This window comes from Anguilla anguilla, chromosome 7 (assembly GCF_013347855.1).
Source record: "Anguilla anguilla isolate fAngAng1 chromosome 7, fAngAng1.pri, whole genome shotgun sequence".
Taxonomy (NCBI): domain Eukaryota; kingdom Metazoa; phylum Chordata; class Actinopteri; order Anguilliformes; family Anguillidae; genus Anguilla; species Anguilla anguilla.
The window spans coordinates 30,392,178-30,680,535 of NC_049207.1; the positions used below are offsets into that span (position 1 = coordinate 30,392,178).

The 288,358-nt window shown below is 42.1% G+C and overlaps 4 protein-coding genes, 3 long non-coding RNA genes and 1 pseudogene across 24 annotated transcripts; 3 read left to right on the plus strand and 5 right to left on the minus strand.

Annotated features, from left to right (window-relative positions):
• The first annotated feature begins 70,228 nt into the window (after window positions 1-70,228).
• Window positions 70,229-86,883, plus strand: LOC118231910 (annotated as a pseudogene).
• An 869-nt stretch (window positions 86,884-87,752) lies between these two features.
• Window positions 87,753-120,479, minus strand: unc93b1 (unc-93 homolog B1, TLR signaling regulator). The gene is made up of 13 exons (XM_035425949.1): window positions 120,120-120,479; window positions 108,953-109,078; window positions 108,243-108,384; window positions 107,697-107,850; window positions 107,088-107,249; window positions 106,686-106,815; window positions 106,235-106,328; window positions 105,894-106,018; window positions 105,443-105,625; window positions 104,909-105,182; window positions 104,384-104,502; window positions 103,993-104,115; window positions 87,753-88,641 (listed from the first exon to the last, which is right to left on the minus strand). The coding sequence occupies exons 2-13, from the start codon at window positions 109,064-109,066 to the stop codon at window positions 88,405-88,407; spliced, it is 1,857 nt and encodes a 618-aa protein (XP_035281840.1). The 5' UTR covers window positions 109,067-109,078; window positions 120,120-120,479; the 3' UTR covers window positions 87,753-88,404.
• Window positions 120,480-121,035: 556 nt separating this feature from the next.
• timm10 (translocase of inner mitochondrial membrane 10 homolog (yeast)) lies at window positions 121,036-212,139 on the minus strand. Of its 9 annotated transcripts, none has more exons than XR_004766140.1 (8): window positions 180,576-180,870; window positions 164,286-166,584; window positions 157,283-163,889; window positions 141,603-141,721; window positions 137,461-137,887; window positions 130,745-133,252; window positions 129,616-130,005; window positions 121,534-121,642 (listed from the first exon to the last, which is right to left on the minus strand). XR_004766140.1 is itself a non-coding variant. In XM_035425947.1 (2 exons), exons 1-2 carry the CDS (start codon window positions 127,083-127,085, stop codon window positions 121,444-121,446), a joined length of 315 nt encoding a protein of 104 aa, XP_035281838.1. In that variant the 5' UTR covers window positions 127,086-127,284; the 3' UTR covers window positions 121,036-121,443. The 9 variants fall into 9 exon arrangements, 3 of the variants coding, with proteins under 3 accessions (XP_035281838.1, XP_035281839.1, XP_035281837.1); XR_004766139.1 differs by lacking the exon at window positions 180,576-180,870 and adding an exon at window positions 180,454-180,515; XR_004766138.1 differs by lacking the exon at window positions 180,576-180,870 and having other exon boundaries at window positions 164,286-166,965.
• On the minus strand, window positions 186,809-189,612 carry LOC118231761. The gene is made up of 2 exons (XR_004766144.1): window positions 189,398-189,612; window positions 186,809-189,175 (listed from the first exon to the last, which is right to left on the minus strand). It is a non-coding gene; the product is annotated as an uncharacterized LOC118231761 (long non-coding RNA).
• Window positions 212,140-231,166: 19,027 nt separating the features above from the next.
• On the minus strand, window positions 231,167-249,477 carry LOC118232120. 6 transcript variants are annotated; one of them, XR_004766217.1, is made up of 5 exons: window positions 249,274-249,477; window positions 243,797-243,901; window positions 238,447-243,702; window positions 234,963-235,179; window positions 231,167-231,212 (listed from the first exon to the last, which is right to left on the minus strand). It is a non-coding gene; the product is annotated as an uncharacterized LOC118232120 (long non-coding RNA). The 6 variants fall into 6 exon arrangements; XR_004766215.1 differs by lacking the exon at window positions 231,167-231,212 and adding an exon at window positions 231,325-231,362; XR_004766216.1 differs by lacking the exon at window positions 231,167-231,212 and adding an exon at window positions 232,910-232,947.
• A 3,829-nt stretch (window positions 249,478-253,306) lies between these two features.
• Window positions 253,307-261,065, plus strand: LOC118232539 (zinc finger and SCAN domain-containing protein 20-like). The gene is made up of 3 exons (XM_035427610.1): window positions 253,307-253,755; window positions 254,268-254,364; window positions 259,420-261,065. The coding sequence occupies exons 1-3, from the start codon at window positions 253,531-253,533 to the stop codon at window positions 260,160-260,162; spliced, it is 1,065 nt and encodes a 354-aa protein (XP_035283501.1). The 5' UTR covers window positions 253,307-253,530; the 3' UTR covers window positions 260,163-261,065.
• smtnl1 (smoothelin-like 1) lies at window positions 261,062-269,742 on the minus strand. 5 transcript variants are annotated; one of them, XM_035427606.1, is made up of 5 exons: window positions 269,102-269,742; window positions 263,782-264,419; window positions 262,312-262,426; window positions 262,053-262,204; window positions 261,062-261,882 (listed from the first exon to the last, which is right to left on the minus strand). In XM_035427606.1, exons 2-5 carry the CDS (start codon window positions 264,384-264,386, stop codon window positions 261,513-261,515), a joined length of 1,242 nt encoding a protein of 413 aa, XP_035283497.1. In that variant the 5' UTR covers window positions 264,387-264,419; window positions 269,102-269,742; the 3' UTR covers window positions 261,062-261,512. The 5 variants fall into 5 exon arrangements, with proteins under 5 accessions (XP_035283497.1, XP_035283498.1, XP_035283500.1 ...); XM_035427607.1 differs by having other exon boundaries at window positions 263,782-264,429; XM_035427609.1 differs by lacking the exon at window positions 269,102-269,742 and adding an exon at window positions 268,779-269,092 and having other exon boundaries at window positions 263,782-264,429.
• On the plus strand, window positions 265,510-268,032 carry LOC118232540. Its single transcript, XR_004766337.1, has 2 exons — window positions 265,510-265,668; window positions 267,852-268,032. It is a non-coding gene; the product is annotated as an uncharacterized LOC118232540 (long non-coding RNA).
• Window positions 269,743-288,358: the final 18,616 nt, after the last annotated feature.

Sequence of the window (288,358 nt, forward strand, 5' to 3'; positions counted from 1 at the left end):
TTATTTGTTTTTAGTATTTCTTTTACGTGTAATTACTTTTTAACTTATCCGTGCACTATGGACACTAAACTCGTTGCGTTTACCTTAGTCTCTCTACTGGTTTCTGCATTGTTTGCAACCGTGTCCGGGGATCCTGCGCGCAGCCATAGCTCCATTGTCTACACCAGGGATCAGCTGATTGTGTTCCGTAACACGGCGGTGCTACCCGGGGAGAGTCCCGATGTTCCCTGCGAGCTGAGGAGGAAGAGACGGGGAAGCCATGCCAGGGTTGAGTGCCATGCTAGGAGGAGACGTTAAAAACCCGTCCTCCCGTCAATCATCATGGGGAACGTGAGATCTCTTCCGAATAAGATGGACGAGTTAGCGGCGCTGACCCGGCACCAGAGGGAATACCAGGAATGTAGCATCATGTTATTTATGGAGACATGGCTAACCGCGCTAACTCCGGACACGAACGCTGCGTTGGACGGTTTCCAAATGATGCGGGCGGACCGGACAAAGGAGAGTGGTAAGAGGAAGGGAGGAGGGCTGGCTGTATTTGTTAATGATAGATGTTGTAACTCTGGGCACATCACTATTAAAGAGCAACTCTGCAGTCAGGACATTGAGCTGTTAGCCGTCAGCATGAGGCCATTTTATCTACCGAGGGAATTTTCGCATGTTATCACGATAGCGGCGTATATTCCCCCCTCTGCTAACGCTGAGGTGGCCTGTGACGTCATCCACTCAACAACAAGCAGGCTGCAGACACAGCACCCGCATACCCTCCTTCTTATCTCCGGTGACTTTAATCATGCCTCTCGGTCCTCCACTCTGCCCACATTCATTCAATATGTTACATGCTACACCAGAGACAATAAAATACTGGATTTATTGTATGCCAACACTAAGGAGGCATATGATGAATTACATCACCTCTCCCTCCCCTGGGAAGATCTGATCACGACCTGGTGCACCTCCAGCCTGTGTACAAACCTCTCGTACATAGGCAGCCAGCTGTCACTCGCACAGTGAAAAGATGGACCGACGAGGCTGATGGGGCTTTGAAGGACTGTTTTGATACAACTGTGTGGGAAGTACTCTGTGATGCTCATGGGGAGGACATTGACAGTCTCACACACTGTATAACGGACTATATACTTCTGTGTGGAGAATGTCGTACCCACCAGGACTGTACGGTGTTTTTCCAACAGCAAACCCTGGATTACTCCTGACATAAAGGCTCTCCTTAAGGAAAAAAGGAGGGCTTTTGGGTCAGGAAATAAGGAGGAGCTGAAGAATGTGCAGAGGGAGCTGAGGAGGAGGATCAGGGATGGAAAAAACAGGTACAGGAGGAATATGGAGGATCGGTTGCAGCAGAACAACGTCAGCGGAGTCTGGAGGGGCCTTAAAACCATCTCTGGCTACAAGGAACCCAACTCCCAACCTGTGGGGGACCGAAAGTGGGTGAATGATCTGAACTTTTTCTTCAATAGATTTGATCAGTCATCTGCTCCTCCCCCTGTCCAGTCCTCCCTGCTGCAACCCCCATTGTCCGCACCTCCTGTATACACCCCTACCTCCACCCCCCTTCCCACAACATTCAGCTCACAGCCACCCTGCACATCCACTGCATTCTCTGTCCAATGCCCCACCCCCCCACCCACAACCTCCAGTATACAGCCCCCCTGCCCCAATCTGTCCCTCACAACAAACCAGGTGAGGAAAGAACTCAGGAGGATCAAGGCGAGAAAGGCTGCGGGTCCGGATGGCATTAGCTGAAGGCTTCTCAAGTCCTGTGCAGACCAGCTGTGCGGGATAGTTGAGCACATTTTCAAACTGAGCCTGAAGCTGGGGAGAGTGCCACAGCTATGGAAAACATCTTGTGTGGTACCAGTGCCCTGGAGAGGTTGGTCCTTGTCCATCTCCGCCCCCTGGTGAGCCCATCAATGGACCCGCTACAGTTCGCCTATCAACCTGGCATTGGGGTGGATGACGCTGTCATCTACCTCCTACATAGATCCCTCTCTCACCTGAAAAAGACTGGGAGCACTGTGAGAATAAAGTTTTTTGACTTCTCCAGTGCCTTCAACACCATACAGCCTGCGCTTTTGAGGGACAAGTTGGACCGCACAGGGGTGAACCACCACCTCACAGCATGGATCCTGGACTACCTCACCAACCGACCACAGTATGCGAGGATACAGGACTGTGAGTCCGACAAGGTTGTCTGCAGCACGGGGTTCTGGGTTCTGGCTCCCTTCCTCTTCACCCTCTACACTGCAGACATCACACACAACTCAGCTAACTGCCACCTGCAAAAGTTCTCTGATGACTCTGCAATCATCGGCCTCATCACAGATGGGGACGACAGGGAGTACAGAGATCTGACCCAGGGCTTTGTGGACTGGTGCCAGCTGAACCGCCTCCAGCTCAATGCAGGGAAAACCAAGGAGCTGGTGGTGGACTTCCGAAGGTGTAAACACTCTTCTCCTCCCATACCAGTGAACATCCAGGGAATGGACATTGAGATGGTGAAATCCTACAAGTACCTGGGTGTTCACCTGAATAATAAACTGAACTGGACTGACAATACAAAGGCACTATATAAGAAAGGACAGAGCAGATTCTATCTGCTGAAGAGACTTAGGTCTTTTGGAGTGTGGGGGGCACTCCTGAGGACCTTCTTCGACTCTGTGGTGGCATCAGCCATTTTCCATGGAGTGGTCTGCTGGGGCAGCAGCATCTCGATGGCTGACAGGAAGAGACTTAACAGACTGGTTAGGAAGGCCAGCTCTGTCCTGGGATGGCCCCTTGACCCAGTGGAGGTGGTGGGAGAAAGGAGAATAATGGCTACGCTATCATCCCTGAGGGAGAACATGTCCCACCCCATGCAGGTCGCTGTAACAGCACTGGGCAGCTCCTTCAGTGATAGTCTGCTTCACCCGCAGTGCGTGAAGGAGAGATACTGCAGGTCCTTCCTTCCTGCTGCTGTCAGACTTTACAATCATCACTGCTCCTAGTAGACCACACACCACTTATGTGCAACCCACTCACTTTTTGGTGCAATTCACTCATGCAATTTAAAGTATGTGCAATCCACTCGTGCAATATAAAGTGTAAGAAACTGTGCATTGTTTGTATATTGTTTGTATACTGTCTGTATATATTATATCTGTTATATTTTTTACTCCCCTTGCTATTGCTCTATCCCCTCTGCTGCTGTAACACTGCAGATTTCCCCGCTGTGGGACTAATAAAGGATTATCTTATCTTATCTTATCCCTCATAGCCTGTGGGACAGCACCTTCCCTCCAGCACAGGCAGAGGAGCTTGTGGAGTCTGTGAAGAAGAGCAGGCTTCCCACACTTCAGGACTTTGGCTGTGATCCCATCGCTGCCTGGTGCTTTTCTGCAGGTTAGGCTGTTGATTGCTTTGCTTAGCTCCTCAGTTGTTGGTTCCATGTCAAGCTGTTTCATTGCAGGTTGACGCTCTATATGGCTGAGTGCTGCATCAGAGACAGTGTTGTCACTGGCATAAAGCTCAGAGTAGTGTTCTACCCTTCCTTCTACCCTGCCATCCTCCCTGTTTTCTTGGCGTCAGTCCGATGCACCAGTCACGTCACTAGGCATAAAACGAATACTGCCCCTGTGGTTTACGCGGGCATTGTACCTTGCGCGTAGCGTTAATTTTTGAGGACGCTCTGAATGACCGCAGGATACGCAGCCATTTCGCAAACGCGTTCACGTAATTTAAATCAAGTATGTTTCCAGCCTTACTTTTGTTCTTAAAATGTTCCTACGAAAAAACAATGAGATTCATGACACACGTGCAGACTTCTGTTTTTGTGCATATCCCAGGTGTATGAGATGATGAATGCTGGCTGTTTGTAAATTTTATGCGCATGTGATTTTATCCTGTTCATGTGATGTGCATAAGCAAAACAGCCATGAACAAATACAGATGAGAAAAAAACAGTAAGTGACGAAATGTTCCTGGAAGCGTTCTTACACGCAGTTTACGATCAACTGTGATCATAAACGTTTTGTGAATGAGGCCCATTGACTCCCTGTGCTGACATCAGTTCTGAGGTGTACCATTAAGTAGGCTACCCCTGACAGCAGGTGCCCTTAGCAAGCTATATAACGTTAATCTTTTATAACTCGGTCAAAATGACACAAAAGCAAAACAGTCCAAAGTGTGGCTGTAGTTTGTGTGGCTGTATGGTTAAAGTACAAAATGGGACCTGCCTTTACAAACAAAGACGTCCCCTAACGTTGTCCTTTGCTTCTATTTTAAAAGAAGGTAGCTAGACTAACTTCAGGCACCATAGGCTACCATTTAAGGATTAATTAAGAATATGTTTATCTTCTGAATCCAGCGGTTCCAACAATCAATGTCCTTGTTAAGATGTTCAGCACTCTGAATACTGAACCAAGTGATATTGCGTGCTAGAACCCCTCACTTAACCTACATGTAAAATATATTTTATTAGATTTAATATAATAATTATGTTTAAAATTAGAATTATCAATTAAATCACCAAATTCTTTGACAGGTCAGTCTACAGAAAACTGGTGGAATTAACAAACAAGTCAAAACAAGCTGTGTATGAGGTTTTCAGATTAAATAATTGAATTCAATAAGAAGCAGTCAATTATATTAATGAATTGAAAACATACATTCTTTATTGAATGCAGGCACACTACTTCTAAATTACACAACAGAAGACATACAGCAAAACATTAAACAACTAACCTAGAAATACCAAAAAATAGAGAGAGAGAGAGAGAGAGACGGATAAGAGAGAGAGACACGGATCAGCCAGACCTTGCCAAAGTATCACCCACTTCCAGTATAATCGCCACGGGATGAAAGGTAACCAGCTACAAGCACACAACAAAGGAACCACCACCAAAATAAAGAGGAAAACCCTTCTTCTTCCAGGCTCCGAAACTAAACGCAACACAACAACTTTTTCCTGTGGCAATCTTAAATACCTTACCCAGCATGGCTTGAGGATGTTTGCCCTGATTGGGTGATGCCGGGTTAAGGTTTAGGAGAGAAGGGAAGGGGGGTCAGACTCATTTATGGCAAGGGCTGGCTTACCTAAGGATTGCATTCAAACTAAAAGTAATGGGAAATGTTAGGCATGCAGGGTCTCCAACCCCCGATATGGTGTCCTGTGTCATATGGTTTGTCTCTTCTGAGGAGATGAGACCCAGAGATTGTCTGCCTAGATTAGGGTATCCGTGGATTTTATATTGCCCCAATCACATTTGCTTGGATGCTTGTGACGGGGAGGCCAGCCCACATTCTTATTCACTGATTCCCTCTCTAAGGCCAAAATCTAAACACTACATATCCTACATTCCCTCTCTTGGAAAAATAGGTGAATGCACCTGCTAAAAGCCTATTTTCCCATCACCACATAAAAATGACACAGTATAATCATTAAGGCATAGCTATATAAAAACTACACATTTACATTTCTGAGATGCAGTTAACAGTACATTACATAATATTACAGCCATTGAGCAGATGCTTTTATCCCGAGCGACTTGCACAACTTTTTACATAGCATTAGTTAACAAAAATTAAGTGGTACATCCGCCATCTTTTAAAACATTTAGCCCATGTCAGAATTGAGTAGTCCAATTGTGACCTGCTGGCCTACCATTGGACACAGACATTAATCCCACAATGGTAAGGTGTGGTGTGGAGACCTCAACAGGCTGATGTAGCTAAATGTCCAATGGGCAGAATTGTTGATTGTGGTACCGGAGCATTTGTGAGGATATAATCGACAGCAAAAAAAAAAGAAGGGGAAAACTCAAAATCACCCAAGTTTGGGGCTTTATTGTGTGGGTGCATGAACTTGTTAGTGTATTCTGTCGGTTTACATGAGCTCAGAAGGTACAGAAGTTAATGTTCTTAAGGGCCGAGAGCCTGTGGCCACTGTGGTTATTTCTGTAGGAAATCTTGAAAAGTGCCAAATTCATAGTGCAGCTGTAACTTGGCAGGATGGCATACCTGGCATCCCAATATGATATTTATTTTATGTTACATGCTGAAATGATGTAGCTCATTTACTTCTCAGTATGTTTTTCTATCACTGAATACAACATTGCCTGAAATGCAACTACTTAATCCTGCCTATGACCAGGCTTTTGTGAGCTGCAGGACAGACAGTGCTGACATACAAATATACCGGACTTATTCTATTGTGCGGATCTCATTCGCACAAAGTCTCTTTGTCTCTGACCGGACTCCATTGTAAGGGCTAATAGCTCCCGAGAGTCTATATTATCTGCTGAGTCGACTCACCTACGACTACACAGAAAAACATGAAACACCACGAATAAAAGAAAGGGATATGTCAGGAAATATTTGTGCACACTGAAAGAACTGAAAGTACGTACACAAACACCGCAGGCCACAATGTCCCCGGCACGCTCAGAAGTGCGCGCATTGTGGTATAAAGCGCCAGTTTCTCAAAAAGCTCTACGTGACACCAGCAGTTTAGCAGAAAAGCACGTGCCACTCAAGCTTGACACAAATAGGTAAGGTCCATATCACGAACATATATTAGAACACCGAAGTGCAATTAACTGTTTGAAACAGCTGTTGGAAAAAAATTAACATCCTAATGTCTCATAAATGAATTTAGTAAGGAAAATGAGGCAGGCCTATACAACACGTTGATCCAACACGATATTTGTTCAAAGGATATTTTTTCTAATGCAATAGACTTACATTTTGGGTGATTTAGTAAATGAGCAATTAAGTTACAGTTCTTTGGTTAGTGAATATACTGATAATGTGTGATGGGAAAATAATTCTTTGATTGCTTGTCTAAAGTATTTAGACACTAAGTTGTTTTTGTGGAGGTTTTATATATCTTACAGATTATAGAGTGTATTGGAGGGTATTAACTGGCACATTCAGAGAAATTTGGATATGATGCTTATTTGTAGCTAATCCACAGTGATAATGAACGTAGTAAGAAAACTGGGATGCGCCACAGGCACACAGACATCAACATTCATTGAGGTACACATCAAAATGTTGATGCTTTGGAGTAAGTATCCTTTCAGATAAATTGTGATGTAATAATAACAATAATAATAAACATAGTTGCAAGCAGAAATTGGGTGGTTCTCTCCCTGTAATTTTCAATGTTATCATACATTCACATATTCATTATCAGATTGGACACATCATGCATAGCCTCATAGTCATTCTGGGTGTTTTTATAGTTGAAGAGAGATTATGTTATAGTCTATAGTCTGCCTGATGTACAACAGTATTGAAAGAGGCTCTGAAATCATGTGATATCTAAGTCAAAAAGTGTGAATGAATCGTTATCTTAGAATATGATGAAAGAAATACTATGCAGAGGGTTTCAAATGTTGTTGAAATCTGATGGAATGCAATGGCTGTTATGGATGTTTTATGAGGCAGTGGTTTTCAACCATGGTCCTGCTGGACCACTGTGTATGCTGGTTTTTGGTAGTAAGATGTTAATTTGATATTAATTTGGTGCTTTTCATGTTTAGAGGGATTGTTTATTTGGTTAGGCATGTTTTTCAGTTTTCCACTACCTTTCAGAACAGTCTGCCACATAATACTCAACAGAAGAGCAATGTTTTTCATCTGAGGTTACTGGAATATGGCCAAACCAACCTCAGGTGAAACCAACTTATTTGACCACTTGGATAATAAACATCAGCTTTATTGAGCCATATCAATGTTCATATGGATTACTGCAAATTAAATGTTTGTGTAAAGCAACACTGAAAGAGAAAGGCCCAGCATTCTTGATGCAGTATATTAGTTTAATTATTCTCTTATCAAACAGCCAACTACTAGATTTGTTCTTTGTGTGACTTTAAAAAAACCATTTGCAGAAGGTAATGGTTCAGCCAACATAACCAAACAAATCCATGGTTGAAGCAACAAAAACCAGCCTTGTCCTGCTATTTATATTCCTCTGTTTAGACATTTGAAGACAATATTTGTCAGCTAACATCACTCAGTAGCATACAATTTCAGCATGAGTTTGATGTGCAACCAAACAAACTGTAGCTAAACTACAATTGTAGCAAAGTTTAGCCTACAAAGTGAACCCTCTTTTAATATTCCAAGAATTCTCTGACGTAGTGTAAATGTTCTCAGTTTACATGTCTGTAGTTCGATAAACAAAATATTTGTAGAAATATGAAACATATCTGACTACGGACATTTCAGTTTATGTTAACCTCTTCGGTGCGCAAGATTTGGAACAGATGTCTGCTTACGTCTGTTGCCAAAGTTGCAAAAACCAATATGGCGTTGAGTGACTGCTATTCAAACAAAGGGATTTACAGTGATTAAGAAAGCTGCCCAATGGGCTTCAAGCCAGCTAAATAAAAGAGGACTGGATAGGTGCTCAACAGCCAGGATGGTCAAACTCGAGTTTAAAAAAACTCCTTATCCGGACTTCAAGGATGGAAGCTTTCCATGGGAATTAATGGGAATTTATTAGAATGAATGGGAATTAACGGGAATAAAATGGAAATATATCCCTATTTGCTCAGGCTGCATTTACCATGTCACATGCAGATAGAAACAAACCATTTACCATATCATAAGCAGACATAATTGCAAACATTCTCTTTGACCTCCCTCCAAAAAGAAAAGACTTTTCTCTTAACACCTAAAAAAAACCCTAAAAACAGTCTTCCGAGTGTTGTTTTAGAATTCTATTTACATAGATAGTTGAAGCGCGAGTTTTTAGAAAAAGTCAAGGAATGACATTAACAAAATACGGCAGCCAACTACATGCAGCCAACAGGACAGCCCCCATCTACTTGCAGGACATGATTCGATCCTATGTCCCTGCTCGATTCGATTCGATCCTATGTCCCTGCTCGATCACTCCGCTCTGCGACAGCGGGGCGCCTTGTAACCCCTCCCACCCGACCAAAGGGATCACAGAGCTTCTCCACCCTAGCTCCCCAGTGGTGGAACGAACTCCCCGTCCCTCTCCGAACCTCCCCCTCACTACCCATCTTCCACCATGGCCTGAAGACTCATCTCTTCAGACTATACCTAGACTAACCACCATCACGCTGTATATTGCACTCTAAATCCCCCCCCCCCCCTTTTTTTTCATGACACTTGTTACATGTTGCCCCATCCCAGCACTTTTTTGTAATTTGTATTTGTCCTAATACTGTAGCTTATTCTTCTGCCTAGTTGGCTTTGCAGAGGTTAGGTCTGAATAGTGTTCACTGTGTGAACTTAACTGTGTTCTTGGCTAGAAATAGCTGTACAAAATAAGTATTATATCTTACTGAACCTGTGTTTAGTAGTTGTCTATGACCATGAAATGCACTTTTTGTACGTCGCTTTGGATAAAAGCGTCTGCCAAATAAATGTAATGTAATGTAACATCCCATTTTACTGCGCAAGGGGTCAGATGACCCCGCAGTTCTAGTGATGAGCAGTATACCGTGAGTAGTGCCAAGTGACGTCGGCAGCACACTACGTGACCAAAGACGGAAAGTTTTGAAGAGAATCTAACTGCTTGTCCAAAATTACCAATATTTATACGATGTCTCCGTGCCGCTTCACAGCGATAAAAATATCCTACTTATCAGACAGCGTTAGTTTCGTCAACAAAAAATATTTGTTACGACCCCTTTTTCCATGACGAAAACAAAACATAATGAAATAACTCAGAATAGGCCTTAGAGTTTAAAGAGAACAACTCATTTATAAAATAAATGTTTTACAATAAAGAATGAATGGAAATAGATTAATTAAATCTCTTCAATTAGCATGCTCAATCAAGCTACATCACATGGTAACAGCTAGCTAGCAGAAGGTGTTAACAAGGTATAAACTGTGTACTTTGCATTAGGCTACTATCTGCCGGTTAACTGAAATATCATAAAACAATATGAAATATATTCACTCCAGTAATATAATCAAAACTTACCTGAAAGCATGTAGTCCTTTGGCTCATACAGTGTGGTAGTGTAGGCAGTAATGTGGGCTGCACACGTGATGGGAGAATGCACTGTGCATGCAGAGGGTTGTAATTTTACTGAATTCCTATTTAAAGGTGCAGTGTGTAGAATATAGTGGCATCTAGCGGTGAGGTTGCAGATTGCAACCAACTGAATACCCCCCCTCACCCCTCCCTTTCCAATGACATAGGAGAAGCTACGGTGGCCTGTAAGTTCCAAAAATGATGTCATCGTCTACGAAAGCATCGAGTAGCCAAGTGTCAATTGATGAGGTTCCTTGATAGATTTATAAATTGTATTTAGTTATTTAGTCTGTAAAACTATAGGTCATAGCTTACAAGTAAGATAGCGATTATGATTGTTAATTGTTCCGCATTGTGGTAGCGTTTTATTGCTAACGTTAGCTAACGTTAGCTGCTTTGCATGGTAAATCATAGAAAGACATGGTGCATCACAAAAACTATTACACTACTAACGCTTACATTACAGTGTGAAGTATCCTCATTATAGAATACCACTAACATATTTAAAGACACTCAATTTCAAAAATAACGTATATAACCGAAATATTTTGAGCAGTAATCTTACATAGCAATGATGAAATTTTATCTGTTTTCAATAGATAGAGACAGAGACAGTAAATCAATTATATATTTCTATCCGCTTCTGCCTTACATCAGAAAACGATGTCAGTTAGGTCTATCAGCAAACATATGGCTTAGCTATGCCCAGAAGTCCTCAATAATAATAGTATTTTCCAAGAAATTACAAAAAATCATTAACAACGTTACGTTAGGTGCAGCGTATTTTACTGCTACCACAGAGTGAATGAGTAAGTGAATGCGATGATAACAAACCTTCGATTACGCTGACCAATGAAGTGCTATTCCAAAAGCAAAATTAGACATGTTATACATCGTTAGAAAGATAATACTCTCACCTACTGGATTAATGGATTGTCAATCAAGCCAGACTGTACTAAAAAGGGTGACAATGCCATAAACAACATGTGTGGTATTACGCACAGTTATTTTGGAAGGTATCCAGGCAAATGCGCCCCCTCTAGAGCCATTTGTCCGTTCTGGGCTACTGTAGAAACATGGCGGTGCAACATGGCAGCCTCCGTGGAAGAGGACCTGCTCCCTATGTAGATATAAAGGGCTCATTCTAAGGTAACAAAAACACAACGATTATTATTTTCATGGGATTATACACTAATTAAAACATACTTATGAATATTATATTCCATTTCTGCCAAGTCCGTTCTGCTAGATACCACTAAATTCTACACACTGCACCTTCAAATGACCTAGTATTGCTTTTTTATGTGTATACCCCCCAAATAAGTTCAATATTAAAAGATAAGATTTTTATTTTGAAATTGTGCAAAATTCCCCAAATTCCCGCGCTTAACTTCCCTTCCAAAATTTCCGGAAATTTACTGGAAATTTACCGAAAATATTCTGACCCTTTGCAACCCTAATCCCGACACCTCACGGTGCCCGGAACAAAATAAGGGACACTGGAGCACACTTTTAAAAAAGACACTGTTTTAATGACCAGGGTAGGACTGATGTTTCAAAGTCTACGACGTCTTCCTCAGAATAAAAAAACATTTTTAAAAAGGACACCGTAAAAATAGGTTTATTTAGGTTTCAGTCAAGTCTTGCATGACAGGGTGGCTACAAGAACATTTAACTCAGATTGTTACTACGTTACTGTGGGTTCTTCACGAACCATGTTATAATGCTTATTTATGCGCTGTAAAAACATGGCTTCATTATTTCTCATGATATTAATAATTTCTGTTAGAGAAAAAGTATGCGATACAGAACAGTATTATATCATGCTTGGTAGCAAGCTTTACTCGAATACTAGCAAGCTAAGCCAGCTGAAAGCGAGTGTCTCCGTATGTGGTCAGCACACACAATAAAAGCTATTATGTTTTGTTTGCAGTGAAAAAGAACTGCTTCTTTTCATTAAAATATGTGGCACAGGAAGACTTGTCTCGTCATTACGTGAGTGCAACATGTGCATGTCTCTCATAGCCTACATTTGTATATGAATTATTATTATCACTTACTCATTACAAACACACAAAATAAATGATATCTTATTAAAAACACGTTTTCAATGTACAAAAATGCCAAGTTACTCTCACTTACAAAGCACTGTCTAGACGTCATTCATTCAAACTAAATCTAGGCCTGCCATTAAAAGTATTGTTACCAAAATGACGACAAGTTACTGTACAACAAACAATACAGGCTATCGTGCCTCACAGAAATTAAAGAAGCTGTATTCCAAAGCAGTGCTACCCAGTGTTTCCTCAATTGCTTCAAGCCACTTGGCCCTGTGTGTATAAGGATACAGTACATGGACAGGCCAAATATATGTGTGGATGGGTTTGGGAGAGTCAAGATTGATTGAATAGGCATCAATTGAGCTTGTAAGTCAAATTGCCTCCAGGGGGCGTCTGGTTTGTGACGTCACAGCCCAATTTAAAATCCAATTGACTTTTTAAAAATCATTGATTGTAAAATATCTATAGCGATTCACAGAGGTGGGTAACCCGGTGCTCCACCACCCAGGCAGAGGCTACAGTCCTGAAGCGACAAGGATGCTCTGATGAAAACACATTTTTGGAACTGGATATTCCTGGCAATTGTAGGTCTAATAGTAATTTGTATCCTCAATGATCAAACACAGTGTTATTGCTGGCATAAACAGAAAAAAAACAGTTGGAGAAAGTCATTGATAGAAATGAAACTGTGGGATGGCTCAGAAATAACCCCTGAATAATTTGTGTTTTAATTTTTATGTTTTCTTTTTTTGTTTTTGCTTTATATTCTTTGCTTTACATATACCTTTGAATATAGAAGACTTTCTTATGAAAACAATTTAAAAAGTAGGGAATGTTGGAAAACATGGGAGCCATAGTTTACCCCTATGAGGTGTTTCACATTGTAGTGGGCCAGTTGCAGATAACACCACACCCAGTTAAATTGACCTTTTATCCCCTTGCCCAGTCAAATTGTCTCCCTTTGATATGCAGTACCATTGTGTGATATCCTCTACCCCCTACTTCAGTCCAACTCCCCCACATCTTGTTTCTTCTCCCCCAATGTCTGATTACCTCCCCCCCTTCCCTGTGATGTGTAAGATAACCATTTGGCCCTTTGTTTCCTTGAAGGAACAGGGTATAAGTATTCACTGTCTCCGTCATTTGTTGGTTCTTTGTTTATCTGTACTTGGGTAACAGACCCACTAGTTCCTTTGCTACATTAAACTACCTATTTTGAAACGAAGACGTGCCTGCATTTATTTTTCTACTTACAAAAGTACAGCGGAATAAATTGAACTCTTAAAAATTCCACAATTATGGCCAAACAGTTCAATTTTCAGGCCATGGTGTTGTAGGATTCTCTTAATGGTGGATGTAGATACTTTGGTACCTGATGCCTCCAACTCCTTCTCCAGTTCCTTTGTTGTTGTCTTGGGGTTCAGTTAAACCTTTTGAGCCAAAGGTCGTAAAGCCCTGGGAGTTAATTTGTGCCCACTTCCTGAACAATGCAGTGTCTGTGTGGTCCCAAGATTTTTATATTTGCATACAATTGTTTGTACAGATGCACATGGTACCTTGTTGTTTGGAAATTGCTCCTAAGGAGGAACCGGACTTGTGGTGATCTACGATTTTTTTCTGAGGCCTTGCTTGGATTTTCCCATGGTATCAAGGGCAGAAAGGAAGTGGCTCTAAAGGTAGGCCCTTAAATGCAGGCACAGGTGCCAATTAACTCCCAAATAACTCCTAATTATGACAATTGGCCAATCAGAAGCTTCTAAAAAGTAATTACAGCAATTTCTGGAATCTTCCAGACTGTCTAAAGACAGTCAACTTGGGGTATGTAAACTTTTGACCCACTGGAATTCTGATATGGTGAATTAAAGCTGAAATAAATGTCTCTAATCGATTGTTTCCTCTGATGTTAACAAAGTAGATGCCCTAATTGACTTTTGAAAAGAAATATATCGTAACATGAAATGTGTGGAGTTGTGAAAAACTGAATTTGAATGTCTTTAGCCTCCGTGTATGTAAAATTTTGACCTCACCTGTAGATATGGGGCATGCCCTGACAAGCCATCCCAGTTAACCCTCTCTCTCAGCGCAGTGTTAATGTATTGCATTGTACAGTCAGTTTGTATATATAAGGAATAATCTACTCAATCAGTTGTGAGTTAAACTCTTTAACACTCCTCTGAGAGGATTATTCCGCTTATACCATGGCCATTTGCCAAATATTAAAATGTAAGGAGAGGTCATTTATATTTTGGGGCAATTCGCCTTCAAAATATAAACTTTCTGCTGGCACTAAGTACTTGATCAGGCAGCAGCAGCTGTCTTCCAGTGGTCAATGAGGGAAAGAAAAGTAGGCTACGTTCCTTCTGCCTGCAGAATAACATTTTGTCAATGTTGTGAAGGTAATGTAATATGTGGCTAGCTAACCTGAAAAATGAGAGCATTCACTTATTCTGTTGAATGTTTGAAAAAGACTTTGGAATAATGGCTGATCAAAGCCTTTCAGGTTCTAGGCAGTGTGCTGTAGCAGGAAAAAAGACCAACAGGATGCTGGGATATATAGCCAAACATGTTGTGTATGAATCCAAAGAAGTTATACTTATCTTATGCAATACATTTGTTAGACCACACGTGTAGTATTGTGTAAAGTTCTGGGGACCGTAGTACAAGAAAGATCTAGAGGCTCTGGAAAAGGTTCAAAGTAGGGCAACCAAATTGATTCCTGGCCTGAAAGACAAAAGCTTTGAGCTTAGTCTGTCTGCGAAATTAGCCTGCCCGGTCACATAGTAGAGGCAGAAACTCTGGGGATTTTAAAGACCAGGCTTGATATGCCTTTAGACACTATCCAGTCTGTATGTAATCAGAGCACAATTTAATCAGGAAAATGGTGAGCATTCTTGAGCTGAATGGCCTGTTCTCTTCATTATGTTATGTTTTGTTATGCTATGTTACGTTTCAAAGCTGGAGAGAAAGTTAATGCAGTTTGCAGAGCAGTGAATTATTCTTCCATTTTCAGTGTCCACGTCACTAGACTTGCACGAGGTAGACCTCCATTCAATTCTTCTTTGAGAGGCGGTGCCAAATCAGAGAATTCTGAAATATACACTCAATTGTAATTGAACATTCCCATACAGTTTGCAATCTAGTGACAGTCATAGGCTTTTATAGTCAATATGCTTCTTGAAGAGATTGCATACTGATACAGCATGCTGTCTTTATATGTTGGGCCTTATTTGGAGATGCAATTAAAATATCAGATTACTGATGGCTTACAGGTCTGAATAAGTGAGGACAGAGCATTTGTATGGAGTCAATTTAGTGCCAAAAGTATTGCTGAGTAGGGAAAAAAATTGCATGCGTAGGGAAAAAAATTTCACGCGTAAAAAAAAAATCATAGGTGTAGATGTGGAAATGTTTCTTGTGATCAAAAAAAATAAAAATCAAATGCATTTTTCTGAATTGTAAATGAAAAAGTTATGTTCACACGTAAAAAATAAAATTGCAATTGTTCTTCCTCACTCATGTTTACGATTTAATTTTTTACAAGTACGATTTCATTTTTTATGATTCTGTTTTTCTCACGCTTGGGATTTTGGCATGATTTTGACGGGGTGAAGGGAAGGGGGCGACTTTATTGGTGACTCAGACAAATGTGTCATTGGAATGCACCTTGTTTACCTCCGCTGACTGAAGGCAAGGCATGCACATCATCATTTATTTGGGAACATGGCGGAGCAACGACATTACATTACATTACATTTGTTTGGCAGACGCTTTTATCCAAAGCGACGTACAAAAGTGCATTTCATGGTCATGGACAAGGTTACATGGTGTGATGGTGCTTCGGTGCAGTCTTTCCTGGCGAGGTAGACCTTAAGATTGCTGTTTCGCAGTGGGTTGGGCTGTGGAGGATGTCCGTTGATGTGCACCTGGTGAGCTGGAGCAGTATGGTTATATGGGCCCATTAGCACCTCAAATCTGTTTTTGAGCAGGAAAGGCTGCGGGCGAGGAAAAGTAGGGGAGTTTTTCCAGGGTTGATTCTTCTTCTCCCAGACAGTGACCTTCATTGGCATAGCTGTTATTATATCCAGGAGTGGAACAGATCACAGACTGGGGCTTGCTTCCACGTCTAGACCAGGGGTTTTCACTTTCGTTCTCACTATAGAAAAAACAACAGACTTGAAAGGTCAGTTAGCTTGATGGCGCAGGCCCCTGTGTCCCAGAAAATTGTCATGAGGAATGTTGTAATTCAGACAAAACAAAACAGCAAAGCAGGAGTAGCAAAAAGAAAAGTTCTCTCTGAGCAACTCATCATGACAGTAGAAAGCAGAAAAACAATATAACCAATATGAATAGAATTTTAGATTTACACTCTTTCTTAAATTCTAAAGATGCTACATAAATTTGAATTCATTTGAGTTCATTTTTTTAAAAGGTGACCATAACCAGACAAATTCACCGATTTGCCTGCAAAATGTGTTGCATTTCTTCCTTGAATTATCAGTTCTAGTGCCCACTCAAGGCACATCGCCTCAGTTAAATATTTATAGAATGAATCAAAATGATTCAGCAGACCCCTGACAGCTAACACCAAGCCCTTTAAAACGAACAGAAAACCGAGAGCAGACAGACCACAGACTACCTGGTCACAGTTTAAAACATTTCAGACAAGCCTCATCTTCATGTCTCCTAAGCCGCGTTTCCACCGCAGGAACTGTTCCCAGGAACTAGGAACCTTTTGAGGAACTCAGGGACCAGGGTCTAAGTTCTGGGGACTTTTATTTTACCCCCAAAAACATCCCTGCTCAGGGGTAGTACTTTCCAAAAGTAGAAGGAACTTTTGGGGTGGGGCGCAAGCGCTGAACATTTCTAATTGGTCGAGTACTCGCAGCATTTTATTTCAACCGCTATTTTTAAAAACCTGCAGCCGCAAACCAAATTATTATTTTCAAAATAACTTGAATTCAAACTTTTATGTTATGCAGTGCAGTAGCCTACTTTTGGTTATAGCCTGCCAACGTCTACAGATGAGAAATTAAGGAGGATTATATAACGTGTGCTCTTCTGTTCTTTTCTTGCTTTAGCATTAAGTCTGTTTTATAAAATATTAAGCATTCGTGCTGGGACAGCATATTACGTACCAAAACATTCAAATAGTTTAATTCGGTTGCTGAATATTTTCATCGGATTTGTTAGCCCGTTATAATTGACTCAAAACGCTTGACACAGTTATGTGAGGTAGGCTATGCGTAATTTAAATTGGGGATAGCCTACAGTAAAAGCAAACTGGTTAAAATCACGTTCCACACTTTTTGTCAGGGTAAAAAATAACAGGTAATTATAGTAATCGTCCCTTTTGCTTTTTTAAAACTGCCATAATTTTACTCTGCGATTCTTCAGTTCCACAAAAAGACCAGACTAGACGGACTCTTTATGGTGCATGGTTCGCATTTGGAGGGCACACTTCAAGTAGGCTATTTAGCTGCTCCGCTAGCAACTTTGAAGGAATCTAAAAAAGATGAAAGCAAACGGTGGCTGTAGGCTACCACTGCAATATTAATTTAAATTTTCACGCTAGTCCGAGTTTTCATTCTATTTATTCTTGTCATTTTGCGATATGGAAATGACAATGAGAGTCGAATTAATCAATTCAACAGCAAATTGTTTACGACGTGTGCATGTTTTCTGCTATAAGTGTTGTTACCAGTTATTTGTGGAATGTGAATGCATTCTGTCGCCTCGGATGTCAAGACATGAAAGTGAATGTTCGTGTAAAAACATAATGAATGTGTTTGAGAGGATATATAAAACAGTTACAATCTGTATACTGGCCTGTTATATCCTGTTTGTTGCATAACAACGGTCCAAGTCGAACTACCAACGAGAGTTTTGCTTGATGGTAAAATAATATGCCCAAACAGCTGCGGAAGAATGTTTCAATTTCAGGTGATTAAGTCGATAAAAAATCAATAAATACTAAAGTAACCATATAGTGATTGTTGGTAACCTGTTGTATACGTGCAGGGCCGGCCCAGGGTTTTTGGGGACCCTAAACAAAAAGTCTATATGGGACCCTTTGTTTCGGTCGAAAACCACCCCCAAGTCCCAGCCAGCAAGATTTGGCACCAATAGAAATATATTTAGATTCATGAAAAAGCCATTGTCTTAGGGAACACAATTATTTATTTAAAAGATATATATATATATATATATATATCTTGGAGGGAGGGGGCCCCGAAACCAATCGCGGGGCCCTACACAAATGTTTACTTTGTTTATTGGGTCGGGCCGGCCCTGTATAAGTGGAATAAACCCCTCCGGGTTGTCCCATTATTGGAAAATAATGTACTTCGGTGGTAGTATGGAGTTACAGAAGAAATCATATGACAGATGGACCGACGACGACATTGCTTTTTCATATGTCAGAGCACTAATTTGCCTAATCTTCGCGGGTATTTAGACCGCGGTGGAAACGCAGACAACAATGGGCTGAAGGAACCTTTTAGTTCCTCGAAAAGTAGTTCCTGGGACTAAAAGTTCCAGGTACTTTGGGTGGAAACGTGGCTTTAGTTTCCTCGCACTTGTCCTTATCCTTTAAGATCTTATTAGTTTAAATTATTTTAAAATCTCGGTGAAACCTTTCATTTCTGGTGCATCTAATCCAGGAGCCAGGAGTGAGATTTAGGCTTCTTGGTAAAATTAAACTGAGTTTAATCTAAATATTATATTCTCATGTCAGAAAAACTTAAATTGTCATCAAATCATCAATCATTAAAATGAATCATCAAAGGTTAGATATTGTATGTCAAAAAAAGTTGTATTTCATGAGAAACAACAGACTGGTAAATTGTAAATGCAGACAAGCTGATGTGAGAGAATGTCAGTGTGTAGAGAACAGAACAAAACTCCCTTTTGTACAGTAAATAAATGGTATCACATAGAAAGGAGGGCAGGCAGGGATGGGAGTCAGGGTCATAGCATACTGCGACACTTTTAAAATTAATTACAGTATAGGCCTATTGTCACACTACAGTAAATACATATATATGACTAAACAGTGTAATTAAAATGTACATAATACATATATTTCAGCTTAATCATTAATCTAATGTAATGATGAACTAATCATTAATCAACATTACTTCTATAATTTCCACTTTGTCACCTGCTGCAGCAAAATGTTTATTAAAATCTGTATTTTTTTATTTTCGATAGGTTAATTGGGATGGCAGGTATGCCATCCCACCAAGTTACAGCTTGGTGGGGCGGCATGCCACATACACAGCACCGAGAGTTTCACACATTTCGGGGTTTCCCACAGAAATAACCTCAATGATCACAGACTCTCGGCCCTTAAAAATATTCATTAACACCTTCTGACCTCATGTCAAGAGACAGACAGGTCTGCTGCTTCTTATTTTTCCTGCTGATGACATCATCACAAATGCCCCAGGCCCACATGTCTCCCCATTGGACATTCAGCTACATCAGCCAAAAAAAACATTGCATACACACGTAAAATGGGCATATGTAAGTGCACACCTTTTAAACAGAAATTCAGCAGCTACAGCTACTCACTGGGTAGCTTGTTTGCCTATGGGATCTTTAGACAGTGTGCATGGGTTCAAATCCCCCCTCGCAAGTTTTTAACTCATTACACTGGCTTACTTGCTGCTGGCTTAATAATTGCCTTAAAAAATTGAAACTTTGCATTTTTTTATGTTGAAAACATGTTTTTCTTCAAATTGACAATTACCAGCACTGATATTGGTAAGCAATGTGAAAAACCTTTTTATTATTATTTTTTGTAGTATATAACAATGGCTTGCTAATTGTTGTTATTAACGAATAATAATATAAGCAAGCAAATGAGATGTGTCACCTGAACATCTAGCCATAGCCAAGGTCCATTCTTTATTTTTTGAATAGCTCGTGTGAAAACCAGGGATTACAGCGGACTAAAAGTTTTTTAAAGGGAGAATGTTTATCAACAAAATAATTAAAAGTGTACATGAAAAAGCCCCATGAACATTCCATTTAGTTCGCCACCCATGCATTTTTAGTAAAATGGATGAGACTAAACGGAGGGTCATTTTCGCGGTCGCTTTCACAATATGAGTTTCAGGAACAGAAATAAAAAAACAAGAAATTCATGGTTATTTGATATTCCATTTAAAGACAGAAATTGAAAAACGAGAATCAACTGGTTATTCGTGTTGCTGACTGCTTTTAAACATAAAATTACAGAAACAGGAATGTGGTAATTAATTTGTAACGTAACTCGTAGCTAATTAATTGACTTTTTGCACAATTATAATTGACACTGCAGTCCACCAATCCCTGCTTACAAACTTCCTCTGAATCCGACATCTCCAACACTGTCTGCAGCAATGTAGTTGACAGCGGGGGGAAAAAACCTACAAGTTACAAAGCTTCCTTTGTACGTGATTGAGGTTGTTGGGGGACTTGTAAAATAGACACACGTTATTCTGAATGTCTGGATTGGGTGTGTTATTTTTATACCATTCTCCAAGCCAAAGACAAACTTTGAAACGTGTCTGCTGTGAATAATACTTTGTGGACAACCACCCTGGAACTTAACGTCAATACCCAACACACGGAATAATTGAAGTTGATGATATTAAATAATGACAATGTAACAGTGTACTTTCACTCATAAAAACTACTAATTTATTATTTCCAAGCAACTTCTGAGTGTCTCCATTGTAACTATGGTGGTGGAGTGTAAACATTTGTTGTAACGAAACTACTATGATTGACGGCCGCCGGTAGTGTAGACTAGTCGTAAGCGGGCAAGTGAGATACCGGCCCCCAAACAGGCTAATCAACTTCCCCGTCAGAGATCCGTAAAAGGTCAGTCCCATTAGTTGAGCGAAAGGCACTAGTGGGACTGTTACTAGAAAACTTTGGCACATGTGTTACGATTCAGATCAAATGGCGTTAGTCCTCTACTTCCACCGAGGCGTTTATTGATTCTGGAGCCGTAGAGAATTTTATGGACATTCCGTGGGCGAAAGAACATAATATTCCCCTACTGACATTAGAGACTCATCGCCAGATTGCTGCATTAGACGGCAGACCTCTAGGCTCGGGAAGTATTCAATCGATTTCACAACTGTTGTCAGTAACCATTGCGTTTAGGGATCACTCTGAAGAGATTCAGTTTTTTTTAACTGACTCGCCCTCTTACCCGGTGGTTTTAGGTCACACCTGGCTGGCTAAGCATAAACCTCTGGTTAACTGGGGTGGGACCGGCGAGACTATACTCCAATGGAGCTCCTTGTGCGAGACTCATTGCCGGCACTCGTCCCAGCACACATTAGAAAACGAGGTGGGGGATGAAGTCTCTAATTATGATTTTGAAGTAGGGGGGGCTAATGATAGACAGGCAGACGTCTTTTCCACTGAACACGATAGAGAGGAGGACTTGTGTGAAGTGTGGAATTTTCGCCCTCGTGAGGAGGAAGGGAGCTTAGAATGGGATCCATTCGATGATGGGTTAATATCCGCTGATGAAGCTCACTCAGAGTTTTCTGATACGGATTCTTGTCATTTCGATACACCCACTGAGTCCTCCGACCCCCAAGACATGAAGTTTATGGCTGCCATAAATTGCCGATTACCTGTTCCGTCTGAGTACACGGATCTAGCGGAGGTCTTTAGCAAAGCTCGGGCTACAACCCTTCCCCCCCCACCGCTCATACGATTGTGCCATTGAGCTGTATCCGGGTACTGTTCCTCCTAGGGGATCCCTTTATTCATTGTCAGGTCCGGAGAGCAAAGCTATGAATGATTATATTAAGGAGTCTCTTGAGAACTGGTTCATTCGACCCTCCACGTCACCTGTTGGGGCGGGTTTTTTCTTTGTCCAGAAGAAAGAGGGAGGGTTAAGACCTTGTATAGATTACAGAGGTTTAAACAAAATCACGATAAAGAATAGGTACCCGCTGCCATTAATGAATTTGGCATTTGAACGGTTACAAGGAGCTTCTATATTCACTAAATTAGATCTCCGCAATGCGTACAATTTGGTTCGCATACGGGAAGGGGACGAGTGGAAAACTGCTTTTAATACCCACGCCGGACATTACGAATATCTCGTAATGCCGTTCGGGCTCACTAGCGCCCCCTCAGTCTTTCAGGCGCTAGTGAACGATGTGCTCAGGGAGATGTTGGAGAAGTTTGTATTCGTTTATTTAGACGATATTTTGATCTTCTCCTCTAGTCTTTCTGAGCATATTAAAAACGTAAGACTGGTATTAACGAAACTGTTAGACGCACAGTTGTTTGTTAAAGCTGAAAAATGCAGTTTCCATTCCAAATCAGTCTCCTTTCTAGGGTTTATCATTTCGGAGGGGAGGGTTTTGATGGACCCGTCTAAGGTTTCGGCAGTTAAGGACTGGCCCACCCCTGACTCTGTCAGACAAGTTCAATGGTTTTTGGGGTTTGCTCATTTTTATAGGCGCTTTATTTGGGATTTTGGTACCATTGCTGCCCCCATCACGGCGCTCACGGGGAAGAGATCAGCATCTCATTTTGAATGGACTCTCAAGGCAGATCAAGCATTCAAATTATTGAAGGAAATGTTCTGCTCGGCGCCCATCCTTGTTACCCCAAACCCCTCCCTCCCCTTTGTTGTAGAGGTGGACGCATCCGCGGTAGGAGTTGGGGCGGTTTTATCCCAACGGCCTCCTCTGGACCAGAAGCTGCATCCCTGCGCATATTTCTCTCGGGCCTTGACTCGGGCCAAGAGGAACTATGATGTCGGGGATCGGGAGCTTCTGGCTGTTAAATTGGCGCTGGAGGAGTGGCGCCACTGGTTAGAGGGGGCTGAGCACCCGGTCACGGTTTGGACAGACCACAAAAACCTCAAGTACATCCAGGGTGCCAAACGGCGGAACTTGAGACAAGCTCGTTGGTCATTATTTTTTACCAGGTTCAATTTCATTCTGACATACAAACCTGGCTCAAAAAATATTAAGCCCGATGCACTCTCTCAGTTGTACGATCTGTCTGATGACGAGCACGCTACTGATCCTATCGTGCCGGCGGCTCGTATTGTGGGTCCTGTCTTGTGGGACATTGAGGCCCGGGTTAAGAGGGCTCAATGGGCTGCGCCTGACCCGGGTGGAGGTCCGCCCAATCGCCTTTTCGTTCTGCCTCTGACTCGATCTCGGGTGTTGCAGTGGGGGCATTCTTCTCCTTTGGTCGGACACCCTGGGGTTACCCGGACCAAGGAGTTTGTGGCCAGACTGTTTTGGTGGCCTGGTTTGGATAAGGATGTAAGGGAGTTTGTGACTGCGTGCCCAATTTGCGCACGTAACAAGGGGTCACATCTCGCCTCATCCGGGTTACTGCGTCCGCTACCCATCCCGAGTCGGCCGTGGAGTCACATCTCCCTTGATTTTGTCACGAGACTACCTTCATCTAACGGGTACACGGTGATCATGGTAGTAGTTGATCGCTTTTCTAAAGCGGCTCATTTTATTCCTCTTAGAAAAATACCCTCGGCACCGGAGACGGCCCAGTTGGCCCAGTTACTCACGTTTTTAGGGTGCATGGCTTGCCTCGAGACGTGGTGTCTGACCGTGAGCCACAATTTATTGCCAGGTTTTGGCAAGAGTTTTGCGCCTCATTGGGAGCCTCGGTCAGCCTCTCGTCTGGTTTTCACCCAGAGTCCAACGGCTAAACCGAACGAACCAATCAAACCATGGAGAACACTCTCCGTTGTCTCGCATCGGACGACCCTACCACCTGGAGTAGCCAGCTATCCTGGGCGGAATATGCCTACAATTAATTGCTCAACGCCTCCACGGGCCACTCTCCTTTCGAGGCTCAGTTCGGCTATGTGCCGCCCCTGTTCCCGGCGCAGGAGAAGGACGTAGGGTTGCCGTCTGTGGAGCAATATATTCGTTGTTGTCGGGCTTATCATAGAGAATTATGGGTCGCGTCATTGGACTCAGTAAAGACCTAGCAACCGCCTATAACTCAATGACCTAGCAACACCCTAGCAACCCCCTTGAACACCCTAGCAACCACCTAGAACTCCATAGCAACCACCTAACAACACAATAGCAACCACCTGGAACACCATAGCAAATGCCTAGCAACACCCTAGCAACCACCTAGAACTCCATAGCAACCACCTGGAACACCATAGCAACCCCCTAGCAACACCCTAGCAACCACCTAGAACTCCATAGCAACCACCTAACAACACACTAGCAATCACCTGGAACACCATAGCAACCACCTGGAACACCCTAGCAACGGCCTAGAACTCCATAGCAACCACCTAGCAACACCATAGCAACCACCTAGAACACCCTAGCAACCACCTGGAACACCATAGCAACCACCTAGCAACAACCTAACAACAATCTGGAACACCATAACAACTGCCTAGCAACACCCTAGCAACCGCCTATAACTCGATAGCAACCACCTAGCAACATCCTAGCAACCACTTAGAATACCCTAGCAACCCCCTAGCAACACCCTAGCAACCACCTAGAACTCCATAGCAACCACCTAACAATACACTAGCAACCACCTAAAACACCATAGCAAATGCCTGGCAACACCCTAGCAACCGGCTATAACGCCATAGCAACCACGTAGCAACACCATAGCAACCATCTAGAACACCATAGCAACCACCTAGCACCACCCTAGTGACCGCCTAGAATACCATGAAACCACCTAGAACTCCATAGAACCACCTAGCAACACCCTAGCAACTGCCTCAGACATCATAGCAACTACCTACCACTGTTCACTCCGTTCAGCACAAAGTCGACTTTGCGTTGGCGGCAACCACACTTCACAATTTCTGCAGTAATTGTCTAGTTAGTGTGGTTGCCTTAGGCAAACACACTATTATTATTGCACATATTATTATTCTATTTTATTCTTTCCGCCCATTTTTTGGACCGCTACTCCTCCCAGAAAATCGAGCGGCTTGATCGGGAATGGTGTGCTATTACTTTGTGGAAAGATTGGTTTCACGGTTTTTGAAAAATTTGAATTTTTGTGGGCAATTTTTCCCAATAGGCAATGAATGGCGGAATGTTCAGCCTTGTGATGTCACAATGCTCTGTCTTCTCACCCTTGTGATGTCACAATGCTCTGTCTTCTAGCAGCAGTACTCCAGTCTCTCTCTAAATTTGAACATTCTGCCATTCATCTCTATGGGGAAAAATTGCCCACAAATTGTGCAATGCCTCATTGGACATGGTAGAGAGTCCTCTATCCGTTGGTGTAGATCAGCCTCGCCCCCCTTCCTGATTGGCCGATGCTTGATATTTCATAACTTTTGAACCATTTGTCATAGAGAACTATGGGTGGCGTCATTGGACTCAGTAAAGACCTAGCAACTGCCTAGAACTCCATAGCAACCCCCTAGCAACACCCTAGCAACCATCTAGAACACCCTAGCAATGGCCTAGAACTCCATAGCAACCACCTAACAACACACTAGCAACCACCTGGAACACCATAGCAAATGCCTAGCAACACCCTAGCAACCGGCTTTAACGCCATAGCAACCACCTAGCAACACCATAGCAACCACCTAGAACTCCATAGCAACCACCTAGCAACACCCTAGCAACCACCTGGAACACCATAGCAACCACCTAGCAACACTCTAGCAACAATCTGGAACACCATAACAACTGCCCAGCAACACCCTAGCAACCACCTGGAACACCATAACAACTGCCTAGCAACACCCTAGCAACCACCTATAACTCCATAGCAACCACCTAGCAACATCCTAGCAACCACTTAGAATACCCTAGCAACCCCCTAGCAACACCCTAGCAACCACCTAGAACTCCATAGCAACCACCTAACAACACACTAGCAACCACCTGGAACACCATAACAACTGCCTAGCACCACCCTAGCAACCGCCTAGAATTCCATGAAACCACCTAGAACTCCATAGAAACACCTAGCAACACCCTAGCAACTGCCTCAAACATCATAGCAACTACCTACCACTGTTCACTCTGTTCAGCAGAAAGTCGACTTTGCATTGGCGGCAACCACACTTCACAATTTCTGCAGGAATTGTCTAGTTATTATTAGTGTGGTTGTCTTAGGCAAACACACTATTATTATTGCACATATTATTTATTAGTGTGGTTGCTTTAAAGCAACCACACTACTATTATCTCACATATTATTATTATTCTATTTTATTCTTTCCACCCATTTTTTGGACCGCTACTCCTCCCAGAGCTTTCACACCACATACACGTGTGCTATCGTGTGCTATTACTTTGTGGAAAGTTTCGCTGCACGGTTTTTGAGAAATATGAATTTTTATGCCCAATTTTTTCCCATAGAGATGAATGGAGAAGGTGACGTCATTCATATGCGAACGGTGAAGTTACAGCATTGGTCGGCTTTGCACACGTGATGCGGTCTGCTGTACATCTTGACCAGCCATCACTAAGCACATAGGTGAATGCGGAAGTGAACACGATAAAAAACGGTATTCCAAATGCAAAATTACAAATGAAAACGCTGTCAGCAAGGTATTTCAACAAACATATGGCTTAGGCATACCCAGAAGTCCTAAATAATAATAGTATTTCAGAAGATATTACGCAAATTCGTTGACGACGTTTCGTCAGGTCCAGCGTCTTTCGATGCTAGTGCTAACAAAGAGCGCATGCATGTATTGAGATGATGAGAACACTTTCGGTTGACCTAAAAAAACGATATTCCAAAACCAAAAATAAACATGCTGTTATACCTGGTTAGAAAGCTTATTCTCTCACCTACTGAATAAACTAATTCTCAAACAAGCCAGACTGTACTAAAAACTGCAACAACGCCGTCAACAACACATGTGCAGCAGCTTCTGGTCCGGTCTAACTCCAGACATTTGGGTCGGCTAACACGTAATAGGCTATCCTGTGTCTATGAGTTCGTATCTAAGGTAACAGATTAAACTCTGAATTGCAGCACAGTTAAATGTTTTTATTTGAATGTTAAAAATGAGCTGAACTTAACGTAAAACCATAAATAAATCAAATTAATCTCCCTAGCCCTGTCTTGCTTTTTAAAATGGAGCGGTTGTGCAGTGTAAATATAAGGTTTTTCCAAGACCCTCTGAACTGGCCAGCTAGCTTTATGATTCGCCGTCACTCGTCACAGCATACCGGGAGTAAATCGCTGATCTCAAGTATTGATGAAGGGTTAATTTAGCTCTGAATATGTGTGTTGCAAATCAAGTCGTTGCCGTGATGTTATAGCATGTATAGCATACTCTGTCTCTGCTTATACTACAGAAACTGTTCACTCCGTTCAGCACAAAGTCGACTTTGCGTTGGCGGCAACCACACTTCACAATTTCTGCAGGAATTGTCTAGTTAGTGTGGTTGCCTTAGGCAAGAACACTATTATTATTGCACATATTATTAGTGTGCTTGCCTTAGGCAAACACACTATTATTATTGCACATATTATTTATTTCTTTATTAGTGTGGTTGCCTTAGGAAAACACAATATTATTATTAGTGTGGTTGCCTTAGGCAAGCACACTATTATTATTGCACATATTATTATTATTAGTGTGGTTGCTTTAAGGCAACCACACTACTATTATCGCACATATTATTATTATTCTTATATTTTATTCTTTCCACCCATTTTTTGGACCGCTACTCCTCCCAGAGTTTTCACACCACATACACGTGCCATATGTCAAAATGACCGGCTTCTTTGGGAATCGTGTGCTATGGCCGAGTGTGGCACAGTGGGTAAGGAACTGGGCTTGTAACCGAAAGGTCGCAGGTTCGATTCCCGGGTAAGGACACTGCCGTTGTACCCTTGAGCAAGGTACTTAACCTGCATTGCTTCAGTATATATCCAGCTGTATAAATGGATACAATGTGGAGTGCTATGTAAAAAAGTTGTGTAAGTCGCTCTGGATAAGAGCGTCTGCTAAATGCCTGTAATGTAATGTAATATTACTTTGTGGAAAGTTTCGCTGCACGGTTTTTGAGAAATATTAATTTTTATGCCCAATTTTTTCCCATAGAGATGAATGGAGAAGGTGACGTCATTCATATGCAAACGATGAAGTTACAGCATTGGTCAGCTTTGCACACGTGATGCGGTCCACTGTTCGTCCTCAGCAGCAATCAGAAAGCATATAGGGCAATGCGGAAGTGAACACGATAAAAACGGTTTTCCAAATGTAAAATTACAAATGAAAACGCTGTCAGCTAGGTATATCAACAAACATATGGCTTAGGCATACCCAGAAGTCCTAAATAATAATAGTATTTCACAAGATATTACGCAAATTCGTTGACGACGTTTCGTCAGATGCAGCGCCTTGAATGCTAGTGCTAACAAACAGTGAAAGGATTTAATGCGATAATGAGAGCACTTTCGGTTGACCTAAAAAAACGATATAAAAAAACCAACAATATACGTGCTGTTATACCTGGTTAGAAAGCTTATGCTCTCAGCTACTGAATAAACGAATTTTCAAACAAGCCAGACTTTGCGTCTTTGCATGCTAGTGCTAACAAAGAGCGAATGCGTTCTATGAGATGATGACATAGCTTTCGGTTGACCTAAAAAAAACGATATTCCAAAACCTAAAATAGACGTGCTGTTATACCTGGTTAGAAAGCTTATGCTCTCACCTACTGAATAAAAGAATTTTCAAACAAGCCAGACTTTGCGTCTTTGCATGCTAGTGCTAACAAAGAGCGAATGCGTTCTATGAGATGATGACATAGCTTTCGGTTGACCTAAAAAAAACGATATTCCAAAACCTAAAATAGACGTGCTGTTGTACCTGGTTAGAAAGCTTATGCTCTCAGCTACTGAATAAACGAATTTTCAAACAAGCCAGACTTTCCGTCTTTGATGCTAGTGCTAACAAAGAGCGAATACGTTCTATGGGATGATGACATAGCTTTCGGCTGACCTAAAAAACGATATTCCAAAACCTAAAATAGACGTGCTGTTATACCTGGTTAGAAAGCTTATGCTCTCAGCTACTGAATAAACGAATTTTCAAACAAGCCAGACTTTGCGTATTTGCATGCTAGTGCTAACAAAGAGCGTATGCGTTCTATGAGGTGATGACATAGCTTTCGGTTGACCTAAAAAAACGATATTCCAAAACCAGAAATAGACGTGCTGTTATACCTGGTTAGAAAGCTTATGCTCTCAGCTACTGAATAAACGAATTTTCAAACAAGCCAGACTTTACTAAAAAGTGCAACAACGCCGTCAACCAAACATGTGCAGCAGCTTCAGGTCCGGTCTTACTCCAGAAAAAGACGTCAGCTTGTAATACCACACATACTGCATTGAGTGTTCTGTAACTTTGTAGTACAAACTGGCTTTATCTACACTTCATCGATCCAACAGGTGATAGAATAAGATTTCTAACTATGTATAATATGTCACATTTTACTTTTGTAGTACCGTTTTACATTCTAGCGAGTTGGAAACTTTGGTCTCTTTATAACTGCATTGAGGCTAACAGGTAGGCCTAATAGACTATCCTCTGTCTATGAGTTGGTATCTAAGGTAACAGATTAAACTCTGAATTGCAGCCCACTTAAATGTTTTTAGTTGAATGGTAAAAATGAGCTGAACTTAACGTAAAACCATCAATCAATCAAATTCATCTCCCTAGCCCTGTCTTGCTTTTTAAAATGGTGCGGTCGCGCAGTGTAGATATAAGATTTTTCCAAGACCCTCTGAACTGGCCAGCTACCTTTATGATTCGCTGTCACTGGTCACAGCATACCGTGAGTAAATCGCTGATCTCAAGTATTAATGAAGGGTTAATTTAGCTCTGAATATGTGTGTTGCATGTAGACTCTTGTCGTGATGTTATAGCATATATACCATACTCTGTCTCTGCTTATACTACAGAAACTGTTAGCTCCGTTCAGCACAAAGTCGACTTTGCGTTGGCGGCAACCACACTTCACAATTTCTGCAGGAATTGTCTAGTTAGTGTGGTTGCCTCAGGCAACTACTCTATTATTATCGCACATATTCTTTATTAGTGTGGTTGCCTCAGGCAACTACAATATTATTATTGCACATATTATTTATTTATTAGTGTGGTTGCCTTAGGCAAGCACACTACTATTATTGCACATATTATTAGTGTGGTTGCCTTAGGGCAACTACACTATTATTATTGCACATATTATTATTAGTGTGGTTGCCTCAGGCAACTGCACTATTATTATCGCACATATTTATTATTAGTGTGGTTGCCTTAGGCAAGCACACTACTATTATTGCACATATTATTATTAGTGTGGTTGCCTTAGGCAAGCACACTATTATTATTGCACATATTATTATTAGTGTGGTTGCCTTAGGGCAACTACACTACTATTATTGCACATATTCTTTATTATTAGTGTGGTTGCCTTAGGGCAACTACACTATTATTATTGCACATATTATTATTATTAGTGTGGTTGCCTTAGGCAAGCACACTACTATTATTGCACATATTATTATTAGTGTGGTTGCCTTAGGCAAGCACACTACTATTATTGCACATATTATTATTAGTGTGGTTGCCTTAGGCAAGCACACTACTATTATTGCACATATTATTATTAGTGTGGTTGCCTTAAGCAAACACACTATTATTATTGCACATATTCTTTATTAGTGTGGTTGCCTTAGGCAAGCACACTATTATTATTAGTGTGGTTGCCTTAGGGCAACTACACTATTATTATTGCACATATTATTATTATTAGTGTGGTTGCCTTAGGGCAACTACACTATTATTATTGCACATATTATTATTAGTGTGGTTGCCTTAGGGCAACTACACTATTATTATTGCACATATTATTAGTGTGGTTGCCTTAGGGCAACTACACTATTATTATTGCACATATTATTATTATTAGTGTGGTTGCCTTAGGGCAACTACACTATTATTATTGCACATATTATTATTATTATTAGTGTGGTTGCCTTAGGGCAACTACACTATTATTATTGCACATATTTATTATTATTATTATTATTATTATTATTCCACCCATTTTTTGGACCGCTACTCCTCCCAGAGTTTTCACACCACATACGCGTGCAATATGTCAAATCGAGCGGCTTGATCGGGAATGGTGTGCTATTACTTTTTGGAAAGTTTGGGTGGACAGTTTTTGAAAAATTTGAATTTTTGTGGGCAATTTTTCCCATAGAGAATGAATGGCGGAATGTTCACCTTTGTGATGTCACAATGCTCTGTCTTCTCACCCTTGTGATGTCACAATGCCCTGTCTTCTGGCAGCAGTACTCTGGTCTCTCTCTAGATTTGAACATTCGGCCATTCATCTCTATGGGGAAAAATTGCCCACAAATTGTGCAATGCCTCATTGGACATGGTAGAGAGTCCTTTGTCCATTGGTGGAGATCAGCCTCGCCCCCCTTCCTGATTGGCCGATGTTTGATATTTCATAACCTTTGAACCGTTTGTCATAGAGAACTATGGGTCGCGTCATTGGACTCAGTAAAGACCTAGCAACCGCCTAGAACTCCATAGCAACCCCCTAGCAACATCCTAGCAACCGGCTCTAACTCCATAGCAACGACCTAGCAACCCAAAACAACCAGCTGGAAAACCCTAGCAACCATCTAGAATTCCATAGCAACCACCTAGAACACCATAGCAAATGCCTAGCAACACCCTAGCAACCGCCTATAACTCCATAGCAACCACCTAGCAACATCCTAGCAACCACTTAGAATACCCTAGCAACCACCTAGCAACACTCTAGCAACCACCTGGAACACCATAGCAACCACCTAGCAACACCCTAGCAACAACTGGAACACCATAACAACTGCCTAGCAACACCCTAGCAACCACATGGAACACCATAGCAACGACCTAGCAACACCATAGCAACCACCTAGAACTCCATAGCAACCACCTAGCAACACCCTAGCAACCGCCTAGAACTCCATAGCAACCACCTAGCAACACCATAGCAACCGTCTAGAACTCCATAGCAACCACCTAGCAACACCCTAGCAACCACCTAGAACTCCATAGCAACCACCTAGCAACCACCTAGCAACACCATAGCAACCGCCTAGAACTCCATAGCAACCACCTAGCAACACCCTAGCAACCACCTAGCAACATCATAGCAACCGCCTAGAACTCCATAGCAACCACCTAGCAACACCCTAGCAACCACCTGGAACACCATAGCAACCACCTAGCAACACCCTAGCAACCACTTGGAACACCATAACTGCCTAGCAACACCCTAGCAACCACTTGGAACACCATAGCAACCACCTAGCAACAGCCTAGCAACCACCTAGAACTCCATAGCAACCACCTAGAACTCCATAGCAACCACCTAGCAACACCCTAGCAACAGCCTAGAACTCCTTAGTAACTACCTAGCAACACCATAGCAACTGTCTAAAACTCCATAGCAACCACCTAGCAACACCCTAGCAACCACCTAGCAACACCATAGCAACTGCCTAGAACTCCATAGCAGCCACCTAGCAACACCCTAGCAACCACTTGGAACACCATAACAACTGCCTAGCAACACCCTAGCAACCACTTGGAACACCATAACAACTGCCTAGCAACACCCTAGCAACCGCCTATAACTTCATAGCAACCACCTAGAATACCCTAGCAACCCCCAAGCAACCACCTGGAACTCCATAGCAACCACCCAACAACACACTAGCAACCACCTGGAACACCATAGCAAATGCCTAGCAACACCCTAGCAACCAGCTATAACTCCAAAGCAACCACCTAGCAACACTACAGCAACCACCTAGAACTCCATAGCAACCACCTAGCAATACCCTAGCAACCACCTGGAACACCATAGCAGCCACCTAGCAACACCCTAGCAACCACCTGTAACACCATAACAACTGCCTAGCAACACTATAGCAACAACATAGCAACATGCTAGCAACCACCTAGCAACACCCTAGCAACACCCTAGCAACCGCCTATAACACCATAGCAACCACCTAGCAACATCCTAGCAGCCACCTAGAATACCCTAGCAACACCCTAGCAACTGCCTATAACTCCATAGCAAATGCCTAGCAACACCCTAGCAACCGGCTATAACTCCATAGCAACCACCTAGCAACACCCTAGCAACTGCCTAGAACTCCATAGCAACCACCTAGCAACACCATAGCAACCGCCTAGAACTCCATAGCAACCACCTAGCAACACCCTAGCAACCACCTAGAACTCCATAGCAACCACCTAGCAACACCCTAGCAACGGCCTAGAACTCCATAGCAACCACCTAGCAACACCATAGCAACCACCTAGAACTCCATAGCAACCACCTAGCAACATCCTAGCAACCACTTCGAATACCCTAGCAACCCCCTAGCAACACCCTAGCAACTACCTAGAACTCCATAGCAACCACCTCGCAACACCCTAGCAACCGCCTAGAACTCCATAGCAACCACCTAGCAACACCCTAGCAACCACCTGGAACACCATAGCAACCGCCTAGCAACATCCTAGCAACCACTTGGTACACCATAACAACTGCCTAGCAACACCCTAGCAACCACCTGGAACTCCATAGCAACCACCCAACAACAAACTAGCAACCACCTGGAACACCATAGCAACCACCTAGCAACACCCTAGCAACCACCTAGAACTCCACAGCAACCACCTAGCAACACCCTAGCAACGGCCTAGAACTCCATAGCAACCACCTAGCAACACCATAGCAACCACCTAGCAACAGCCTAGCAACCACCTAGCAACACCCTAGCAACCACCTAGCAACACTATAGCAACCACCTAGCAACACCATAGCAACCACTTAACAACACCCTAGCAACCACCTAGCAACACCATAGCAACCACCTAGCAACACCCTAGCAACCACCTGTAACACCATAACAACTGCCTAGCAACATTATAGAAACAACCTAGCAACATGCTAGCAACCACCTAGCAACACCCTAGCAACACCCTGCAACCGCCTATAACTCCATAGCAACCACCTAGCAACATCTTAGCAGCCACCTAGAATACCCTAGCAACACCCTAGCAACTGCCTTTAACTCCATAGCAAATGCCTAGCAACACCCTAGCAACCGGCTATAACTCCATAGCAACCACCTAGCAACACCCTAGCAACCACATGGAACACCATAACAACTGCCTAGCAACACCCTAGCAACCGCCTAGAACTCCATAGCAACCACCTACCAACCACTTAGCATACCCTAGCAACCACCTAGCAACCACCTGAAACTCCATAGCAACCACCTAGCACACCCTAGCGACCGCCTAGAATTCCATGAAACCACTTAGAACTCCATAGAACCACCTAGCAAGACCCTAGCAACTGCCTCAGACATCATAGCAACTACCTACCACTTTTCACTCCGTTCAGCACAAGTCGACTTTGCGTCGGCGGCAACCACACTTCACAATTTCTGCAGGAATTGTCTAGTTAGTGTGGTTGCCTTAGGGCAACTACACTATTATTATTGCACATATTATTATTCATATATTTTATTCTTTCCACCCATTTTTTGGACCGCTACTCCTCCCAGAGTTTTCACACCACATACACGTGCCATATGTCAAAATGACCGGCTTCATTGGGAATCGTGTGCTATTACTTTGTGGAAAGTTTCGCTGCACGGTTTTTGAGAAATATTAATTTTTATGCCCAATTTTTCCCCATAGAGATGAATGGAGAAGGTGACGTCATTCATATGCGAACGGTGAAGTTACAGCATTGGTCGGCTTTGCACACGTGATGCGGTCAGCTCTACGGTCTCAGCAGGCAGGATAGGAAATAGCTGATTGCGGAAGTGAAAGAACGATATTCAAAATGAAAAATTACAAATGAAAACGCTGTCAGCTAGGTATATCAACAAACATATGGCTTAGGCATAACCAGAAGTCCTCAATAATAATAGTATTTCACGAGACATTACGCTAATTCGTTGACGACGTTTCGTCACATGTAGCGTCTTAGAATGCTAGTGCTAACAAACAGTGAGTGGCTTTAATGCGATAATGAGAGCACTTTCGGTTGACCTAAAGAAACGATATTAAAAAACCAACAATATACGTGCTGTTATACCTGGTTAGAAAGCTTATGCTCTCAGCTACTGAATGAACGAATTTTCAAACAAGCCAGACTTTCCGTCTTTGCATGCTAGTGCTAACAAAGAGCGAATACGTTCTATGACATGATGACATAGCTTTCGGTTGACCTAAAAAAACGATATTAAAAAAACAAAAATAGACGTGCTGTTATACCTGGTTAGAAAGCTTATGCTCTCAGCTACTGAATGAACGAATTTTCAAACAAGCCAGACTGTACTGAAAACTGGAACAACGCCGTCAACAGCACGTGTGCAGCAGCTTCAGGTCCGGTCTAACTCCAGAAATTTGGGTCGGCTAACAAGTAGGCTATCCTGTGTCTAAGAGTTCGTATCTAAGGTAACAGATTAAACTCTGAATTGCAGCACAGTTAAATGTTTTTATTTGAATTGTAAAAATGAGCTGAACTTAACGTAAAACCATAAATCAATCACATTAATCTCCCTTGCCCTGTCTTGCTTTTTAAAATGGAGCGGTTGTGCAGTGCAGATATAACGTTTTTCCAAGACCCTCTGAAATGGCCAGCTAGCTTTATGATTCGCCGTCACTCGTCACAGCATACCGTGAGTAAATCGCTGATCTCAAGTATTGATGAAGGGTTAATTTAGCTCTGAATATGTGTGTTGCAAATGAACTCGTTGCCGTGATGTTATAGCATGTATAGCATACTCTGTCTCTGCTTATACTACAGAAACTGTTCACTCCGTTGAGCACAAAGTTGACTGCGTTGGCGGCAACCACACTTCACAATTTCTGCAGGAATTGTCTAGTTAGTGTGGTTGCCTTAGGGCAACTACACTATTATTATCGCACATATTTAGTGTGGTTGCCTTAGGGCAACTACACTATTATTATCGCACATATTTATTATTATTATTATTCCACCCATTTTTTGGACCGCTACTCCTCCCAGAGTTTTCACACCACATACACGTGCCATATGTCAAAATGACCGGCTTCTTTGGGAATCGTGTGCTATTACTTTGTGGAAAGTTTCGCTGCACGGTTTTTGAGAAATATTAATTTTTATGCCGAATTTTTCCCCATAGAGATGAATGGAGAAGGTGACGTCATTCATATGCGAACGGTGAAGTTACAGCATTGGTCGGCTTTGCACACGTGATGCGGTCAGCTCTACGGTCTCAGCAGGCAGGATAGGAAATAGCTGATTGCGGAAGTGAAAGAACGATATTCAAAATGAAAAATTACAAATGAAAACGCTGTCAGCTAGGTATATCAACAAACATATGGCTTAGGCATACCCAGAAGTCCTCAATAATAATAGTATTTCACGAGACATTACGCTAATTCGTTGACGACGTTTCGTCACATGCAGCGTCTTAGAATGCTAGTGCTAACAAACAGTGAACGGCTTTAATGCGATAATGAGAGCACTTTCGGTTGACCTAAAAAAACGATATAAAAAAACCAACAATATACGTGCTGTTATACCTGGTTAGAAAGCTTATGCTCTCAGCTACTGAATAAACGAATTTTCAAACAAGCCAGACTTTGCGTATTTGCATGCTAGTGCTAACAAAGAGCGAATACGTTCTATGACATGATGACATAGCTTTCGGTTGACCTAAAAAAACGATATTAAAAAAACAAAAATAGACGTGCTGTTATACCTGGTTAGAAAGCTTATGCTCTCAGCTACTGAATAAACGAATTTTCAAACAAGCCAGACTTTGCGTGTTTGCATGCTAGTGCTAACAAAGAGCGAATACGTTCTATGACATGATGACATAGCTTTCGGTTGACCTAAAAAAATGATATTAAAAAAACAAAAATAGACGTGCTGTTATACCTGGTTAGAAAGCTTATGCTCTCAGCTACTGAATAAACGAATTTTCAAACAAGCCAGACTTTGCGTATTTGCATGCTAGTGCTAACAAAGAGCGAATGCGTTCTATGACATAGCTTTCGGTTGACCTAAAAAAACGATATTCCAAAACCTACAATAGACGTGCTGTTATACCTGGTTAGAAAGCTTATGCTCTCAGCTACTGAATAAACGAATTTTCAAACAAGCCAGACTTTGCGTATTTGCATGCTAGTGCTAACAAAGAGCGAATACGTTCTATGACATGATGACATAGCTTTCGGTTGACCTAAAAAAAACGATATTAAAAAAACAAAAATAGACGTGCTGTTATACCTGGTTAGAAAGCTTATGCTCTTACCTACTGAATAAACGAGTTCTCAACCAAGCCAGACTGTACTAAAATGTGCTACAACGCCGTCAACAACACGTGTGCAGCAGCTTCTGGTCCGGTCTAACTCCACAAATTTGGGTCGGCTAACATGTAATAGGCTATCCTGTGTCTATGACTTCGTATCTAAGGTAACAGATTAAACTCTGAATTGCAGCACAGTTAAATGTTTTTATTTGAATGGTACAAATGAGCAAAACTTAACGTAAAACCATAAATCAATCGAATTAATCTCCCTAGCCCTGTCTTGCTTTTTAAAATGGAGCGGTTGTGCAGTGCAGATATAACGTTTTTCCAAGACCCTCTGAAGTGGCCAGCTAGCTTTATGATTCGCCGTCACTCGTCACAGCATACCGTGAGTAAATCGCTGATCTCAAGTATTGATGAAGGGTTAATTTAGCTCTGAATATGTGTGTTGCAAATGAACTCGTTGCCGTGATGTTATAGCATGTATAGCATACTCTGTCTCTGCTTATACTACAGAAACTGTTCACTCCGTTGAGCACAAAGTTGACTGCGTTGGCGGCAACCACACTTCACAATTTCTGCAGGAATTGTCTAGTTAGTGTGGTTGCCTTAGGGCAACTACACTATTATTATTGCACATATTATTATTAGTGTGGTTGCCTTAGGGCAACTACACTATTATTATCGCACATATTTATTATTATTATTATTCCACCCATTTTTTGGACCGCTACTCCTCCCAGAGTTTTCACACCACATACACGTGCCATATGTCAAAATGACCGGCTTCTTTGGGAATCGTGTGCTATTACTTTGTGGAAAGTTTCGCTGCACGGTTTTTGAGAAATATTAATTTTTATGCCGAATTTTTCCCCATAGAGATGAATGGAGAAGGTGACGTCATTCATATGCGAACGGTGAAGTTACAGCATTGGTCGGCTTTGCACACGTGATGCGGTCAGCTCTACGGTCTCAGCAGGCAGGATAGGAAATAGCTGATTGCGGAAGTGAAAGAACGATATTCAAAATGAAAAATTACAAATGAAAACGCTGTCAGCTAGGTATATCAACAAACATATGGCTTAGGCATACCCAGAAGTCCTCAATAATAATAGTATTTCACGAGACATTACGCTAATTCGTTGACGACGTTTCGTCACATGCAGCGTCTTAGAATGCTAGTGCTAACAAACAGTGAACGGCTTTAATGCGATAATGAGAGCACTTTCGGTTGACCTAAAAAAACGATATAAAAAAACCAACAATATACGTGCTGTTATACCTGGTTAGAAAGCTTATGCTCTCAGCTACTGAATAAACGAATTTTCAAACAAGCCAGACTTTGCGTATTTGCATGCTAGTGCTAACAAAGAGCGAATACGTTCTATGACATGATGACATAGCTTTCGGTTGACCTAAAAAAACGATATTAAAAAAACAAAAATAGACGTGCTGTTATACCTGGTTAGAAAGCTTATGCTCTCAGCTACTGAATAAACGAATTTTCAAACAAGCCAGACTTTGCGTGTTTGCATGCTAGTGCTAACAAAGAGCGAATACGTTCTATGACATGATGACATAGCTTTCGGTTGACCTAAAAAAATGATATTAAAAAAACAAAAATAGACGTGCTGTTATACCTGGTTAGAAAGCTTATGCTCTCAGCTACTGAATAAACGAATTTTCAAACAAGCCAGACTTTGCGTATTTGCATGCTAGTGCTAACAAAGAGCGAATGCGTTCTATGACATAGCTTTCGGTTGACCTAAAAAAACGATATTCCAAAACCTACAATAGACGTGCTGTTATACCTGGTTAGAAAGCTTATGCTCTCAGCTACTGAATAAACGAATTTTCAAACAAGCCAGACTTTGCGTATTTGCATGCTAGTGCTAACAAAGAGCGAATACGTTCTATGACATGATGACATAGCTTTCGGTTGACCTAAAAAAAACGATATTAAAAAAACAAAAATAGACGTGCTGTTATACCTGGTTAGAAAGCTTATGCTCTTACCTACTGAATAAACGAGTTCTCAACCAAGCCAGACTGTACTAAAATGTGCTACAACGCCGTCAACAACACGTGTGCAGCAGCTTCTGGTCCGGTCTAACTCCACAAATTTGGGTCGGCTAACATGTAATAGGCTATCCTGTGTCTATGACTTCGTATCTAAGGTAACAGATTAAACTCTGAATTGCAGCACAGTTAAATGTTTTTATTTGAATGGTACAAATGAGCAAAACTTAACGTAAAACCATAAATCAATCGAATTAATCTCCCTAGCCCTGTCTTGCTTTTTAAAATGGAGCGGTTGTGCAGTGCAGATATAACGTTTTTCCAAGACCCTCTGAAGTGGCCAGCTAGCTTTATGATTCGCCGTCACTCGTCACAGCATACCGTGAGTAAATCGCTGATCTCAAGTATTGATGAAGGGTTAATTTAGCTCTGAATATGTGTGTTGCAAATGAACTCGTTGCCGTGATGTTATAGCATGTATAGCATACTCTGTCTCTGCTTATACTACAGAAACTGTTCACTCCGTTGAGCACAAAGTTGACTGCGTTGGCGGCAACCACACTTCACAATTTCTGCAGGAATTGTCTAGTTATTAGTGTGGTTGCCTTAGGGCAACTACACTATTATTATCGCACATATTTATTATTATTATTATTCCACCCATTTTTTGGACCGCTACTCCTCCCAGAGTTTTCACACCACATACACGTGCCATATGTCAAAATGACCGGCTTCTTTGGGAATCGTGTGCTATTACTTTGTGGAAAGTTTCGCTGCACGGTTTTTGAGAAATATTAATTTTTATGCCGAATTTTTCCCCATAGAGATGAATGGAGAAGGTGACGTCATTCATATGCGAACGGTGAAGTTACAGCATTGGTCGGCTTTGCACACGTGATGCGGTCAGCTCTACGGTCTCAGCAGGCAGGATAGGAAATAGCTGATTGCGGAAGTGAAAGAACGATATTCAAAATGAAAAATTACAAATGAAAACGCTGTCAGCTAGGTATATCAACAAACATATGGCTTAGGCATACCCAGAAGTCCTCAATAATAATAGTATTTCACGAGACATTACGCTAATTCGTTGACGACGTTTCGTCACATGCAGCGTCTTAGAATGCTAGTGCTAACAAACAGTGAACGGCTTTAATGCGATAATGAGAGCACTTTCGGTTGACCTAAAAAAACGATATAAAAAAACCAACAATATACGTGCTGTTATACCTGGTTAGAAAGCTTATGCTCTCAGCTACTGAATAAACGAATTTTCAAACAAGCCAGACTTTGCGTATTTGCATGCTAGTGCTAACAAAGAGCGAATACGTTCTATGACATGATGACATAGCTTTCGGTTGACCTAAAAAAACGATATTAAAAAAACAAAAATAGACGTGCTGTTATACCTGGTTAGAAAGCTTATGCTCTCAGCTACTGAATAAACGAATTTTCAAACAAGCCAGACTTTGCGTGTTTGCATGCTAGTGCTAACAAAGAGCGAATACGTTCTATGACATGATGACATAGCTTTCGGTTGACCTAAAAAAATGATATTAAAAAAACAAAAATAGACGTGCTGTTATACCTGGTTAGAAAGCTTATGCTCTCAGCTACTGAATAAACGAATTTTCAAACAAGCCAGACTTTGCGTATTTGCATGCTAGTGCTAACAAAGAGCGAATGCGTTCTATGACATAGCTTTCGGTTGACCTAAAAAAACGATATTCCAAAACCTACAATAGACGTGCTGTTATACCTGGTTAGAAAGCTTATGCTCTCAGCTACTGAATAAACGAATTTTCAAACAAGCCAGACTTTGCGTATTTGCATGCTAGTGCTAACAAAGAGCGAATACGTTCTATGACATGATGACATAGCTTTCGGTTGACCTAAAAAAAACGATATTAAAAAAACAAAAATAGACGTGCTGTTATACCTGGTTAGAAAGCTTATGCTCTTACCTACTGAATAAACGAGTTCTCAACCAAGCCAGACTGTACTAAAATGTGCTACAACGCCGTCAACAACACGTGTGCAGCAGCTTCTGGTCCGGTCTAACTCCACAAATTTGGGTCGGCTAACATGTAATAGGCTATCCTGTGTCTATGACTTCGTATCTAAGGTAACAGATTAAACTCTGAATTGCAGCACAGTTAAATGTTTTTATTTGAATGGTACAAATGAGCAAAACTTAACGTAAAACCATAAATCAATCGAATTAATCTCCCTAGCCCTGTCTTGCTTTTTAAAATGGAGCGGTTGTGCAGTGCAGATATAACGTTTTTCCAAGACCCTCTGAAGTGGCCAGCTAGCTTTATGATTCGCCGTCACTCGTCACAGCATACCGTGAGTAAATCGCTGATCTCAAGTATTGATGAAGGGTTAATTTAGCTCTGAATATGTGTGTTGCAAATGAACTCGTTGCCGTGATGTTATAGCATGTATAGCATACTCTGTCTCTGCTTATACTACAGAAACTGTTCACTCCGTTGAGCACAAAGTTGACTGCGTTGGCGGCAACCACACTTCACAATTTCTGCAGGAATTGTCTAGTTATTAGTGTGGTTGCCTTAGGGCAACTACACTATTATTATCGCACATATTTATTATTATTATTATTCCACCCATTTTTTGGACCGCTACTCCTCCCAGAGTTTTCACACCACATACACGTGCCATATGTCAAAATGACCGGCTTCTTTGGGAATCGTGTGCTATTACTTTGTGGAAAGTTTCGCTGCACGGTTTTTGAGAAATATTAATTTTTATGCCGAATTTTTCCCCATAGAGATGAATGGAGAAGGTGACGTCATTCATATGCGAACGGTGAAGTTACAGCATTGGTCGGCTTTGCACACGTGATGCGGTCAGCTCTACGGTCTCAGCAGGCAGGATAGGAAATAGCTGATTGCGGAAGTGAAAGAACGATATTCAAAATGAAAAATTACAAATGAAAACGCTGTCAGCTAGGTATATCAACAAACATATGGCTTAGGCATACCCAGAAGTCCTCAATAATAATAGTATTTCACGAGACATTACGCTAATTCGTTGACGACGTTTCGTCACATGCAGCGTCTTAGAATGCTAGTGCTAACAAACAGTGAACGGCTTTAATGCGATAATGAGAGCACTTTCGGTTGACCTAAAAAAACGATATAAAAAAACCAACAATATACGTGCTGTTATACCTGGTTAGAAAGCTTATGCTCTCAGCTACTGAATAAACGAATTTTCAAACAAGCCAGACTTTGCGTATTTGCATGCTAGTGCTAACAAAGAGCGAATACGTTCTATGACATGATGACATAGCTTTCGGTTGACCTAAAAAAACGATATTAAAAAAACAAAAATAGACGTGCTGTTATACCTGGTTAGAAAGCTTATGCTCTCAGCTACTGAATAAACGAATTTTCAAACAAGCCAGACTTTGCGTGTTTGCATGCTAGTGCTAACAAAGAGCGAATACGTTCTATGACATGATGACATAGCTTTCGGTTGACCTAAAAAAATGATATTAAAAAAACAAAAATAGACGTGCTGTTATACCTGGTTAGAAAGCTTATGCTCTCAGCTACTGAATAAACGAATTTTCAAACAAGCCAGACTTTGCGTATTTGCATGCTAGTGCTAACAAAGAGCGAATGCGTTCTATGACATAGCTTTCGGTTGACCTAAAAAAACGATATTCCAAAACCTACAATAGACGTGCTGTTATACCTGGTTAGAAAGCTTATGCTCTCAGCTACTGAATAAACGAATTTTCAAACAAGCCAGACTTTGCGTATTTGCATGCTAGTGCTAACAAAGAGCGAATACGTTCTATGACATGATGACATAGCTTTCGGTTGACCTAAAAAAAACGATATTAAAAAAACAAAAATAGACGTGCTGTTATACCTGGTTAGAAAGCTTATGCTCTTACCTACTGAATAAACGAGTTCTCAACCAAGCCAGACTGTACTAAAATGTGCTACAACGCCGTCAACAACACGTGTGCAGCAGCTTCTGGTCCGGTCTAACTCCACAAATTTGGGTCGGCTAACATGTAATAGGCTATCCTGTGTCTATGACTTCGTATCTAAGGTAACAGATTAAACTCTGAATTGCAGCACAGTTAAATGTTTTTATTTGAATGGTACAAATGAGCAAAACTTAACGTAAAACCATAAATCAATCGAATTAATCTCCCTAGCCCTGTCTTGCTTTTTAAAATGGAGCGGTTGTGCAGTGCAGATATAACGTTTTTCCAAGACCCTCTGAAGTGGCCAGCTAGCTTTATGATTCGCCGTCACTCGTCACAGCATACCGTGAGTAAATCGCTGATCTCAAGTATTGATGAAGGGTTAATTTAGCTCTGAATATGTGTGTTGCAAATGAACTCGTTGCCGTGATGTTATAGCATGTATAGCATACTCTGTCTCTGCTTATACTACAGAAACTGTTCACTCCGTTGAGCACAAAGTTGACTGCGTTGGCGGCAACCACACTTCACAATTTCTGCAGGAATTGTCTAGTTATTATTATTATTCCACCCATTTTTTGGACCGCTACTCCTCCCAGAGTTTTCACACCACATACACGTGCCATATGTCAAAATGACCGGCTTCTTTGGGAATCGTGTGCTATTACTTTGTGGAAAGTTTCGCTGCACGGTTTTTGAGAAATATTAATTTTTATGCCGAATTTTTCCCCATAGAGATGAATGGAGAAGGTGACGTCATTCATATGCGAACGGTGAAGTTACAGCATTGGTCGGCTTTGCACACGTGATGCGGTCAGCTCTACGGTCTCAGCAGGCAGGATAGGAAATAGCTGATTGCGGAAGTGAAAGAACGATATTCAAAATGAAAAATTACAAATGAAAACGCTGTCAGCTAGGTATATCAACAAACATATGGCTTAGGCATACCCAGAAGTCCTCAATAATAATAGTATTTCACGAGACATTACGCTAATTCGTTGACGACGTTTCGTCACATGCAGCGTCTTAGAATGCTAGTGCTAACAAACAGTGAACGGCTTTAATGCGATAATGAGAGCACTTTCGGTTGACCTAAAAAAACGATATAAAAAAACCAACAATATACGTGCTGTTATACCTGGTTAGAAAGCTTATGCTCTCAGCTACTGAATAAACGAATTTTCAAACAAGCCAGACTTTGCGTATTTGCATGCTAGTGCTAACAAAGAGCGAATACGTTCTATGACATGATGACATAGCTTTCGGTTGACCTAAAAAAACGATATTAAAAAAACAAAAATAGACGTGCTGTTATACCTGGTTAGAAAGCTTATGCTCTCAGCTACTGAATAAACGAATTTTCAAACAAGCCAGACTTTGCGTGTTTGCATGCTAGTGCTAACAAAGAGCGAATACGTTCTATGACATGATGACATAGCTTTCGGTTGACCTAAAAAAATGATATTAAAAAAACAAAAATAGACGTGCTGTTATACCTGGTTAGAAAGCTTATGCTCTCAGCTACTGAATAAACGAATTTTCAAACAAGCCAGACTTTGCGTATTTACATGCTAGTGCTAACAAAGAGCGAATGCGTTCTATGACATAGCTTTCGGTTGACCTAAAAAAACGATATTCCAAAACCTACAATAGACGTGCTGTTATACCTGGTTAGAAAGCTTATGCTCTCAGCTACTGAATAAACGAATTTTCAAACAAGCCAGACTTTGCGTATTTGCATGCTAGTGCTAACAAAGAGCGAATACGTTCTATGACATGATGACATAGCTTTCGGTTGACCTAAAAAAAACGATATTAAAAAAACAAAAATAGACGTGCTGTTATACCTGGTTAGAAAGCTTATGCTCTTACCTACTGAATAAACGAGTTCTCAACCAAGCCAGACTGTACTAAAATGTGCTACAACGCCGTCAACAACACGTGTGCAGCAGCTTCTGGTCCGGTCTAACTCCACAAATTTGGGTCGGCTAACATGTAATAGGCTATCCTGTGTCTATGACTTCGTATCTAAGGTAACAGATTAAACTCTGAATTGCAGCACAGTTAAATGTTTTTATTTGAATGGTACAAATGAGCAAAACTTAACGTAAAACCATAAATCAATCGAATTAATCTCCCTAGCCCTGTCTTGCTTTTTAAAATGGAGCGGTTGTGCAGTGCAGATATAACGTTTTTCCAAGACCCTCTGAAGTGGCCAGCTAGCTTTATGATTCGCCGTCACTCGTCACAGCATACCGTGAGTAAATCGCTGATCTCAAGTATTGATGAAGGGTTAATTTAGCTCTGAATATGTGTGTTGCAAATGAACTCGTTGCCGTGATGTTATAGCATGTATAGCATACTCTGTCTCTGCTTATACTACAGAAACTGTTCACTCCGTTGAGCACAAAGTTGACTGCGTTGGCGGCAACCACACTTCACAATTTCTGCAGGAATTGTCTAGTTAGTGTGGTTGCCTTAGGGCAACTACACTATTATTATTGCACATATTATTATTAGTGTGGTTGCCTTAGGGCAACTACACTATTATTATCGCACATATTTATTATTATTATTATTCCACCCATTTTTTGGACCGCTACTCCTCCCAGAGTTTTCACACCACATACACGTGCCATATGTCAAAATGACCGGCTTCTTTGGGAATCGTGTGCTATTACTTTGTGGAAAGTTTCGCTGCACGGTTTTTGAGAAATATTAATTTTTATGCCGAATTTTTCCCCATAGAGATGAATGGAGAAGGTGACGTCATTCATATGCGAACGGTGAAGTTACAGCATTGGTCGGCTTTGCACACGTGATGCGGTCAGCTCTACGGTCTCAGCAGGCAGGATAGGAAATAGCTGATTGCGGAAGTGAAAGAACGATATTCAAAATGAAAAATTACAAATGAAAACGCTGTCAGCTAGGTATATCAACAAACATATGGCTTAGGCATACCCAGAAGTCCTCAATAATAATAGTATTTCACGAGACATTACGCTAATTCGTTGACGACGTTTCGTCACATGCAGCGTCTTAGAATGCTAGTGCTAACAAACAGTGAACGGCTTTAATGCGATAATGAGAGCACTTTCGGTTGACCTAAAAAAACGATATAAAAAAACCAACAATATACGTGCTGTTATACCTGGTTAGAAAGCTTATGCTCTCAGCTACTGAATAAACGAATTTTCAAACAAGCCAGACTTTGCGTATTTGCATGCTAGTGCTAACAAAGAGCGAATACGTTCTATGACATGATGACATAGCTTTCGGTTGACCTAAAAAAACGATATTAAAAAAACAAAAATAGACGTGCTGTTATACCTGGTTAGAAAGCTTATGCTCTCAGCTACTGAATAAACGAATTTTCAAACAAGCCAGACTTTGCGTGTTTGCATGCTAGTGCTAACAAAGAGCGAATACGTTCTATGACATGATGACATAGCTTTCGGTTGACCTAAAAAAATGATATTAAAAAAACAAAAATAGACGTGCTGTTATACCTGGTTAGAAAGCTTATGCTCTCAGCTACTGAATAAACGAATTTTCAAACAAGCCAGACTTTGCGTATTTGCATGCTAGTGCTAACAAAGAGCGAATGCGTTCTATGACATAGCTTTCGGTTGACCTAAAAAAACGATATTCCAAAACCTACAATAGACGTGCTGTTATACCTGGTTAGAAAGCTTATGCTCTCAGCTACTGAATAAACGAATTTTCAAACAAGCCAGACTTTGCGTATTTGCATGCTAGTGCTAACAAAGAGCGAATACGTTCTATGACATGATGACATAGCTTTCGGTTGACCTAAAAAAAACGATATTAAAAAAACAAAAATAGACGTGCTGTTATACCTGGTTAGAAAGCTTATGCTCTTACCTACTGAATAAACGAGTTCTCAACCAAGCCAGACTGTACTAAAATGTGCTACAACGCCGTCAACAACACATGTGCAGCAGCTTCTGGTCCGGTCTAACTCCACAAATTTGGGTCGGCTAACATGTAATAGGCTATCCTGTGTCTATGACTTCGTATCTAAGGTAACAGATTAAACTCTGAATTGCAGCACAGTTAAATGTTTTTATTTGAATGGTACAAATGAGCAAAACTTAACGTAAAACCATAAATCAATCGAATTAATCTCCCTAGCCCTGTCTTGCTTTTTAAAATGGAGCGGTTGTGCAGTGCAGATATAACGTTTTTCCAAGACCCTCTGAAGTGGCCAGCTAGCTTTATGATTCGCCGTCACTCGTCACAGCATACCGTGAGTAAATCGCTGATCTCAAGTATTGATGAAGGGTTAATTTAGCTCTGAATATGTGTGTTGCAAATGAACTCGTTGCCGTGATGTTATAGCATGTATAGCATACTCTGTCTCTGCTTATACTACAGAAACTGTTCACTCCGTTGAGCACAAAGTTGACTGCGTTGGCGGCAACCACACTTCACAATTTCTGCAGGAATTGTCTAGTTATTATTTATTATTTATTCCACGCATTTTTTGGACCGCTACTCCTCCCATAGTTTTCGTGCTACATCCACGTACAATATGTCAAATCGAGCGGCTTGATCGGGAATGGTGTGCTATTACTTTTTGGAAAGATTGAGTGGACGGTTTTGGAAAAATTTGAATTTTTGTGGGCAATTTTTCCCATAGAGAATGAATGGCGGAATGTTCACCTTTGTGATGTCACAATGCTCTGTCTTCTCACCCTTGTGATGTCACATTGGTCTGTCTTCTAGCAGCAGTACTCTGGTCTCTCTCTAGATTTGAACATTCTGCCATTCATCTCTATAAGGAAAAAATTCCCGCAAATTGTGCAATGCCTCATTGGCCATGGTAGAGAGTCCCTTGTCCATTGGTGTAGATCAGCCTCGCCCCCCTTCCTGATTGGCCGATGTTTGATATTCCATAACTTTTGAACCGTTTGTCATAGAGAACTATGGGTGGCGACATTGGACTCAGTAAAGACCTAGCAACCGCCTAGAACTCCATAGCAACCCCTAGCAACATCCTAGCAACCGGCTCTAACTCCATAGCAACAACCTAGCAACACCCTAGCAACCGGCTATTACTCCATAGCAACCACCTAGCAACACCATAGCAACCACCTAGAACTCCATAGCAACCACCTAGCAACACCCTAGCAACCACCTGGAACACCATAGCAACCACCTAGCAACACCCTAGCAACGACCTGGAACACCATAGCAACCAGCTAGCAACACCTTAGCAACCACCTGGGACACCATAGCAACCACCTAGCAACACCATAGCAACCGCCTAGAACTCCATAGCAACAACCTAGCAACACCCTAGCAACCGGCTATTACTCCATAGCAACCACCTAGCAACACCATAGCAACCACCTAGAACTCCATAGCAACCACCTAGCAACACCCTAGCAACCACCTGGAACACCATAGCAACCAGCTAGCAACACCTTAGCAACCACCTGGAACACCATAGCAACCACCTAGCAACACCATAGCAACCGACTAGAACTCCCTAGCAACCACCTAGCAACACCCTAGCAACCACCTAGAAATCCATAGCAACAACCTAACAACACACTAGCAACCACCTGGAACACCATAGCAAATGCCTGGCTACACCCTAGCAACCACCTAGAACTCCATAGCAACCACCTAGCAACACCATAGCAACCACCTAGCAACCACCTGGAACACCATAACAACTGCCTAGCAACACCCGAGCAACCGCCTAGAACTCCATAGCAACCACCTAGCAACACCCTAGCAACCACCTAGAACTCCATAGCAACCACCTAGCAACACCCTAGCAACACCCTGGCAACCACCTAGAACTCCATAGCAACCACCTAGAACTCCATAGCAACCACCTAGCAACACCCTAGCAACCACCTAGAACTCCATAGCAACCACCTAGCAACACCATAGCAACCACCTTGAACTCCATAGCAACCACCTAGCAACACCCTAGCAACACCCTGGCAACCACCTAGAACTCCATAGCAACCACCTAGCAACACCCTAGCAACGGCCTAGAACTCCATAGCAACCACCTAGCAACACCATAGCAACCGCCTAGAACTCCATAGCAACCACTTAGCAACACCCTAGCAACCACCTAGAACTCCATAGCAACCACCTAGCAACGGCCTAGAACTCCATAGCAACCACCTAGCACCACCCTAGCGACCGCCTAGAATTCCATGAAACCACTTAGAACTCCATAGAACCACCTAGCAACACCCTAGCAACTGTCTCAGACATCATAGCAACTACCTACCACTGTTCACTCCGTTCAGCACAAAGTCAACTTTGCGTTGGCGGCAACCACACTTCACAATTTCTGCAGGAATTGTCTAGTTATTAGTGTGGTTGCCTTAGGGCAACTACACTATTATTATTGCACATATTTATTATTATTATTATTCCACCCATTTTTTGGACCGCTACTCCTCCCAGAGTTTTCACACCACATACGCGTGCAATATGTCAAATCGAGCGGCTTGATCGGGAATGGTGTGCTATTACTTTTTGGAAAGTTTGGGTGGACGGTTTTTGAAAAATTTGAATTTTTGTGGGCAATTTTTCCCATAGAGAATGAATGGCGGAATGTTCACCCTTGTGATGTCACAATGCTCTGTCTTCTCACCCTTGTGATGTCACAATGATCTGTCTTCTAGCAGCAGTACTCTGGTCTCTCTCTAGATTTGAACATTCTGCCATTCATCTCTATGGGGAAAAATTGCCCACAAATTGTGCAATGCCTCATTGGACATGGTAGAGAGTCCTTTGTCCATTGGTGGAGATCAGCCTCGCCCCCCTTCCTGATTGGCCGATGTTTGATATTTCATAACTTTTGAACCGTTTGTCATAGAGAACTATGGGTCGCGTCATTGGACTCAGTAAAGACCTAGCAACCGCCTAGAACTCCATAGCAACCCCCTAGCAACATCCTAGCAACCGGCTCTAACTCCATAGCAACGACCTAGCAACCGATAACAACCAGCTAGAAAACCCTAGCAACCATCTAGAATTCCATAGCAACCACCTGGAACACCATAGCAAATGCCTAGCAACACCCTAGCAACCGCCTATAACTCCATAGCAACCACCTAGCAACATCCTAGCAACCATTTAGAATACCCTAGCAACCACCTAGCAACACCATAGCAACCACCTAGCAACACCCTAGCAACAATCTGGAACACCATAACAACTGCCTAGCAACACCCTAGCAACCACATTGAACACCATAGCAACGACCTAGCAACACCCTAGCAACCACCTAGAACTCCATAGCAACCACCTAGCAACAACCTAGCAACCGCCTAGAACTCCATAGCAACCACCTAGCAACACCATAGCAACCGCCTAGAACTCCATAGCAACCACCTAGCAACACCCTAGCAACCACCTAGAACTCCATAGCAACCACCTAGCAACACCCTAGCAACGGCCTAGAACTCCATAGCAACCACCTAGCAACACCATAGCAACTGCCTAGAACTCCATAGCAACCACCTAGCAACACCATAGCAACTGCCTAGAACTCCATAGCAACCACCTAGAACTCCATAGCAACCACCTAGCAACACCATAGCAACCACCTAGAACTCCATAGCAACCACCTAGCAACACCCTAGCAACCACCTAGAACTCCATAGCAACCACCTAGCAACACCTTAGCAACGGCCTAGAACTCCATAGCAACCACCTAGCAACACCCTAGCAACCACCTGGAACACCATAGCAACCACCTAGCAACACCCTAGCAACCACTTGGAACACCATAACTCACTAGCAACACCATAGCAACCACTTAGAACACCATGGCAACCACCTAGCAACACCCTAGCAACCACCTAGAACTCCAAAGCAACCACCTAGCAACACCCTAGCAACCACCTAGAACTCCATAGCAACCACCTAGAACTCCATAGCAACCGCCAAACAACACACTAGCAACCACCTAGAATACCCTAGTAACACCCTAGCAACCGCCTATAACTCCATAGTAACCACCTAGCAACATCCTAGCAACCACTTAGAATACCCTAGCAACCCCCTAGCAACACCCTAGCAACCACCTAGGACTCCATAGCAACCACCTAGCAACACCCTAGCAACCACCTGGAACACCATAACAACTGCCTAGCAACACCCTAGCAACCTCTTAGAATACCCTAGCAACCCCCTAGCAACACCCTAGCAACCACCTAGAACTCCATAGCAACCACCTAACAACACACTAGCAACCACCTGGAACACCTTAGCAAATACTGGCAACACCATAGCAACCACCTAGAACTCCATAGCGACCACCTAGCAACACCATAGCAACCACCTGGAAGACCATAGCAACAACCTAGCAACACCCTAGCAACCACCTGGAACACCATAACTACTGCCTAGCAACACCCTAGCAACTGCCTAGAACTCCATAGCAACCACCTAGCAACACCCTAGCAACCACCTGGAACACCATAGCAACCACCTAGCAACACCATAGTAACCACCTAGATCTCCATAGCATCCACCTAGCAACACCCTAGCAACCACCTAGAATAACCTAGCAACCACCTAGCAGCACCCTAGCAACCACCTGGAACACCATAACAACTGCCTAGCAACACCCTAGCAACCGCCTATAACTCCATAGCAACCACCTAGCAACATCAAAGCAACCACTTAAAATACCCTAGCAACCACCTAGCAATGCTTTAGCAACCACATGGAGCTCCATAGCAACCACCTGAAACTCCATAGCAACCACCTACCAGCACCCTAGCAACCACCTTGAATTCCATGAAACCACCTAGAACTCCATAGAACCATCAAGCAACACCCTAGCAACTGCCTCAAACATCATAGCAACTACCTACCACTGTTCACTCCGTTCAGCAGAAAGTCAATTTTGCATTGGCGGCAACCACACTTCACAATTTCTGCAGGAATTGTCTAGTTGCACATATTATTATTATTATTCTTTCCGCCTGTTTTTTGGACCGCTACTCCTCCCAGAGTTTTCGCACCACATACACGTGCAATATGTCAAATCGAGCGGCTTGATCGGGAATGGTGTGCTATTACTTTGTGGAAAGATTGGTTGCACGGTTTTTGAAAAATTTGAATTTTTGTGGGCAATTTTTCCCCATAGGGAATGAATGGCGGAATGTTCACCCTTGTGATGTCACAATGCTCTGTCTTCTCACCCTTGTGATGTCACAGTGCCCTGTCTTCTAGCAGCAGTACTCTGGTCTCTCTCTAGATTTGAACATTCTGCCATTCATCTCTATGGGGAAAAATTACCCACAAATTGTGCAATGCCTCATTGGACATAGTAGAGAGTTCTTTGTCCATTGGTGGAGATCAGCCTTGCCCCCCTTCCTGATTGGCCGATGTTTGATATTTCATAACTTTTGAACCGTTTGTCATAAAGAACTATGGGTCGCGTCATTGGACTCAGTAAAGACCTAGCAACCGCCTAAAACTCCATAGCAACCCCCTAGCAACACCCTAGCAACCACCTAGAACACCCCAGCAACCGCCTTGAACTCCATAGCAACCACCTAACAACACACTAGCAACCACCTGGAACAGCATAGCAAATGCCTGGCAACACCCTAGCAACCGGCTATAACGCCATAGCAAACACCTAGCAACACCATAGCAACCACCTAGAACACCATAGCAACCACCTAGCAACACCCTAGCAACCACCTGGAACCCAATAGCAACCACCTAGCAACACCTTAGCAACAATATGGAACACAATAACAACTGCCTAGCAACACCCTAGCAACCACCTGGAACACCATAGCAATGACCTAGCAACACCCTAGCAACCACCTGGAACACCATAACAACTGCCTAGCAACACCCTAGCAACCGCCTATAACTCCATAGCAACCACCTAGCAACATCCTAGCAACCACTTAGAATACCCTAGCAACCCCCTAGCAACCACCTAGAACTCCATAGCAACCCCCTAGCAACACCCTAGCAATCACCTAGAACACCCTCGCAACTGCCTAGAACTCCATAGCAACCACCTAGCAACACCCTAGCAACCACCTGGAACACCATAGCAACCACCTAGCAACACCCTAGCAACAATCTGGAACACCATAACTGCGTAGATACACCCTAGCAACCACCTGGAACACCATAACAACGACCTAGCAACACCCTAGCAACCACCTGGAACACCATAACAACTGCCTAGCAACACCCTAGCAACCGCTTATAACTCCATAGCAACCACCTAGCAACATCCTAGCAACCACTTAGAATACCCTAGCAACCACCTAACAACACACTAGCAACCACCTGGAACACCATACCAAATACCTGGCATCACCCTAGCAACCACCTAGAACTCCATAGTAACCACCTAGCAACACCATAGCAACCACCTGGAACACCATAGCAAACACCTAGATACACCCTAGCAACCACCTGGAACACCATAAAAACTGCCTAGCAACACCCTAGCAACCACCTGGAACACCATAACAACGACCGAGCAACACCCTAGCAACCACCTGGAACACCATAGCAACCACCTAGCAACACCCTAGCAACAATCTGGAACACCATAACAACTGCCTAAAAACACCCTAGCAACCACCTGGAACACCATAACAACGACCTAGCAACACCCTAGCAACCACCTGGAACACCATAACAACTGCCTAGCAACACCCTAGCAACCGCCTAGAACTCCATAGCAACCACCTACCAACCACTTAGCATACCCTAGCAACCACCTAGCAATGCCCTAGCTACCACCTGGAGCTCAATAGCAACCACCTGAAACTCCATAGCAACCACCTAGCACCACCCTAGCGACTGCCTAGAATTCCATGAAACCACTTAGAACTCCATAGAACCACCTAGCAACACCCTAGCAACTGCCTCAGACATCATAGCAACTACCTACCACTGTTCACTCCGTTCAGCAAAAAGTCGACTTTGCGTTGGCGGCAACCACACTTCACAATTTCTGCAGGAATTGTCTAGTTAGTGTGGTTGCCTTAGGGCAACTACACTATTATTATCGCACATATTTATTATTATTATTATTCCACCCATTTTTTGGACCGCTACTCCTCCCAGAGTTTTCACACCACATACACGTGCCATATGTCAAAATGACCGGCTTCTTTGGGAATCGTGTGCTATTACTTTGTGGAAAGTTTCGCTGCACGGTTTTTGAGAAATATTAATTTTTATGCCGAATTTTTCCCCATAGAGATGAATGGAGAAGGTGACGTCATTCATATGCGAACGGTGAAGTTACAGCATTGGTCGGCTTTGCACACGTGATGCGGTCAGCTCTACGGTCTCAGCAGGCAGGATAGGAAATAGCTGATTGCGGAAGTGAAAGAACGATATTCAAAATGAAAAATTACAAATGAAAACGCTGTCAGCTAGGTATATCAACAAACATATGGCTTAGGCATACCCAGAAGTCCTCAATAATAATAGTATTTCACGAGACATTACGCTAATTCGTTGACGACGTTTCGTCACATGCAGCGTCTTAGAATGCTAGTGCTAACAAACAGTGAACGGCTTTAATGCGATAATGAGAGCACTTTCGGTTGACCTAAAAAAACGATATAAAAAAACCAACAATATACGTGCTGTTATACCTGGTTAGAAAGCTTATGCTCTCAGCTACTGAATAAACGAATTTTCAAACAAGCCAGACTTTGCGTATTTGCATGCTAGTGCTAACAAAGAGCGAATACGTTCTATGACATGATGACATAGCTTTCGGTTGACCTAAAAAAACGATATTAAAAAAACAAAAATAGACGTGCTGTTATACCTGGTTAGAAAGCTTATGCTCTCAGCTACTGAATAAACGAATTTTCAAACAAGCCAGACTTTGCGTGTTTGCATGCTAGTGCTAACAAAGAGCGAATACGTTCTATGACATGATGACATAGCTTTCGGTTGACCTAAAAAAATGATATTAAAAAAACAAAAATAGACGTGCTGTTATACCTGGTTAGAAAGCTTATGCTCTCAGCTACTGAATAAACGAATTTTCAAACAAGCCAGACTTTGCGTATTTGCATGCTAGTGCTAACAAAGAGCGAATGCGTTCTATGACATAGCTTTCGGTTGACCTAAAAAAACGATATTCCAAAACCTACAATAGACGTGCTGTTATACCTGGTTAGAAAGCTTATGCTCTCAGCTACTGAATAAACGAATTTTCAAACAAGCCAGACTTTGCGTATTTGCATGCTAGTGCTAACAAAGAGCGAATACGTTCTATGACATGATGACATAGCTTTCGGTTGACCTAAAAAAAACGATATTAAAAAAACAAAAATAGACGTGCTGTTATACCTGGTTAGAAAGCTTATGCTCTTACCTACTGAATAAACGAGTTCTCAACCAAGCCAGACTGTACTAAAATGTGCTACAACGCCGTCAACAACACGTGTGCAGCAGCTTCTGGTCCGGTCTAACTCCACAAATTTGGGTCGGCTAACATGTAATAGGCTATCCTGTGTCTATGACTTCGTATCTAAGGTAACAGATTAAACTCTGAATTGCAGCACAGTTAAATGTTTTTATTTGAATGGTACAAATGAGCAAAACTTAACGTAAAACCATAAATCAATCGAATTAATCTCCCTAGCCCTGTCTTGCTTTTTAAAATGGAGCGGTTGTGCAGTGCAGATATAACGTTTTTCCAAGACCCTCTGAAGTGGCCAGCTAGCTTTATGATTCGCCGTCACTCGTCACAGCATACCGTGAGTAAATCGCTGATCTCAAGTATTGATGAAGGGTTAATTTAGCTCTGAATATGTGTGTTGCAAATGAACTCGTTGCCGTGATGTTATAGCATGTATAGCATACTCTGTCTCTGCTTATACTACAGAAACTGTTCACTCCGTTGAGCACAAAGTTGACTGCGTTGGCGGCAACCACACTTCACAATTTCTGCAGGAATTGTCTAGTTAGTGTGGTTGCCTTAGGGCAACTACACTATTATTATTGCACATATTATTATTATTATTATTATTATTCTTTCCGCCTGTTTTTTGGACCGCTACTCCTCCCAGAGTTTTCGCACCACATACACGTGCAATATGTCAAATCGAGCGGCTTGATCGGGAATGGTGTGCTATTACTTTGTGGAAAGATTGGTTGCACGGTTTTTGAAAAATTTGAATTTTTGTAGGCAATTTTTCCCCATAGGGAATGAATGGCGGAATGTTCACCCTTGTGATGTCACAATGCTCTGTCTTCTCACCCTTGTGATGTCACAATGCCCTGTCTTCTAGCAGCAGTACTCTGGTCTCTCTCTAGATTTGAACATTCTGCCATTCATCTCTATGGGGAAAAATTGCCCACAAATTGTACAATGCCTCATTGGACATAATATCGAGTCCTTTGTCCATTGGTGTAGATCAGCCTTGCCCCCCCTCCTGATTGGCCGATGTTTGATATTTCATAACTTTTGAACCGTTTGTCATAGAGAACTATGGGTCGCGTCATTGGACTCAGTAAAGACCTAGCAACCGCCTAGAACTCAATAGCGAACCCCTAGCAACACCCTAGCAACCACCTAGAACACCCTAGCAACGGCCTAGAACTCCATAGCAACCACCTAACAACACACTAGCAAACACCTGGAACACCATAGCAAATGCCTGGCAACACCCTAGCAACCGGCTATAACGCCATAGAAACCACCTAGCAACACCATAGTAACCACCTAGAACACCATAGCAACCACTTAGCAACACCCTAGCAACCACCTGGAATACCATAGCAACCACCTAGCAACACCCTAGGAACAATCTGGAACACCATAACAACTGCCTAGCAACACCCTAGCAACCACATGGAACACCATAACAACTGCCTAGCAACACCCGAGCAACCGCCTAAAACTCCATAGCAACCACCTAGCAACATCCTAGCAACCACTTTGAATACCCTAGCAACCGCCTAGCAACACCCTAGCAACCACCTGGAACACCATAGCAACCACCTAGCAACACCCTAGCAACAATCTGGAACACCATAACAACTGCCTAGCAACACCCTAGCAACCACATGGAACACCATAGCAACGACCTAGCAACACCCTAGCAACCACCTAGAACTCCATAGCAACCACCTAGCAACACCATAGCAACCACCTAGAACTCCATAGCAACCACCTAGCAACATCCTAGCAACCACTTTGAATACCCTAGCAACCCCCTACCAACACCCTAGCAACCACCTAGAACTCCATAGCAACCACCTAGCAACACCCTAGCAACCACCTAGAACTCCATAGCAACCACCTAGCAACACCATAGCAACCGCCTAGAACTCCATAGCAACCACCTAGCAACACCCTAGCAACCGCCTAGAACTCCATAGCAACCACCTAGCAACACCCTAGCAACGGCCTAGAACTCCATAGCAACCACCTAACAACACACTAGCAACCACCTATGACTCCATAGCAACTGCCTAGCAACACCCTAGCAACCGCCTAGAACTCCATAGCAACCACCTAGCAACGGCCTAGAACTCCATAGCAACCACCTAGCACCACCCTAGCGACCGCCTAGAATTCCATGAAACCACTTAGAACTCCATAGAACCACCTAGCAACACCCTAGCAACTGTCTCAGACATCATAGCAACTACCTACCACTGTTCACTCCGTTCAGCACAAAGTCGACTTTGCGTTGGCGGCAACCACACTTCACAATTTCTGCAGGAATTGTCTAGTTATTATTTATTATTTATTCCGCCCATTTTTTGGACCGCTACTCTTCCCAGAGTTTTCGCACCACATACACGTGCAATATGTCAAATCGAGCGGCTTGATCGGGAATGGTGTGCTATTACTTTGTGGAAAGATTGGTTGCACAGTTTTTGAAAAATTTGAATTTTTGTGGGCAATTTTTCCCATAGAGAATGAATGGCGGAATGTTCACCTTTGTGATGTCACAATGCTCTGTCTTCTCACCCTTGTGATGTCACAATGGTCTGTCTTCTAGCAGCAGTACTCTGGTCTCACTCTAGATTTGAACATTCTGCCATTCATCTCTATAGGGAAAAAATGCCCACAAATTGTGCAATGCCTCATTGGCCATGGTAGAGAGTCCCTTGTCCATTGGTGTAGATCAGCCTCGCCCCCTTTCCTGATTAGCCGATGTTTGATATTCCATAACTGTTGAACCGTTTGTCATAGAGAACTATGGGTCGCGACATTGGACTCAGTAAAGACCTAGCAACCGCCTAGAACTCCATAGCAACCCCCTAGCAACACCCTAGCAACCTCCTAGCAACACCCTAGCAACCACCTGGAACACCATAGCAACCACCTAACAACACCCTATCAACCACCTGGAACACCATAGCAAATGCCTAGCAACACCCTAGTAACCGGCTATAACTCCATAGCAACCACCTAGCAACACCATAGCAACCACCTAGAACTCCATAGCAACCACCTAGCAACACCCTTGCAACCACCTGGAACACCATAGCAACCACCTAGCAACACCCTAGCAACAACTTGGAACACCATAACAACTGCCTAGCAACACCCTAGCAACCGCCTATAACTCCATAGCAACCACCTAGCAACATCCTAGCAACCACCTAGAATACCCTAGCAACACCCTAGCAACTGCCTATAACACCATAGCAAATGCCTAGCAACACCCTAGCAACTGGCTATAACTACATAGCAACCACCTAGCAACACCATAGTAACCACCTAGAACTCCATAGCATCCACCTAGCAACACCCTACCAACCACCTAGAACTCCATAGCAACAACCTGGAACACCATAGCAACCACCTAGCAACACCCTAGCAACCACCTGGAACACCATAACAACTGCCTAGCAACACCCTAGCAACCGCCTTTAACTCCATAGCAACCACCTAGCAACATCCTAGCTACCACCTAGAGTACCCTAGCAACACCCTAGCAACCGCCTATAACACCATAGAACATGCCTAGCAACACCCTAGCAACTGGCTATAACTACATAGCAACCACCTAGCAACACCATAGTAACCACCTAGAACTCCATAGCATCCACCTAGCAACACCCTAGCAACCACCTAGAACACCATAACAACTGCCTAGCAACACCTTAGCAACCGCCTATAACTCCATAGCAACCAGCTAGCAACATCCTAGCAACCACTTAGAATACCCTAGCAACCACCTAGCAATGCCATAGCAACCACCTGGAGCTCCATAGCAACCACCTAGCAGCACCCTAGCAACCGCCTAGAATTCCATGAAACCACCTAGAACTCCATAGAACCACCTAGCAACACGCTAGCAACCCCCTAAAACTCCATTAGCAACCTTCTAGCAACACCATAGACACCACCGAAAACACCCCAGCAACCGCCGAGAACAATCTAGCAACTACCTAGCACTGTTCACTCTGTTCAGCACAAAGTCGACTTTGCGTTGGCGGCAACCACACTTCACAATTTCTGCTGGAATTGTCTAGTTATTATTATTATTCCACCCATTTTTTGGACCGCTACTCCTCCCAGAGTTTTCGCACCACATACACATGCAATATGTCAAATCGAGCGGCTTGATCAGGAATGGTGTGCTATTACTTTGTGGAAAGTTTGGGTGGATGCTGTTTGAGATATTTGCCTTTTTTTGGGAGATTTTTCCCATAGAGAATGAATGGCGGAATGTTCACCCTTGTGATGTCACAATGCTGTTTTATCACCTTCTAACAGCAGTACTCTGGTCTCTCTCTAGATTTGAACATTCTGCCATTCATCTCTATGGGGAAAATTGCCCACAAATTGTGCAATGCCTCATTGGACATGGTAGAGAGTCCTTTGTCCATTGGTGGAGATCAGCCTTGCCCCCCTTCCTGATTGGCCGTTATTTGATATTTCATAACTTTTGAACCACGTGTGGTAGAGCGCTTCATTGGACTCAGTATAGTCTTTTGTACATTGGTGTAAGTTAGCCTCGCCCCCTTTCCTGATTGGCCGATGTATGATATTTCATAACTTTTGAACAGTTTGTCGTAGAGCGTTGCGGGATGCCTCATTGGGCGCAGTAGAATCCTTTGTCCATTGGTGTAGGTTAGCCTCGCCCTTTTTCCTGATTGGCCAATGTTTGATATTTCATAACTTTTGAACTGTTTGTCATAATTGTTCAAGGTGATTACTCATAAAAATGAATAATAAAGTTGGCATAAATGGCTTTTAAATTACATTTTCATTCTCCTATTGCTATTAATAACCTAATATCATTAAGAATGTTATTAATTGTAGTATTTCTGTCTTTGCGTGATGATGGTGCTGATGATGACAGGTAATCACGTATGAATAATTAATGGGCCAACATAAATTAAAAATGAGAATATCTATATTTAATTTGCTCTCAAATTATTTTTAGACGATGCTATTGTGCTGATTAAGGTAAAGATGTGATGATGATGATAAACATGCCAATTACAAAGATGACAATTGTATGAATATAAAATAATACATATACAGTTGAGGCCAAAAATGTACATACACCAAGGCTAAAGATATTCAAACTCAGTGTTTCACAACTCTGCACATTTCATGTTACCATACATTTCTTTTTGAAAGTCAAATCAGGCATGTACTTTGTTCACATCAGAGGTAATTTAAAGCAATCAATTAGAGACAGATTTATTTCCGCTTTAATTCACTATTTCAGAATTCCCTTGAGTCAAAAGTTTACATACATCAAGTTTACTGTCTCTTTAAACAGTCTGGAAGATTCCAGAAATTGATGTAATGACTTTATAGAAGCTTCTGATTGGCCAATTGTCATAATTAGGAGTTAATTGAAAGTTAATTGGCACCTGTGGCTGTATTTAAGCTCCTACCTTTAGAGCCACTGTCTTTCTGCACTTGCACAAGTCCGATTCCTCCTCAGGAGCAATTTCTAAACAACTGAATCATCTGATCATCTGTACAAACAATTGTATGCAAATATAAAAATTTTGGGACCACAAAGACACTGCATCGTTCAGGAATGAGGCACAAATTAACTCCCCGGGCTGAACAAACTTTGGTCTGAAAGGTTCAACTGAACCCCAAGACAACAACAAAGGAACTGGTGAAGGAGTTGGAGGCATCAGGTGCCAAAGTATCTACATCCACCATTAAGAGAATCCTATATTACCATGGCCCAAAAGGCTGTCATGCATGGAAGAAGCCCCTACTCCAAGAGAGGCATAGACCAGCCAGAATGAAGTTTTCAGGTGATCCCCAGGACAAAGACCTAGCCTTTTGGAGGAGTGTTCTCTGGTCAGATGAAACAAACAAAAATGGAACTGTTTGACCATAGTGATCAGCGCTATGTATGGAGGAAAAAGGGTGAGGCTTTAAATCCGAAGAACACCATCCCAGCTGTGAAGCATGGGGATGGCAGCATCATGTTGTGGGGGTGTTTTGCTGGAAAATGGACTGGTGCACTTCAGAAAATAGGCGGCATCATTAGGAAGGAGAATAATCTAGAAATACTGAAGCAACACCTCAAGACATCAGTTAGAAATGTAAAACTTTGTTGCAACTGGGTCTTCCTGCAGGACAATGAGCCTAAGCATATCTCCAAAGTTGTAACACAATGGCTTAAAGACAACAAAGTGAAAGTATTGGAGTGGCCATTACAAAGCCCTGACCTGAATCCCATAGAAAATTTGTGGACTGAATTGAAAAAGCGTGTCAGAGCAAGGAGGCCCACAAACCTGACTGTTACGCCAGTTCTGTCAGGAGGAATGGACAAAAATTCCGGCAAAGTATTGTGAGAAGCTTGTGGAAGGCTTCAAGCATTTGATTCAAGTTAAGCAATTAAAAGGCAATGCCACCAAATACTAACAAACCTTTGACCCACTGAAAATCTGATATAGTACATAAAAGCTGAAATAAATCTGTCTCTCAACTATTATTTTGAAATTACCTCTTATGGATATAAAGTAGATACCCTAATTGACTTAACATAGGAAATGTATGGTAACATGAAATGTGTGGAGTTGTGAAAAAACTGAGTTTGAATGTCTTTAGCCTAGGTGTATGCAAACTTTTGGCCTCAACTCTAAGCCTAATTTATCAAGATTATATGTTTGCGTTATTTATTATTTCTGGGTTACCTCATTGTTCAATGCACTCAGGAAGCATTGCCTGTGTGCTGTGATAGACCAACTATCAATTCAGTAGCTACAGAAGTTTGTAGAATACCGCCGTTTTTGAAGTCGCTCTGCGATTCCCTTTTAATTGTCGACTACTGCTCACCAGTATTCTAAGGATATAAATGTTCGTTTTTCAGTGGATTTGTCATCTCTTAGCGTGTATTTCATGATGAAAAAACACACAGACATACAGTAAAGCACAACTGACCGGTGTCTCTGATTTTACCTTCAAGAGGCAAATCACTCTCCTTTATATCTCTTTCCAATGGTCCTTAGACAGGCCTTGGTATGACAGTGACCCCCGCCCGCACTCATTTCTGTTTTCTGAGAAACTGTTGCTTCCCTCAGAAACCTTGACCAAACGCCTAGTTCACTGGCGCTTTTGTGGCGGGGGTAGGTGTTCCTTCTTATCAAAACAGCTTGTCCTCTTTTGATATTATACACAGTATATTCAGTTTTCACATGCTATTGATCAGGACATGACATTTTGCACACAATGCTTTTATGCTTACAGCAAATGTTACTTTTAACTGTGATTTTACTTCATTTACAAAGTATATCTCTGTAACAAGTTCTCCAGTCCTTCTCCCCACAAACCACACAATCCGTTGTTCTTAGACGCACTACGAATTTTATTGTGTCACACAAAACACAGAAACACAAACAAAACATACCACACACGATAAGGACGGGGATTAGATGACACGTCGCTCACGCATGCATCTCTCATTCCAGCGCCCCAGTCTCACAGCAGGCAGAGCATATAAACAATTAGCAATTAATTGTGATTGCACACACCTGGGGTTGCAGTGTCGGCTAAACCGCTCCCTCTTCGCCCGCAGATGGCACCCTAACCACACCACTCCTCCACATACCCCCACCACCCGACTTAGGCCGGGGAGAAGTCCAGCCGCCAGCTAACCCGCCCCCCCCCCCCAAGTGGGAGAAGAAGTCAGTGACCACCATCTGAGCCCCCAGCCTATCAATCACCTTTAATTTATATGGCTGCAATGCCAGATAGCAACGAATGATCTGTGCATTGGTATCTTTCATGTGGTGGAGCCACTGAAGGGGTGCGTGGTCCGAACAGAGAATGAAAGGGCGTCCCAGGAGATAATATTGGAGAGCGCCGACCGCCCACTTGATAGCCAGACACTCCTTCGCCACTGTGCTGTTCTTTGCCTCCCGCTGTGACAGCTTCCGGCTAATGTACAGCACCAGGCGGTTGACCCCCTTACCCTCCTGGGACAAAACGGCCCCCAGCCCGCTGTTCGATGCATCCATCTACAGACCATATGGGAGAGCAAAGTTAGGTGTATACAGGAGCGGTTCACCACAGAGAGCCTGTTTTACCCTCTCAAACGCCTGCTGGCACTCTGAACTGGATCTGAGGCACCCTTTCGGGTCAGATTGGTCAGGGGACTAGTCAGCTCGTAATGCTGGACTAAATCTTCTATAGTAACCTGCCAGTTCCAAGAATTGTCTAACCTCTTTTTTTGTCTTGGATCGCAGGCAGGCCGCAATAGCTGCTGTCTTATCAACCTGGGGACGCACTGCCCAAGTGGTACCCCAGATACCGTACCTCCCTCCATCCAACTGCACACTTCTTCGGGTTGGCTGTAAGCCCTGCATGCCTCAGAGACCCAAGCACCTCCCCGACATGCTCCACATGCCGCTCTCAGGTGTCACAATAAATGATGACATCATCCAAGTAGGCTGCAGCATATGGAGAGTGGGGCCGCAGCACCTGGTCCATGAGCCATTGGAAAGTAGCAGGCGCCCCGAACAGCCCGAACGGAAATGTGACAAATTAGTATAATCCATACGGAGTGGAGAAAGCCGTTTTTTCCATGGAGTCTGACAACAAGGGGATCTGCCAGTAGCTTTAGTTAAATCCAGTGTCGTGAAAAATGAGCAGTGCCCAACCGGTCCAGAAGATTGTCAACCATAGGCATGGGATAAGCATCAAAGCATGACACATCATTCACCTTGCGATAATCAACACAGAAGCATACAGACCCATCCTGCTTAGGCACAAGCACAATGGGGCTGCTCCATGCACTGTTTGATTCTTCTATCACTCCCATCTCTAACATAGCCAGCAATTCTGCCTGCGCAGTTTTTTTGTGTTCAGGCAATCTATAGGGCCGAGAATGTACCGTCACCCCTGGAGATGTTTCGATGTGGTGTATGAGGTGTGTGCGCCCTGGCAGGGGGGAGAACACATCCACAAAGCGCTTCTGCAACTGGGCCACATCTGCTCTCTGGCAGAGTGAGAGATGGTCATCACAAAGGGCCGGGGTAGAATTGGCCGGTTTTGTCACCTCCGGACCCAACTCATCTCTCTCACTCTCTGTGGTAACCAGAGAAACAGGGGCCACCTCTATCCACGCTTTAAGGAGGTTGAGGTGGTTGCTCCACCCGTCAGTCCGCACAACATCATAATCAACATCCCCCAGTTGCTGTGTGACCACAAAGGACCCTTGCCACCTGGCAAGTAATTTGGACGTAGAAGATGGGAGTAATACGAGCACTTTATCTCCCGGTGCAAATTGTCTCAGCTGAACACCTTTATTATATGCGTGCCATTGTTGTTCTTGGGCCTGCAGCAAATGCTCCTGTGACAATTGCCCAAGTGTGTGGAGCTTTGCTCTCAGGTCCAGAAGGTACTGAATTCCATTTTGACTAGTGCTTCCTCCCAGCTTTCCTTATTTAGTTCCAACACACTCCGTGGCCACCTCCCAAAAAGTAATTCAAAGGGAGAAAATCCTGTGGAGGCCTGGGGAAACTCGCGCACTGCAAACAATAAAGAGTTCAACCACTTATCCCAATTACGACAATCTTTGTGCATGAACTTACGAATCATTGTTTTTAAGGTTTTATTAAATCTTTCTACCAAACCGTTCATTTGGGGATGGTACACTGATGTTCTGATTGACTTAATTCCCAATAATTTGTATAGTTTGCGTAACATGTATTACATGAATGAAGTGCCTCAATCGGTTAGGATCTCTTTCGGAATCCCAACCCAGGAGATTATTTGACAGTGCTTATGCAACATTCGTAGCCGACATGCTACTCAGTGGCACTGCTTCCAGGTATCGTGTTGCGTAGTCTACCAAAACTAACACAAAGTGATGCCCGTTCAAAATGGGACCTCCATTAACAGTAATGGGTGCAACGACACTTTTGGAGGATTAACTAACTGACACTCAGGACAAGATGCACACCATCTCTGTACTTCGCCCCAAATGCCCGGCTAATAGAATCGGGCCATTAGCCTACTCAGTGTTTTATCAACATCCAGGTGAGCAGTCATCAAATTATCATGAGCCGTCTGGAAAAGCATTTCCCGATGACTCTTTGGTACCAACAACTGGGTGTTTCCTCTCCGGTTTGAGTGTCAGGACTCACTCGGTATAGCCTATCTTTAATAATATAAAAGTAAGGGTGAGCTACAGCGGTGCTAGGGCGCACCCGGTGACCATCAATAGCGATCACTTGTTCAAAGGCAAAGCATAAAGTATCATCCCGAGACTGCTCGAGCAGAAAGTCCTCCTGGAGATGAGCGCTCTCGTGAGCGCTTCTCCCAACCCTGCCTCTCCCTCAGCAGCGTTGGACGACCTTGCGTCACCACTGAACACATCACATAGCCCACAGATTCCTATCGGTCACTTCCCCATGTAACCTTTCATTATATTATTAAACCCCAGTCAATCAATACCCAATAAAAGGGGATGCGACAGGCGGGAGCTAATGGCAGCCTTTACTCTATGCTTTTTTCCCGTGTCGACTTTCCACTGGCACCACTGGGTAATCGTGAATATCCCCATGCACACACCTTATTGATACCCATGATGCTTCCACCAACGCCTCGGGCCGAATAAAGCTTTGGTGAATCATGGTTTGTTTACAGACCTGCATCTAGCAAAGCCTGGCGTTTACCCCCTTGAATCCTTACCAGTATCCGGTACATCCCCTCCTGAACAGGGGAGGGGGCTGGCAAGCCCCCACTTGCCCCACTTCCATAAGGGGACAGTTCCTACGGAAATGGTCGGGTCGACCACAATGCCTGCGCTCTTGCCCAGGCGTCTGAGGAGGCCTCTGGGTGTCCGGCGCTGCAACCACTGAGACTGAGGCCTGTGGGGGAACATAGAAGGGGTTGTGGGGAGACAGGGTATTGGGGAGAGAAGAGGCAGATTTCCTTGCTACCGACAAGGGTCCCCCTGGTGTTTTTCTCCTTGGTGCTGGGACCGGATGAGAAGACCAGGGTTCCCTCAGGGCGGGGCCAGGAGCTGGAGAGCGATGTTGGAGGGCGCTGAGGTGATCCTCCGCCAGGGCAACTGCGGTGTCCAGCGATGTTAGTCTGTGGCAGCGCACCCCATCGGCAGTGGCAGTCGGCAGGCTTAGCACAAATTGCTCAATCGTCACCTGCTCAACAACCTCCACCGCTGAGTGCACTGCTGGCTGGAGCCACCGGTTAGCGGCATCTCGGAGCTGGTGAGCCAGAGCAAAGGGGCTGCCGGCATTCTCGCATTGAAGAAGCGGCAATGGTGATCTTCCTCCATTGTCCAATTCGGTCTAAAAGTGCCCGCTTCAGGTCCTCGTAGATGGTTCTCGAGAACGCCGGCAAGCTGTGTGCAGCTTGTTGAGCTTCCCCGGTGAGAAGGGGAAGCAAACGCACAGCCCACTCCTCTGTAGTCCACCCACAGGCAGCCGCTGTGCCCTCAGACGTGGTCAGGTACGCCTCTACGTCCCATGTGTCCGGCATTCGTGGCATCTGTAGCCCGGCGTACTTGCCAGTTGGGGTGGTTGGCGGTGATTGTCCAGCTGAGTTCTACTGCAGCATACTCCGCAGGAGAGCCCGATCCTCTGCCTGCCCCTGAGCCGTAATGCCGCTAAATGCCTCAGGGTTTGCCCCAGCGGCAGTTCCATCACCTTCGCTCCTACTTGTGCTTCCAGCTTGTTTTTGCCTCCTCTCTCTCCCCACACAGGCCACCACTGTAACAAGTTCTCCAGTCCTTCTCCCCACAAACCACACAATCCGTTGTTCTTAGACACGTAGATTACAACTTTTATTGTGCACTCACACAAAACACGGAAACACAAACTAAACAAACCACAAGATAAGGACAGGGATTAGATGACACGTCGCTCCCGCGTGCACAGGGTGTAAAATGAACACCTGCCACCCGCCAAATGCGGGTGATTTTTCGGAGTGGCTGGTAAATTTGTGAGGCTCACACGCCACAGTTGCGGATGCCCAAACTTTGTGTGACTGTGTTATTGCGTTATTTACATGGCAGTAACTGGCGACCCATCTCGTGTTACGGCCACGAGACTCGTCGAACTCGGCTCCTCTTTGGCCGGTTCCGCCCGCCCTTTGGCCTGACCAGGAAGTAGCCATCCGCCATGAGCCTCCACCCCTCCTCTTTGACACGTTTTCCGTGGGGATATCTAGATACCGACAGTGACTGGAGGAATGTGGCGGTATATAGCAGGTGTGAAGAGGCCAGCAGACACTGATAATGAAAAAAGTACAGGTGGTGTGTCGCTGCCAGATATGGAGATGACATTGGGTCCTAAAAAAAGACGATATTTCAATGAGAAGTGGTGACATGATGAGGCAGGCAAGTTGCGTGACTGGCTGGTGTTCGAGCCGCCTAGCAAAACAGTGTATTGGGCGGTGACTGGTGAGCTGAAAATTGGTGGAACGCAAAACTTTCCTTTAAACAAATCATTGAACTATTTCAATTAATTTTCAGTGATTAATAAGCATGCAAACTATCTGACTAATCAATTGGAATGTGACACACAGCTTCTTCGCATTGTGTTAGGGAGCTTAAATGATAAATGCGATTTAGAAAAATCAGTTTTAATCACTAAGCAGTGGCGAAAACTTCTCGATTTTCTTTGAGTATCAATACAATTAATCCACAAAATAGGCTACTCAATACTATCACATATAGCCAGCTCTCCCCAAATAGGCAGTTTTAGCGAGTAGCCTAGGCCTTATAGCCATTTATTTTCATTTTCAGTACGAAATTGTGCAAATTTTTAATCAACATTATTTGCGGATACATGCACTTCTTTCTCCGCACTTGTATTCATGGCAAATATCTGCAATGCGTAGATTGTAAACAATCTTGAAGTGCAGGTTTTGTTTTTGCTGGTTATTCTGAAAGCGAACATGGTAGATAACAGACAGGTGTATCTTGTTCGTTAAGTGTAGACGACCTGGTGATTACAAAGGATTTTTAACAGATAAATTGAATTTATGATTTAATCCCCCTAACACGGTATGAAACGCTGTGTGTTAGGCCACTTGCCATTTGATTAGTCCGATTGTTGGCACGCTTGATAATAAAGGAAAATTCATGAAAACAGGTTGAGATCAATGATTAGTTTAAAGGAAAGTTTTGCGCCCCACCAATTTTCAGCTAACCAGTCACCGCCAGTAACACCCCAGACAACTGTAAGACAAACTGCTTTATTGTTGACACCAAAAACTTAAAAGTGGAAGCTATCAAGGATCAAAAAACATCCAAGAGTCACCAGATTTGTATTGCTATGGTGCGGAGGAGTCCCCCGCAGAGGACAGCGTTGCTATGTTTCATTTTGATCATATTTACCCTTTAATATTGATTTTTAAAAAGTGGCTGGTAAGAAAGGTGAGTGGCTGGTAGAAGTTGAGAATCTACTAGACACAGTGGCTAGTGCATAAAAAAGTTAATTTTACACCCTGCACAATGCATCTCTCATTTCAACGCCCAGGTCTCACTGCAGCATATAAACAATTTGCAATTAATTGTGATTGCACACGTCTGGGGTTGCAGTGTCGGCTAAACCACTCCCTCTCTGCCTGCAGATGGCGCCCTAACCACACCACACCTCCACAATCTCTCAAGTCACTTTACACATTCAATGACCTTCTTAAATGCCTGTGGCAAGCTCCCTGTTTTGCCCACATTGTTTTCTTCCTCTTCACAGGTCATTCCTCTCCAGTACCGTTCCATTGTTCACCTTCAGTTACACACATAGTTTTGTTATAAACACTTAAAAATACATTTCATATAGTTAAACACAGTAAGCACGCTTGTTTTCTATCACACCAGGACCGTTTTTAGGTGATGGGGTACATTTATCAACACGAGGCAATGACATCTTGAATATTGAAATGTAGATGAAATGTAGAATGGCAGACCTAGATGCAGGACTCAGATGCAACCTTCCAATTGTTACAAAAACTACTTCCTAAGTTGCCCAATGTTGCAACATATTTTAACTGGTGAAAAAGAGGAGGGGGCAGGGGCATGAGCATGAACACCCCTCTGACACACATACACACACATGCAGACACACAGACACAGATGGTAACCCCCCTGTAAGAGCCATTATATGTGAGAATATAAGTTCATTTATATTTCATGCTAAATTCATAGTTCATAGTTTTTAAAACTCATGGTTTATAATTTCTATTCATTGTATAAGAAATATAATGTATAAAGTGTGAAAAACAAATTCATATATATTGAATGTTGATTATTGATGCTCCCTTTAATATAGCGAGTGACGTTGTGTATTGGAGTCATGCACAGGTTAGTCTGGCTGATAGCTGCGTTGGGCATGGGAGCACATAGTTTTTCTAATGTGACACGATGTGATTCAAACTTTACAATTTCAGTAAACTTCTCTAGATTACATCTCCTGTCATTCGCGTCAGACTAAAGTTACTGTGCCTACAGCTCGTTTGTGGCTTATTTTGAAATCTAGACTGAATGCCACTACACCCCAGCTCCTGCTCTGCCTTACCTCCGCTACGCTGGCCGAGCACTTTGAAGCTTCCTTTGGCTGAGAACGGCCAAATAGTGAATTACATGTCTGACAGTTGTCTTTGCCTTGCACTTTTACCTTTAAACAATGAAAAAGAGCCAATGTTGCAATAGGTGACAAGCTCTTACTTTATTATTATACATTTTTGGCTGGACCGCAACAGCGGGTCCAGCCCTACAAACAGCCCTTCAAACGCAAATGTCTGTAACTGAGTGACTGAGTGAGTGATGTTACACCATTGGTCGGCCGGATCACGTGTTAGGTCCAGCCATGTAATAGGTTTTGACCTGGTCTTGTTTATATACATAGCCAAAAATATCAAGCACATTGCACGTTTCCATTTGAATAAAAAATAAAAATATTGATGAAATCTTTTAATTTCTCTCAGGCATTCAAAACAAAGCAAGCAGATAATTAAAATGAATTATTAGTTAGCTGTTCCTGTCTGCAATCGCTTTTCACAACGATGCATTTTGCTTGAGATCAGGGTGACGCTGGCTAGGAGGTCATTTAAGGCTTTAGAAAGCACCTGTTAAACTACAATCGAATCACCGAGCTACCGCTCACATTTATATTTATTTTGTAAGTCACAAGTCTATCTTTTTTAAACAGTAGTAGTCACTAGCTCCCATGACACAGAATGGCAGAGTACACATCTTGCCTGTAGGATTTAAACTAGTCAGAAGTTGTGGCTAGCCTTCTAGCTAGATTTAATTACTTATGTTACAGTGAACTGCCACCGATTTTTTATCATTCGGAAAAGTTAATCATCTACAACTATTCTACAGTCTAGCTGGCTGGGGCTAGCCAGTAAGACAGCTCGATAGCTAGCTTTTAAAACCAGTTATTTAGTTAGCTAGCTAACCACAACATCTCACTGCATTTCAGTCTTGCAAGCTCACGCCGTTTTTTAATAAGTATGAAATGGCCTTGTCACAATGAGTCACTTATTTTTCCCCCCAAAATCCTGTAGCTAGCCATCAAAGCCACAATTCCTCAGACAATGTCAGTGCTCTCTGCATTTACCGTGATCCTTCATGTCTAGGTACCCAGTGCGCTTGCTCTAGTGCCAAAAGCCCATAGTCAAACAGCCGCGTCCATGAATTGGCTTCATGCGCCATTGAGCAGTTCCCATAGAAATCCATGGAACCGGTAAATGGAAGTCGTCTCCAGTTCTTGTATATCTCGATCTCATAAAAAACACGTTTTCAACGTACAAAAATGCCAAGTTACTCACACATACAAGACCAGTCCAGGCCTGCCATTAAAAGTATTGATATCAAAATGACGCCAAGTTACGGTACTACAAACAATATAGCCTATCTTGCCTCACCGAAATTAAATAAGATGTATTCCAAAGCAATGCTACCCAATATTTCCTCAATTCTTTCAAGTCACTTGGCCCTGTGTGTATAAGCATGCACTACATGGACAGGCCAAACATATGTGTGGGTGGCTCTCTCACAGTCAAGATTGATTGAATAGTCGTGTATATGTCCAATTTGTATTGGTATGTATGTATTTCGCTGCCCAGCCTTTCTGTTGCGTGAATGATAGTATGTTTCTTGGTATAAGTGTGTGTTCGTAAATGTGAATGTAAGATGCTGCGAGGGAAATGTCGCCATGGGGATAAAGAAGTTCTCTATGTATGTATGTACAATATGTATTTTACATGCAGTATTTATTGTATGTAGCAAATATACAATAACTTGTACATGTACTCAAATTCAGTTCAGAAGCAAGTATAAACATGTTTTCTGCAGAAATATGCTTCCTGTAGTTACTCAGCAGCAGTTTTGTAGGCTACATGAATTTCAATGTGTTCCATGAGGCAATTCAAAATATTTGACTCTTTGATCTGACACAAAGTTTGCATGACATTGTAAAATGGTAAGATTACAAAACACAAGGCCAAGTGACTTGAAAGAATTGAGGAAATATTGGGTAGCATTGCTTTGGAATACATCTTATTTAATTTCGGTGAGGCAAGATAGGCTATATTGATTGTAGTACCGTAACTTGGCGTCATTTCGATATCAATACTTTCAATGGCAGGCCTGGACTGGTCTTGTATGTGTGAGTAACTCGGCATTTTTGTACGTTGAAAACGTGTTTTTTATGAGATATCATTTCTTTTTGCAAAGCGTTTTATTATGAGAGTGAGAAATGCGAAGTGACCCTGTAAGAAACGGTTGTGGATTATGGCTATCCTTGTGTGAATTTGTACACTCTGATGAGCGTGTAGCCTACCGTTTAGCAGTTTCGGTTTGCTATATATGTAAAACAGTGGCTGTGACAAAGGGTGCGGTGGCGTAAGTGTAAACGCAACAGAAACGCAGGTGAAATATGGCCAGTGTATGTACTCAACGGATTTGACGGGCATCCAACGAGCCTTGGTTGAGAAAAGAATCAGCAAGCCCGTAGTATTAGAGCTCCCTAGGTCGCAACTTGTGTACCCTGCTGTCCTGCTCAGTTGTCTGTTATTTCGTGGAGATGCACTTTTAGTGTTTGTAAGGTTTAGAAGGCATTTTGATAGGCTTATCTGCAGGTGGGAATCCTCTTCACTGTTTTGCTAAGCTAGAACCGGAAAACTTGATAGTGGAGAATAGGAGCAGACGCATATGTCCCAGCAGGCTTTGCATATGAGAAAATAACAACAGTGCGAGAGAAATTAGGATGAAATGATGAAATTGCGTAGTTGAAACAATATGTTTTTAGCAGAATGGGCATGTAGGTGAAGGTTGACATGATCACAGACTATAGTGCGAAATAAATGAAGTGACCATGAGCAAGCTTGGTTTCCTTATGGAACGGTATATATAACAGTCAGTATAAAGTATTAACCGTTAAGGTGGAGGGTTAAGTAATGTGAAATCTATTACACTGATGTGCTTTTCTCATGTTCAGTACTAGTAGTTATACTTATGAGTGAGTCATGATTTTAAATGTAATGTTTTAATGAGGAGTTACAGAACGTACATACGTAGTAATTGCTTGTATGTGGCTAGATAGAGAACAGGGCGAGGTAACATGAATGTAGAAACGTGGCGTTTGCTGATAAGAAGGTTTTGTACGGTAGCCAAGTGAAGAAATATAGTTAGTAGAAATGGCACAGTGGTGAACTGGTGTAACTTTTTAATAAAAGGAATACATTTGCCGTCATGAAATGCATATGGGTGGCCGTGAGTGAGTTTTGGTAAAGAAAATATAAAAGTGTAAGAAAACGTTAGTGTAAAAGAGGAAATTATCTGCTTGAGGGTGAGGCGGGATTCAATCCTTCAACCGGAGGTTTACCAGTTTGTGACTTTGTTAGTGCAGCACCATGACATAGCTATGCAATGCGTGAAATATCATTAGCAAACCTGTCCGTGGTTTTAAAGAAGAACACAGGCCAGTAAGCACAGAAGAGCTCCCGTTGAATCCATATGGCTTTGCAATATTGTAGCCGGTTAATAACTGAAAGTGCAGACGGTACGTCATAATGCAGTGTATACGTTCGGTGAACGGCGGGTAGATATGGTGCAAAAGAAATAATTGAGAAGTAGTAGACAATTATTAGTGAGGGTAAAAGCAGGTTAAAGAAATGTGTCCCTAGCTGGGCTTGAACCCAAGACCCAATGTTCCTAAGACTAGGACCTTACCCACTAGGCCACAGACAGATTAGCTGTTTAAACTGGACATGTTTCAGAGTAAAAAGGTATGGGTATTTTGCGTGTGTATGCAAGTGTTTGATTGGGTCGTGAGGGTGAGGAAAAAATAAGAATGAGAAGAAGAAGAAGAAGAAGGAGAAAACGCAAAATCCCCTTAGTTTGGGGCTTTATTGTGTGGACATGTGAAGTTGTTTCTGAAATCTGTCTGTTGAAATGGGGTCAGAATGTACAGAATTTAATGTTTTTAAGGGCTGAGTGTCTGTGGCTGTTGTGGTTATTTCTGTGGGGAACCCTGAAAAGTGCCAAACTCTCAGTGCTGTATAGGTATGGGGCATGCCCCCGCCAAGGCATAACTTGGCGGGATGGCATACATTACATTACATTACATTACATTACAGGCATTTAGCAGATGCTCTTATCCAGAGTGACGTACAACAAGTGCATCAGTTCAAGGTGCAGAGGTGCAGAAAAAACACACTAGAGTGAAGTAAAGATCGTAGTGCCAGAAGTGACCACATAGATCAGGACTCCAAACCTGTAGGGTAACCTGTTCAGCAAACAAACAAACAATCCTGCCAAGTACAAAACTAGCACTGAAATCACATTTGCCTAAAAAAACAATCCTGCCAAATAAAAACTAACGTGATCGCATTAGCCTAACTAGGTACATTGAGCTAAACTAGAGGCTAGGGAGGGGTGGGGAGAGGTGCAGCCTGAAGAGATGTGTCTTTAGTCTGCGCTTGAAGGTAGTCAGATTCTCTGCAGTTCTGACTGCCACGGGAAGGTCATTCCACCAGCGAGGGGCCAGGACAGACAGCAGACGCGAACGGGAAGTACAGACACGAAGAGGGGGAGGTGCCAAGCGTCCAGAGGTGGCAGAACGGAGAGGTCTGGCTGGTGTGTAGGGTCTGATGATCCTCTGGATGTATCCTGGTGCTGACCCCTTAGCTGCCTGGTATGCAAGCACCAAAGTCTTAAATTTGATGCAAGCCATAACAGGCAGCCAGTGGAGGTCAGTGCGCAGGGGGGTGACATGGGAATGTCTGGGGAGGTTGTAGACCATACATGGCATACCTGCCATCCCAATCTGATGAAAAACACACTTTCAACATACAAAAATGGCAAGTCACTCACACATACAAAGCACTGTCTATAAGTCATACATTCAAATCTAGGCCTGCCATTAAAATTATTGATATCAAAATTGTGCCAAGTTAAATGCGACAATATTGCCTATCTTAGCTCAGACAAATTAAACAAGCTGTATTCCAAAGCAATGCTACCCAATGGTTCCTAAATTCTTTCAAGTAACTTGGCCCTTTGTTCAGAAAATATAAATGACTTTCCAGCAACAATCATACGGATGAAAAAGCAATAGTTTAAATGCTTTACTTTTAGATACCCAGCAAGGCACTATAATGAGTGAGAGATTTTCCTGAGTCCGAGGTGGGATTCTAACCCTGCATGTCGCTCATCAAATATTATTGCAGGCAGACGCGCTACCCGGCAAGCTAGTTATGCTATCTGTCTGTCGTCTGGATAGCAAGGTGGCTAACGTTAAACTCAGCCAAAACGTTGAACGTGAAGCATGTGGGTATATTTTATTATTAGTTGTATAAATATGCAAATATAAATGAGTTTCCCGCAAAGATTATACAGATGCAAAAGAAATAGTTTAAATGTTTTATTTTTAGTTGCCCAGCAAGGCAATGTAGGCCTAATGACTGGGAAGTTTCCATGAGTACGAGGGGAGATTCAAACCTGGGCTGTCACACATGAAAGAAGACCAGGTTAAAACCTAGTATATGGCTGGACCTAACAGTGTTTCCTCTAGGATTTTTTTCAGCAGCGGGGGGAAAGGGTTTTGTTGTACCTGGGTGGTGCGCGCGTGCCGCTGGCGTCGGAGTGAATATCAATAGGTCATTTAAAAATATGAAATAAAATGACACTTGACTGCAAAACAAACATTAGAACATATTTTTTGACAACTAGTAAGAACATTAAAATATTGTAGTAGCCACCATTAACGTTACATATTTTAGAACTAGAAGGCATTTCTTTCCCTTCAAAACCTTCAAAACGGAGCATAGCTACTTTGAGCCCCTAGCCTACTAGCGAAAGTAACGTTAGCGAGAGCACATTATCAACCACCCAAGGGGCGGGATGTGTATCGACCACCTGAACTGCTAGTGTATTTACTTTGTAATTTATTAGAGAGAACTGGACATCGTTACCTATTAAAATGTAAGTCCTGTAAAAATACACATTATAAACTGTCTAAATGTGAAACCAACTTCATACATATACATTTAGTTATATTAATACAGCCTTATTTACTATATTAACTTTAAGACAAGCAACACGCTCGGAATTATCTCATCGCAACCCACTAAACCCAATGGCGCAGACGTTGCTTCATAATTTCAAACTGCTTTCCTAACGGCTATTTTGCGTCCTGCGACTTGGGTTACAATTGTGAATATGTACGCATTCCTGGACGTGCCGACATATTCATTTATATGGGGTGGTCGATACAGGTCCCCTTAGCAACCAAAAGCTAACACTGGGCCAGCTCTGACTTATTTGCCAGCACTGAAAAAAATCGCGAAAGTACTGAAAAAATAACCACTGGAGGATTACAAAGACATTTTTTCCTACATAACTAGGCATCTACAGGTTGTTACCGATATTTCGCCTATTTCATATATAGTTGCAAATCTGTTTACCTTACCTAGCTAACGTTACCTGGAACATTATTTCACGATATATTATTAATATTAATAAGAATTTGTTGACCATGAACATCAATAGAGAATACATTGCGAATGATTATTTAAACTGTAAAATCTATCTAACTTAAGGTTAGTTAGTTAAATCTACCTTTTTTCTTGTTCCTCGGTAACGTAATCCTCTGCCCTGTTTGTCATTCTGCCTGAGGAGAAAATGCTGTACTCGCTTGTTTATTTGGTTGTTATGACACACGTGATCCGGCCGACCAATGGTGTAACTTCATCACTCAGTCAGTCACTCAGTCACAGACATTCGCATTTGTAGGGCTGGCCCCCTGTTGCGGTCCAGGCAAAAATGTCACAGAGAAGTACTAGAGAAGTAGCTGTAGGAATAGTAAAATTGCTGTTTTAAACGTGTAGTCTACTTCTTGCGTGTGACTTCGATGAGTCGTTAGGAAGGTAGCTAATAATTTTCGGTGAAAATGCCGAAACCGGAACTCTCTGAAACGTGGGTGTATTTTATTATTTTTGTGCTTATTAATTTCATAATCATTATCTTACGCCAGTTTCTATGCGACCGGTAACGTTACCTACCGGACCGAAGTGCACAGCTGATTATAGAGTTTAATTTGACAGCGAACTGTACTGTTATACAGCTGGTCTGTCGTGTTGTTAGCAAGGTAGCTAACGTTAAACTCTGTAAAAATGCCAAAAGCGGAACTGTCTAAAGTGTGGGTGTATTTTTTTGTATTTGAGAAATATAAATCAGTTTCCCGCAAAGACTATACAGATGCAAAAGCAATAGTTTATATGTTTAATTTTTAGTTACCCAGGAAGGCAATGTAATGAGTGAAGTTTCCATGAGTCCGAGGGGGGGCTCGAGCCTGGGCTGTCACAAATGCAGAAGTGTCGAAGGCAGATGTCCAATCGGGAGACATATGCGGGCTTGGAGCATTTGTGATGAAGAAGAGGGAGGAGAAAATGCAAAATCCCCTTCATTTGGGGCTTTTATTGTGTGGACGTGTGAAGTTGTTTGTGAATTATGTCTGTTGAATGGCGTCTGAAGGTACAGAAATGAAGGTTTTAAGGGCTGAGAGTCTGTGGTTGTTGCGGTTAATTCTGTGGGGAACCCTTAAAAATGTCCAACTCTCTGTGCTGTATAGGTGTGGGGCATGTCGCCCTGCCAAGGCGTAACTTGGCTGGATACCTGCCATCCTGACATGAAAAATATTATACAAGGACACTATGTGGCACAACTAACGAACAGGTATGCATAATTGAGCGATATGCCGAGAAGGCCATCCCTTGAAATGATGATTTTAATTTTTGCTCACATTTCAGGATGAAACTGGCAACCTTTGTTCTATCTGCATCTTGAATATGTTTGCGAACATTAGCTAATGCTTGCCATCTTGAATGCACGTAGGTCAGCATCAGGGATATCCAGAGTATTTGGTAATTCATTATAATAGAAATCATGCAGTGACTAAATATTACACATGATTAAAAATGATTAAATAGTGCACATATAAACACCAAACTGCTTAGCTAACTCAGTGGTAACATAACTAGACCTATATAGTTACCTAGATATGTATTGCATTACCTTAACAATGACAGAATTTTATTGGAGTCCAGCTATTCTGCAGTTAATCAGGCAGCATATGAATTTAAAAAGCTGATTAAACTTCATCCGACCTTGGTGCTTGCATACCAGGCAGCTAAGGGGTCAGCACCAGGATACATCCAGAGGATCATCAGACCCTACACACCAGCCAGACCTCTCCGTTCTGCCACCTCTGGACGCTTGGCACCTCCCCCTCTTCGCGTCTGCACTTCCCGCTCCCGTCTGCTGTCTGTCCTGGCCCCTCGCTGGTGGAATGACCTCCCCGTGACGGTCAGAACAGCAGAGAATCTCACCACTTTCAAACGCAGACTGAAGACTCATCTCTTCAGGCTGCACCTCTCCCCACCCCTCCCTAGCCTATAATTCAGCTCACTGTACCTAGCTAGGATAATTTGATTATGTTAGTGTATCTGGCAGGATTGTTTTTGTATGATTAGGTGTGATTCCAGTGCTAGTTTGTACTTGGTAGGATTCTTGCTTGCTGAACAAGCTTACTCTACAGGGTTGGAGTCCTGATCGATGTGGTCACTTCTGGCACTACGATCCTTACTTCACTCTAGTGTTTCTTTTGCGCCTCTACATCATGAAACCTATGCACTTGTTGTACGTCGCTCTGGATAAGAGCGTCTGCTAAATGCCTATAATGTAATGTAATCCGAACTATCTGTACGTCATTAAACAGTACACGCACACCTTCCAACCAGTCAGAATTGAGCAATCACCCTGACCATAGTGTCAAATGTATTAACTCTCTCTGTCTCAGTGCAGTGTTAATGTACTGTAGTGGTCCGTGTTTATATACTGTATTAACCCTCCCTCAGTACAGTGATAATGTAATGTGTGCAGTATGCACATACAATATTAACCCTCTCTCTCAGTGCAGTTTTAAAGTACTGTAGTAGTGTGCATACTGTATTAAAACCTCTCAGTGCAGTGTTAATATACTGTAGTCTGCAGTCCATGTGTATGCACTGTAAGAACCATCTCTGGACCTTAATAATTTGGAGTCATAAAGATCAGAAGGCTGTGAACACAGCTGAAAAGACAATTGTCCACAGCCTGGAGATTGCTGTGGGACAGTCTTTTACCCCACCAAAACTTGTGGCCTACAGGAACGAGAATAAACAGATGACCAGGACATGCTCTGTTTTCATGTCATAGAAAGCTCTCACAGGCACCCCTGGGTCAGATGGGAATCTGGTTTACCATTACACACATTATGGACTGAAAGAAAGCATTATATGTATGTGCATGTAAATAACTGGGGATGATGTGATAAATGTGCTGGACTGTGAATAATATCAACAGAAATGCAGATGATATTGAAAAGTATCTATTTTATTTGTATAGCGCTTTTTACTGAGAACTGTCACAAAGTCACTTCACAGAATAGTAAGACATATAAAAGCATGAGATCATGTTCCATCACACAAAGTATCTTATCACTATCACTAGATTTTAGTGGTTCCCCTGTGTCTACAAGAGAAGGGCAATATACATCCTGGATGAGAGTGGGGAGGGGGGTCTCGATGGTGGGGATTCCTGTCCAGAGGAATTTGGGTATACAAAGGGAAGCATGTAAAGTGGAAGACTTTCTCAGGATTACATGTAAGGGAAGTCCTAAGAAACATTCGGGGAGAATCTGTTTAACAGTTCTGCTGGTACAGTAGTACTCTGTCACAAGCATGTTGGGCATAAATCAATAATCTCTTTGTTTTCCTTTTCTTTGTCTTAGTTTGTTAGATTGTACGTTTTTTTCTCTATTTACAGAACAATTGTCCTTATTTCTCTTGCTTTGTAATTAAAATGTTTCATTGAACCACCTATCCTTGGTTATCACCAAATGTCTTCACTCACTCACTCGTCCCCATTGCGCCGGCTGTCGAATAGGGCAGCAACAAAGTCCCTCCATTTCCTTTTGTCTTTGGCCAGCTTCTCTATGGTCCCCCAGTTCTGTTGGTGTTGTTGGAGTGCTTTCTCTGTTATCCTGCACCATGTTATTTTGGGCCTCCCTTTCCTTCTTTTGCCTTCTGGGGTCCAGTGTAATGCGACTTGGGATTGCTTTGATGTCCATTCTGAGCATATGGTCAATCCAGGTCCACCTGCATCTCCTGAGTATGGAGTGTATGTCATCTTGCTGGGTGATTTTGAGAAGGTTATTGTTGGAGATGGTCTTTGGCCAGAATATATGCAAGATCTTATGTAGGCATGATGTGTGGAAGGTGGATAGTTTGTGAGTGTCCTGTTCTGTTGTTTTCCAGCATTCTGCACCGTGGAGTAGTGTTGATAGTACACAGCTTTGGTAGATACGGAGTTTGTTTTTGGTACTGTATTGGTTGGATTTCCAGATTTGTCGTCGTGGTAAATGGTGCTTCCTAGGTATGTGAAGTTATCAGTGTTGTCTAAGACCTGTTCCTCTATTGTTATTTCTGTTGGTGTATTGATGTTGATGGGCATGACTTTGGTTTTACTGTCGTTGATCACCAGTTCTACTTGTTGTCCGTAGGACTGGAGTCTTTTTGTCTTTTCTTGCAAGTGCGTATGTGTATGTGAGTGGAGGGCTAGGTCATCCGCAAAGTCAAGATCTTCGATGGTGGAATAGAGGGTAAATCAAATTCCTCTTGCCTTGTCTTCTGTTGTTCTCCGCATGACCCAGTCTATGGTAAGGTTGAACAGTAGTGCTGACATCACACATCCTTGGCGGACTCCTGATCCTACAACAAAGCTGGTGTTGTTTGCTCCCACAGTGCAGGAAAAGGTGTGGTAGAACTGTTGGATGATGTTCACTATGTGGGAGGGGATGCCGTAGCTTCTTATGATCTTCCAGGGGCTATCACGGTGGATGCTGTCAAAAGCCTTCTGGAAGTTGATGAAGTTTATATACAGTTGTCGTTGCCATTCATTGCACTGCTCAATGATGTTCCTGAGAGTGAAGATATGGTCAATGCATCCTTTGCCATTCCTGAATCCAGCTTTTTTGTCTCTGAGCACTTTGTCTACTTTTGATGTGATTCGGTGTATAATGATCTTGCAGAATATTTTTCTGGGAACAGAGAGAAGCGTAATGCCCCTCCAGTCGTTGCAGTCATATAATGTGCCTTTCTTTGGTACTTTAACAATCACTCCTTTCGTCCAGTCTGATGGTATCTTCCCTTCCACCCAGATGTCAGTGTATAGTGGAAGGAGAATGTTTGCAGCTAGTTCTGGATTGGCTTTGAAGAGCTCTGCATTTAAATTTGTCAGCACCTGGGGACTTTCTGTTCTTGAGTGATTTAATGACTTTGATGATTTCTATTTTTGTTGCTGGGTTGATATTGATGTCCAGGTCATCTGCAGGTTCTTGTGTTTTTATTGGGTGTAGAGGGGGATCTCTGTTGAGAATCTCTCTGAAATGTTCTGTCCATCTTTACTCCTGTTCTTTTTCTGTGATGAGTAGTTGTCCTTGTTTGTCTTTGATATGATTATTGGTTCTGAATGTTCTTCCGCATATCAGCTTGGTGATTTTGTAGACTGTTCCTTGTTGGTTATGGGAAGCTGTTTTTTCAGCTGCGTTTGCCAGCTCCTCCAGGTAGGCTCTCTTGTCTCTCCTTACTAGCCTGTCTGTTGATATTTTGGTACTGGACTTGTAGTTCCGGTTTGAGCCTGGATGATTTGGTGCTGTTTATTTTGATTTTCAAGTCTCTTCTCTCTTCAATAGTCTTCCATGTTTCACTACTGATCCATTGCTTACATTGTTTTCTCTTGTGCCCAATAACTTTCTTGCTGGTTTCATTGTAGGTTTAATTATATTTGCCCAATGTTTGTTGATGTCGATCTCATTCTCATCATCATCTTCCTTTGCAGTATTGGAGAGGGCTTGATATCTATTCCGGACTTGTATTGTGAATATTTTCTTTATGGATGGGTCTTTCAGCATGCAGAAATCAAATTCAGGAGTTCCTTTGGGTGGTGGGCCTGCTCTTCTCAGCTTCAGTTTGATGTGTGCTGTTACAAGGTGGTGGTCACTGGAGACATCTGCTCCTCTTCGCACTTTGACATCTCTCAGCGAGCGTCTCTACTTGCCGTTGATCATCAAATGGTCGATCTGGTTCTTTTCTTTCCCATTTGGTGAGAGCCATGGCAATTTGTGGATGTTCTTGTGGGGAAACAGAGTGCCTCCAATTACCATGTTTGATAGACAGAATGCATCTAGTCTCTCACCATTGTTGTTCATTACTCCACATCCATGTTTACCCATTGCTCTCTCGTAGTTGCTTTTGTCGTTGCACACCTTTGCATTTAGGTCGCTGCAGGCTACGAGAAGATCATGGTCTTATTGTGTCATGATAAACTGCTTTCCCTTTTCAGTGCATCTAACGTACATTGTTTGCATATACAGTGAGCACCATAATTCATTGGTCAGTGACACATTTTTTGTTATTTTGGTTCTGTACTCTAGCACTTTGAGTTGGAAATGACAACGAGGTTGAAGTGCAGACTGTCCGCTTTAATTTGAGGATATTTTCATCCACATCGGATGAACCGTTTAGAAATGACAGCACCTTTTGTACATGGTCCCCCCATTTTAAGGTACTACAAGTATATGTTGAATTGGCTTCACAGATGTGTTTCCTTAGGCAGGTGTATTCATTTGTGTCGTTAGTGAATGCAGAAGAGAGCTGTTGATATCTAGTCTTGATTCTAGACTTTGCAATTGCCTTTGGAGATTGTTGTTGGTGTGTGACAACATGAGGAAGACAGCAGTGTTGATGCAAATTAAGCTGGCTGTCATAAGGCTCAGAAATGAAAATAAATCAATCAGGAGCATTGCAAAAACGCTGGGCATGCCAAAGTCAACAGTTTGGTTCATCATTAACAAGAAAAAAACAACTGGTGAACTCAATTATGTCAAAAGACCCGGTAGACAGAGGAAGACCACTGTAGTGGATGACCAGAGAATACTCTCTATGGTGAAGAAAACCCCCCTGTCAACAGCCCAATAGATCAAAAACACTCTCCTGGATGCAGGTGTAGATGTGTCAAAGTCTACCATACGTAGAAGACTACACCAGCAGGACTACAGAGGGTACACTACAAGATGCAAACCACTGATAAGCCTGAAGAACAGAAAGGCGAGATTACAGTTTGCTGAAAAGCACCTAAAAGAGCCCCAATAGTTCTGGAACAAAGTCTTGTGGACAGATGAGACAAAGATTAACATGTACCAGAGTGATGGAAAGAGGAAAGTGTGGAGAAAAAAAGGAAATGCCCATGATCCAAAGCATACCACCTCATCCATGAAACATGGTGGAGGGGGTGTTATGGCTTGGGCCTGTATGGCTGCCAGTGGAACGGGCTCACTTGTCTTCATCGAAGATGTGACTGCAGACAGAAGTAGAACAATGAATTCTGAAGTCTACAGAAATATTTTATCTGCTCAGATAAAACCAAATGCCTCAAAACTCATTGGACGGCACTTCATCATGCAACAAGACGATGACCCGAAACATACTGCTAGAGCAACAAAGGGGTTTTTGACGGCTAAAAAGTGGAAAATCCTTGACTGGCCGAGTCAATCACCGGATCTGAATCCAATTGAACATGCAATTTACGTGCTGAAGAGGGGACTGAAGGCAAAAAGTCCCCGAAACAAGCATGAACTGAAGATGGCTGCAGTACAGCCCTGGCAGAGCATCACAAGGGAAGATACCCAGCGTTTGGTGATGTCTATGCATCGCAGACTTCAAGCAGTTATTTCATGCAAAGGATATGTGACCAAATATTTAAAATGATTACTTTATTCTACATTTTGTTAAACTGTCCAATATTTTTTGATGCCCAAAAATGGGGGGGACTATGTACAAAAGGTTCTATAATTTCTAAATGGTTAATCCGATATGTATGAAAATACCCTCAAATTAAAGCTGACAGTCTGCACTTCAACCTTCATTGTCATTGTATCCTTTCGAACTCAAAGTGCTAGAGTACAGAACCAAAATAACAAAAAATGTGTCACTGTCAAATGAATTATGGTGCTCACTGTATGTTGACCGGGGTACATCTCTGTGAGGACCAATCAGGCTTTTTATGCGGTTTAGGGGAAACATGGTAATACGGGTTATTCACTGGGCATAGTGATAGTTTCACTGACCAGAACTGCAGCTGCTTTGGGACAGATCCTAGTATTAATTCATATAAAATGTAATTGGGTCAGAGTCTGGGATTCTTAGATCTTCATTTATACTAAGTCTCTCAGTAGATGGAGTAATCTTAGTTAAGGCTCCCTTGTTCAGCTGTTAGTTTCGGTAAGCGGATAAATATATTTTCCAGGTTAAAGTTGGTTAATGGCGCAGAAACCTTATTTGCAAGATTCCTGGATGAGAAGCACCTTTACCTGCTAGGATAGGAGGTCTTAGTGTCAGAGAACAATTAGATGAATGCCTGGCAGCAGTAGATAGTCTTGCCTTCAGAGTGTAAGTCTGGCCATTATTTCAGCATACCACAGTAAATACACGTATACACAAACCTGTGTTCTCACAAACATCCATGTTACAGGTTAATGAAGTCAGATACACTTGGTTTTCCTCCCTGTGGACATGTCGACATCGTTACATCTGTCACAGTTTGGTGTTAATGTACATTAATGTGCGGTCAGTGTGTATATGCTGTATTAACCTAGGTGTCTGTATGCAGGTGGGTGGGGTTTGAGCACCATGACTTCCAGGGGCAGCAGTTTGTGCTAGAAAGGGGGGAGTACCCTCACTGGAATGCCTACAGTGGCAACCTGTCCTACCACGTGGAGAGGGTGATGTCATTTTGACCAATCTACTGCGCTGTGAGTGTGTGTGCATGTGTTTGTGTGAGTGATTAAATGTGTGCGTGTATGTATATGTTTGTATATTTGTGTGTGCTTGTGTGTGTGTGTGTCTGACAACTTCAGTATGTCTGACATCCTCTGTGAGTGTACCCATGTTTATTCATGTGAGTGTTTGTGTGTCTGTGTGTATGTATTGGCATATGTGTGTGTGTGTGTGTGTGTGTGTACGCGTGTGTTTGTATGTGTCTGATAGCCTCTCTCTGATCTCAGTCCCACCAGAGCAGTCGCATGATAATCTTTGAGAAGGAGAACTTCCTGGGTCGCAGTGTGGAGCTGTGTGAAGACTACCCCTCCCTGCAGGCCATGGGCTGGTGCAACAATGAAGTGGGATCCATGCATGTGCAGTGTGGCGCGTGAGTGCATCATCCGTTGACCATTCCCACTCTCAAATGCCCCATTCACACCCTCAGGGCAAACACACACTCACTCCAAGTGCTGGGGAGAAACCTCACATTTACAAAAATGGAATTACCAGAAATGGCAATTCATTTAGCATTTTAGTGTTATTAGTTATTTCGTTTTTGTGTTATTTACTGAGATATGAGATCTTTCCATCATGTAGAGCTGGGTGATATCTTTCAATGCCTGTAGAAAAGCCCCCAAAATTATGAAAGGCTTCATTTGACTACCTTTATCTCTCTCTCCTCCCTCCCTCTTTCTTCCTATTCCTTGCTTTTTCTCTTTCCCCCTGCCCCCCATCTCCCCCCACCCACTCTCTCTCTACCCCCATGCTTCCCCCGCTCTACCCCCTTTTCCTCACTCTCTGTACCCCCGTCCCCCACTCCTTCTACCCCTGTGCCCCCCCCCACCCCCTGCGCCCTCGGAGTGTGAGAGGCACAGTAGAGACTACCAGCACTGGAGGAACTGGGGATCCCACTGCCAGACCCCCCAAATCCAGTCCATTCGCAGGATCCAGCATTGAGGGGGAGCCCCAAAACCAACCCACTGAGACCAGCCGACCCGCTCCCACTCACCAACCTTTTAACTGTACAGACCTACTCTGACTCTGACACACTGATACCAGTCTGTCACCGACATACTGAGAGACACTGGTGGTGGTCCGTTATACTGACACTCCCCGCTGATCTTGGGCTCAGCACTGTGACACACAAAAATGACAGGAGGACCAGAACACTGAGACTAACACACACACATTCCTAGCTGACAACCATCCGTTCCAGCTTAGTAGTATTAGTTGCCAATACCCTCCACCAAGGGGCACTATGGAGGGTGAATCGTAGCACATCGACACATGGCACAGCATGGATGCCTTCCAATGGGCGGGGCTGTGTATGTAGGTGTGCAAGCATACATCACCCAGGACTATGGGTGCAGTGGAGACTGTACACCTCAGGGCAGGTTATCCCTGTGTTAGGCTAATGTTACTCTATATGACCAAAAGTATCTGGACACCCCTTGGTCTGGGACTGTTTTTCATGGTTTGGGCTAGGCCCCTAGGTTCAATTGAAGGCAAATTTTTATGCTACAGCATACAATCACATTCTAGACGATTCTGTGCTTCTCCAACAGTTTGGGGAAGGCCCTTTCCCGATTCAGCATGACAATGCCCCTGGGAACACAGCGAGGTCCATATAGAAATTGTTTTGTCGAGAATGGTGTGGAAGAATCTGACTGGCCTACACAGAGCCCTGACCTCAACCCCATCCAACACCTTTGGGATCAGTTGGAAAGGCAACTGCAAGCCAAGCCTAATCGCCCAATCAATGCCCGACCTCACTTAATGCTCTTCTGACTGAATGAAAGCAAATCCCTGCAGCGATGCTCCAACATCTAGTATAACGCCTTCCCAGAAGAGTGGAGGTTGTTACAACAGCAAAGGGTGGACCAACTCCATAGTGCTGCCCATAATTTTGGAGTTTGAGATGTTGAATGTCAGGTGTCCACATACTATCGGCTATGTAGTGTACACGTCCCATCATAGTGCAGTGCAGGTTGGATTTAATACTGAGTGCTGGAGGAGGAGGAATCAGGCAACAACTAATAAATGTGTTCAACTTCAGAGAAAGCCTCCGGGCCATTATTTCAGTGTGTATGTGTATGTCTCAGAGTGCTTAATATTTTTGAGGATGGAGGTGAGCCAAGCCCCCGGACCCCCCCCTCCCCCCCCGAACACTCACACACACTGATGCACCTAAAGTACTTTCTAGTACGCTTTCATTTTCCCCTTTGAAGGCACAGCTGCATAAGTAAACCTGTATATTGTTTTTGTAAGTACGGCCTTTTTGAATTTAAATTAATTCTAATTAATTAAGTTAAATTAAATATACTGAAGACAACTGAGTGCAGCATGAGGAATTGGCTCCAGGGTTTGTGTAAGACATTCACAAAAGTGGTTTGTCAAGACTTACTGAATTTGTACTGAGGTAAAAATAAGAACATGGTCTCTATTCTGTACATGTTAGATTTAACACAAACATTTATTTTCTAAGACATGCGAAATAGCACAATCTGCTAAAACAATACAGCAGTACAATGACATATTGAACATTAAAAGTCATTAATATTCTTAGGTCGCTTCCGCACACAAAAAGTTAACAAATTAACATGTGACAGCCACCCCAGGCATGGTTTTTGACCCCAAATATTTCAAAATTATTTTAAAGTTTAAGCAGAAAAATACTATCTATGCAGAATTGCACATTTAAACTTGGACACTGCCAGCTTTCAGCTAAATGCCTATTCGTTATCACTTCTCTGTTCTTTTATTTACACTTCTCTTTTCCACACCTTTTTTCATTTTCGCACCTGTTCCTCAACACCTTTTTATATACTCCCATTTTTTCTCTGTATTTTGTCTGCATTCTAGAAAGTCTTAATTTCCCCACTCATCTAAAGCAGCATCTCCAATCTCAGATGAGCATTCTGTTATTGTGTGCCAAGAACATGCTGTGCACTGATCTCAGATGAGCACTTATTGCTAGCTGAGTTAACATGCTGTGCGCTGATCTCAGATTGGCAGTGCTACTGAAGATACTGGGGAGTAAGAATATGGTTCAGAACATTTCCTCCCTTTCTCTCTCCCTCTTTCTCCCTCCTTCCCTCTCTCTCCTTCACTGAGTGTGCACATAGTCCTCCACCCCTCCTGCCTGTTCATAGGCATCTTCCTCCATTCTCCTCCTCCGTCCCCTGACTTCACCCACTCCCCCCACCGGGGAATGGGAGTCCTGGGAAACCCGGTCTCCAATGGTCTCGTCCTCGCTGGCCCCCACTGCCTCCTCCTCTTCCTCACTCATCTCTGAGTCAGACTCATCTGAGTCATCTTCCTCCAGGTAGCGGTAGCCTTTCACCTGAAACAATCAACCAGTTAGCCCCTATATGCAAGCCCCCTAGTGGCCAGGGTGCCAACATCCTGAGATTGCTCAACTCAGACATTCAGTGCTCCTGCAACAAAACCATGAGTGGAAACAACAAAATATGTGTTGTAGTAGATGATACATGACACCTATGCCAAATACAGTTATTAAATTCCACCTTTGCCGAGTAGGTTGTCCATTTAACAAGCGCCCCCTGATTGCAGTCTCATTTGCAACTCTACCCCCTCAGCATGACACACTGGGCAATAGTGTCTAGGGAGTTATAACTATATTCTGTCACCACCAAAAATTTGTATTCTGTCATAGCAACAGGATAAACCCAATAATAGCATTTCGTTCATGTATACCATGTCATTCTATAATGGTAAAGGGACTGCATTTATATAGCACTTTTATCGAAAGCGCTTTACAATTGATGCCTCTCATTCCCTCATTCACACACACTCACACACCATCAGTGAAAGACTGCCATGCAAGGTACCAATCAGCTCGTTGGGAGCAAATAGGGGTTAGGTGTCTTGCTCAGGGACACTTCGACACGCCCAGGGCAGGGAATCGAACCGGCAACACTCCGACTGCCAGACAACCGCTCTTACCTCCTGAGCTATGTTGCAATATCTGCCACTAATTATGGAATAAATTACAAACTTAATACCATTTATTTTACACCTAAAGATGTCCCTTTCAAGAGTCAGTGGTTATTTATTGTCATGAATAATCCATTTGAGAATATAAAATAACATAATGATAGGAAAAGGCCATTAAGCCCAACAATGCTTGCCATTTTCCTGAATATATATCTTTCTTGCACAGTCCCCAGAACTGCACACAATACTCCAAGTGTGGTACAACCAATGTATTGAATAAGATAAGTTTAACTTCCTTGGATTTATACTCAATAGTTTTGGCTATAAATCCCAGCATCCTTTTGGCCTTTTTTTTTTTACTGCTACAGCACAGTGCCTAGACCCTGAAAGTTTTGATCAACCATTACTCCCAAGTCTTTGTCAAATTGAGCACGTTGCAATTTTGTTCCTCCCATAAAGTATTCCTGCCTAATATTATTTCCCATATGCAGAACTTTACATTTGGCTATATTGAATTTCATTTGCCAGGTGTCTGCCCACCTCTGGATTTTGTTTAAATCTTCTTGGATTATTTTAGTAGATTCTAAACTATTAGCTCAAATTCCCAGTTTTGTATCATCTGCAGATTTGACTAATGTAATTTGATTAATGCCCCTGTCATTAATATAAATGAGGAAGAGCAGTGGTCCCTAAATACTAAGATACCTGTCAGTGGTTTAAAGGTGATTTCACCTAACTCTTTGAGTACCCTTGGGTATTTGTCATCAGGGCCTGCTGCCTTATTTGTCTTTCATTTATGTAATTTATCCAGTACTTCTTTATCCTCTATCTCAATATCTGCTAAGACATTCTGAGTACTGAATATGCCTTCCAGTCTATTAGTAACCTCTTCTCTAGTAAAATTCTCAAGAAAATAATGGCATCAGCAATATCTTTATTCTTAAAAAGCGATGCTCCTTCTTCATTTGTGATGCACCTGATATCATTTTCCTACTACAGTATTGAAAGAAACATTTTGGACTTACTTATTGCATCTTGGGCAATTTGCCTTTCAAATATCCTCTTGGCTTCCTGTAGTTCTTTTTTTAACTTTAGCACACATATTACAATATTCAGCCTTATTACCCTCAGTGCAGCAGCTTCAACTTACTTTTCCTTACCTTTCGAATAAATTTCAATTGTGCCTCAAGAATAACCTTTTTGAGGGCCGTCTGGGTAGTGTAGAGGTATAAGCACTCGCCTACCACCGCAGAAACCGGGGTTCAATCCCCGGCAGCGGTACTTCCGGCTTGGTCAGACGTTCCTACGAATACAATTGGCAGTGTTCCTGGGTGGGAAGCTGGTGAGGGTATGACTCCTGATCGTTGCATTAGTGACTCCTACTGGTTGGTGGGGTGCCTGTTGAGCAGGGAGGGGATCTGGGGGAGATAGTGTGAACCTCCGCACGCGTTATGCTCTCCCAGTGAAACTCCTCGCTGTCAGGCGAAAAAAAGCGGCTGTATTGCAGGAGGCATGTGGTAGTCTACACCTTCCCCAGACCAACAGAGGATAGCGCATCAACCAGGACCGTGATTCACACAGGAATTGGTATAACGACTAAATTGGCAAAAAAAAGAATAACCTTTTTGAACCTGCCCCAGTTTTCATTCACAGTTTTGCAGTCAAGAAATTGCACCCAGTCAATATTACATAAATTTACTCGCATCTTGTTAAAACTGGCTCATCTAAAATAAAACATTCAGGTTGTAGAGGAGGCCTTATTAATTTGCCAAAATACATCAAAACTAACTGCAGAATGATCGCTAGTTCCAAGTGGCTGGATTACCTCTATGCTACATACCGTGCCAAAAAAAGGTCATTTATAACATCTAAAAAATCTTCCTCACTTTTTCCTGGTCCTGTCATCAATTAATATCACATAATTGAAGTCACCCATAATAATAGTCTCACATTCCTGACAAACATGTTTGTGTTTCCAAAGAACATTTAAATCGCACCACTGTCTGAAACTGGTGCCTGTAACACATACCATAAGGCCATTTTCAGGTTCCCCTATGAGCTAATCCAAATATACTCACTCGGTATGAGTCAATTTCTGGAATTTCTTGCACATTAAATTTTTCTTTTACACAGAGAGCTACACCATAGAGATGTATCCTTTCTAATGAGTTTGTATTCTATATTGTATTAATCCCCATCCTCCTCCCCAAGCCATGTCTCTGCAATCTCAACAATGTCATAGCCCTGACTATTCATAGCAACCTCACGTTTTAAACATTTATTTTTTTATACTTCTAGCATTTATGCAAAGACATTTCCGATTATTACTTACTAATACACATTCGCTCTCGTTCCCTCACCGCCAAGCCACCCTTGCTAAAATTCTTCTTTAAAAAGTTCTTATTGTTGAAGCATGCACAGTTACCTGAGATGCACCAACGGAAGTCTGCACATCTCTAGATGTTATGTTTGTGTTGGTTTTTACCTGATTTATTATTTTTATTGTGGCTCTTGGGGATATTTTGGAATGGTGTCCACTTCTAGTCTGAGCTGCTGTCATGATAAATGCTCTCCATTTGTACATGATTTGCCTCACAGTGGACTAATAGAGCTCAATTTTTTAAGGTGATTTTATAGCCTTGCCCAGACTGATGTGCTCTCACTACCCTCTTCCTCTGAGATCTCCTTTCCTCTCTGCATGGTGTATTTTGCATTCAGCTTTATGGGCATAACACCTGATTCTACCTACTTGAGTAAACAAATGCAACTTGGGGTTCACTTATTTTTGCACAAGCAATAATTCCTTTTTAACTTTGTTTTTCTATTACATGCATGATTTCCTCTAAACCAACATATGGAATTGGTAAATATAAACCTGTTATTTCAGATAAGAAAGAAGGTTCTGATGAAATCAAGATTTCATGGTAAAAACTCAAAAATCTGTAATTGCACAAGGGGTTCACATACTTTCAAGCAGCACTGTATGTCATTGGTTCCTATGTGAACCATAACCACTGGATGCCTGCGCGCACACCAATTCCTTAACCCCTTTGGCAAGCCCCCTAGCCGGCATGCCTAGATTGCTCAACTCAGACATTAATTTCTCCTGCGACCAAACTATGAGTGGAAACAACATCAGACTCTGTTTTAGCTTCATTAGTACGCAATACACTACAACGATGCTAAATACAAAGTTTCGGAGTTCCACAATTGCCACGCAGGTAGTCCATTTAACAAGCACCCCCATTGTATGCCAGCACAACAGTATAAAAGCCTGCTAGCTGAACAGCGAAATAAACAGGATAGAAGGAATTTCTGTGGAATTTTACACCATGTCATTCGACTATCAGTAGCTGTGACTAAATATGAAAAATGTATACAATATTACCATTGTATTTACATGTAACAATGACCCTTTCAAGACTCTGTGGTCATTTATTGTCTTGAACAATCTGTTCGAGAAATAAACATGCAAAAAGAAAGCAGGGGTAGGTATTTACAACCCCCCTTCCACTTTATGCTGCTGTAACTCCTATCACTTTATTCTGATTTGATTCATAACTCTTTTATTGTGTAGAGGATAGTACAAGCTTTCCAAAGGTATATGGAATGTTTCATTTGAATTTTATTACAAAGAGTGAGAGCTCCACATATCTGCATAAGCGTTTTTTTTCAGCATAGCGTTGTGAATTCTACCATAACATTATGCAGTAATATGCAAATACACGTGGCAGTGTAATTGTTTTTTTTCCCGTTAGTTCATGGAATATTTTACTAATTTTGTTAACTCATCAGCATGGCTAAAGCAAATTCTTTGGCAAGTTGGTCAGAAAAACAGGAATCATGAGCTCTAGCTTGAAAATATATACGAACATGTACACATTACTGTGTGTAACATTTAAATTATTTACGCTGTGTCATATTTATGATATTGCTATGTATATGCATTGTAAAAATACTATTACTAATAATGCTCAGAACTTTTGCATTGGAGGCTAACTAACAGATCTAGCTGTTTGTATCATGGCTTTGTTAGTATACAATGAGCAGTATCAGCATAGTGCCATTACTTCTAGTGGCCTGTTTTCTTATAATTCATGCCACTAACAATGAAATTGGGTGTTTTTCAAGAAGTTTGTGCAATTCTCTAATGAGGATTTCTCATGCTGTAGTGTCAGCATTCATAGGTGGCTCATTCATGTTATGTTTGATGCACCAATTTGCCATGAAGCCCGAACATCGCCAGAATTCTTCTGATGGTGTAATATAATTTTATTGTAATCTTATTGTACATAATGTGGAGTGTTAGTATCTCCATCGGCCATACTTGTCACTTAAGGCATGGGAAATACTCATTCAAATTTTCTGTGTGTTGATATGTGCTAAATGAACGTACAATTTCCCTTGGAGTGAGCATAAATAGTAAAATTAGTAAAATCTGGTCCCATTCCCATGCAAAAAAGTAAACAACATGCTGTACACTACAAAAAAAACACATAATAGTGAATGATTACATATTTAGATACGTGTACCACAGTGAGTCACAATGTTTTTGCATTATCTGGAGAATACTTAATTTCTGCATTTACACCAATATAATTGCATTTATGGTGCTTTATTTCTACCTAAATTATGAATATAATCCAATCTGAGGTAGTATTGTAAATGGTATAAGTGTCACGAGTCAAAGTTTGGTGAACCCAAATGCAGACTCAGACAGCGGAGTGGCAAAACTCCCGTAAGAGATGTCCAATGCAACAGCACAATACAGCAGGCAGTCTCGTAGTCAGTTGGTGCAAAAGATCAAAACCAGAAAAATCCACCGGGGCAAAAGTAAAAACAGTAGGCAGAATCAAAGTCGAAAAACAGGCGAAGGTCAAAAACAGGAAATCAACAAAGCAAAGACGGCAGGCAGAAAATGGTGGTCGGGAAACAGGCAAGATCAAGCACAAGACAAACAGGTGTAAACGCTGGAAAGGCACTATAAACAGAGTCACAATCTGGCACTGAAGAACAGGGGAACAGAGAATATATACTACGTTAACCAGGTGAGTGAATTGAGAGACAATTGAACAGAGCGTGAGAATGCAAACAGGGAATAGGTGAATGAAATGCGAGTGATTAACCAGTGCGTGAGAAAGATCAGCTGAGGGGAGAGAGAGTTAGAGGAAACCACGCGCATACTACAAACCGAAGCAAAGATTGTGCAGGAGAGAAACAGATAACCAACTAGAAAGTGAAGTAACAGCAGGAACATAACAATAAGTGTCTTGTTTCATTTAAGGCATTCTGCAAGTCTCTGTAAAATATCCAGCTAACACCCTCATTTAACCTTTGGCTTTCTGAATACAGAACACAAGTGTATCAGCAGTTAAACTTCTCACTTATCCAACATATAAAATATGTATTTATTTGATTTAATTTGGTAATTATTATCAAAGATATCAATGATCAATTCATTTGCCAGATTTGTTGATAGGCTGCGCAACCTGTTGGAACAACCTTTATCAAAATTTAAAACTCACAACCAGATTTAAATTAGGAAATTTATTAAATCACAACAAATTATACAACATCTAGTCTAAAGATGAAGGTAAACTGCCTTAACCTCTAAGCGCAAAGCCCCTAGTGGTCGGCACACCGGCGTGCCGAGATGACTAAAGTCAGACATTCACTGCTACTGCAACCAAAGTATGAGTTAAAAACAGAAACAAGTTGTTTTAGTTTCATTAGTAGACGATACACAACAACTAAGCCGAATACGTAGTTTTGCCTCCCCCCCACTCGACAAGATTGCTTAGGGCCAAAATCCTCGGGCCGGCACTGAACCCTTATAACCCTAAGATATGCCAATACAGCAGTGAAAATGCTGCTCACTGAATAACGAAATAAATGAGAAAATGTTTTTAAAAATGATACCATGTCATTCTACTGTCAATATCTGGGACTACATATTGAATAAATATACAACCTTACCATTGGTTTTACGCATAGAGATGTCCCTTTTTAGACAGAGTGGTCTTATATTGCCTTGGACAATCCGTCAGTGAAATATACGCGCATTTGTGATGCCTGGGTACCTTACAAAATAGCTGTGCGTAATACCACGTGTTGTTTACGGCGTTGTCGCCCTTTTTAGTACAGTCTGGCTTGATTGTCAATTCATTTATTCAGTAGGTGAGAGTATAAGCTTTCTAACAATGTATAACATGTCTAATTTTGCTTTTGGGATAGCGTTTTATAGGTCAGCGTTATCAAAAGTTTTGTTATCATCACATTCACTTACGCATTCACTCTGTGGTAGCAGCAAAAGACGCTGCACCTAACGAAACGTTGTCAACGATTTTTTGTAATTTCTTGGAAAATACTATTATTATTGAGGACATCTGAGAATAGCTAAGCCATATGTTTACTGATAGACCTAGCTGACATCGTTTTCTGGTGTAAGACAGAAGTGGATAGAACTATATTGTGGTGTCCAGGGGCTGTTCCGGCCGGCATAGCCGGCAGGTCCCAGAATGCACGGCGTGTGGACTTTCGTGAATAGTGCTTGCGGGACTACAAAATGTTAAATGTGTGTAAGTAGTGGAGTTATTTATGTGTAAATACGTGATTCTGTGTTAACTGGATGTTGTTTGTCGCTGTACGTCTAGTTTTGTATGTGTTACCGTGAGTGAGCCGGCGGTGTTGTACAGTGGGGCTACTCCGCTGTTCGCTAAGAAAAGCGAATCTGACGGTTGTCTTGTTTCCAGGTTTTTCTCTATAAAGTTACGTTGAGTTTAAACTGCCTGGGGCTCCATCAGCTTCCTGATGGAGCCCCGTCTCGCTGCAATATCATTGATTTCCTGTCTCTATCTACTGAAAACAGATAAGCTTTCATTATTGCTATGCAAGTATTACTGCTCAAAGTATTTGGGTTATATACATTATTTTTTAAATTGATTGTCTTTAAATAGGTTAGTGGTATTTTATAATGAGGATATTTCACACTGTAATGTAAGCGTTCATTGGTAGTCTAGTAGTTTTTGTGATGCATGCAACAGTGATGACAAGAGTGTTTGAACATTGGCAAAACGTGGTGGACGGTTAAAAGTTGTTTTCATGTCGTCCAATCCCCATGCAAGAAAACATACGAGAGTACAGAGTATAGAAATACATACAAGAGTTAATTATTACACATTTAGGTACTGTACAGCATTGTGTGACATTATTTTTGCATTAATTTTAAATCTGATATCAATGTTTCATCTTAAACCTTTCATAAGAGGCTCATTTAAGTGCTTTACAATGGACAAAAAGTATTATGTTCCTTTTTGGAGAGATTTTGGATATGCTTCTGTACCCCTAGCTATTTTAGACCACTGTACTGATGGAAAGCTTGTAATTCCCACTTGAAAATTATGCAACAGTGAGTTTCTTTAGTAAAAACTGTTTATTTGTTGTGATTTACAGCAATGCATAATTTAGACATTTTGGGAAGATTTGGAGACGCTGGGTACACTGCTTAGTTTTTGCTTCATAGATCTTTAGTAGTTATACATATCCAGGACATGTATACTTTAACCTGTTGTATATATGCAATCTCTCATTATTTCATTGCAAATTCATTTTAGATTTTTTGCCTAGACAGTTGCATTTGTGGCACTTTATTTCTTCTAAAATTATGAATATAAAGTAATCTAAGCTAGTATTATAAATGGTACAAATGTCTCATTTACGGGTCAATGACATGCATATTTTTGTGTCCGAGTGCATTATTTCCTTTAAAAATAATTTAATCAATTCATGGCATGTATCACTTTGTTCTATAAAACCTATTTAGTTTGAATACATTTTCAGTACATTCAAATAATATATATTCTTTTATGTTTTGGCATCTCAAACCCCCAAAATGTCAGGCGGAGCAACCGTCCGTAGAAATGAACAGACTAAGAAAACTATTAAAAATTGTATTTTAATGATAATAGATAAAACAAATTTTACAAATAACAATAGTTTTAAAGCTGTTGAGATAATTTAAAAACTTTTGTCCAGCAATCTGTATGTTCTCAAATGTCAGGGTGGCACACGTAAACATGGGACTTTTATTGTGAAGTGCAGAGATAATAACAGTAAACAGGATATTGCATCATCAAGAGGACCCCAAGTGACCTTTATGGCTGAGTGAAAAGGTTTATAGATCTCTCTCAAATATTGATAAAATAGCTACTTTCAACTCATAGCTAGGCTGGTACACTTTTCATGTGAGGTGGTACAACTAATGTAAAACTAGGAAAATGTTATTTCATCATAAAACTCTTTATTCTATTTAAAAATTATTTATATGAACTTGACAGCAAAGGCAAAAGCTAATACAGGCGTCCAAGTAGAAGCCTGTTTAATTTGAAATGAGCTGCAAAAGTCAGCTGGCGCAACCAGTAAGTCAGGTGGAACAACTGCAAGGAATGTCACTATATGAAATAAATAATGTTATTTAAAGCTCTAAGATTATCTATTACATTTCTAAAATGTTTATTAGTTTTAAGTTAAAGATGTAATACCTTCTTTATGATTATAATTTTTAATAATTTTAGATGCCACCTATGTTGGTGGTATAGTGGTGAGCATAGCTGCCTTCCAAGCAGTTGATCCGGGTCACTGGGTCATTGCCCATGGGGTGGTGTAGGCGCTGGTATGAGACTTGATGACGCCAGCAGCTCAGACACTAGTTCACTCTCAAAGCTGGCCCCCCGGTCTGAGTGAATACGCTCAGGGAAACCGTAGATGCAGAAAACACAGTCCCACAACTTTCTGGCAATCTGCTTAGCAGTCTGGTTCCTGCACGGGAAGGCATGGGCCATCTTCGTGAAGTGGAGTCTTTATGCTTTCCAATGGGGCTTGTGCTGCAGGCTCAGGAGTCTTGGCAAGTACACACCTCTCACAGCACTGGACGTACTCCTTCACATCTCACTCCATGTTAGTCCAGAATAACCATTGTCTTGCTAGGTGGAGAGTTCTGACTTGACCTTGGTGTCCTGCCAAATCATGAACTCCCTCCAATCCCTTGTCCCTTAAGCTCGCTGGCAGCACCACTATGCATTTAATGTTTTAAAATGGAATACTTGGAATACTTTTGATAAATTGCATTTGGATATTTGAAATTAAATTTTTCAGTGGACTTTAGCTGATGTTTCTTTTTAAGTATATCAAACTAAAACATGACTTCATTGTTGTTCAATCACAATCCACTACAGTGTATCTAATCAATCTATTGCACTGTAGCCTATTCCAGTTGCTATATACCGAATGTGATCTCATGTGATGTATCCTGTTTTTGTTCAATTTACTACTTTTACTTCAATAGAGACTGTTGACTAAAACATTTTTTTCGTATTTGAATTAAAAATGCAATTATTCAGCACATTTCCTGTCATTACTAAGGTTGTCAGGTGGCACAACTGATAATCATGCGGTGGTGCGACCAGGTAAAATATTCATTTAAACCAATAAATAATAGGTTAAAGTGAACAAATGGTTGATAACTATGATGTGAATATCTATTGTATTAAATGCATTCATTTGTATATTTGTATAATTATTTTTTTGTCTTTAAATGTAAAATCGGATGCTAAAGATACTAAATACCTGGCCACTAGAATGCAATAATCTTAAATTATTGTAAATACAAAACACAACCACAAAATAATAATGCGTTAGGCACTGTAGACACTCTAAGGCACGTGTCAAACTCAAGGCCCGCGGGCCAGATGTGGCCCGCCACGGCATTTTATGTGGCCCGCGAGTGCTTAATTGGTCTTAAAATCTGTCTTAAAATAGGTCTATGCTGCTTTAAAGCGTGCATTGACCATAAACTACATTTCCCACAATGCATGGTGATTGTTACCCGCTAAGTGACGGCATCCCGCCACTAGATCGCAGGTGTTTAATTAATGCTACAAGTGAAATTGAGAATATCCGCAAATGATCCCGAAATGTCCAGGAAGAGAAAGATTGATGCAGATGGAAGGCAGTTTCAAGAAAGATGGGAAGGCGAATACATATTTGTGCTTCAAGGAGAAAAACCGGTATGTCTTTTCTGTTATGAGGCGGTGTCGGTCGTCAAAGAGTACAATCTACGTCGACACTTTGACACCAAACACGGAGCCAAGTATGCCAAAGTTAGCCTTCATGAAAAACAACAAATTGTCAAAGAACTAAAAGGCAAACTGCGATCGCAGCAGAATTTGTTCACCAAAGCCACAACCAAAAACGATGCAGCAGTGAAAGCTAGCTTTATGGTGGCTGAAGAAATCGCCCGCGCTTCAAAGTCTTTTTCAGAGGGTGCGTTTTTGAAGCAGTGCATGCTGAAGGTGTGTGAGCAGGTGTGCCCCGACCAGATACAGACTTTTAAAAATGTCAGTTTGTCAAGAAACACCATTGCGGACCGAGTCAAGGAGCTAGCAGCAAACCTGTCAACACAGCTGGCCGAAGAGTCACGCAGTTACACCGCTTTTTCATTAGCGGTTGATGAAAGCACAGACAACACGGATATGGCACAGCTATCCATTTTTATTAGAGGCGTGAAGTCGGACCTCTCTGTCACCGAGGAGCTCTTGGATGTAGCTGCCATGCATGGGACCACAACGGGACGGGACATTTATGATGCGGTGGAGAAGTCCATAAGTAAAACTGGATTGCCCTGGGAAAAGTTGGTGGGATTAACTACAGATGGTGCACCTGCAATGTGTGGAGGAAAAGCGGGCTTGGTTGGACTAATGAAGGAGAAAATGCAAAAAAGTAACTGTCACACGCCTCTGATAACGTATCACTGCATTATCCATCAAGAAGCTTTGTGTGGAAAGGTGCTGGGGATGGATGATATAATGACCACGGTCATGAAAACAGTGAACTTCATTCGGGCGCGTGGCCTGAATCACCGCCAGTTCCAGCTGTTCTTGCAGGAGATGGGCTCGGAGTACGGAGACGTGCCGTACCATACAGAAGTGAGGTGGCTGAGTAGGAGCAAAATCCTCAAACGATTTTTTGAGCTTAGGGAAGATATTGCTCTTTTCATGCAGAGTAAAGGAAAACCCTTGTCCGAACTGTCAGATCCAAACTGGCTGTGTGATTTTGCTATGTTATGTGACATAACTGAGCATCTCGCCCAACTGAATCAGAAGCTGCAGGGACGCAAACAAGTCATCACGCAGATGTCCGACATGATCACATGTTTCAAAACACTTCAAAGCACAGCACTCGGGCTTTGCCATCTTTGCCAGTCCTTTCACCACCGACGTCAGCAGTGCACCCCAACACCTTCAGCTGGAGTTAATCGAGCTTCAAAGCGACAGTGGCCTGAGAGCAAAGTTCCAGGATGCTGCAATTGAGGACTTTTACCGTCTACTGCCCCCTGGTGTGATGCCACAGCTTCGACTTCATGCTGCCCGTGTTCTGTCTATGTTTGGGAGCACCTATCTGTGCGAACAGATGTTTTCAATAATGAATCTAAACAAAACTGTGGTGTGGGGATGGCTGGTTTAAGCAGCCACACCTGCCCTGGGTCAAGCTAATTAGACCTGGCCAATTGGATAATTGGTTAAGAATTAGATAATTGGCCAGGCTAATTGGACCCAGGAACAGGAGTGGCTGCACCTGTGCGTAGTGAGGTAATCACTGCGCACAGGTTAAATCTGCCATCCCCACCCACATCAGGAGCTCTCTGTCATGACAGGGTTTTTACATCTGCTCATTTGGCGATACCATCTTGCCAAACCCTCGTACAATAAATCTGGACTGTTTGAACATCTTCTCCCTGTGTCTCTGTGCTGGAGGGCCCCAAAGAAAGCCACTTCGGTGGCCTGTGGCAGGCGTGTTTGCCACAAAAACCAAGCACAGATCACGCATCACTGATGACAACCTCCACGCTGTTTTACGGATTGCCACAGCACAAGAGCTAAAACCAGACATTGACACACTGGCCAAAGGAAAACGGTGTCAGACATCTGGCCAGAAAACACATAGGTAAGTATTTTTAAAAACCTAATTAAAATATGATAAAATGTATTTCAACCAAAAATAAGAATAGTTAAACTGAGTGCAATTTAGTGATTGTTCTTGCATTTTGTTTTGTGTTTGTTGTTTTCAGAACATGATCAATGGATGAGGATGGTGGAGGGGATCCACTTGGTATGTTCAAGGACAGGGAGCATATCCTCATCATTTTCAACTCATAGTTGTGAACTGAGACAACCCTATTTTATTATTTTGAGTTTATTACATATACTGCTTTTTGTGTAGTAATGTATTTGTTGTTTACAGGTTTATGCAGACAAATGTTTACTCCTGCAAGGCTGTGTGCAGCCATTTGTTTTTGTAAAATGCTACATCTGTCACACATGTTCTTAGCAGCTCACTATAGTTGGTTGTACGTTATTCTGACCCTCTCGACTGTGACAAAAATTTTTTGAAGAAAGTTAATGTCTTAACTTGTGTTTTAATATTTTTCTGTGAATAGTTTGATCATTGATAAATAAAGTAATGTGGGTTTCTTAACCTGATAAATTAAAAGGATTTATGTTATAGTAACAGAGCAACAAGCAAACACTTTTTTTTACATCTATGCAAATGCATATGTAATATTTGTAACTTTAAGTAATAAATACAGAAAGTTATTTAACAATATATTACGGAGTAGTTACATTTATTTTACATTATATTTGGTGACATTTAGTTACATTTATACTGTCTTACAGTTGGCCCTTTGAGGGCAACCATTATGCTGATGTGGCCCTCGGTAAAAATGAGTTTGACACCCCTGCTCTAAGGGATACTTGCCAAAGATTTCACTTAGAATAAATAGTAGGAAAATATATATATTTTTACAAATATTTGGTTGTGCCACCTGACATTTTTTGGGCGGTGAAGTTAAAAATACAGTCAAAAAATGAATTAAAACACTTTGAAATGTTATTTAACAAATGAGACTTGTTTAAACACATTGTTCCAGACTCAAAAATATGCATTACATCCATTTTGAAAAGACTTTTAAAAAATACCTTTTTAGAAGCTTTATTTGTCATTGACCCTTAAGCTATTTTTCAAGTCTCTGTGGTGTTCACATCTTGAGTTATAAAGCTTTAAATGGGGTACCCCCTAAATGGGCAAGGATTGGCAAGATTTGGCATGTGCGCAAAGGGGTTAAACAACGAATGTTAGAGACATTGACAGGTTAGAGTCACGATAGGAAAAATGTAAGAAATTACTAAACAAAAGCTTGTTTCTCCCAGTAGTCCTAAGAAACCCAATAATAAAACCACAAGACAGCCAAAAACCAGAGATAAAATTTTTTAAATGCCTGATGAGCAATGCCAGACAAACACTGCACACACCATAAACAGAAAGAAACACAAGGCCCAGATGCAAGGTCCAGATTGCCCAGATGGCAACAGCAGATATCAACCCCCGAATGTCCACTGCGACAGATGTTAACAGGCTGATGTTAAGTACAAAAAATTCCCCACTAAAAGTAGGGACTCCATTTTATGCAGTCTTCTCCTGACCTATGCATACTTAATGATCAGGAGAGCACGGTTGCACTGATTGGGTGAGGTGTGGAAGCATGGAGGTGTGGGATAGGAGTCAGACAAGGACTGTCTTGTCTGAAATAAAATTTACGTATTAAAGTTGCCTTGTTGGAAGCAGGGCTAAGCACTACATTATTATCAAAAGATACACTGTATAAGCCTCTTTATAATGAAATGAAATATGAATATTATGTTTGGTCTTGTTATAAAGTCAATCCAGGTTTGGAGGTAATACTTAGCTATTGAAGACTTCTAAAAAAGGTGATATTTGTACACAAATAATTGTTAAATCCAGCCAGTAGTAATCTCCACCTTCAGGAAACTGAAACTGCTTTTAAAAATGTAGAATTCAACTGTCAGGCCCCAACAAGCATTATCTACATAGATATTACATTTTTAATCAATGATTTCAACAGAATTCCACAGATTGCATTCAAACTTAAAATAAAAAAGGACTATGGACCAACTTAAAAACATTAGAAGTAAAATCAAATTGCTTGCTGTTGACAAAATTGATTTACTGCAGCTGAGACTGCTCAAAGCAAAAGCGATCAGTTTTAAATAAGCAAAAAACAAACAACGATATAATTAATGATAGGCCATGTGGATGTTTTAATATAAAGCATTTTGTTTTACAAAGGGCATCCTTGTGAGTTTCTGATTCTTGGTGTGTGTAAATCTTGTGGCATTCCTGCTCTCCTCTCTCTCCTCGTTGCACTATGTGTGTGCGCGTCGTGTGAGCCTAAGCAAGAGGCACAGCTGTCTTCTAGCAATCGCTGACTTCTGGCAATGTTTTTTGTTTTGTACGGGTCGGGCTTGGGCTTAGTAAAATACATGTGATCTTGGGCCAGGCCGAGCTTGGGCTTCAACTCACTCGGGCCGGATTGGGTCGGGCCTGAGTTTTCAGGCCCATTGTGAACTCTGAATTAGACTAACTTCAGAACTGTAGCACTCAAATTCGTAGACAGAGAAAGGATCAAAAAGCAGGAAGTGTTACAGCAGGGGACCGAACACCAAACTCTGAGGTGGGTCTACAGTTACACTTTGCAGATGGTCACATGACAAGCCAATTAAAAACACGCAGATGGTCACATGACATACCCAGTCAAATGGCATGATGATTGAAAGCACAAAGAGTGTCATGTGACACAGTGGTAAGTGATAAGCCTGGTTACCTTATGTTTTGGCCGGGGGATTCGGGGCAGCCGATAGGGCACTTTCTTCACCAGCCGCCGCTCCATCAACCAATAGCTCAATCCCGCCGTTACCAAGGTTGCTAGAAGAATGGTGATTTTAGCCTAAGTTGGGCAGAGAAAGAGAGAGAGAGAGACTATAAAATACAGAACATTCATTTTTATGTTCATTATTTTATACTTTTTTCTAAATACTTATATTTAATTCTTTTAACATCTTTTTTATGATTTAAACGTGTGTGTGGCTGGCAGGTCTGAAATAAGACAAACACAATGTTGGAGAAGAGAATGATCAGTAAATGACTGATGGTGTATCATAGCTTGGTTCAAATGAATAAATGGAGAAAGGGGGGTAAATAAATCTGATATTTACCCTCATGGGGAGCCCAGACCACAGATATACGATGAAAATTGCAATGGCCTGCCACCAGTGGTATATAGTGTACACAAAGTCCAACCTCTCCTTATCTTCATAAAGCATTCCTAGCAGAGCTGTGAGAGGGGAGGACAGAGAGAAAGAATAGATGGATGGAAGGAAGAAAGAAGCACAGATCACCTACAGTTCATCTTACCCAAACTGAAGAGATCAGCACAGAGGAACATGAGGTGTTTCCTTATCCTGTTCCATTTCAATTGAGAGAGGAAAATTTCCAAAAATGTAATTTTTCAGTTTCACTGAAATCCTGAAAACAGCACGTGATCACTCATGATGGCACATGATGGTCTTTAGCCAGCACATTTTACACTCCCTTAGTGTTTTTCTATTTCTCTGCAACTTATTATTATTTGTAGTAATTAATTGTATTACTGAAAGTATTAGACCAATAACAATAACAAATAGTAATATTTAAGGGAAATAATAATAATAATAATAATAATAATGGCCCACCCTACTTACTGCTCAGGCCAGTCTTATTCAGAGCTGAGCCGAAACCCCACACAATGGTCAGTGTCAGCATTAGAGGCCAGACGGTAAGGTTTCTGGGAGTGGGGGACCAGCACATCAGTCCCACCAGCACAGCCAGGTGCACGGCCCCACCCACCAGGAGGGGCACAGGGCGGGGCAGCCGCAGCAGAGACAGTGACAGGGTGGAGCAGAGTGAGGAGGACAGCCCATACACAACTACCAACACCCACAGGTTCTCCATACCCATAGAACACACTCCATATGACTGAAAGAGAGAGAGAGAGGGACAGAAAGAGAGAGGGAGGGACAGGGAGGGAGAGTGAGAGAGAGGGGGAGGGACATAGTAATAGGGATCACAGTAATATTCTGTTTTAAAATTTACTCAAATCACTTATTTATATATACATTTATTGATACACATATTAATTATTTATTTTATTGTTTATTATGTATTTATTTTTCTTGCTAGTAAAAAATATAATTTGAATTTGAGAGGAAGTAAGAGCGAGAGAGAGCTGTGCATACCAGAATGAGGCCAGTGATGGCGAACAGGGTCTCAAACCCACTGTAAATGAAGAAGGGGCAAAGCAAACGCAGTCGGTAGTCTCTCAGGTGCTTGAAGGGCAGCTGGAAGATGTTTCCCCAGCCAATGCTGCGCAGGTCGATCTCTTCCGCCGGCCGATACGCTGCTCCACACAGAGCAAGGAACTGTGGGAGCAAGGGATGGTGAACAGAGACAGAGGGAGAGAGAGAAAAAAAGTTGGACATAGGATAGAGGGGGGGAGAAAGAGAGGGATAAGAAGAAGGGAAAAAGAGGATTAGAGGGAGGAAGGCAGGGAGAAAGAGACAGAGGGATGGAGAAATGGAGACTGAGGGACAGAGAGGGGGAGAGACCGAAACAGTAAGAAAGAGAGGGATACAGAGAGGGGGCGAGAGGGAAAGAGAGACAGTAATAAAGAGAGGGGGAGATGCTCACAATGATCATGCTCAGAAAGGCTGCCCCCATCAGCAAGCTCTCCAACTTGATGAGGGAGAGAGAGGGGGGGAGACTCCTCAGCACTGTCTTATTGAGCCCCACAATCATTCCGTGACTTTCTGCACCTGTGGGATGGACAACATCAATCATTAACATCAACATTAAACAGCAACATCAACATCAACAGAAATGTCAAACATCAACATCAACCAGCAATACCAATATTAAACAGCAACAAAATTACCTGATTAAAATGCAACTCAAACTAGTAATTAAACTGAAACAATAAATAATAAATCATCAATACAAATATCAATATGAGAGGAAAAGTCTGCATTTACCACAACTCTTGACATTGTAGAGGGTGTGGTTGTAGTCATAGAGATAACCATTGAGGAAGAACACCATGGGAAACTCAGAAAACACAAGGCTTAGCTGAGATGGACAGACAGAAGAATCAAAGCCAATCATTCACAAACTGAATGTGACTGACACAGAGACCACTGTACCAAAATATGTAACTATATGAGAAAGACTGAATGCCACTGGCTAAATACCTGACTGATTGAATGACTAAATATCGGACAAAATATTTGACTGATGATATGGGTATCTGACTGACTAAACAGCGTGACTTGCTGTCTGACTGATTTACAGAAAATGTGATTGATTTACTGGCCAAACATCTGATCGACTCACACACTAACTGACTGAATATCTGATTACTGAATGACTGACTGACTATCTGAATATCTGACTGACTGATTGCAGCATGGAGGTTTATGCACTCACATGAAACAAGATGTAGAAGACAGACTGGAAGATGATGACGTAACGGTGCGATGCTCCCTTAGGGGTCTTCTTTTGCTCCTGCACATGCTCCTCTTTATAGTTCACAAACTCATAGTACTGCTGTGCCATCCTGAGAGAAAGAGGGGGGGGGGGGGGGGGGGGGAGGAGAGAGAAACAGAGAGGGGGGAGAGAGAGACAGAGAGGGATTAATACACTGAGCGAGTGGACATTACTACTACATTAACACTGCACTGACAGAGATAATTAATATAGTATATACACACAGACTGACTGGATTATTTAAATACAAATATAATTACATTATGAGGAATCTGAGAAACTCAAACAGGCTCACTATTGAGTCCAGTGACCTGCTTACCCTCCTCCTCCCCTTCTTCTCACCTGGTGATGTAATTCCCCAGTGACGCCCATAAGGGAACTATGGCTAGTCCAATAGCAACAGCCGATGGTACCAGGGTATAGTATCGCTCCCAGTAATTGGTGGATACAAAGAGAGCATATATTCCTGAGGCCAGGAACATCATCCACTTGGTGCCAAGAAACCTGAAAAAAAGAATTAAAATGAAATCACTAACAATGGAAAAGAACAAAAAAGAAGAAACCCATTAATGGACAAACACATCACTTCCTGAGACACTGAGCGCATGTCCACTTCAAACACATCAGTTACTGTGAGACGCTGAGTATAATTTTAGTTTCACCGGCACTTAAATTGAAATATTCTGTATTTCTGTCTTCCTATTTTTGTGTTCCTTAATTGCGCACAGGGATGTTCAAAGAAGGGTCAGTAATATCTTCTATATGAATGTCTTCTTTATAAAGAGGTGTTCTCTTCTTAATGAATATGTGATTTTGTTTTATCATGTTCTGGCAACACAATCCTTTTTGTTGTCATAGCAATAAAGTGCATTTAATCTGATTTGAGACAAAGCGTGGATGGGAAGAGGGAGGAGGGGTGAGTACAGGGGTGTAGAGGAGGGGGGGCAGTACCGGATGAGTACAGGGGTATACAGAAGGCCGATGATGGGTGTGACATTGATTCCCATCAGCATCTTATTGTCTATGTCCTCCAATCCCAGGTTACCGTACTTCACTTCCCTGTAGGTTTCATCATAGTGTAGGATCAGCTGCATCTGGAGTAGGCCTGCAGTGAGCAGGGGCAGGGGGTGGGGCATGACAGCAGAACAGAGGAACGCTTGGGTCACTCCCAGCACCTGATTTGAAGCAATGACTTCAGATTTTCAAAACACACCTTACCCCTTTCCATTTAAGTTTTAAAAAATGTTTTCAATAAAACTACATAAGCAGAGGTCTTTACTTTTATGCATATTTACTTTTATGTTTTTTCAATTTTAGTCATGTTTAATGAACAAGACTAGCTACAGCATGACTGACAGTGTGTTCACACAAACAGTGTGCTGGACAGTCAGCTACAGAATTAGTTTCTGAGCAACTGGATTTAATATTAAGTCAGTGATCAGGGTCCCGTTGTCGCTGGCTGGTTATCAGTGGATGATTGGGGACTCCTGTGCACACCCATGTAGATGCTGTAGGTGATCATCCCAGCCACGCTGGCCGCCACCACGTTCTTCACCACACCCAGCCTCTTCCTTCGATAGTATTTAATCTCCTCCTCTTCCTCATCATACTCTGGGTGGGGACCAAGGAAGTCTTCCATCTATGAAAGACAGATAGAGAGGGAGAGGGAGAAAGCGAGAGAGCGAGATGAGGGAGAGGACCACTGAGAAAGAGGAGAGACTAGTGACTTTTAAAACCATGTTTTTCATTTCATCATTTCAATCTGATCAAATAATTTTAGGCCGAAGGGTCTCAGGCCTTGGTGGCACTAAGCAAGAATGTTGTTCCAAAGTGTTCCCCAAAGTGTTAAAAAAAATGTATATATATATATATATGTATATATTATGTGGCTAAGGGATTGTTGTGACCCAAAACAAATGCACTGGCTCTGAGTTTAGGTATTAGTGTGCTGACATAAGATATTACAGACTTGGTTTACCTAATATTTGACACACTTCCTGATCTTTTAAAACAAAAAATAAATACATTTAAAAAGTAAATGACAAAAAAATGCTTTCATCGTAAACTTTTCACATCAGGTGATGAATGTACTAAATTGTGAATATTTTTTCATATAGTTGTCGGTATCATTAAGGGGACAGACCTTGCAGAGATGAAACATGAGAAGACCAGATATAAGACAGACAAACGACAGAACAGTACATTACCCCCCCTTGAATGTTTCCATCTTGCCCGACTGGCTGCAGTAACTCCGTGTCACCAGCAGGTAGAACTGTTGGCTGCTCAGCGTCACTGTAAACATTTCCTGCCACTTCTGCCATCTGGTGGTCAGCCTATGCAAGGCAGCAATAGTTAAAGTTAATGATAGGACCCGAAACATACCCTACACTCTTTCGGTTACTCTGACCTATAAAACGCTATTTCAAAAGCAAAATTAGACATGTTATACATCGTTAGAAAGCTTATACTCTCACCTACTGAATAAATGAAGTGTCAATCAGGCCGGACTGTACTAACAACGCCGTAAACAACACGTGTGGTATTACGCACAGCTATTTTGCAAGGTACCCAGGCGTCACACATGCACGTATATTTCACAAACGGATTGTCCAAGACAATATATAACCACTCAGTCTCAAAACGAACATCTCTACGCGTAAAACCAATTTATTTATTTATTATTTATTTATTTAGTTTATTTAAACAGGGACAGTGTACAAAGAACATTAACCTTATATAAAACAAGGAAAGATGTAATGTACCGGGTTATAGCAATTTGCTAATTTCCACCCGTAGTCCCTGGGCAGGTAAGTAAGGTAAGTAAAATAGAAAGTACATTAAACAGTAAAATAGAAAGGACATTAAAAAACAAAGTACAAAATACAAAAATAGTAAAAACATACAAAACACAGTCATCCCCACATCCCAACCCTAAAACAAAGCACCCCCCCCCCATCCCCCATCCCCCCCCCCCCCCCCCCCCCAAAACTAATTTACTAATGTCTGCAAGTTTGCTGTGTAAGGATCCAATGTTTTGTTAGACGGGAGAAAGTGTGAAAATCTGTGGATGTTATTAGTTCAGTTGGAAGATTATTCCATTGTTTTATGGCCATAAAAGTGAAGGATGATTTTCCAAAGGAGGTCTTGCGTTGTGGAATTCTGCACTCCCCCCCGAGTGGTTGATCTAGTGGCTCGTGTTGTTTTTTCTGAGCTGAGTGTGACAAAGTTCCTCAAGGGAGGAGGAGCAGCGTTATGAATAATCTTAAAAATTAGACAAACACTTGAGTACATGATAAAATTTTCCAAATTTAACATATTATATTTAGTGAGTACATGACAGTGGTGATATTGACGTGTTTTTTTATCATGAATTTTAAGGGCACTTTTATATAATGATTCGAGTGGTCTTAAGGCTGTTTTATTTGCCTGGGACCAACTTGACATACAGTACGAAAAGTGTGATAGAATCATTGCATTTAAATAGGTCTTTGATGCCTCAACCGTGAGGGAGTTTCTTATATGTCTAAAATTTGCAAGGTTAAATTTCAGTGTGTTACCCATGTTCTTAATATGCTTTTTGAAGTCAAGAGTTGGATCAAGCGTGACGCCCAGGTATTTAAATTCGTCCACGTTTTTAATTTTTTGTCCATTTACGCAGATGTCAGGACACTCTCTAAGTTTGTACCTATTGGTAAAATACATACTTACAGTTTTTCCAACATTTAAAGTAAGACAGGAGTCATTTAGCCATTTAGAAACATTTTCCATTTCCTTTGATAATTTTGTGGCGACTTCTATTGCGTTTTTCCCATGGGTGTATAACACGGTGTCATCTGCATACATCAAGATTTCAACATCATCGCATACAGATGGGAGATCATTGATGTATATACTGAAAAGCAGTGGTCCTAGAATTGAGCCTTGTGGCACTCCCATGGTGCAGGCTTTTAGGGGTGATAAGTTATTGTTAATCCGCACACACTGTTGTCGGCCATTTAGGTATGATTTTATCCAGTTTTGTGTTGTTATGGAAAGGTCATAATTAGCCAGCTTGTTGAGTAGTGTTTGATGATTAACCGTGTCAAAAGCCTTACGCAGGTCGAGGAAGACTGCTCCCACCACACCACCTTTATCTAGGTTTGCTTTAAGGACTTCAAGGAAATAGCAGCATGCCGTTTCAGTTGAATGTTTTTTTCTGAATCCAAATTGCATAGGGTGTAAAAGGGCCTTGGAATCAAGGTGTGCAATCAGTTGTTCTGCTACTACCTTTTCAGTGACCTTGGAGATGGCGGGGAGTATGCTGATAGGTCTATAATTACTTTCCTCCTGTTTATCTCCAGATTTGTAAACAGGGGTTATTATAGCCAGTTTCAAGGCACTAGGAAAAGTGCTCTCATTAATTGATTTGTTTATTATTTGAGTTATAGGAGTGGTTAAATTTTCTTTATATTTTTTTATAAATGCAGTATCAAGACCATAAATGTCCTTTGCTTTGCTGTTTGATAGAGTTGAGAGGATTTTGTTTACCTTTGTTTCATTTGTAGGTGTCAAAATTAATGCAGATCTGTGATAAACAGAAGCTTGAGAAAGGTGCGTTTGTGTAAAAATCTGACCCAATTCCAGGACAGAATTTATAAAATAATCGTTAAAATTTGTTGCAACAGCTAAGCTATCATTTTGAAGAGTACCATTTATTTTGAGCTGTATGCTACCACATTTAGATTTTTCCTTTCCAGTTAGTTTATTAATGCTTCTCCATAATTTTTTACTATTCCCTTTTGCTTCTTTAATGACTTCCAGAAAAAAATTTGCTTTAGCCTTTCTAAGTTGCATCGTGACTTTATTTCTCAGTCCTTTATAAATTAAACGATCAGTATTCAGTCCTGATTTTAGGGATTTTTTCAGGGAAGCATCTCTTTTTTTAATTAGATCCCATAGGTTACTATTAAACCAAGGCAAACTCCGTTTTACATTAGACTTCCGGGTCTTTGTTTTGGTATATTTTAATAGAATCTGTTTGAAAGCTGACATTAAATCGTCACACGCCTGCTCACACTGTTTATCTGCAATAGTGTCATTCCATTTAGTTTGCTTTATTTTGTTCTCAAAGAGCTCTAGATCTTTTTTTTGGAATGAAAGAGATATTGGAATTCTTTTTAATTTCATTTTGATTCCTGTATCGTGACTTTGTCAACTTTCTAGCTGCTAATGTAAGATTATGATCTGAAAGACCAGTGATTAAGTTATATATTTTTGTTATTCTGTCAGCTTTATTTGTAAAAATTAAATCCAGTAGGGTTTTGGAAGAATTTGTTAGTCTCGTAGGTTTATTTACCATTTGTGTCATCTGAAATGTTTTGGTGATATCCTTTAGCCTCTTTCTACGTGCTCTATCTAGCCAGTTTAAATTGAAGTCTCCCAGGAGAAGTACTTCTTTACCATCATAGCGTTTGAGAATTTCGGATAAATGGTCGAAGAAAACATTTGTAGCAGTAGGTGGTCGATAAAGCGCAAGTAGAACAAATGACATTTCAGGGGCTAGTGTAATGGTAACCCCAACACACTCCAGGGTGTTGTCAGCGATTTCAATTTGTTTACTTTGAATGCTCTGTTTAACATAGATCAGAACCCCGCCCCCCTTCCCTTTACTTCTATCTCGTCTGTACACATTATAACCTGGTATATTAAATATAGCTAATGGAGTTGTAGGAGTTAACCAAGTTTCCGTAAGACACAGATAGTCAAGGTTAGAGTCCGTCAGTAAATGTTCAAGTTGTTCAGTCTTTGATACGACGCTCCGTATGTTTAAGTGACCACCAAATATCCCTTTCGGTTTTGTTTTCGGGTTCCATAACACGTTTGCGTGATTTACAGTCTGAAACATTTTAGTTTTCTGTTGTTTTAAAATCGCAAAGTTGACGGTAGTCCGTGGCACATTCGTCGCAATAGTGGGACCAGCATATATCAGTTTGTGGCCGATATCATGTAGTTTAGACACCAGGTTTGCCGTCTTGTTGTTACCTTGTAATCCTGCGGGGAGAGTGTGGTGAAGGTGGATCTCCGGCCTGGCCGCAGGCCCGTGGGGAACAGCTGATTGCCGAGAGTCAACACCCTGCATTTGCCGATAGTCCACACAAATTGTGTGTTGAGATGAACGCAAACAATCGGCGGACCGATTTCCCCACAAAGGTATGACCGTGAGAATCAGCAGATACAGGGCCAAGATCGTAAAACGTGATAACTCCTTGGTTTTGATGTTTTTCAAGTACGATCGCCATAACGCCCATTTCCACACATATGCAATCTGAGAGTCCGGCGGTCTCCCAGTTTCTTTTAGGAGAGGTGAGGCAGCAGTACCTGCCAAGCTGCTACAAACACCTACCGCCATTTTTTCCCTATTGGTCCCTGATCATGTATTATTCATTTAAGGGGCTCGAATGAACATGACAAAAAAACAAAATATTAAACATCACAGGCCCTACCAATGGTAAGGTTGTATATTTACTCAATATTTATTCCCAGATATTGACTGTAGAATGACATGGTACCCATTCTTCTTACTATAAAACTTGACAGCGCTCCCTTTTGTTACGTCACTTCCTGTTTGGTGGGTTTTTTTAGACGCGGAAGTAAAATTCTCTCACAAAAACGACTCCAGAAGTCACTGTAGTGTATATATAATCTCATAAAAAACACGTTTTCAACGTACAAAAATGCCAAGTTACTCACACATACAAGACATACACCGTCAATAACTCATTCATTCAGACTGCCAAAATCCAGGCCTGCCATTAAAAGTATTGATATCAAAATGACGCCAAGTTACGGTACTACAAACAATATAGGCTATAGCCGCGTTTCCACCAAAATTACCCGGAACTTTCAGTCCCAGGAACTACTTTACCAGGAACTAAAAGGTTCCTTCAGCCAATGGTTGTCTGCGTTTCCACCGGGGTCTCAAGTACCGCGAAGATTAGGCAAATTAGCCCACTGACGTTGTCGTCGGTCCATCTGTCATATGATTTCTTCTGTAACCCCATACTACCACCGAAGTAGCCTACATTATTTTCTAATATCCGGGACACCCCGGAGGGATTTATTCCACTTATATACAACGGGTTACCAACAATGACTATATATAGCCGCGTTTCCACCAAAATTACCCGGAACTTTCAGTCCCAGGAACTACTTTACCAGGAACTAAAAGGTTCCTTCAGCCAATGGTTGTCTGCGTTTCCACCGGGGTCTAAAGTCCCGCGAAGATTAGGCAAATTAGCCCACTGACGTATGAAAAAGCGGCGTTGTCGTCGGTCCATCTGTCATATGATTTCTTCTGTAACCCCATACTACCACCGAAGTAGCCTACATTATTTTCTAATAACCGGGACAGCCCGGAGGGGTTTATTCCACTTATACAACGGGTTACCAACAATGACTATATATGGTTACTTTTGTATTTATTGATTTTCATATATCCTCTCAAACACATTCATTATGTTTTTATGCGAACATTCGCTTTCATGTCTTGACATCCGAAGCGACAGAATGCATTCACATTTATATGTATAACTGGCAACAACAGCAGAAAACATGCACACGTTGTAAACAATTTGCTGTTTGATTACTTTCTCGTCGTCAATTCCATATAGGCTAATGGCAAAATGACAAGAATAGAACGAAAACTCGGACTTGCGTGAAAATGTAAATTAGTAGTGGTACAGCCACCGTTTGCTTTCCTTCGAAGTTACTGCTAGCCGAGCAGCGAAGTGTGCCCTCCAGATGCGAACCATGCACCATAAATGAGTCCATAGTCTTCCTGGTCTTTTCGTGGAATTGAAAAATGGCAGTAAAATTGAGTAAAATTACGGCAGTCTTAAAAAGCTAAAGGGAAGATTACTAGAATTAACCTGTTATTTTACCCGGATAAAAAGTGCGGAAGGTGATTTCCAGTTTGCTTGTACTGTATCACCAATGTTAATTATGCAGAACTACCGCATACCTCACATAACTGTATCAAACGTTTTGAGTCAGTTACAACGGGCTAACAAAGAAAATCCGGAAGAAAATATTCAGCAACCGAATTAATCCGTTTGAATGTTTTGGTAGCCTACGTAATATGCTGTCCCAGCACGAATGCTTAGCATTTTATAAAACGAATACTAAAGCAAGAAAAGAACAGAAGAGCACACGTTATAATTCCAAGACGTTGACAGGCTATAACCAAAAGTAGGCTACTGCGCCGCATAACATACAAGTTTGATTTGAAGTTATTATGAAAATAAATTGGTTTGCCGCTGCATATTTTCAAACAAGGCGGGTAATGGCGGAAAATAAATACAACACAAATGCTACGAATACTCGACCAATCAGAAATGTTCAGCGCTGCAAGCTCCACCCAAAAGGTTCCTGTACTTTCGGAAAGTACTACCCCCCGAGCAGGAACGTTTTGGGGGGTAAAACAAAGCCCCCAGAACTAAATTTAGACCCTAGTTCCTGCGGTGGAAACGCACCGAGTTCCTCAAAAGGTTCCTAGTTCCGGGGTATAGTTCCTGCGGTGGAAACGCGGCTTATATGTCCAATTTGTATTGGTATGTATGTATTTTGGTGCCCAGCCTTTCTGTTGCGTGAATGATTGTATGTTTCTTGGTATAAGTGTCTGTTCGTAAATGTGAATGTACCATGCTGCGAGGGAAATGTCCCCATGGGGATAAAGAAGTTCTCTATGTATGTACAATATGTAGCCTATTTTACATGTATCTATTGTACGTTGCAAATATACAATCACTTGTACATTTACTCAAATTCAGTTCAGAAGCAAGTATAAACATATGTTTTCTGGAGAAATATGCTTCCTGTAGTGACTTGACCAGCAGTTTTCTACATGAATTTCAATGTGTTCCATGAGGCAATACGAAATATTTGACACTTTGATCTGACACAAAGTTTGCATGACATTGTAATATGGTAAGATTACAAAACACAGGGCCAAGTGACTTGAAAGAATTGAGGAAATATTGGGTAGCATTGCTTTGGAATACATGTTATTAAATTTCGGTGAGGCAAGATAGCATATATTGTTTGTAGTACTGTAACTTGGTGTCATTTTGATATCAATACTTTTAATGGCAGGCCTGGATTTTGGCAGTCTGAATGAATGAGTTATTGACGGTGTATGTCTTGTATGTGTGAGTAACTTGGCATTTTTGTACGTTGAAAACGTGTTTTTTATGAGATATTTCTTTTTGCAAAGCGTTTTATTACGAGAGTGAGAAATGCGAAGTGACCCTGTAAGAAACGGTTCTGGATTATGGCTATCCTTGTGTGAATTTGTACAGTCCGATGAGCGTGTACGTTTAGCAGTTTCGGTTTGCTATATATGTAGAACAGTGGCTGTGACAAATGGTGCGGTGGCGTAATTGTAAACGCATCAGAAAAGGTGAAATATGGCCAATGTATGTAGGCTACTCACGGATTTGACGGGCATCCAACGAGCCTCGATTGACAAAAGAATCAGCAAGCCCGTAGAATTAGAGCTGCCTAGGTCGCAACTTGTGTACCCTTCTGTCCTGCTCCGTTGTCTGTTATTTCGTAAAGATGCACTTTTAGTGTTTGTAAGGTTTATAAGGCATTTTGATAGGCTTATCTGCAGGTAGGAATCCTCTTTGCTGTTTTGTTAAGCTAGAACCGGAAAAGTTGAAAATAGGAGCAGACGCATATGTCCCAGCAGGCTTTGCATATGAGAAAATAACAACAGTGTGAGATAAATTAGGCGAAATGATGAAATTGCGTAGTTGAAACAATATGTTTTTAGCAGAATGGGCATGTAGGTGAAGGTTGACATGATCACAGACTATAGCGCGAAGTAAATGAAGTGACCATGAGCGAGCTTAGTTTCCTTATCAAACGGTATATATAACAGTCTGTATTTAGCGTTAGTTGTTGAAGTGGAGGGTTAAATAATGTGTGCAATCTATTGCACTAATGTGTTTTTCTCATGTTCAGTGCTAGTAGTTATATTTATGAGTGAATCATGATTTTAAATGTAATGTTTTAATGCGGAGTTGCAGAATGTACATACGTAGTAATTGTTTGTATGTGGCTAGATAGAGAACAGGGTGAGGTAACATGAATGTAGAAACGTGGCGTTTGCTGATAAGAAGGTTTTGTACGGTAGCCAAGTGAAGAAATATAGTTAGTAGAAATGGCACAGTGGTGAACTGGTGTAACTTTTTAATAAAAGGAATACATTTGCCGTCATGAAATGCATATGGGTGGCCGTGAGTGAGTTTTGGTAAAGCAAATATAAGCGTAAGAAAACGTTAGTGTAAAAGAGGAAATGACCTGCCTGAGGGCGAGGCGGGATTCAAGCCTTAAACCGGAGGTTTACCAGTCTGTGACTTCGTTAGTGCAGCACCATGCCATAGCTATGCAATGAGTGAAATATCATTAGCAAACCTGCCGGTGGTTTTAAAGAAGAACACAGGCCAGTAAGCACAGAAGAGCTCCCGTTGAATCCATATGGCTTAGCAATATTGTAGCCAGTTAATAACTGAACGTACAGACGGTACGTCATAATGCATATGGCTTAGCAATACTGTAGCCGGTTAATAACTGAATGGTGAACGGCGGGTAGATATGGTGCAAAAGCAATAATTGATAAGTAGTAGACAATTATTAGTGAGGGTCGAAGCAGGTTAAAGAAATGTGTTCCTAGCTGGGCTTGAACCTACGACCCCGTGTTCCCAAGACTGTAACCTTGCCCACTAGGCCACAGGCAGACTAGCTGTTTAAATTGGAAATGTTTCAGAGTAAAAAGGTATGGGTATTTTGCGTGTGTATGCGCGTTTTTTATTGGGTCATGTATGTGAAGATTTGGCTGGTGTCAGTGAAATGTCCAATGGGGAGACATGTTGTTAGTGGGATAGGCGGCAGGAAAAATAAGAATGAGAAGAAGAAGAAGAAAACGCAAAACCCCCTTAGTTTGGGGCTTTATTGTGTGGACATGTGAAGTTGTTTATGAATTCTGTCTGTTGAAATGGGGTCAGGATGTACAGAATTTAATGTTTTTAAGGGCTGAGTGTCTGTGGCTGTTGTGGTTATTTCTGTGGGGAACCCTGAAAAGTGCCAAACTCTCAGTGCTGTATAGGTATGGGGCATGCCCCCGCCAAGGCGTAACTTGGCGGGATGGCATACCTGCCATCCCAATTATATTTTTTATGAAAATCTAGTTCCTACATCATTTTCCTACACATTGATTCACTGGGGTCTCCAACCTGCAATATTCCCTTTAATAACGACGTTCTTGGAGACTCAATGGGGGAAAATTAACCAACATGGCAACCCTGGTCTCGATTGGAGCGCTGATTGGATAGTTTAAAATGCCTTGAACGATTGGTTCTCCATGCCGGAAGCGTGAAAGCAGTGCCAAAAGTCTGTTTGTAGCTTTCTTCTTGTAAACTGTGCGTTGCATGTAAGTGTCGTACGTAAAAACTGTTTTGCATTCGTACTTTTTCTGGTCACAAACCACTTCAGATCACAAAACACATGTAGATTTTAATTTACAGACGTGACCTTCCCCCCTCACGAAAATCTATATCAACAAACACAACGATTTTATTATAGGTTCAACTTGCTGAGTACAAACACGAACCATAAGTTGCAAGCACAAGATTGCTTACAAGTACAAAATACTTTTGTTTCAGTTTCAACTCGCAATGTACAAACACAAACCATAAGTTGCAAGCACAAGTCATTGCTTACGAGGGGCATCAATTGTACAGCGCTTTGGATAAAAGCGCTATAAAAATGCAGTCCGTTTACCATTTACAATACTTTCGCCACTAATTTGAGCCTATAGAAAGACGCTTGACTCTGGTTCAGGTTGGTCTGATGTAGTCGTCGCTGCGTTAGTAGAACGAGAAAATTCGTACAAGAGGCCAGTTTTTGATATCTACAACTACATTTTGACTAGTCAATTGAAGATATCTATAAATGTATTCCGACTAGTCAGAATGATAGTTGAAGATATCTCCCAAGTAATATCGGTCTAGTTTCAAGATATCCTCTTTGTAGATCTTAAAGGAACATTTGACTAGTAATAAAATTCGAGATATCTCCACTTTAGTTTTGACTTGTCATATCTCCAGTTCAAGATATCCACAACTGTATTTTGACTAGTAAAATCTTAGTTTCAGATATCAAAAAATATAATTTAGATATCTTCAATAACAAGGAAAGATATGTTTAATTGGAATTATGACTAGTCAGAACTAAAGTGAAGATATCTCGAATTCGAGTTACGACTAGTAATTTAAATGGAGATATCTGGAGATATCACGTTTTAGTCAAAACTGAATTGTAGATAATTGGAGTTCCATATAACTTAATGGCGAAATCTTACTTGTCAAAATGGAATTCGAGATATCTAAAAATTAACGACTAGTCAAAATGTAATTAGAGATATCTTGAATTAGCATTTTGACTAGTCATAAATGAATTACAGATAGGCCTATCTGTAATGAGAATCCGGACAAGCTATTAGATGTTAAAAGGGCTATAGCCTACTAGTCAGAACTAAAGTGAAGATATCTCGAATTTGAGTTACGATTAGTCATAATTTAAATGGAGAAATCTGGAATTCACGTAGATAGGCAAAACTGAATTATAGATATCTTTAATTGGAGGTTCCACACATGAATGGCTCAAGTAACTTCAATCTTACTAGTCAAAATGTAATTCGAGATATCTTAAATTAACGTTTTTACCAGTCAAAATGCAACTAGAGATATCTTAAATTAGCGTTTTGACGAGTCGAATTAATATCTGTAATGTGAATCCGGTCAGGCTTAATGTTAAAAGGGCTTTCCATAAACGCACGATATTGACAATAACCCAAACTTCGGCGTAATTCAAAAATAAGACAATTGTGCACTCCAGCCAAACCAGATTAAGCCTGCTGATCTTAATTTAAAAAGTAGTAGTAGGCTACAGATTCCATGCCACTTTCCCAAAGTGGGGTTGTTAACTGCTAGTCAAATTCCCACAAATCCGACTCCTAAATCACCCCCTGCAATGACTGGCTTGACTACCCTACCCACTTTGATTACCAAGGTCATCGTTGCAAATGATAGTTGAATTTTAAATAAACAATTAAAAAATTATAATTAAAATGTAAAAAAAAAAACAAAACCCTACCCACAAATCTGAAGTTTATTCGGACTTTTTTTCAGTGTTACATTCGTTTTCTATCAACATTATGTTCACTGGACAACTGTACAGGCGGTAGTCTTGCAGTTGCGTGCATGCTTTTCAACAAATATAACAACTGTAAGCAAACGTATTGAAGTTTTACTCCACCTTTTAGAAGACACTCACCTTTCGTTTGGTTGCGACGTTACAGAGGAAAGCTAACTGTTATAAGCTTGATATTTGGAGAGACGATTCACCTGTTTAGTAACTGAGCATAGCTTCCTCTTTTCAGTAGAAAAGTAACATGCAACAAAAATAACCGTTTCGAGAGGGAAACGAAAGTACTGAAAGATTTCATTTCCTTCTTGTACCCTCTGGTCGGTAGGGTTTATCTTAAAGACGTAGTACATATTTTCCGCAACCTTCTCGTCTGGGCTAGTGGCTGGTTAAACCTGTGGCACGAGGGAATTGTAATTCGTTGCTACTTTCCCCAGCATTTCTCCCCACTTCTTTAGTGTTCCAAAGGTCCAACGGCTAAGCGACCATAACCGTAACTGCGTAAAAATGTACGCAATTCCAGTAAGTGAACATGCAGCTTGCAGCGTCAATTCACAAAAGTTTTCACAACAGACTTTATATTGAACCCCAGCTCCCGCTCCCGCCCCCCCCCCCCCCCCCCCCCCCCCCAAAAAAAGTGAGACTGAGTGGAACCTTTGGCACAGGAAGATGTGATAGTGAATCAGTCAATTTTCAAATCAGTACAGATTCGTCAGTAATCAGAAAGTTCTTGGTAGATGTTGTTGTCCTGATAAAGTTGAATACAAATTATTCTTTTGCTTGCTTTAGGCTGTGGCGTGAGAATGAAAGCCTTGGTGTTCCTGACTGAGCCAGGAAAGCTGGGAGCACCAGGGGAGGGGGGTTGGGGACCCCAGAGCAGACCCAGCTGTTCTGGATGGTTGGTTTGAGGACCCCAGCCGGCTCTCAGGGACCACACCTGGTGACCACTGATCCACAATTAAGTGTGTATGAATAATCAGAAACATTGTCACGTGTGTATGCACACGCGCAGACACAAACACACACACAACTGCACAAACAAAAATGCAAGTATGCACTCATTTATAGCATGCTACAGGCTCCCATGGACACACACAAGGCCATTTGTTACAACGGTTTTACTCTGGCTTATTTTAGAACAGAAATAGAGCATTAAACCCAGTGTAAAATAATTGCTGGCTGATTGTACAGTACTTAAACAGTAACAACTTGCTATTATTCAAGAAAGGGGAAGAAATCAGCTTCAACTGTCAAACCAACATGGAATTAATAATTCATTAACATATTACAAACCCATGTCACCCTCACACAACTGGAGCTAAAGCAGCCCCTCTCCCGCCCTGGTTTGAGGCTGAGAATGACAGCAGTTACCATCAGTTCCTCATGATCTAAAGAAAGCCAAAGGGGGATTCAGTGGGCCCCCCTCCCCCTCTCCCGGAAGATGAGTAGAGACCTATCCAGAGGCGGAGCCAGCAGCACGCTTCATCAGCTCCTCATCCTGTACAGACAGTTCAGTCAGCTTGCGGCCCAGCCGTTCATGAAGTTCCAAGTACTTGGCTACACAGCGGTCCAGGCACACAGCCTCTCCCTTAGAAAGCTCTGCTTCCTTGTAGTGGGGGGGCACACACTTCCTGTGGCAGGCATTGGTCATGCTGGGGCGAGGGGGCAGAGGAGAGGAACACAAGTTACACCAGTGACTGGAAAGAGAGAAAACCCATTATTACTATGTGCAATCAGTCACTTATAGATTTGAATCTAACAGCATCTTGCAATGGAACTAGTGTAGTTTACAGAGCTGTCAGAAAACTAAAACAAAGGTAATTGGCTAGTTGGAACAAAAAACCAGGACCAGAGCTGTGCACCCCTGCTTTAAAGTCAATCATTGCTTGTAATAGTACTGTAAAACAAAAAGTACAAGAGATCCCACTCTGTAAATTTGTATGTGTATACGTTGTGTATACACCAATATAGAACAAAATATGAGAAATTGACCAAAATTTTAAAAATTAGTTTTGACATTGATTATAAATGTCCATTGTTAATTAGATTATTTACAGTAAGTCTTTGTGATTACAATGAGACCAAAATATTGTTTTTGCTATTTACGGTTGTCAAACTGTAGGTCTCAAAAGTAGATTGGTACTTGGTGGGTAGGCCAAAAGGGCAATGAAAATGCACTCTGTCCTTAATTTTCTTAAAGGGGAATTCCACTGTAGATTAACCTTTACTTGGGTTCCCTCGGCAGATTTCCAATGCTTTCATATTTATTTTTTGTCATATTTTTTTCTATTCTGTTCAGCCTAGATAAAAAGCCTAGAAAAATTTTTGATCCAGGAAAAATGTAAAATGTTATTGCCTGCTTCTATTGATCACCACAATATGAGCTTTTGGCACAATTTGCACTGGGGCAAGTTCGATTAATTTCTACGACACTCATAGGAAATATTGACTCCAGGCTGGATCTGTGTTGATTCTGGAACAAAGTCAGCACTGTCAGACCAGAACTGGCGCAGAACCAGCTTGGAATCGCAGGCTATCTGGATTAGCTCTTCATATAATTCTATTTCTGGGTCGTGGCAGCCATCTTGTGGTGGTGCCACATGGCGAGGTATCAATTAAGCTTGTAAGTCAAATTGCCTCCAGGGGGCGTCTGGTTCGTGACATCACAGCCCAATGTTAAAATCTTATTGACTTTTTTAAAATCATTGATTGTAAAATATCTATAGCGATTAAAAATAAAAGATTTCTCACGTTTTTTTGGGACCGTCATTCTCTACCATAGCATGTGCTTGGTTATATTTATTTCAATCTCTGGAGGGAAAAAAACGGATTTATGTCAATTTACGATGTGATGGTGGTCCTGAGCTACACTAAATCAATCAGTTGCACGGATACACGTCACAACCACGTGTGCTCGTAATTCTACCCGCCAAGTGCGGTGCCTTGGCTGCCCCTAACTGCTGGTCTGGGATCAGATTTCCCTTCCCATGTCCTAACTTTAACCATTAGTAGGAGAAGAAAATAACTGACTCTGGACCAGCAGATAGGGCCAACTGGCTGGCTAGCTGTACCCACGACAAATGTGGTGTCACTGGTTAGCTTAATGCATTTTTTCAATGGTCAGGACAATAATGTTAAGTTAAGAAGGGAGAAAATCATTCCAAATCCAACCATGTAGAGCAGGTCATATACAGCCAGTGTAGATTAGCGGGACTGTCAGTGCCAGCATGAAAGATATCGTTTATAAAGTTTCGGTTAGCTAACGTTAACGTTAGGAAGGGCTGGATCAGCAGATAGCTAGCTAGCTGTCAAAGTCAGGTTTATTTGCCATTACAAACCATATGCTGTACAGTGCACGATGTAACGGAACTTCGTTTCGCAAGGCTTCGGTGTAACAGACTTTCAGTGTGCTCACAGCACTTACAAAGGAATACACACATTGTGAAAATCAGAATCACAGCGCACTTAGACAAGACAGGTGCAGTAGGCAAGAGATAGACAATTTCTAATAAATAGTTTTATTAAAACATAGTAAGTAGTAAATATATTGTCAGTAATTTATCGAAAACCATGCTGGCTAGCTATATTGTTGTTGTGTTGTGATAAAAATATCTATGACGTTATATTCCATTTGAAATTACGACTGAAGTTAGTTAGGTTAGGTTGTAGGCCTACTCTTTTATACGGTCTGTGGCTGTACTTTATAGATCCCTGAAAGGAAATCCTGTTGTCATCACGACCGTACAATTATGATGTGAAATAAACAATATAACTTAATAGTAACAAATCTGTTATTTCCAGTCATTTTAAATTGAAATACGATATCAAAGTGACCAGAGCCGGGCGGCCCTATACGCTCCCTACGCAAGTTGCGTAGGGCCCCGCAAATTACGCAAGGGCCCTGCCTCCCCCTCGTGTCAAAGCAGGTATCAATGTTTACAACTTAGATGAGAGGATGACGCGAAACTATCCTTCTGGTCACGAAAAGAGAAAAAAAACACACCATGAGAGTGAATTGCGGGAACAGCAATCAGGTAAACTTGCATTCTCTCCTCTCCAAGTTTGATGTCAGCAAATAACAGTAACGTTAAGTTGATGTGCTAGCTTGCAGTGCATCTCTCTCTGTCTGTCTTACTAACCTATAGCTGGGCAGTGCATCTGGTCTGTCTGTGTCTTGCTTGCTAGCCACTTCCAGGGCTGTGTTCTGTGACTTTGTGCCTGACAATAGTGAGAGTGAAATAAGTAAGGAATAAACCACGATGGGCTGTCCCGTATTATTTTACCGTTGTTAAGCAAAACTCTCGATGGTAGTTTATTTGGACCGTTGTTATGGAAAAACTCTGGTTGTTAATTCTATGAAAACAATTCCATCGAGAAAAATAGTTCCTTCTCATTTCATACCATACAATTAGCTTTTTGTAATTTTTTGCATTACATTATTTAGGAAAACTGCATGAAACCATAACTCAATCAACAATCAATCAATCAGCTTTTTAAAATGTTGCGGTCTCGCAGTATAGACATAGGGTTTCTCCAACACCCTCTGAAACCGGGTTTGAATGCCAGCTATCTTTAGGTTCACCGTCACTTGTCAGTGTTGTCACCTAGCCTATATTAAAATTCTGGGTTTTAGGTCAGAATGGTCTCACGGCATGATTGTTATCCCGGCTAGCTAGCTAGCTAGCTAACTATTAATTGTATTCAAAGCAGCGGTTAATATTTAATGCAATCGTTTACAAAGATACGGATGAAAATGCGTCCCGTAGCCATGACTTAAATATGGAACGCCTATTCTACTGTCAAAATAAAGGACGATAGTGTATTTTGCGGTATGGTTGGCATTCCTAAATGAAGCCAGTAACTGGCCTACAACCGTGATTCATTCATCATGATTTTTTTTTCCCTCAGACGCAGAGTGATACTGAATTGTGCAAAGGAATTAGACGTCATACGTGGTATGGTTAATATACCACGGCTATGAACCAATCAGACTGCTTGAATTGAGCTACCCGTTTTATAATGCTTAATTATTACGTCTGATAAACGCCAACGGGCAACTGTGTTTATAAACTGCAGCGCAGAAAAGATAACCGCGTCGCGCGTGAACATGCGTTCATATGCGCATGCACAAAATTAAACTTGCGCTTTCCAGCAGCAACCTCTGTGGGGTCCAGTCCAGACAATATATGGGCGTGATAGCACTCCTCATAGGCGCACATAATTTTAAAACAAGACAATGATTATCTAGTCTCTCAGTCAAGGTTTAGTTACAACTCTGGACTAATGCAAGATGGAAAGCAATGGATTGACATTGACTACTGATTAAATATTCTTATTCTTAGACTGACAGATAGAGCAAACTTTTTTAAAGGAGGGAGGACTGTAGTGGGAGCACTGGGGTGTCAGGTGGGACTGTGTGGCAATGGAAAATGGTTAACATGGCTCACGGGTCAGGTAGGAGGGCCCCTTAACAGAATTTTGCTTAGGGCCCCAGGGAGGTCAGGACCGGCTCTGAAAGTGACACTAGAAATAGAAGGACGCAAGCGTGTTCCAGCTGAGCCGTGACGATGTAAGCGTGCGTCGTGAGCACAGGACGGATTGTAGCACAGTGGGTAAGGAACTGGGCTTGTAACCGAAAGGTCGCAGGTTCGATTCCCGGGTAGGACACTTCCGTTGTACCCTTGAGCAAGGTACTTAACCGAAATTGCTTCAGTATATATCCAGCTGTATTAATGGATACAATGTAAAATGCTATGTAAAAGTTGTGTATGAGAGCGTCTGCTAAATGCCTGTAATGTAATGTAATGCACAGTACCGGTATGTGTAGTTCCTAAGCGTACTAAACCTACACAACGTTGTACCTTGTACTTCTCATGGGTCAATCGTGCTGCTGATATTATATTTCATGAGTCATATATGTCATGAGTACCACATACCAATAGCTAACTGGTTCCCGACTTGTAACTAAAAATATCGTTTATTGAAAATTGCCCCATTCATTTTCCCATTGACAAATTTGCGGGAAAAAGAGGGGAGTGGCTTGGTGACGTTTTCACTTACAAGCTCTATTGAACAGAATTTAATGGAACCACGTGACCACGTTTCCCTTCTAGTTCTTATACAGTTCATTGGGCCCGTCAGTGAAACGAAGGAAGTAACCGGAAACAGCCTGGACTGCGCACTCTTGAGGGAAAAAGCACTTGCTGCCCATTTAATTCAATGTAGAAGTGATTGAAAACCTCATTGGTCCATTTTTTGTGATCATAAATTTCATTATGCGGAGCAGTTTCTGAAACAATGGTTGTTTTGGTCCAGAAGTCTTGGGAAAATATTTATTAAAATGTGCATATATTATTACGGAATGCGCATTTTTCTATTTGCTTTTCAAATGAAACGTAACAGTCATCCATCGAGTTTCAAAATACCATCGGGGACGTATTATTTCGCCTTCAAAAGTCTGATATTCACCGTTCACTTTAATGGATGCTCCAATGTTTTACCCTCAAAACGTGCACTACAGGCTTACTTCCGGGAGTTCAAAAGCTTAGGTCAGCCAAGGGCGCTTCCCTGTCTAGTTAAATATGCATGTCCGTCTATGGACAAAAATGAAGCTACGGAGCTATGCGTCATCACGTGATGAAACTGAATGTAACCACGTTTCCCTTCTAGTTCTTATACATTCCAGTGATACTACTACATATAGGCAATAATCCGGAAAGTATAAATTGTATACTTATGGAATTAAATTGTTTCTACAAACATGTATTGCACCACATATCACAAATTCGTTGCATTAAAAGTTACTTCAATATTGAATTCACTTAGAGCCATTTTCACATCGACGCTGCAGCAAAATAACGTGTGAATTGGAAACCTCACACCAGCTGGACAATGAAAGCACCAGTATATTTGCTACACACACATATATATATGTGTGTATAGCAAATCATCATGCAGGTGATCTGCAGGTAGCTAGCAGCTGTATGCAGATAGCTACCCGCCCAGTAGCTGCCAAGTCTGTTACCGATTGTACATGTCCGCCATCATTTCGACTTCCAGCTCCGCCGCCAGCTGCTGCGCCTTCATGGGATCCATCTCCACGTTTCTGCCTCACCGAATTTACCCCGAACCCACCCCGGTGACAATCCCAGCCTGTATCGGGCTTCTACCTAAACCGTAACTTTGGCCACGTTTAACCTTCAGCTGCAAAACAGGGCGCGTGTTTCCATTAGCAGCAACGTAACGGCTGTTCCGCTGTCAATAAAGTTGTGCATCCAAAGCGAACGTAGAGTTCTCCCAGAATGCAAATTCGTCGCATCCATGACTCGATTGAGCCTAATTTCTTCGCAGCGACACCTAGCGATAATCTGAGTTCATCCACACAGAAACATGTACTCAGCGCAGGGCACTCACGGGGTCTTTAATTCCAACCAAAATGCTTGCAATCAGGGGCGTCATGCAAGCCAAAATTCTGTGGGGTGGGGTGGGGTGGGGTGGGGGGCGCAATTAGAGCGGGGGGCATGGGGGTCCTTCCCCAGAAAAAAAGAAAATGATGCAATTTTCTGCAATTTACATATATATTCAAAGACTTTGGGGTGATTATTTTAAAACTTCACTAAATCAGTTTTTGTAGCTCAGGAATCTCCCACTTTATATTAGGATAAATACTGTATATTTATTTAGATATTTTCATGTCAATTATTTGTGCTGTTATGGTTATTGAAAATGACACTCACTTATTCACTCACCTCTACACTAGTTTCCACACTGCTGCCACTTTTCTTGAAAAACAGCTAAATCTTGTCTGCTTCACCCAAACATTTTAAGGGGCATAAATTCACATAAGAAGAATATAACCACAATGCAAATAAATTTAGAGAACTTATAGATAATAAAGCCACAGATGAAAGGAACCTGCCAACATGGTAATAGCTGTATTTTCAAACACAATGCATAGGAAGCAGCATGAGTACAGATGAGACTGTGCTGACATCACACAGCAGTGTCTGCTCCATTTCCAAACTGCTCAGCCTCCTTGAAAGATCCATCATCACCACTAGCCAAAATAATACTAATTGCTAAAATATGTTTTTGTGGCTTTCATTTATCAAACGACTTCGTTTTGTTCCCTTACCACCAAATAGGCTAATTGACTGCCTCTTACACAGTACTTTGACAACATTATTATTATCATCATCATCATCATTATCATCATCATGTTGTTGTGAGAATCATCATTACGCTATTCACTAATCTTTACCTGCTTCACACAGATCAGCAACTAACTGCCTGATCATCATCAGTATCCCTTGAATGGTCTGAAATGTTCATATGAAAGAGGGAACAAATCTTTCAATTAAATCTGCATACATTCCAGTAGCCAGTTTGGATATAAAATGTCATCACTTCATCATTTTATCCTATTAGACATTTGTGTGAAGCTTTGTCATAATTAGCATATGAATTCTTGAGTTATGGCCAAAAACGTGTTTTGTGAGGTCACAGTGACCTTGACCTTTGACCACCTAAAAAAAAAAAATCTAATCAGTTCATTCTTGAGTCCAAGTGGATGTTTGTGCCAAATTTGAAGAAATTCCCTCAAGGCATTCCTGAGATATCGCGTTCACGAGAGAATGGGATGGACGTGAGGTCACACTGACCTTGACCTTTGACCACCAAAATTTAATCAGTTCATTCTTGAGTCCAAGTGGACGTTTGTGCCAAACCGGATTGAGGGATGGCTACTAACTTTAGCTGGTGCTAGCCAACTATCTTGCGAAGCAAACTATGCCTATATTTCTCAAGTGCAATTAAGTGTGCATAACTAATTGCATTTCATTTTCACACATTTGAAAAAGGGATTGATGCTCTACTAACCACTTCAGCAACACACCATTAAGCTGTAGCCTACATCTCCTCCAGCACTGATGTGCAACAGAGTTCTGTGTGCGTGTGTACCTGCTGTTGAGAACCTTTTATACAGTCTATGTCACAAACCAATTTCATCCTGCAACCGTTGTAAGAAACCAATACCATAGGGAAAGGGTGTGTGTGACTTTTTGAGGTATGATCTATGACATAATTAGAAGAATATGTCTGACTCATAATATAAAATGATCATAACTACATATTATAAAAAATAATAGTAATAAAATTAAATTAAATATAAAAAATCCAGATATCAAAAATCTGGTGGGGCACGTGCCCCCCCAGCTTGAATGGACATGGACGTGTCTGCTTGCAATTCCATGTTTTGGAAAAGCGATCACTAGACAGGAAAAACAAAATTTTTAAATGATGACTTACTATAAATTTAATAAAAGAAACTGTTGTTTCAGCAATTGCTCACATGCTACAGAAACAGTGGGAATATGATCTGATACACAAATAGTTTGCAAACTATTCCCACACATTCCTTGGCTGTGACAGGCTCAAGAACAAACAGGACCTGCTCTGTGAATTAAAAACTCCAGCTGCCAAAATCATTAAGACAGTTCCCTGCCGCCTGATGGTTTCTACCTAGTTGTTCTGAATTTGACAGGCTGTGCGAAACGGCAAATTTATGCAAAGCTAGTTACATGTAGTTTTTTTCAAATATGTGAAAGAGGTTTCCCAGAGCTCTCACCTGGTCAAGTGCAGTTTGGAGGAGAGGCGGATGGAGGATGGGGGTAGGGGGGGCTCTGGAGTAGAACAGGAACTCAATCAGTCTCTTCTCCAGTCACATCAATGTCTCCTTCCTCTTCCTCCTCTGATGATGTCATGGGATTGAGCCCCTTCATCCACATCTCAGGCATCAGTATGAGTGGAAGAGGGGAACAATCTAAAATATCTACTTCCACTTCCTCTTCCTGCTCCAAGCCTGATCCCTCTGTGACCCTGGGTATCACCTGAGTGGGCGGTAACACCTGGGTGGCCAGGTGACGCAAAAGAGGAAGTTTTTTTTCACAGACTACAACAGATGACATCCTCTGCTTCCACATTACCTCTCTTTTTGTCTCATCTCCAGGCCCAATGTCTGGGAAAAGAGAACCGTTAGTCAGTCTATTAGCTTTATCTGTGCCTCGGCAGGAATAACACACACTACACGTTTGATCATTTCTTTATATGTTTGACAGATGAAAGCAAATTCAGAGCCATAAGATTCACAAGAGAAACTGTCATAACTCATAAGAACAATTTTGGCCAATTATGTGTTGCGTGGAACTTGTTTTTCATAAAGCTCAAAACCAGGACGCCAGCTTCTCACTTGTTGATCTGCCTCGTCTCCATCTAGCACTGAAAATCTCTAAATAAGGAACTACTACTATTAGTGATTGCATTAATATGTGCATCTGTATCCACAGTAGGACAATAAGGGTCTTTTTTGGTCAGCAGTTGAACTCAGTTTAAAGCCGCTTTTCCACTGCATGGTACCGGCTCAACTCAACTCGACTCCACTCGCTTTTGGTACCAGGTACTTTGTTTTCCACTGCAGATAGTACCCCCATCAATGTAGCTGGTCGTCATAGCGACGCCTCATGAAACTGCCGTTTCTGACCAATCAGTGGTCTGCAGTGTTTTCACGTCACCTTTTGGTATCACCTCAGCTTGCTTGGAACCTCGACAGAGGTGATACCAAAAAAAGTACCAGGTACCAGGTACTATCCACAACTTTTGCCCGATGGAAAACCAAAAAAGTCGAGTAGAGTCGAGTCGAGTTGAGCCGGTACCATGTGGTGAAAAAGCGACTTCAGTGAATGGCAGCTTATCCATACCTGGAGCGTTTCTGTTGGATACCGGGATATACTGTGACTGTAATACATCTGGCTGGCCACTGGGGGCAGTGTCCCAAGGACAACAGTTTATTTTTTCTCTGCCATCTCCATCCACATCGGCCTCCTCTTCTCCTGATCCAAAGCTCTGGTTTTCACCCACCTGTGTCCCTGCACTATCCATCACTCTTCCTTTTAGTGTCTTTTCATCCCCTCGTTCTTTCAGTTCAGCGGCCCCCCTCTTGTTGTCTGTCATTTTTTTCTCTTTACCATCTGTCAGTTTGCCCCAGTCTATTGTTCCATCTCCAGGCCTAGTTGCTCTTTCTTCTATGGCCATCTCTCTCCCTCCATTCTTCTCTGTCTCTCCTTTCATCTCCTCCTTTTCCTTTTCACCCGGCTCCCACTCATTGTCCTGTTCACTCCCTCTCTCCTTCTCGATCCTTCTCTTTCTCCCTCTCTCCTTGTTCGCTCTCTCTCTCACTCCACTGTCTTTTGTTCTCTCCCTTCTATGATTAGGCTTCAGTAGTTCTCTCATCTCTTGGAATGCGGAGAACAGGATGGATCCGGTGCCTCGGCCTGGAGCTTTCCCTGTCGGTGGTCTCTGGCTCTTGGGTTTGTGTTTGGGTTCGATGTTAGTTCCAGACATGTCCAAGCTGGTTTCCTCACTCATATTCCATGTTTTCCCAGCATGCACTGCTCTGAGCCTCACATCTGATGCTGCGGCAGACTCTTCCCTCTTCCTCTTCCCTCCTTGTCTCCGCACACTGTTCTGGACCCCTGCCCCTCTCTCTTCTTCTCTGCACCCTCGCCCCTTCTCTCTCAGCTGCCTCCCTCTTTCCTTTCTCTCTCTGGGTTTGGAGTGTGCCTCTGTAACGTTCACACCTCCCTCACTCCCCATACCTCCCTCGCTCCCCCTCCCTTGTGTGTGCACGTTGGCCCCACCCACAGTCTTTTGTGTCTGGACTGTTGGGCTCTCGTGCTTCAGTGTGGTCCGATTGGTTAATTCCTCCATCTTGTGTACGTGATCTTTGGGTGGTTTCTTTACACTGTCTCTGGAAGATTTCTCTGCCCTGTCTCTGGAAAGTTGCTCTGCAATGTCTCTAGATGGTTTCTCAGCACTGCCTTTGGGAAGTTTCTCTGCACAGTCTCTGGGCGATTTCTCTGCACCACCTCTGGGCAGTTTCTCTGGGGATTCTCCAGTCGTGCTTTGTCTCCCTGTGCTGTTGCTCAGCCGTCTGATGAGACAGACAGGCGTACATATGCTCACATCTCCTCCTTTTAAAGTCCCCTCATTCAGCATCTTGCTGCTACTACGCCTCACCCCTCCTCCAGCAGTAAGGCCCTCACCTGACTCCACCCGTACGTTCCCTCCTTTGCTGCTGATCCTCTCCAACGACCTCACCCTGTCTGTAACCCCCATCCCAGGCAAAATTGCACTACTGGCCTCATATTTCACCTGCTTTGCTTTGGATTTCCATGTCTCCAAATCTGTTGTTTCTTGTTCTTGTGTGGGACTATCAATACGTCTTTTCAGAGATCTTCTTCTCTGGCTGGAATTCCCCATTCTTTCCTCCTCATCACCATCCTCCTCTTCTTCTTCTGCACTCTCCCTTTCCTGGCCCTGCCTCCTGATCACAGTCCTCTTTTTGTCCACAACCTGCATTGTCCTACAACTTCCTCTCTTCTCTGGACATAAACTCCCTGGACTACAACGCCCAGCAAGCCTTTGGGTGAGGCCACATTGGACGTCCAACTTCTTCAGACGACTGACATCGTGGCATTGTGGGTTTTGTAATCCAATTGATAGGTAGCGTGCCACTGGGTGGTTTGCACTAGGTCTTTTGATTGAGCTCAATGGGAACTGTAGCGCCACAGGGTGGGGCGACGGCCACTTTGGGAGTGGCAGTGAAGGTTGTAGCATACTCCAACTATCAGAATCTCCAAATAATTGTTGCTGCAATCCCACTGGCTGGTGTGCAGCTCCTTCCAGTGGCCGCTCAGGTTTTGGGGGGACTTGCCCTGTCTTTCTCCCTTTTCTCTGGGGTGTGGGGGCATATTCCAGAATTGCATGCAAGCATTCTGTGGCTGGGACACACTGGGATTCTGGGCAAGGGCAAGACGGTTCAGAGTGGACCTCTTTCCACGAAAGGCCACTGCTCACAACGGGCTCAGAACCAGAAACGGGCCCGGTTACAGGAGATGCATCCCCTATGGGTCTGTCAGCCAAGGCTGGCTCAGTTCTGTTAGGGTCTGAGTGTGGATTAGCTTCTCCTGCACCAGACTCACTAGTAATAGCCAGGCAGCTTCCCGGCTCACTGCACAGTCCGAGTGTGGCATTTCCGGTGTTCCTGTCATTCCCAGCTTCCATTACAGCTGTCTCTCCCATGCTCTGCATGGACATCTGGTTTTCAAATGTCCACAAGAAGCTATCCAGGATGTTATTCAGTTCACCCATTGTAGTTGTGCTGCCATGATGTTCAAGTGTGCCGCAGGGAGAGGAGAGAGGAAGGACTGGAGAGAGTGAGAACATAACAAGGGGTGTTAATGCATTACAGACTCCAGTACTGACCCAGTAAAGCAGTGTTACCGCAGTACAGACCCCAGTATTGACCCAGTGAAGCAGTGTTACTGCAGTACAGACCACAGTATTGACCCAGTAAAGCAGTGTTACTGCAGTAGACCCCAGTACTGACCCAGTAAAGTAGTGTTACTGCAATACAGACCCCAGTACTAACCCAGTATAGCAGTGCTTCCGCAGTACAGACCCCGGTACTGACCCAGTAAAGCAGTGTTACTACAGTACAGACTGCAGTATTGACCCAGTAAAGCAGTGTTACTGCAGTAGACCCCAGTACTAACCCAGTAAAGTAGTGTTACTGCAGTACAGACCCCAGTACTGACCCAGTAAAGTAGTGTTACTGCAGTACAGACCCCAGTACTGACCCAGTATAGCAGTGTTTCTGCAGTACAGACCCCGGTACTGACCCAGTAAAGCAGCGTTACTACAGTACAGACTCTAGTACTGACCCCGTAAAGGAGTGCTAAAGTACCAGATATTATAAAAAATAAAATGCACCAGCCAAATTGAAGTTCTATTTTATGCTTCACAATGTTAAAAAAACGGAATTTTATTTAAATAAAGGAAAGTAATTAGCTCTAAAAGATCAAATTGCTTACTCTTTTTGCCCCGTCTCTCTTTTTCAACAATCTTCGAAACAATGACCTAAGTCAAATTTTGTGATGTAATAGAGTGAGGTAGTCGGATACCATCAAATTAATTGGCCCTTTTTCCATTAAAGAATTAGCCTATATCGCTACAACTTGATGTGCATCAGAAAGCTATTGCAACAACACTAATAAAAATGGGTTAAATCAACATATGATGCCAGACTCTTCCACCTTTGCTCACTAGGGGTGGCTTAGAGTGCATCCAGAGTCAAATATTTAAATGTTGTCCATTTCTGTCATCTTTTCAACCTAAAGGCATAATATCAGAGCTGTTTGTGTTCCCCCTATGGCATCACAGAATTAATATTCGGATGTGACTTCGGGTGTTTCCGTCAGGAGTGATCAATTTGTCAAATTTGAAGCCACACTAAGAATTTCAGATTAATTTACTGAAAAACCTCAAAACTAAAAAGAACTGTGGTAATATATTTGGGGGATGCCATTATGTGGTGCTCACCCTTTAATGCAGTACACACCCCAGCACTAACCCTATAAATGAGTGTTACTATAGAACAGACTGTAGTATTACTCTGGATGGCAAAATGGAGCTTTGGAATGTAGACAGCAGTGTGAGCTAGACATTACATTTCTGACAGAAAGCAGTTTGTTTACTAAACTGCAGTTGAGATCAAACTTTCAAAGACTGGTTGCTAAGTGTACACTGACTTAACTTGCTACGGCATGTACGCTGCGCAGTGCATTGGCTAGTGAATCTCATTCAGTGTCAGTTTAGCACCTAAAAGTCACTGACTGTAGCTATACGCTAAAGTCAGTAGCCAGAGACTTCGAAATGGCAGGAGCGGAAATGGCTGCTGAGAACCCAACCACTTCCAGTGCCAGAGCACTGATGACCATACATGGCATTATTTTAAAGAAATGTTTACCTTTGTAAACAAAACGACTCAAACAAGATAAAGTGTCTACTTTGTTTGCCGCAACCCAGGAAAATAAGTGCAATCACATTTGAGGAAGCACTTCGAGGTAAGCAAAAAAACATTACAATAACTGCTTATTCAACCCAAGATGGACTAAGCTAGCTATGATAGCTAGCTAGTTAACGTTAGCTTGCTGTTACTAGCCAAGCAGGAAAGTGTTTGCCGCTGCTATCTGTAACCATGAAAATATTTCTGAATGGAGATTCCCTTGGGATTTGCTACAAATCATTAAGCTAATTAGAATTAAAGTTAATCTTGTGATTGCCTTTAACATACAGCACATTAATTGATGACCATACTTTTTTAAACGTACAGTAGTGCAAACATTAACTAGCTAAAAGTTAATGTTTGCAATCTCAACTAACATTAGCTAGCTAACATTAGGTTAACATTACATTAGCATGGACTCTATAAAGGAATGAAACTTAATGTTGCTACAACTCACCTTACCTTGTTGGAGGGCACATGATGAGTGAATGTGCAGTCAGTGGCTTGGGACGGATACGCAGGTTACAGTCATTACAATTAATTTAGCTATGAGTTTGTCTTGTTAAATTATTTATCATTGAGTTTAAATTATTTCCTTTTTGAAATAAGACTCCCCTTACAAAAAAACTAGGAAACTAAGTTTATTTTTTAGTAGGTATACTTATGTTTACAGTACAATTGTGTTGGTGTATTTGTTACTCGCATGCAGCTATAGAGAGTAGAGCCTATTGGCATTACCTACTATAGTAAGTGAAGGCACTTATTTTGCATCTCGGGGTAAACAAAGCAGGAACTAGAGAATTAAAACATGCCTGCCCCTTTTTTCAACTGGCAATGTGGCACCTCGGTATTCACACTATACCGAGATGTTCTTTGTTTTATTGCTAAATGTTTTTTCAAATTGTATTTTGAGAACTTGAGTACGTTAAAACGCAGATACTTGGAGACTTTGACTCAAGTATAGGAGACTTGGACTTCTACTAGAGTAATTATTTAATGGTTGTATCTGCCCATGGCTTGTCCTATCATTCCTATGCCGACGACACGCAACTCTTTCTCTCCTTCTCCCCATCGGACACACAGGTCCCCGCCCGCATCTCCGCTTGCCTGAGGGACATACAGAGCTGGATGGACAATCACCACCTGAAGCTCAACCCGGGAAAGACGGAGCTAATCTTTATTCCTGCTCTATCCTCTCCCCTCCTCGACTTTTCCATTTCCTTAGGGGACACCATAGTGACATCATCACCCTGCGCCAAGAATCTCAGAGTGATGATGGACAACAGGCTGTCCCTCTCCAACAACATTGCAGCAGTAACCCGGGCATGCAGATTTTTCCTATACAACATCCGCAGAATCCGCCCCTTTCTCACCACCTACTCAACCCAGCTCCTGGTCCAAGCAATGGTTCTATCCCGCCTGGACTACTGCAACTCTCTTCTGGCTGGACTACCGGCATTTGCCACCAGACCCCTGCAGCTCATCCAGAATGCTGCGGCTCGTCTGGTCTTCAACCTCCCCAGACACTCCCACGTAACTCCCCTGCTCACTACCCTCCACTGGCTGCCTGTTATAGCTCGCATCAAATTCAAAACATTGGTTCTAGCATACCAGGCAGTCAAGGGATCAGCCCCAGCATACCTTCACAAGATTTTCAAACCCTACATGCCAGCCAGATCCCTCCGTTCTGCTACCTCAGGACGCCTAGCACCTCCCCCTCTTCGCACCTGCACTTCCAGAACACGTCTCCTGTCTGTTCTGGCCCCACGATGGTGGAATGACCTCCCTGTGGAGGTCAGAACAGCTGAGACTGTGAACAATTTCAAACGACGACTGAAGACCCACCTCTTCAGGCTGCACCTCTCCCCATCCCTCCCTTCCCCCCCTGTAAATGACTAAACTTAGGGGTGTAACTAGGCAGCTGTTTAATAGGTGACTTAGTTGATGCGCCAGTCTTAACGACTACTTGTATTTTTATTTATTTTTATTTTTCCATAGATTGCGTTGTTGCCGTTCTCGTTGTTAGTGTTAATCAGTTTAACCACCAGGGTCCAAGTTGAACTATGCGGTTGTTCCCTGTACTTGGACCGGTACTTCTCTCTAGGGGTTTCGTCATACTTGTTCCTGGTTATGGTTATACACTTTGTTGTACGTCGCTCTGGATAAGAGCGTCTGCCAAATGCCTGTAATGTAATGTAATGTAAATGTATCTTTACTTTAACTCAAGTATGATATTTAACTACTTTTGCCACCACTATATCTTACACAATTTTGCATTGTTCTAGTGCGGTTGGAGTATGCTAGCTCAGTGCTGCAAAGTTGACTTTATTTTCTGAAATCTACTCAATGTGAGATCAAATGCGATTTTTCTTCATTTAGAACTCATACCCCTAGTTCATAGCCTTTATTAATTGCAATTACAGGTGATAAGATAAAGAAACCACTACCAGAGACAAGGTAATAGTACCAGCACATAAAAAAATGATATTTCATGTTACTTTGATTCAAAAGTTAAACAGTACAACTGAACAGTTGATTATGAACAGCAGGCCACACTGATAACCTCACCTGTTTCAGCCAACACTGTGGGACCAGCAGCTGTCACTTTGGTGGTAGCAGCCTCTACATGGGGTTGGCGAAACCTTTTGTGGTTGAGGCCATTGCTGTGGCTGCCCTTGGTCTCTGTGACAACAGGGATGGTGGGTGGGAGTTCCATCATGACATTCTCCAGCAGCTTTTCAATCTGCTTGTCTGATTCGGCCACCCCAACTGGCGTGGGTGGGGGCAGGGGCAGGGTGTGCAGGAAGTTAGGGGTGGGGCTAAGGTTAAGGGTGGGGCCAAGAGTAGGAGGGAAAGGGATAGATGAGTTTAAGAGGGGGTTGTCAGATGGAGGGGAGAGGGTTAGGGCTTTGAATAGGTGGTGGGAGAGGGCAGGGAAAGGTAGGGGCCGTGCCCTGGGGCGACCCTTCTGTCTTTTAATGATGGGGAAGCCATCCTAGGATGAGCAAAGACACATGGGACAAACTGAATCATACAGCAGCAAAATATCACACCCCCTAAACACCCTAAAAATACCTCACCCAACACACCCCATACACAACCCATTAACATACACACCGTAGAAATACCTGAAACATGTGTGCGAGCTGTGTATATACATCTTTGTGTGTGTGGGATGTGTAGTGTGGTGTGTGCATGTGTTTGTGTGTGAGGTGTGTGTCAGTTTATATGAGAAGTGTGTATGAGTGTGTGCTGTATCAGTTCCCCACCTGATTAAGGGTTCTGCAGGGGGTGTTCTCTCTCCCATAGGTTCCACTTCCACTTCCCCTCTGTGGCCAACACCCTGCCATTTGCCTGCCCCGGGAAACGCGACTCCTGGGCGTGGCCACTCTGCCCTTCTCTGCCACGCTCACCAGCTCCCACATCTCCGACCGCCTCTTGAATCGAATCTTAATTGGCTGTCTGCCACTGGGACCAGCCCTGATGTTGCTCCGGCTGCCCACCACTCCTCCGCCCCTCCCAGTCTTCACACGCCCCACCCCCGGCGCTCTCTCTATCCACCCCCGATGCCAAACCCCATTCCCAGGCCTTATCCTCAAAACCTCCCAGCCAGCGTCTGACCTTTTTTCTCCTATTCCCTCTTTCTTCTGCCTCACTCGCTTGCTCCCCGCCCTGCAGGTTTCAGCCCTGCCACCACATTCCCCACCGCCACTCCCCCTCCTCGGTCTGAGCTCCTCCTCCTGGGAGCCTCCCGGGTTGAGGAAGTAGTTGATGAACCCCGGAATGTTGCCCTCGAACCTGCAGAACTCACCAGCATGCCCCTCCTCCAAACCTGTACCTGCTCCTGTCTCATTGCATACCAACCCTGCCTGGGGAGCAAGGGGGAAAGCACAGAGGGGCAAGGAGGGGGGCGGGTCTCCTGGGTCCAGGCACAGGCTAATGGAAGGTGTGGGAGCATAGTCTTGGGGTGCAGGCAAGAGCAGCATGTGAGAAAGAGACACAGTGGGGTTTGGGGGCAATAGAGGGACAACCATGGGCTCAGCTCCTCCCACCATGGGGTCAGCTTCTCCCAGCATGGAGTTAGCTCCTCCCATCACAGTTTCAGCTCCTTCCAACATGGGGTCAACACCACCCACCAGAGCTTTAGCTCCTCCCAACATGGGGTTAGCCCTAGACACCACCGGGTCAGCTCCTCCCACCACAGTTACAGCTCCTCCCAACATGTGGTAGGCTCTTCCCACCACAGCATCAGCTCCTTCCACTAAAGTATTACGCCATTTACAATTAACTGCAGGCCTGTCTCTAGTAGCGGCTGATATCCCGGCAGCCAACAAATGGAGACCATCTGCTGGGGCAGGGGCAGTAGAATGCAAGGCAAATTTGGCGACGGCAGTGCTGGGGATATACAGTGCTGGTGAGACCACAGGTAGTGCAATGTTACAGAGAGCAAGCCCAGGGTTCCCTCTGCTCAGCTCTTCCTCTCCTATTCCTCTCTCCCTCCCATCTGTCCAGCTCTCTCTTTGTTTGTCCCCCAGAGCTTCAGTCTGAACTCCTATCTCTCTGCACCTGCCTCCCCCTCCCTCTCTCTCTACCTCTTCATCTATCCTTCCCTTTTCCATTATCCCTCTTGTTCCCTCTATCACACTCTCTCCTACTTCCTCTCTCCCTCCTCTTACTCTCCCTCCTTTTCCTTGTCCCTTTCTCCTTCTCACTCCTTTGTCTTCCATTTCCTTCTCATCTGGAAATCTGAGGGGCATTTTACCATCCTCTCCTCCCATCCATCCATCTTTGCTCCCCTCTTCCTCCATTCCTTCCTCTCTGTCTCTCCGTCTCATTTGTTCTGCCGCTGCTCCTACATCTACCACCTCCACCAGCACACCGATGCCCAGCTGGCGCACTGCTGACATCACTTCCTGTCTCTCGGTCTCCTCCACTCCCTGCAGCTCTCCTGAGTACAGGAAGCCCACCAGTTTCAGCAGGGCATTAGGCCCCACAGTCTGGAACTCCAGTAGGTGCTTCTGCCCAGGGGAGAGTGCAGGGGCAGTGGACAGCGTGTGGGAGAACTGGGGGCTGAGAGCGGAGAGGATGCAACTGTGGGCTGGTATAGACACACCTAGGGGGGTGGGGGTTTCAATGGCTTTGTGATACATATTTTTTTTCTTTTAATAAATAACATTTTAGATCTGTTTCGCTTCATATTTGAAAGCACTCAAGGAGATACTGTACAATTTGTATACTTTTTGGCCAATCGTTTTCCATTTCAGGAACAGAAATTAAAAAACAAAAAATGGTTATTCCATATTAATTTTAAAAACAGGAAATGAAAAACGAGAGTCAAACAATTATTTGTGTTGCTGACTGATTTTAAACATAAAATTACAGAAACTGAAATTGCACTCGATTTTAACGTTTATGGCGTCATACTCTGATTTCCATTTTCTGAAGGGAGAAGGGTCCAGCGGCTACAGAGCACCCCAGGGGTCAAACGTAGAAGAATTATTCATGTAAAATCTGTGGGCACGGATTAGTAGCCTAAACTGTAACAGAGACTGTTTGTTCATTATCAAATCAACGGCTAGCGGCCGTTGACGTCAACTGTTGCAGTTAGGGCAAATGTTTACACTCCATCACCGTAGTTATGATGCAGAGACACTGCGTTTCTTGGAAATAATTAATGGTTTTTTATTAATTAAAATACACATTACTGTTTTCTAATTTGTAACGTAACTTTTAATTAATTGACCGTCAGTAAATTCATAATTGACACAGCAGTCCACCAAACCCTGCTTAGAAATGGTGGCTGTGTATGACTTCCCTCCGACACCTAGGTCTGACACTGTTTGTAACATTGCAGCTGGCAGTGGAAAAAACTTTAGCTACAAGTTACAAAGCTTCCTTTGTAGGTGATTAATAACGTTGTTGGGGGAACAGACACACATTATCATGAATGTCTGGATAGGGTGTGTGTTATATACATTCCGTTCTCCAAGCCAAAGACATGGAAATGTGTCTGTTGTGAATAAGACTTTGTGGACAACCACACTCGCTGCTTAACATGAACAGGCCTACCAGATAATTCATTACAAGTTACGTTACTAATCAATGACAATATAACAGTGTACTTTCATTCATAAAAAAACAGTCATTACAAATAACCATTTGATTCTCATTTTTCAGTTTCTGTTTTTAAAATGAATATCAAATAACCATTAATTTCTTGCTTTTTAATTTATGTTCCTGAAATGGTAAACAATTGCCATATACAGTATATACATTAAACCCAATATGTATTTTTCTTCAAACCAGTAATATTCAAGTTTTTCAGACCTGTCTCACTGCTGCATTGCCTTCTGGGGCATACAGCTGACTAAGGGCATTGACAATGGATGGCAAACCCTTTCATTGGCCATTAAACTAATAAAGGGAAAATGTCTGTCAAGAGTTCCCATGGTCACAGTTCACATCCTTTTCAAGGTATCAGCACCCAAATGCATGACAAGTGCACTGAAGGCTAAACTACAACCATCAAAAAACCAAGAATCAAAACCATTTTGAGAAGAATGTGGAGTCTGATGGATCTGCTTCTGGCTGATATGTTATAGATTTTGAAAGTTATTTTTATAACCCACCACCAACAACAAGCTGATTTTTCACCCCTAAATCAGATGACTTTACAGGACTTGAGGTTTTTTGTGATGGGAGCATCTTACCCTCCGACTGCAGCACGGTGTCACAGAACTCACTCCTGCACTGCTGCCTCTGCAGCTGTTCCACCAGCAGTGCCTCAAACCCAGGTCTTTGATACCGCCACGTCTCTCCCTCCCGAAAACTGAGTGAGAGAGAGATATGGACGGATATATAGGACAAATACAAAGGACATAAAACAGTCATAGGCCCATATTTACTGAGCAAGCCGCAAATTACCACCAATGCCGCAGAATTCTGCATTGCCGCATGTTATTTTGGGGAGACCTTAGGCATTTTAAATGGTGTATAATATTTATAAGATAAATTTTACTCATCAACATGTTAGACTTTTTAAGTTAGTTCAGTGTTAATGTTAAATTTGTTCAGCTAATTTGCTTGCTGTATTGACTTACCTGGATCCTGTGATTAATGGAAAAGAAAAAGCTATCTTTTTCATGACACTTGTTACATGTTGCCCCATCCCAGCACTTTTTGGTAACTTGTATTTGTCCTAATACTGTAGCTTATTCTTCTGCCTAGTTGGCTTTGCAGAGGTTAGGTCTGAATAGTGTTCACTGGGTGAACTAAACTGTGTTCTTGGCTAGAAATAGCTGTACAAATTAAGTATTGTATCTTACTGAACCTGTGTTTAGTAGTTGTCTATGACCATGAAATGCACGTTTTGTACGTCGCTTTGGATAAAAGCGTCTGCCAAATAAATGTAATGTAAATGTAATGTAATGTCACAGGCTATTTGGTTTGTAAAAATGGTTGGCTATTTGGTTTTGAGGGGAGGAGAGTTTTCTTAAGCATAACTAGAATTATGTGCAACACAAAATTCCTAGGCCTTGCAGCAGTGCCCCTCTGTCTCCAGGCACCGAACCTCCCAAGGACAACAAAAAGTTTGAAATATAGCCTATACGTGTGTCTATGCATGTGTCTGTGTGTGTCATTTTTCTCTCTGTCTCATGTGCATTTCTAGAAGTCCAAACTGGTGAGTTTGGCCTTTCACCTCATTCTCCCCCCTCCATCCTGAACTGGGAGTCTTGGCCTTCCACCCTGTTTTCCCTCTGCCATCCTGATAAAGGAGGAACCGGCTATTACGCCATGCTGCCCAAGACTCTGAAAGCAACTGATAGATCAAAGACTAAACAATTGTTTCTGATTTAAAAGCCTGTTTAAACTAAGTGGCCACCAGGTCACCAGGTGCCTATGTAGTATCTCATGTTAGACAAGACATAGCCAATCGTTTACTTTGTTATATTAATGGACACAACCAATCATTTCCTTTGTTAAATCTTACTTTATGCTTTACTGTTGTCACTTTTTGCTTATAAAAGCAGGGACTGCCCCTGCTTTATTCAGTTCAGCCTTATCCACCTTGTTGTGTGTAGGTCCTGGACGCTTTCTGCAGAAATAAATCCTATTTCTTATATGATACAATTCATCGTGTCTGGTTATTCAACGGAGAGAATTTTCTCTGCCCAACAGTTTGTAAAAATAGTCGGCTATTTGATTTGTAAAAATGGTCAGCTATTTGGTTTGTAAAAGCTTACCTGGGGGTTAAGAAACAAACAAAAGCAGCTTTTGTCATCTATTTGCACATTAGCACAACTACTTCACAGCAAGTTACAAAGTTGCTTGTGGTTGATGTTTACGCAGTAAAATTTCATAGTAGCCTAAACATGTAATGAATGAAAGAGCAAAATCCAAAAACTGTAATTTATGGTGACTCCCCCTACTCTAACATGCTCACTATGCTTACGAATGGCCATGCTGATCTTGTGCCAGAATAAACTTAACACCCGCTTTTTGCAGACGTTAAAAAACAGACACAATTACCTTTGCTGCAACTGCAAATCACATCTAGCAGGTCATATACATAAATGTCCATTCACTCCTCCCATATTTTTGCGGTCTGACATCAGAACGCCCTAAAATACATATGCATTAAGCCAAGCATACAAATTTTACAGAGCCGACAGTGAGCCAGGCCTAATGCCCAACATCAGTGGCCAACTTCACTAATGCTCTTGGGGGTGAATGAAAGCAAATCCCCACAACTATGTTCCCAAATCTACTGAAAAGCCTTCCGGGAAGAGTATAGACTGTTACAGCAGCAAAGGGGGGTCCAACTCCATATTATGCCCATGGTTTTGTTATGAGATGTTTAACAAGTACATATGGGTGTGATGTTCAGGTGTCTGCATACTTTCAGAAATGTAGTGTACCTAATTACCACTACAAAGAAATAAATATACACTTACTAATTGTCCTACAGTTTATTTCTAATGTGACAACTGCTGATTCTAGAACTCCTAAACCTTACACTTGATATAGGATATTGTCTGAAGTAAGCACACCAAAGTTAATTCATAAACCTATGTATTATGGGACTCAGGTCATTGAATCATAATTAAGGGAAGTAGATATGGACGCATAGGGTTCAAGAAGCTTGCATATGTACTGTAGGCCCCTCTGTTGACGATCTATGTCCTTTGTGTAGTGTATCCACGCAGAAAACCAGCGCATTAATTTGGTCTCTAAATAATCTCCACCCTGTGAAAATACTCACAAGTTCTATGGAATCCTGCAGGAATGGAGATTCCCTTTTTTAAAGGTAATTGTTCAAAGGGCGGTGCTTTTACACGTTTCACTCCGATAGCCAGAGCATAACCTGACCCGGGCCAGGTTAGCCGTGCAGCATAAGTTACCATAGCGATATACCCTGATTTAGAGTTAGTTGGCTCTGTGATGAGGAAAACCCAGGTTAAAGCTTGAGTTAACTAACTAACCCCACAATCTTTCTTCGTAGTACACCACTCTGATCACATTTTCACCCTGAACACCCTAGTGGACAAATATGTGAACCAAAAAAAAATCAACATTTTTTCTTACATAGTTGACTTCCAGAAAGCATTTGATTCTTTTTGGAATGAGGGCTTATTCTTTAACCTTAATGAAAGAAGTGTAGGGAGGGAACATGATTATGCAATTACCTGTAAAAATCAATAAACACATAAAGAATGTGCAGTTAAAACTTAAAACTCACTTGCCCTCGGTTGGAGGGGGAAATCCCCAAAGTGACCTGGATGTAAGATGACCACCACTAGTAAAGGCATTTCAATCAAAATTAAAGCCGCAAGCAGCGTTGGGAGGGGTCCAAGCATTGGCCCCTATGGAGCGATTTTAAAATGGCTTTATCCTCATGATCATATGCCTTCACCCAACATATCTACTGAATATCATGATGATTGTATAAAATGTTGATGACTTATGTCCAATTTTGTGCAAAGAGACGCTGTCGGATGATTTAGTTGCGTCGCCATGGATGTGTCTGGCCGCCTCCCGTAAAGGCCTTTACTTTGTCGTAACACTTAGATGGGATGTCGTAACACTTGGATGGTCCGGCGTGTATGCACAGCTGCAGTGTTTCTGCGCCGCAACTAAAAAAGGTATCACACTAGTGTTGTCACGATACCAAAATTTTGACTTTGATACTGATACCAGGTTAAGTATTACAATACTCAATACTGAAATGATACTTGAAACTTAAACGATGCTAATTCGATACTCGGTACCTAACGATACTGAAATTACCTTAATAGATCAGAAATGTAATGTCCACAAGGATTGACCTCATTTTCGAATTCATGGTGTATTAACAACCTGGTTCATTAACAACCTTTAAGTTGAAGCCTCTTCAACATATGAATATGCATAGGCCTATAGTGTAACAACACTGAACAATAGAAAAATGTTAAATATATTTCAAAAATTGAAGTTGTAAACTAAATAACCTTTAAAACAGGTCTTTCACCTTTAAATAGATTTAAAAACAGCATATTTTAATAACAATACAGCATCTATCTATAATAAAATATTTCCACATTGGAACACCTAATGCTACTGAAGTGAACTGAGTCAAAGCTTGCGCTGTATCAAGGAGCTGAGTGCACAAGCGCAAGTCACCTCACTTGGCAACCTTAGTTGCTACTGCCATCTAGCGAAGATTCTGACAAATTACACTTTTCATCCTCTAAATCAGTAATGCGGGAGACACATTTCCCTGGCTTTTACATTTGACGCAGAACTACCGAACGTCGGAAAATTCAAATACGAAACCGTTTTTTTTTTTTTTTAAGTACCGAGAAAGTGCTGAAGTTTTGGTATACCATGCAACACTACGTCAGACACATATTCCAATCCATTGCTCAGTTTAGCAGAGAATGCACATTTCAGAGCGCCTCAGAGACAGATAGAATGATAACACATAAATACACATTTCAAATAATAAATACGACATTGAGAAAAAACGGAACAAAAAACGAAACAAAAGACGAGTTATCAAGTCGCGACCTACACGCAGAGCAGCCGACCGTTTTATTTATTTATTGGCAGATGAGAAGCAACAGGAATCACAAACGGATTGTCCAAGACAATATATGACCACTCAGTCGCAAAAGGGACATCTCTATGCGTAAAACCAATGGTAAGATTGTATATTTATTCAATGTTTAGTCCCAGATATTGTCCTATCCTATCCGCTTCTGTTTTGCGTCAGAAAACTGTCAGATAGGTCTATCAGCAAAGAAATGGCTTAGCTATGCCCCGAAGTCCTCAATAATAATAGTACTCTCCAAGAAATTATGAAAATCGTTGACAGCGTTTCGTTAAGTGCATCGTCTTTAATGCTACGCCACAGTGAATGCGCAAGTGAATGCGATAAGAAAACATCCTGTTACGCTGAACTATAAAACGCCATTCCAAATGCAAAATCAGACATGTTATACATCGTTAGAAAGTTTATACACTCACCTACTGAATAAATGAACTGTCATTCAAGCCAAACAGTGACAACGACGTAGGCTAAGCAACAGGAATCACAAACGGATTGTCCAAGACAAAATATGACCACTCAGTCGCAAAAGGGACATCTCTACGCGTGAAACCAGTGGTAAGATTGTATAATTATTCAAAGTTTAGTCCCAGATATTGAATGTAGAATGACATGGTATAATTAAAGAAAAATTGTCTCGTTTATATCGTTATTCAGGGAGCAGCGTTGTCACTGCTGTATTGGCATATTTTAGGGCTAATGTCAGGTTTATCTTGTTGCTATGAAATATTACATTACAGGCATTTGGCTGGCGCTCTTATCCAGAGCGACGTACAACAAAGTGTATAACCATAACCAGGAACGTGTGTCGAAAACCCTAGAGGGCAGTAGCCTACCGTTCCAAGTGCAGGGAACAACCGCATAGTTCAACTTGGACCCAGTTGGTTAAACTGATTAACGCTAACACAAACAAGAACAGCAACAACGCAGTCTATGAGAACATTCAAGCAATAGTTAAGACGAGTAAAGACTAAGTCACCTACGGAACAACTACCTAGTTACAACCCTAAGCTTACAGTCAATTTAGAGATTAAATTGAGAATACGATTTCTCAGCACAATGACGGATTTAAAGACTAAACGAACTCACCCGATGTTGTCTTCAAATGGACCATATTATTTATTTAGACATTGGCAGACTACAGCGTAAAATGCGTCTTTTGTTTATATTCAATATTAGTAATTGCAGCGAGAAACTGCAGCTGTAGGTCGTTATGTTATGGTAGCAACGGAACGAAGCGGACTATATATATGTATTAGGCTACCGTCATTTGTCATTATACCAGCGTGTTTTCGCGCGTTTGCACAGAAACTCAGAACCTATCAATGAAATGGTTTCGCTATTTCTCAGCATAATGACAGATTTAAAGACTTAACGAACTCGCCCGATACTGTCTTCAAATGGATCCATGCCAAAGAAAAGTAATTATTCATCCTCTCAAAGCTTTACCGTAGCGTATTATTTATGTAGACATTGGCAGAGTACAGCATAAATTGCGTCTTTTCTGAATATTCAATGTTAGAAATTGCAGCGAGAAACTGCAGCTGTAGACACAAGATAGTCTGTTATGTTATGGTAGCAACGGAACGAAGCGGACTATATATGTATTACCGTCATTGTTTTATTATACCAGCGTGTTTTCGCGCGTTTGCACAGAAACTCAAAAACTACCAATAAAATGGTTTAGCTTTTTCTCACCATAATGACAGATTTAAAGACTTAACGAACTCACCCGATACTGTCTTCAAATGGATCCATGCCAAAGAAAAGTAATTATTCATCCTCTCAGAAAGCTTTTACTAAGAAACTTTGGGTAGCCTATCCTAGCATGCACGCTAGATGGCACTGTCAGACCGTCTCCTCACTGCTAAAAACTAGACCTACGGTGTCGGATTACTTGCGTCGCCATGGTTGTCGCTTGCCGTAAAGAAGTTTACTCGATGTCGTAATCGTTTAGATTTGGAGCTCCAGCTTTTCCGCACCCCACCTAATGAAAAAGTCCAAATGGCGGGCAAACCATATGGCGGACATAGGTGCTCCCAATAGGAAAGTTGGAGAGCACATTCAGATGCATCAGTCGATGAAGTTTTGTGTTGATCTGACTTACAGTGTGGGAGTTATGGCCTTTTAAAGTATGACCCTCATGTTATAGCGCCACCATCTGGCCAACATACGTGATTTTTAGTGCCTGAGTAGTGGGAGGTCATAGGAACCCACCTGCCAAATTTGGTTCCTCTAGGACGTACGGTTGCTGAGCCTCAGACACTTTTAGCGGAGAAAAATAATAAGAATAATAATCCTAACAGATACAATAGGGTTCCACCAGCTTCGCTGCTTGGACCCCTAATAATCCTAACAGATACAATAGGGTTCCACCAGCTTCGCTGCTTGGACCCCTAATAATCCTAACAGATACAATAGGGTTCCACCAGCTTCGCTGCTTGGACCCCTAATAATAATAATCCTAAAAGATACAATAGGGTTCCACCAGCTTCGCTGCTTGGACCCCTAATAATCCTAACAAATACAATAGGGTTCCACCAGCTTCGCTGCTTGGACCCCTAATAATCCTAACAAAAACAATAGGGTTCCACCAGCTTCGCTGCTTGGACCCCTAATAATTAACCGGGATGGTTTTTAAGTGATGGGGTACATTTATCAGTACTAGGCAATGACATCTTGAATAATTTCCACCTTGTACTGCTTAGATTGTCACTACCCGAGTTCAGGATAGCATGACTAACAACAATCCAGTTCAGCAAATCGTATCGAAAGGTTGTCGTTGCCCATATTGTACTTTTTCCAGTAAACAATGAAAACAAGCCAATATTGCAGTAGGTGACAAGCTCTTATTTTATTACTACACATTGTTAATATAAATATAAATATAAAGCACATTGCATGTTTCCATTTGAATAAAAAATAAAACTTAATATTGATTAAATCCTTTGCTTTCTCTCATGCACCTAACAGGCACTCAAGTCAGAGCAAGCAGATAAATCAAGTGAATTATATTAGCTAGCTGTTCCAGTCTGCAATTGCTTTTCACAACGGTGCATGCTTCAGATCAGGGTCGATTTAGGAAGCTAAGACTACAATAGAATCACCGATCTCCTTTAATTTAAACAACAGTAGCTAGAAAGTAGCTAGCTCCTATAACACAGAATGGCTGAGGGCACACTTCTTCACTACAGAATTTAAACCAGTCATAAGTTGTGTCAAGCCTGCTAGCTGGATATAATTACTTGTAACAGTCGACTGCCACTGAATGTTTGTATCGTTCGGAAACGTTAGCCACCTATAACTGTTCTACTGTTTAGATATGGCTGTGGCTAGTCAGTAAGACATCTCGATAGCTAGCTTGTGAAACTAGTTTTTTAGTTAGCTAACTAACCACAACTTCTCACTGCATTTCAGTCTTGCAAGCTCGGCGTAGCGTTTTTATAAGTAGGCAACGTATCTAGCTAGCTAGCTAATATAATGTACAATCTCTCTCTCTTGGGCCCGGCAAGATGGCAAACAAGGCACACGGAAAATTTTAAGCTCCGTTCGTTTAGTCCTAAACTTTGACCCAAATCTTGTCTTCGACTCAGAATTCTGCTTGCGACAATTCAACAACATCGTTGTAACACAAAGAAGAACAAAGAATTCCAATAAAGACAATGTCGGTTACCAACGATAAAGATTTCCCTGCGCTCAGGACAGCTAACGCGAGAAACAAGTTAGCATTCCACAACTATGCTGCAAGTGCTGCTCATGTCCCTATGGAAACATCGAAGTCAAGCATAGCTAGCACTAGTGGCTCGAGCACAAGACGTCCACTGAATGTCACTCCAACTAAACTTCCACCGGCAAAGAAGATGGCCCTTGCTGATGTTTTTAGCTGCCATAAGAAGTCTGGATAACAAGGTGGAATATTTTGGGAAACAACTCAAAGAAAGCTCTGAAATGTTTGCCAGCATTGTACAACGTGTGGATCTGAATTCAGTTGGAATCACTGAATGCAAGTCCAAAGTGGAAGTGCTGGAAAAAGAACATTCTGACCAGAAGAATGAAAACGCCGAACTAAAAGAAAGAGTAGTCGAAGTAGAAAGGTACAAACGCCGTTGGAACTTGAGACTCTCAGGTCTCAAGGAACAAGCAGGAGAAAACCTCAGCAAGAAAATCAAAGAGCTTCTCCTCAAAATTTTTCCACAATGGAATGAAAAAATCGAAGATGTTGTCGACTCAGTTCATCGCATCGGGAGGAGAGTAGAAGGACGGAGTTGCCAGGTCATCATGCAGTTTGTGAGGAGGCTTCACCGGGAAGCAGTATGGAAAACAACCAAAGACTCTCCCGTGTGTAAGGAACAAGGTCTTCACTTCGTGCAGGATTTCACCAAGGAGGATCGACAGGCAAGAGAACAACTGTGGCCGAAAATCAAGAAAGCTAGATCGCTGGGTAAGGTGGCGTTCTACAAAGGCCACATGGCAGTAATTGATGGATGTATAGTAAAGGCTTAGAGTTTCAAAGTCTGTTGGAAATTCACTTCAATTCAGTTGGTAAACAAATGTTACTTTATGGTATTCACTGTTGCTCTATAACAGACTTAAGTTGGTTCTTAATATGTTAACTTCACATATTCTTTCTCTTCACTATGTAAAGTCATTTTATAAAGACACTACATACATGGGAAATAAGGGGGAGAAAAGGTCACCATCTATGTTGAATGGTTTGACTTTCATGTTCACTTCGAGGACAGTCTCCAAAACGCTTTTAGGGACCTGACCCCAAGTTTTCATCTATATAACTATAAAGCTTCTGAGAAAGAAAGTTCTCAGTTATTGTTAAAACCTTCCTCTCTTACTTTACACTTCATTTAATTAATTTTTAATTAAGTAATTTTTTCTTTTCCTTCAATGTCCTTAAAAAACAATCTTAAACTTTTAACAGTTAATGCTAGGGGCGTAAGAGACAATCTGAAAAGAAAAGCTATGTTTCTTTATTGCAAAAGTAAAAGTCCACAATGTAGGCTATATTCCTCCAAGGAACCCACTCAAATGAATCTGATGAAAAAATTTGGTCAACTCAATGGGGAGATAAAATTCTCTTTTCACATGGTATATCTAGATCTGCAGGAGTTGCAATTCTGTTTAATAACTGTCCGGGGGAAAGTAGCGACAACTAAATCTAGCAATGATGGTCATTGGATTCTCTGTGTGTTACATGTGGACAACTCGTCACTAATTCTGGGAAATATTTATGGTTACTGCAACACAATGCAAAATAGAAACCGTTTTGTAGGTGTCAAAGACTATTCTACAAAGAAAGATATGCTACAGAAAATGCATTAATAGGTGGTGATTGGAACATGGTTCTGGATGAGTGGATTGACAGATCCCCCAACAAGTTTACAGGCCCTCGTCCAAACACTGTACTGGTTAACTTATGCAACACTTTATGCCTTCATGAACCTTGGAGAGAAAAAAATCCAAATCATAGACAGTTTTCTTGGTTCAAACCAGATGCCTCAATCAAATCTAGAATAGATTACTGGTTAGTGGCAGATACAATGCTTAGTCAAATATCAAACTGTGAAATATCCCCTGCACCACTTACTGATCATTGCTGCATTGATTTATCAATAACACCTCTAAGACAGTCTGCCAGAAAAAAAGGATATCGGAAATTCAATGCCAATCTTCTAAAATATGATGAATATTTTAATGGCATTAAAGACCTTATTCAAGAAGTCTTACAGGACGACTCCATATTATCATATACTCAGAAATGTAAGTTTTTAAATACAAAATCTGCCAATATGCAATCTCCTTCAGCAAATATATCAAGAATATAAATGGCTTGGAAGAAGAAAATATCATAAAATAGATACATTTGATTACCATCAACCTGATTTTAACAGAGAATGACAAAAATAAACTCTCTTCCTTACAATCCAAACTTGATAGAATTTATGAAAGAAAAGTTTGAGGGGCATATATCAGGTCAAGATCTAAGTGGATTGAAGGAGAGAAATATTCTGCGTATTTTTGTAGAATGGAAGAAAAAGGACAGGAAAGGAATTCTATCAAAACTCTTACGATTAATGGTATGGATTGCACAGACCCAACATTAATTGCAAAAGAAATAAGTGCATTCTATCAAAATCTGTACAGCTCATCCCTTTCTATAGCAGATTCTGACTTTCTCTTGGACAAAATTAAAACAAATTGACAGTGACTTCAGGGAAGAATGTGATGAGGATTTTACTATGGATGAACTAGACAAAGCAGTCATGCACTTAAAATTAGATAACTGTCCTGGCCCCGATGGTCTGACAGCTAACTTTTACAGACACGTTAGGGGTTTGCTTAGAAATTTTCTTTCCCAAGTCTTTAGAGAAGCTACAAACTATTTCTCGCTACGCATTAGCATGAAATAAGACATCATTACACTCATACCAAAGCCAGGTAAAGATAGTAAGATTTTAGACAACTATCATCCAATTTCACTTTTAAACAATGATTATAAATTACTAACCTACATTTACACCAACAGATAAAGAGGACTGAATCAAATAATTAGCAAAACACAAACAAGATTTGTAAGCGGCAGGTCCATACATAACAATATAAGACTAGTGCAAGACCTTTTAGAATATAGCCATCTGATAGAGGATAAAGGATTCATTTTATTCCTTGACTTCTACAAGGCGTTTGATAGGTTAGAACATCAATTTCTGTTTAAAGTCTTACGTATGTATGGATTTGGACCTAAATTCTGTAACATAATAGAATCCTTTTACAATGACACAACTAGCTCAGTAGCACTCCCTCAGGGTACCTGCCCTCGTTTCACCATCAATAGAGGGGTTAAACAAGGATGCAACATTTCCCCATTCTTAATTATTTTGGCAGGAGAAATGTTGGCAATTCTTATTAAAAATTCTGATATTGTCAAACTGAATGTTTTTGATGAACAGATAGTTATAAGCCAACTGGCCGATGACACCACCAACTTCTTAAAAAATTTAGAACAAATCCCTAAAGTCTTTGAATTAATTGATATGTTTTCTAAAGTATCAGGTTTAACACTTAATCGCAATAAATGTGAATTAATGGCCATACATGACTGCAACCTCATAGAGGCTTATGATATTCCTATCAAATCTTCTGTGAAATATTTTGGAATCCATGTAACCAAATACGCAAGAATCAGCGAAGCCTTGAATATACAAGACAAAATTATTTAATGTAAATCTAGGCTGAATATGTGGTTACAAAGGGACCTGACAGTTTTTGGAAGGACATACCTAATTAAAATGGAATCCTTAGCAAGGTGCATTTATCCTGCATATTCAATGGCCATACCTAATAAGTTCATTAAACCCATCAACCTAATTAAACTTTAATTTCATTTGGAAAAATCGGGTTCATTACATTAAGAAGTCAGAAATAGTTAAAGAATACAAAGATGGTTTAGATCAGCGGTTCTCAACAGGGGGGCCGCAGCACACTAGGGGGCCTCAGAGAGCTGCCAGGGGGGCCTTGAGATGGCTGGGAATGTTTCTTTAAAAATATAGAAAAATACAGAAAAATACTCTAATGACAAAAAAGCGATAGAAACAACTATTTAACTAAACAAATAGTCTATCTATCTAGTACTTCATGTGTATAAAATAATCGCTTAATCTAATAGGCTAATATTAACTAAAAAAAAACAATCAAAATGTCTTGCTCTGAAAATAGGGACATAGCCGCGCTTCACGCAGCTCTCATCTGACAAATCTCACCAACTTTGCAGTGTTATATCTTAACTGTTGCCGTGCATTTTCACACAAAATGGACAAGTTTTTAACTTGTCCATCAAAACAAGTTGCAGTTAATCAAGACCTGACCGATCAACCATCAACTTCCAGTGCCAATTCGACTGCCGAGAGTGCCCCAGTCTCGGACACAGATAATGAGAACACAGAAGCTGTAAGTAATAAAAAGCAAAAATGCTCGTCTAAAGCAAAATCGGCAAAATGTCAGAAATGTGAAAATAGTTACCTTAATTATAGCTTTGTTGCATTCCCTGGGAGCAAAGGCTCAACACAACCACAATGTGTCATTTGTTCTCAAGTGCTATCCAACGAGTGTTTGAGACCCTCCAAGTTGGTCAGACATTTACAGATGAAACATAACCATTACAAGGACAAGCCCAGGGTATTCTTTGAGTGAAAGGCAAAAGAGCTCTGTGGTACACAAGCAGAGATGAAAGCGAGTACCGCTGTGGATAAGAAACTTCTTAAAATATCATGCGTAATGGCCCAGAAGATAGCTCAAGAAAAAAAGCCTCATACTATCGGGGAAACCTTGGTTATGCCTTGTGCAACTGAGATAGTCAGAGAATTGTTTGGAGGGGAGAAGGCCAAGCAGTTAGCAAAAATTCTGATGTCAAATTGCACCTTTAAACGCCGCATCTCATCAATGTCGGAGGATATACTGGTACGGTGCGCTGCACGCCTTCACGGAAATGATTTTGCCATCCAATTAGACGAGTTGACAGACGTGTGTAAAATGTTCCATCTACTCACATACATTCACTATGAATGGGAAAAGGAGATAAGGGAAGATTTTTTGTTTTGTAAAGAGCTCAAGACAACTACAACGGCAAAAGATGTTTTTGAAGCACTGGGTGATTTCATGAGGTCAAATGGAATAAGCTGTATCAACTGCATTGGAGTGTGCACAGATGGCAATGATGGGAAGACACTCCGGAGTAGTTCAAAGGATAAAAGCTGTCGCTCCCCGTGCCGTCACAGAGACGCGCTTGCCGCAAAGGACATTGATCCCAGGCTCCACAAAGTTTTGAACAATGCTGCGACCATTGTGAACTTTGTTAAAGCAAGAGCCACAAACTCCAGGTTATTCACTGCCCTCTGTGAAGAGGTGGGTTCTGACCATCATTCCCTGCTCATGCATACTGAGGTAAGATGGCTGTCCCGGGGAAACATGTTGATGCGCCTGTTCAGCCTCAGGGAGGAACTGCATACCTTCCTTTCAGACAAGAAACCTGAACTGGCTGAGCTCCTCAAGGATGAGAAATGGCTGGCTCAACTCAACTACCTTGCGGACATCTTTAATGAAACAAACAAACTCAACAAAACAATGCAGAAAGGAAACACAAACATCATTACCCAGCATGAAAGAGTGGAGGCTTTCAAAAGAAAGTTATAAATGGTTGAAAATCGAGCCTCATCAGGAATCACTGATATGTTCAAGCAGTTGCATGTCTTCCTTCAGGAGAAAAAGATGGATTTCAGAACCATTAAGCTCCAGGTAACAGCACACTTGTCAGGGATGTTGGACAAGTTCAACAATTATTTCCCTGAACTCAGCGAGGAGGAAGCAGCTTCCTACCTTTACAGAGAACATTGAGACAAAGCATCCTGACACATCTCCATCCATACTCTTGGAAGAACTCATTGAAATCTCATCTGATACCACCTGGAGAGCTCGTTTCAGTGAAGTGCCCCTAGAAACATTCTGGTCTGAGTGTGGTGCTGAGTACCAAGTATCTCATGATGCAGCAGTTAAGGTGTTGATACCATTCAGCACCACATATCTGTGTGAAGCTGCCTTTTCAGCCATGACAGCTCTGAAAACAAAATATAGGGTCAAGTTTAGCCTTGAGGATGACATGCGTGTTGCCTTGTCAAAGATCTCCCCACGTATTGACTGTATTATTAGCCAGCAGCAGCAGAAGACCTCACATTGAGTTAGAAAATGTCCACTGAGTGAATTTTTTTTCTGTATTTATTTATATTTTTTGAGAAATGGTAACTTGGTGATCCTTTTCTGTATTTTTTTAAATAATGATTTTCTGTTTTTGAGAAATGGTCAAACTTATCCAAATATGCTATTTTTATGGAAAACAGTGCAACTGCAACAGATAGCACTTTAGTGATCATTTTCTGTAATTTGCTATTTGATTTATTACTTCAAACAGTGTTATGTGACATAGCTCAGGAGGTAAGAGCGGTTGTCTGGCAGTCGGAGGGTTGCCGGTTCGAATCCCCACCCTGGGCGTGTCGAAGTGTCTCTCAGCAAGACACCTAACTCCTAACTGCTCTGGTGAATGCGAGGCATCAATTGTAAAGCGCCTTTGATAAAAGCGCTATATAAATGCAGTCCATTACCATTATGTCAACAGTAAGCACTTAAACGTTATTTTGAAAGCAAGCACTTTTGTCATAATTGTAGTAAAATAGACAGGAGGGGAAAAGTCTTTATCGTATGTAGGGGGGCTCTGGAATATTTTATTGGACACAGGGGGGCCTTGGCAGCAGAAAGGTTGAGAACCACTGGTTTAGATTAGATTAGATTATATTAAACTTTATTGTCATTGCACAGAGTACACGTACTGGGACAACAAAATTCAGTTAGCATCTAACCAGAAGTGCAAAAGAAGCAGTAAAGTGCAGTAAAGTCAGGGTTTTCCCTACCATAGAAAGGCTTAGGCGCAGCGCCTAAGTGATTTTGCGGGGCGCCTTAAGCCGAATGAACGTAAAAAGGCATTTAGGCGACATATCAGAATGAATGTAAAAATAACGGTGATGCGCTGACAAAAAAAAAAAAAAAAAACAGAGAGGTGGCTTTATGGTTTTAAACACTCCATGCTATGATGGCATTATAAATAGAGGTGGGTGATTGACGAGCGTTTTTATGTTTTTATGCATGGTAGGTTACATGCATTTACAGAATATAGCATTTTTTTCCCCAAAAATGGTATTATTTCTCGATATAATTGTGCCGCCGTGTTAACACATTACTACGGTTGCAGGTCAGGCACTCTTCACGGTAAAAAGACATTTTAGGATAGCGCTTCCGAATTGCTTGTGTCAAAAGTGCTGCGACCGAAACAGCGATAGATTTACCCACCAGCCACATCTGTCAAAAATGTCTTTGTATGCCTCAGCCATGTTGGTGTAAACATGGTCTAAGATCTTGTCCCCACTTGTGAGGCAGGAGGCATGTTGATGGAATTTGGGGAGTGCAGCCTTCAGGTTGGAGTGGTTGAAATCTCCCGCAATAATAAAGGCTGCCTCTGGGTGTGTAGTCTGTTGCTTGCTAATGGCAGCATGCAGTTCTTTCATTGCAAGCTTTGCACTAGTGTCCATGGGGATGTATGCTGCAGTCACAACAGTAGATGTAAACTCTCTGGGCAGATAGAAAGGTCTACACGTAACATGAGATGTTCTAGGTTAGCAGAGCAGTGACTCTCGATAATGGCATTGTCCGTGCACCAAGCTTTGTTAACAAAAATGCACAGTCCCCCACCTCTGGTCATACTGGAGTCATCAGCTGTTCTATCCTCCCTGAGGATGTAGCGCTCCGGTAGCTCAACTGCGCTATCGGGAACGCCGCTGTTAAGCTAAGTTTCCATAAAAATCATGACGTTGCAGTCCGTAATCCTTTTATGAGTGGTGATCCGCAGTCGCAGTTCATCCATCTTGTTCGCTAGAGACCGTACATTGGCGAGGAAAATGCTGGGTAGAGATAGCCAATGAGGAGTTAGCCTTAGCTTAACCCTTAGCCCTCCTCTCATCCCCTGCTTTTGTTTTCGGTCTCGATGCTGCCTGCAAGCGCTTCCGGCCGGCGGGGCCAGGTTGATAGCCTCCGGTGTCCTGACGGTCTCAGTTTAGAGCCGGAGATCGCCAATAAAGTTGTCTGAGTTGTGTAATCCAATATCCAAAAGTTTTTGTCGGGTGTATGACACATGCAAAACTGTTCTGAGTGAACAGACTTAAAACGAGTAGGTAGATAACTGCTAATTTGCAAAAACTGGAGAGACGCCGAGCCTCGCAAGCTATTGATTTTGAATGCTTAGATGCTGTGTTGAAATCAAAATGGCTAAAATCTTTCTTGCTGAACAAAAATTGTATTTGGTATTGTCTCCCCAGAGGATTGTTGAAAAAAATGGGCAGTATAGAGTTTGTTCTTAAATGTGATTTTCAGGTTAAAAATTAGCAATCAAACTGTCCTTATTTCACAAACAAGTATTGTTATGCTGGAAGCTCATGTACACGCATAATTTCACCCCACATCAAACCCCCATTTGAAACAACAGGTATGTGCTGTGTAATGGCAAATCTCTTTACTTACGGCATTGGATGGAAAAAAATATCTGGTCAATAACCCATCTAATTAATGACCAGGGATACTGGCTATCTTATGAAAACTTCTGCTTGAAATACGACAGTTTGCACACGTGCTCAGTTTGATAGAGTGATCAAAGCAATCCCTGTTTCAGTTAGACTATTAGTCCAAAACATAGATAAACAGTTGTGTGCTATAAATTTACCTGTGCTTCAATTTAATGGTCATGATTTTCTGGATGAGAAAAATTCAAACAAATTGGTACGTAATCACCTGAACAATATACTGTACCCAATACAATCAAATTGAAACTCCGTCATCCAACTGTTTTCAGAGTCAGACATTAAGAAATGGAGAACTAACTATATTACTTATCCTGTAAGCCCCAGGACAAAAGAAGTCCACTTCAAAATTCTGAATAATATCCGTGCAATCAACTGCTAAGACTGAGATTTAATGTTAATCAAAATAACTGTAGCTTTTGTAAAATTGAAATTGAAACTACTGATCATCTGTTTTTCCACTGTATGTAGCCTACTGTATGTGACATTCTGGGACGATTTGCTGGACTGGCTGTCAACCAAACTACTTGCTCCTCTCACAAGAGAAAATATTGTTTGGTATTAACATGAAGGACATTAAGAGTGACCTGATTTTGAACAACCTGATACTCCTGGTGAAATTTTTCATCCACACATCCAAATGGAGGAAAATGAAACCCCTTTTTTCTGTTTTTAGAAGGGACCTTGTGGACAATCATCTCAGTGCTTTAAAACCAATGAAAGGAAAACATGCCAAGTCTCTCCTCAGAGCTTATGAAGAACTGAAAATATATGATGACCCCTAGAGCAACTATGGAAGAGTACAGACTTATTATTATTGTAATGTTTTTTTTTTTATTTTTTTTTAACAAAATAATTTTATTTATTTTCTATTCTCTATTATTTGTTATTATATTATTATTTTATATTATTTATCTTTCTTATCTAGTGTGCCTTGTATGTTAAGAGGTGTTTATTGTCGTTATGATCTCTATGCCTTGATGTAAATGAATCATCTTTTATAATAAAAAAACATGGTTTCTCTTGCATTTATTATGTGTTTCTTCTGAGTCATGCATTTAAAAAAACAACAACAAAAAAAACTTATTTTCCTGAATAATCTTTATCAGATCCAATGTGTCCCTCATCCCAGTATTCGTGCTCACACAAATAAAATCACATTAGCTGTTTTTATTCCATATCATTCCACACAAAAAAATGATTTTTATAGCCACCATCTCGGTTAATTTGAACTGTTTCACATAGTCAGAAAAGATAAGTATTCATGTTACTTTTTGTAGAAATGTCATCTGATCTGTTAGAAATCGAGCTAACGTTAACCATGACTGCGTGGCAACGAAGCTGAAGCGTAGCTTCTTTAGCTTAAACGAAAGTACAGCTTTACTAGCAAACGATACAAAGGTCAGGGACTACAGTACAGAACGATATAATATAAAAACATTAGACTATAACGCTAAGTACAAGAAATCACTAAAGATAAAAAATAATTAACCTAAATGCGGTTGAAACCGATAGATTTTTTTTTTTGGCTGAAACCGATTGAAAGTGAGGGGAAAGGGATACGATTGCATCATTCGCAATGCTCTATGGGATGTGAAGTTAATTCCCTCTTTAACTCTTTAAAGTTAAGTACACAGTCTTGTACCTTCGCCTTTTTTCTTTTTTCAAAGATATTTTTGGCTCTGAATAATTTTTATAACGTCATGACTCATCTTTTACCTGGATGGTTCGGTTCATGACTGAAAACTATATTATCTAGCGTCTTTCTGAAATGTCTATGGAGAAAATGAATGGGAAATGTACTTCCGGAACCAGGGCCGCTGAAAAAGTGGGCGGCAACGTTTCTGCTCTCTAGCGACCAGCCACCAATGGCACACTTGGCTGCCCGCAATTGAGCTTGTAAGTCAAATTGCCTCCAGGGGGCGTCTGGTTCGTGACGTCACAGCCCAATGTTAAAATCCTATTGACTTTTTAAAAATCACTGATTGTAAAATATCTATAGCGATTAAAAATAAAGGATTTCTCACGTTTTTTTGGGACCGTCATTCTCTGCCATAGCATGTGCTTGGTTATATTTATTTCAATCTCTGGAGGGAAAAAAACGGATTTATGTCGATTTACGATCTGTTGGTGGTCCTGAACTACGCTAAATCAAAGTCGCACGGATACACGTCAAAAATTTTTACCAGACGCCCCCTGGAGGCAATTTGACTTACAAGCTCAATTGGGACTGTGCCCCCAATGTGGAAAAAAACCACAAATAGAAACAGCACTTCCTCACCCGATGTGATAATAAGAAATTTAATCTCAATTTAAAACAATACCCATAAACCTCCCAACCCTACCTGAGACCCACCTATTACAAATCCTTTTATAACTCCTCGTTTTAGTAATGCCTGTTTAGGAAGAAAAATACAGAATTAAGTATGAAGGAGTGGTAGGGAGATTGATGGATTTTGAAAGATGGGGAAGGAGATTAAACAAAGCATGAGCAGGGTGTATGGGGTTAAGCAAGAAGGTAAAAACGGCCAATGGAGGAAAACAATTTAGCGTAACAGCACGTTTTTGCCTTCCACTCAGAAACATCATAACCAGGCCGGAAACCTACACGTGTTCCACCGGTGGGCCACATACAAAGCGCAATTAAGTCCCGCCCACGCCGGAGGGGAAAACAATTCATCGCTCTCCATTGACTTTGTATTGCATGAAGGTGCCTCCTTGTCACTTTCATCTGCTAGCAAACAACAGAAAAATGCCTAAAAGGTGTTGTGTGGTGGGATGCACTACCAACTGGGTAAAGAACCCAGAACTACGTTTTTATAAGCTGTCGAACCGAAAAACCTGTCCTAACATCGGAGTCTAGCGGCGTGTCAGCTAGCAAGCTAGATACAGTACGTTACTGTCATTCGAAATAAGTTGGAGTTGGCTAGCGACGTTGTTTCAACAAGCTTGTAGATGGCTAAGAAGGGGGAGCTAAAATGATAGCCACTTAGCTAGCGTTAATAAAATTGCAGGTAATAAGTAGCTAACGTTAGCTAAGTTCTAGCTGCCATGTTTAAACTACGGTTAATTTCTGAATCAGTTTCACCAGAAGCCCCCCGAGCCAAAGGCAAATGCCGTTATAAAGTTGTCGCTACACTGAAGTAGCAAGCTAGGGTTAGACTAACGCAGGTAGACATAAGGTGCTAAAATAATCCTTTGACATGCTTAAATCTAATGTTTTTTAGCTAGCTACAGGCATTTTGTTAGCGTTTCAGCCCTTGGTTGCATATTGTGGTGCCGATTGTCTTCCCCTCCGGTGGGCGTGGTTTTTAGAGTATGACGCGTTGCGCTCTGTCTCTATTTTTTACAGTCTCTGGTCTCTCTGCACGATAGAGCTAGCGGATTAAACATATTTTTTACAGTCTCTGATTAAACAGTTAGCCTGAGTTGGTTTACATACCTGGTGGATGAACATATGGAATCAACAACAACGCTTATATGTGAAGCATTTTTCTGATATTAATTTGTAACGGTCATTTACATATAGCTATTTGGTAATGACATTAGCTATCAAAACAGCCTGCTACTTGACAGTTTCTCCACTCGTTACTGATCCAGTAAGCTCACCTAGCTACATCCAATGTTTTACGAAACAATTTAAGATACATCCATGCTTAATATATAAAACAATACGCAATGGTTTGTTTATTATTTTTTTAATGGACCAACAAACCAGTCACCTGACGTAATCTATCTCGACTCCTTACACGCTAGGCTAGGTAGCCAGTTAGTTTTGCAGGATCACCTAAGTAAAACCACAAGAGCCACTCACCTTTGCTTCACTGAAATAAATTCTTCACCTCGCCTAATTACTGTATTCTAAAAATAAAAAAAAAACACAAATATGAGCGGAATGGCTAAAATTATGGGAATTAAAACAACTCGAAACGGTTAGTGTCTTTTAACTTCACCCAATCCAGAAAACGTGGTCACGGTGACGTTGAGAATCGGTCACTGGGTTGCCAAAAACTTCACGTGTCCCCCTATTGGTAAACTAAAAAAATCGAATTAAAGTTTACCTCGTGCTAAACACGAGAAAGATAACGGGCAATAGCTAGAAGTAGTTGCTAGCAAGATGATGTTCTTAACTCTGGATATAGGCTACACAAGTATTTCAGCAGTTCTCTTTCGGCCTACCTTATAAATATTGATCAAAAATGTTTTGTTGTTTTATATGCCCTTGGTCTTTAAAAGATCTTTTTAAAAAGTCTATATATTACATTGAATATGTTATCTTTAATGGTTTTTTTTAACATTTTACATTTTGTAAAATGTATTCCTTTTTTAAAAAATCAAAACAGGAACAAAAGCACATAGACGTTTACAAAAATTACGAAACATAATAACACTCAAAGGGATAACATAGGGAAAACATTTTTGCAAATTTGCAAATCAATAATACATGTATCCATACTAACACTCACCAAGACAATAATTGTTTTAAGAATTCACAATAAATAAAATGTGAAAGGAAAAACAACAATACGTGTGCTCGGGATGGGGTGAAGAGCGGGTGCCCCTCCTAGGGGGGTGGACTATATGATTCTTTCCAGTGGTCCACCCCCCTCTCTCGCCAGGTCCTTGTTTTTACGAAAGTCCACCAGAACACCGTCCTGGAGGAGGTTTTGAATCCTCCTCCGGAGAGTGACCAGGTCCACAGTTGTTTTCTGGTAGACCTTGATGTTCCTCGTCTCCCACAGGACCTGTTTGATGGTATTGACGATCCCCCACTGACGCTGGAGCTCCATGGTTTTGAGTCCCTCTCGGGGACCGTAGAGAACGCTCTCAGCCGTCAGGGAGGACCTCGCCAGCAACCTGTTATGGGAGACAGAGGAAACAAGACCCAGACCTGCCTAGCCACGGTGCACTCCCAGAACAGGTGGAAATTGTGTTCCGAGTCAGTGCAACCGTGGGGGCAGCGCTCAGTGAGGGCTAAGTGCCTGCGGTACATAAAAATTCTTGTGGGGAGACACCCGTGAGCTGTCATCCAGGCAATGTCTTTTTGTTTGTTGGTAAGACACTTGTGTGTCACATTTGCCCAGATGACTTGCGGGTCCCGGGCCGGCCCTGACCTCGGGAGCGTGGCAGTCTCGTTTGATTTTAAATGAGCCATAATGATTTTATAGCTCCACGAAGTCAGGCCAGCCCTGGGCAATCCCGTCCTGAAAGCAAAGTCCTTCAGGGCCTGATAGACATAGGGGGGGTCCCAGCTATACGGTATGGTGAGGTCCAGCACACCCAGGCCCATTGCCCGTAGGAAGGGGGTGGCATAGTACCTAGCAAAGGCACCAGAGGCCTTTCCCACCTTCCCAGCGTTCTGGACCAGAGCGGCCAGACCTTGCACCATAATGATTTTGACTATGTCCGGGACCCCCCGCCCCCTATTCCTCTCCTCTTTGAGGAGGGTGGCTCTACTCAGTTTTTCCATGTTGCTCCCCCAGACAAAGCAGAAGGCCAACCTAGCAATTTGCTTGCTGGTGGCCTTGTATGGGGGAAACACCCTCCCCACATACAGAAGAATGGGCAGGACAATTGCCTTCAGGACAAGGATCTTACCCGCCATGGTCAGGGGCCGTGCACTCCAGCTCCGGGTTTTGTTTTGGACGTGGCGTAGGGCTCCCTCCCAGCTCGTTCGCCCTCCTCCGTCAGCCTGGAAGGTCACCCCCAAGAGCTTGATGGTATCTCTGCGTACAGGGAAGGAAACGATTAGAGGCCCACTATAATAGGGAGACAGAAACAGTTCACTCTTGTCCCTGTTGACCAGGGCGCCAGTAGCCGCACAGAAGTTGTCCAACACCTTGGTGGCACAAGCGATGGAGCGACTATCTGTGGCGACGATGGTAATGTCGTCCATGTACGCTCTCCCCTAGCCCCCGGCAGCGGGTAACCCGCCACTCTGGGGCTGGCCCTGATGGTCTGGAGAAATGGTTCCAGGTAGATGACGTACAGGAGAGATGCTAGAGGGCACCCCTGCCTGACGCCAGACCTGATGGCAAACGGGTCAGAGGGCTGCCGGTTGACAACCACTCTGAGAGCAGAAATAAATCAATTCTCGAAGAGGAGCTGCCAGAGGAACTCACCCACGTGTGTTGGGGGGGGAGAGGCGCCCCTGGCGTCGCGGAGGGAGAAATCCTCTATGAGGGACCGCAGCAGGTCACTGGAACGGTCCCGTCTGGGTCTGCTGCGGTCCTCATCTGTTAAAGCACAGTTGAAATCCCCCCCCACGACAACCGGCATTGTGCAATGTAAAAGTGGTGATAATTTTGTAAAGAGGGAGACCCTCTCGGCCACGCTGGTGGGGCCGTACACATTGATGACCCTGAGTGGGGAACCCCCGACCTCGAGATCGGTGACAAGGATTCACCCACTCTCTATGATGTTGCTAGATGTTATTCGCACAAAGGGATTTTTCACCAACGTGCCGACCCCATCAGCTCTGGCGATGTTGCAGCCAGACCAGAGAGAGTCTCCCATTCTCCATTCTTCCCCCAGAACGCCATCCAACATTCCTGGAGCAGGATGACGTCTGAGGGAACCTGAGACAGAATGGAGAATACTGTGTGGCGTTTGGAAGGGTCTTTGATGCTGCGTGTGTTTAATGATGAAATTGTTAATGAATGTGTCATGAATTTTATTGTTTTGTATGATTTATGATCCAATGTTACTGTTTGCTATGTCTTTGCAGATTTTATTGAGTTTTTGATTTACTATGTCCTGATTATTGAGGCGCCTACTCACCCCCGGACCATGTGCACTCCCAGGCCTCCCCTCCTGACTGCCTGGGAGGTTCCGTCCTGGAGAGGTGGGGGCAGGTGTTCTTGCCCCAGGCTTCCCCCCAGTCCCTGGAGGGCCCTGAGAGGAGGGTGATGCTCCAGTCCCTTTAACAGGGTCTGGACCGGAGGCTGGCTGGTCCCTAACGATTCTAGCGTGGGCAGTGATGGTATTCTGTAGTGTTTCTCTGTGATGTATGAGCGGTGGCGTAGATGGTTTTGTAGGGCAGGGAGGGGGCTCAGGCCTGGCTATAGGTTGTTGTCTATGTTCCGGTTTTGAGGATAACTGTTTTGGTGTTTTTGTTGTGTGCGTTTTTTGGCGGACTATTGCTGGGTTGGGAGGTTGGATGGGGGGTTCTTGTATTATTGAGGTTGGGGATCTGATACGTTTGCCCTTTCTTTTTTTGATTTTTTGCCAAGGTGTGATGGAATCAGATTCAGATGTTGAGGAGTCTGACTCCAACACCACAATGGGGGTGTCGGAGTCAGGCTCCTCCTTGACAGTGACGGGGTTGGTGGGACCTAGTTCGGCAGGGGGCACTGTGGAGTTGGGGGTTCCAGGGGTGGTGATACCGAGAGTAGGGTCTTGTGCTGTGGTCTGTGCTTGTGGGGGTGGGCTTCCAGGCTGGGAAGGGGTAGGAGTGGGTGGTCTGGTGCGTGGCATGGGGGTAGGCGGGGGAGGCTGTGGAGCCGGAGGGGGGGCAGCAGATGGTGGAGGGGGCACGGTGCTCCTAGCCCTGTTCGCGTACGAGAGGGGGCAGTCTCTAAAGAGATGCCCCCTCGCTCCGCAGAGGTTACAGGGCTTTGGGTCACGGCATGCCCTGGTCTCGTGCTCGCCACCACACGTCTTGCACTTGACCACTGTGCAGGCCGCGGCTAAGTGACCTAACTCGCCGCAGTTCCTGCACAGCTTGGGCATGCCGTAATAGAACACCGCACCCCTATGTCTCCCCAGCGTGATAGAGCTGGGGATGTGGCATACCCCCCCTGGTGCAGAGGGGTCAGGTTTGAGTTGGACCAGCCATTTCCTGGCTCCGGTCCAGACTCCGTCCTCATCAAGGACTCTCCGGGCTTCGGACTTAACAAGACCATACCTGCCCAACCACGTACTCACGTCGTGGTCCTGTACAGCCTCATTATAGAACTGTACAGTGACCACCTTGTTTTCCGTGTCGGACAGGGGCTCTACATCGAAATTGCTGAGGGGAGCCTTACCCTTCCCCTCTCTATAGAGGTTCCAGAACCTCTCCAGGATGTTTGCAGTCCTAAAACTTATTTCAAAGATATCTGCGTTACCCGGAACCTTCACCAGGCAGTTCAGGTCGCCAGGCACAAAGCCCATAGCTCGCTGGAGCACTAAATTCTAGGAGGGTCAAACCTATCACTCTCCTGTTGACGTTGGGGGCAGTGGCATTGCTTGCCCCCCCAGGAGCTGCTGGCTCAGCAGCGCCCCCTACGGCTGCGCCCTTCGCCCCCTGTGCCACCTGGGTGGGGCCACTAGCACCGCTGCCCCCTTCTCCGTTGTTTTGGAGTGTCATTCGGACGGCGTTGTGGCGTCGGACTCCTGGCTGCACTCCTGTGGCCATCCTCCCTCTCTCTCAGGCCGGACCTAAGTAGGTGGAAGAAAAGAAGCACAGGTACAGCGCTAAGCGGTTGCTCGTCCGTCCCAGGGGGACCAAAACTTGCAGAAATGAGGGAGCTGATCGAAAGTCAGCTCCTCAAAGCGCAGTGGGACCTCCCTTCAGGCCGTTGGCGCCAAGCGTTGATCCTGGTGGATGGTCTGGCTGGATCCGGGCGCCGCTGCCGTCGTTTGAATATGAATACATTGAATATGTTAGTTGGGGTTTTCTAAAAAAAAATTTAAAAAACCCAATTAACATATTCAATGGCAAAATCAGTCATGAACAGGCTTTGAGGTCTCATATGCCCGTTTCTGGGTTTCAATAGAGCTTGTAAGTCAAATTGCCTCCAGGGGGCGTCTGGTTCGTGACGTCACCGCCCAATGTTAAAATCCTATTGACTTTTAAAAAATCATTGATTGTAAAATATCTATAGCGATTAAAAATAAAAGATTTCTCACGTTTTTTTGGGACCGTCATTCTCTGCCGTAGCATGTGCTTGTTTCTATTTATTTCAATCTCTGGAGGGAAAAATAACGGATTTATGTCGATTTACGATCTGTTGGTGGTCCTGAACTACACTAAAGTCAAAGTCACTTACAAGCTCTATTGTCCATTCCTTTCTATGCAACTGTAGTGGGTCCAGTGTAAAAACAGTAACAGTGTCATCAGAGTGAGAGAGTAAAGGTATTTTATGATGACATAAAAGTATTATATGATGATATCATAAGATCAGAGTAAGACTATAGCTTGTAAGTGTAAACGTCACCAAGCCACTCCCCTCGTTTTCCCGCAAATTTGTCAATGGGGAAATGAATGGGGCAATTTTCAATAAGCGATATTTTTAGTTACAAGTCGGGAACCAGTTAGCTATTGGTATGCGGTACCCATGAAATATAATATCAGCAGCACGATTGACCCATGAGAAGTACAAGGTACAATGTTGTATACGTTTAGTACGCTTAGGAACTACACATACCGGTACTGTGCTCACGACGCACGCTTATATCGTCACGGCTCAGCTGGAACACGCTTGCGCCCTTCTATTTCTAGTGTCACTTCGATATCGTATTTCAATTTAAAATTACTGGAAATAACAGATTTGTTACTATTAAGTTATATTGTTTATTTCACATCATAATTGTACGGTCGTGATGACAACATGATTTCCTTTCAGGGATCTATAAAGTACAACCATAGACCGTATAAAAGAGTACAAGCTAACCTAACTAACTTAAGACGTAATTTCAAATGGAATATAACGTCATATATATTTTTATCACAACACAACAACAATACAGCTAGCCAACATGGTTTTCGATAAATTACCTACAATATATTTACTACTTACTATGTTTTAATAAAACTATTTATTGAAATTGTCTATCTCTTGCCTACTGCACCCGTCTTGTCTAAGTGCACTGTGATTCTGATTTTCACAATGTGTGTATTCCTTTGTAAGTGCTGTGAGCAGACTGAAAGTCTATGTTACACCGAAGCCTTGCGAAACGAAGTTTCGCTACATTGTGTACTGTACAGCATATGGTTTGTAATGACAAATAAACCTGACTTTGACAGCTAGCTAGCTACCTGCTGATCCAGCCATTCCTAACGTTAACGTTAGCTAACCGAAACTTTATAAACGATATCTTTCATGCTGGCGCTAACAGACCCGCTATTATACTCTGGCTGTATATGACCTGCTCTACATGGTTGGATTTGGAATGATTTTCTCCCTTCTTAACATATTGTCCTGACCATTGAACAAATGCATTAAGCTAACCTGTGACACCGCATTTGTCGTGGGTATAGCTAACTAGCCACCGGTGTTGGGTGCAGTTGGCCCTGCTGGTCCAGAGTCAGTTATTTTCTTCTCCTACTAATGGTTAAATTTAGGACCTGTGAAGGGAAATCTCATCCCAGACCAGCAGTTAGGGGCAGCCAAGGCACCGCACTTGGCGGGTAGACTTACAAGCACACGTGGTTGTGACGTATATCGTGCGACTTTGATTTTAGTGTAGTTCAGGACCACCAACATATCGTAAATCGACATAAATCCGTTATTTTTCCCTCCAGAGATTGAAATAAATAGAACCAAGCACATGCTACGGCAGAGAATGACGGTCCCAAAAAAACGTGAGAAATTTTTTATTTTTAATCGCTATAGATATTTTACAATCAGTGATTTTTAAAAAGTCAATAGGATTTTAACATTGGGCTGTGACGTCACGAACCAGACGCCCCCTGGAGGCAATTTGACTTACAAGCTCAATTGACGCTTTCAACGTTTTTTTTTGGAATAGACAGACTTTCTGAGAAGGATACGGAGGAAGTGAAGGCGGTTGGCATCCTGCATCTCAGTTTAGGTTGGCTGGTCGGGAGGTTGTCGAGCCGGCGAGGCAGCGAAATTCAAACAGTTTATGGCTTTTGTTTTGTTTTTGTTTTTCTTTTGACTGTTAGGTGCGGACACTTCTGAAAGGATTAGGATTTAGAGAAGCGCATCCCGGTTTGGGATTTCCGGCCGGGGTTAGCCGTGTAGAAAGACCTTTAAAAGGATTAAAAGAGGGAAAGCGCCAGTTAGGGGAGTGTTTGCGGTAGCTAGGAGTAGGTAGCTGACTACTGCAGCCACTGATTGTCGGGTGAAGCGGGTTTTTTGAAACAGGGAAAACGGTGGTTTGGAAGTGCGGCGCGGCGGGAAGTTTTGAATCTGTTTGCTTCTTATTGGTTCGTTGGAATAAATTGAGTGAGTGTTAGATTTGGTAATCGGTAGTCGGTCGAGTGAGGAGTAAAGGATGGGAGTGTCGGCCGATGGCCTGTATAGGTCCGGTAGCGAGACTTTCACGCTGCTTCTCGTTGACTGTGGTAACATGGCGGGGAAGGAGGTAGATGAAGACAGCTATAACAGCATGGAGTTGAATGAGGAGGAGGGGCATGGCGGTGAATGGGAACAGGTGGGGAAGGGAGGTGGGCGTCGGACGGCTAAGAGGAAGAAAAAGAGTGACTGTAATCTAGGAGAAATGGAGAGTGAGGGACGGGAGGATGAGGCAAGGAGTTCAAAGACAGGATCCCTTAATGTTGTGGTGAGGTTTGAGGGAGAAGGTGGAGTGAAGAAGACTCACTTAGACTCACATATTTAATCAGAGCACAAGTAGGTGAAGTCAAGTTTGCGAGAGTGCTAGGGGATGGTAACTTGCTAATTGGATGTAACTCTGAGAACCAAGTAGAAAAGGCAAGAAAGCTACTGTGTATAGGAAAAGTTAAAGTCGCAAAAACTGTGAAAGTTGGAGAGCCGAGTCTCAATGGGTGTAAGGGGGTTATAACAAGGATCCCCTTTAGTGTAAGTATGAAGGAGTTAGCGGAAAACTTGAAAGTGCGTAACAGTAAAGTTAAAAATGTTAAAAGAATGACAAGAGGAGCTGAGCAAAAAGATACAGAAACAGTGCTGATTGAGTTTGATGCCAAAGATATCCCAAAACAATTTTTTTTGAGATTTATTAAATATAATGTGAGGGAATTTGGCCCAAAACCAATGAGGTGTTTCAATTGCCAGGAGTTTGGGCACGTAGCTAAGGTGTGCAAGGGCAAGAGAAGATGTGCAAGGCGCGGTGGTGATCATGAATATGGAAAGTGTGGGTCAGGTATAAAACTGAAATGCTGTAACTGTGGAGGTGAACATAGTGTTGCGTACTGGGGATGTGAAGCAATGAAGCGTGAGGTTGCAGTACAGAAGGTTAGAACAAATGAGAAAGTATCTTATGCCGAGGCAGCTAAGATGGCTGGACAGGAGAAACTGAATGACAAGCAGGGGGGAGGGAAAGAGCAAACGGCTGCAAGTATAATGCAAGAGGTGGAAAAGAAGTTGTTGATAGAGAAAAAGAAACTGGTGATGTTTATAGCGGGAGTTATAAACGCAACTGCGGATGTAAATTCAAAAATGGAAAGAATCAAGATTATTGTCAAAGCAGCTGTGCATCACCTGGGTATAAGAGGGTTAAAATGGGAGGAAGTTAGGGAGGAGTTAAGTGTTCAGGCAAGTCAAGAAACACAATGTATTGGGTTATAGTAGTAATAATGTTCATTCTCCAATGGAACGCAAGAAGCTTGATTGCTAATGGCCAGGATTTTAAAAAGTTCATTTATAGTCAGAAGGAAAAACCAGACCTGCTGTGTATCCAGGAGTCATGGTTAAAACCAAGTTTAGATTTTATAATAAATGGGTACGTGGCAATCAGGCGGGACAGGAAGGATGGGGCAGGAGGGGGTTGTGTCACCTTTGTGAAGGAGGACATTCCTTATAGAAATATTGATATTGGAAATGAGTTGGAGTGTGTGGTTATTGAAGTGTGGGCAGAAAGGAAGAACCTGGTGGTTATAAATTTCTATAATCCATGCAGGAAATTAGAACTCAGCAGACTGGAAGACATAGAAGGATTAAATAGAGGAAGCATTGTGTGGTGTGGAGACTTCAATGCACATAATACGTTATGGGGGAGTGATAAAACAGATTACAATGGGCAGGTAGTGGAAGAGTTGTTGGGTGGAAAACACCTTGTCTGTATTAATGATGGCAGAAACACAAGGATAGATGTGAACACTGGAAAGGAGTCTGTAATAGATCTGACGTTAGTAACCAATACCTTAGCGCCATTGTGCGAATGGGATGTGTATCAGGAAGGGACCATAGGTAGTGACCATTATCCAATATACAGTAAAATAAATATAGTAATGATACAGAATACAGAGAACACAGGTGGTAAATGGATTTTTGGAAAAGCTAACTGGGGAAACTTCATGACTGAAAGTGATAAACATCTACAGCAGATTAGCGACAATATGAGTATAGAAATGAGTAACTGCAAAATATTGCAGGGTATAATGGCAGCTGCAGTAAGTTGTATTCCTAAAAGTACAGGTAGGACAAAGAGGAAATTAGTACCTTGGTGGGATGATAAGTGCAAACAAGCAGTAAAGAGTAGGAACAAGGCATTTAAACTGGTCAAAAGATCCCATAATTTTCAGCATTTGGTCCAGTACAAAAAAGCGCAGGCAATGGTTAAAAAAACGATAAGACAGACAAAGAGGTCATATTGGAGGAAGTTCTGTGGGTCAATTGGGAACACCACTCAGATAGGAGAAGTTTGGGGAATGATAAAGAAAATGGGAGGAGATAGGAGGGAATGGAACTACCCTGTCCTGAGCACCGGAAATGAAGTGGCGATAACCAATAAAGAAAAGGCTGAATTACTTTTAAAAACCTTTGTTACAGTACACAGTTCCTATAATCTGAATTTGGAAGAAAAGCAAGGCAGGGAAAAAACCAAAGCTGGAAACATGGTTGCACTAAGGAGAAAGAATACCAGTGGAAATTAACTAGATGTCCCATTTACAGTTGGAGAAATGAAGAGGGCATTAGGCAAAACAGGAATGAGTGCACCGGGAAAAGATGGAATAAGCTATATAATGATTAAACATTTAAGTGAAGGAGGATTAAATAAATTGCTGATGTTATTCAATAAAGTGTGGAAGGAGGGGCGAGTCCTTATGAGCTGGAAGGAAGCAATTATAATTCCAATTAGAAAGCCTGGAAAAGATCCTAGTAAGCCAGGAAACTACAGACCCATTGCTTTAACGTCACATATATGTAAACTAATGGAACGGATGGTTAATGAGAAGCTCATGCACTTTCTGGAGAAAGGGGGACTGATGGCTGCATATCAGAGTGGATTTAGGAGAGGCAGGAACACAATGGATCCAGTTCTGTGTTTAGAGGATGAGATAAGAAAAGCCCAGGTGAATAAAGAGATTGTGGCTGCAGTATTTTTCGATGTGGAAAAATCTTATGATATGCTATGGAAAGAAGGGTTGTTAATCAAGCTTCATAAAATGGGAATTGAGGGAAACATCTTCAATTGGATTATGGATTTTCTAAGTGATAGGTCAATTCAGGTCAAGATACGGTCAGAGGTCTCAGGTAAACATGTTGTAGAAAATGGTACGCCCCAGGGGAGTGTTGTAAGTCCTACTTTATTTTCAGTCATGATAAATGATATATTTGAAAGTATACCGTTAGGCATGGGAAGGTCTCTCTTTGCAGATGATGGGGCTTTATGGAAGAGGGGAGGGAACCTAGAACATATAGTTAAAAAATTATAAGAAGGGATAAATCGAGTGGAAAGATGGGGAATAGAATGGGGTTTTAAATTCTCGGTGGAAAAAACAAAAATGATGTTCTTCACAAGTAAGAAAATCAGGGAAGCAAGGAGTCTGAAGTTATACGGAAGTAACCTAGAGAGAGTAGAATGCGTTTGTTTCTTGGGAGTACATTTTGATCCCAGACTAACATGGAAAGAGCATATAAGAAGCATAGTGGAAAAAAGTAAGAAAGTCATTAATGTTATGAGATGTCTTGCTGGGCTGGAATGGGGAGCTGATATAGCGTAATTGAAGTATATATATGTAGCGCTAATCCGGGCAAGAATTGATTATGGTAGTGTGGTGTATGGCTCAGCAGCCAAGACTGTGCTGTCAGACCTGGATGTTGTGCAGGCTCGTGCTCTGAGGATTTGCCTAGGGTCAGTAAAAACGGCACCAGTGTGTGCACTGCAAGTTGAGGCAGGAGAAATGCCTCTCTGGATTCGTAGGAAACAGTTGATGGCTGTGGTGGAGTGGGCGTGGTTTGAGCGTCGGCTGCAGAGAGAGAGAGAGTGAGAGGAGCGGCTCTCGGACCCTTCGTCACAACTGTCAGCTGGAGGTAATCAGCGCCGATAATTGTTAATTGTTTAATTGCACTGATTGCCTCTGATTGCTTTCAACAGTGAGCCTGGGGTTTTTAAAAGCACAACCGGAAGCTGGAGGGGGAGAGAGAAGCGCCGGCGAGAAGACGGCGAGAAAAAGCGCTGTGATTTACTGTAACCGAGAAAAAGCCACGGGCTTTAAATAAAATAGCACGCAAGTGCTACGAACTGGAAACAGTGTCTCCCGTGAGTGTGTTTGGGTTAGGAGGGGTGGCACTCATTTGCCACAGTGGTGGCCCGTGCGAGGGAGGCTCGAATTAAACACACTGCACAAAGGAGAAAAAAATGGAACACAGCCAGGAGCAGGGGGAACCGGCACAGCCAGTGGTAGCACTTGCGAGGATGCTGGAGGGGATGGCAGCAATGCAAGAGAGGCAGGCGGTGATGCACGCCGAGCAACTTGAGGCTCTGCGAGCACAGACATCCCTGCAGACGCAGGCTCTACTGCAGCTGGCTGCTGCGGGAGAAACTAGCTCCCGCGAGCGACAGAACAAACCCCCCGTAGCTCTTCACTTGCCTAAGATGACCCCGGAGGACGATGCTGAGGCATTCCTGGAGGGGTTTGAAGTGGCAGCGAAGGCGAGTCAATGGCCGGAGGAGGAGTGGGTCGTCCGCCTCCTGCCCCTCTTGACTGGGGAAGCCCAACAGGCGGCGCACAGCTTACCCCCCACCGCGCGGGCTGTCTACCTAAACCTAAAGAAGGCGGTCCTGGACCGCCTGGGGTACAGCCCGGAAGAGCACCGGCGGCGGTTCCGACAGACGGCTCTGGCAGGAGAGGACCGGCCATTCGCCTACGCCCAGAGACTGCTGGATATGGCCCGACGGTGGCTCCGACCGGAACTCCGGTCAGCCGACGGAGTGGTAGAGCTGGTGACACAGGAACGGTTTATCGATGGCCTCCCGGGGGAGACAGCGAACTGGGTGAGGTGCCATCGACCGACCGGGTTGGCGGCCGCCGTCACCCTGGTGGAGGACCACCTGGCGCTCTACCCCCGCGGCCAGTCACAGCACCAGCACCAGCAGCAGCAGCAGCAGCAGCAGCAAGGACGGGCAGACACGGCTCTGCGCCGGAGAGCCCCTCCTCGTTCCCTTCCTCCCCCCCTTCCTTCCTCCCTTCCCCGTGCCCAAACCCCCTCCTTTTCCCGTAACAACCCTTTTTTTCCTGTTTCCCCAGCCCCAGGCTCAGTGGCGGCGGGGTTCGAACCACAGAGAGCTCCTCAGACGCCCGGACCGGGGTGTTGGCGGTGCGGACAACCGGGTCACCTGCGCCGAGAGTGCCCGCTCATGGAGGTGGGGCAGGTGGTTCGTGTTGTCGGCCCGCCCACCTCCGCTCCCGACCCAGACGAAGCGTACTGTATTCCGGTAAGGATTCAAGGGAGTGAACACCAGGCGCTGTTGGACTCAGGGGCTATGCAGACCATGATTCGACAAAGCCTGGTTCGACCCGAGGCGTTGTTAGAAGCATCAAGGGTATCTATAAGGTGTGTGCATGGGGATCTACACGAGTATCCTATTGTCTCAGTGGAAATTCGGTGTCAAGGGAAAAAGCATAAAATAAAGGCTGCGGTTAGCTCCCGCCTCTCGCACCCTCTGATTTTAGGCACTGATTGGCCGGGGTTTCGCCAGGCAGCTGGTAAGGTAGGGGGGGGTGCGTTCACGACGGGTAGGGCTGTGTGATGTGTGTGCTGCTGTCAGCGGTGACGCGGGGTCGTCCGACGCGGCAGAGGGGGAGCCGGCACCAGTGGAGCCTCCGGGGGAGACTCCGCAGGTACCGGTGTTTCGCCCCATGGAGGATTTCCCACTCGAGCAGTCTCGTGATGACACCCTACGCTTTGCCTTTGACCGCGTGATGTCCATTGATGGTCAACAGGTGCGCCCTGATGCAACACTCACTCACCCGTATTTTGTAATAATTCGGGATAGGTTATACAGAGTGTGTCGTGACACTCAGACTAACGAGGAAATCACCCAATTGCTGGTGCCTAAAAGCTCTCGGGAAATGGTTTTTCAGACGGCTCATTTTAACCCCATGGCTGGTCATTTAGGGTATGAGAAAACACTGAACCGGATAATGGCCCGCTTCTATTGGCCGGGCATTTGGGCCGACGTGCGTCGGTGGTGTGCGTCGTGCCCTGAATGCCAACTCGTAAATTCCCCGGCTATACCAAAAGCGCCGTTGCGCCCCCTTCCGCTAATGGAGGTCCCTTTTGAGAGAGTGGGGATGGACCTCATCGGGCCGTTTGATCGGAGCACGCAGGGATACCGTTTCGTGTTAGTTCTGGTGGATTATGCGACAAGGTATCCCGAAGCAGTTCCTTTGCGCAGCATTTCGGCAAAAAGTGTTGCGCAGGCATTGTTTCAAATAATCTCCCGAGTCGGAATCCCGAAAGAGATTCTGACTGACCAGGGCACCCAGTTTATGTCACGCACACTACGCGAACTGTACGGGTTATTGGGCATTCATTCTATTAGAACTAGCGTGTACCATCCCCAAACGGATGGGCTGGTTGAGCGTTTTAATAGAACGTTGAAGTCTATGATCCGGAAGTTCGTTCATGAGGATAGCCGTAATTGGGATAAGTGGTTATCTCCTCTGGTGTTTGCAGTGCGGGAGGTTCCCCAGGCCTCCACGGGATTTTCTCCCTTTGAACTACTGTTCGGTAGGAAACCCCGGGGGATATTGGACCTAGTTAAAGAAAACTGGGAGGAGGGTCCGAGTCCTAGTAAAAATGAATTACAATACGTGCTGGACCTGCGAGCAAAACTCCATACACTGGGTAAGTTGTCACGGGAGAATTTGCTCGAGGCGCAGGCACGTCAGCAACAGCACTATAACAGAGGAGCTAAACTACGGCAATTTTCACCGGGAGATAAAGTTCTTGTGTTACTCCCTACCTCTAGTTCTAAATTACTCGCCAAGTGGCAAGGGCCCTTTACGGTCACACGGCGAGTGGGGGAGGTTGACTATGAGGTAGAGCGTACTGATAGAGAGGGGGCAAAACAGATTTATCACCTCAATCTCCTGAAAGCGTGGAAGGAGGTAGTGGCTGTCTCTCTGGTTACGGTGGATAAGGAGAGAGATGAGCTGGGTCCGGAGGTACCAAATTCATCCAATCAGATCTCAACCCTTTCAGATGACCATCTCTCACCGAATCAGAGAACAGACCTTGCCTTGTTGCAAAAGCGTTTTGCTGATGTGTTTTCTCCCATACCAGGACGCACGCACCTCATACACCACCATATAGAGACTTCCCCGGGGGTGACGGTGCGGACCCGCCCCTATAGATTGCCGGAACACAAAAAGAAATTGGTTCAGGCAGAGATAAAGGCAATGCTAGAGCTGGGGGTAATAGAGGAATCCCACAGTCCCTGGAGTAGCCCCATCGTGCTGGTAGGTAAGCCTGATGGGTCTATTCGCTTCTGTGTGGATTATAGAAAGGTAAATGAAGTGTCACGGTTTGATGCTTATCCAATGCCTCGGGTCGACGAGCTCTTGGATCGGCTTGGCATGGCTCGATTTTTTTCGACGCTGGATTTAACCAAGGGTTACTGGCAGATTCCCTTATCTGCCAAATCTAAGGAAAAAACGGCTTTCTCCGCTCCGGATGGTTTGTACCAATTCAGGACACTTCCGTTTGGGTTATTCGGGGCCCCTGCCACCTTCCAGCGCCTAATGGATCGGGTATTGCGTCCGCATGCTGGTTATGCTGCTGCCTATCTGGATGATGTCATCATCCATAGCAACAGCTGGGAGCAGCATTTGCAGCATGTGGGGGCAGTGCTCGAGTCATTAAGGCAGGCAGGGCTCACGGCTAACCCAAAGAAGTGTGCTATTGGCCGAGCGGAGGTACGGTATTTGGGGTACCACTTGGGAAGTGGACAGGTGCGGCCTCTAGTGGACAAAACCGCTGCGATTGCAGCCTGTCCCTGACCCAAGTCAAAAAAAGAGGTAAGGAGGTTCTTGGGGCTGGCCGGCTATTACAGAAGGTTCATCCCGGCATTTTCTGAGCTAACCAGCCCCCTAACTGACTTAACCCGAAAAGGTGCCTCAGATCCGGTCCAGTGGACGGAGCCGTGCCAGCGGGCGTTTGAGAGGGTAAAAGAAGCTCTCTGTGGGGAGCCGCTCTTGTTCACACCTAACTTCTCTCTCCCTTTTGTTTTGCAGACCGACGCGTCGGACAGAGGGCTGGGGGCGGTTTTGACCCAGCAGGTGGAGGGAGTCGACCGCCCCGTGCTGTACATTAGCCGAAAACTATCACAACGGGAGGCGAAGTACAGCACGGTGGAAAAAGAGTGCCTCGCCATTCGGTGGGCGGTCGGAGCCCTCCGGTATTACCTTCTGGGTCGCCCATTCACCCTCTGTTCGGACCATGCCCCCCTCCAATGGCTCCACCGCATGAAGGATACCAACGCCCGGATCACTCGGTGGTATCTGGCTTTGCAGCCTTTTAACTTCAAGGTGATCCATAGACCGGGTGCACGGATGGTCGTGGCGTACTTCCTCTCTCGCCCCCAGGAGGAGGGGGGGGGGGGGGGGGGGGGGGGGGGGGGGGGGTTGGTCATCGGCCGGATGGCTCCCCGGTCTAAGTCGGGCGGTGGGGGTATGTGGTGGAGTGGGCGTGGTTTGAGCGTCGGCTGCAGAGAGAGAGAGAGTGAGAGGAGCGGCTCTCGGACCCTTCGTCACAACTGTCAGCTGGAGGTAATCAGTGCCGATAATTGTTAATTGTTTAATTGCGCTGATTGCCTCTGATTGCTTTCAACAGTGAGCCTGGGGTTTTTAAAAGCACGACCGGAAGCCGGAGGGGGAGAGAGAAGCGCCGGCGAGAAGACGGCGAGAAAAAGCGCTGTGATTTACTGTAACCGAGAAAAAGCCACGGGCTTTAAATAAAATAGCACGCAAGTGCTACGAACTGGAAACAGTGTCTCCCGTGAGTGTGTTTGGGTTAGGAGGGGTGGCACTCATTTGCCACAATGGCCAATTACTGGATAAATCTAAGGGGACACACAGAAAGTCATCCAACTAAGAGGGTATTGGAGGCTAGTTGGGAGAGGGAAAAAGCACAAAAAACAAGCTTTGGATGGGTAGGCAAGGATGTTGCAGAACAAATGCAAATTCATGAAATTGAATTTTGTCCAACTGTGTTGTGGCCTGTGAGACCAGTCTGGATGTTGCAAAATGCTTATGTGGACATGGAACTATTGAATATAAAGCACAGAAATAAAACAGCAGATTTAGTTCAGGAATATTACATGCATAGGGACAGGAATTACAATGACTATTTACAGATTTTTACAGATGGGTCAAAGGATCCAATAACAGAGGTAACAGGGGCTGCAGTGGTGATTCCCAGTCACCAGACTGGAATCAGTAAGAGAACGTCAGATTATTTGAGCATTTATGCTGTTGAGCTAATTGCAGTTCTGTTAGGATTAGAGTGGGTGGAAGGAGTGACGGCAAATAATATACTAATCTGTAGTGACTCTGTATCAGCATTGTCAAGCATTAAAACAGGATCAGGAAGTAATCACCAAGACATATTATATGAACTGTTGTTTAATAATTCAAGGATAACTAATCAAGGGAAAAACATAAAGTTCATGTGGGTACCAGCACATTCAGGAATCAAGGGAAATGAAAAAGCAGATACGTTGGCGAAGGAGGCGGTCAGGAGAGAGTATGTGGACCTTAATGTTAAACTTTCAAAATCAGAGGGGAAAAGCATCGTTTGGAGGGGAGTAATCAAACAATGGCAACAACATTGGGATAGTGAAACAAAAGGAAGACATTTATATAAAATACAAAATAAAGTAGGAACGGTAAGAAACAGTGGAACCGATAGAAGAGAGCAAGTAATCATAAGTAGATTAAGAATTGGTCACAGCAACTTGAATAGCACACTATTTATTATAGGAAAACATCCAACTGGCTATTGCGATCAGTGCCAGGAATCAGAAACAGTGGAGCATGTCCTGATTGAATGCAGGAAGTATGAGCAAGAAAGAAGGGTAATGTTTACAGGGTTACAGAGACTAAGAGTGGAGGCAAGGCTTACAGATCTGCTTGAGTGTGGGGACACGGTGGAGGGAAAGAAGGTGATATTTAGTTTTTTGAGGGCAACTGGAATAAGTAACAGAATATAAGAGATCCAGACAGCAGTACATGGTTAGATCCAGAAGGAGGCGGTAATGCAACTGAAAAGGATCCCAACCGCCGCAAAACACCAAAGAAGAAGAAGAAGAAGAAGAAGAAGAAGAAGAAGAAGAAGAAGAAGAAGAAGAAGACGCTTTCAACGGTAACAACATAAACAAACGTTACTGCGCATGTGCGTTGTTCTGGCCCTAACTTAACTTCCGGCAGACTTCCGCAAACAATCAATAACAACGGAGTCCCTCTAGACTATTTCTGATAACAAGCAAAATAAATAACAAGTAAATTACGTTAGCTAGCTAGTTAAATCTATCTAGCCAGTATTATTTGAGGTTACCAGTCGAAGAATAGAGCCGTTACTTGGCCAAACTCAAATGTGATAACGTTACACTACCAGAAAAACAAGTGACAGAAACAGATAACTGTTGACAGTATTGCACCTTGCTTAGCATCATACATTCCTTGCATAATCCATAACTGTTCTGGGTTTCATACACATTACTGTGCACTCTTTCTATGATATTGCTTAAAAACGATGATTAGAGACACAAACTGGGGCTAGTAGTGGGCAGCATGTGTAGCCAATGCAATTACTGTAGGTTATTTATTTGTATAGCATGCATTGCTGGAAAAACATTGTGGCTCTAGTTGGGTCATCTTGCTAGGTTACCACAACAAAAAATGATCAGGCAATGTAACACTGAAGTAATTGGAAACAGGTATCATAACGTTAGTTCAAAACGTAGCTAAAGCGTATCAACTACTAGCATTGATCTAACGTTACTGTGCATAATTTATACAATGTTAGCTACGTTTAGCTAGCTAGCTACAATCAATTTAGTTAGCTAATTCATAACTATTACAGGCTTATTACTGGTCAGCTAGCTATTAGCTATCGCTTATCATGAGTTTGTTACCTGAAACGAAGTCAGTGCTAGAGTGAGAGCACCTATTCGACCACCTTCGTTCGACAGGAAAGCGTTTCAAACTGATTTGCAACTATATATGAAATAGGCGAAATATCGGTAACAACCTGTACCTAGTTATGTAGGAAAAAATGTCCTTGTTATCCTCCTGTGGTTATTTTTTCAGTACTTTCGCGATTTTTTTTCTGTGCCGGCAAATAAGTCAGAGGTGGTCCAGTGCCAGCTTTTTCTTGCTAAGGGGACGTGTATCGACCACCCCATATAAATGAATGGAACTTGACTAATTTGCTAGTATCTTGTCGTGCGTATTTGAGGTTAATATGAGAAAGGGTCTCTATCAGCACGTCTAGAAATCCGTACATATTCACTGTTGTAACCCAAGTCGCAGTATGCAAAATAGCCGTTAGGAAAGCAGTTTGAAATTAAAGCCGCAAGCGGCGTTGGGAGGGGTCCAAGCATTGGCACCATCGCGCCCCCTATTGAGCGATTTTAAAATGGCTCTGTCCTAGTGTTACGAAATCTAATGATCCGTCAAGTAAATTGTCCCTATTTTTTCTAATTTTAGTTCCACATTCTATCGTTCCACAATGGAGGACCTAACTCGTAATTTCCGTATTGGGCTTCCCAACTTAATAAAATCTCCTACAGAGACACTGACAAGAGGAAATAGCGTGGAGAAAAGTCTCTGAAATTGTCGGTGGCTCTGCAATGTAGTTATCGCCGTTAGCTACTATCCCTGTCCAGTCTGAATAAAAATCATTTTTGCAGTAATCTAGCTCTGAAAATGTTAATAAGCTGCCTAGCTAGGCTAACTAATGTGTAGCTATAGTGAGTAACAACAAACAATAACAAAAAAAAAATCTTCCTAATGTAGCCTATTAGTTGCTAGTTGTTCGTTTCTACCAGCCACCTAGCTAGCTAACCAGATATAACTTTGAAGGCATTATCTGGCTAATTATCCAGACAGTGTTTTTGTTGTTGGTTGTAGACATTAAACAGCCTAGCTAGGCAGCTGACTAACATCTTTCAGATCTAGGTTACTGCAAAAATGATTTTTATTCAGACATTACAATGAATATGAAACACGATATTAAACCCGGTCAACATTTAACGAACACAGCTGTCTGTGAAATATAGGTGACACGCCCACAAACAGCCGATTGTGGGGACACGGCGCGGCGACAGGCGGCAGTCGCCGCGTATAGTGTGGCTTCACCGTTAGGGCCAAGCGCATAACCTTGGCAACGCGCGTGCGTCTGATGAAAGAGTCTATAGCCAAAGAGATTCGAATCTCTTTGCTATAGCCTGACGGTGAAGCCACACTATACACGGCCCCGCCGCGCGGCGGCACCGCCTCCATTCATTTTGAATGAGAGGTGGCGGCCAGACCCCGCAAGGCATTTTGGGCTTGCCGGCGGCGCGGCGGGAGGCGGCGAGGCCGCAGTGGAGATGGCAAAAATTCAACTTTGACCCCCTCGCCGCGTCGCGGTAACCAATCTGATTTGATCTAATGATCCGTCAAGTAAATTGTCCCTATTTTTTTCTAATTTTAGTTCCACATTCTATCGTTCCACAACGGAGGACCTAACTCGTAATTTCCGTATCGGGTTTCCCAACTTAATAAAATCTCCTACAGAGACATTGATTAGAGGAACGCAGCGTGGAGAAAAGTCTCTGAAATTGTCGGTGGCTCTGCAGTGTAGCCTAGTTATCGCCGTTAGCTACTATCACTGTCCAGTCTGAATATAAAATTTTGCAGTAACCTAGCGCTGAAAAATGTTAATAAGCTGCCTAGCTAGGATAAATAATGTGTAGCTATAGTGAGTAACAACAAACAATAACAAACAAAAAAATCTTCCTAATGTATTAGTTGCTAGTTGTTCGTTTCTACCAGCCACCTAGCTAGCTAATCAGATACAACTTTGAAGGAATTATCTGGCTAATTCGTCAGACAATGTTTTTGTTGTTGGTTGTTACTCACTGGCTAGACATTAAACAGCCTATCTAGGCAGCTGACTAACATCTTTCAGATCTAGGTTACTGCAAAATAATTTTTATTCAGACAGGACAATGAATATGAAACACGATATTAAACCTGGTCAACATTTAACAAACACAACTGTCTGTCAAATATAGGTGACACGCCCACAAACAGCCGATTGTGGGGACGCGGCGCGGCGACAGGCGGCCGTCGCCGCGTATAGTGTGGCTTCAGCCTGACGTTGAAGCCACACTATACGCGGCCCCGCCGCGCGGCGGAGCCGCCTCCATTCATTTTGAATGAGGGGTGGCGGCCAGACCCCGCAAGGCATTTTGGGATTGCCGGCGGCGCGGCGGGAGGCGGCGAGGCTGCAGTGGAGATGGCAAAAATTCAACTTTTCCCCAAGCGGCCAAAACCAGACTTCGTTTTTGAAGCTCATTTCCTGGTGTTGTAGTTCCTGGTTGCTCACTAGCGCCACTACGGATGGCTCCAGTATAGGTGTTTTCATATCCGGTTTCCATGTAAGTCTACGGTACAAATGCGATCAAAATACAAAGTCAATAATTTTTTCTCAAAAGAACAAATAGTCATAATAGGTGTATTTTATTGGTCTTATGACTGTCCATGGGTCGATTTCATGATTTATTGCGTCATTTGGGCACAGTGCCAATATTTGTTCTGGACCAATGAGGTTCAGCTTGCGTCACTTCCGGATTACTGCGGAGGACTCAGCTACAGTAGGGGCTACAGTCTATGGTCACTGGGGTGGGCGGTGGCGCTTCTTGGCCTTGCCATTGCGGCTCCGGCTACGGTCCGCCTGTGCTAAGTCTGAAAATGCAGGCATCCCATTTCGTGGTGATTTCATTATGGCGTGTGCTATTTACAGCTGCTCTAGACGACCATAAAATAATCCTCCTCTTAAGTTTTTCGGTATCCGAGTCATTTTTACTATTTCCTTTAGCCTACTTAACCAAATAATTACTTGGCAGAAAGCGTAATCAGCTTGCTATATTTGGTAGTCCAGTAGTAGCCTGTGCTAAAACAGTTCGCAACTTCGGCTACCAAGCCATTTGACTAGCTAGCTAACCTTAACCGGCAAACATTCAATCTGTCAAACGTGTTTGGCGGCTTGTCAGTCGTGTACATTCCGTAAATGTCTACCTGGGCCATGCTTCACGCATGTGACAAAGCTACTATAATCCCGATTTTGGGATAAACACTTTTTCAGTTTCACGAAGCGAATTAAGAGTTTCAAGGTTCATTTGCTGAATATACAACACACGATGAAATCACACACACAGAATTTAACGAAATTAACGATCTTGGCATTTAGAAAGGAACATGTTTTTAGCATTTAAGAGACCGACAAGCTAGGCATTTAAGACAGTGGTTCTCAGAATCGGTTCTGGGGGCTCCTTGCGTATATTGGCTTTTCTCCATTGGTTTTGATGATTTACAAGAAAAAAATAATAGCCTAATAATAATTAGAAATTCAACGTAGGCTACATTATTTTTCTTCATGCACCAGGTGGAAAACTTGCCGTACAAAGTGCGTTGTCATATTTACACGCCTGCAGATCAGTTATTAAAATACTTGGTAGATTTGTTAATCACAGAGTGTTAATTTTTGTTCGGTAGAAAGTGATTTGCGAACGATCGGTCAGCTAGCGTTACCCAGCAAGTGAACACCACAAACGGCGATGGAGTAGCTAGTAGTAGCAGGCTCATTATCTGACTGGCGAAAACCTACGACGATAACTTGCTCGGTTAACAGATCTACCAGACAGTTATACGAAAATTTGCCTAGTCAAATCACCAGTAGCCTACACATCTCCGATTGATTGACCATCAGTGTAGTCAATGTTCTTCCCCTGTGGTTCATATTGCTAACGCGTGAGCTAACCACGGACAGCCTACCTAGCTCACTGGCAAGCTGATATGCTAGCTAAGCATATTCGTTTGGCTGAGAAACATAAATTGAAGATAACTGAACATAGCCTAATTGTATTTTTAATGTCATACATAACGTGATTACATGACACAGTACAGTCACGGATGGAAATTAAACTCCGTAAACATCTGATAATATATTTTAAAACATAACGGCAGACAGTCAGCTAGCCTCGTTCAGGTTGAGGGGCTTTTCCGCACCGGACTGTCAATCACATTGTAAAAATCACAAGACCGCTTAACTCTATGGTTTTGGCTCCAAATCGAGAAAATGGCCGCGCCCGCCATTGAGCTTCAAAACGTGTTTTAGAGACCCACGGAGAGTCAATGGGTGACGTCACAGTAGCTGTGTCCATATTTTTTACAGTCTCTGCTTTTCCCCCTCGCCTCGTCGCGGTAACCAATCTGATTTGATCTAATGATCCGTCAAGTAAATTGTCCCTATTTTTTTTCTAATTTTAGTTCCACATTCTATCGTTCCACAATGGAGGACCTAACTCGTAATTTCCGTATCGGGCTTCCCAACTTAATAAAATCTCCTACAGAGACACTGATAAGAGGAAATAGCGTGGAGAAAAGTCTCTGAAATTGTATGTGGCTCTGCAATGTAGTTATCGCCGTTAGCTACTATCACTGTCCAGTCTAAATAAAAATAATTTTTGCAGTAATCTAGCTCTGAAAATGTTAATAAGCTGCCTAGCTAGGCTAACTAATAGCTATCTAGGCAGCTGACTAACATCTTTCAGATCTAGGTTACTGCAAAATGATTTTTATTCAGACAGGAGAATGAATATGAAACACGATATTAAACCCGGTCAACATTTAACGAACACAACTGTCCGTCAAAAATAGGTGACACGCCCATATTTCATATTCATTGTCCTGTCTGAATAAAAATCATTTTTGCAGTAACCCAGATCTGAAAGATGTTAGTCAGCTGCCTAACTAGGCTGTTTAATGTCTAGCTAGTGAGTAACAACCAACAACAAAAACATTGTCTGGCTAATTAGCCAGATAATGCCTTCAAAGTTATATCTGGTTAGCTAGCTAGGTGGCTGGTTGAAACGAACAACTAGCAACTCATACATTATGAAGATTTTTTTGTTTGTTACTGTTTGTTGTTACTCACTATGGCTAGACATTAGACAGCCTAGCTAGGCAGCTTATTAACATTTTTCAGAGCTAGGTTACTGCAAAAATGAATTTTATTCAGACTGGACAGTGATAACTAATAGTAACGGCGATAACTACATAGCAGAGCCACCGACAATTTCAGAGACTTTTCTCTACGCTGCGTTCCTCTTATCAGTTTCTCTGTATGAGATTTTATTAAGTTGGGAAACCCGATACGGCAATTACGAGTTAGGTGGAACGATAGAATGTGGAACTAAAATGAGGGGGGGAAAATAGAGACAATTTACTTGACGGATCATTATAGATCAAATCAGATTGGTTACCGCGACGCGGCGAGGGGGTCCAAGGTTATGCAAATCAAACATACAGGTAAAGCGGGGCTTCAACAAAGAGGGGATGAAAAGTATTAACAAACAAAAAATAACAAAACATGTTAGCCTTATATTCTGTAGTTTTGATTTTATTAGGAGTTCATAGCATGCAGTAGTTCATAATCAAGATGACGAATCGTTTTTTGAATGATAAAATAATTTTTCAGTTTATAACTGAGTCTGACTTCAGTGTCCCTGGAGTAGGGGTGGTGGTGGAGGTCATGCCGTTCGTACTCTGCATTTCAGAGTAAGGATGAGTAAATATCTTTTGATTTATAAAAACATTTGCCTATGTCTGAAACTTGGTATGTGCTCTGTCCCTGAGGTGATTTAATGAGCTTCTTTTGCAAACCTACTAAACTGTAAAAAGATGTTTTGAAATGCATGGTTTATTGTTGATTGCAGGAAATCAAAGTACAAGTGGTTCTGAGTTAGCTTCTCAAAGATGATTCATTTTCACATTCCAAGATCATTCCATTCATTACTTCACTTTACTAATAATTAATAGTCTTCACTATTAATCTGTTAATCCATTTGGTACCTTGTAATTCAATCGATATCTCAATGCTGCACTTTCTGGGATGCATGACAAGGTAACTGGCTGTGAGGAAGTGATGATTGATTTAAGAGAGGCATGACCTAGGTGCAACAAAAATGACAACTTTAACATAGCACAACACAATAAAATTAACTGGCCTTAATCCTCACATTCCAGTATCCAACAGGCAAATTACTCACCTGATGATTTAAATGAACAGAAATGTTCTGTTCTTTTTGAGTTTTCTAATGAGAGAGCTTTGAAACTGCTCTTGGCTTTTGATTCATTTTCTGTAGTCCTCCATTGTCTAAAATTCTGATCAACTTTTACAGAAGTAATGCTCAACTCAGTCATAAGAAACAGAAAACAAACCACTCACAGCTTGCTTTTATTCAGCATATGTTTGACTTTAAATCCTCCATAATACTACCCATGAACAGATTTCATAACATGAGTTATAAACAGATTCCATAACACCAGCCATGAACAAATCCCATAATGCCAGCCATGATCAGATTTCAGTCCAGCAACTATGTTAGTCTGACCTTCACATGAAACACATTTAATTAATGGCTTCTTATCTGCCACACAGAACATTTTTTGTTGATGGCTGAGCTCTCAACTTTAGACCACTAGAACATTGACCACTTGGATCATGGCAGTGTAAACAGAGCTTACCCAGCCAAGGACCTAAACTTTAGATCTGTGCCTCTGGCAACAGTGATGGCATCTGCCACCAAATGACTGTGTACAGAGTTATTAATATTTTCTGAACGAGCCGTGAAAATGCGAATATTTCCGACAAAACGCTTTCGCAGGCAAACAGTACATGAACAGAAAATAATAATAAGCATTTAAAGTCACTGACAGAGGATGGGTGCACACCCACATTTAAAGAATAAACAGATTAGACTCTCAGAGTACAAGGCAAATAGTGTTTGAAAGAATAGGGAGAAACACAGATGAGCTCTGTTATGCTTGTAATGCAGTGAGCAGACAAATTGCTGTTCAAGTAACAGAGCAAAATTAGGCTAATTTTATGCTATTTAATTCTAGTGCTAACCTATAGGATTAGGTCACATTACTTACTTCCCTACCCACTGTATTACCAGTGTCCATATTGGATCAATCATTTTTTTTTCAGAATTATTATGAATATCTAGGAAAAGGAAAGTAAAGGTGATTGTTAAACATTGTGAGGATGAGATATTTAGCAAAATGTTAAGTTTTACAAGTGGTTCTGAGACCACTCTTGCTCCCTCTGGGTTCAGAGCATTTTTAGGTTTTGGGCCACAGGCTCACACTTTTTCCATCCCTTGCAGATGGTACTGCTGAAAATATTTATAATCCAAGTTAAGATTCCAAAGGGGTGGACAAAATTTCAGTCAAGGTTCTGAAGGGATAGACCCAATTTTATTCAAGGTTCCAATGATATTCACAAGTCCAAAAGAGTCAACCCAAATTTCAGTCAAGATTTCAAAGGGGCAGATCAAAATAGTTACAGTCCAAAGGGGTAGATCCAATTCCAGACAAGGTTCCAAAAGGACAGACCAAAATAGTCACATTTCCAAAGGGGAAGATCCAATTCCAGTCAAGGTTCCAAAGGGACGAACAAAAATAGTCACAGTTCTAAAGGGGTGGACCTAAAACACAGTCCAGGTTCCAAAGGGACTTGCGTCACTGCGTCATGTTGCTGCCGAGGTCCGGCTGCAGGGTCTGGCTCTGTGGCAGGTGGGGCCTGGGCCAGCGCTGGTGGAACTTCTTGAAAAATAATGGGTCGGTAAAGGGCCCACTGTAGATGATAACCCGCATGAGGTGCACCAGCACCACCACCAGGCAGCTGATCAGGAAGAAGGGTATGAAGGGGCGGAGATGAGTCCAGGCCACACCCACCCCATACACCAGTCCCCCCTTGTCCCGTGCATGGGTGGTGTGCCGTGAATAGTCGCCGGAGGGGAGGGAGGAAACGGAGCCATCTTGAGATGGGGGAGAACACGGAGAGATTGTGGAGGAGGGGTGCGAGAAAGGAGAGAAGGAATCCATGGAGAAGGAGAAGCAGAGCAATGAGGTATGAGAGAGGGAGGAGTTATTTCAGAGAGTGATGATGTAGGGGGGGTGGGATTTTGCAGAGCCTCAATAAAGAACTTTTTTTGTCCTGAAAGTCCGTTTTGGCCCAATGCACCTCATTAGCCTCTCAGATCTGTTCAATTAAGATCAAAAGCCAAGGCAAAGAGTAACAAGTTGGAGATTTGCCTGACTCTGAGGTGGGATTTGATCCCCAGGCCTCTCACTCACCCAAAGATTCCATAGACAAACGTTTCCAGTCAGCTAAACACAAAATACTTCACTTTAAAGCACCTCACTGTGCTTCACTAGCGAACTAGCTGAGCTACACCCACTACACAAGCAGAGGAATAGGACCCAGTAATGACCTTGATCTGATCTGTCACACGAGTCACTTCATGGCTAGCACCTGTCAAACTCCTCATAGCAACAAAAAGGACACAAGCAAAGGAAGACATTAAAACTTTTAAAATACAAAATTATTTCACTGATGAACTGATTTGATTTACATCTCTATGACCATCGCAGTCAAAACAGCAGTTGATGTTGCGTGCCAGAGTAATTATCCTTTGGCCAGCTCTGAAACCTCTTGATATGTTCAGCCATTAACGTTGACTTGAGTCACGAATGGCATGTCTTGTAATCTCACCGAGATATCAAGTGGGGTCCACATTACTGGAGAATCATGTCAGAGAGAGAGAGAGAGAGAGAGAGAGATCAGTTTCAAGTTTTTTGTGTGCACAAGAGTTCGCAGAAAATAAGTAAGCCTTCAAGAGTAGAATCAGTTTATCAAATTCCACACACCCACTCAAACCAACAAAAATACACCGTTACCCAGTGGATGACTTGATAAAACAGTCTCCTCATACTTGTAAACACATCTTGCATAATTTGTACCTTCACAGGAAGCCAGACATCCCCCCTCAAACTCTTCATCTCATTAACGGGTAGCACCAGTTCCCATGCTGTCACACGCCAAACTCTTGTTTGTGCTTGTGCCCTGCTTCAGAGGGAAAACTGTTTTCTTCACATGTGCGATTCTCCCAGGGCAGGAGATGGACCACCGAAACATGACACTTGCGCTTATTCAACAGAGTGAGGGAATGGAGAAGGAGACACCATATATATATATATATATATATATATAGAGAGAGAGAGAGAGATTTAGAGTGAGCACCATAATTCATTGGACAGTGACACATTTTTTATTGTTTTGGTTCTGTACTCTAGCACTTTGAGTTTTAAAGGATACAGTGACAATGAGGTTGAAGTGCAGACTGTCAGCTTTAATTTGAGGGTATTTATGTATATTGGATGAACCATTTAGAAATTATAGAACCTTTTGTACATAGTCCCCCCCATTTTCGGGCATCAAAAAATATTGGACAGTTTAACATAATGTAGAATAAAGTAATCATTTAAAATATTTGGTCGCATATTCTTCGCATGCAATGACTGCTTGAAGTCTGCGACGCATAGACATCACCAGACGCTGGGTATCTTCCCTAGTGATGCTCTGCCAGGCCTGTACTGCAGCCATCTTCAGTTCCAGGCTTGTTTCGGGGAATTTTTGCCTTCAGTCTCCTCTTCAGCATGTAAAATGCATGTTCAATTGAATTCAGATCCGGTGATTGACTCGGCCAGTCAAGGGTTTTGCACTTTTTGGCCGTCAAAACCCCTTCGTTTCTCTAGCAGTATGTTTCGGGTCATTGTCTTGTTGCATGATGAAGTGCCGTCCAATGAGTTTGGAGGTATTTGGTTTTATCTGAGCAGATACAATATTTCTGTAGACTTCAGAATTCATTGTTCTACTTCTGTCTGCAGTCATATCTTTGATGAAGACAAGTGAGCCCGTTCCACTGGCAGCCATACAGGCCCAAGCCATAACACCCCCTCCACCATGTTTCACGGATGAGGTGGTATGTTTTGGATCATGGGCATTTCTTTTTTTCTCCACACTTTCCTCTTTCCATCACTCTGGTACATGTTAATCTTTGTCTCATCTGTCCACAAGACTTTGTTCCAGAACTCTTGGGGCTCTTTTAGGTGCTTTTTAGCAAACTGTAATCTTGCCTTTCTGTTCTTCAGGCTTATCAGTGGTTTGCATCTTGTAGTGTACCCTCTGTAGTCCTGCTGGTGTAGTCTTCTCTGTATGGTAGACTTTGACACATCTACACCTGCATCCAGGAGAGTGTTCTTGATCAGTTGGGCTGTTGTCAGTGGGGTTTTCTTCATCATAGAGAGTATTCTCCGGTCATCCACTACAGTGGTCTTCCTCGGTCTACCTGGTCCTTTATCATAATTGAGTTCACCAGTTGTTTTTTTCTTGTTAATGATGAACCAAACTGTTGACTTGGGCATGCCCAGGTTTTTTGCAATGTTCCTGATTGATTGATTTTCATTTCTGAGCCTTATGACAGCCAGCTTAATTTGCATCGACACTGCTGTCTTCCTCATATTGTCACACACCAACAACAATCTCCAAAGGCAATTGCAAAGTCTAGAATCAAGACTAGACATCAACAGCTCTCTTCTGCATTCACTAACGACACAAATGAATACACCTGCCTAACGAAACACATCTGTGAAGCCAATTTAACAAATGCTTGTAGTACCTTAAAATGGGGGGACCATGTACAACAAAAGGTGCTGTCATTTCTAAACGGTTCATCCGATATGGATGAAAATACCCTCAAATTAAAGCTGGCAGTCTGCACTTCAACCTCATTGTCATTGTATCTTTTCAAACTCAAAATGCTAGAGTACAGAACCAAAATAACAAAAAATGTGTCACTGTCCAATGAATTATCGTGCTCACTGTATATATATACACATAGATATACATACACATGCATACATACAGACGAGTGACAAATTAAAGGAAAAACCTGAATAAATGACTTGACAAACATAAAAATGCAGATACTTCCAAACAGGTGTACTGCATGAAACAATTAAGCAATTAACATCCTATCATGCTCTGTGGCATGTATAAAAATGCTAAGCAGGCCCAGCTGACCTCAATTTTGGATCACGATGCCAAGAGGAAAGATCTAAGTGATATTGAAAGAGGGTTCATTATTGGGGCACAGATGGCAGGAGCTTCAATCAGAAAGGCAGCTCAACTGGCTAGTGTTTCAATAGGAACAGTGACTAATCTGACATCTGCATTCAGATCAATGGGAAAGAAATCCCATTTCTAGGGTCAAAAATTGTGGTCGAAAGTGCATATTCGATGACCATGATGCTTGTGCATTAGTGCAATATGTAAGGAAAAACAGAATAGCAACTCAGGTGATTGAGAATGTCAAAGCAGGACGAGATCAGACTGTGTCAGCAAGAACAGTTTGTTTAAAACTACATACAGAGGGATATTATCGTAGGGTTTCAGTGCATAAAACCATCATTACAATGATAAAAGCACATTTGAGAGTTCAGTGGTGCAAAAACCAACGGCACTGGTCTACAGAGATGTGGAAAAAAGTGATATGGTCCGATGAGTCATCCTTCACCATATTCTTGAGAAGTGGGCAAGTGCATATGTTTTTGTACAATAAGAGAACGGATCAGGACTAAATGCTTGACCCCTACAGAGGGTCTGGTGGTTATTTTATGCTGTGGGGGGTCAGCCAGACCTGCAGCCAGTCAGCCAGCTGATCCCTGGCCTATTTCATTTGAGGGGTCTCGGCTGGCCATTTTGCGTGGGCCAGGCCCACGGGGGTCCCACCGGTCCCGTCCGGCTGCCCAGCCAGGTTCCCTACGGCTGGGATCTGTGTTCCTGTCATCCGTCCCTCCAGTGCCCGGGCCATCCTCCTCGACAGTCTCATCCATCACTTCGGGGCCCCGTTGGTCCCATCCGGCTGCCCAGCCTGCTCTTCTGCGGATCGGATCCCTGTCCCTGTTGCCCAGTGTTCAGAGGCCTTCACTGTCCAGTGTCCAGTGGGAGCTGCCTGCCCTGTCCCGTGTCCAGCAGGAGCTGCCTGCCCTGTCCCGTGTCCAACGGGAGCTGCCTGCCCTGTCCCGTGTCCAGCGGGAGCTGCCTGCCCTGTCCCGTGTCCAGCGGGGGCTACCTGCCCTGTCCCGTGTCCAGCGGGAGCTGCCTGCCCTGTCCCGTGTCCAGCGGGAGCTGCCTGCGCTGCCTAGTGTCCAGCAGGAGCTGCCTGCACTGCCCAGTGTCCCCGAGCTTTCACTGCCCAGTGCCCCCGAGCTCTCACTGCCCAGTGTCCCCGAGCTCTCACTGCCCAGTGTCCCCGAACTCTCACTGCCCAGTGTCCCTGAGCTCTCACTGTCCAGTATCCCCGAGCTCTCACTGCCCAGTGTCCCAGAGCTCTCACTGCCCAGTGTCCCCATGTCTTCCAGTGTCCCCGAGCCCTCTAGTGTCCCCGTGCCTTCCAGTGTCCCCGAGCCTTCCAGTGTCCCAGAGCCTTGCGTTCAGGAGCTTCCCCAAACCAGGGTCCAGAAACCCCGGCTGTCCCGCGACTTGGAGTCTGCCACCCGAGCGCCTGGGGTGCCTCCCTCGGCGGTTCCGTTCATAGTCTTTGCGAGTCAGCGCGACTGCCCTCCTGTGTCCCGGTACCCTGGAACATCTCTGCGACCATACCCTGGAGGGCATTACCCGTTGGCAATGCCCCAGCATACCTCCACAAGATATTCAAACCCTACATGCCCGCCAGATCCCTCCGTTCTGCTACCTCAGGACGCCTAGCACCTCCCCCTCTTCGCACCTGCACTTCCAGAACACGTCTCCTGTCCGTTCTGGCCCCACGATGGTGGAATGACCTCCCTGTGGAGGTCAGAACAGCTGAAACACTGACCCATTTCAAACGACGACTGAAGACTCACCTCTTTAGGCTGCACCTCTCCCCATCCCTCCCTACCCCCCTATAAATGACTGTAAGCTTAGGGTTGTAACTAGGCAGCTGTTTCGTAGGTGACTTAGGTGCATTAACTGTCTTAACGACTACTTGTATTTTTTTCCATAGACTGCGTTGTTGCCGTTCTCGTTGTTAGTGTTAATCAGTTTAACCTTCAGGGTCCAAGTTGAACTATGCGGTTGTTCCCTGCACTTGGACCGGTACTTCTCTCTAGGGGTTTCGTCATACTTGTTCCTGGTTATGGTTATACACTTTGTACGTCGCTCTGGATAAGAGCGTCTGCCAATTGCCTGTAATGTAATGTAATGTAATGGATGGGGCCGGTCCGCCCCCAGACAGTCTGACAGCTGATCCACATGCCCCATTGTCTGTCGGTTCACCTGCCCTATTTTCTGTCTGTGTGCCTGCCTGCCTGTCTGTCTGTCTACCTGCCTGTTTGCCTCCCAGTTTGTTTGCCTGCCTGTCTGCCCCCCTGGTCGTCGGCCAGTCTGTATACCTGCCTGTCTGCCTGTCTGTTTGCATGTCAGTGCGCCTGCCTGTTGTCCTGCCTGCCCGTCTGTCATTTCCTTTGTCAGTCTTTGGGTTCGCCCCTCTCCTTCCCTGTCTGTTTGTCACTTAGCATGTCTGTCTGTCTTGCGGTGTGTGTCCCTGCCTGCCTGTCGGTTTGTCTGCCCATTTGTTAGGTCTCCCTGTCCCGTTCACTGTCTGTCTGAGTCCAGCTCCGTGTGTGTCTGAGTCCCGTTCCGTGTCTGTCTGAGTCCCCTTTTCGAGTCCCGTTCCATCTTCCCTCTTGTCCAGTCCCGAGCTCCCCCTCTAGTCTAGTCTCGAGTTCCCCCCATCTTGAGTCCAGTCCCGAGTCCTGTCCCTGTCCTGTCCCGAGTCCTGTCCCTGTCCCGTCCAGTCCCAAGTCCTGTTCCTGTCCCGTCCAGTCTTGTTTCTGAGTCCTGTTCCTGTTCCTGTGCCCGGATCCCGATCCTTTCCTGTCCAGCCCCGAGTCCTGTTTCTGTCCTGTCCAGCCCCGAATCCTGTTTCTGTCCTGCTCCAGTCCCGAGACCGATCCTGTTTCTGTCCTGCTGCAGTCCTGTTACTGTCCAGTCCAGCCCTGAGTCTTGTTCCCCTCGAGTCCCGTCTTGAGTCCTGTCCGGTTCCTGAGTCCTGTTCTGTTCCTGAGTCCAGTCCCTCTTCCCGAGCCTAGTCCTGTCTAGTCCTGTTCCTGAGTCCTGTTCCGTTCCGTCTGAGTCCCGTTCTGTCTAGTCCAGTCCTGTGTTTCACCCCCTCCCCAGGTCAGTCTTCTGGGACATCAGGAGCCATCCCTTGGGGGGGGGGGGGGGTACTGTCATGGTTCTGCCTTTTTGGTTACGGTTATTCCTTTTTTGGGCCGCCACATGGCGGCATTTCTCATCTTTGTTTTTTGGTTCATTTGCCTCATTGCTTTCTCCTCCTGTGTTGATTCCATCAGTGTTCTCACCTGTTGTCTCATTATCCCTCTCCATTCTGTGTTGATTGTGCATTGTGTTCACCTGTGTCTGGTTATCCCTCTTGTCTATTTAAGTTCTTTGTTTCCCTGACTCGGATGCTGGATCCTACTGTTTCTGTTCACTGTTTTCTGCCCTCTGTGTTATTCCAGAGTTTCTAGTTTTTAGAGTTCCCTACGTTCTAGTGTTTTGAGTCCTGCTGTGTTTTATTTTGTTACAAGGATTTTTGGGTTTGTGGTTTTGCCCATCGTGGCCTTTTTTTATTCCCGGTTTGTGTTTGCCCTTTTTTGTAAGTAAAGTCTTTGTTTAATACCTACCTTTTGAGTCTCCTGTTGTTTTTACTGTGCGCTTCGGTCCAACCCACCAAAACCCTGACACACAGAGCATACACAAACTAATCTGAGGAGAACTATGCTAAATATAGGATGGTTAGATGGTGTGCGTGCATGTGTGTGCATGTCCCTTTGTCAGTGGATGAAAAGGGGAAGGGAAAATGGTGAGATGGTCGTGTTCGTGTGGGATACGTATAAATATGTATAGTGTAACCGGCGTTGTGACTGAATAACTTAGCTTAGCTACGAATTAGTATTGCTCCCGGTAGTGCCGAAGAGAGAAGCATAACTTCAGCTCATAAGCGATACATGCAACCAAACTAGTTATTCCCCCACTACTGACTATACTATGAGTGTGGTGTTGTTAGGGTTGGAAAGTTAGTTGGGGAGAAAGAGAGGGAGAGAGAAAGACCACGTGTGTGGTTGTATTCTAAGGTTACATCACCAGCGCAAATAATCTGACAGGACAAATGGGAACACACAAATTCACATTAAAATCAGTATAGATTGGGGCTGTCTGTCTCTGCATGCGTTACGCTCTCCCAGTGAATCTCCTCGCTGTCAGGTGAAAATAAGCGGCTGGTGACTCCACATGTATCGGAGGCTGGCATGTGTTAGTCTACACCCACCCCAGACCGACAGAGGATAGTGCATCGACCAGGACTGTGATACACACGGGGAATTGGTATAACGACTAAATTGAGGAGAAAATAGCAAAAAAAAAAAAAAAAAAATCAGTACAGACTAAGCTACTAACTGCTATTGCCTGGAAAGTTTATTACTGTCTGTCTGTCCATGCTGGTAGCAGCCTCCGGTGGTTCTTGTGGGGTCCTGGAGAAAACAGTCTTGGTGTGGTAAATTTGAGGAGGTTTCCAGGTGTGAGGCATGCAAGCCGGGTCCTTTTTTCATAGCACGTTTTCTTTGTCTTTCTACCCCAGTCAGTTATCAGAAAAGGTCTTCTTCATTGTGATTAGTCGGCGCAGCACCGGGAGTGCGCTCGTTTCCACATGGGATGGACTAGGCTTAGTCGCCGTAGGTGATCTAAGTCAACAGAGCCTGGTTACTGTGTACAGCGACTTTATCTGTGTGTTTAGATAAGTCGGTGACAGCAGCAATCTTAGGCATTCTGCAGGCCTTGGAATTGGAGTTCTACAGAGTTGTGAGAACTCCAGTTAGGCCCATAGGAATTCCACAGTATGTGGGAACTCAAAGAACAATGGCCCTTTGGGTGAAAGGGCAGGAAGAGCAAGTGCAGAAAGAAAGCGATTGCTGTCCCTCACTTTTATACCTGGTGGGGGGTGGGGGGGCATCTGTAAGAAATATCTAGAATACTGCCCCTCACTTTTATACCTGGTGGGGGATGGGGGGGCATCTGTAAGAAATATCTAGAATACCGCGCGCACAGATGATGTCATCAGATGCGCTTCATGTGCTTAAAGAGAGTCATTTCCATTTGGACGGCACAGACTAACCGAGTGTACCTACAATGCTATGATGAAACATTTTTATCCTGATGGGAGTGGTCTCTTCCAGGACGACAGTGCCCCTATCCATAGGGCATGAGGGGTCACTGAATGGTTTGATGAGTTTGAAAACAATGTGAATTATATGCTATGGCCTTTACAGTCACCAGATCTCAACCCAGTTGAACACCTATGGGCAGGCCTGGTTCTAGATTTTTTTCCACCCTGGGCAACATTACATTTTGACCCCCCCCCCACCCCCCGTGTTTCCATAGAACCGAAAATACATGTCTCTCTAAACAATACCGATAGTGACCTTGCTAACGTTGGCTATATATAGGCCTACAGCAAACTGAATATGCTAGCTAGCTCTATGACAGATCTTTTAAATTAATCTCTCAATCATACACATACGCTGTCAAATTGACTTCCTTGATGCTGTTGAAAGTGAAAGCAGTATTGACAGTTCTGTAGACTACGCATTTGCAGAAATACAACCATCCATGGGCTTTATTACACAACCTGGGTTACTTCATTTCTATGTTACAAGCAAGTTACAAGCGCAAGAGTCAAAGAGCAGACATTACTTTGAAAAGTTATGAGATGTTGCGTTAATCACTCAATCATACAGCTATATGCTGCTGGAGTCATAGCTGTTTACTGTTAGCCACAAGACTCACCACCGCCGCCGCCAGAAAAAAATGTAAGTAGTGAACCCCTCTGACTGTTCACTAGTTCTTCTTTTCTTATTTTTCTGAAATTCACTTCCAGATGGCTTGTGTCTCTTCATTTTTTCCCTGTAGATGTGTTTAAGCTGGCTAGCTAGCTGTCTAACAGGCTGACCGTTTTCCCCGCCCCCATTTAGTATTTTCACAGATATACAGTAACGCAGTTGGTGACTTTCAATGTGTTACATTTCATGATTGGACAAAATTGTCATTGAGTTCAGAGTTCAACAGTAGTAAGGGGGGGTGGCATCACAGCACACGCTAGCCCATACACATACACATGTCTATGCGCTAGCCCACATCACTAAACTAGGCTGCTACGTCTGCGCTCATGTGCCGCCCCCCGCCGGCTTGTAGAATTAGAGCTCCTTAGGTGGCAACTTGTGTACCCTTCTGTCCTGCTCCGTTTTCTGTTATTTTGTGGAGATGCATTTTTAGTGTTTGTAAGGTTTATAAGGCATTTTGATACGCTTATCTGTGGGTAGGAGTCCTCTTCATTGTTTTTTCTTGGGTAGATCAGTGACCTTACGTGAGAATTGGAAGTAGTAGAACTGGAACACTTGATAGTGGAGAATAGGAGCAGGCGCATATGTCCCAGCAATCTTTGCATATTATAAAATAACAATTGTATGAGAGAAATGAGGAGAAATAATGAAATTGATAGTTGAAATAGTATGTTTTTAGCAGAATGGGCATGTAGGTGAAGTTTGACATGATCACAGACTATACTAAAAAGTAAATGAAGTGACCATGAGCAAGATGAGTTTCCAAATGGTGTATATAAAAGACGGTATAAGGAATCACTCGTTACAGTAGCGGGTGAAGTAACGTGTGATATTGCGTAGGAAATCTATTGCATTGATGTACTTTTCTCATGTTCACTACTAGTAGTTCTAATTATGATTGAGTCATGACTTTAAATGTAATGTTTTAATGGGGAGTTGCAGACAGTACATACCTAGCAATTGTTTGTATGTTGGTAGATATAGAACAGGGCGAGGTAACATGAATGTATAAACGTGGCGTTTGCTGATAAGAACGTTTTCTACAGTAGCCAAGTGAAGAAATATAGTTAGTAAAAATGGCACAGTGGTCAGCTGGAGTAACTTTTGAAGAAAATCAATATATTTGCCGTCATGAAATGCATATGGCTGGCCGTCAGTGACTTTTGGTAAGTGTAAGAAAATGTTAGTGTAAAATATTTGCCTGAGAGAAAGGCGGGATTCGATCCTTCGACCTCATGCTTGCAGAAAGTACAATTGGACTCAGCTGTGCAGGACCCGCAGAAGTTCTCCTAGAGCGGGCTAAGTATCTGTTGTAGTATCTTATTAGCCTCATTTGCTATAACTGCATCAGGCAGGTATTGTGTGGAGCTAGTTAGCTGCTTGGCTTGTGGGGTAATTGCTCAGTCATCAGCTGCTATTCATTTGGTAATTAGGGCTTGTAGTCTGGCTTGTAGTCTCCCTCCCAGTTTGTGTTATTGCATCCCTATCATTCTACCATCACCCTTCCTCTCACTACTCCCTGTCCTCACTGCTATGCTATGTGTCAACCCCATCCCAACCTGTTCTCTCCCCTACAGAACTCGCTTCTGCAGGCGAGGCCCCCCACGGCGACGGAACCTCTCCAACCTTCGCTATCCATCATTGACCCCCTGTGACAACTTCACAGTCGCAGGAGGGCTATGGAACTGCCAGTCTGCTACGCGGAAGGCTGACTTCATTTCAGCCTACGCGTCCCTCCTCTCTTTACATTTCCTTGCCCTCACTGAGACCTGGATCACACCAGGCAACACTGCAACCCCTGCAGCCCTCTCCTCCTCCTTCTCCTTCTCTCACGCCCCCCGCCCGTCTGGCCGTGGTGGGGGCACAGGTTTGCTGATCTCTCCCTCCTGGAAATTCTCTGTTCTCCCCCTCTCTCACCTCTCCATCTCTACCTTTGAATACCACTCTGTCTCAATCACCTATCCTGTTAACTTGTATATTGTGGTTATCTATCGCCCTCCAGGGCCCCTGGGAAGCTTCCTCGATGAGCTCGACACCCTGCTGAGCTCCTTCCCAGAGGATGGCACCCCACTGATCCTCCTGGGAGACTTCAACATCCACCTTGATGCCTCCCACTCCGCAGCCTTCCTGCCCCTACTCCACTCATTCGATCTCTCCCTGATGCACTCCCCACCAACACACAAAGCTGGCAACCTCCTAGACCTGGTCATCCTGAGGAATTGCTCCTCCTCCGATCCCACAGTGACCCCTCTGCACCAGTCCGACCACCACTTCATTTCCTTCTCCCTCCCTCTTGCTCCCCTCCCTCCCTCCCCTCCATCCACTCCTACTGTCATGTTCCGCCGTAACCTCCGCTCCCTCTCTCCCTCCTCTCTCGCTTCTAGTGTCACTGCTTCACTCCCCACTCTTGAATCCTTCTCCAACCTTCCCACTGACTCTGCATCCTCCGCTCTGTCTTCCTCGCTCTCCTCAGCACTTGACTCTCTCTGTCCTCTAGTCTCCAGGCCGGCACGCTCGTCCCCTCCCAGTCCGTGGATGTCTGACCCCCTCCGAACCAACCGGGCCAGCCTACGTGCAGCGGAGAGGAAGTGGAGGAAATCCATGGCTCAATCCGACCTGTCTGCCTACCAGTCTATGCTAGCTACATTTTCTACTGCTGTAAACTCTGCCAAAATTAATTATTATCAAACAAAAATTCATAAATCTGCCTCTAACCCTCATCAACTGTTCTCCATTTTCTCCTCTCTCCTCAGCACTCCTCCTTCCCCACCTCAGTCCTCCCTCACTGCAGATGACTTTGCAGTTTTCTTCGTTGAGAAAATTGCAGACATCCGCAGCTCCTTCACGTCCACCGCCACCCTTCCCCACTCCCCCATCTCTGTTCCCTCCCCTTGTTTCTCCACTTTCTCTCCCCTCACTGACTCTGATGTTTCCCAGCTCCTACTCTCCCACCGCCCTACCACCTGTGCTCTTGACCCCATCCCTTCCTCTCTCCTCCAGACTATCACACCTGACATCCTCCCGTTTGTCACCTCCCTTGTGAAGTCCTCCTTGTCTTCTGGATGTTTCCCCTCTTCCTTCAAGCTGGCCCACATCACCCCACTGCTGAAAAAGCCCACTCTGGATCCCTCCGTCATCCAGAACTACCGTCCTGTTTCCCTTCTCCCTTTCCTATCCAAAACAATTGAACGAGCTGCTTCTAATCAACTCTCCTCTTTTCTCTTACTAAACAACCTCCTGGACCCCCACCAGTCTGGCTTCAGACCTGGCCACTCGACAGAGACCGCACTCCTCTCGGTCAGTGAGTCGCTTCACGCCGCACAAGCAGCCTCCCATTCATCTGTCCTGATCCTCCTAGACCTTTCTGCTGCCTTCGACACAGTCAACCACCCCATCCTCCTGTCCTCCCTGGCAGCTATGGGGATCTGTGGCACAGCACTAGACTGGATCGAGTCCTACCTCTCCGGTCGCTCCTTCCAAGTCGCCTGGGCTGGTGCAGTATCGGCACCTCGCCCCCTTGCCACAGGAGTTCCCCAGGGCTCAGTCCTTGGTCCCCTCCTATTCTCCCTGTACACCTAATCTCTTGGTCCTGTAATCTCTGCCCATGGGTTGTCCTATCATTGTTATGCCGATGACACCCAACTCTTTCTCTCCTTACCCCCCCTCTGACACACAGGTCTCTGCTCGCATCTCTGCTTGCCTGAGGGACATCCAGAGCTGGATGGATAACCACCATCTTAAGCTGAACCTAGGTAAGACAGAGATGATCTTCATCCCTGCTCCATCCTCTAACCCTCTTGACTTTTCCATTTCCCTAGGGGACACCGTGGTGTCATCATCACCCACCGCAAAAAACCTTGGAGTGGTGATGGACAACAGACTGTCCCTCTCCCAGAACATCACGGCGGTGAGTCGAACGTGCAGGTTCTTCCTGTACAACATCCGAAGAATCCGCCCCTTCCTCACCACCTACGCAACCCAGCTCCTGGTTCAAGCGATGGTCCTGTCCCGCCTGGACTACTGCAACTCGCTGCTGGCTGGTCTGCCAGCATCCGCCATCAGACCCCTGCAGCTCATCCAGAATGCTGCAGCGCGTCTGGTCTACAACCTCCCCAGACATTCCCATGTCACCCCCCTGCTCACTGACCTCCACTGGCTGCCTGTTATGGCTCGCATCAAATTTAAGACCTTGGTGCTTGCATACCAGGCAGCTAAGGGGTCAGCACCAGGGTACATCCAGAGGATCATCAGACCCTACACACCAGCCAGACCTCTCCGTTCTGCCACCCCCGGACGCTTGGCACCTCCCCCTCTTAGCGTTTGTACTTCCCGCTCCTGTCTGCTGTCTGTCCTGGCCCCTCGCTGGTGGAATGACCTCCCCGTGGCGGTCAGAACAGCAGAGAATCTGACTACCTTCAAACGCAGACTAAAGACTCATCTCTTCAGGCTGCACCTCTCCCCACCCCTCCCTAGCCTATAGTTTAGCTCAATGTACCTAGTTAGGCTAATACGATTACGTTAGTTTTTATTTGGCAGGATTGTTTTTGTCTGATTAGGCAAATGTGATTCCAGTGCTAGTTTGTACTTGGTAGGATTGTTGTTTGCTGAACAGGTTACTCTACAGGGTTGGAGTCCTGATCTATGTGGTCACTTCTGGCACTACGATCTTTACTTCACTCTAGTGTGTTTCTTTTGCACCTCTGCACCTTGAACTAATGCACTTGTTGTACGTCGCTCTGGATAAGAGCGTCTGCTAAATGCCTGTAATGTAATGTAATGTAATGTAATGTAATGCTTTCCAGTCCATAACTTTGGCAGTGCACCACCATGACATAGCTGTTCAATGTATGAAACGTCCTGGTCAAACGTGTCTGTGGTTTTAAAGAACACAGGCCAGTAAGCACAGCTGAGCTCCGGTTTAATCCATATGGCCTGGCAATATTGTAGCCGGTTAAGTAAACGTGCAGATGGTATGTCATAATGCAGTGTGTACATTCAGTGAACGCCGGGTAGATGTGGCGCAAAAGTAATTATTGAAAAGTAATAGACAATTATTAGTGAGCAAAAAAGCATGTTTAAGAAATTTGCTTCCGACGGGGCTTGAACCTGTAATTTCACAATCCGTTGACTGTGACATTTACCACTGAGCCACGAACGGACTAGTTGTTGAAACTGGGAAATTTCTTGGGTGATAATAGAAGAGCTCCCATTGAATCCATATGGCCCAGCAATATTGTAGCCGGTTAACTGAACATGTAGATGGTACGTCATAATGCAGTGTATACGTTCGGTGAGCGCCAGGTAGATGTGGTGCAAAAGCAATAACTGAGAAGTAATAGACAATTATTAGTGAGGAAAAAAGCAGGTCAAAGAAACTTGTTCCAGGCAGGGCTTGAACCAGGGATCCTATGATCCGTACGCTGCACCAGGGCTGGGGAACAATAGTTTACTTCAGGGGGGGAAGAAGGAAAAATGGAGGGAAGAAGGGGGAAGAAGAAAAATGAAGGAAAAAAGGGAAAAGAAGAGGAAAAATGAAGAAGAAAGGAAAATTGAAAAAGTGTAGGATTCTTTTCCATGTGTTTTCATATAGCAATTTTCTAAAAAATATGGAGAATTATTAAAAATCACTACATTTTTCTTTTTAGGGCAGGAACATACCTGACACAAAATAACAACCGCAAATCCACATTTCGGTGCCTGGATTCCAGTTGTTTCTGCAAATTGCAGCGATCCATTTGCTTCTCTTTTCTTTAGCTTTTCAGCAGTCTGTAAAAAGCTCCGATTTCTTGTTGAATGTCCATGGACCACTGGTTCTTTGGTAAGCTGTAAGGATCACTGTTGAGTCCAACTGCCTTTAATTTAAACAGATAATCGTTTGTTTTACTCTCGGTTTTGCTGTTTCCTATACTAAAGACAGCCATGTCGCAGCATGTTTTGCCACTCAGTCCGACTGAGGGGGCATATTCCGGTGGGAAAGTGACGTCAATGCATACCCTCTATAGTGTGCCTTTGTACTGGCTGTACCTTGTTGCATCAGTTCTGAATTGCTCACATTTTCTGTGTGAATTTACAGTCGTGGTCTTACTGAATAACTGGTGGGTTACTCTGCAGCCAGTGCACTGGAGGGTAATCATAAGGTAGTATCGGCCGATGTTCAGGACCTGCCACACCTCTTATGAATACCACACCCAGGTAGCTGCTGGCCACACACTGGACCACGCAAGCTGACATTCCGCTGGTGGTAGGACATCCACACCAGGAGCCTGTGGTTCAGAAAGTGCTCTGGTGTGGGAGCCCAGTTGTAGATCAGGTGGTTGGTACCACAGCTTCAGGTCACTCCGCAGCCTGGTATTCTCACAGTGACGCTGCAATCATCTTCTGGTCTGCCTACGGGATGTCTTGCCTTGTTTCTACGGGGATTGAGCCAGAGGATCAGCTGAAGCAGGCAGAACAGCACAGGGAGTGAACACAGGCAGGGCAGCACAGGGAGTGATCACAGGCAGGACAGCATAGGGACTGATTACAGTGCTGGTGGGAGCAGGTGCAGGACCAGCTGGAGCAAATCCACTCTGATAGTATAGGTCATATGTAGACAGTGTGACAAACACACATATACATGCACGAACGCACACACACAAGCACTGTCAGTTGAAAAATAATCCAGGTGGACTGGAAATGTGCTAGGAGTAAGTACAAATACAATCACACAAAAGACAGCAGCTAAAGTCATTTCATAATATGTCACAATGGCTTCAATTATTATATATAAATTAATTAATATATGATCCAAAGATGAATTGCATTTAATACTAAACTCATGTGTGCTCCAACAAACCCGAGCAGACTTCTTAGCAAAATTAAGGTTTGGCATTGCAGCAGCATTATGTGTACCACCAGGTCAAGCTTTTACAAACTAGGAGAAATTGACATGTGAGAATATGCAGAAATAAATAAAATAAATTAAATCCGAAAAGAACCATTCCAAATAAAATATAAAACATTCTAGTTAGGTTTGTTGTCGTGGTAAAAATAAATAAGTAAAGATATCAGCAGTAGGAAACTTAAAAGATGGTAGGCCATTACCATTCCTAAATTCAGTGTTGGCTGTGGGGAGGATATGTTTGAGGTCACTGCAGTGGGGACAGAAGGAGCAGGAGCTGCAGCAGGTGATCTGACTTGATTTATATTCAACTCATGTCAACTTAACAGGGAATCACTGTCAGTGCAAGGAATTTTATCAATCTATGTTTACTATACAATGCAACTACAATTTATATGACTGTCATTGCTCCACAGAACATCATAATAATAGCTAACACATTGATAATTACATCATGTGGCTAATTGACCTGATCTTTCAGGTAAATTTCCGTTAGCTACCTAGTCCAGCTAAATTGCTATCAGAGACGGCAGAATAAACGTGTATCGTCTCTGCTACTATCAAACGATGTTAGCTTGGTTTTCCTCTTGACCATTTAACGATTTAATTTCATTTTGTACCTTGAGAATAATGCAATATCCTGCTGCATTCTTAAACGCTGCGCTGCCGCATTTGATTGGCAAGAAATGGACGAGCACGACGAGTCCCGATTGGTAAGAAATGAAGCTGCAGAAAATGGGAGACTTGATTGGTAAGAAATGGACGGGCTGAAGGAGACCTGATTGGTAAGAAATGGACCGGAGAGACGGGGAGATTTGATTGGTAAGAAATGGATGGGGCAGAGCGCACGATTGGAAAGAAATGGAAGCAAAAATGGAACTGGGACCGCGCCATTGGTTTTCCGGAGCTAGACTAGCTGTTGAGACTGGAAATGTTTCAGAGCAAAAAGATATGTCTATTTTGCATGTGTATATGAAATTTTGATTGTCTCCAATGGGGAGACATTTTGTTTGTGAACTTGGAGCATTTCTGGTAAGAAAAAGGAGTTTGGGGCTTTATTGTGTGGACATGTTAAGTTGAATTCTGTCTGTTGAAATGGAGTCAGAATGTATAGAATTAATGTTTTTAAGGGCTGAGCGTCTGTAGCTGTTGCGGTTATTTCTGTGGGGAACCCTAAATAGTGCCAAAGTCTCGGTGCTGTATAGGTATGGGGCATGCCACCCCGCCAAGGCGTAACCAAGCGCCCAAAACCAGACTTCGTTTCTGAAGCTCATTTCCTGGTCTTGTTGTTCGTGGTTGCTCACTAGCGCCACTGCGGTTGACTCCAGTATAGGTGTTTTCATATCCGGTTTCCATGTAAGTCTACGGTACAAATGCGGTCAAAATACAAAGTCAGTAATTTTTCACAAGAACAAATAGTCACAATATGTGTATTTTATTTGTCTTATGACTGTCCATGGGTTGATTTCATGATTTATTGTGTCATTTGGGTACTGTTATAATATTTGTTGTGGACCAATGAGGTAGTTTGCGTCACTTTCTGATTACTGCGGAGGACTAAGCTACAGTAGGGGCTACAGTCTATGGTCACTGGCGTCGGAGGTGGCGCCTCTTGGCCTTGACATTGCGGCTCCGACTCATCGTCCACGGTCCACCTGTGCGAAGTCAGAAAATGCAGGCATCCCATTCCGTAGTGATTTCATTATGGCGTGTGCTGATCTGCACTAGACGACCATAAAATCCTACTCTGAAGTTTTTTCGGTAGCCAAGTCATTTTTACTATTTCCTTTAGCCTACTTAACCAAATAATTAGTTGGCAGAAAGCGTAATCAGCTAACGCTTATTTGCTATATTTGGTAGTCCAGTAGCCTATGCTAAAACAGTTCGCAACTTCGGCTACCAAGCCATTTGACTAGCTAGCTAACCCTAACCGGCAAATATTCAATCTGTCAAACGTGTTTGACGGCTTGTCAGTCGTGTACACTCCGTAAATGTCTATCTGGGCCATGCTTCATGGATGTGACAAAGCTACTATAATCCCGATTTTGGGATAAACACTGCAAAATTTTCAGTTTCACAAAGCGAATTAAGAATCTAGGTTTATTTGCTGGATAACATACAACACACGATGAAATCACACCCCCAGAATTTAATGAAATTAACCATCATTGTAAGACTGGCATTTAGAAAGGAACATGTTTTTAGCATTTAAAAGACCGACAAGAGCATTTAAGCCAGTGGTTCTCAGAATCGGTCCTGGGGGCTCCCTGCGTATATTGGCTTTTCTCTATTGGTTTTGATGATCTTCAAGAAAAATAATAATAATAATAATAATTAGAAATTCAATGTAGGCTACATTATTTTTGTCTTCATGCACCAGGTGGAAAACGTGCTGTACAAAGTGTGTTGTCATATTTACACGCCTGCAGATCAGTTATTAAAATACTTGGTAGATTTGTTAATCACTGCTGACAGTGTTAATTTTTATTCGTTTAAAAGTGACTTGCGAACGATCGGTCAGCTAGCGTCACCCAGCAAGTGAACACCACAAACGGCGATGGAGTAGCAGTTACTGGCTCATTAACTGACTGTGGCGAAAACCTACGGTGATAACTTACTCGGTTAACAGCAGGTCTACCACACAGTTATATGAAAATTAGCCTAGTCAAAAATCACCAGTATACATCTCTGATTGATTGACCATCAGTGTAGTCGATGTTCTTCCCCTGTGGTTCATATTGCTAATGCGTGAGCTAACCACGGATAGCCTACCTAGCTCACTGGCAAGCTGATATGCTAACTAAGCATATTCGTTTTGCTGAGAAACATAAATTGAAGATAACTGAACATAATTTTATTATTAATGCCATACATATAACGTGATTACATGACACAGTACAGTCACGGATGTAAATTAAACTCCGTAAACATTTGATAATATATTTTAAAACATAACGGCAGACAGTCAGCTAGCCTCCAGTTCGTTCTGCAATCGTTCGTTCAGGTTGATGGGCTTTTTTGCACTGGACTGTCAATCACATTGTAAAAATCACAGAACCGCTTAGCTCTATGGTTTTGGCTCCAAATCGACAACATGGCCGCGCCCGCCATAGAGCTTCAAAACGTGTTTTAGAGACCCACGGAGAGTCGATGGGTGACGTCACAGTAGCTTTGTCCATATTTTTTTTACAGTCTCTGGGCGTAACTTGGCGGGATGGCATACCCGCCATCCAAATTTATTACACTAACATGCATGTGAATGCAAATGCAGTCGTGTGTGATGTTGCAATTGTGGAATGGGTCGCTAACCACTTAGCCATTAGCAATTTGTTTTTTTAAGAAATATATTTTTAGATAATAAAAATGGGTGAAACACATTATTTTTTTCATATGCAAACATACAAATATCAGACATTATTCAGAAGGAATATTGATAATTCATTTCTCCATAGGTTGTCTATTTTTTGATCCAGAAGTCACAAACCTGAAGGGAATGACGACATGACTTCTGAGGCCCATACACCTTTTATTTACAGAAAAGCATTCATCAATGTCACCCATAAATTTTAAGAATAGAGACCCTGGGGAAAGCCTGGTGAATGGTGACCCTCTTGGCTTTCCATAGTGTACACACACACACACAGACACACCGAGCAGTTCCCGGTTTCAGCCGTTTATGGCCAGGTTCCTCAGAGCCCCAGACATGGCCATCACCACATGGTCGTTCCGGTGGGCCAGGAGTTCAGTCATCATTGGCAAGCCCTTCTCCTGCCTCACCATAGCACATATATACCGCGCGTACTGAGTGACAGAGAGAGAGAGAGAGACAAGATGGAGTGGGAGGGATGGACGGAGAGAGGAAGGGGGAAGAGTGAGAATGAGGGGGGTTCAGAAGACACTTGATGTGGTCATTTGTTGTGGTAAGGGTAGTATGGGGGGGAGGGTAGTCTTTTGGGGTGATGGATAAAAAGGGGTGACGTTTTTGGGGAGACTCACGGTCCATCATCCTGTACACAGGTTGTGCACGTTGCCCGCGGCAGCCTCCAAGACTGAAGGGTTCTTACCAGAGCCATAGAAAGAGAGAGTCATATCAATTCCGTTCACTCCAGCGGGCCAATTATTTTACAGCAATGGCGGATCGTGGAGAGTTCCAAACATTGGGGGCTAGTAGCAGCAGCGCCGTAGAGTAGTATTGTTTTTTACTGTCTGTGATGAACTTTTAGAAGGTAAGAAGTTAAAATCAACAGCATTTTTGATACTTTGATCTTATTAACACATTTGAATCGAATTAACAATGTGAGTTAAAGCATGTCAGCTCATTATTTTCCACCAAAGTAGTAGATTTAGCTAACGTTAACAAATAATGTTAGCTTAGGATAATGGATAAAGTTAGCAACATAACAATCTATATTAACTGTAATGCCATTTAATGCATAATGTTACTAAATTAGAGACAAAGGCTTCTAAACATGTCTTTGGGGGAAAAATTGTATTTATTAGTTAAATATAACATTGGAGCATGTGCTTTGTAGTCTGGTGGGTGGTGGTGGTGAAATGAGGATATCCAATGATTTGGACTACAAGTTATCTGAAATAGAATAATAAAGAATAATAAGGAAGGGTTAACGCTGGTGTTTAGGCTATTTTTGTGATGCATGGCTGTTGATATGGATGGGAGAGTGCAGGTTTGAAGATGTGAGACTTTTAAACATAGTTAGTAAAAACAGAATAGTTGCAGGTGGTGAGTGTGTTTGTTGTAGGCCTAGTGATTCTACTAGCTATTACCTGTCTGTATTATGTTGCAGCCTCACTGAAGCTCTGATGTTGGGATTGGTGTCAGAGAGAGAGGGAAGTTGGTGTGATGCTGCAGGAGCGCTAGGTGGTGGAAAGCTTGTAGGAGGAGCAATGGTCAGACTGAATACTTCCATGGCAACGATCATTGTGTTTGATAGCCTTGGTGTTGTTGGCAGGTTGCTGGATGTAGAAGCTGTTGTAGAAGCTTGGCTGTTGTTGTTCCTCTTCACCTTTTTTGTTTGGCTTTTGCTCCCAAGTTGTCCATCATCTGATATTTGTTTTTTTCTTTCATCACAAATCGTTTTGGCCTGAATTCTTAACCTCAGCCTGATGAATCTTTTGGTGATTTTCTCCTGTACAGCATGGCATGATGGAAGCCTGGGGAGAGCACACTAGCTTCTTTCTCCAAGGGATCCACCGCACTGGGCAGCTCCATGAGGGAGGAACCAATCTTGGTCCTGAATAGCTCTTCAACTTGGTGGACTAAATCAAAGGCCTCTTGAGATGACCGACCAAGAGCACCTGCCTTGAACTCCTGTAGGTTCAGTAAAATGCTATTTTCTCCAGCGGGACTGTCATCATTGTGCTTTATCGCAATTTGGCATTTGTCACAAATATTGGCATATTTGATGACTTTGTGGACAATGTAGCCCGCAAGGTAGAAGAGAACACATTTCTCCGTTTTTGTGAGGTCAGGTGCTGCTCTGTTCTCCTCCATCAGGTCCTCCACTCTGAGTCCAGGACTGATATTTGGCTCCACTGTGCCCAGGAAGTCTACCAAAAAGCTGTTGTCGTCTTCCTGGTAGCGTCCAGACTTGATGGTGGCTAGGAACCGCCGAACTGATATTATTCTCAACGCATGATGGAATTCCACTGGAGTTGGGACAGGATTCTTATATGACACAGCTGAATGTATTTTCCAGACAGTCTTGTGTGAACCATGCAGTCAACACAAACTTGTGTCCTCATGTCAGCATTTCTTCCTGTATTGCCAGAATAAATGTTGTTGCCCTTACCACCCATTTGTATAGGCTGCCAACCTCCCTGTCGACTAATCTTCATCCCACAGAACAGATGGACCATGTCCTGGAGGAAGGTGATGACCTTTTGATACTCCTGCTCAGTGCTGTTATCGGATGGCGAGAGGACATAAGATCAAACCAATGATCAACTTGCTCCAGGAGCCACGCTATAGTCAGGTAGGATAGGGTGCATTGTTCTTGCTGCACCATGTATTTCAGTCCGGCACTTGTTGCTTTACTGAATACATTCATAGTAGAGCCCACCTTCATTATTTCAAAATGACTGGGCTCCATGGCTTTAGTTGACAAATTGGAAGCTATTTTCAGTGCCATCCCTTCTTGAATGTCCAGTAGATCCTTAACAGGGACTACTGAAACCTCGTTAGAGGGGAGATTCTCTTTTTCTACAATATCCGCAGGAATTATGAACACCTGTCCACGAACAAGGGCACTCTTTAGGTTTTTGACCAGATAGGGGACGTCCGACATGAAATAGAGCTGCCTGTCTGGCGTTACTGGATGTGGCACCGATGTTTTATTGTGGTCCACCCCAAAAGACTTCCACGTGGCCCGGTTAGGGTTACCCATGTCGGTGGTGACATCAAGCACATGTAGCCCTATGGATGCTGTTCTCTGTATTATTTCCAGAATGACTGGCTTGTACTCTGCTCCATTAGTAGAATTATCACTGTAGTGGTAAGCCACTACTTGCTTCCACCGCGTTGTGTTTCCCACTAAAATAAACACACATGCATGTGTTGCAGCTCCTATGTGACCTGGTAAGGTCACATCACCGTATAATTTGCCTGTCCCCATGTGCAGCTCCACGCTTGGTGTGATGGCCATCAGCACACACTCCCTTTCCAGCTCTGTCAATCCATCTGCCTTCAATTTTAGGAAGTTAAAGATCTCCCTCAACACACCCGGCTTAAATTTAACACACTGCATCCTCCTGTGCAGGATTCTTATTCCCGGCAGGGGAATCTGCAGTTTCTGCAGGGTCTTGTAGCCTGTTGGGCCTGCAGCAAAGTGGATTTTTAGTGCCTTCTTGATCGTTTCATTGCCCTATTTCATCCCCCTTGTACTATTCCTGCCTAATGTCTTAATTAGGTCTTTTGAAAATGTTTTCTCTACTTTCTTGTCCCTAATTGTAATTTTCTTCTGGAGAGCAGCATTTTCCTTCCTTATTTTTTTTTAGTGCTGTCTTTGCTTTTCAGTCAGTTTTTTCTAGTCTTTTAAATTCCTTTCTCAGATCCGGCTGACTGGCTGCTGGATGACTGGCTGTCGGCTGACTGGCTGCCGGCTGACTGGGTGCTGTCAGCTCTCTCTGAGTCTCCTCACTAGCAATGTCCTCTCTTTCCTCACTCTCACTTTCCCTTCTCTCACTCTCCTCATCCCTTCCTCCCTTAATCTCTGAAACCAATGTAAGGAGAAGACATGGCACTGTTAGTCTTAGAGGGCATGAAGACTAATTATTTCAATGTGAAATGAGAAATATTCCTTCAAATATGAGTTCTCATGAATTATACTTATGTCGGCTTTAGCACTATAGCTGTGGTCAGCAGCTATTGCAGCTATATTCACAGGTGCAGGGGTGAATCTTGGTGCAGGGGCCTTCTTCTTTTTGACCTCAGGGCGATGTACAAAGATTGTAGGAATAGCGTCTGCTCTCAGCCTAGCCTTGCCCTTTCTGGTCTTGGAAAATTGTTCTGCCACAAAATGTGCCTGCAGAGTGACTTGTGAGTTTAATTCCCTCACACAACGACTCAGTTCTGATTACCCACAGACATATCCCATAGTGGTTGAATGGACCATATTAGGTAAGACTTTACACTTACTGGATGTGTAACATTATATACAAATATTATAACAAATTCATAACACACCAATAACTGATGTTACCAGTCATACTTTGGTAAAGATCAGCAGCAAAAGTTGTTGATGATCACAAGAAAAAAGTGTTTGAACGTGATTACCTCACATATTTTTTTGTTATTGTAGTCTCTTGTCATGGTCAGATTGCTCCTGCTGACTTAAGCCAACCATTTTTTTCTCCTCTCACAGTCAGCAGGGAAACCATACATCTGTAGTCCTTTCTCCGAACGGTTGGAGCATCCCCATGCAGCACAGCCAACCATCATGGAAATCAAGAGACTGGGTTCAAGGACAACACGGAGGAAAGAGCACAGACAATGGAATTGACACACTGTTCATGTTTCTGAGTTTATTAGAGCCTCAATGGGGTAAATAAGTACATAGTTTATTTAGTTACAGATTGAGAACAAGCACTGAGTTACTCAATGTGCATGCCTAAAAACAATTATTGACTTATGTGGCGTCAGGCCATGTCATGCAGTGTGCATTGCATCATTACAATCAGAGATGGAACATGTACATGTATGTGTACTGTCCTCCCTTTTGCTATTAATTTGTAATTTGGTTCATCATTAGGGATTCACTGTCATACATGTATGGATAGGGGAGACTCTTGTCTGACTATGGTCTGCTGTGGTCACATCATTTTTTTAATCCTTGCAAAGCCAGGTATCAATAAATGCTTTTTAACTTTTTTCAACTGAACAATGTGCCTTGGACATTCTTTCAAGTTTCCATTGAAATAAATTAAAATGGAATACACCTTACAGTACTGTGTACTCCAAACAGTGATGAACTACTAAACAATTAACTACTATGTGATTCAATAGACTCTTTCTCTACTCACTTCTCAACAGACACATATACTGTACATACAATACATATACAGTGCCTTCAGAAATATTCAGACCCCGTCACTTTTTCCACATTTTGTTTGTTTGTTTATTTAGATCCCCATTAGCTACTGTATTGTAACAGTAGCTATTCTTCCTGGGGTCCCCATAAATCTTTTAACAATACTTCAATACAGAAAAATACATCAACACACATCCGTAACCTTCATACTCACAATAAGACTCACAATACATTACATTACATACATTACAATACATAACAATACAATACAGAACAACACACAATACACAACACAACCACTAAGACACACAACCAACAACAACTCAAAGTCAGTACATATGATAGCTCTATATAATAATTTAATCTCTTAAATAACTGAGAAAATAAATCATTTAGCAACTCATCCATTAAATCACAAATAAATGTGGGATGGATAGCTTTCTGCAACCAATTACATCTTCAAGAACAGAAAAAACAAAAAATCATATAGTGTGCTACACTATTCCTTGTGTGAACAAATACAATCTTAACTTTTTGTTAAAACTTGTATTACTCTCTGAAATCAAAAAACTTGGTAATGAATTCCAAGCCACCATTGCTCGATAATTAACTGTTCTCTGTATTAAACTAGTTCTACACTGAGGCAACAGAAAACGACTCTCAGATGACTGCCGAGTAGAATAATGATGTCTGTCTGAAAAAAATGATAGGTTACTATAAAGTATTTCTGGGATTTCAGTTAGGATGATATTTTTAATAAAGCACACTAGAGAATAATGCAACCTACATTCTACTCTTAACCAAGCCAATTGATTATTCATTGTACTTACTCTTGTTCGATATGGGCAGTGAAGAGCAATGCGAGCTTGTTGTAGTCTGTATTCCCGGTCACTTGTCTCCCCAGTACTGTCTCTGTGTCTGTGTTCCCTGAGCTGCTTCACTCCCCTTTTCCATGCTGCGCTGAAGCTCCGCCCCTTTTCTTTCTAGCCTGCTCTAACGCTGAGTTCTGCAATTGCCTGCACCTGTCTCTTGCTCTAACTGCACCTCTCTCTCTCTGCACGTGTTTTACCTGCTTCACCCAGGCCGTCTATTATCATTGTTGTCTATGTGATTCCAGTCCGCGTTTTGTCAGTCCCCTGTCATTGAATTAGTTTTCCTAATGTTCTTCACCTGGATGTTGTTTGTTACTCCTCCCTCACTCACTTAACCCCTCCTTGATTGTTACCTTCCCCAGTGTATAAATGTCAGTCTTTTCCACCAGCTCAGAGTCAGAACGTTGATCGAATTCATTGTGCCGATTGTTAGTAAGCCTTTGTCTATCGAGATTCCTGCGACACCCCTTTGCCCGACTTCGAGTTTGCCTGCCCCTTTTGGTTTTGTTTGCTTCTGGTTTGACCTTCGCTTTGCCTTGACTTCTCTTTTGCCTGTCCCTTCGCCATTCTGATCTCCTGGTTTTTGATTTTTTGCCTGTCTTTTCACTATTCTTTTGGAAACTCGATTCGGCACCGTCCTCTCTCTGATTACCTGGCTTCGAACCTCGGACTGATTAAAGACAACGTTTTTTGGATTTCCCTGGTCTGCGTGTGGGTCCTTACTCAGAACATATCAGAGCTGCTTTGTTCTGAGCTACCTGTAACCTGTTCAAATTACTTTCTGTTGTGTTGGACCAAATCACTGAACAATAATCTAACTGTGATAACACTAATGCTTGCACTAATTGTTTGTTCAAATAGATAGGCATGAATTTTAAAGTGTTTTAAAGGAGCCATGCCTCTGCCCATTTTTACCACCACTTGATCAATTTGGCTGTTCCAAGACATTATACTATCAACAGTGATCCCTGATAGCTTTGCTTCTGTTACTTGTCCATATTTTGTTATGTTACAGCCTTATTATAAAAGGGATTACATTCATTTTTATTCTCATAAATCTACACGCAGTACCCCATAATGACAAATTGAAAACAGGTTTTTAGAAATTTATGTTTTGACCGATATTTTGTCAAAAAGTGCAACATTTTCAAATCAATTTGAAAAACTTATATTTTATTACAGTTTCTATATTTAAGAACATTTAACTTATAAGCAAACAAATAAAAATAAACACACAAAGAACTTTTTAGATAAAAAAGTAAAAGATGATATTAAATAAAATATATATATATATTAACACCATCTTTAAGTGTGTGAAATCAAAATAACTCCACACCTTGCTTTTACTCCTTTCTTTTCCAGCCATCTATAAAAAATTAATTTTAAAAAATCAGTTTTCCAGTTTCAAACATGTATTTTTATTCATATTATTATTATTGTTGTTGTTATTATTTCTTAGTATCTATTCTCAGTACATTAATTATATTTTCTTATTGTATTCCTACTACATGATCTCAAAGAGTAAGACATTATCCAGCGGAGCTAAAGAGTGAATCAAGTGTAATGTTAGATGAAATTAAATTGACTGGATGAAATACGTGAAATGTATTTCACGTATTGCGTGAAATGCGCTTTATGCGCTTTCGTGCAGGTTACCCGCGCTAACTGTTGGTTGATTCACTTCTCCAACAGCAATCCTTCTCTCGTGTTATCACGACAAAGCTAGATAACATGGTTTAAAATGATCCATGTTAGAAGTATTTTATCTGCGTTTTCACCGTCTGGTTAGCTTCCTACGATGACGCGTGACTAGATGACATACTCGCTTGCAATCACGCGTTGGCTATTTACACAGCATCATATAGTAGCTGATATCATTATCGCAGATAAAAAAACAAATGTGTGATACATTCAATCTCCATTTTATTTTGGCTGGTTATTTATTTGAGAATACAGCGATGTCCTCTGGAAATGTAGATCCTACGCTGCTTATGTGCTCACTGCCACTTCATAAAGGCTTGCTAGCCAGCTAGCTTGCTAAAGTGAACCAAATATGTTAGCTAGCTCGCTCGCTTGATAATGAGGACTGATAAACATAGTGGTCGTATAAACGCATTTAATTAAAAACTTTCACTAAATATACATACGTTTATTGCTGCAATCGAATCTGTGCAGACCAGTCTTGCAGTGGAGAATATTAGATGAGGCACCAGTGACAAACGTCTTATTAGAGAAGTAGCGCGTCAGCTGCAGTTCACACTTGTATTAGAGCTCCCTCTACTGGATCATTCTAGCAAATAGCAATTACAACGTTCAAACAGACAAACAGATAAATAATCATTGTTTTTTTGTTTATTATACTTATTAAAAAATCGGGGCACATCATAACTGCCGATCCCGATGTCGTCAAAAAATCAAATAATGGCCGATATATCGGCCAAACCGATATATCGGTCGGGCTATAGTATATATATATATATATATATATATATATATATATATATATATATATGTAAACGTATTTCAATGTTTACACAATGCTTCCGTGACATTTCCATACCTGATAAAGATAAATCAATAAAGAAGCCTGGCTACGATGTTCACTCTCTAGCATCGTTATCAAGAATGAAGCAACGTAGCGACAGTTCCCCCTTCTGGCCGTCTGCAGGCATAACTAATCACTAAAGTGTCATGTCCAAAACTAAACAAATCAACTATTAATGAATGCACTGTTTCAGTAGGTAAATAGTCTTTAGACGTTTTAAACCTCTTTTAACCTTTTACAGGACTTTTTATCCCTTCAACAGGTAAGTAGCCTACTATTTATAGATATTTCTATTTTAACTGTAATGTATTTTTTCATGAATTCCTTTTTAAATGTCCACCAATAAACTCTCTTTTAAATCTTTTTAAATAAATCTCTTTTTTTATGCATTTCTGTCTAATTGATAAACTCCATGAATTCAGTCTACCACATGTACACAGCTACAATAAATCACATTAAGTTTTAGGTGATCACAAATGGTAAGTGTACAATTTAAACAAATGTTAATGTACACTCCTGGGCAAAGAAAATGGCACAAGCCCAAAATGGCAAAATATTAAGCTCTTAATGGTCTTAACAACAAATCAACTCCTGAGACCTCCTGTGCCACCATTTGCTTGACTACTTTTGCTGCAGTGAATTGTTTGGGGAAAGGCTAGAAACAGGGAAATGCACTCATACAGTAGACAGATTAACATAATGTCAAATAAAAGTGTCATGTTTTGTATTTGGTAGTATATCATTTGCATGCCATGACTTCCTGATGTCTGTGACCTATCAACATCATCAGTGTCTGGGTATCTTATTTTCAGGTTGTTATACAAGTGATACAAAAACTCTTTGCATTTGAATGGATCTCTATGGAAATTGGGGGGTGGGACTAGATTCAGCTGTAAATTATGCTGATACAGTATGGAACACATTTGTTGGCTAAATGGCTTTAAGTCATCAAGGGTCCAAGGTATCAAATGAGCCTCAAACCACCGTGCTGCTGCCAGATATGCAGTAGATACTACAAGCATTGTTTCTCCTGATTCATTTTCCTGTTGAACTCAATGGAAAAAATATTCAGGAGAAACAATGCAAAACATGACTCTTTTATTTGACATTATGTTAATTTGTCTACTGTACTGCCTCTTGCTTTTCCCCAAACAGTTCACTGCAGCAAAAGTAAACGAGCAAATGGTGGCACAGGAGGTCTCAGGAGTGCATTTGTTTAATTCTTGCTAATTTTCTGACCAATGATTTGTTGTTAAGACCATTAAAAGCTTAATATTTTGCCATTTTGGGCTTGGTCCATTTTTTTGCCCAGGAGTGTAGTTGAAATAATGTTATAACTTTATATCACGTTGAGCTTATTTATGTATGATGCAAGCTGAATTTTAGCATCTGAGGGAGTGTGATCCATAAAGAAAACGAATGTAGGCCTACACCTGCCTCTAACATCCCTGTGATAGTGCATATTAGGCATTTTAGACCTCATGCAAATGTAGTAACTGGCAGGAACCTTGGTAATATAGCATTGGGCTGCGTTTCCGAGTTTCGATGTACCTTAACGAAGGTTCTTAAGGTATACCTTCTTAAGGGAAACCGCTTTTTTACGAGTGTTTCCCAGACTATACCTTAAGGCAACTGTTAAGGGACAACTTAAAGGTACATCGTAAATTGGAGCTGGCCTTCACTGTGGTGCTGAAAAGTTTATCAATCGATGCCAAGCGAATCGATTGTCTCACTTGTAAAGGCTTGTGAATGACGTTTTAATATTACAAGTGTTGTCATAATCATTTTACATCAATCTAATATTGCAGAAGAGGAAGCTATGCCTACTAGAGATTCTGCTAATCTTTTTAAGAGTCAAAACGAGACCTTGTGATAGTTTCAATAAATACGTACATATAGGCTACACAGGATAAAATAAAAAGCATCAATCGGGACATATAAGCCATAGTCTGGGACTTCGTGGAAGCCCAGGGAAAAGGATATAGGCAATATATGGGTGAATTATTTTGTTCTTATTGAAACAAAGGTCTAATGTTAATTTGTTTTTGTCAAACAATAGGCAACTGCAGCAGCATATCACTGCAATGCACTGATTCCCGCGAACTTTTCTCTGCAATGCAAAAATGATCGTAGATGAAAGGCAAAAGCGCGTCTGTGGAAATTGATCATGATGAATTCTATACCGGGTGCCTTATGAATAGGTCTACCTGTTAAAGTGATTTGTTCATCCACCTTAATTTTCTGTTGGATAATCTTAAGTTTAACCAAGAATATCATTATTGGGTTGTTTACCGAAAATCGTAAAACAACATGGTAAGAAAAGTGTTCCGTAATGTTGATATTTACCCAGTGCAATTTTGTTTTACATAGGAGGTGTGAGCTAAAGGAAGGGGATGCAGATCAGTTGGCTATGTTTGTCCATTATGAGCCACTGTACCTGTATGTGTGTTTATGGCTAGGCCAATCAACGTGCTCTAGTTCGGTCATGCAAGTAGACTCACTCAACGTTGTTTTTGCACACACAGGTTTTATATTCTTAATAAACCGGCGGTTTGTTCCAAGTCAGTGTGATCATTGACTCACACACAAACGAACAAATTTCTACAGGGTATGCAGTCAGCGCCACTACGTATAAATTAAAAAAACTTTTATTTTTTCTTTTCACAAATTGGATTATTATCATGGATAGGCCCTATACTTAATTACCATCAGGATGGGGATAGACAGGTAAAACGACAACATTCTCACGACGTGCTATTCACAGACACGTTGATTGGATAATTAATTTTCGTAAAGTTAATATTAAACTATCTATGTAATTTTCGCATGCAGATGTGCTACTAGATGCGCACTGTAGTACAACTGTCGATTTGAAAAGCAAAATGTTGGCATAATAAGGCTGAAACCGCGGAGCGCATCGCTAAGGGACAGCTTACGAGTGCCTCAGACCACCCTTTTAAAGGTATACCTTAGCTAAGGAGACGCTGGGAAACAGCTCGAGACCTAAAGGAAGAGCTTAAGGTATACCTTACGACGCACGTAGCGCTAAGGAGACTCTGGGAAACGCAGCCTTGGTTCAGACTACACACAAGTCTCCAAATGTAAAACACAATATACCTGTTAATCCAGATCAGCTGAATTGTCCAGATGTTTTAAATGTAGAAAAGATCTGAATTCATTATATTTAAATATTAGAAGCTTATCTCAACAACAGAAATTCGATCAACATCCTAATTTCTAACGCAGACCCAGACTTGTTTGTTCTTTCAGAATCCTGGTTTAAGAAAAGCATTGCAGACTCCGGTGTGGCCATAAATGGGTATAATATCTATAGGATCAATAGAGTTGGAAGGGGAGGTAGCGTAGTCATCTATGTTAACCTGGTCTTGCTTTCCAGTATTCAGTATCCACCTATGTCTTGCTTTCCTGTATCCACCATAAAATCTCTCAGTTCCAAACTATTTTGAATTCATTCTTAATGTGACTCATGGCCATAAACACTCGCACAGTGGTGGAATCTATAGAGTTACTCTGCTTTTGTCAGTTCGGCCCTGGGTGACTTTAATTTGGACTGCCAAAGAGATGTATCTAACTGTTTTAAGGAAATCTGTTGCAGTCTTAACACAGCTGATCTCAGAGCCAACATGACCTAATTTAAAGAATTAATCCAAAGCTATTCTAATTGACCTCATTTTATCCAACAGGCCAGGTGAAATTATAGCCAATGGTGTTTTTGATCTTGGTATCACCAATCATTGCCCCGTTGTTTCAGAGATGTGAAGCAGAAAAAATTTAGTTAAGACAAATTATAGACACTTCAATGAACAAGCCTTCCTGCATTATCTTATTTTATTGAATTACCTTACACTCTCAATATCCCTGATGCTGACCAGGCATTGGGCTTTTTCACAAACACATTAAAATTCCTTGGTTGATAAATATTCTCCCTTTAAAAAACTTGTATGAGCTATCAAGATTGTTTCATTCCAGGAATAAAGAATGGACTATGGCTAGATGTTCAGGTGAACTGAACATCTAGCCATCCCACTGGCTTACTTTCAGACAGCTTTTATGAATTTCCCCAGTAAGGAAAGCCAAAGTTTAGTAATAATTTGAGTTTAAGTAATAATCTCAAAGATTTTCATTAAAATAAATGTCTGTTAAGTCACTATCTATCGCTGAATTAGGTAACACAATGGTGATTGAGCCTATTATTATATTAATTTATATTATTATAATAATAATAATTGATGATTAAAGAACTGGGTGTCTGTGGCGACATTCCCTGGAAAAAAATCACAAGCGGCGCACAGTTAGTGACGCGCTTTCCATCACCCATCAGTGGTTGGTCCGCCAGAGAGGGTAGGCGGAGCTAATGCAACAGGCTCGCTCTTCAACTCACTTGTGTGTGAGCGGCGTAAAGTTTTTTTCCTGTGCCTGCTAGCGTTACAGTAACAGAGAAACAGAGAAGGGGGGGGGGGGGGGGGGGTTATGGAACCGTAAAAAGTTTTTGTGTAACATGAGAGGTCATATTATTTGTTGATGTAGATTTCGTATTACATTTGATGACAATGTAACATTACTAAATTACAGAGCTATTTGCACAGCTAACGCTAGCTACCGGACCGTGTCAAGAAAGGCAACATTAGTTTAGACAACGTTGTGCAGAGTATCCATCTCTCATATCAGGTAACGTTTCGTTAGCTAGCTAGCTAATGTAATTAACATAATCTAATGTCAGCTAACAGCTAATGCTACCGACCGGTACCGACCTCGCTACTTTGTTGCAACTTTGCAATGTAGCTAACTAAAGGCCAGTTCTGATCAATGATTCGCAACGAGACTGGATGCAACTTGCAAAATTCCAAGACGTCTGATTGTAAACGTTCTAAAACTGCACTTGGCGATTTGACAAGGTGGGTCTTTTGAGACCCTAGGGCAGGCAACGGCTTCAGACCATAGACCGCACAAAAGCTTCAGACGCTCTGCAACTAACCAGTCAACACCGCTGCAATTTTCTCTGCAACATTTTAAAACCGTTTCATCTCGTTGCGAATCATTGATCTGAACTGGCCTTAACGTTACCGTTATTTACATTGCCATCAATATATTTACATAATTTATAATGATCGGAATAAAGCGGTCTTTACACAGAGCATTAACCCCGGGGTATAGGTGGAGCAGAGCCGGGTCTGATTTCTGTGTAAAGATGTCAAGCTGGAGAAAACTAAATAAAAAAAATATGGCAGTATGGATTAGCGTTATTATTTTATTACGCTTCCTCATATGTTCCTTCAGCCATGATGCCCTTTTTTGATGAAATCTGATTTGTTTTTGTTTTATTCTTCTTGTTCTGATTGCTAATTTAACACCCAGCTTCACTTTATTCTCGAACAGTTTAGCTAGCAAAACCAGAAACACCAGGGGTAACATTTTGCAAGGCAGTTGTTATATCACACAACAATCATTCACGAGAAAGACAATGTTTATTGTGCACGAGATACATAATTGCACAAGCCACAGCAAATCCCGTGGATTCTTCTCTGCAGTGTAAAGACGTTCATACCGGGCAAATGGTGGATAAAGAATGTCAGTGGAAATTGATCATCACTAATTCTCTCCCAGGTCTGCTACAGCATTTTAACCCGGCTTGACAGTGTAAATACAGCTTAAGTTAGCCTAATGTTAGACAAAGAATGAGTATGTACATAACGTTACTTTTATGACAACCATTTTTTATTCAGTCGATAGTAAAGCCGCGTTTCCACCAAAAGTACCCAGAAATTTTAGTCCCAGGAACTACTTTTCAAGGAACTAAAAGGTTCCTTCAGCCCATGGTTGTCTGCGTTTCCACCGCGGTCTGAAGTCCCGCGAAGATTAGGTAAATTAGCCCACTGACGTATGAAAAAGCGACGTTGTCGTCGGTTCATCTGTCCTATGATTTCTTCTGTAACCCCATACTACCACCGAAGTAGCCTACATTATTTTCTAATAACCGGGACAGCCCGTAGGGGTTTATTCCACTTATATACAACGGGCTACCAACAATGACTGTATATGGTTACTTTTGTATTTATTGATTTTTATCGATTTAATCACCTGGAATTGAAATATTCTTCTGCAGCCGTTTGGGCATATTTTACCGTTGTCAAGCAAAACTGGCATTGGTAGTTGAACTTGAACCGTTGTTATGCAACAAATAGGATATAACGGGCCAATAGTCAGATTGTAACTGTTTTATATATCCTCTCAAACACATTCATTATGTTTTTATGCGAACATTCACTTTCATGTCTTGACATCCGAGGCGACAGAATGCATTCACATTTCCAATATAACTGGCAACAACAGCAGAAAACATGCACACGTTGTAAACAATTCGCTGTCTGATTACTTTCTCATCGTCAATTCCATATAGGCTAATCGCAAAATGACAAGAATAGAACGAAAACTCGGACTTTCCTTCGAAGTTAATGCTAGCCGAGCAGCGAAGTGTGCCCTCCAGATGCGAACCATGCACCATAAATTAGTCCATAGTCTTCCTGGTCTTTTTGTGGAATTGAAGAATGGCAGAGTAAAATTACGGCAGTCTGAAAAAGCTAAAGGGACGATTACTAGAATTAACCTGTTATTTTACCCTGACAAAAAGTGCGGAAGGTGATTTCCAATTTTCTTTTACTGTATCACCAATGTGAATTACGCAGAACTACTGCATACCTCACATAACTGTATCAAAGGTTTTGAGTCAATTACAACGGGCTAGCAAAGAAAATCCGGAAGAAAATATTCAGCAACCGAATTAATCCGTTTGAATGTTTTGGTACGTAATATGCTGTCCCAGCACGAATGCTTAGCATTTTATAAAACGAATACTGAAGCAAGAAAAGAACAGAAGAGCACACGTTATAATTCCAAGACGTTGGCAGGCTATAACCAAAACTAGGCTACTGCGCCGCATAACATACACGTTTGATTTGAACTTATTATGAAAATAAATCGGTTTGCGGCTGCAGATTTTTAAACATGGCGGTTGAAATAAAAAAAAATAACACTGCAAGTAGTCGACCAATCAGAAATTTTCAGCGCTTGCGCCCCACCCCAAAGGTTCCGGTACTTTTGGAAAGTACTACCCCCCGAGCAGGAACTTTTTTGGGGGTAAAATAAAGCCCCAGGAACTAAATTTAGACCCTAGTTCCTGCGGTAAAGTTCCTCAAAAGGTTCCTAGTTCCGGGGTAAAGTTCCTGCGGTGGAAACGCGGCTTAAGTTTTACAGTTACCGTGGTCAAGGTGCCAAATGACTGACATCACACAGGCGACAGTGTTTGGAAGTTGGGAAGTGAGGTCCAAAAACACACCTGCAATTGATGCTTCTCGCCATTGGTACTGCCAAAGAGAACGAAACTAAGATCTTTGAGATTGTAACTTTAAATTCAATTTCCAGTTGTTATGCTAATCCAGAAGGGTTCTGGAAAATTCTTAATACTTAACTTTTTTTTTCCCCCCCCTCACATTGCCTACCCATGTCAGTGCTGGTCACTGTCAATTATAGGCCAAACCTGTTCTTGCGATCTTTCAGAAAACATATTTTGACAGTTTATTCTTCATGCATAATGTCATAAATGCTACAGCATAGTCAAATAACATATTAATCGCTAATTTGCCAGAATATAACTGTTGTTTCCTATAATACGATTTAAAAAAATAGCTACTTCGCTCCGCTGTCGTTGGAGGGAAACGTATCATCACCTGTGCGACTTTGAGGGTTATCTGTCAGGTAATGGACCCAAACGCAGAGTCAAAAACATTCAAAATCCAAAAGGGTAAATACAAACCGAGAATATTACTTTTAATAAGTACAAAAACCAAGGGGAACAAAAACAAAGCCATGCAGGGCAAGTCTCAAAAGGACAAAGCAAAGTTCTTTAAACGCAAAAACAGAGAAAATCCAGAAATCCAAACCACAGAACCCTGACAGTTAGCCTATCTGTTTTCCTTCGTCAACATGAACCAATATTTTGTGGTATTTGTTCAGTAAAACGAATATACTGTATGAATTTACTGGTATGCAGTTGGGGACTGGGATTGACCAGGCTCATGTCCCCATTTTCACCCTAATAAAATAAAACACCCATTCGTAAAACTAAAATCCTTTATACCTTACTGTAGACACGGTCTTGGAGAAAAAATATGTAAAAATATTGTTGTTCAAACGTGTTTTCCCGGTGACTTAGCCACCAGAAACATGTACACTGGCTGCAGAGATCATAGCTAACAGTGGCTATTCGAGCTCCTGGGTATTCATAAACCAGAGATGGCACAGGTCTCCCCTTTTTGTCGTAATTACAAAAAACACCCATTCGTAAAACTAAAATTCTTTATAATACACTGCAGACAAGACCTTGGTGAAGATATCTATGCAAAAATATCCTTGTTCAAACTAGATTTACTGGTCTAGCCATGTCAGAAAACATTTTGGAAAGCCTCTTTGCCATTATAAATTGGATAGTTTGGAATTGAACAATTGGGATGATGACAAGAGAGGGCTTGACTGCAATTTGAATGACATTTCATTTCACCAATACAAAATCCCTTCTGGGGTTATTTTGATTAAGATAGCAAGCGCCAATTTTTTTTGGTGCCATTTCGCTTCTAAAGTGGCTGTAGAATTCCAAGTCCCTCAGGATGCTGGCAGCTGTAATGTTTTTAGGACACTGAAATATATAAAAGTATGAATAAATAATAGTCGATAAACTTATAATTCATTTCTCAGTGAGTTTTTTTCATAATAAAACGTGTAATAATGTCTTCAGTGTGTTTAGATTTTTTATAATGACCAACTGATTTCGGTGCAGCATTAAGTGCATACTCAAATGCTCGTAAACCAGGCCAAATAAGAATAATAATTATTGACTTTCTGAAGAAAAAAAAGTGCCATCGCTAAACTGTCAGTGCAGTTTTGAAACGATTTAATAGCTTTATCGACTCTAATTTTGTATATTTCCTTGTTAAATGACCTGTTAAAGTGAGCCCAGATGCCAGTTTTGTTTTTATGTTTGTGCTTGGAATGCTCATTGTGATTACATTGCGGGCAGATTGTTTGACCTCCTTATCAATTAACTGATCAAAAAAAGATATGTACAGCTTTTAATGAACATTTTGCTAAGCAGGCCACCTATTTGATAACTCATGCAAGGGAGAGGCTACTATTGTAGGCACCCAGAGGCTTTCCCCTCTGATTATTGATGACTATATCTGTTGTAGGTAATCCGCTCATTTTACCTTTACTCCTTCCACTTCTAGAGAAGTAGCTGATGTTCTATTAACTATTAACATCAAGGAGCAAACTGGAGAGGATAATTTAGATTCCTTCTAAACTCTCTGCCCCTTTCATCACAGCATATATCCCAGCTAACATTTGTAGGTGGGGCCCATGTGGGTAGTAAATGGGCTGAAAAATGGGCCCTATATGGGATTGTCCACAGGTTCCATAATGGCCCCATGCCAATTGCCCACATGGATTTCATGCAGAATTACACTAGGTGTTAGGTGGGCCCCAACTGGGCAACATACGCAAGACCCATCTCGGTCCCAGCTTTAAGTTCTATGTGGGTACTAAAATTTCTCCTAAGGAGGAACCGGACTTGTGGAGGTCCACAATTTTTTTTTCTGAGGTCTTGGCGGAGTTGCTTGGAAAAAGGCAATGGTTCTAAATGTAGGCCCTTATATACAGCCACAGGTGCCAATTAACTCCCAATTAACTCCTAATTATGACAATTAGCCAATCAGAATCTTCTAAAAAGTCATTGCATCAATTTCCGGAATCTTCCAGACTGTTTAAAGAGAGAGTCAACTTGGTGTATGTAAACTTTTGACCCACTGGAATTCTGATATAGTGAATTAAAGCTGAAATAAATATGGCTCTAATCAATTGTTTTAAAATGACCTCTGATTTGAACAATGTAGATGCCCTAATTGACTTGCCAAAAGAAATGTATGGTAACATGAAATCTGTGGAGTTGTGAAAAACTGAGTTCGATTATCTTCAGCCTTGGTGTATGTAAACTTTTTGCCTCAACTGTATGTCCTTCGGAATCTACTCATTTCCCTGTAATAGATTTATCAAATGCATTTTTAGTATAGCAGTAGCAGAATCTAGTCAGCCCTGGTTTGCATTTACTTTTGGAGGGAAAAGGTGGATGTGGACTCGTATGCCACAGGGCTATACTGAGTCCCCTGTTGTGTTCTCTGTGTGCCAAAGTGAAAATCTGAAGGGTTTTAGATTTTAATACAGAAGCACTCTAGTACAATATATTGATGGTTTGCTAGTATGCTCACTCTCTGAAAATGCTTGCAAAGAAGACACACTTTTGCTACTCTCTTTTCTCGCTGAGCAGGGCCACAAAGTATTGCTAAAGAAATTACAGATGTGGAAATCTGAGGTGAAGTCCCTAGGGCATTGTGTCAACCAGGAAGGGCGGAGGTTAGCTCCGGAATGAGAAGGGATATTAGAATGCCCTAAACCTGTAACACAGAAACAAATGACGTAATTTCTGGGATTAGTTAGTTATTAGCAAAACTGGATGGTGGACTTCTCTGTGATTATATAACTATTAGGTGAAATTAGCCATGGGACTAAATAAAAAATGAATGAGAAATTGAATTGGACACCTGAAACTGAGAAGGCATTTAAGGACTGTCAAGTGCGACTAAACATTTCCATTGGTCGCACCGGTGCGCCTGACATTTAGCAGGTTTGTATCTGTGTATGTGTGTAGCATTATTTTTTTCCCCCACCCACATTCTGCGAAGACCCGCTACCTACTATGCCTCTGATTGGCTCTGACCCTGATATTCTTCTTTGCTGAATGCGGGTGGGAAAAAACAAGACCAGGTCAAAACCTAGTATATAGCTGGACCAGCCGACCAATGGTGTAATTTCATAACTCGGGCGACCAATAGTGTAACTTCATCACAGACATTTGCGTTTGTATGGCTGGCCCCGCAGTTGCGGTCCAGCCAAAAAAAGTTCCGTGCAAACACTTTTCCAATATAATAAATAGTCTACATAAAGAAATACATCAGCCGTCCAATCTACACACTCAAGTAAAGCAGATCGCGGAATTCCTGCCTACTTAATTCGTAAACTCGTCTATTGTAGACTAACTTCAGGTTAAAGTGCACAATCATGACTAATACAAAGCAAACAGCGATGCTTGTAACTATTAGGTTAACATCTGCTAAATTAAACTGGGCTTATCTCAACAGTAAATTAGACCTGTTGCCCTCTTAACGATAGCGTCATACAACTAACTACACCACCTAGCCAACTAGTTAGACTAACACTTTAGAAAACACAAAATTCGAGTTCGAAATATTTCGCAATAATTAAACTTTACTTTGGGACCTATAGACTAACGTGAAGTTTATGTAACCCTGGCTTTACACCCATCACTGATCAGTAGCAGTCGGAGCTGAGTTTACTAGCAAGCCACGAAAATGAATCAGTCACAACGGGAAAACAGATAAATAAACGTTAGCGGGACAAAAAGTCTGTAAATTACCCACTCTACTTTTACCTTAAGTCTAACAATGTGTGATCTCCATAAAGGCTAACGTTAGTGATAACATGTTTGTTGTTAAATGCGGTTAGCTGGCGAACTTGCTGTTTATTTCTCACAAAAGAAAATAAAATAAAAACTATTTATGGGGGTAGTAGGCTACCAAACGACTTACGCTGAGCTTCTTTCATGCATTTCTCGATTTAATTTAAACTACTAGTTTATTCCTCTTCATTTAGATATCTTCCAGTCATAGTCAGTTTAAATGGTAGCTAAAACTAAACCAGGTTAAAACCTGGAGCCGGCCGACGCACAGACATGCGCGCTGAGTAACTCTATCCATCAGTCAGTCAGTCACAGACATTCGCGTTTGTAATGCTGGCTCCGCTGTTGTGGTCCAGCCAAAAAATAAGGCATGTATGTATTAGTACGGAAGCCGAGAGCGGCCTTGTATGCATATGCATTTTTTATCCCTTTTTCTCGAGATAACAAATTAATTATCTCGTTATCAGGAGATAACAAATAATCATTTTCTCAAGATCACGACTTAATTATCTTATCAATCAATCAAATTTTATTTATATAGCGTATTTTACAACAGGTGTCACACTATGCTTTACAGACAACCCTAGCCTAAACCCCCACAGGAGCAAGCCTAAGGCAACAGTGGCAAGGAAAAACTCCCTGTGGCAGATGGGGAGAAACCTTGGAAGGAACCAGGCTCAAGGGGGAAACCCATCCTCCTCTGGTCGGCTCAGGGTGCCGACTGGTGACCAGCATGTCAGCCAGTTTATGCACAAGATATGATATGTGATGTGGCTCAGATGATGGGTGGGGCCGGGTGGCGGTGATGGGGAACAGCAGGTGGCGGCAGATGTGGGCAGGGTGGAGGCAATGACGAAGGAGGAGCTGGACCGCAGAGGTGGGGGAGACCAGACGACTCTCGAAGCACTCTCGAGGGTTGGGGCAAGAGCCCCGCGTGGGGAAGAGGGTGGAAACGGCAATTAGGGAATTTGCAATATAGCAGACAGTGAGTAAAGTGCCAGTGAAATGTATTGGGGGGGACCCCGCCAGGAGTAGAATATGGCTGCATATCTACTAGGACAGGGATGGAGAGCCCATGCAGTCATGAGGGGTAGACAACCATACCCGCCTATCAAGAGCCAGGCCATGTAAAGTCAGGTCACAGCTGATTGACAGGTGACAGTAAGGAAAGGATTGCCACCTACAAAGCTCTATGACTACAGGCTTCTCGCACCCTGTCTCCAGACTACAACTGATTGTAAGCCTGAGCATAGAGGTGCGTTTTTAATCTAGATTTAAATATTGAGACTGTGTCTGACTCCTTTATAAATTTTGGAAGCAATCGTTTTCTCAAGATCACAACTTAATTATTTTGTTTTTTTGAGAAAACAAATAACGGTTTTCTCTAGATCACAACATAATTGTGTCATTTCGACCTGAGGCTGGGTTGAGGGAACAGTAACCCAAGGCAATGTCAGAAGAAGTAAGTTGGGTAAAGTTGGAAATATATTCACAGATTCAAAATTCCTGGATCAATAACTCATACGCGAAGCGTTGTTAAAACACAAACGACGCCTCTTTAGTACCGTAGTAAGGTAGACAACGAGCTACAACCTAATTTTAGCCAAAACGAGCCGTCCTCCAAGCTGGACAAATAACATTAGTCTCTATGTACAGCCGGCTGTGAGAAGAGTGTGCAGGGACCATCTAAAAAGTGCAACATGTGGGCAGGAAAAACGGGCCCCGGCCTGGGCCAGGAACGCCGAGGTCGCTCTCCTCCACACTGTTGAATGCTTCTTCAAAAGATGCACACTTCTCAGAGTCTGATGCAACTGGGTTTATTGTTAGTGAATCAAAGATTACATACAATAACCCGGGCTGATCTGCGCAGTTCAGTACAATTAACAGTCACTCATAAGTAAAGACAATACATCCGATCACTCTCCAAGCATTCCCAAAACACACTCTCTCCTCCCCTCGGGCCAACTGCTTCTTATATCCATTTTTCTAACTCCTCCTGTTGTGTAGCTTAAATCTAGTACTTCCTACTTAATTTTTGTTAATTACGTAATGTTTTTGACATCATTAATATTATTTGACACCCAATTCTCGGACACCATTATTTATCAGCCCCTTCCTTCCTTATTTTTTAAAAATGATAGTGCTCGTCTCCCGCTTGAATCTCCCTCCCCCTTCTATCATAAATCACATATTCTGACAACACATTTTCCAGAAAAGGCAGAAGCTTCCGTTAGTTCCACAGATGTGCTTTTATACAGCTTAATTAGCAGGGCAGAAATTATGTGTGTATTACGTGTTTGTTCTAATCACACCTATTTTAGTATGAAGCGCTTCCCTGCTGCCGGTTGTTAATCTTATGGCTAAGGTCGACCTTGGTCCACCTGTATCCTTCCTCCTTTGCTAGCCGGATGATACGTCAGGGAGGAGACAGCTGGTGCTCATTAATACATTCCTTTCCCATATACACTGGGCCTGTGCTCTCTAACTACATATCTTTCCCAATACAATGGGCTTGTGTTTTTTGAGTACATCTATATTTATTTCCCACATTAGTTTAACTTGGACCCTGTAGGTTAACCTGATTAACACAAACAAAAACAGCAACAAAGCAGTCTATGCAAACCAAAACATGCAATAGTTGGGTAGGCACAAGTGCAATAACTAAGTCAACTAAGATAAACAGCTTGCCTAGCTACAACCCTAAGATTACATCATCAATCAGAGACTACAGAGAGGTAGGGAGGGATGGGGAGAGGTGCAGCCTGAAGAGGTGAGTCTTCAGTCGTTGTTTGAAGGTGGTCAGGTTCTCAGCTGTTCTGACCTCCCCGGGAAGGTCATTCCACCATCATGGAGCCAAAACAGACAGGAAACATGACCGGGAAGCGCAAGTGCGAAGAGGGGGAGGTGCCAGGCGTCCTGAGGTAGTGGAATGGAGGGGTCTGGCTGGCATGTAGGGTTTGAAGATCTTGTGGAGGTATGCTGGGGCTGATCCCTTGACTGCCTGGTATGCTAGGACCAATGTTTTGAATTTGATGCGAGCCATAACAGGCAGCCAGTGGAGGGTAGTGAGCAGGGGTGTGACATGGGAGTGTCTGGGGAGGTTGAAGACCAGACGAGCTGCAGCATTCTGAATGAGTTGCAGGGGTCTGATAGAAGATGCCAGTAGGCCAGCCAGAAGAGAGTTGCAGTAGTCCAGGCGGGATAGTACCATTGCTTGGACCAGGAGCTGAGTTGAGTAGGTGGTGAGAAAGGGGCGGATTCTCCGGATGTTGTACAGGAAGAATCTGCACGCCCGGCTTCCCATTGCGATGTTCTTGGAGAGGGACAGCCTGTTGTCCATCACCACTCCGAGATTCTTGGCACAGGGTGATGACATCACTAAGGTGTCCCCTAGGGAAATGGAAAAATCAAGGAGGGGAGAGCTTAGAGCAGGAATGAAGATTAGCTCTGTCTTACCCGGGTTGAGCTTCAAGTGGTGATTGTCCATCCAGCTCTGGATGTCCCTCAGGCAGGCGGAGATGCGGGCAGGGACCTGTGTGTCTGATGGGGAGAAGGAGAGAAAGAGTTGTGTGTCGTCAGCATAGCAGTGATAAGACAAGCCATGGGCAGAGATTACAGGGCCAAGGGATCTGGTGTGTAAGGAGAAGAGAAGGGGACCAATGACTGAGTCCTGGGGAACTCCCGTGGCAAGGGGGCAGGGCGGCGATACTCTACCAGTCCAGGCAACCTGAAAGGAGCGATCGGAGAGATAGGACTCAATCTAGTCAAGGGCTGTGCCGCAGATCCCTGTTGCTGCCAGGGAGGACAGGAGGATGGAGTGCTCCACAGTGTCGAAAGCAGCTGAGAGATCTAGCAGAATCAGGACAGAGGAGAGGGAGGCTGCTTGTGCAGCATGAAGTGACTCACTGACAGAGAGGAGTGCAGTCTCTGTCGAGTGGCCAGGCCAGAAGCCGGACTGGTGGGAGTCGAGCAGGTTATTCTGAGAGAAGAAAGCAGAGAGTTGGGAAGATGCAGTTTGTTCAAGTGTTTTGGATAGAAAAGGAAGGAGAGATACCGGCTGGTAGTTCTGGATGACGAAGGGGTCTAGTGTGGACTTCTTCAGCAGCGGGGTGATGTGGGCCCTCTTGAAGGATGAGGGGAAACATCCAGAAGACAGGGAGGAGTTCACAAGGGAGGTGACAAATGGGAGGATATTTGATGTGATTGCCTGGAGGAGAGGTGAGGGGATAGGGTCAAGAGCACTGGTGGTAGGGTGGTGGGAGAGCAGGAGCTGGGAAACATCAGAGTCTGTGAGGGGAGAGAATGAGGAGAAAGAGGGGGAGGGCGCAGAGGGGGTGGAGGGGGCAAAGGAGCTGCGTATGTGTGTGCAATCTTCTCATCAAAGAATACTGCAAAGTCATCTGCAGTGGGGGTGGAGGCATGCTGAGGAGAGAGGAGAAAATAGAGAACAGTTGACGAGGGTTAGAAATGGAGTTATGAATTTTAGTTTGATAGAAATTTGCCTTAGCGGCAAATTTCTATGCCTTAGCCTGAGAGGAAGCGGAGAGACAGTAAAGGTGGGAGGAGGAGAGGGAGGATGGGGAGCAAGAGGGAGGGAGAAGAAGATGAAGTGGTGATCAGATATGTGCAGAGGGGTAACTGTGAGATTGGAGCTGGAGCATTTCCTCAGGAAGATCTGATTTAGGAGGTTGCCTGCCTTGTGGGTTGGGGGAGAGTGTTGCTGGGAGAGGTTGAAGGAGTGGAGTCATGGTAGGAAGGCAGCAGACTGGGAGGCCTCTAGGTGGATGGTGTAATCTCCCAGGAGGATCAGCGGGGTGCTGTCCTCAGGGAAGGAGCTGAGCAGGGTGTCTAGCTCATCCAGGAAACTTCCCAGGGGCCCCGGAGGACGATAAATAACAACAATATAGAGGTTAGTAGGGTAGGTAATAGAGACAGGGTGATATTCAAAAGTGGATATAGATAGGTCAGAGAGAGGGAGAACAGAGAATTTCCAAGTGGGGGAGATCAACAAACCAGTACCACCACCACGGCCAGATGGCCGGGGGGTGTGGGAGAAGGAGTAGGAGGATGAGAGGGCAGCAGGAGTAGCAGAGTTGTCCGGTGTGATCCAGGTCTGTGTGAGGAACTGAAGGGATAGGAGGGAGGCATAGGCGGAAATGAAGTCAGCCTTGTGTGTAGCAGGCTGGCAGTTCCATAGCCCTCCTGTGACCGTGAAGTTCTCACAGGGGGTCAGCGGGGGGTAGCAGAAGTTGGAGAGGTTCCGTTGTTGAGGGGGGCCATGTCGATCTTACCAAGGTCATCGAAACTGTCGACCATTCTTGGCTACTATATACAGTATCATCTATTGGCCTATATTCTGTGGCTTGTGCCTGGCAGTGTTGTTCTCTTCAGCTAAAATTATGACAAAATTTTTGTTTTTGTCAACGCCAAGTTTTTTGATGACAATGAAGACAAAAATGCCTTTTTGGACTGAGTTGCACATGTACAGTGCCTTCAGAAAGTATTCAGACCCCCTTCACTTTTTGTTACGTTACAGCCTTATTATAAAATAGATTTAATTAATTTTTATTCTCATCAATCTCCACAGAGTACCCCATAATGACAAAGTGAAAACAGGTTTTTAGAAATTTTTGCAAATTTATTAAAAATAAAAAACTGAAATATTACATTTACATAAGTATTCAGACCCTTTGCTATGACACTCAAAATTGAGCTCAGGTTCATCCTGTTTCCATTGTTGTTCTGTGTACATACATCTGCTGATGCATCTGGACACATCTTCAGTGATGTTCCTGGAATCATCGAGTGTTTCGGGTCTTTCAACATCATACACCCTCCTCCAAGTGACCCAGCCGGGGCTGATCAGACCCCAGCTTGTGTCCAGATGGCAAGCTACTTATGACCCCATGGCTCTCCTCTTTTGAGCCACAGCCATCTTGAAGCCCTCTCTGCTGCATCAGTGGTACTGCGGATGGCTCTCCTCTTCCTCTCTCCCTCGATCCCCAAATTTCTGAAGGCTCTGGCTAAAGAACGGGCTGCGAATCCCCTGCATCCAACCTCCACTGGGAGACAGCTCGCTCTCCACCCAGCCTGCTGACATTTTCTGACCAGTCCCGCGTACTTGGAGAGCTTCCTTCCAGATGGCGGCACTTCTGTTTCGTGTCCTGCTCGTTCCCCTGCTAATTGTATTATTGCTTTCAATTATTTTATTATTGTTTCTGATTGTGTCTCGTTGTTCCCACCCTGTCCTGGTTTGATTGTTGATTGTGCCCTCCTGTGTCTTGTTGGTTTTCAGTCTATTTAAGTCCTTTGTCTCCCTGACTCAGGTGCTGGTTCTTTGTGTTTCTGAATGCATTTCATTTGTGTTTCATGTGTGTTTCTGCCTGCTTGTGTTTTGACTTGCTTGTGTTTCTGACTTTGTTTCTGCCTGCTTTACTTTTTGTGAATATGTCTGTGTGTTCTACCCGCCTGTATCCTGCCTGCCTGTGTTCTGCCCTGCCTGTGTTCTGTTCTGTGTTCTTTTAGTTCTTAAGAATTTTTGAGTTGTTTTGCCCATCGTGGCCTTTTCTGTTCCCTGTTTGTGTTTGCCTTTTTTTGTAGTAGAGTAGTTATTTTCCTTTACCTCTTGAGTTTCATGTGTTTCACTCTGCGCCTGGGTCCAACCCCCTCGAAACCTTGACACACATGACTTACAAGCTCTCAGTTTTACATAAACCAAGACAAACTATCAGTGTAGAAAGAGGTGTTTCAACATTACACAACACAAAAGCAACTGTGTCACAAAACACAGGCAAATACCTTCAGTGTCACTGCCACTGGTGCTAAATCTGACAGTCTTACCAAAGCACAAAATAATTTCCTTCAATAGCAGTCTTGAATTTTTCAATGTTAATCTAAAACTGAAAATACAGACTTTGAAATACAAAATAAAGTTATCTTTCAACGTCAATATTGAATTCTTCACTGTCCTAGTATATGAATTTGAGCTTGTTAGGTCAAAAAATAAAAATAAAAACCCTTCCATTGGGACAGATCTAGAAAAACATACAAGTTCAATGGCATACCTTAACACACAAAATACCCATCTCCCTAACTCAGTAATTATTTTTGAGAGAGTGGACTCTTGCAGTGGACTCTTACCTCAAAGGTATATCTCAGTTCTTTTGGATAGTTCACATTTAATATATAGAGCAGCCCCATCAAGTTCACTCGGTACATCGGCAAGATTACAAAGAACTTGTTCTTCAAAAACCAGGGCCACACTGTAGATTGCTGGGAGTGGTTCCTTCATATCCTCCACAACTGCAAGGATTCCAATCGTCATACCCTTGATGATGTCATTTTCAGGATCAGTGGCCTTTATGAAAAAAAAACAAAAAAAACAAGTACGCTTATGCTTTAGAAGGTGCTTGAAACCCACTGTAGCAAGTCGAGTGCTACCGCTCGTTTGAGAGATGAGAGAGACGCGTTGTTTTATTTTTCGGCCGCCACGCGGCTTTCTGTTCGCAATACACAATAACAGATATACAATTCACAATTCACGGCTGACTGCCCGTCACAGTTCTCTCGCTTCTCTCTCTGTCGACCAGCTTTTAAACGTCCAGGCTCACTGTCGAGGTAATCAGCACATTGTCAATCAATCAAACAATTAACCATCAGTGCTGATTAATAAACCCCAACAGCCGTGGCGCAGAGTTCCGAGAGCCGCCCCGCCCACTCTCTCTCTCTGCAGCCAACGCAAAACCACGCCCACCCTACCACACCCACATACACACTCCCCAAACCCACACATGCACAAACTATGGTTTCATTTGGACTGTCTAGCAAATTATTGTTCAGCACACCTCACACATCTTCATGAATTTACTAGGGTTCTGCCTCATGTACCATGGTAGGCCCTACAGCACCGCTGCCCTCTTCCTTCGATTTGATGCATGCCAAAAAAATTTCACAACAGCTTTTAATGAAAATATTGGGAAATGGTCACATCTGATTGGTGGTGATTATAGAAGGAGCTGTTGAAATCTGGTGAAAGCAATATGGTCATATAGTCTATCGTCAGTTACTTCCAACCAGAGAAATGATGAAGGGAGTGTTAAAGTAATAAGCAAACTTATAACTCGTAAAACAGTTCAGTTATTACTTTCAGTAATGTTGGGACACTGTTTCTTATTCCCATTTAAACTTGAATCTGTATACAAACATTAGGGCTAAATAAGGCTGAAAACTGACCCAAAACATTATAATAGTTCCAAGTTCTTTAACCCATTTAGACCCATTTAGGTGCCCTCTAAAAAATTATTTTAAAACCTAAGGCATTGTTGTAAACAACCTCCTAAAACCTGAGGGTTTTCTGAAAAACTTGACAGAATTGTCAAAGTTCACTAAACCTTTATTTCTCAGCCTCTGTAGCAAATAGAAACATGAAATAAAAACCATTTGAGAGCTTACACCTTTGGCTTTAATTGGAAATGATTGCCTTTGCCCTAATGTTCATTAACATTTTTTTAAAAATCAATAAAACTGAAAATGTTGACAAATGTGCTTGATGTTTCCTGCCATATTTTCAATAAAACAAACAAACTGGCAGTGGTAGTGCAATAACTAAATCACAGTTTGTTCACACTCTTGTAACAGAAACGGTCTCACTGTTGTGTTCACTGTTAACTTCGGGGACACTGCATTTTCTGTCTGTAGTGTCGATATTTGGATGAATCCATTCTTCACCACCAGAGGGCGAAAGCTTTTAAAAAATACTCTGCGCTCACGCTGCATTGATGTAGTATAATCGCCTTCCCAACGTGTATTTATGCGAATCATGATGCATTTCATCGATCACGTGTCTTGAAAATGATGACAGCATCTAAAACACGCTCACGTCGCATCCGGCTCTACAGGTAGAAGCATGCAAACGTCGCACCCGGGCTGCGTCCGAATACTCAAAAAAATGACGTCCTATGTCTTTTCCTAACCACTTTTCCTTGACCTCCATGGAAAACGTCAAGAGGTTAAGGAAAGATGTGAAGGAGAATTCAAAAGGACTTAGGAAAAGACAACCGCGGTGCTAAGAGAATCCGACTGCACTTACACTGTGCTACGTAATTATGCAACGGCGGATGTTATTGACGTGGGTCTGAAGTGGTAAAACTACAATGTTCCGAAGATGGACTACTAAAAGCGCATCTTAGATACTTTGTGCGTTCTTACTGTGTTGTTTCATGCAGGCTATATAAACGTGAAAAATATTACTTCATTACCAAGGGTGGAATTGAAATAAAAAAAGGAATATAGACTACCAGTTGCAAAAGTGAAACGAAATGGTTGTCACATTGAGAATGGTTGCTCACGCTAACCCTCCTGTCCACTCATATTTATCGACATGAATCCCAATCAGTATGATTGTATGAAAATAATTAATCAAATTTAATGCAAGATAGGCATAACATGTTAGGCCTACAAATCTACTACTGTACATATCATCATTCTTAAGTTTCAAACATGCTGAATTAAAAACATCATCTAGCTAAAAACGTCTCATATCCCTTTTTCTTGAAAGACAGACTTCTGTGTTATGGTTAATATGCTGATTATGATCTGATTATAAGCCTATGCATATAATAGGACGGTCCAGTGTGCCCTATGCTAAAGGAGAAAAGATAGGAAGCACTGAAGCACCTTTCCTTAGTATTTAGAGAATTCGAACAGCTCTTATCATGGCTGCGACTTAGATACTTCCGGGTCAGTTCACTCAGTTAGGAATCTTCCTAAGCAAAAAAGACTATTCGGACGCAGCCCCGGTCTTCGACGGATATACACGCAAATGTTGCATCTGGGGCACGTTCAATCTGAAAACGGTGTGCAGCGTTTTGCTACGGTTTCCGGGTTGAACGACATGATTCCTCGAAACGGTGTGAAACGATGCGCAACAGGCTTTCAGGTGCGTTTTCTCTCGTTTGGTGGGTGTGTCAGAGGTGTTACCCAATCAGCAGCAATGTGTATATAAACCCGCCGTATTAAAAAGGCAGTGCTCACACTGGCCCTCATTTATCAATCTAACGTAGAAACCAGCGCAGATCCGAGTGCAGAAATCATCTCATGACAGGGTTCACGTGTGATTCATGAAACGTTCCTATCTCGCCAATCACAGCGTAGGAATGATCGGGCGTTGATAAATGTGGCAGCTTAAAATAATCGTCATTTAAATATCACGCCCCTATATATTCTTGGTTTAGAGGCCTCGCCCCTAGAGTTTATGACATGGAGAAGCGTAATACGGCCAAGAAGAGAATTTTCCAAGAAATTACGAAAAATTGTTGACCACGTTTCGTTAGGTGCAGTGTCTTTTACTGCTACCAGAGTGAATGCGTAAGTGAATGCGATGATGAGAAAACATTTCGGTTACACTGACCTAAAAAACGTTATTCCAAAAGCAAAGTTAGACATGTTATACATTGTTAGAAAGCTTATACTCTCACCTACTGAATAAATGAATTGTCAATCAAGCCAGACACGGCTAAAAAAGGGTGACAACACTATTTGCTGTCGTACATTGATAATGATAAAATTGTGTTTGGACTAGTGGATAACTGCAGTGGATACCGTAACGTTAGTTAACGTTACTTACCTCAAACAATGTTGTTTCCTCAAAATGCCTTGGTGTCTGCCTCGTGTCTCGGATGCAGCCAGGAATGTTCCAGTGCGTGTCTGAGCGTGCACACGTACAGTGGGAGGGGGGAGGGGCTGACTGACCGGGAGCAACAGCTGCTTTGCTGAAGCAACGGGCGTGAAACACAAGGTTAGCTAGAGATCTTTTACAAATTAGACCGCCACAGTCTAGGTAATTAATGGGAAACGCTGCATGAACACTAGGCCATCAGGCAGACTCGTACAGATCAAAGGAGGCGTATACACTGGTGGGGTAGCCTCGCGAGCCAGTCTCTTTTTTCACTTCGTTCAACAGAGCCTGGCCGATGGCCTGATGTTCTAGGCATAAACGAAGGAGGCAACCTTCCCAACCAATCAGAATGCAGAGGGGCGGTGCTCCAAATGTGGTGACGATTTTGGCCAGGCGTAGTCGGACACATGCACCGGAAAAAAACATTACTGGAGGCAAACCTTTCCACAGACCCGCATCAGTTCGCCACTATTTGGGGAAAATGGCTAACGTTAATGTCAGAGCACCAACCACACCATCAAAGTTTATCACCGAGATATGCAGAGTCTGCGGTTTGAGGTTCGATAATAAAAGAAACAAACACAATTTATCGGTGATAAATTTATTTATTTAATTCCTTTTTGGTTCAACAATTCCACTTTCTCCTCCATTATTGATGGTAATGGGCAAACAATCAAACCCATTGGTTCTTCTGGCCATTTTTCTGAGTATTTATTTGCTAGCAGACGATAACAGCGTATCCAAACACATGCGCTGAAGGTCCTTCAACGAAGTCACGCCATGTATTTGGCAAGTCTGTGATATAACAGAATTAAAATCTTCGAATAGCTCGATAGCTTTGTCCGTGTTGCTGGTGTGTTTCAGTCGGGACTTGGATTGCAGCACACACGGAACAGAGGGAGTGTCGGGGGGGGAAGGGGGACACTGGCACACTGAGACAGACAGTTCGATTAACCGATAGGGAAGCTGCCGCTGGCTCCCAGCGGCAGAGGCTCCTCCCTTTTACCCCAGAAAGTACATGCGTTCGTCCATACTACCAGTGGGGTTCACTCTGGAGGTATTCACAAGGTAATAAAAATCAGGGTGAGTAAGCGACCATCTGACTTTCACTTTTGACACTGGAGGCTCATCTTCTACAATTTCCTGTCTTCTCAAAGACTATGTGCTGCACATTGCTGTATCTATGAAGGCCAAATCAGGGTTCCTTTTCTTCATCTCTTGGGCTATTTGCTCTCTTTTTTTCTAGGCTACTGGAATCTTTTCCATCAGGGAGCTGAGCTGGAAGAAAGTTTGTTTCAGACCGTCTAGATTTCTTCACTTTGTTTCGTTTTCCGCTCGTCTCCCCAGGGCCTCTCTTCTCTGAATTCACTTTCAGTTCTTGAACACCTGCATCTCTCAGTTTTTGTCTATAATTTCCCATCTTAAACTTCAAACTTAGTTTCCACCCATACCACCCAAATGTGGAGCCTGGTTCTTTTAGACAGAGGTGTTTTTCAATTAGGGCAATGGCTACACTTTCAAATTCATCATTTACTGGGTAGGCCTTGTAAGAATATATTGCTTCAACAATTTTGTCCAGGATTTCACTCTTCATGTCTCTGGAAATGGTCAGAAGAGTGCCATTTTTTCTATAGGCCTCATTCCCTTGCCTAAGCCTCAGTTCAACATCACATGTGAAGGTTGGAATGGTAAAGGGAGTTGGCCATACCTGTGAACGACCTGGAGGTGACTGTGAATGGTTGCTTACCGAAGACAACACTGATGGAGATGACTGTACAGATATGGCTGCAGTGTCCAAACTGGAGTCTGAAAATGTATCCGTAAAAGGGCTGAAAAGGACCTTCAATGTCACCTTCTCCTTCGGCAGATCAACTACACATGTAAGGTTGTAAAAATCATGAAAGTCTTAATCTTCATACTGAAGATCAAAAGATTATTGTAGCTGCAGCTTGCTTTTCAGCATCAGTTTAAGGCCATCAACTGTATCTGGAACAGTTTCAAGTTTAATTTTACGAACGTCCTGTTATGAGATGATCACACAAAACAGCATCTTGCTTGAATACTGAAACTTCCTGAGCTTCTCCAGAGTTAGGGATTAAATGAGTAATAATAATCACTCATAGAATAATCATAATTTGAAAATGTTAAAAACCTAGACAAAATATGAATTAAAATTGAACATATTAGCAGTTTCTAGGGATGGCCAAAAATTCATCAAAATACCCAAATACATTTATCAGAAATACTGTCCATCCCTGATAATACTATGTAAGGCCATGAGGGAAGCTGTAGTGGAAGGCCGGTATTTTTCATTCCACCCCCTTCCAATTGCCAGCTCCACCCCCTTGTTAATCCCACCTGAAAACCATTCTACCTAATCAAGCTCAGTATAAGTAGGTGCCCATACAGCTGTGAAGGTGTGGAAGTTTGGAGTTTTCTTTGTGGAAAGACTGTGTAAGTGTTACAGATATTGTGTTGGAACCTGTGAATGACCTGTTTTCTGTCTGAGTGCTCGATTACCTTTTGACCCATTTTCTGTGAGGAACTGAACGTGTACCGAACTGTTCTTGTTTTTGACCATTCTTTTGTCTACAATTTGTCTTGTCGATAAGCAGCTTAGCTGCCCGACTTTAGACAGGGCCCAAAAGACCTGTACAATTAGGCTCACTTGGAGCTAGCGTTTTGTTTGTATTATTTTGCTTGTTTTCCCTGTTTTCAAAATAAAAGTCCCGGTTACGTTGACCGAGACAACCATATCCGTTCTTGTGTTTGTGTTAAATAATCCCGTCACCCCTCCCCGGTGGCGCCTCCTATCGTTTGGTTACATACTACTAATAATGAAAGCACATGCCCAGTACAACAGTGAAGGAGGAAGGTTTTTGGTGTTACAGTTAGTTTGCCTGCTCTTTTACATGGGTACAGGGAGTGACATCCATTTAGCTCATGTGGTTCCTCAACATTTAGTTCGGAAGAGTGTTTTTTTTGTCAGTTCATAACTCCGCAAGTGCTCTACGTACCACGCTGTGAAGGGTTCAACAATGAATGACACTCTATTGGACACAATTATCATTTTAACTAGCTTGCCAAAATCAGGCAGTCCACTGGTGTATCCCACAGACAGAAACATTCCCTCTGAATACTTGATGCTGCAGAGGCATACTTGGGTTGCAAGAGATACAGTGGTAATGTTAGTATATTTCAGCTCTATACCCTGCTTCAATGAGTGCTCTAGTGTATCAGAAACGACAGCAACATGACCTACTTCCAAATCAGGTTTGAAAACACTTGGCAGGTCTAGATAGTAAGCTAATGAAAGTTGGTGCTTTGTGGCCAGAGTGAGCAAGAGATTTCTGTAATTGTTTGTGTCATGCACCACCCTCTTAAAAAAGCTATGGTTAGCTTCAAATCGAATTGTTCAAAAATTTGATCAGAGGTTCAAATCTATGAATTAATTTAGGGTAGTGCTCCAAAAAGTGATGCTTGGGCTGCAGGCTGAAGTCTGGAAACGCTTTTAGAAAGTACCGGTGATCTTAGATTTTAGACCCCAAATAGCACAATGTCTCATTTGAAAAATGTCCACCAGCCAGACAATTTCTTTTAGGTCAAATAAAATTTCCCAGGTTTAGTCATTTTCTGGTATTTTGTCACCAATCATCAATGGCAGTAGTCTCAATGAAGTCAAATTTTCATGTCCATTTCCACCAATAGAACATTTTAATACAAATATTTTTGCAATTTGTTGTAGTCTGTTTATTTTGTCAGAAAATTTGAAAGGAAAGGACTGGATAGTGTAATTGAGGTCATCTAATGTAAAATAATGTTTGCAAATCAGAGAATTTAGACATAGACTTAATTCTTTTGGTACAATTCCTTCTAGAAGGTCATGCAGAAAATCTGGGGAAAATGGTTCAGGAATGCCATCATAGCCATAATTTTTTTACATCATTGCTATTACACAGGCAGGCCAGATAGATTGACTGTAAAGATGACCTATACTGTATTGGTAAATTTGAAATTACCCAATAAACTGCACAGACCTTATGCTTCTTTCGTGACGTTCCTAATGGATTACACACTTCTAAATCATCTATGTACAGTCCCAGAGCTATGTTCAAACCTTCTGAAGAGAGCAACTAGTTCTCTTTGCAGTATAGCCCATCTCTGTATGTTTTAAACAGAATCAACTGTCCCAACAGCTTCCAAATCTTCTGTCTGCAAGATTTTATCCAGAACATCATTACGATTTAACAGCTCTGACAAGATTTTTTAAACAGGAATATAAACAAACTTACTTTTGGAAGATGCATCTAAAATGTTTTCGATGGGCTCAATCACCTTGAAATTGTTTTTGTAAAAAGTGGTTCTTCTGTACTTAGAGTCAAATGGACCATTTTTGACAAGGAGCCGAGTGGATTTGTTTTTTTAACTATCTCTGTTATGGCAGTAGTGACTGAGTTGCTTATTATACAGTTGTGCTTAATCAATATGCTTTCAATTAATTTTGATGTAAGCTCTTCAACAATTGAGCCAATACTGCAAAGTTCATTCACAATTTCCTGAGTTGTTGCCTTGGAGACATGTAGAACTGTTTGCATCCCAAAAAACAGTGATGTTTTTTGTACTTAGTTTATGTTTAAGTAAATCATTCAGGTCTTCATCATATTCCACATCACAATCTGATGTTGCAAAGTCCAGCTGATCCAAATTCGCCTCAAAATCTGTACTTTCAAAATCTGAAACACTTGAAGGGCAAGTTTTATATATGTCCCCACAAAAACTGTCTATGGTACACAGGTGATGGCTTCTACTCTTATGGGCACGGAAAGTACTATATACACTAGACTGAAAACTGCAGTCTTTAAAAGGACAGTTCACAGTCTCCTTATTTCTAAAATGAGTCTTTAAATGAGTGAAATACTGTGTAACACTACAGGTCTGAGAGAAATTGCAAAGGTCACACTTAAGCTTTGAAGTCGCGGTACAGACCTGAACAAGACTGTCTAAGGTCTCTTGGTTAGGTGTTTTTTCAGAGCTAGTTCAGTCCTAAATGAGCACACACAGTCTTCAAAGATGCAGAGTAGGGGACAGTTCCTTGCGTGATGACAGTGTTTCAGTTTGTAGTGAATTATTAGAGTGCGCTGGTTGGGTGAGGAGAAATTGCAGTACTTACAATGCCACCTCATGGGTCAGGGGCTGGGAACATTCCTGAAAATGCAAGATATCACACTCAAACTTAAAAACCCACAAATATGATATAAATTTTAAAAACAAAATCAAATACATATACTGAATATCTTACCTTTAAATCCCACAGTTTCACCACCAGTAATATTAGTGCAGCCACCACTACCAGTGTGGGTCCCCACCATCCAGTCACCAAGACGTGGGTCAATTCTATGCAGTCCTGTAGTTTGATACATTGAAAGACAATTAAAAAGTATATGAACAAACCAAGTGAGCAAAACAGAGACATTATAAGAGGAGACAAACCACTTAAAGAATCCTGAATAGAAATCTATGGAAAAATCCGGAACGCCAAAATGGTATCGTATGGTGAGACTGCCCAAATAAATTAATCGTATGGTAACACTGTTATATTTTTAAGGTTAAGTGGATGATTTAATTAACCTGTCACACGCCGTGACCCCAAGGGATCCTCCCAAATAGATTTCCCCTCGCCCGATTTTTCGGTACTTAGTTGCTCCAGCGATTTTTTACATAAATGCAACTACTCTGTCAGAAAAAAATCCCTTTAAATGTATCCTATTTTTATAGGCAGAACTTTAATGATTGGTTGCTGGCTTATAAAGATATCGATTACAAAAATGAAATTCTCTTTTATCACTCATGGTTTGACAAATATTAACAGATGGCCAACTACCAAATGAGAAGGATTATCTTTTATCCTATAAATAATTTATTGATAAATTCAAGATACTGATACAACAAAAGATTATGCCAGTGTTTTTGATGCAATTTCTGAAGACATTGTAATTCTTTTACGAAAGTCTGATGTTGTTAATAAAAGTATTATTACGGATGAATGTGTCAAGAATATTTTTGTTGGAAGTATACATATTTCGTAAGAAAAATGGATATGTCAGGAATATACTCAGTTGTATTACTGCTCCATCCTCAAAATCCTTTTGGTGTTCTACGTTCAGCAATACACAATGGAGGAAATTATGGGAAGTGTGTGATACATACTGTATTAATAACAAACTTAAAGAAGTTTCATTTAAAATAATACATAGAAACAGGTGTTGGAAAGATTCAAATTATATTTAGACTCATTGTTATTTTTGTGGTCTCATCTTTTCTTTCACTGCATATACACTAGGATTTAAACAGTAAAATTGATTGCAACTTAAATAGGAAAATTGATTTCAACTTGGAAATAAATAAATTGATTGCAACTTGGAAATAAGTTTGACATTATTGGATAGGTTGCCTTGTGTGATAGTTATTTGTTATTTTAGGAAGATTTTGCCATTGTTAACCATTTCTTTTCACAAAAAGAAATGGTTTTCAACTAAGCCAAATTTCCAACATTTTTTCCATGAACTTAAACTATAAAGACCCACCCTGCACATTAGCTAAACAAAAAAGCAATAAGGGTTTCTAATTTATTTAATGATACGATTTTGGAATAAGCCATTTGGCAATGTACATATTTTCTTTCTTTTCTATATATGTGATGTGTCATTATTTTGGGTATCTATCTGATTTTGATACAAGTGATCATATCTTTTGTATGTAAATAAAAATCATTAGGCAGACAATGCCCTTCCATATGCTGGCTGCTAAAGTGCAGAAGGGTCTTAATATCACCAATGATACTTTAGAGCAAGCACAGTTAAAGAGATTCAGGCTCATTTTTTTACTAGCAGGAAGATAGGGGAGGAGGTTTGTTTAAAGATGTATGGGAGGCAGTTGGGGAGAGTTGATGTCATCAGGTTCTTGGGGGTCTGGTTTGATGCCAGACTCTCATGGGCCAACCCCATTAGTAGTAGTAGTCACTAAATGTAAGAAAACCCTGAATGGCACTTAACACAATTTAAATTACCTTGATATGGTCAGTGCTAGACTATGCGAGTGTGTTGTTTGACTCTGCCTTGAAATCCCAGCTGGGTAGGCCCGATGTGTCAGGACTCGTGTGGGGTTCGGACCCAAAAGCAGAGGGAAAAAACTCAAAACTCCAAAATGGGAGGAGAACAAAAGACTTTACTCAACAAAAGGGCAAACACAAATGGGGAACAGAAAAGGCCACGATGGGCAAAAACACAAACTCCAAAAATATCTAATAAAACAGAAAACAAGAGGAACTCAAAAACACAGGCAGGCAGAGTACAAGGGCAGGTACATATGGTCAGAAACAAACACAAGTAGGAAACAAACACAAGGAACCAGCACCCGAGTCAAGCGGACAAATAACTTAAATAGACAGGGGGTAACAAGACACAGGTGAACTCAAAAAACAATCAAACCAGAAAAGGAGGGGATAACAAGACACAGGTGGGAACAATGATAGAATAACGAGACAATAATGGAAAACAATAATACAATTAACAGGGGGGAGCAGGACACAAAACAGAAGTGCCGCCATCTGGCGGCCCAACAAGGGAAACACAGACAGGAAAACACAGAACCATGACACAATGGGGTTCAGGCACAGGCGGTGAGCCTTTGTTGCGGGGCATATTGGACTTCTCTGATTCCAGAATTACAAGTGTAGTTGGGGGAAATGCATCTGTGGCTTAGAACAGGGCTATTCAACTTCAACAGCAAGTGGGCCAAATAGGAAAATCACTGGGGGTTCACGGGCCACACAGAATACTTTGTCAATTAATGGCTACAAATAACTCCTACAGTATAATGTTAATAGATATATTACTACATGGAATAAACTAGTCACGTGCATCCTTTTTCTTTCACTTTAATGATATCATTATAATCAATTCCAGACAGCCCCCAGTCCATACAAAAAATAGGAAAGCTATGCTAGGCTGGCAAAGAAAATAAATACTTATCAGTCCATTTGCTCTGGAATTGGCGATTTTCACAATCAAGTCTCTTTGGCTTCGATAGAGACATTTTGAAGCTTGTTGTTAGCTTAGTAAGGCTGTCAAAAGTGCCATGAAATTGAGTTCGAAATGAGCTTTTGTAATTATTATCGTTAGAATATATTTGAATATCATTTGCCTATAATTCACAAAAAATAAGCTGCTTATTCTCGGGCGCAATCAATATGCACGTGACGCTCCCTCTAAACTGGCCTGCGCGTTATTTTCCACAAGCGGGCAGTAGAATAGAGGACATCGGTGAACTTTAATACTAGGTTACTACATCTGGGGCCTCATTTATAAAACGTATTTTAGATCATCTGTGTGGCGCGTAGTAGTCAAAGTAGTGATTTATAATAAAATTTCAATATGAATCGATTTGACCGTGGAAACGGTTGTGGCCCTACGTCAGGTCTTCACTTGACGTATGCACGCAATTTCATTTTATAAATGAGCCCCCTACAGTTCTATAGCCTAATGTGCAAATGAATAAAGCACTTTCTCGTGGATGTAATGTGCCACAACTCGGCATTTATTAATCACAATAATAGGGAAATGACTGTTCATAGGAAATCCTGTTTATTTCTTAACACAAAAACTATTCAAACGGCTAATACCTGTAGCCTAAAATAACATAAATTACTTACTCTGTTTAATTTAACTTATTTCATCATCCAATTTTATCAAAATCTTCAGAACAGAAAGGAAACATAGCCTGCCATGGGAACATTATTTAGCCTAAATTGTTAGCTGACCAGTAATGTTAGCACAGGAAATGAACCTTGCGTGCATGAACAGAATTTGCCGCATGAAATTAAAGCCTGGATATATATATTAATTATAAAACTAATATTCGAATGCTTAAATTTAGGTTCGAACTTTAAAAAAAAAAAGAAGAAGATTTTCGAATAATTTTCGAACTTCCAATGAGTTTCTCTGTGGCCGGCCAGCCCAGAATGCAACGTGAGGCTTGACTGAGCGAATGGCAGTGGCGGAGCGGGCGTAATCCTGCAGCAGCCAATCACAGCACATAGGTTCTTTAAAAAGGAGAAGGGTCTGTTGTCAGAGCCGGTCCTGACCTCCCTGGGGCCCTAAGCAAAATTCTGCTAAGGGGCCCTCCTACCTGACCCGTGAGCCATGTAAACCATTTTCCATTGTCACACAGTCCCACCTGACACCCCAGTGCTCCCACTACAGTCCTCCCTCCGTTAAAACAGTTTGCTCTATCTGTCAGTCTAAGAATAAGAATATTTAATCAGTAGTCAATGTCAATCCATTGCTTTCCATCTTGCATTAGTCCAGAGTTGTAACTGAACCTTGACTGAGAGACTAGATAATCATTGTCTTGTTTTAAAATTATGTGCGCCTATGAGGAGTGCTATCACGCCCATATATTGTCTGGACTGAACCCCACAGAGGTTGCTGCTGGAAAGCGCGAGTTTAATTTCGTGCATGCGCATATGAACGCATGTTCACGCGCGATGCGGTTATCTTTTCTGAGCTGCAGTTTATAAACACAGTTGCCCGTTGGCGTTTATCAGACGTAATAATTAAGCATTATAAAACGGGTAGCTCAATTCAAGCAATCTGATTGGTTCATAGCCGTGGTATATTAACCATACCACGTATGACGTCTAATTCCTTTGCACAATTCAGTATCACTCTGCGTCTGAGGAAAAAAAAAACGTTTTAAAAAATCTAAATCTAAATTGGAGTGTGTCTATTACTTTCATAATTCCATACTTGGTGACCGTTTTTATAAAAGCAACAGCTCACTTCAAGCCGTAATTAATTAATTATAAAGGGACACCTTTTGTTACCCTCCCCTTTTCAATGTCCAATTTCGCGATTGATGGCAATGTTGAATCACGGTTGTAGGCCAGTTACTGGCTTCATTTAGGAATGCCAACCATACCGCAAAATACACAATCGTCCTTTATTTTGACAGTAGAATAGGCGTTCCGTATTTAAGTCATGGCTGCGGGACGCATTTTCATCCGTATCTTTGTAAACGATTGCATTAAATATTAACCGCTACTTTGAATACAATTAATAGTTAGCTAGCTAGCTACCTAGCCGGGATAACAATCATGCCGTGAGACCATTCTGACCTAAAACCCAGAATTTTAATATAGGCTAGGTGACAACGCTGACAAGTGACGGTGAACCTAAGATAGCTGGCATTCAAACCCGGTTTCAGAGGGTCTTGGAGAAACGCTATGTCTACACTGCGAGACCGCAACATTTTAAAAAGCAAGACGGGGAGATTCATTTGATTGAGTTATGGTTTCATGCAGTTTTCCTAAATAATGTAATGCAAAAAATTACAAAAAGCTAATTGTATGGTATGAAACGAGAAGGAACTATTTTTCTCGACGGAATTGTTGTTTTCATAGAATTCATGCAGTTTTTCCATAACAACGGTCCAAATAAACTACCATCGAGAGTTTTGCTTAACAACGGTAAAATAATACGGGACAGCCCGTCGTGGTTTATTCCTTACGTATTTCACTCTCACTATTGTCAGGCACAAAGTCACAGAACACAGCCCTGGAAGTGGCTAGCAAGCAAGCAAGACACAGACAGACCAGATGCACTGCCCAGCTATAGGTTAGCAAGACAGACAGGGAGAGATGCACTGCAAGCTAGCATCAACTTAACGTTACTGTTATTTGCTGACATCAAACTTGGAGAGGAGAGAACGCAAGTTTACCTGATTACTGTTCCTGCAATTCACTCTCATGGTGTGTTTTTTCTTTTCTTTCTCTTTTCGTGACCAGAAGGATAGTTTCGCGTCATCCTCTCATCTAAGTTGTAAACATTGATACCCGCTTTGACACGAGGGGGAGGCGGGGCCCTTGCGTAATTTGCGGGGCCCTACGCAACTTGCGTAGTGAGCGTATAGGGCCGCCCGGCTCTGTATGTAGTCGTTGGGGGGTGCATATACCCCTGGTTAGGAATTAGTGCTTTTAATCCAATAATACATAAGTACTGCATATGCATGTCAATAGACTGTTTTCATTTTTCCTGGTAATGCTATTACCCCTGGAACAATGGATTAATGTTCTATCTGACCCTGGTTACCTCTATACAACCGTGTCATAGACATAGACCACCCTACCAATTTCTGACTATTTTTTTTTGTACGGTCAAGTCTGTATAGTCTCTGTCCAATGCTTGTCTTGTGTTCCCTATACTGTATGTAATGTACAATGATTGAAGAATAAACTGTTAAACTTGTATTGGCATGCCACTGCTTTGTATCAAAGGAAGTTCCTCGTACATTGTTATAAAGTGTTTTGATTTTGATTATTCTCACTTCAATTCCAGAGCTTGCATGAGCAGTTAAAAACAGGCAGTAAGAAGTCCAGCAGGATGTACCTGTGGGAGAATCCTGCGGCATCCCTGAATCTCAAACAGAGTTTGAAGCCAACTATGCTTCATTTTGATGAGGACCAGGTAAATTAATCTGACATTTGGTTTAATCTGTTCTTAACTAGAGTTTAACTATTGTCTATAATATTATCTAAATGTAAAGCACTTGTAACCGGGCCTTTGAAAAGTGCAATACAAAATAAGGTATGTCAAATTGTTTAAGTATGTAAATTTGTTAAATCTTTAGACCGTCAAGCTCATGAAGCAGATTGCATCTGCTACCGGTGTGCAAGAACGAATTGATGGGGGTGAATTTAATATGATGGACTACCTCTTTGATGTCCTACTACTAGAGATGTGAATGCAGTTATTGCTGACAGGTATTGGTTTCTTGATAAACAATGTGTGATGTGTGAAGGGGACTAATGACTTGTGTTTTCTGTTTTAAAGGTCATCATCAGAATTTTGGCGAAGTGTGATCGCTTCAGCTGCTATCAGGCAGAATGTGCTATTGCCAGTGGAATTAAATTCACAAATAAAGGCTGAAGACGTGATTGTTTTTATTGTATTTGTTTGATTAAATAATAATCAATAAGAAATGTTTTTTGCCTCATTTTATTAAGCCTATTCAAATTTGACATCTCATTGCCGCATAATTTGAGGAATTACGATTCTTTGTTGTACAACTACATCTGGGATTGTGGTCAAGCGTTCTGCTTTTCGACTACAAGAAGGCGTATATTCAATTAGCGTTGGTGCGTCTAATCCAGGAGTGAGGTTTACACTTGAGAGACTTCGGTAAGATTAAAATGAGTTTAATCAAAAATATTCTCATTAGACATGAATAATTTAATTCTCATTAACTGATTAATCATTAGAAGTTATCAGTTGTATTCCATGAGGAGGAATACAACTGATAACTTCTAAATAAAGGAGGTCAGGTGACTTGAATTTGTGGTGTGCAGGTTACGCAATTTCCGTATCCTTACACTTTTTTCATTGGGTCCTTCACACGGAGGTCACATGCTCACTGTCCTCTCCATGGAGATCGATGGTGGAGATGCTCGTGGTAGATTCGGGGTGTGGAGGTTACGCAATTTCCGGTCCTTCTGCTTTCTCATTGGGTCCTCTACATGGAGACCACGTGCTTCCGGTTCTCTCCGTGGAGATTCTCCTGGTGGAGATTCCCCAGCTTGCGGCAGGCAGGTTCTCTTGTTATGAAGACGTAGGGTATGCATTGACGTCACTTTCCCACCGGAATACGCCCCCTCAGTCGGGACTGAGTGGCAAAACATGCTGGGACATGGCTGCCTTTAGTAGAGGAAACTGCAAAACCGGGAGTAAAACAAACAATTATCTGCTTAAATTGAAGGCAGTTGGACTCAACAGTGATCCTTACACCTTACCAAAGAACCAGTGATCCATGAACATTCAACAAGAAATCGGAGCTATCTTTTTACAGACTGCCGAAAGCTAAAGAAAAGAGAAGCAAATGCATCGCTGCAATTCGCAGAAACAACTCGAATCCAGGCACCGAAACGTGGATTTGCGGTTATTTTGTCTCAGGTATATTGGATTTAAATCATATCTTAATAATTTATATGCTTGGCTAGCTAACACTATCTAACCATCCCCCCTTTGTTTGTAGAACGCAAGGCTCATCATCATGGATGTTTTTTAAATAAATGCTGACAAAAACTTTACAGTTACACAGAATATAAATGAAAGATGCTAAATATTTAATTGATGAGTAATCAATACAGTACATAACTTAAGGTATGATTTTACCCAAAAATCCAACATACCTGACACAAAATGACAACCACAAATCCACGTTTCGGTGCCTGGATTCCAGTTGTTTCTGCGAATTGCAGCAATCCATTTGCTTCTCTTTTCTTTAGCTTTCGGCAGTCTGTAAAAAGATGGCTCCGATTGCTTGTTGAATCTATTTGTATAGTCAATCGCACAACAGCTCTTTCCCATTTTAGATGTTTTTTTTGTGTTTTCGCGGCATTCAAGCTGAACGCTAACGCTGCCACTCAGTGGGTGTAACCGCAGTGACTTCCACTTACTGTGACGTCATGTGCATACCCTCTATACCATATTGGTTCAGATCATACAGTCTATGGTTCAGATATCTCAAAGTAGCTCAGAGATATGTACCTTTGCAAGCTTCTTACTCTATTTATCTTATTTTATGTTCACTGTTACGCACCACCTGACCAAAACAAATTCCTTGTATGTGTAAACCTACTTGGCAATAAACCCGATTCTGATTCTGATTCTGATTCTGATTAGTTTTATTTATCATATCACACACATGCCAGCCTGATTTGCAGGCAGCTTCTTGCAGGCCATAGAAAAATTCCCCCGGGCCACTAGTTGAATAGGCCTGATGGAGGCAGTTAGCTATGGCTTACTGGGTTAATCTGCAAGGGCATGGGAAATCTCATCCTGGAAAAAGAATTTTGGTGTGGTGCAGTGGTGGGGGCCAACATGCAAGTTACAAGCGCGTAGGTGATTCCCAAGCAAGGGAAATGCGGCTGGCTGGAAGAGTGTATAGCCCTACAGTCATACTGCTGGTTGTTCCCCCATGGTTATTGGATGAAACTGAGGTGGACATGCAGCTCATGGATAAATGGACTGCATTTATAGGGTGCATTTATAGGGTGAATGAGGGCCGAGAGAGAGGTCCCCTAGTGGATGAGGTGATGTCATGCGTTAAGGCTGAATATAACACATTCCAGGATGGGTTTAGAGCATACGGGACTGAATGGGACATTGAAAATTATGGGTAAACATCTGACAGGGCTGTGTGATTATTGCCAGTTGTGGGAGTCAGTGTCCCATGGAGAGGCTATGTAAGGCCCTGAAGGAACATGGCATTCAGTGTTTAAAACTTGGAGCACTATTGAAGATGCTATTGGGAAATGTGGTGTACTGACATCTGTTTCACTTCCTTAAGGAAACAGGACTAGTCGGAGGGTGTAGAATTAGTTGTTTATGTTATAGCGCAGTAGCTTTTCTGTCAAGACACTGATTGTTGCTTTAGTTGAGTTTGGGTATATTTGTTCTATTTGTTTATTCTTTCTTTGAGTAGAATGTAGTGTTATTTCGTTTATTCGTTATTATTATTATTATTATTATTATTATTATTATTTATTTTTTGGCAGGGAATGTAGTCACAGTCGTCTTTGGGTCGCACTCCAGACCAGTAGGTGGCGGTACAGCACCAATGTTGGTTTTCAAATAGCGAAAACTGAGAAGAAGAAGAAGAAGAAGAAGAAGAAGAAGAAGAAGAAGAAGAAGAAGAAGAAGAAGAAGAAGAAGAAGAAGAAGAAGAAGAAGAAGAAGAAGAAGAAGAAGAAGAAGAAGAAGAAGAAGAAGAAGAAGAAGAAGAAGAAGAAGAAGAAGAAGAAGAAGAAGAAGAGCGGCGGAAAGACCATAGACATGCTAACTAGACTTGAATTGTTGTGAAGCTTCAAGCTAAAACACTGCCTAGCTGGTACCCTGTTGCAACTTTGCGTGCCGTTGTCGTTCGATGTTTTCCAAGGAAGTTGTATCCACGGTGTACTAGAGTGCGTATAGTGGCAAGATGCTGGTCTCTTTGAGCTTACAGTCGCAAGTGGCTTCTATAATCGACATGTTGGCGAAATCGGCCGTAGCAGAGATTTGCAAGCTTATCGATGACGGTTCGGCGGTCTGGCAGCTGGAGATTTCCAGGAGAGGGAAGGAGAACGATGCGCTTAGGCGGAAACTGCTGCTGCTGGAGCACGAGCTACAGCTGCGGGCGACGTCAAGATGTGGGCAGGAAATGGAGGTGCATTGGATAAAAAAACTTTTTCGAGTACTACTTGAGCGAGTTTTCCCTAGTACTGTTGTACATTTACAAGTGCAGAATCAAGCCTCTAAAACGGTCCGCTGCTGGTTACACTGTTTAATGTCACATCAGGAAAACGGAATAACTACTTTTGAGTTTCTCTTTTCCTCTTTCCATTTGTAAAGTCAGTTTATTACCTATTTAGTATTTGGCTTATGGGAAAATTCATATATTAATAGTATTAGTCCATGCTAAAGTTACAACCTGCAAGCAAATGAGCAGCTGAAGTCTTTTCAAGAATCAAATTTTATTTTTCCCCATAAGATGGCAAGGTATTATGCTTTAGACTTCCTTTCTACATTTATGAGTATGTAATTGCTTAAGTCAGTCACAATATCCAGTTCCATATTTACAGGTTATGATTATTGCCTGTAGTACTGCAACCAGTGGTGATGATGATGATGGGTGTATTATCGTGTATGATTCAGCACTCCACCCCATTTCTGTGTTAGTTTGCAGCCACTGAGGAGACTGACATCATATTAATCAAGGAAGAGAAACTGGAACAGGATGAGGAAAAGTGTGACAGATGGGAAACAGATGGAAAGAGTAAGTGAGAGGGGTAGAAAAAACCTGGCACATTCTCCTCAAGCAAGTTTTTTAATATGCTATGATGAATCATGGTTGTGTATTGCAGAGTTGATGATTATTAACTAGTATTTATTCATTATTTTTGACTGTCATTTAGTTAATGGCTGTAACACGAATGCACACATGTTCTGTGTTGTTAAAAGGATATTGGGATGGCAGGTACGCCGTCCCACCAAGTTCCGGCTTGGTGGGACAGCATTTGTGCCCCATAACTATACAGCACCGAGAGGCACTTTTCAGGCTTCCCTACGCAAATAACCACAATGACCACAGTCTGCGAGCCCTTAAAAATATTAATGTCTGCACCTTCTGACCCTATTTTAACAGACAGAATTCTCAGACAACTTCACACGTCCACACAATAAAGCCCCACATGTAGGGGATTTTACACAAAGATTTCCACAAAGAAAACATTTCCCCATTGGACAGTTAGGTACATCATGCAATAAAAACATTGGGTACGAACACAAAATGGAAAACATTTTTTGGACAAGTGACAGACCCAGGTTCAAATCCCCCCTCGGACTGAAGTAAGCCTCTAAGTCATTACACTGGCTTGCTGGCTGACTAAAAATAAAACATTTAAACTATTGCTTTTGCATCTGTAAAATCTTTGCAGGAAACTCATTTATATTTCTGAAATTCAAATAAAATACACCCACACTTTAGACAGTTACGCTTTCAGCATTTTCACTTTGTTTAACATTAGCTACGTAATTGCTCCTGCAACCAAAGTATGAGTTGGAAAACAGAAACGCTTTGTTTTAGTTTTGTTAGTAGACAATACACGACAACTAAGCCGAATACGGAGTTTCGCAGCGCCATCATTGTCGCTCTGGTCGTTCATTTAACAAGCATCCCCTCCCAGCAGTCTCATCTGCAACTACACCCCCCACCCAAGAAATAATGGACAATATTGTCTATCTGGGCATTCATAAAAATATTCTTTCATCACTCAAAAATGTATTACGTCATAGCAACAAGATAAACCCAACAATAGCCCTAAGATATGCCAATACAGCAGTGAAAACGCTCACTCAATAACGAAATAAACAAGACAAAGTTTTTTAAAATTATACCATGTTCTACAGTCAATATCTGGGACTAAATATTTAATATATATATACAATCTTACCATTGGTTTTACGCATAGAGATGTCCCTTTTGAGGCTGAGTGGTCATATATTGTCTTGGATTATCCGTTTGTGAAATATACGCGCATTTGTGACACCTGGGTACCTTCCAAAATAGTTCGTAAAAATGTGCGTAATATCACACATTTACAGTGTTGTCGCCCTTTTTAGTACAGTCTGACTTGTCTGGCTTGATTGACAATTAATCAGTCCAATAGGTGACAGAATAAGCTTTCGATCAATGTATAACATGTCTAATTTTGCTTTTGGAATAGCGTTTTATAGCTCAACGTAACCGAAAGTTTACTCATAATCGCATTCACTTATTCACTCTGTGGTAGCAGTAAAAGACACTGTACCCGTCGAAACGTTATCAATGATTTTCGTAACTTATTGGGACTTCTGAGCATAGCTAAGGCATAGGCTTGCTGATAGACCTAGCTGACATTTTCTGGAGTAGGACAGAAGAGTAGAGGACGACAGGATTGATTTACTGTCTCTGTCTTTATCTACTGAACAAAGATAACATTTCATCATCGCTATGTAAGTATTACTGCTCAAAATATTTCTGTTATATACGTTATTTTTTAAATTGAGTGTCTTTAAATAGGTTAGTGGTATTTTATAATGAGGATATTTCACACTGTAATGTAAGCGTTCATTAGTAGCTTAGTAGTTTTTGTGTTTCATGCACCATATATGACGTGAAAGTTGGAACATTGCCAAAACGTGGTGGATGGTTGAATATTGTTTCATGTCGTCTCATCCCCATACAAGAAAACATTACATACTGTAGAGTACAGAAATACACACGAGAGTTAATTTTTACACATTTAGGTACTGTACCGCATTGTGTGACAATGTTTATGCATTATTTTTTAATCCAATATCAATGTTTCATCTTAAAATTTCATAAGGGGATCATTTATATGTTTCATAATGGACAAAACGCATTTTATCCATTTTTGGAGAGATTTTGGATATGTTTCTGGACCCCTAGATATTGTAGACCACTGTACTGACAGAAAGCTTGTAATTCCCACTTGAAAATGATGCAACAGTGAATTTCCTGAGTCAAAACAGTTGATTTGTAGTGAAATACGTAATTATGTTGTGATTTACAGCAATGCATAATTTTGGCATTTTGGTTCATAGAACTTTAGTAGTTCTACATATCCACCCTTAGATTTTATTTTTGATCCAGGACATGTATAGTTTAACCTGCTGTGTATATGCAATCTCTCAGTATTTCATTGCAAACTAAAAAAGAGCAAATTAATTGTAGATTTTTTGCACTTTGTGGCACTGTATTTCTTCCGAAATTATGAATATAAACTAATCTTAGTATTGTAAATGGTACAAATGTCTTGCTTCGTTTAAGCCATTTTTCAAGTATCTGTGGTGTTCACATCTGGAGTTATAAAGCTTTAAATGGGGTACCCCTAATTGGGCAAGGATTGGCCAGGTTAATGTCAGCTAGCCATATAGATACTCTTCCGACATACAAACAATTAGCAGGTCTGTCATGTACAATAGCCCATTAAAAACATTCCTTTTAAAAATAAGACATACACTTTAATTTATTTGTCATTCATGGTAAAAGAAAAATGATTGAATCCATGCCTTTGTGTTTCTTTCAGGAAGTAGGCTATGTGTGTTTCATGCATTTATGTGTATACATGTCTGCCATAGCCTATATTTATATATGAATTACTATTATCACTTACGCATAACAAACCCAGTACAAAAAGAAATGATATCTGATGAAAAACATGTTTTTAATGTACAAAAATGCCAAGCTACTCACACATACAAAGCACTGTCTATAAGTCATTAATTCAAACTGGCAAAATCTAGGCCTGCCATTAAAAGTATTGATATCAAAATTGTTACAAATAACTATATTGGCTATCTTACCTCACACAAATTGAACAAGCTGTATACCAAAGCAATGCTAGCCAATGTTTCCTAAATTGTTTAGGATAACTTGGCCCTGTGGTTTTTAATCTTGTCATCTGACAATGTGCTCATACAAACTTTGTGTCACTGTGTTAAATAACAAAAATTTCCTCATGCAAGTCATTTAAATGACCTGCTACAGAAAGCATATTCCTCCAGAAAGGATATGTTTATACTTGGTTGTCAAGTTCATTTTTACAAAATGTACAAGTTCTTATATATTTGCAACTTAAAATAAATATTGATTGTAAAATAAATGTTGTATATACATACATAGAATACTTCATTATCCCCATGGGGACATTTCCATAGCAGCATGTAACATTCACATTTACAAACAGACATTTATACCAAGAAACAAATTATCATTCACGCTACGGATAAATATATAAATACGGATAAAAATCAATATTATGTAAATCAGTTTGGACCCTTACAAGCCTATCCACACAAATGTTTGCCCCATTAATGTACTGTTTGCTTGTACATTAATGGGGCAAAGTTACTCGAAGCATTGGGTAGCATTGCTTTGGAATACAGCTTGTTTAATTTCTGTGTGGTAAGATAATAATGTTTCTTGTTAATTGGCGTAATGAATCAATACTTTTAATGGCAGGCCTAGATTTTACTAGTTGGAATTAATGACAAACAGACAGTGCTTTGCACGTGTAAGTTTTTTTTTTTTTACTTTGAAAATGTGTATTTCTTCATTCATCATTTATTTTTGTACTGTGTTTGTTATGCCTAAGTAATAATAGTAATGCATAGAAATGTAGGCTATAAGAGAGACATGCATACACATAAATACATGCAAACACACACATTCTAGCTGGAAGAACCCATAGGCATAGATATTTCCTTTACCTTTATGGGTATTATGGATGTATTTTTGTTGCAAAAGTCACAAATGTGTAAATGGTTTCACACATCAGTAAATGGGGTTTCACAAATATGTAAGCTATTTGACAATTATGTAAATGGTTCCACAAATCTGTAAATGGGGTTTCACATACATATTTGTGAAACCATTTAGATATTTGTGAAACCCCATTTACAGATTTGCGGAACCACTTACATATTTGTGAAACCATTTAGATATAAGTGGTTCCGCAAATCTGTAAATGGGGTTTCACAAATATCTAAATGGTTTCACAAATATGTAAATTTGGTTTCACAAATTTGTGATGCAAGTCACAGTTGTACTAATGGGTTAATGCTAACACTTTGGTGGGGATGTTCTTCCAACCAATCAAGAGCATATTTTGGGATGACTGTTTACTGCCGTTCAGTGGTAACATAACGAAGAGAACAGGCAATTCTGCCCAACAGCGCTCACTATTTTCCTAATTAAATTGTACCTAGTGCTCTGATTACCTACAGACTAGATAGTACCTAATACCGTATCAAACCTAGTCTTGATAATCCCCAGAGTTTCTGCCTCTACTACATGACCTGGCAGACTGTTTCACACATTGACTACCCTCTGCGTGAAAAGCTTCTTCCTAATGTCTGTACGAAATTTACCTTTTGCTAATTTCCATTTATGCCCCCTTGTTCTACTAACAGAACCTAACCTGAGTGTAGGCTACGCTTGCTCCTTAGCTAGAAAGAGCGCCATGGCTGAAGAGCAGTCAGCACTACCCCCTAAGTTTGGGGCTTTCTTGTGTGGATTTGTGACATTGTTTGTGAATTCTGTGTGTTGACATGAGGTCAAAAGATACAGAAATGTATGTTTTTAAGGGCTGAGAGTCTGTGGTCTTTGTGGTTATTTCTATAGGAAACCCTTACAAGTGGCAAACTCTCTGCGCATAGTATGGGGCATGCTGCTCTGCCAAGGCATAAGGCATGCTCCCATTTGTTTATGGTATGTGCTGTATGGTATATTGTTTACAGTATGTGGTATATTTTCTCCCCATTACAGGTGCTTTAGAGCCCTCTGGCCCCCCTGACTGTTGGGGGAGGGGTTCTGGTGAGCAGGCACCCTATGAGGAGGACTGGGGGGAGGCTATGCGCCCTGCGAAGGAGGTAGAGTTTGCCGAGCAACCCAGGCCTCACCCCAGTGAAGGGGAAGAGCCAGGCTGTGTAGGAGGTGGGGTAAAGGCAGAGATAGAGGGAGATCATTCCATCTTCCAGAGACCCAGACAGTCAGGCCCTGAGGGGGGTGGGGGGCAGGTGAATATCCCAGGCCCTGAGTGTGTAATTGGTCAGGGTGTGGACTGGGGGATTAGTGGCTTGGAAATGGGCAGGCCCGACCCCTCCTGGGGAGAGAATCTACACAAGGCCACAGAGGAGAGGGGCATTTGCCTCCGAGGCCAAACCTCCTTGAATGCAGGTGTCGCTTGCTCCAGGTGGGCGGAGACCCCGGGAAAAGCTGCAGTTGGGTCAGGACGGACACAGGTCACCTGCGTTTACTGCGGGAAGCACTTTGCTTACCTGAGCTACCTGAAACGGCACCTACGCATACACACAGGTGAGAAGCCCTACAGCTGCGTCCAGTGTGGAAAGAGATTCTCTGATGGCAGCAGCAGGAACAAACATGAACGCATCCACACGGGACGGAAACCGTTCAGCTGTGCACACTGCGGGAAGTACTTCTCCCGCCGCTGCCACCTGAAACGACACCAGAAGCTCCATGGCAAAATGGAGCTGCTCAGTTGTGGGTAACCAGGATGTTTTCGGAAACATGATTTCATGAAGTACTTCCCCCCGCACCTGAAGGGTGAGAATCATCAGTGAGAATATTCAACCCTGAAAGGTATCTTCACAATGATGACAGTATGCACTCCTGTTGATAGTGCTCTAATCTGGCACACTGTCTTTGAAAAATATTTTTTCAGAGAAATGTGACTGCAATTTTCGTGTTGTATTATGTGTGGTTTGTTTTTTTCTGTATGATACCAGTCACTGCAGCAGATTCAGGTACAGTGGATATAGTTAATATTTCCAGTGCAAGGATCTTGGAGATTTAACATTGTGTCAGAAATGCTGCTTGCTTTCTTGGACCCTAGTGTATGTTTCCTGTTGGTGAGAGACTGTCTCATTTCAATGCTTGTACATTATCATACTCCTGTGTTAATCCTTTGAAGAATAGGTTTTCTGGAATGTTCTTTAAAAATTCATTGTTCAAACTCCTTTGCTTTCAATTGCCAGTAGTGATTGTTACATCGGCATTATAATGTTCAATTAACGACATTCTTATTACATATTTTGGTCTTGCACAAAAAGCTGTTTTGTTTTATGGAAACATGATATCAGTCATTTATCGTGATGCATGGAAAAATTATCAAATAGATCACTTTAATTTCATATGTTGATGATTCTGTTGATGTCAACTCAGTACTTTGTGTCAGTAAACCATGTTGTCTATTTGTTTTGGGTCTCTGAACATTTACGTTATGTGGCCATACATCTGTGGCAAACTGATTTGTAGGTTATTGAGAAAAGTAATGAATGTTGACTGTTTTGTAAAACGCAGCAGTTATCTAGTTAAAATGGGTCCACAAAACGCTGAACCAAAACTTTCCTAAACATCTGTTGTATTTATTTAAAAAACACAAAGCAAATGAAGATGCTGCATTTATTTTATCACAAAGTGAAAAAAAAACAAGTTAAAAACACATTTTAACAAACAAAACAATGCACGTGGAGTCATACAAAGCACATAAATAGGAAAAATGAACAATAACAAAAACAAATTGATTACACAAATTGATAAAGATCCAAATCCCCTGTATTTCACTGCAAACACTATAATTTTATTTTCTGATGAAGTCATTTAAGTAGTCTATGGGTTCACACTGTCCACATTTACTGAAGGGTAATCCAAAAAGACCAAATAATACTCTTATTCAATAAAGTGGTGCAATATTCAAAATAAATTCTGTCCTTATGCCTGACCCCATATACAGTTGTAAAGCATGTAAGACTGACTGGATAGTATCTTATAAATATTTAATCCAGTAATTTTCTTTTTGTGCTAACTGTATTTTCAGCCACCTGTGAGTGTTTACTCTCTCACTTGGCAGCTGTAGCTTCTTCTTCGTGCTCCCTTGCTCCTTCCTCTTCCTCTTCTCCTCTCTTTTCACTGTCCCTCTTAGCTGTGCTCTTTTTTCCCTCTTGACCTCTCTCTCCCTTTTTCTCTCCCTCGCCTTTGCCTTCCTCTATTCCACCCGTACTTCGCTCCCCCTGCCTTTCCTCTTTTGTCTCTGACATGCTCTCTCCCTCTCTCTTTTCTTCCTTCTCTCTGTCCTTTCTCTCTTTCTCTATTTTGGACAAGTGCTGGCACAAGGCCTGCACATAGGTGAACACACACAGTGGGTCTGGAGCATTTCCCATTAACAGCATATCTTCAACCTCCAGTAGGGGGCAGCAGTCAGCCAAGGATCTGTAACAGGGAAAACACACGATGCTTAGAATTCAGTGTAACATTTGTCCCTAATATGACCAAAGAAATAGAAGTGTGCACACAACCTGCAGAAATAGCCACACTTGCGTACACACACACACTACACACACAGACAGAAACACACACTGCTTAGCCCCCCCACTGCTTACTCTGCCGTGCTGAACGCCAAGGCAAAGTTCTTTGCCCTCTCTTCTGCCCGCAGTTTGGAGAAATCGAACGCGTCTGGGAAGAACCGGTGAACAAGCGCACAGAAAGCTATGCCATCACACCAGGAGGAGGAGAAGTTCTCAATACACACGCCCTGCAAGAGAGCAACAGCCAAAGGGCACTTCGACCCAACACAACCCATTGATCCAACCCAAGACACAAACTCAAAATAACAACTCGCTCTGCGGTATGGGTCCTCACCTCATAGTTTCGGGTCTTATTTTGACACCACTGGAGGATTTTCTGTTTGATGGAAGCCCCATTGGAGCAGCCAGCAGAGGTTCTCTGGACCTTAAAATTGTGTATGACTGGTGTTCTGAAAGGCAGCGGGGGGGGGGGGGGGGGGTGTTGGACAGGAGGTCCCAGCCATGTTTATGCCTTGTAAAACAGGCACATGGGACAGGGGGACAGCTGTCTGTTGGGATTTTTTGACAACCAATTACTGTGGTTTAATATCAGCTGTTCATACCTAGTGCTAATTCTGTCCTGTATCAGACCACAGGAAAAATGTTCTCACTAAAGACACATGCAGCCTGCAGGTATAGTTTGACCTCAGAAACTGTCTGATCAAATACATATTTGGGTAAATAAGAGCAGAAACCACCATGAAATCTGCAGTTAGCTAAGAGTGTGTCTTTAATGAATGATGTCACACAGATTCACAGACTGAATAAGTACCACAGCAAATCTGAGAGGAGGGTAATTATAGTGGAATTGAACGGTAACAGGGGCAGTGTTGCCAGATTTGAAAATGGTGAACGCACCCAAAGCCATTTCCCCCCGCATAATAACATTAAAAGTCTGGCAAAACTGAACAGGGGTGTTAATCTCCAGCCCTGGAAGGCCACAACTTCTGCAGGTTTTCAGTGTGCTTCAGCACAGGTGATTACTTAGTCGTTGATTGGCTAATTAATGCACACACCTTTTTGTCAAGGGCTCAACTGGCTGATGATTAAAGGAAACTACAAATATCTACAGACACCATAGCCATCCTGGACTGGAGTTGGACACCCCTGAACTGTACATAAAGGAAAATAAACCATTGGGTTCCCTCCAGGGTTTTCATTATTAATCGCCACTTATTTGATTAATTAAAGCAGTTTATTACGCAGTTGATTTATCTCACCAGAGGTGCGTTCAAGTTCAGCGAACAAGGCAAACGTTTGCAAACTATTTCAAACTTTTTTCCGTTAGCTTTGTGTTCGCCGCAAACGTTTGCAAACATAAGCGGTCTGAAAAGGTAGTTTGCGGCGAACAAAAATGGACGCTGGACTGAGGGAAATGTTTCCAGATGGGTATTTAAATTGAAGATGCCGTTAAGTGTGATCAGTTTTTTCAATAATGTTATTGTTAACGCTAGCCAATGTTATTATTGTTCGCTAGCTAGCTATTGTTTTTTATCATTGATGATCACAGAAGCGGCTGTGAGTAGACTACAATGTATTATTATTATTATTATTTTTATTACTACAGACGCGCTCATGTCTGTTTATGTTTAATGCAAACAATTTGGAATGTTCGCAAAAAGCCGTTCAAATTGAACTGTTCAAAGGAAACATGTTCGCCATGAACATTCGCCTCTGTTCGCTGAACTTGAACGCACCTCTGGTGTCTCAGGTCTGAATTGGTTGCTGATTTTAAAGTGAAAACAAAGAGTGCAGAGATACTCACTCAGGGCAGTTCTGCTGGAACTTGGCGATGATGTCCTGTTTGGCAGCACCCCGGACAGGGCGAGCGTAGCTCCTGGGACGGGACAGGCCAAGGGGAGTGGGTGTGGGGTTTGGCCCTGCCTTTTCTTTGGGCTTACTATGCTTCTCAGCCTCCATCCCTTTAGGTATGTCCTTTGCTTTTCCTCCTTTCTTGATTTCTATTGCCAGTCCTGTTCCCTTGCTAACTCTTGCCTTCTCACTGGAGTCGCCCCTCACTCCCTCCCCTCCAGGCTGCCCATCTCTCTTTTCCCCCTCCTGCTCTTTCCCTTTGGTCTCCCGCTCTCCTTTCTTTTCCCCCTTTGCCTCTTTCTTTCCATCCTCTTTTTTCCCCATTTCCACCCCTTTCCCTCCTCCACATTTGTCAGTGAGTTCCCCTGCGTCTTTCCCTCCATCCTTCTGTGCCTTCCACTCACTTTCTGTCTCTTCCTGTGATCTTCCCATTTCTCTTGTTTCTCCCTCCATGGCCACAGAAGCCCCTCCTCCCTCTCGGCTCCCAGCTTCACTGTCACAAGCCATGCCTACTGCCTCTGCCACACCAGGGATCTCCTCCTTCTGCTGTGATGACATCACCACCCTGTTGTGTAGCTCCACCTCAGGTCTCTGAAAGACACTAAAACAAGTTCATAACAGGAAGCTTTTCAGCACTTCATCTTTGCAATGGCTACCATTTTCACAAACAGTATCATAAATGAAATGCTTTAAAAAAATGTATATTCACATTTAAGCATTTAGCATTTAATTAACTAGGTTCTTGTCCTCTCACCTCTCTGGCTTAATTGATGAACTGATTAATGAATTGAGCTCAATGAGGTGTTGGAGTGTGTAGGACATGTGATGCTATTTCTTTGCTGAGTGACTCAGTGCCTGTGTGTACAGCAGGACACCAGCCCCCCACTCCCTCGCCCCCTTTGAAATGGTCAGCTCTGAGTGCAGAACTGTGACACCCATCACAAGAGGACTGGCCCTGTGCAGCGGCAGTCGGTGGGGGGGGACTGAGGGCTGGGGACAGGCTTTTCACTTTCCACAGCAGTTCAAGACTGGGTGTGAGCACAGACTCTTCTTTCCAGCTGGGAATTACAAGGTAGCTTTATTTTTTTTAAACGTACTTGTGGCAAACACGCCTGCCACAGCCATCGAAAGTGGTTTTCCAAGGGGCCCTCCAGCACAGAGACACAGGGAGAAGATGTTCAAATAGTCCACATTTATTTGCAAGGGTTTGGCAAGATGTTACTGCCAAGGAGCAGATGTTAAAACACTGTCATGACAGAGGCTCCCCTGTGTGGGTGGGGATGGCAGATTTAACCTGTGCGCACTGATTACCTCACTACGCACAGGTGCAGCCACCCCTGTTCCTGGGCCCAATTAGCCTGGCCAATTATCTAATTCATAACCAATTATCTAACTAGCCAGGTCTAATTAGCTTGACCCAGGGCAGGTGTGGCTGCTTAAACCAGCCATCCCCACGCCACAGTACTTTTCTTTAAACTGCTGAGGGCTAAAAAGTAGGTTCCAGGAGGCTGGCAAACACTGAACCAGTTAACCTGTTTAATTAAAGGCATGCTTATAGTTTTTCCAGCGACACCACAACAGCAATGTCTCCCTGAGAGACCGTGGCTGCGTTCCCTTTGGATGCTGCTGTGAAGTTCACAGATGCCGGTCGTCACTCCACCAGGCAAGCCAAAGCTGCGATTCTCTTGCGGTTTTGTCTGAGGTGAAATGCTTTTCACGCTCATCTCGATTTCCTCTTTCTGCAGGTCCCCCCCTTGCCAAAAGAGACCAGTCCTTCAGCATGTGTCCCATAATTTCACTTCCTCCCAACTACAGACCAAGGAACTCAACCCCTCTTTGTGTACATGTTCTATACATATTAATGCTAACCCTCAGGGAATTTTCAATTTGATGCAGTGTTCTTTGTGAATAATTCACTATATTTGTGCTTTATTATATACGTGCTCTGTCTCAGCGCAGTGATAATGTACTGTAGTGTGCAGTCTGTGTGTGTATATACTGTATTAACCCTCTCTCTCTGAATGCAGCATTAATGTACTGTAGTGTGCAGTCAGTGTGTATATACTGTATTAGCTATCTCTCTCTCTCTCAATGCAGCATTAATGTACTGTTGTGTGCAGTCAGTGTGTATATTACTGTACTAACTCTCTCTCTCAGTGCAGTGTTAATGTATGGTAGTATGCAGTCAGTGTGTATATACTGTACTAACTCTCTCTCTCAGTACAGCGTTAATGTACTGAAGTGTGCAGCCAGTGTGTATATACTGTATTAACCCTCTCTCAGAATGCAGTGTTAATGTACTGTGTGTATATACAGTTGAGGCCAAAAGTTTACATACACCTAGGCTAAAGATAGTTTTTCGCAACACTTCACTTTATGGTAAAACTTCATGTTACCATACATTTCTTTTGGCAAATAAGGTAGGGCTAAATCTACTTTGTTCACATCAGAAGTAATTTTTAAACAATCGATTTGAGACAGTTTTATTTCAGCTTTAATTCACTATATCAGAATTCCAGTGGGTCAAAAGTTTACATACACCAAGTTGACTGTCTCTTTAAACAGTCTTTGTCAATCAATTGATATAATGACTTTTTAGAAGTTTGTGATTGGCCAATTGTCATAATTAGGAGTTAATTGGCAACTGTGGTTGTATTCAAGGGCCTACCTTTAGAGCCCTGCCTTTTTTCCCTTGATACCATGGGAAAATCCAAATTCAGCCAAGATCTCAGAAAACAAATTGTGGACCTCCACATGTCCGGGTCCTCCTTAGGAGCAATTTCCAAACAACTGAAGGTATCATGAGCATCTGTACAAAAAAATTGTATGCAAATATAAAAATCTTGGTAGCACACAGACATTGCATCGTTCAGACACAAATGAACTCCCAGGGCTGAACGAACTTTTGTCCGAAAGGTTCAACTGAACCCCAAGACAACAACAAAGGAACTGGTGAAGGAGTTGGAGGCATCAGTTACCAAAGTATCTATATCCACCATTAAGAGAATCCTACATCGCCTTGGCCTGAAAGCCTGTCGTGCAAGGAAGAAGACCCTACTCCAAGACCGACATAAAAAAGCCAGAATGAAGTTTGCAGGTGATCACCAGGACGAAGATCTAGCCTTTTGGAGGAGTGTTCTCTGGTCAGATGACACAAAAATTGAACTGTTTGGCCATAATGATCAGCGCTATGTATGGAGGAAAAAGGGTCAGGCTTTTTATCCGAAGAACACCATCCCAACTATGAAGCATAGGGGTGGCAGCATCATGTTGTGGGGGTGTTTTGCTGGAAAACGAACTGGTGCACTTCAGGAAATAGATGGCATCATGATGATGGAGGAATATCTAGAAATACTGAAGCAACACCACAAGACATCAGCTAGAAAGTTAAAACTTGGTTGCAACTGGATCTTCCAATGATCCAAAGCATACCTCAAAAGTTGTAATAAAATGGCTTAAAGACAACAAAGTGAAAGTATTGGGGTAGCCATCACAAAGCCCTGACCTGGATCCCAGAGACAATTTGTGGGCTGAACTGAAAAAGCATGTTTGAGCAAGGAGGCCCACTAACCTGACTAAGTTACACCAGTTCTGTCATGAGGAATGGGCAAAAATTCTGGAAAAGTATTGTGGGAAGCTTGTGGAAGGCTACCCCAAGTGTTTGATTCAAGTTAAGCAATTAAAAGGCAATGCCACCAAATTCTAATAAAGTGTATGTAAACTTTTGACCCACTGAAAATCTGATATAGAATATAAAAGCTGAAAAAAATCAGTTTAGAAAAGTCTCTTAGCTGTTATTTTGAAATTACCTCTTATGGAAATTAAGTAGATACCCCAATTTACTTAACACATGAAATGTATGGTACATGAAATATGTGGAGTTGTGAAATTGAGTTTGAATGTCTTTAGCCTACGTATATGTAAACTTTTGGCCTCAACTGTATTATATTAACCCTCTCTTTCAGTGTAGTTGGTAAATCAGTTTGCCTACCTCTTCCCTATCTCTCTCTCTGCCCTGGATAGGTTGTGAGCCTCTTCAGATGACCTTTAGAACAGCACAGTCTACAAATAGACCCTTACCCACAAACAGCTGCTTCTGCTGAGCTCTATTCAATACCACAGAATACACAGATGTACCCAAAAGTGGTTACGATCAGTGCAGCAATGTTTTAGGTTAATAAATGCCATTGAGTGGTATTTGATACATTAGTTGATTCTGATTCTGTTGTTGAAACACATACCTGTATCATGAATATTTTCTAGCTGGGTGTATTTTGGCTGTATTTTGTCCATGATGGACTGGGGTGTTTATGCTGAGGCCACTGTTTTAATCTTAATGATGTTCTACTCATGCATACACACGCACACCCACACACACATCACACACACACTGCTCACTTACACACGTACACGCACAATCACACCACACACTTACACACACATGCGCGCGCACACCCCACACTGTACAAACATGCACAGTCACAAACACACACCCACACACAAACACACTGCACACTCACACATACACACTCACAAATAGACCAAACACTTAAACATACAGAATGCACTCACACACTCTTACACCCAAAACACATACTATACTTTGCATGCTTTTGTGATACAGTATATGGGTGAATATTTCAATCATTGTTCAAATGTTTATCAACACTCTTAAACTCACATAGCAGCTTTCACTTCTATACTGTAATATGCAAAATGACAATGTTCCCTGCCTCATCTATTATCTGTCATGTTCAGCACTGGTAAACATATTTACTGGCTGGTAGCTGATATAGGGCAGACTTTATTCTAAAACACCAGCCAGTATTCACACACGGGCATGCACACACAAACACACATATGTATGCACATGTACGCACAAACACATACAAACACACACACACACACATACACACACACACTTTGAGTAAAAGCAGATTTCTTACCTACTGTAATATGTAAATGAGGCCACTTTACCCAGTCAGAAGGTAGTTAATGTATAGCAGTGTCCAGTTGGTCAGGCTATGTTAACACACTGTCCTCTAGGTTTTCTGGCTTACAATACAGTGTAAATGAACTGTAATGTCCAGTGAGTCAGTCTATCAGAACACAGCTCCCCCCCTCACTTGCTCCCTCATTTAATGTCCTGCAAAGTCCTGCCAGAGCCCATGTCTATATATGTGTTCCACTGTCTGCTTGTACATTAAACTTTGCCTCTTTTCATTCAACACAAAGCAGGTGTCTTTAAAAATAAACTGCAATCTTTCTCTGACCTTCTTTACTCTGCGCTGTCCTCCTCCTCCAGTTTGGTGGCTATAAATATGGCAGCATCGCCTTCATGCGTTCCTTCTAAGGAAGAAGCCTGACTGGATCTTGCTTGCTTCAGACAGGTTCCAGCCATGTGTAGATATTGGGGGGAGGGGGATAAATGATGGTTGTAATATGGTAGGGAACATGGGCACCATCAGTGAAGGTCATTGTCCCCCACAGTTTCAAATAGGAAAATAAACCCGACTAGCATGCTCAGTCTCCACAGAAGCAGCAGGCACTCTGATGGCAATGCTAATGCACAGACTAAATGACCATCTGTAAACTCCAAGCCTTGCAGGTTATAAATCTGCTTCCAAAATTTACAAACACATTTTAACAGAGACAAAGCAATTCACAAATATCCCTTAAACTCTGTACTCTCTTCCTGAATCATTCTCTCTCTATATGTCTCATTGGTGCCTTAGTGGCAGGACAACCAGAGCTAACAAACAGTGAATACAAAACATAAAAAATCGCTTAGCATATAAACATGCCTAAACGTCCCTTTCACATTCTGTCTCTTTCTTTTTATATTTCTCTGTCTCTCTGTCCATCCTTTTGCTGTAAAGCCTCTTAAACTGGTTATATTCTCAGGTGATGTGACTGTCCTGGTAAAAAAAGGAAATAAAACAAAAACAAGGAATGTCATGGATTTGCATGTGTGTGTCTGAGAGGCTGAAGAATAGAAAGAGGAGCCACTGCCCTAGGAGAATCTGCTTGGTATAGAATAGGTTCACAGTTTCTTTTAAATTTCTTTCCAAGCATGCCTCTATTCAGAGCTCCATCAGGACCAGATGTCATTGGGCCAGTATTTTGAAAGGTGACACTACAACAGCACACTAGTGGCAGGATCATTCAGCGACATTTCTGCGTTCTTTTAATAGCTGATCCTCATTTTGACCACCTTGCCTCACCTGTCCACTAGTAGACATAGTGAAATCCTGGCATTCCATCAGCTGTGTAAATGGCAGGCCACTGTGCTGGCTGGGCTGCAGGGAAGATAACATAGGAGTTGATATAAAGTGCATGAAACCAGAAAGCTAATGTACAGCTTAACAAAGAAACCAGGGAGTAAATGTAGACCGCATGAGAAGAAACCAGCGAGTTAATATAGAGCACATGAAACCGGGGATTAAACGTAGATTGTAAGAAAAGAAACCGGGGAGTTAATGTAGAGCACATGAAACTGGGGAGTTCATGTAGAGCACCTGAAACCGGGAAGTTAATGCCTGCTGCACGCAGGATACCGTATTATTTATGTAGATATTGGCAGAGTACAGCAAAAATTGCATCTTTTGATTATATTCAATATTAGTAATTGCAGCGAGAAATTGCAGCTGTAGACACAAGAAAGTTTGTTATATTATGGTATCAATGGAATGAAGCGGATTTTATATATATGTATACCGTCATTGTATTATTGTACCTGCGTGTTTTCGTGCGTTTGCAGAGAAACTCAAATACTATCAATTAAAATGGTTTAATTTAATGTAAAATTGTCTTCAAATGGATCCATGCCAAAGAAAAGTAATTATTCATCCTCTCAAAAAGCTTTTACTACCAAACTTTTAGTAGCATGCACTCTGGCACTGTCTTCCATTGCTTCCCCGACCCTCCCATAAAACCTAGTACATGGCTGCACCTAACACACGTGATCCGGCCGGCCAATGGTGTAACTTCATAACTCGGCCGACCAATGGTGTAACTTCATTACTCAGTCAGTCAATCAGTCACAGACATTCGCGTTTGTAGGGCTCTTTCAACCCGCTATTGCGGTCCAGCCAAAAAAGAAGACAGGCCAGTAAGCACAGCTAAGCTCTGGTTGAATCCATATGGCCCGGTGATATTATAGCCGGTTAACTGAACGTGCAAATGATATGTCATGGTGCAGTCTATACGTTTGGTGAATGCCGGGTAGAGGTGGTTCAAAAGCAATAGTTGAGAAGTAATAGACAATTAATAGTGAGCAAAAAAGCATGTTTAAGAAATTTTCTTCAGGCGGGATTTGACTCTGACTCAACAATCCATCGACCGTGACATTGCCACTGAGCCACGAATTGACTAGCTGTCAACACTGGACATTTTCTTCAAAAAATAAAAGTTCATTTTGTGTGTGTATGTGAGATTTTGATTAGCTGGTGTAGGTATACATGTCCAATGGGGTCCATTTGTGGGCTAGGAGCATTTCTGGCAGGAAAAATAAGGAGAAAACGCAAAATCCCCTTAGTTTGGGGATTTATTGTGTGGACATGTGAAGTTATTTATGAATTCTGTTTGTTGAAATGGGGTCAGAATGTACAGAAATTAATGTTTTTAAGGACTGAGTGTCTGTGGCTGTTGTGGTTATTTATGTGGGGAACCGTGAAAAGTGCTAAACTCTTGGTGCTGTATAAGTATGGGGCATGCCGCCCCACCAAGGCGTAACTTGGCTGGATAGCATACCTGCCATCCCAATCACCGATGTTGCAAATGTAGAAGAGCTTGTAAATTTAGTAAAGATTAACTTGACAAGCAAGTATAAACATATCCTTTCTGGTGTGTAAGGATATGTTCCATGCGGCAATTTTTTTTGTGTGATATGATAACTTGATTATAAAAGTATGAATGACCACAATGTGTTCAGATGGTAAGATGAAAAAACACAGGGCCAAGTTACTTGAAATAAGTTAAGGAAACATTGGGTAGTGACATTGCTTCGGAATACCGCATGTTTAATTTGTGTGAGCTAAGATAGCAAACATTGTTCCTTGTAACTTGGCCAATTTTGATATCAGTATGTCATGCGCCAAACGTGACACACCGGGCAGGGAGATGCGACAGTACCAGGGAACACTGTTTCTGTAGCATGGAGAGAGAGAGCGCACACACACAAACACAAAATCAAATGAACGGACCACTTCACCCTTCCCCCTCATGGGTTCCGGCCAAAAACAATTAGCTAAAATAAGCTAAAATAACAAAGACAAAAGAAAGTAAAACGGAGCAGCAACTTTTCAGTTTGCTTGCTCTGTAGCTGACCTGCCTTCTTGGCCAGGTCCAGCTCCTCCAGCATCCCAGCTGAGGATTGCTTTCTTCTTCTTTTGTGCTCAAAATAAAACAAAACGAAACAAAACTCATAATTGTGCCCTCGGTGTTAGCTCCCGGTCTCGGCCCCGAACTCTGGAGAACAGCACACCTTTAAGCACCTGGGCGGATTAGCCAACGCAGCCCAGGTGCGTGTACTCTCTCCACCAGCCGGCCAAATCTGGCCAATCCTTGCCCATTTAGGGGGTACCCTATTTAAAGCTTTATAACTCCAGATGTGAACACCACAGAGAGTTGAAAAATGGCTTAAATGAAGCAAGAGATTAGTACCATTTACAATACTAGCTTAGATTACTTTATACTCATAATTTTGGAAGAAATAAAGTGCCACAAATGCAACTGTCTGGGTAAAAAATCTAAAATGAATTTGTACTTTTTAGTTCGCAATGAAATACTGGGCGATTGCATATATACAGCAGGTTAAATTATATATGTCCTGGGTCAAAAACTTCTTGACCACACGTTCATAAAATCTAAGCATGGATATGTAGAACTACTATAGATCTATGAAGCAAAAACTAAGCAGTGTACCCAGCGTCTCCAAATCTACCCAAAATGTCTAAATTATGCATTACTGTAAATTATAACACATTCACGTATTTCACTACAAATCAACTGTTTTTACTCAAGAAACTCACTGTTGCATCATTTTCAAGTGGTAATTACAAGCTTTCTGTCAGTAGAGTGGTCTAAAATAGCATAGCAATAGAAACATATCCAAAATCTCTCCAAAAAAAGAATATAATGCTTTTTGTCCATTGTAAAGCATATAAATGAGCCCCTTATGAAGGTTTAAGATGAAACATTGATATTAGATTTAAACAGAATGCAAAAATATTGTCACACAACGTTTTACAGTACCTAAATGTGTAATAATGAACACTTGTATGTATTTCTATACTCTGTACTCTCGTATGATTTATTGTATGGGGATGGGACGATGTGAAAACAATTTTCAACCATCCACCACGTTTTGGCAATGCTCCAACACTCTCCCAGCTAGCAGGGAACGTTCCCACAACTTTGGCTAACGTTACCTACAAGTTCAAATAATGTTTTATAGAAAACGTTTTAATCTAATGTTCAAAGAACGTTTTAAGGATTTTTATCATTTCAAATAATGTTCCTATAAGGTTAAATGTTAACTAAGACATAATGTTTTAACTGCAACATTCAGAGGATGCTTTGAGGATGTTGTCAGGGCCACAGATTATGTTACATGATAACAGAGGAAGAACATTCTCACTGCAATATTCGGAAAATCTTTTGAGGATGTTATTGAGGCCTGAGATGACAGAACGTTTTTTTATTAAATGTTCCCCTAATGTTATGATATGTTAACAAAGGTAGAACGTTTTGCTTGCAACATTCTGAGGATGTTTTGGAGATGTTGTTGAGGTAACAGATTATGGAATGTTCTTTTATAAAACATTCCCACAATGTTACATGATAACAAAGGAAGAACATTCTCAAAGCAACATTCTAAAATTGTTTTCAGGCTGTTATTGAGGCCTGAGATGACAGAACGTTTTGCATAAAACGTTCCTGTAATGTGATATGTTAACAAAGGTAGAACATTCTCAATGCAACATTTGGAAAATGATTTGAGGATGTTATGAGATGACAGAAGATTTCTTATAAAACATTCCTGTAATGTTATATATTAACAAGGTCATGGTCAAGGTCAAATTTATTTATAGAGCGCTTTAAATAACAAACCAGGTTTGTGCCAAAGTGCTTTACAACAAACAGAATTGAGCAGAAGTTATCATAAAACATAAGTTCTTAGATATTTACAAACATACAAATACACATACATACATAGCCTACATACATACATACATACATGCATAATGCACACGTGTACATACATCCATGCAGAGTACATTTCACGAATTGTTACAGAGGAAAGCAAGGGAGTAAAAGTGGGTCAAGACTAGGGCTGCCCCCTAATAGTCGACCAAACCGCTAGTCGATGAGAAGAGTCTTAGTCGACCAAGTTTTCATTGGTTGGTTACTCGCCGTGGAAAAAAAAAACCTCAAACTGTGCAGCGCCTTGTCATTAAAATGTTATTAGACTATGTCGGGCAGGAAATCATCCAAAGTGTCGGATCATTTCGAGCGTGTAAAGGAAGACCCCAAGGTGACATGCAAACTCTGCATGCAATGATGTGTTTGCAACGACAGTGTTTTTTGCTCTGTCTCGTAACTTTAGTTCAGTCCCTGGAGTCCGGTTTGCTGCCGGACGTCCACTCGCCATGTACAAAGCATGCGTTCCCTTAACATGGTAGTAGAACAAATTGAAAACGCTGTAATCTTCTGCACGGCCGTCTATTCCTGAAACGGAAGTTAGGGCTATGACCATGCATTCTATTTATCTGACTCGATAGCCATTTCAAAGTCAAGGACATAATCATGAAACGAATCATACCCCGCCAACTCATTGCTGCCGTTAAATGTGTTAGTTACGTTTTTGTTTGCATTCTGACCTCAGAAAAAACTAAAAGTTTTCATTCCATATTGAGGCTACTTCTCCGTTTATTTTTGCACTGATATTGATCTTTTAAGTGTTTCAGTTTGCTGTATATTTATTTATTCGTTTGTTTATATAATTTAGCCTATATTTATTTGCATTTTAAAAAGAAACGAAAATATTTTTTCAATTTAGTTTTTTAACAAACGGCTGTTTTTTTATTTATCATTTGTTTTATAAGTTATTGCGTTGGTGTTACAAGTTCATAAGTTGTGTGATGTTATACTGTGTTGAAATAAATTAACAAAATGTTCAGTCTCCTTGCTGGTTGTTCCGACACATTCAGAATCATTACCGCTTTTTCCGTTAGCCTTGTCCTTAACAGGTGGCTCGCTTCGTGCGATGTCAGTACTCCCTCATGGACTTTGTGTTTTTGTCTCCCCCTATCTGTCAGTGTGTATTGTCACATGTGGTTTTGCTTGTTTTCTTCCATGTGCCCTGGACTCTGCCCCCCACCTGTTACCCCTTATCCCACTCACCTGTTCCTTGTTCCCTCATTACCCTCTACCTATTTAAGACTGCATGCCCCACTTTAGTTTGTCAGTTCGTCTCTGATTGCTCCTGTGTGTTTTCCCAGCCTGTTTGTATGATAGTTTTTTCGTGTATGACTTCTGCCTGTTCTGACCTTGATTTTTGCCTTACGGATTTTTGGATTGTTTGCCGGCCTGATTAGTCTTTACCCGTGCTTGACCTCTGCCTGTCCCTGGATTTTGTCTCTGCCTGCTGCTTTGGAACTGTATCTGAATAAACTGTTTGGAACTGAATTCTGCCTGGATCTGCGATTGAGTCCCTACCCGTATCGTGACAGTGCGAGCCCTTGTAAAATGTATATTTTAAAGGATCATTATTACGGTTTTGTATTTCTCTGTAATGTAACACAGTGTTAACAATGTTACGTATAACATTCTTTCTCAGCCCTGGAACTCAAACCATTTTCTGATGCCCCAAAAATATATATATTTAAATAATTAAATTAATATCATAAATGTGCGACGACTAGTCGACTAATAGCTTGAACTAACGACTAGCCTACTAGTCGACTAGAAAAATCTTTGGTCGGGGGCAGCCCTAGTCAAGACACCTTTTAAAGGAGTCCAGAGATCCTGCGGTTCTTATATTTTCAGGGAGACTATTCCAGAGTCTAGGTGCTGCTACTGAGAAAGCCCTAGCTGTCTCCAAAAAGTTTCCGATGTGATCGAGAGATGGTTAGCCCTTGATCTGTGGATCTGAGGGGCCTAGCTGTACTGTAAGGGGATACAAGTTCAGTAGCAGAAATATACTGATAAGTAGACCAAAAAATGCAATCATTTATTGATAACAAATAGGCTAATCATTCTTCCGCCAAGCAATGTAGCCTAGTTCTTCAGCGACATTTAGCAGAATGGTTGCCAAGCACACACAGACATGAAAACAGCGAACTGACCACATTGTATGGGTGACTAATTGGCGCAGTAATACTGAAATTGTAATACGGTCACAGGTGTGTGTTTATGCAGGGTATGCACATGACGTCACATTAAGTGGAAGTCACTGCGGTTACACCCACTGAGTGGCAGAAAGACTACTGAGTGGCAGCGTTAGCGTTCAGCTTGAATGCCGCGAAAAGACAAAAAACACATCACGTTTCAGTACCTGGATTCCAGTTGTTTCTGTGAATTGCAGCGATCCATTTGCTTCTCTTTTCTTTAGCTTTCGGCAGTCTGTACAGAGATAGCTCCGATTTCTAGTTGAATGTCCATGGACCACTGGTTCTTTGGTAAGTTGTAAGGGTCAGTCTAACTGCCTTTAATTTAAGCAGATGATTGTTTGTTTTACTCCCGGTTTCGCAGTTTCCCCTAACAAGGACAGCCACGTCGCAGCATGTTTTGCCACTGTGGAAGTATGGGTTTTCTTCATTCTTTTAATGTTTTTACATTTCTTCTTATTAAAGATTGTACTGATCAAGAATATATTTAAATGTATGTGATTATGGGATGATCTCTGAAGAACAATAGGTATTCTGTGTTATGTCTAAGAATTTGTAATTAAGGAAAGACAGTGGTCTCCTTGTACACTGATGCATACTACCTAGAGAATCTCTGAACCCCAGTTGCAGGAGGGAAAATTGTAAACATTTACTTAGTGGAATTTTGTAAGTAACTTCTGTTGGGAAACAGTCTTGTGCAGAAGACCTTTGAGTTGCAAGAGAAGAGAAAGGATCCTGACCTAGAAAGAACTGATTTGCTATATCTAGTAAATGTATAGATTATATTCTATTAAAATGAATGAATGAAAATCAAAGTGATCACGGCAACGGTTATGATATAAACATAATTTGTTAGAACATGGTGGTGTGTATATGAGTCAATATTTCAGTTGGATTACAGCATGTAGTGAATGCATGTAAAGTGCATGTACTTTGGAACTGGAAGATGGAACAATTGTTAACCATGAGGACAAATACTTGTTATTCAAGTCATGCATATACATTCCTCTGTAAGTGTGTGTAGTGAAATCTGTTATTGATTAAAATGGAATATTATATAATAGTTATTGTTAAACTAACTGATGAAACATAAGTTTGACCTAGGCTGGGATTGGTTATTTTAAAGGGAAGATACATCAGGGTAGGAGGAGATCTGGTTGTATAAAAAGGATGTAAAACATAATGCGAGGAAGCATGTGTCTATGTGTCTATGTGTCTTTATGGTACTGGAGACCTCCCGTAGGCCTACGTACATGAAAAGGATTATTGATTGAAGAGAATAAAAAGGTTATTAGAAGAAATCATAATTTCTAGTCTTTATTCTTGCATCACCAACTCACCCACCGAACCTAAGAAGGGGTTGTCCTCCACACCACTCAGTCCAACTGAGGGGGCGTTACGTATTCTGGTGGGAAAGTGACATCAGCGCATACCCTCTATTGCACTCGTTGGCTGAGTAGGCATGTCAAACAAGGTTGTTGCTTACAATAAATACGCTATTTTTGTGAAATTACATATTTACACCTATGATTTCTCTTTTTTGGCTGTGTACAATAATTTTATTTAAAATCCGATAATTTTAAGCCTCTGGTACGATAGTTTCATATTTCCCACCTGGCAACGCTGTTTCCCGCCCACTTCACAATCACCTGGACATGTTCTAGTGGGTCTGGTTCAAACCGACCGACTGAGGACAAAGCTTTTCACATAAGGTGAGTGTTATTACAGTTACAAACATATTTTCTTTATGACCCAAAACGACTTGGGTATTCTTCCTTTTGATGGTGATATGATAACATACTCTGCCCGTTTAGCGGCTGTGTTAAATGTAGACTGACTCTGTGCCAATTAGCTAGCTTCTGGTAAATCTGCCATAGTCCGACAGACCAACAGGTGCTATAAATCTAACGTTGAGTGAAAAGGGGGTAATTTTATGCTTAAAATTATTTGCATTGACTCAGAATTCTGTTGGTGAACTAATAAAATATTGAATTCTAGCAAGTCTACCCTGAAATGGTACTGTAGCTAAAAAGGAGGACAAGACAACCACTAACTTATTTAGCCTAATGTTACGGGAGCATATTGGAGGGGCTGAAACAACCATTAATTTAAACATATCAATAGAAATCCATTGAGTGCTGTATTATGAATGTAAATGTTAGTCTTTTGTTGCAAAGCATATCATTTGTCAAATTTACGTTTGGGGCATAGGCTATGTCTTTCGGCTAAGTGCAAGGTTCAGTGTATCATGTAGACTAGTTTTCGTGCCATTTTGCGTTCCGCGTTCATGTAGGCTAGCCTTAAATATCATCATAATCGGACATATTTACAGCTTAGTTGATATTACTCCACACCAAACATGTTTTGACATGATACTTAATAGCCTAATATGTGATTAATTTGATTTCGAATCTTAAATCGGAATTACAAATTGTTAAATGGTTACATTTTAGTGTGTTCTGAAGCAATATGGTCTTATTGTTTAAAATCACATTACTCCTGTTTCACTCTGACCTTAATGCTTGATAGAAATCAGTTCATGGTAAGCTTGCATAAAATGTGTGTCTGACAAACCTGTTGCAACTTAGCTACCATGTCATTGCAATTGCATTGCAAATACATTGTTTTGTTAAGCGTTTTGTGAAGTTGGCATATATAACAAAAATGTGGTGTGTTTTTTAAGTATCTAACACAATGCATTGGGCTTGCAAAATTTGTACATTTGAGATCTCTACCAAAGCAGAGTTGTTGAAACAGTAGTTACGTCACAGCCACGGTGGGCAACCTCTGCCATGTCCTCACCTGGATTGTTTTTGTTCCTTTAAAACATGGGGTAGCCTCAGATCACATCTGTCAAGAAAACACTCAACTCAAGAAAGAGTGAGATCTTCTGAAATACCCAGTTTCTGTTGCTAGTGCTGCAGTGTAGGCACAATCTCCACCGAAAGAGAGTATTTTGAACATCTTGGTCGACATTTGCAAAAGAAGGAAACTGTCACCTGCGCTTTCAAAAATTGCAGTTTCAAAACTAACATCTCTGGAACGTTTACTTCCCACAGAAGTCGCAAGCATACTCCCCACTCATTGGATAAGTTCAAAGAAGACTTGCTAAAGAGGTATGTAAACCCTTCAAATACAGATGATTGCAGTGATCAAGTTAATCAGGAGGGTGAGCAGTCTGATATTGATGACATTGGAAGAGATGATTGTGATGTGAAAGAATTGCCAAAGTTGATTGAAAAAAGCTTGGCACACTTAATTTTGAAACTAGAGAGCATTTTTAATGTACCCAACAGATGCATTGATGAGCTTGTAGAGGAGCTGCATTTTATTTCTCATTCAGCCTCAGCTCCCATCATTAAAGACATTTTAAAGAGTTGCTTGTGGAGAACACAACTGTGAAATTTATGAGGCCATTGTGTCAGAAATGGTGAAGGACCTTTGTGGTGCTAACCCCATTAGCTCTGCCCTGGGTAGTGGCGGTCGCCTTTCCTCTGCCTACAAAAGAAGAGCATATTGTAAAGAGCACTTTTCTGTGGTTGAACGCATTGAGTATGTTCTCAGTAGGGAGAAGAACAGCTTCTAGTATGTCCCCATTCTGAAGTCATTACTTCAGGTTTTGAGCAGGAAAGATATACAGGACTTGATCTTGCGTGAGGGAGAAGCTCAGAGTACTCTGTATAAGTCATTTTATGATGGCACTTATTACAAAACCAATGAGCTGTTTTCAGGAGGTGACCTTACCATTGCTCTCATTCTCTATGTGGATGACTTTGAGATATGCAATCCTCTTGGTACATCCAGGAAAAAGCACAAAATCACAGCTGTGTATTGGGTGTTAGGTGATGTCCCCTCATTGCTCCGATCTGCACTAAACTCAATCTTCTTAGCAATTCTGTGCAAGGCTGGGGATATAAAGAGATTTGGTTACAGTGCTGTGTTGGAGCCATTGCTCAAAGATCTTGTGGTCTTAGAGGAGGAAGAACTGCATTGGGCAGAAGAGTCAAAGGCACAGTGTTTAGTGTTGTTGCAGACAATCTCGGGGCCCATTCTATGGGGGGACTTGTTGAGAGCTTTTCTTGTTCATATGTCTGCAGATTTTGTCTAGGTGAGCAGTCAAAGTTTCAAATAGGAGAAGTGAGAACAGGGGCATTCCCACCCAGAACTAAGGAACAACACACACTGCATATTCAGGCTGTACAGGAGAATGCCAGTTTGACTCATGTGTGTGGAGTGAAGAGGCAGTGTGCACTGACAGGAAAACTGAAATATTTTGATGTTTTGTCTGGCTATCCACCTGATGTGTTTCACGATCTCTTTGAAGGTATAGTGCCCCTTGAAATGGCATTGTGCCTCAGAGTGTGCATTTAGAGTAAATACTTCACTCTTGAAGAGCTGAACAAACGCATCAAAGAGTTCCCCTATAAATGGTCTGACAAGACAGATGCACCACAGCTTGTCCCTGTGAACTTTGCTGCACGGAAAAGTGTGGGCGGGAATTCCCGTGAGAACTGGACTTTGCTGTGACTTCTGCTGCTCATGGTTGGATCAAAATCTCTGAGGGTGACCCAGCATGGGAAGTGCTTCATTGTATTGTTAACCTGCAATATGTGATTTCAGAACCTAGTAACAATCCTGAAACTAATGTGTGCTTTGTGGAGTCTTTATGAGATGTAATGATATAAACTGGCACGGCGCAGTCTTGCTACTGTTTCCAGCCCTTTTCTCTTCTCCAAAGTTTGTTGCCAAAATCTGTGCCTAACTCAAGCTCCTCCCGCTGTTTCCCCTATTGTTTAAAAGAAGCAATCCCCTCTCCTGTCCCTGACAATTGTCAATAGCAGAATCCATGAAATGAGCACAACAACCCAGGTAAGTGGTGGCGCTGAGCCGAAAAGGCCACATTCTAAGTCAGAAAGAGAACCTGATATGAAACATAAAACACGCCATGGTTGTTTAGCTAAGCCATTAGCCTGCAGGCACAGAGCTTAACAAAGTTTGTCCTGCGCTGGCCTCCACACTGCAGCGATGTGTACTTTTGGACGGGGTACAGACAGACCGAGTGGGAGGAAGGGAGAGGGAGGAGTGGCTTTGCCAAGACTTTACATATAAATTTGTTGCTGCTCTCCATACCTCTAGTGGTCAAATAAAATCACATATAGTGCTCATTTAAAGTTACAATCTTGAAGATTTCCGTTTCGTTCTCTTTGGCGGTACCAATGGCGAGAAGCAGTAATTGCAGGTGTGTTTTTGGACCTCACTTCCCATAGATCAAACCGGATCCAACCAGTGTCGCCTGTGTGACGTCGGTCAGTTGGTACCTGGGCCATGCCAACTACAACACTTTTACTGAATAAAAAAACGTTGTTAAGTAACGTTATGTACGTACTCATTCATTGTCTAACATTAGGCTAACTTAAGCTGTCTTTACACTGCCGAGCCGGGTTAAAATGCTGTAGCAGACCTGGGGTAGAATTAGTGATGATCAATTTCCACAAACGTTTTTTATCCACCTTTTGCCCCGTATGAACATATTTACACTGCAGAGAAGAATTTGCGGGATTCGCTGTGGCTCGTGCAATTACGTATCTCGTGCACAGTAAACTGTCTTTTTCGTGAATGATTATTGTGTGATATTTTTAAAACAACTGCCTTGCAAAATGTTACCCGTGGTGTTTCTGGTTTTGGTTTTGCTAGGTAAACTTCGAGAATAAAGCTGAACTGGGTGTTAAGTTAGCAATCAGAACAAGAAGAATAAAACAAAAACAAAGGAGATTTCATCAAAAAAAGGGCATCAAGGCTGAAGGAACATATGAGGAAGCGTAATAAAATAATAACAACGCTAATCCATACTTCCGTATTCTTTTATTTAGTTTTCTTCGGCTTGACATCTTTACACAGAAATCAGACATGGCTCTGCTCCACCTATACCCCGGCTTTATTCCAATCATTATAATATATTGATAAACTTAATGGCAATGTAAATAACGGTAACATTAAGGCCAGTTCAGGTCAATGATTCGCAACGAGACAAAACGGTTTTAGAATGTTGCAGAGAAAATTGCAGCGGTGTGAACTGGTTAGTTGCAGATTGCAGCGGTGTAAACTGGTTAGTTGCAGTCTGAAGCCGTTGCCTGGGGTCTCAAAAGACTCACCTTGTCAAATCGCCAAGTGCAGTTTTAGAACGTTTACAATCAGACGTCTTTGTAAGTTGCATCCAGTCTCTTTGCGAATCACTGATCTGAACTAGCCTTTAGTTAGCCACATTGCAACAAGGTAGCATTGCATCCGAGAGACGGTTTGCGAGGTCGGTACCAGTCGGTAGCGTTAGCTAGCGTTTTTTCTAATTGTTAGCTGACATTAGATTGTGTTAATTACACTAGCTAGCTAGCTAACGCAACGTTACCTAATATGAGAGATGGATACTGCGCGCAACGTTGTCTAAACTAATGTTGCCTTTCTTGACATGGTCCGGTAGCTAGTGGTAGCTGTGCAAATAGCTATGTAATTTAGTAACGTCACATTGTCATCAAATGTAATACGAAATCTACATCAACAAATAATATGACCTCTCATATTACACACAAACTTTTTACGGTTCCATAACCACCCCCCCCCTTCTCTGTTATTGTAACGCTAGCAGACACCGGAAAAAACAGTACGCCGCTCTCACACAAGTGACTTGAAGAGCGAGCCTGTTGCGTTAGCTCCACCTACCCTCTCTGGCGGACAAACCACTGATGGGTGATGGAAAACGCGTCACTAACTATGCGCTGCTTGTGATTTTTTCCCGGGAATGTCGCCACAGACACCCAGTTCTTTAATCAGAAATAATAATAATAATAATATAAATTAAGATAATAATAGGCTCAATCACCATTGTGTTACTTAATTCGGCGATAGACCGTGACTTAACAGACATTCATTTTAATGAAAATCTTCGAGATTATTACTTTAACATTATTCACTGAACCATTTCACTGACACTAAAAATTACTGAAACACGTCAAACATATTTCTCTTACAGATTGCCTAATGTCACAACCAGCCCATCGGCCCTCCGAGTGATCCTTGCTGATCATGATGTCCGTAAATTGGCACTACCATCTGGAATCCCTGGGACAGTGGATGACCTTCACTCAGTCATTCGTGATACATTTGGGATTGCTGGAGACTTCAGTCTACATTATGAAGATGTTGATTTTGGTTGTTGAGTATTTCTCCCTGTGTTCAACAACTGACATCAAGGATAAGGACACAATCAAGGTTGTGTATATCCTGGAGCCCCCTGCAGTAACTTTGACCTTAACTGATGTGACCAACATGACTGATGACTGTGTTCAGCCTTTTGAGCAGTATCCTGAAGACACCACCTCATCTGGGTCAATCAATGATACCCCGCTTCTCTCATCAGCTGAAGATAGCCCAGGCCACCGTTCCCAGTGTTGGCCCTCTGAATTTATAATTCCCCGCTTTGCTTCCAATACAGAGATTCAACTTCAGTCAGCCAATGAAAGCCTCAATAAGGATGCAACTCTTTTCAGTGCTAAAGACCTCATCCCGCTACTAGACATTCTTGGAAAACTAGCGGAGGCTATTTATGAGTACACTGCTTATCCACCAAGTCTGCAGATAAGTCAAGTAGCAGAGGCCCTGACTCAAAAGCATCCCTGCCTCAAGGAACCAGGGTCCTTTAATGGGTGTTATGGATGGATACAGCGCCTGGAATATAAGATGAACAACTTCAGATCCAAACTTCAAGGTCTTGTCTGTCCTGAACTTGAAGTGAACTCACTCAAGAGGAACGCAACACATGAGCAGACTCCTGCAAAGAATTTGAAAAAACCAAGGAAGGCTGAGGTAAATTACCTACCCCCTCATGCTCAAGGTGAAACTACTGCAAGTTTGGGAAAAGAGAGTGGAGCTCCTAAGTGAAGTGATGAAAAGGGATAACTCCAAGGTGGTAGCTCAGAAATTGGTCAAGACCTTCTCTCTTCACAGGCAGGAAATAGTTAATGAGGCCCCTGCCATCAGTGACTTCATGAAATGATGGCCTGCTCTGTTTAGTGCAGTGCAGGTGAGACTGTACTGTAACATTAGAAAAGAAGTTTTATTACACTAACATTTTTGTACTATGGATTGATACGGTGTAGATAAATGTCGACTAGAGTTACAATAGTTCTCTCAAACCATGTCTCTTTTGTGTGCCCTACAGATAAATGAAGAGTTCAAGAGGATAACAACAGTTAGCCTTGAATCGACCTTTGTGGCCAAGCTTGACCAGTGCACCCCGAAACTGATGAAGGGAGGAGCTGCAGGCCTGAAGATCAGGTGCATTAAGGACATGCTTCTTGAGGTATAATTATTAACTAAACTTTATTTTGAATAGACCTTTTTCACAGCAGCCATTTTGACATGAAATAGTAGGGCAAGCACAGGTGTTACTAATGACATTAATGAAGGTTCCGTTCCATTTAGGTCTAACAGAGCTAGGGTCCTGCTATTGTTTATGCTGGCTCATTAGAAAGATTCTGCTACACTTAAATGGAACAGAACCTTCATTAATGTCATTAGTAATACCTGTTCTTGCCCTAATATATCTAAATGGCTGCTGTGAAAAAGGTCTGTTGCATATTATTAATAACATTTCTTCTTCATTTCTTCAAATAAATTGCCATCTTTGGGGAACTTGTGCATCTGATTTTTATTGAACCCGATATTTTTTTCATGAATCAGGACAATACAGTTGATAGACGGAGAGAAGCTGCCATCTGCTGCCTCGTGGTCTATCTTGGAGAGAAGGAGGAGGACCTTTTCAAAGAGTACAGTGTAAGTAATTCAGTACACTTTATTGTTTGAACGTAAGTTGTCTTCTCTTTAGTATCTGGTCCTTTTCTGCAACTAGCAAACAGCAGTGTTTTATATTGATGGAACACATTTCTTTAGTAATTTATTGTAGTAGTGACTGTAGTGTAGTAATTTGTGGAGTAATTGAGACTGTGATATAGTCTTTAAAAAAAAAAGGATGTCTCCATTGGTCAGTTGGATTCATTAACCTATTTAGACCTAAGGCGCCCTCTAAAAAAACATTCTAAAACCTAAGGCATTGTTGTAAACAATGTTTCTGAAAAACTTGACAGAATTGTCAGCGTTCACTAAAACCTTTATTTCTCAGCCTCTGTAGCAGATAGAAAAATAAATAAAAACCATTTGGCTTTAATAGGAAATTATTGCCTTTGACAAATGTGCTTGTTGTTTCCAGCCATATTTTCAATAAAACAAACAAACTGGCAGTGTTAGTGTAATAACTGTATCACAGTTTGTTTACACTCTTGTAACAGAAACGGGCTCACTGTTGTGTTCACTGTTAACTTCGGGCACACTGCATTTTCTGTCTGTAGTGTCAGTACTTGGATGATTCCATTCTTCACTACCAGAGGGCGTAAGCTTTTAAAAAATACTCTGCGCTCTCACTGCATTGATGTATAATCGCCTTCCCAACGTGTATTTCAGCTAATCACGATGCATTTCATCGGTCGCGTGTCTTGAAAACGATGACAGCATCTAAAACGCGCTCACGTCGCATCCGGCTCTAAAGGGAGAAGCATGCAGACGTTGCACCCGCTCTTAAACGGTTATACATGCAAACGTTGCATCCGGTCTTAATGGGTTAAATAACACATGGTTTGAAAACTGTGGAAGATGTACCATAGAAATGGTAATGGAATGGAACACAGTCAATAGTCCAGTAACGGCTTTGGGTTGGGCCTTGGGTGTGACTTGTTTTACTAGCAGGTAAAAAAGTAGCAGGGGAGAAATAAGCATTCATTCTAATGCTAATAAAGAATCAAAATCAGAATTCCATTCTTTCCTGTTAAGACTTGCTTAGCATTAAGCATTGTTACAGCCAACACTTCCCCCTACTGGACAAAACTGAAATGCAGTCAACCTGTTTATTGTTTTTCACTTTTCTGATTTTACTGTGGTGTCATGAAAATTTTGCCACAGTGAAAAGCAGTGCGCTAGAAAAAAAGTTGACATAGTAAATGTGTCATATAGGAAATAGAAAACTATGCATTTAATTTATCATTTCATTGTTGAGTTACCGTTTAAGTAGGCGTGGTAAAGTCACCAGAGAAAAGAGCTTGAGTCATGCATTTCTTTTTCTTCTCCAACATTCTAACACCTTTTACTTTCTTCTACAAGGACATGGAGGAGCTTGAGGCAGACCTTGCGATGCAAGTGGTGAAGATTGCCATTATTGAAATGGGTGTGCAACCATTGTAGTCGAGGGAACCAAGATCCTGCAGGGGATTGATGTCGCCAGATCCTGTGCTTTGCTGATGGGCGTAATATATGCTCTTAACCTCAGCTATCCCAAACAGTTGAAGTTCACGTTTGAGGTATTTCAGAAGCTGTTCCTTGAACTTGATGGACGAAAAGCCAGCTCAAAAGTAATGAGTCTCAAGTACAGTATTTTCTGACTGCTCTTAAAACCTCAGCACTCTCAGTGAGTTGGAAGTTTTGCTTGATTTGTCTGAGGACTTCTCAACATGATGGACAGTTTTAACCCATATACTGGTGTTGCTATTATAAATATCAAAGTTAATATACCTTGAGGTTTTATCTGGTTACACACTGGATGTGTTGCACTTAAGGATTGGCTTTAGAATTAGTCTTTTATATGTATATTCTATGCTCACACAGCTGTACAAATACATTCAGAAGTTCAGGCTTTCTTTGTTTATCCAGAATAAAAAATTTTCAACCTGTTCTGAGCAATAAACAGTTGTCTGATGTAGAAATCATCACTTACTGCTTTTAGTGGCTTCTAGAAACTCTAGTGTTGAAGATATTACTTATAAAATGTGATTCATATTATTTGTGTACAAATAACGGCAGTTCTTTGGAGAAATGTGAGAGCTAAAATTTCATGCTCTTTGTAATATTTAGGGCTGCCATTTTCTTTTTAGTCTAAGTCCACTAATGTGTTGTTACACTTATTGTCAACGCAGAGTGTTAAAGTAGATGCTTTCTATGACTGTTTTATTGTGAATGAGCTGTTAATCATCCAGTCCTGGTAATAATTCATGTTCTCATAATACATTTGGCATGCTTGGATCATTGTTTGAGTTGTTTCACACTGTGGTTCAAACAGAGACTCATAATTTTGCCTTGTAATGGTGAACAGTAGTCCAAATAGTTAAGTTCATAAGACCAGAGTCACTATAGATATTTGTGGCTAAAACTTTTTTTATGCTTTGAGTATAATGTGATGTGTTGTGAAATCGCAGTGCAAAATAAATTAGCCTTATTGTCTAACATTTACTTTGTTTAACTTTCATTCAGACAGATAGGCATTACTCAGAAAAAAAATTAAACATGAGTTGGGGTGAGAAAATATCTTTATTAAGAATAATGCAATGCTAGAAGCTAGTCAATATAAACATTTAAATGAATCTAGAGACTACAGTTTTCTTTGCTTTTCTTTGCTTTCAAATATTGAAAAAAAACTAGTTTGGACAACTTGATTTTTATATGCAGTCAGCTTAAAAACACTTCATGTTGACAGTTATTAAGTTCATCTTACTTAGAAATGCTTTTTATTGTGGCCAAAAAGCTAATTCACCATACTTAAAACATTGTGTTGGATCAGCTTAACTGTCAACATGAACATGAATAAGGTCATTACAATGGTTTGATTTTTATCATTTATTTATAGATGAACTTCCGCTGAGACAACCACCCTCTGAGGCGGAACCTGGCACCTTAATGCTTTGTAAAATAATGAAAATAATTATTTAAAAATATTATAAATTATAAAAATATTGTTGTAATGTAAATCCTATAATATTATACAACTGTAGAATTGAAGAAAATGCAATAAACAATTATTTTGCACAAACTTACAGCACTCAAATGTGCGTAAGTGTGCTCTTGAGTATGTGTAGATTCTGCTCTTACCTAAGAACAAATCCCAAATAAGAAAACATTGGTGAATGTCAGAATCTTCGTGAAAACTGCATAAGTGGGTTTTAAGAAGAAAATTCTTCTTAAGAGCGGTTGGTGAATGAGGCCCATTGACCTTTTTTTTCCAATATAAAACATCTTTATACAGTATAAAACCACCTAGACATGCCA

Coding starts and splice junctions, on each gene's coding strand:
- unc93b1 (XM_035425949.1), bottom strand. CDS start 109,066: ATGGCAGAAGTGGCAGGAAATGTTTACAGTGACGCTGAGCAGCCAACA. Junction 107,851..108,242: donor CACCTACAGCATCTACATGG/GTGTGCACAGGA, acceptor TGCTCACTGCAG/GCCTACTCCAGATGCAGCTG. Junction 88,642..103,992: donor TCCCCCGGCCAAAACATAAG/GTAACCAGGCTT, acceptor TGATTGTTTCAG/GTGAAAGGCTACCGCTACCT.
- timm10 (XM_035425946.1), bottom strand. CDS start 211,021: ATGCAGTGTGTTAAATTTAAGCCGGGTGTGTTGAGGGAGATCTTTAAC.
- LOC118232539 (XM_035427610.1), top strand. CDS start 253,531: ATGCTGGTCTCTTTGAGCTTACAGTCGCAAGTGGCTTCTATAATCGAC. Junction 253,756..254,267: donor GATGTGGGCAGGAAATGGAG/GTGCATTGGATA, acceptor TTTCTGTGTTAG/TTTGCAGCCACTGAGGAGAC. Junction 254,365..259,419: donor ATGGGAAACAGATGGAAAGA/GTAAGTGAGAGG, acceptor TCCCCATTACAG/GTGCTTTAGAGCCCTCTGGC.
- smtnl1 (XM_035427606.1), bottom strand. CDS start 264,386: ATGTCATCACAGCAGAAGGAGGAGATCCCTGGTGTGGCAGAGGCAGTA. Junction 262,427..263,781: donor TTCCAGCAGAACTGCCCTGA/GTGAGTATCTCT, acceptor GCTGCCTTTCAG/AACACCAGTCATACACAATT. Junction 261,883..262,052: donor TTGGCGTTCAGCACGGCAGA/GTAAGCAGTGGG, acceptor TCCCTGTTACAG/ATCCTTGGCTGACTGCTGCC.